The sequence below is a fragment of the Micropterus salmoides genome, unplaced genomic scaffold (assembly GCF_014851395.1).
Source record: "Micropterus salmoides isolate LMB-PRFRI ecotype aquatic unplaced genomic scaffold, ASM1485139v1 Ms_hic_scaffold_23, whole genome shotgun sequence".
Taxonomy (NCBI): domain Eukaryota; kingdom Metazoa; phylum Chordata; class Actinopteri; order Centrarchiformes; family Centrarchidae; genus Micropterus; species Micropterus salmoides.
In genome coordinates, this window is record NW_024041484.1 from 18869766 (window position 1) to 19158123 (window position 288358).

The window sequence follows — 288358 nt, forward strand, 5'->3', positions numbered from 1 at the left end:
GAGGAACAGCACCGAGCCACTGGTACAGATATGTGGACGACACCTGGGTCACAATTAAAAGCCAGGAAGTGCAAGCCTTCACAGAACACATCAACTCTGTGGACTGCAATATCACGTTCACACGAGAAGATGTTCACAACAACAGTTTGGCCTTCTTGGACTGCACTGTACACATTGAAGAGGACAGGAGCCTGCAAATTGGTGTTTAAAGAAAACCCACATACACAGACCAATACCTACTCTTCGATTCCCACCACCCACTGGAGCACAAGCTAGGGGTCATGAGAACACTATACCACAGAGTGGAAAACATACCAACAAGCGCCCAAGCCAGAGAGAAGGAACAGAACCACCTGAAGGGGGCACTTACAGCCTGTGGATACCCTAAATGGACCTTTGTGAAAACAGCCACAAGATCCAAGAAGAACAAAACTACAGGGGATGAAGAAAAGAAGGTCAAACGCGACAACATTGTGATTCCGTACGTGTCTGGAGTATCAGAGAAACTCAGGAGGATTTTCAACAAACATAACATCCCTGTGTTTTTTAAACCCAAGAACACACTAAGACAGATGCTGGTACACCCCAAAGACCTCGAACCCAAACACAAGAAAAGCAATCTAGTGTATGTGGTCCAATGCAGTGAGGAATGCACAGACCTGTATATTGGGGAGACTAAACAACCACTACACAAACGCATGGCTCAACACAGAAGGGCCAACTCCTCAGGTCAAGACTCCATAGTTTTACTTACATCTGAAAGGAGGGGACACTCGTTTGAGGACCACCAGGTGCACATTTTAGACAGAGAAGATGGATGGTTTGAAAGAGGTGTCAAAGAAACCATCTACACCCGGGTTGAGAAGCCGTCGCTGAACAGCCAGGAACACTAACGAACCAGCGGTATCGACGATCCTGGTAAACGACCCCACTGAGGTTAAATAGCTTAGTTTCCCTACCAGTCAGTCAGAACTGAAGAAGTCCCTTGGATGAGGGATGAAACGTCTTTTAGTATCTTCAACCAAGTCCAGTTGCCCTTGAATTTAACCTTCTTTGGATAACTATGACCTGGATGATGATGGAGAATCTTCACAAACAGCTTAGTAAAGCTCAAACTTACGTTAACTCAACCAAGTGAGCTTTGTTAATAACTGCCACCAACATTATATTAATTGAATAATAATTTATAAAAATGGTTTATAAAAAAGTCCAAGGTTTTCAAATAGCTTGGTTTATCCAAGCAACAATCCAAAACCAAAGGATAATCAATTTATAATGATATAATAAAAAGACTAATTGATTAATTGACTAATAAGGCACTAGATTTCGATTCACTTGGACTAACATGAAAGTCCAAGATATCCAAACTGCACTCAACTGCAACATAATCTAAGTGGCTTGGTTAGACAATCGATACTCTTAGAAGCGGTCAATAAAAGATACCGTTACACCTCACTGAGCATTTATACCTTGATGATAAAGTCAGCAGAAAGCCAGAGGCATGATTAAAAGGAGTGATCACACAATTAACCTTTTTCCATCCTGTAGCCTCTTCTGCACGGATGTGGTCATTACAATCAAAGGTGAGTCAGGGAAAATAGATTTCTTCCTCCCACCAGTCCTTTCTCCATTTCCTCCAGCTTTGTTTGCTTGGATTGCGAAAGAGGTGGTGAGGATTACCATGGCAATGATTGACAGTTTATTAATCCTTCACAGTGTCATCCTTGACGCGACAGTGACCTGCAACACTACTTTGTAGTCGTAATTGTGTCATTTTAGTCGAGGATCAAAACGTCAAGAGCGCAGAGCTAATGGGTAAAGATTAAGATTTAGAATAAAAGGTCTGACTGCTGTGACACATTTGAAAGATTTGTAGTTCAAGTGCTTGCCAGAAAATAAAAGACGATCTCACGGAGTCTGTGCCAAGTTTCAAAGCACTCTCCTCCTTGCATGAAAAACTAACAAATGGACAAATAAATCATATTTAATTGACACCTTAGATTAAAATACATATTATGCATTGTGCACACTAGAAGGCTTTCAAATATTAAACAGGTTTTAAAAATGTGGGATACCAAAGACATAATGACAGACTTAATCAATTTTAAATATTTTAATATTAAGAACCCACACACAAGATGACTCAGTGAAGACGCAGGACCCCACACTTGGCGTTTATGCAGATTGTAGTCATCAGCCTTAAGCTTCACTTTAAGTTTATATCTGTAAGCCCTTCACACTACTGGATCATTTGGGCCGATAATCTGTTCCAACCAGCCTCAGCTAGGGAACACCTAGCACACACATCCTTTGGTGTGCAGCCAGCATTAGAAGATCATTGGCTAAGTAAAGGTTTCATATACTTATAGGTAGACTATGTGAAGTGAGATCACAGTTTGAAAATCAGCTGTAGATTAACAGTACTGCGTCATAGGGCAGGAGAAATATTTATAAATTCAAACACCAAAATAATTTGACTTATTAAAGTGCCGAGTATATAACAGTATTTTGAGTCACTTTATTGGTGTTTTACTATAGTGTTCATGGGGGATTTGAATCAGACCATTGTTGCCTAAATATAGTGTTTATGGGTGAAAAACGATGACTAATCTAGCTCTGATGACAAAGCAGGAGCAGTCATCCATTAATTTCACACAGCTAAAACAACAACTCTACCACTCACCTCTAATGCAGACATTAAGACACACAAAAAAGTTTTGTTGACAAAAAAAAAAACCCTGGTGATCCCAGACTGTCCTCCCAAGAAAAACAACAGCAGCAGTCATTTATTTCAGTTGCTTAATACATTCCAGTGACAAAGACCTCTAGTGGCGATACAAATTCAACAAAACAAATGACTGTGACACAGGAGACTACTGTTCGCTTCTTACCAACACAGTCAATGCTGTTTCTTCTAACTATGACCATGATAGTTCCCCAACCTTAACCAAGTCATTTGCAGCAGAAATGCATTATACTTTTGCAACTGTGATGTGTAAAAATTCAGGAAGGCACTGACAAATTGTGTCATATTTTGGCATTCACTTGTTTCAATAACCCCCACTGTTATAAAATCTCCAAGTTTTCTTTACTCCTTATATTATCAACCAAGTTTGATATACAGTTCCAGATCTCGATAATCAAAAAAAAAGCATAAGGAGAAATCAAATGTGTTGTCTGTTTACTCTACCCTGCATAATTTGCTATGTTCATCTACTTCTTATTTCTTTGAGAATCATCAGTCAGTCAGTTTGACATTTGTTGAAAGTTTGATCAAATTAAAGCAAATGTTCTTCTCTTCTGATATGTGTGTTGTACGGTAGGTACTCGTGGTACACTAAATAATTTTGTTGCACTAATGACAGACACAAGCCAATGTAAATGTACTTAAAACCATTCACGGGAACAAAAAATAGAATTTTTTAACCAATTTTCAGCACATAAAACTATGCCTCATCTGTCAAACTCATAATGTTATTACTGTATCCTTTCATTTCAAATAAAGACCAAATACAGTGACAGTACTTAGAAACACAAACAACTGAAAACAAAGAACAAAAACAAATCTTTCCGAGGATATAGTAGCAAAGGAAGCATAAGCTGATGCCCAAAGACGTTTCTTTCATCTCACGGACTTAAATCAGCACTCACTGCTATGGGTGTCAATCAAATTAAAACCAGAGACAGAGTGCCAGCCCATCTCCTCTCACTATCCGTCAACTCTCTTTCCATCCCTTCTTTCTTTCATCCTATCTGGGCTTTCTCTGCATCTATTGAGCATCAGGTGTGTTGCTCGCTCTCTCTCATAGCCAGGCTGTCTTTCAGAAGGTCCTTCGCTCTCTGGCTGGCAGTTAGGAAGGCATGAATAATGTCTGCAAGCATGGGGACAGACAGGTCGAGCTGCGCAGTTGGTCTCTTCATCTCCCAAAACCTGTTTAAATGTGCCTCTCTCAGTTCCCAGCGGAGAGCCGGATGAAATGAGTGTGTGAGGAGGGAGGAGAAAAGAGGAAAGAAAAGCGAGAGACAGTGCTGCATATGTGGAAACCTCCCAAGAGTGACAATGTGAGCTGGCTTGAAGTGGCTGGAGGTGAACGCGCTGCAGGCAAAACTAACAGGGTGGAGGGCGGAGAGAGATCGCTAAAGGGAGGATAAAGGCTAGCGTAAGACTTGAGAGAAATCACAAAAAAGTCCTAAACTATCCACAGACAATACTGGCCTTAAGGACATATGAATCCTCAGAGTAAGACAGCAGAGTAAGACAGATGTGGTCAGTACATAGACTTGTTAGTTCATAGACTGTTACAATACAGAGACAGTGGCAGGTTTTATTTAAAAGACATGCTAACAGTGTGTCTCATCATTCCTTGTAGGATCTATACTGTACGGCGGTAAATCAATGTCTTGTTTACAGTCTTACTGCAGACTCTTTATCTTGTCACAAACTGCTGCTCTGTCAACTCTGGACTGCAATTCTTGCTTATAACACACACTACAGTTAGATCAATAAATCAGGCAAATATTGACTTTTGTTTTCTGTACTGTGTATGGACTGTACACCATCAGCTGCTAATATGTTGCATTTAACCCCAACAGGATTTTGATCACATTCTGTTATGTCTGTATTGTAGCTGTAGTATCGTCAATACACTTTCATGCTGAGAGAAGATCGATGCCACTGTAATGTCTGTGCATTACATATGGAATTAGAGCTACGAGGCAGTTAACCTAGCTTAGTATAAAGAATGGAAGCAGGGAGAAACGGCTAGCCTGGTTCTCTCTAGATAAAAATACACCTACCAGAACTTGTAATGTTCACTAAAGCCACTTCAACACTGGACAAATAACCCAACAACATCCGCTAACATCTGGCTATTGTCTACAGTGTGAAAGGGTGAAATTAGCATCACTGACGGGTCAAATGACTCTGCAATAGAGCTGGGCAATAAAACAACAATGAAAATTATCGCAATATAACAAAGGTTAAATAAGGTTCAATAAATAGTGATTGAATTAATTTGAGTCATCAACAAATTAGCACTTAACTTTTCTATTAAGATATTTTATTGAGGAAAAGATTTTAAAGCATGTTTGTGTTGAATGTCCTAGCTCAGATATGTTAAGTGGTCCACTATTTGGCAAGTGTTAGTCATGTTCTGACCATAAAGATAAGTTTAAAACAACAAGTAACCATCTGGTTTCTTCAACTTTCAGTCAGGAGCAAAATTCAGCCTTTAAACTTATAATAATTTGACATTTTTTGTGATAATTATCAATATTGAATGATATTAAATTTTTTATCGCAATAACATTTTTGGCCATGTCACCCAGCCCTACTCTGCAGTTGTCACAGTTATTTATCAGCTCCATCTCCAATCGGCAGTGATGTAGACATGACGCCTGGGTGGACACGCTCATTTCCGCCCCTTTTCCAGCACAACTCTTTCATCGGTTTCTATCTGAAGATGTCTATAAATATCTCATCCATTTGTTTATGTAGTATTAGCATGCTAGCAGTCCGTCAGCTGTGTGACTTTATATTCGCGCTGTAATGTCTTTCAGAGCACACTCGTGTGTGACCAGACATCCCAAAAAATTTAGCAGAGTCCTGAATAACAAGCAGTTGTCCCAACTCCTGTTGTTTTTGTCCAGCAAATTTTACTGAACATGAGTTTTGAGTATAGACTAATAAAACATTAAATACTAATCTGTTGTGTGGTTCTCAGGTTACAGCAGGAACTGCAGGGTATGGTGGACACTGTGTCAACAGCGTTATTATAGCCACAAAGTAACACACATGCTCTTTTCCCCCCTTTTGGTTTCTAGTGTTGATGAAGTTACAGTCACGAGGACAGGCGAAGTGTAGCTGCAGACAGCCACAGAGAAGAGATCTGACAGGCGCATTGCACACAGACAGATTTAATAATAATAATTTAATAAATTGCCTGTAGGAAAAGACATTGTGTCTTTTCCTACAGGCATGTGACTTCATGAACAAAAATAATTAATTTTAGCTTCAAGGTTTGATTTTCACGTGTTATGGTTTTACTGTTTGCTGACGCTGTAAGTAATGTATCCCCAACTCCACTGTCCCGAATTTCACCTATTCTCATCTGGTCACCCTCGAGAACACAAACACCGTAAACACACCTGTCATCTGCCCAGCACGGCGCTATTAACCAGAAACACATCCGCTACACCTTGTTTTTATACAGTAAATTGCAATACCATAACATTGTCATTGGCCTTCAATGCAGCTTTCGGTTTATTAACCGTTTTTCAGCACATAAAAAAAAAAAAGGCTTGTCTACTGCCAATGTGAAAGTAGTTGCTTCTCAACTAAGATTTGTTGTCTATTTACAGGGCAACCAGGTCCAAAAGTTGCCTAACATGTGTTGTCCATTATTTTGAGAACAGATTAGCTGAAAATCCATCCTGGTATAAGCCTGAGACAGACATAAAATACATTCTCACACACACACACACACACACACACACACACACACACACACACACGAAGAATAAAAAAGACGAGGCTGTTTGATCCTTGCCAACACACAGGCAGAGAAGGACAGACCAACCACAGCGGCTCTCAGAAAGGCTTTAATCGCTCCATATTGATTGTTCCTTTTTTTTTAGTGATTCAGCAACAACTAGTGTGGGCTGAGGAGTTTGCTTAATATTCCCTTCTCTCTGTGAGTAGGTCAGCCATTTCACCCTCCCCAATGCTCCAAAATATCCCATTTAGATCTCATTTATATTCAAACCACTGGCAGTTTGAGGGTGTAGGAATATTAACTTTTCCCAACATGAAAAATGAAATCTTACAGTAGCTCCCTCATCAAATTTGGCAGTTTGCACAACAACAATCCATTGCCACTTTGTGATTCATCACAGCTTCACAAACCCTGATGTTTACCCTGGCTTCATCATCTGCCTACAGGGCTGCTGGGTCTGCAATATTCCTCTTTGTGACTTTGATTGGTTTTTGATAAAGCAGAGGCCCGAAGGAGGCTGAAAACAAGACTGCTCGACATGCAAGAAAAAAAATAAAAACTTGACTAAAGATGACAACACTGATTAGTTGCAAAGATGACAAGAATCGCCTTATCTTTCAGACAAAAGAGGTGTCATTGAGACTTGACAAAAAATATCACATGGCTATGTTTTATGACAAATGAGCACTCCTGTAAAAAAAATATATATAAATGACACATTCCTGGTGTCACTCACTGTAAAATGTACATATACAGTACTCTGTAAGTATATCATTCACTATATATCGCTCAGTGTATAACACATACACACCGACAGCTTAAGTGTCAATGTCAGTGACAAAAACATCAAGTGGATTAGAGCTCTAGAGTAAAACAGTCTTACACTGGCTTTGTCTTTTATTCATTAAAATTCACAGTCTGCAAACTGCAGCAACAGCTTCAATTGTTGTATTGCCAAAATCACCCATCAATCATTAAACTATATAAGCGCTCTCTCCTGCCACATCTGCACAGGTAAACAAACATTCTCGTGCATATACTTCAGCTGTGGCCAACATGTAAATCTTTGTGAAGGTGTGTTTGATAGAAGGGTATTCAGCATACGTGCATAACAACATAAATGAGAAGTTTAATCCTCCTTTTATTTAGTGCACCATTCATGCCAGAATCATTAATTAAGAGTTGTTTTGAGTGACATGTGGAGATATTTTCACAAAAAGTATTACAACTGTTTCTAATCACAAAATCTACCTAGTACTGAAACAATTAGCCAATGAATGTATTTAATCAACAAAAGAAAATTAAGTAGACTAGACTGCTTTATTATCTATGTAGTTAAAAAAACAAAACAATTATTAGCCATTTCAGCACCGTGGTTCAATGGGTGGCATTGTTGGTCAGTCAGTCGGTCGGTCCATCACTTTGGTCCAGAATGAAATATCCAAAAGCTATTGGTTGGATTGCCATGAAACTTGTTACAGACATTCACGGTCCCCAGATGATGAATCCTTAAGACTTTGTCATCCTCTGACTTTTCATCTAGTGCCATCACAAGGGCAAAAGGTCAGATAGTTGATGTTATTAGTGACATTTTAAACATATCACTGCCACAGGAGAGGGTTCCCATCTGCTTCAAGACAGCCACCATCGTCCCTGTACCTAAAAATTCTGAACGACTACCGCCCTGTGGCACCAGTTTGCTTTCAGAACCAACAGATCCACAAAGGATGCCATCTCCACTGCTCTCCACTCAGTTTTCACACACCTTGAGAAAAACAACACCTAAATCAGAATGCTGTTCATGGATTTCAGCTCAGCATTCAACACAATCTCCCCCATGAAACTGATCGGAAAACTTAGCACTCTGGGCTTGAACACCACACTCTGCAACTGGATACTGGACTTCCTCATAAACAGACCCCAGATAGTTCGGATTGGCGGCCACACCTCCTCCACTCTAGTGCTCAACTCCAGAGCCTGTAAGCTCAGCCCCCATCCTGTTCACACTATTCATCCACGACTGCATCTCCTGACATTGAGAGAACTCTGTGGTGAAGTTTGCGGATGACATCACCATCATCAGCCAGATTTCACGATGAGACTTATTGGGAGGATTACAATTAGCCGCTTTGTGGGAACGAGAGCAACAGAAACAGACTCCGCAACAGATACTGTATCTACACACTGTGTCTCGTTCATCTATAATTCATTATTGTGAAAGGTAAAGGGCTCCTTTCTGTTGCCAGTTTCTTTATGACTTGGACAACATTCATTTATAGACCTTAAATAAGATGGAGAAGGACACAGTTTAAAGAGGAAAACAGCAGTTTTCTTTCTTCCAACAGTGAGATGGCTTCACCAATTCCTTGATACATTCAGATAATGTTTATTCAATGTCACAGAAGCACATAAACACCAACAAAGTCTGACTTCTTGTACAGTGCACACACTCAAAAAGTATCCAGACTTCTCAATTCTTAGTCTTTGGAATACTTCCACTTGCCACAACAGATGGCTCATGGAGGGAAAGACAGTTATGTGTGTGTGTGTGTGTGTGTGTGTGTGTGTGTGTGTGTGTGTGTGTGTGTGTGTGTACGCCTTATCATTACCTGTCCCTAGAGGTGAGTCTGGCAGTCAGACAGTGTAACAGAGGCAACGACAACAGGATCTTGCCACCAAAGCTCTGTCAGGCATGATCGGACAGCATGTGATAAGTGGTGCTAAGGCCCTGGAGACGCGGCCATACAAAAACACACAAACGCATGCATGCACACACACACGCACAGACACAAACACACACACATACACACTGGAGGATAGCAGCTCTTTATGCGTGCGTGTCTGTATTTGTATCACACTTTCTGTGTTGCACTTGCTGGTGCAACTTAACACTCTCAGTGGGACCCTGACAAGAAGACAGATTGGTCTGACTGTACTGGGAATCATTACCGCACCCCCACGCACCAGTGTTTGTCTGACTCAACACAACTTCTCAGGGATTGCCCCATCTCATCTTTCAAACCACCAAAAGACAAGTGACCAGTCCAAACTCATCATCACTCACATCAGTCATTCCATTACTTGGGCATCCGTTATTGACTTGATAGTGTCATAACACACTGGTTTTCCCTTGAGCTGTACTGGATAGCAAGTTGTAGTGGTGCACTTTTATGAATTGTTTTTTTGTCGTATGGATTTTTATGCTGAGGATTCAAAGCGGACCTTTCCCTTCTTCGGTTCAGCTGACACCAGCAGATATAAATGACTTTATCCTACATATCTGCTGCAACACCGAGCTTCCAGTCATACAGCATACAGTTCACAAGACAGTGACTCAACCATCGCAGTGTTGGTATAGGATGTTCATCATTGTGCAGGGCTGGGGTCATGTACAGTATTCCTAGTTTTGCTGCATGTGGAGAATTATGAATAAGAGAACATACGATACAAACAAAGATGTGTACGGTCAAGATTTTTATGTAAAAATACATTTCAGTGTCCCACATGTTAATTTATTTGTGGTAGCACATTTGAACACATTGAACACCGCTGCACAAATCTGTCAATGTCAGCAAGCATGTAAGAAGCCTAGCTAATACATACTACGCTGTACATAGCCGTTAGTCAAGATCAACTGCATGCACGCACACATTTTAGTTGAAATGTCAACAATAAGGCCTGTCTAAATCTCATAAGGGAGCTCTGATTCCAGTGTGCAGGAATCTCTCTATTTTTTAGAATTTTTACTAAGCAAGTGGCTCAGCAACAAAAGTTTATTGGAAGGCAAAAGCCAAGGTAGTGCTTAATGTATGAAAGGGGTTCAGTTAAGGCACATACTGTAACTAATGTACTGGGTTTGCCTATGGCATAGTTTGTTATAAATTAAAAAAAATTAAATATAGTTCATAAAAGTACACTATCGACATCATTTTAGCTCATTAGCTATCTTTCATGTGCATCAAAGTGCAAAGTTTCCTACTGCCACCTCAACAATACCTGAAAATGATTGAAAATGACTGCAGACTGTAGGTTACTGAATTAACTTTTCATGAGATGACCATATAAAGAAAATATACCCTTAAAAAAGTAAATCACTTTATGCACTATTTGTGATCTGCTATGTCCAGTCTTGCTCAAGGACACTTCAAACAGTCTTCACCAGAGATTGAACAAGAAACATGTCCAATTACTAGAAAACGCTTTATCTCATGAGCCATGCTGTCCACATTTTTTTTTTTGCAAATAAATGTTTTGACTCAAGCGCTAGAACAGCTGCTAAATGGACTTTGAGGTTGAGTAGGGCCCTATGATTTCCACGATGACGAAAACAGACCCCATCATATCACTTCAAATAAACTTGGCAGATGCAAGACGCAAGCTCATTAAAGACTTCATGGCTGTATGGGTGGAGTCAGATATTCCATTGGAAAAAATTAAAAAGCTACGTCCATTTCTGGTCAAACACTGTAAACAAGAAGGAACGTTGCCCACGTGAAAGCAGCCTCCATCAGACCCACTTATTACTGTGTGTTCAGCAGCATATGGAGGCAGTCCTGCAGAAGATCTGGGGGAAGAAATTAGTAGTATTTTAATATCTTACTGTTGCAATATATTTATTGTAAATTGTTCCCATAAATAATTGCACATACATTTGAATATTTCTATGCATATTTGCATGATATATTAAATTCACTGATATTGATTACATCTTTAATATTTTTTCAATATTTTCACATAATTACACAACCTGTTGACAAAATGTGCATGAATTGTAAATTACAGAATTCAGAGATTTTTTAACGTAAAATCACAGAATTTGGGAGGAAAAAAATTTATGAAACAGATTTCACGGGGCACTAATTGGAAGATCTGAAGATGATGCGATATGACTAAAAGCTCCAGATCATCTACTAAATAGACCTTGAGATGAGATTGTTTTGTCAACGGCTGTTTCCAAGGTCAGGATTTCACTTTCACTAAAGTTCGGGCATCACCACAGCCGTTAGGATGCATCTGCTGGGAGCAATTAATGTTTCTAGCAATTTCTGGTCCAATGCTACATTTTAACCATGCACAAAAGTGGTGGACCGCCCGACAAACCCTAGAGCCATGCTGTTAGCTAAAAACAACCTTTTAAAACTTGAACAGTACTGCCATTCTTGCTGCCATGTCTGCCATGCTAAAGCCCCCCGTGCTCAGGCTGCTGTAATGACTTTCCCCAACACCAGCTAAGTGGGCACACAGCAAGCACACTGATTGCCTTAGGGTGACCTGGAACTGTCCGCCCTTACCTGCTACCACTCAGCGAGGCTCAATCAGCATACAGTTCACAGCCACACCAGTGTACAGCTACAGTAAGAGCTTCTCACTGTAGTGGCAGTGAAAGATGCAGTGACAGCCTCCATAGCCGGCTGCATTAATCCTTCACTGGAGCTGAAATAGGAAGCTAAACTGGGGCATTTCAGTGTGTGTGTTTGTGTTTGTGTTTGTGTGTGTGTGTGTGTGTGTGTGTGTGTGAGAGAGAGATGAAGGGAAAGGAATATGATGTAATGATAATTTATCTTTGCTTTGGCAGTAATATTTATGACTTATAGAGATGATTTTAAATGTTTACTTCAAGGTAAGACTGACTGAAGATAGAATGGGTTTGTAATGTGATATACTTGCTTTTTACCATTTTAATGCAAGTAGCATTGTTAACATAATTGAGCCTGCATGCTTTGAGTGCACGTGGAAAAAATATCCACTAATCCGCAGATAAGAGATGAATCATCCCTTATTCTTGAGCTATGGTTTCATCCAGCATAAACATAACGGCACTCAATAGGGTTATTATAGTGCAGGGGTCCCCAACCCCTCAATTGCGATCGATCCTCTAATGAAGCTATGATGAAGCAATGGTAATTTGTTCATTTTCACCAAACAGAGCTGCTAGAGCCATATAGCAGTATGTGCTGGGTAACGTTAAGTGTTCATTTAAAATGATAACGTCCCACTGCACTTGTGTAACATTAAAAGCTTTTCATAGGTTAATCACATGGATACTTTTATTATCTAAAGGAAATATTCGCTATATCGCATTTTTTCGCATTTTTATCAGTTGACCCATTTTAAACAGCCGTATAGGTTGATTATGCAAGCAGCTTATTACGACCTATATTTATGTTTCATATTAGGCTGCGACATCTAGTGGCTGTATGATGGTAGCAAAGGAGGAAGCCAGGTGATGTAGTTTAAAGAGCGAGAAAGTCCACATAAGGAGGTGGATGGTTGGGTAAAACAAACACAGGACTTCCACCCAGGAGACTGGAGTTTAAGTCCCGTGTGCAACTAACATTGACTTATTTTAAGTTTAAAATAACGTTAAATGTAATAACGTTACGTAGGTGTGTCACATAAATTTCATAACATACTGATTTTAACCCAAACCACAGTGTCTGAAGATTCTCCATCATCATCCAGGTCATAGTTATCCAAAGAAGGTTAAAGTCAAGGGCAACTGGACTTGGTTGAAGATACTAGAAGACGTTTCGTCCTTCATCCTGACTGACTGGTAGGGAAACTAAGCTATTTAACCTCAGTGGGGTCGTTTGCCAGGATCATCGATATCGCTGATTCGTTAGTGTTCCTGGTTGCTGTAACGACAGTCATTACAGTCGTTAGGACTACCTGAGGCCAAGACTGAAAGACCATTGTTGGCATCCTCACCGGAGGCCAATAGGTTACGTTTGTTGAGTTTCCTGGGAAGTGATGAAAGGACAGCATTGTAAGTGGGGGATAAGTGGTGGCGTAGACCCCTCCCCTGTTCAATGACGGCTTCTCGACCCTGGTGTAGATGGCTTCCTTGACACCTCTTTCAAACCATCCATCTTCTCTGTCTAAAATGTGCACCTGGTGGTCCTCAAACGAGTGTCCCCTCCTTTCAGATGTAAGTAGACTGCAGAGTCTTGACCTGAGGAGTTGGCCCTTCTGTGTTGAGCCATGCGTTTGTGTAGTGGTTGTTTAGTCTCCCCAATATACAAGTCTGTGCATTCCTCACTGCATTGGACCGCATACACTAGATTGCTTTTCTTGTGCTTGGGGGTGTGGTCTTTGGGGTGTACCAGCATCTGTCTTAGTGTGTTCTTGGGTTTAACACGGGTTTAAAAAAACCAAACCCAAGAACCCAAGATAAGGGGGTCTACCCATTTTGTGGTTTAGATATGAGGATGTGTTGATTTTAAATACTGCAGGGATGAAAAGTACAAGAAGAAACAGGCACAATGTGCTGGTTAAATTAGCTGTAGGCTGCAGACTCTTACTGCAGTTGAGAAGTAGCACATCTCACAATTCTGCATCATATGCATGCTACTTATCGGTGTTATTTTTTTTCCTGCCAGTCGGAGGTGGATGAGATATACAGGTGCACATACACACATACGTGTACACATGTACACAGTGCGATGGAGCATAGTGCAAAGGACACTGTAATAAATAAGTATTATGTGCAGGTATTATGTACTTGAGGTCGATGGATTTTGTATAGAGTATATACAATACACAATATGAACGGTATGAACAGCACTGAAATAGAGAACGAGAGAATGATGAATAAATAATAAGTGATAACCAGTAAACAGGTGGCTGATTAGAGGCAGAGTTACTGGGTTATTGCACAGGAATTGTTGCACAGTAGTTTTATAATGACTTTGACAAAGATTAAATGGCAGTGGGTCCTGTCTGACCGAGTTTAAAGCAAGTCTATCAGTGCTCTAAGAGGGTTAAAAATTCCAACTTTGACTGTAGCAACCAGGCATAGTCTGTGTTACTGGCTGACTAATTTTTAGTTTCAGATTGCCTGTATCGACCTTTACTGGAACCAAATCTACCGGGACCACGTTAGCCACGGGAAGTGGTCTCAGCCCGTTCCTTGCATTATCCATAATGTCTTGCTCTAATGAGAATTCACTGTGTCTCTGGGAATGTAATTTTGTTGCATTCATTATGTTTCGTTATGTTCCCTTACATAACCATCAGTGTTTTGTGGAGATCCTAATTACAGAGCAGGCCTGATTGCTGGTGGCAATCCAATCCAATTCTCACCTCTCTAATAAAAAACACAATATTGTGTGTGTGCATGTTAAAGTCATATTACAGTGTGTGGGAAATGAAGTGCTTCAATGCATAAACATGGTGCATGATCACTTTAACTGAAGAACCCTGAAAGTGTGAATCATGACGTGGCTTTATTAATTACAGAGGAGATCATAATGAAAGTTGGCAATCCAGACAGGATAGCACTATTACAGTTGTGCCATTAGTGAAGCAGTGAACCAGTGCAGAAGAGAACTTGATGTATTATTAAAAAAAAAGGCCATGAACAACCTTTGGAAATCAACCATGCGTGTAAAGTGGTCAGTGACACTGTTCTTTGGCTAGAGGCTAAAGCACAATTTCTGACTGTTTTATTCGGACATAGCAGGCCCATTGTAACCCAGTATCTAGAAGGTTCAAGGTTTAATTCCTCACAGTTTGTCTATTTGAACAGACGTTACGCAAAAAGACAGTTCAAATTCCTGAAATGTCTTTAAAAGAGCATAATGTCCTCAAATGGAAACATTACTAGTGCACAGGCGAGTAACCCAGGGTCACTTCACACCAAGCAGCTGCTCACTGTGAGCAAAGGTTTTCTTTACAGCTGAGTTTGATCAGTCTTCACCTAAACTCAACACTGTTGATGTCGACAAACAGTGCTCAGAATTTAAAAGAGCGTTACCCCATCATTATTCCTGGATGTTATTTCCTTTAATCATGTGTGCTTATGAATGTAATAATTTTTCATGTGCACCCAAGACTGGATGCGTAAATTACATTTTTATGCTTACAATCATGAGCACTAGCAGCTCTGACAATAACCTGTATTTATCTAAATCTAAGAACCCATGCCTAAGTGATTTCTAAAAAACTGTGGGAAAACAACATTAAGCGCAAGCACAATGGAGAACAAGCTCTGCTGATAAAGCAAGGTAAAACAGACAGAAAATGTAAGCATGCTTTTAATTCAAACTCAACACTGTCTGTATGTGCTTTTGACAATAAATGTTTTCCAATATTGTATAACACTTTTATTGTAAGGTATCAGGAAGTCTTGAGGAATAGTCACTGGCATTATCTTAGGTACAAAAAGTTATTAAGCCGATGTAAATCCAGCAATTTGGGAAAAACTTCATTATACATACTAATCAAGGTTGCAACACCTTTTCATGTGTCGTTGCGGTGGATTATATGAAAAGGATCAGTCAGTGTCATCATGCAAATGTGAAAGCGGCTAACACCGGAAGATAACATCAGACAAACAAGGGGACAGCCTGAATATTTTTGTTTAGGATTATTTTCACTATTGATTAATCTGCTGATTATGTTCTCAGTAATTGACAGTATTTCAATACTTTCTTTACCAAAAGGATTCAACAGTAAAAAATAAATAAATACCACAGCAAGACTGATAAATTGCCATTCTAATATTATCGGCTGATATAAGCTAAATGCAGATAAATCGGAATCAGTGTTTATAACAGCCGATAAATTAAAAAAAGAAATGGAGAGTTGGAAGACGGATCCTTACACCATGTTAGGAGTGTTGTCATTGCATAGTTTGTCAACCTGAGGGCATTCTGCAACTCCCCTATTGGGAACACATGTGTTTGGAACCAAAACCCACCACAAAGCACAGCAATCAGCTGGCATAATGAGCTGTACTTTTGTTCAAATTACTATTTATAACAATAAAAAAAAGTTTATTTTCAAATTGCATTATGTATGTTATCATGGTGAGGTCTTGTAATTACACAAAACAAATGTTAGGGATAATCTTTGCTTACATTATATTTTTCTGAAAAGAAGGGGAAAAAGAATATTGGCCGATATATATATATATATGAATATCGGACAATCCGTATCAGGCTTCAAGATCCCATGTTTAATCCAGCAAATCCTCTCATTTGAGAAGCTGAAACCAGAGAACTTTTGTTAAAAAATTCAGATTTATTGATGATCTAGTTTATGTTGATTAACTAGCTATGTTTTTGCAGTAATAATTGACCTGTCTGAGAAGAGACCCACCAACTACATGACAACACCCTGCTATGCTACATTCATATAGCTATTAGCAGTGTCTGTGTGCTTCTACATCTAACTACAGTACCTGAATTCTTCCATTTGAAATAAAGTTTTCAGATGTAGTCTGTGACTCTAGAGCATCCAGAAAAACTGGCTCTAAAACCAATAAAAATGAGTTCCAAACAAACGACATACCGTGAATATTTTAAATTACACACTCTGTTGAAAGACTGTTTTATAGCAGCAGAGCAAGTGGACATGTATCATCAGCCAGGCCTGGTTGACTGCGATAATACTGTACTGTGCTCTTTGTGTCTCTCTCTCCTCAATAAGGAATCTACTGAAACAGATTATAGGAGTTAATGTGGTGCTGATAAGTGATAAATATGTGTTATTGGACACACTGCTGTAAGGACACTGCAAAGTGTTTTCCCTCCATAATATTTACTTAATGTAGACATCAACCATATTAAAAACAACTTGACACTGTAAACAACCAATGGAGTAAACACGAGCAGAGCAACGGGAGACTATCAATCACTTCAGCAATCACTAAAGGGATATAAATATTTCATGGGGAAAAAAGTTACAAATTAGTTTGATAAAGGCTTGGCTGCCTTTTGAGTAAATCCCTGGTGGGATGCTGAACACACACATACACCGTCACACACATTCAAACACACAGGCTAAGACTTTGATCCAAAGCCTCTTACAGGGTTCTTCTGATTTTTCACCCCAAATTGAGAGCCCACAGATCCTCCCCTCAGCTCACAATGCAAGACACCCAGTGTCATTAGCTGCAAGGATCAAAGACACAGGCGGCCAGAGAAGTGTGTCCGTGACAAAAGATCGCCACATCCAGTGGACAAAGTTGACAAGCGCTGATGGAGTTTGGAGTTGGCGCAAGTCAGGGAAATTTACATGAGCTGTGCTGTTTTTAAATGTGAGAGTCAACATGGGTGTTCTATGAAGTCTTTGGACAGCACAATCTTCCAAGCCTCCAGTGAAACCGTAACACTCACTTAGGCAATCCACTGCAATTCCCTCTCGGAGAAAAAAAAACAAATGTAATATTCCTGAGGGGACTTCTACTGTGTCTGTGGCATTCAATAACTGTGACCTTATGATACCTAATGGTATTTTTCATTTCCCATGACACCCACTATAATGTTGAAATAGGTACTTTGGGATTTGTTCTAATATTTATACAATATCCTTTCTAAATCCAATTTAGCCCACTCAATGTAGCAGAAATTGGATAATAAATATGGAATACTTAAATGTCTGCTTTGCCCCCAAAAAATGATGTGATTCAAAGGTTAAATAGCAAATGTAGAGCAATTTTCTCTCCTTTAAGAAAGAAAGCAAACTCACAACTACAAGTACTCCAAAGGTTACACATCCACATACAGTATCACAGACATTTTTACATCTAGGCCTGCAACTAACACTATTCAATCTCAATTGTTTTCTTGATTAATCGTTTGTGTCAGAAAACAGTAAAAGAAAATGTCCAAGTAGATGTATTCAAACTTCTTGTTTTGGCTGAGCAACAGTCCCGAACCCAAATATATTTTTGAGGATATAGTTTGCTATCACAGAAGACTAAGAAAATCATCAAATCTTCACATCAATGCAAAAATGATTAATACTAATAAAAAAAAAAGCTAAATGACTGTCAATTGACTAATCAACAGATCGAGTAACTGTTTCACCTCAATATACCTAATACAATTACAAAACATTTACATGTAAAATATGTCAAATGTGTCAGTGAAACTTGATATTGATTTTTAATGACTATACATTTGTGTTTGTGTGAAACAGACTTGGTTTGGAACAATCCAACATAATCTTAACATCTAATCTAATGTAGTGTTTCCTGTGCTACTGGACATTACATTTAGAGGTATTACAGTGAATACATTGAACATGATATTACATGTTTGTTATTATTAGTTATGTGCAAAGCTGAAACCATACTGGAATTACGTGCAACACTGGAGTATATATTTTCTGACTGCCCCAAATGTTAACACACCCCCTTGAAAGCTACACCAGTTTCAAACACATAGCAACAGGACCCTACCAACACAGCTAAAACAGCGTTTTACAACGACTGAATGTTAATTTATGAGTAGAGAAAAGAAAAAAGCACCAAAAAAAGTAAATTTTCTTTACATGGTTTGTTTATAGCACCGTGCATTTGGGAGACTGTTTAAGAGACAATAGTACGGCTGTCAAAACACAAAAGGGTGTCAAAAAGCTAACGGTTTTTTTTTTCCCCAAAGATGTCGGGGGGGAAAAACATCTACGAAATGCGGGAAAGTTGGTGTGAAAGCTGGAAAACCTCACCTTGTTTGACACACTTGAGTCGGACGGGGTCTTTGCTGTGTTTGACCACAGCATGGACGTCCCTGGTGGTGAGTCCAGCCACCGGGGTATCATTGACTTCCAGCAGGAGTTCATCCTGGCAGAGTTTGCCGCTGTGGCAGACAGCTCTGCCCGGGAGAAGCTCGCCGATAACCGGGAACTGTCCATTCTCTGCGCCGCCCTTCAACTCCAGCCCCAGCTCCCCCTCCTCATTCCTGCAAAGGACACTCTCGTGGACTTTGTTAGTCCAGTGGTTCTTCCTCTTCTTCAGGCTCTTGGACATGGCTCAAACAAGGGAAAATCACATGAGTGCGGCCGTGGAAGAAGTTTTATCGCTCTTTGAAGTGCCCCAGTGTCACCGCAACACTGTAATGTGTCCAGTTTCAATAGTAAACGCCAGTTGTATCCATGTCAGCGCACGCACACACACGCACAGCAGCTGGATCATCAGTCTGCCTTTGCCTTAACTGAGAGCTGCTCAACTTGTGATGCCTTCGCGCGCTGTCTGAAGGATCGGAATTGACATGTGAGGGGTACAAAAAAACGATCTAGTGACGAAATAAAGCAGAACTTGAGCTGACACTTTGTGTTAGAGAAAACATGAAAGCTATTTAACAACTAACGATCCTTATCATTTAAATATATACATTAAAAAACTAACTTTGTTTGACCATATATTCATAAAATGTATACAGGCATTTCCAATTAACTACCATCACCTGCAGACATTAAATCACTTTGATAAGTTTGATTTTGCTGTTCTACTACTTTAAAGAGCCTTTTGGCCTGTGCTATAGCCTATAAATGTGTCATTTAAATAAATAGATAAATTAATCAATACAAATTTACATTATCATTAATTTTTCACTTTCTAATGCGCTACATATTATTCTGGGCAAGTTAGTTTCTACAATAAGACTGCCAAATGTATTCAAATGTATCAAGGATATGTGTTTACAACTTCCAAACTTCGACGTTTACAAGTTTACGAGGGGCACCTGAAGGCCTCATCCAGCTCCGACCAACCCAACTGACCCGGATGTGAAGGCTGTGGAGGAGGAGAGAGGCAAGCCTTTTCCCAAACCCAGCTTTCCATGGAAAAAAAAGAAAAGAAAAGAAAAGCGAGAGAGGGAGAGAGACAGAGAGGCAGAGTAGCGGTATTTCCACTGGCATGGCAGCAGAGCAGCAATAATATATTTTTTTTTCATACCACAAATATGTCTCTTCTTTGCTAACACTTCAAATGCTACAGTTTGTAAAAGAAGTGAGAACTATCTACTACTCAGGAAGAATGTGAACATAACACTTTGTATGACATGAATTAGGTGTAAGCTTCAACTTACTCAACTCTTGATTGCTTTTTCCCGGTCATTTCTTTCCCCTTGAAAGTGGGACAACATCATTTACAGTCTATTTTGGGTTGGACAAGGACCCACAAAGGTCACTTGATTCAAACGCTTTATTCCAAGAGATGTCTTTAAAACATATTTTAATCATTTTTTAAAACATCTATCCTCAGGTGAATTTGACAGCAAAAGATTTGATTCCTTTGAACACCCTCAAGGTCTCTGGTGACTATGAAGCGTTTGTATTTTTATGAAACACTTTCAAGGGCAGTTTTTGCCTCAGCTGAGCTTTTTTCCTCATTAATGACATTCAGATTTCACAAGCATATTTTTATGATACACACACTCAGTTTGCAGTAATAGTTTTGTCATTTGCCAGAAGAAGCGGCTCTAAAAGGAATAATCCCCTTGTGTTTATCTCAAACTAGAGGAAAGGGACGTAAAGCGAACAGAGAATTGACTGAGTATAATCCACCTTCAAAGAAATGTGTGTTGTGGGTATTTTACTTTACAGATTTGACGTCTTTAAAACTTCAAATCTGTTTGGTGAAACCTCTTCTAGCATCTCTTCTTACTCAGCTTATATTCAGTAATGATAGTTTGCTTTACTGCCATAATTGTATAGATATACAATGATAATAGCTATAATACATTGCAGAGTTATCTGTCCTGGCGAGTTAATCCTTTTTGAGCCTTAAAATCTTGTTTTTCTCATAATAACTGAAAGATTCCGGTAATGACTTGAGATAAGCGCACTTGTTTCCCACACAGAGAGATTTCTTCTTGAGTCATTTATTCTGCCTTGTTCAAAGATGTTTATAGAAAATTCCCAAACTTGTTGAGGTTTATTATCATTATTTTTCATGTTATTAAGGTCTAAATGCTGCTTCAAATCTCCACACAGACAGAAACACAATCAGGTGGAGTGATACTGGGTTCTTTATAGTGCTGGGTTTTAAACCACAATACATTCTGGGTGCTGACTGAAATATGTCCATAGCATTGAGCAGTGGTTTCCGACCCGACCTGGGGTCAGGGCCCTCTAAGGGGGTCCCAAGATGAATGAAAAACATATTTCATATTTCATGCTTTACCAAAGTTCATTCATAACTTCGGTACGGTAGTTTGAGACTCAACATAATCTCAATTCAAGGTCTCAATTTACTATACTTTTCCGGAGCTACCATCAACATGTGTTGGCCTTCAGCAGCAAGAAGTTGAGAGTTGGTTGAAAAGAGTAGAACTTTGGTCACATATTAACAGTTGAAAGAGTTGAAAGACAAAACAAAAACAGTTTAAAGCTCCAGAAAAAGCTAGTAAGCGGACATTGAGTTAGTCAAAATGCGGTTATGTTTTTTGACTTTCTGAGATTTGCTCTTTTCTTGTACAACACTGCACACACTCATCTCTTTCTGCTTAAAATTCTTCAAAGGCAACAATCTGACCTGTGATGGGAGGTCACAAGTAGACATTACTTCATTTAAAATGGACAGAAATCATAAGAAGTTTCCACTGGAATATAATTTGGAAAACTGCCAATTATATAAAGTTGATATTGAATTCGATTCATTGGCTTGTTTGCTGTTTGATCAGATAGTTTTTTATTAAAATGAGAAAACTTTCCTTTAAAGGATTTTTTATTCAGGCAAAGCTTTGTATTTAACACTTAAGCAAAGTTTTATATATCTTGTTGTTGAAAAAAAGTATCCAAACATCTTTATATTCTCCAAAGCAAGGTATCATGTAGGCACAAAAATCCTCAGTCTCTTATTAATTTAGTTTTTGTTGACTAGGAAGAAGTAAAATGTAAAGGCATAGTTTGACATTTAGTGGAATAGTTTTAATTCTTTCTGGGAGTTAGACAAGAAGATTTATACCACTCCCACATCTGTACGCTAAAATTGAAGCTGAAGCTAAGGAAATGGTTAGCTTAATTTAGCATAAAAACTGGAAACAGGGGAAAACAGCTAGTGTATGAAACCCAAAGTGTAAAAACAATTTGTGGTTTACGGATAAAAAAAAAAGTGTTTGCTTTGGATAAAGCCAGGCTAGCTGCCGTCTGTCTCCTGTATTTATGCTAAACTAAGCTAACCAGCTGCTGGATGGGACTTCATGTTTCCTACATACAATCTAACTCTTAACAAAGTGAATAATAATAATTTCTCAAAATGCTGAACTAATTCTTTGTGTATTCAGTGCAAAAATACTGGAATACACCTGTCAACTAACCACCATGTGCATGTATGTAAATCTAAACTCCCGCCAGGTTGCTAAAAAAAAAAAAAAAATTCCCTGGGAAAAAAAAATCAGTGCCCTCAATTGTAGCTATGGCACTGTCTGTGAACAGATACTGAACTGTTTGAGTCTATGAGCAGATTTTTCTAAACGCCTCAAAACAAAAGAAGAATAGGCAGACATCAAAAAGACAGAGTTGAGAGACAAAGATCCACTTCTACACCGCGTTGCAATCAATTTCTCCTCAAAAACTATTTTGCTGTCCTTGAGTCACGATGACAACAAAGCGACAGACAATGCATAATTTTCTCCTCCCCGGGATTTGGGAAAGTGCCTCTGCATTCCAGCGGTGGGGAGCGCTGCAGACTCAGAGTGAAAATTAAAAAAAGGAGTAAGAAAGCGAAAGAGAAGGGGAGTATTTTAACAAGGGCAGGAACTCAGTGTTTGGACAAGGAGAGGAATGCTCTGCGCGTGGCAGAATAAGTGCCGGGGAGGAGAAGAGAACATCAGCAGTGCAGGGAGAGAAAGGACTGGAAAAACAGTGTGGGATTAAACTGTGCGAGATATGCTGGGTGGGCTCGGGGCCTGGCGCAGCGAGCCCATAAGCGTGGGTTGATGAGAATTTGTTTCATGACTATTAACATAATGTCTATGTTTAGAGAACAACATTTTCACAATTTCTGTTCATATAGCTGTAATTTTTTTCCCCTTGGAAACGTGACACACAGTGCACACACACAGCAGCTTCAGTTCCTTTCTGCACATTCATATTGCAGGAAATCACTCCGTTCAGCCATCAGTCACATCTACATGACCAGATGGGAGTTCATTGGCTCAGCCAGTGATGCTGCCCCTGGGATTGCTACACTGCTCTGCTACATGATGTAATGGTTATGACAGGCCTCATTGCAGGATAATTAAAGCTGGTCAGGAATAAAGCGAAATTGCCCGATGATCCGCTTCCGCTGCCAATGACAGTGGAGTTTATTATGCACTTTGTTTGAGCGAACGCTGCCATTCCAGCTCCAGCAAAGTCATTGTTGCCGATTTGGCTGCTTGTTTTACAGTGTCGCAATTGATACAGGCTTGAATGATTGAACAGAAGCTGCTCTTTCCAAGCAGACAGTGTGGTCAGTTTGTCTTATTCAGGCCATTGCACCTCAAGCAGTTGACCTGTTTATTTAACTGCCATCTGCTCGACCTTGCAGCCCAAGAAAGGTCTAGTTCGTTACTCTGTATTTCCCTTTGTTTGACCCCCGAGGATGAGAGATGTGCTGCTGAACCTGATATACTGCCAACACAATCTCTGGCTTAGCTAGAACTGGCAGAGAAAGTTTGGGGGCACTGTACAGTGTGAGAAAGTGGGGAGGCAAAAGAGAGTACGTGGCAAAGAACCCATCCATTCATGGCCCAGACATTCATTCCTTCATTCTTGGGCTTTTCTTCATGGTTTGGGCAAGGCTCTTTAATTCTGATCAAGCACAATCTTAATGCTACAGCATGAAATGATATTTAAATTGTTGTCAGTTTGGGGAGGAACAGCATGCACAAAACCAGGTCCATAAAGAAAGAGTTTTAGGAGTTTGGTGTGGAAGAACTTGACTGGCTTGCACCTAACCCCCTATCTCAACCGCATGCAACACAAGTAGAAAGAACTGGAACGCCGACTACAAGCCAGGCGTTATCACCCAACATAGGTGGTGGACTTCTCTAATGCTTATGTGGCTGTTGGAGCAAATTCTTGCAGTGGGATTCTAAAATATTGTTAAAAGTCTATATAGCAGCAGATTAATGCCCAAAGGTTTGGAATTACATGTTTAGCAATCACACATGGGTGTCATGGTCGAGTGTCCACATTCTTTTGGCCATGTAATATATATATTTTTTTTCTTTCTTTATATATACTTTTATTTTCTTAAGAACAACTTATTCATTGAAATGTGTTCAGTGGAGAAGAAGTACTCTGATCCTTAAGTAAAAAAATTAAAATAAAATAAAAACTCCATTACGTAACATTACATAAGTAAAAGTCCTCCATTCAAAGTCCCACTTAAGTAAAAGTATTAGCAGCAGCTAAATATCCTTCAAATATCAAAAGTACTGTTTCTACAGACAATTGGCCAATGGCCTGTACTAGTTTACTGTTGGTCAGGATGGAGCTAGTTAGTTTAGTCCAGTGGTTCACAATCTAGGGCTCGGGCCCCTTCAAAGCCTCACCAGATAAATCTGAGGGGTCGTGAGACGAGGAATGGAAGAGGAAAGAAGAACAAGTTCTGACAGTCAAATCTGTTTTAATTTTTTTTTTACTTTTCTCCTGTGTTATTTGTGAATTAGTAATTAAACAGTTACCTAAATGAAAAAAATGGGATGCTTAGAGGGGGACTGTATCTTTGAAGTGTGACCGGGAGTCTAAACTACACACTGATTTTATGTAAGTGAAAGTTTAATTTATAAGCAGTAAAACATAACCTTGCACAATTCAATACACTGATGGGTTTTGATTAGCCACAGCCTTAATTGGTCTGGTATGACCTGTAGCTTCTGGTGGCTAATGTTAGCTCAAATTATCACTTTAGGTAGATGTGGTAGTGGCTCTTCTTTAGTTGCAGTACAGTTGCACAATGTTTCAGCAGTTTCACCATTATCTCACAGTTGTCACTTGTGGCCCCAGTGTCTGGACGTGACTTGCTTTAAATCATACAGACTACAAACAAGGAATCTGCCAGTGTAATGAAATACTTTCAATTGTTTCCTGTGAAATGTACCTTTTAACATTATCTGTTTATGAGATATGTTAAACTGCAAAAGTATATATATATATATATATCTAAACATGCTTTTACAATTTTTTCTTTTCACAGCAAATGGTATCCAGTCACCATTTTTAAAAATCTGTACAGTATGAACACCCACCCTAGATAATGCAAAGGATAGTGGCATACATACGGTATCCTGGCTAATGTCAACAGCACAGTATCTTTGTAATGTGTATGTTTCAAAAACTTTTTATGTGAAGAATTCTGCCTCAAAATAAAGTGCAAAGCCTTTGTGTAGTTACAATAAAGGTTGTGTCCTCCTGTGCAGCGCCACCGTAGGGCCCCCTGCTGCTTTTGGTCCACTGATGAATCAGGCTGTGTGCACCTAATAACACTACCCAAGAACCTCAGGGTGAAATTCAGGGCTTCTGCCTACCACATTTGATTTGATTGCCCTCTGCATGATTATAATCATGTTTTACCTTCAGTTGTGGCCACTGTTTTGATTGTCTCCTCTTGACTCTGCTGCCTGATTTTTAATTTAACTTTCTTTCTGCTTTCACAGCAAATGATTTATGCTGAATTCTGGTGCAGTCTCGGTTTGGCTGTCAGGAAACCACCACTTCACAAGTCCTGTTCTCTCCACCAACATTCAACATCCCTCCCCGACTGCCCCCCCATCTCTTCCACCCTATCAGCTCAAACGGATAAGTACCTTTTCCCATGCTGAGGGCTTTTAACTGCCTCGAAGCCTGGAAATAGTCCCACCGCTCACTCCTGCAAAACCAGGCCCTGCTTCCCTCTCTCACTGGGGGAAAGTTACATTCACACTATCGCAGTCAGTCATCTGTCTCCAAGAGTCGGTCCTCACAGCGTCCATCATCCATCAGAGGCGGAGCAATGACACCATTGCCTTGCAATCAACAGCTTGACAGCTTGATAGACTTTCACAAGCCACCTCTCATATCCCGTCACATATCTGACAAACCAGCCGAGACAGGTGATCAAACTAGAAGATAGCAGCTTTCAGTCTGTTAGAGATTACGTCTGAAATTTTCTCAAATAGAATTGGTGAGGTCCTTATAAAATGCAACTTTATCTTTTCATAAAATTTGTACAGTTGTTAAATATTAACGGAGTTATGTGTTTTGGGTTGGTGGATGGATGGGAGAATGAAACCGATGACATGTTGATTGGATGTTCTTCAACAGCTGGAATATGCTGCATCTCAGTCTTTATGGGACATGTTTTTTTTTTGTTTTTTTAGCCCTCAGGAAAAGCATACACACATACTCCCCTATTACTACTAAATACTATTTACAAAGACGCTGTTGTTTGTGTAGATATTGCTATGTAGATAAAATTAATATAGTGTAAATATTTTTAGCATTTTCTGTCATCATCTTAGATGCAACTCAGATAATACTTGTACATAAATTGGGACATTGAGAGCTTTATTCCAAAACACAGGTCAATTCTTTTTTGTGCAGCAGAATCATCACTTCTTTGAAGTATAACGTGTGCAGCTTCTGGTCGGATTTACCAGAGCATTAGTTATTCTGCTCGCTACCTTTTCCAATCTGCACATGCATTTATACATAATGTTCCTTATCACTGCCTGACATGTGGGCACATTTATGCTGTCAGACATATGACTAGTGTTATGAAACCTTGGCACAAAAAATATTGTCCTCAAGTGACTGTAGGTCTCTGCATTACTGCTATTTATATCTGCACCATATACACAGGGATATACAGCAGCCCACTCTTATTTAAGTTAATCATATGTGAAATAAAAGCTCAGATGACAAGTTAGCTGAAACACATCCTTCTGTAAGTCCTTTATGTCTTACATGTAATATCTGGTTTCAACCGTCAGATGTTTTTATTTTTTTTTTTAATACCTGATTCATTCTCTTTTTTATCTAACACATCCCTTTCTCCAAATCCATCAACTGCTATATTTGGAATGCTACCATCAAATATTATTGTATCTGACCTTCAGAGAAAATCTGTAATATTCATCTTTTAGCTCAGCAGTTTAATACTCAGGAACTGGAAGTCCGACAGACACCGTTTCTTTAAAATGTGGATACAAGACGTGATGCCTCTCCTGCAAAAATTAGATACACTTTCCAAGGCGTGCTTTTTTTTGTAGGGTAGGTGTCTGCATCTGTGGCCTGAGGGAAGAAGGGTGTAGCATGAGATGAGAGGGTGGCTGGGATTTTATAGTATTTGCTCTGCGGGTGGTGGCGGTGTCAATGAGGGCTGGCAGGTTGGGAATGGGAAGACCAATTATTTACAAAATTGTATTTTAAGGAGCTTGTTTCCATTGGTGAGAGTACAGGAGGACGGGTTCGATGATACTACGGTACAAGAGAAGCAGGAGGTGTGGTTTGACTGAGAGAGTCCTGAGTTTACGTATGACAAAGTGTCTTTGTTGGCAGCGTCTGTGATGTCGTGATCAAAACTCAGTTTATTGTCCAAAATGATGCCAATGTACCTTAAGCTGTCAACGGTTTCTACTGGCTGGCCGTGGATGGAGATGGGGGAGAGAGAGAGTGAAGAGTTTATGGCGTGTGTCCAGGATGAGGTCCTTTGTTTTGGTGACTTTGAGGAGGAGGTGACTGTCTGCACCCACACTCCTATGACGTGAGGTGTGTCATATATTGGTTTTAATGGTTTATAATTGCATGAGCATAGGCCTATACATAGTGTATCTATATAAAGCATAATGCAGAATCCAGTATTTTGTTTTGCTTTGTATTTGTATATCTCCTCTTAGTCTGGAGTTGGGAGGAGGGGGTGCAGGAAAAGTCCATCCTGCCTAACCCCATTACTGACAAGACAAGATTCAGATACAGCACTTCAATGTCTAACCTGCATTCTGGATTCTGAGTAGATATTTTGGCAGTCTCACACTCATTTTATGAAAAACATTTGTGATACATTTGATCGAAAGACCTAGAAGCATCTAAAAAGTTTCAAGTGGAATTGCAACAAATGTCAAAGATTATGGCAATAATTCATATGTCTGTGCCATGCTTATCATTTGTGAAGACAAACAATTATAAGCTACCTGCAATAGGATACTTGGTGGCTACATTGTTATTAATTTTACCTTAACCTTACATTTGTCTTCTATGGCAGGAACTAACAGCACTTTCCCTTTCATTGTCTCTCTATGCAGACATATCCTGACAACTCTGCGATAGAGAAGTAAACATATCAAAAGGAGTTTAGGGTTTAAATCTAGGTGTTAAACTATAGAAATACACAATTAATGAGAAATAATCACAGACAAACCAATTAAGTTGCAAAGTGGGAGGCGTTATCTTGGCTTCAGGAAGTAAAAGTCCCATTTATTTTCACCATAGACAATGTTGACTCACAGTTTGACATACAACTTTGATTAGCACGCAGTTCTGTCATTAGTAAAAATGTCTGACAACGGTGTTTGAAAATATCTGGTTCTTTAGAAAGAGATACAAGCCTGTGCACAAAAAAACTGCAAGAGAGAAGTGAGCCGCCATTCCCAAGGTGCAAATTGCATTTTTTGGAATTGCAAAAGTTAAAAAAATAGTCTATTAGTACTTGATGAAGTATTTTAGTGTTCTCTAGACCAACACAAAAATCACACACATGATTAATACAAAGCCGTAATTACAAACCACTACAGTTCAATTAAAAATATATTTAGGAAACTTACCAAGCATTTTATGAGATTTTTATGGATTTTAATACAGTCCTAAAAAGGAACATTCTAACTTTAAATACATTTACATGTGTAAACACACATCTCTTCTTTAACAGACACACTTGACTGTGGGTGTTTCACCACAGCGTTGCATAATCCCAATTTTAAATCGGGAAATCAGCATCATCATGTTCTTTAATCCACCACGCAAACACCAGAGCGCCATGGGTTAGGACTTGAAGCACCCTTACAACTGCTGAGACAGAGGGGCCATCCAGGGTTCAGGCAGTGGGCTGAGAGGTCAGGTATCGCCTGCAGTAAGCGGCACAGACGACACCAACTGGCACCTCTGTGAAGGCAAGAGGATTAAGAGAGCAAAGTTGATCTCAATGTTTAGAAAATACCAACAGAGCAGGGTTGAAGAGGTCAGCGGAGCTTTCAGTATCCTTCTAATTAATATTCAGGCCTTGGGAATATACTAAGCTAGTGCCCCTTAGCCCTTCTTAGTCCTGGTCTGTTGAGAGGGGTTTGGGTTTAAAGACAGATGTATTTGCTTCCAGCTAAGGGACTCTGAGCTTCGTTCTGCTGCTGAATGATTGGGCAACCTCGGGCGAGCTTGTCCTAGAGGCCTTTTCGTTATTCTGTTCACAACGCCCCATCTAAAGACCCTCATTGATCAGCGGCTCCTTAAGATCCTCTCTTCTCGTTTAGTGAGGAGCAACTGTTACATCACTGTCACAGAAAATGGATAAATGGTCATCTGATTTATGAGGGACTGGATGGGTCACAGTTAGTGTGTTCCGTATCTTATAAATGTTTATCTTTATATATCGTATTTTAAGGGTAGATGCAAAAAAGTTTGTGGAAATGATTTGTGTTGCAAAGACGGCCATGGTGGCTATAAGTACTCAGGTAAAGAGCTTGCTTCAAAGCTTTCAAATGCTTCTCATGGCCTTAATCAGTGGATGGAGTATGCTTAGTTGGTTCTGTTGTTAATTGTGTGATTTCAGCATGAAAGTGACAACAGGTGGTTGCATATAAAGTATTTCTGATGGAGGTTTTAATCATGTGACTTGAAAACATATATAAGATTTAAACATAGTATCTAGCACTTTTCTACCTTAATGTACAAAGCACTTTGAAATGTTGCCTTTCATTCACACACACAAACTGATAGCTGCAGACTAACTTGGGGTTCAGTGTCTTGTTAAAGAACACTTCAACATAGACCGGAGGAGCCGGGGAGAGAACCATCAACCCCTGCAATTAATGGACAACCCAATCTACCTCCTGAGCCACAGCCGCCCCAACGATGTGGCTGACAGGGGTGAAGTGGACCTTTTGCAAAGATGTCTTTTGGCTAAAATACTATATCCATGTTTAATAATAAACCTTTGAGCTCAACTAGTGGATTGGCCTGCCTTCTGATACTTTAAGACTCCATACAGCATATAATTATTCAATAAGGAGGACATTTGGACAAATGCTTTGAAACAACTATTTAGTTATTGACAATGAGGAAGAAACAAAAAGGCTTTAAGCACTTAATCCTAATGGATCATTGGAGTAGCTGATTGGTTTGTATACTGTACATAATTTCACTAATGTATGTTAAAAATTGATGTGCACCAATTTAAAACAACTGAGCAAATTCCAATTGCAAAGAGAGCTCAGGAAAATTTTCAGTAAGTGGACCTTGTGCTAGCACTCCACTTGTGTTAGTGTGATATTGAATGACTCAAGTTAATTATATCTGAAAGCAATGAAATTGTCTCACATATTCATATTTTTATTTTGTTTAAAGAAAGCAAAAAAAACTGACCTTCAGAAAGGGCCTTTTCACAGCAGACACTTTCACTGATACACATTAACTACTTAACTACTAATAACATTAACATAAACAATGTGTTCTATTCAAGTGTCCCAGTAAGCCATGACATATTATATACACCTGTGCTTTTCCTACTGTGACATGTCAAAATCATCTTAAAGCCTATTGCTGGGATGGATTTGGCTGCAGTATTTTCACACCCTTTAATTGCTATTTTATGTAGAATGAGTTAGCCAAATGATTTTTACTAGATTTTCCAAAACAAAATGCCTAAGGATGAGGTATCGCTATGCAATCTGTACACCCATGCTGCTTCATGAACTCACCTGAAGGTTATGTTCTCTACAAAAATGAGAATCTCCACCTCTGATATCAACTAAGGCCTTTTGACTAACTACCATGACCTACAAAACTCCAAACCACATCCTCTCCAAACTTGCCACATTAATCAATTGCCTTATATTTATTCATCACCCTGCTCCCATTCTCCCTTAAGCATTTTTGACAAGGTTGCACCTAGCACACTGCACTCCACTGTACGCACCTGCTCTGTCATGTAGATGCACCCACAACTTAATTATTCATCCCCAATTTATCCATTAACGGCAGCCTACACTGCAATTCACTGACTTCAGTCAATAAATATTCTCTTTGCTAAGATTAGAAGATTTTGCGCGACCTAGATATTAAATCAAGTTATTGTTCCATCTATGTCATGCTACAATTTCTGACAGTGAAGGGAAACTGAGAGGGAAAAGGAGAGAGTGTGAGGTACATGGATGCTAACTTAAACGAATGCTTCAGTTCAACAGTGACCCCTGCTGTAGAGTGCAGACTGGTTTACCTTCAATAAGGGCAGGCTGCTTAGAGGTTTCTTAAGTTGAAAAGGGCGAGGGTTTGTGCATTATCAAAGTGGCCACTTTGCTGAAATAATCAGAGTGGTTTGTTAAGCAGAAACTGCATCTTCTCCTGTGTGGTCATATGAGAGGGCCCACACCTGTTCTATGGAGTCCCAAGTGTGCCACCAGAAAAAAATTTAATTATAAAAAAGTGCAGATTTGATAAAGAGAACATAAAGAGGTGGCGGAGCTTTCAACTGCAAGGTGAAAATGCCATGTGTTTTACATGCCCGCATACCATCACTAATCACTACACAAACTGTTTTCATGTATTTAAGGCTTTCTCCCATTACTTTCCATGAGCTTGATGAAGCGCTGAACTGCTCGTCACTGTTAATAAAAGATCATCATCTGTTTATGGCTTGAGTGTGCAATCATGACTGTTAACACTTGTTGCTCATCTTTATAAAGTAACTGAAAAAAATTCAAATGTAATTTTTACTTTCACACACCAACCTTTTCCTGAGCATTCAAGCGACAACTCTCTTCAAAGAGACTTTTGTTTGTTCTGCAGTAAGTCATGTTTGGTGGTATGGCTCTGTTCTGGGACCTCCCTGCCCTTCCAATTCCCAAGTGGAAAGCCAGGGAGAGCACACCTCCGTGCCCATCAATGTGCATACATGGAAAGCCTGAGGCAAAAAGGGCAGCAGCAAAGACCCCCCCCCCTCAGGGTACAGAACAGAGCAGGCATCAGTAACAACAGAAATAACATTGATTAGTCAGTCACAGCCTAAAAGGAGGAGCTGGGGTGGCGGCGGGTTGCAAAGTGGCTTGCAGAGGAAGCAGCAACGCTAGGCAGGCTAAAGCAGCTTAAATAAGGCACCTTGTGTGGAATTTGCCAATGAATGATAAGAGGGGAATCAGCTGAGCCTTTATACAGATGTGCTGGGATTGTGAGCTGAGCTTGACTTCATTGCCTGCCTGAACTAACACTATGCTCGACTCATATATTGTGCTTTTATTTGGAGACGGCGTTCCCAATTTAAAGATGGAGGAGCTCTGCTTGGCAAAATTAATGATCTTATCATTTCTGTTTTTACTTAAGTTTTAATGCATAATTTAAATGCTATTTCAATTAATCAACTCATAATTAGATTTTTAAATGTATACATGTTCTATAGAATTTTAATTAAAAAACAAAATAATGTAGGTGGCGCAATACAGACTTGCCTTTCTCTGCCAGTGCATGTCAGTGTGGTCACCTCCAGAGTATGTCAGGAATTCAGTGAATGGAATCCACTCACCCAGGACACGTAATCCAGCCCTAATCACTCACCTTGACCATTTGTCTGAGTGACAGGTGTAATCTTTGTTCAAGGTTGGTAGTCTGCTGGTTTTGGAAGATGGAGTGGGGGTTGTAGCAGGTATCCATGCCATACCATAGGGGCCAGTTCCTCTGGAGTCTCCCCTAAGTCCAAGCCCATACAGCTGCAGCCTTGTCAGGGCTTGCAGCATGCTTTATGCCTCCCCGTTGCAGGGAAGAGTAATCACTGGTTCTGCAGCAGCAGTGAAGATTTAGAAGTCCTCTTACCTTCAGCCCAAACCGTCAGTCACTCAGAATAGAGTAGCTGCCTGGAGACTGCCAGTGGAAGTATACATCATCTACCTATCATATCCTCCCTCTTGCTGCTAACCACTATTACGCCTTATGAATCAATGTGTCAGAAGGAAATATTCGTGAAAGGCAATTAAAATAACTAAGAGATCCATCAACCATAAACACAAGTTGACAAGATTACCATCTTTATGAATATTTATCACAAGTAATGGCAAGATCAAAGGGAGCACAGGCAGACCTCTCACAGAGCTGTGTAAAGGCTCCGTGTTTGTTCAGTGATGAATTTGTTAAATGATAAGAATGATGGTTTTAACAGGCACCTGGGGGCTTGTGGGTAGATATGGCTGCAGGTGGAGAAAGGGGTTGAAGTGTTCAGGGGAGATTTGACTAACTCCTGCAGGCTCTAATATATTTATGAATAATGCCCTAAAGCTGATGAAGATTTTCTAAAGGCTATGTCATGCAGATAAAACAGAGCAAACTGTGACTCCAAGTAACGTAGAGTAGTCCTCAGAACTCCTCATATGAGGATATTTTAAGAAAAAAACCCAAATCGGAAAGAAACTTGAAAGGTGCCTGTTATGTTCAAAACTTTCAATCAATTTTGAGAAAGTATTATCTTTGGTAAGGTGTGTTCATTTGGTTTCATAAGTGGGGGACATAATTTGTTAAAAAGAAAAAAAGAAAAATTAACTAAACTAAAACAATTTCTGCTTTAAATCACATTTAGTTCCATTGTTAGATAATGTATTGTCAGCTTTTCTAAAAAGAGAGCACTGTCCTTGACTACCTTATCTTTGATTGTTGTTCAATTCCAGGATCTTTTTAGGATAATATTAGCTGTAAATCAAAATTAATATATTTATAATATTATTTTATATTATAATTAATGTTAATTTTATTAATATTGTCATTATTGTTTTTATTATTATTTACCCCAAACCAGCCAGAGGAGGTACTCACCTCTGAACAGTGTGCCAAATTCTCGGTTGTGTCCCCAACATCCTTCACCAATCAGAGGCTTAGGGCAGCAGGAATGTTGCCTGGGAGGTGAAACACAGGGTAAAAAAAATTTTTATAAGACTTGTTGCTGGTCGTAAAGCTTATTGCTGCAAATGCGACCTTGATGAGCATATGAACATTTTTATCAACTCAGATCTCAGCATCTCATCCGGATTATGGCAGCTATAAAAGTACACTGTGATTTTAGCAAGTAATTAAAACTCAAACTGTAAAAATTAATGAAATGCTGCCCTTGTTTGGACTTAATCACCGGGGGCGAGTTCAATCTCAAAACGTTTGGCACCGGTTTGCAACGTTTTTGGATTGGATGACATGTTTCCTTGCAACGTTCTGCAACTGGCTTCGAGGTATGTTTTCTTCTGTTTGGTGGGCGTGTCACAGGTGTTACCCAATCAGCTGCGACAAGTTTGTAAACACAACAGTGTTAAAAAGGCGGGAAAATGCAGTACACTGACATACACAACAGGGTGTTCAGGGAACCACTGTTTCCGCTGAAATAAACGTTTTGCTACGTTTTGTCGGCGCTGAACTCGCCCAGGGTGCCAGAAATGTACTTATTTAAAGGGGCACTCCACCAATTTTACACATTAAGTTCAGTTTATTCATCTCAAGGATTACTATTAAACTGGTGAAAGGAGCTTTCTAAAGTTTTTCCAACTCTCTGCTTGGCCTTGGAGGCTGCAAAGTTATAATATAAAACCCTTGTTACAAATTTACAAAGTTGTGTTATATTACAAACTGTAAAAGTGGGCATTGAACACATCCACAAAATATGCTATCAAGTTGCATTTTGGGAAATGTAGGATCCAGTGGTTTTGGAGTTTGACCCATACTGGAAACTAAAAGTCGGAATATCTCGGCCTCTGCTGCATCAGTTTTGACCATTCTTTTTAAATCTGTCTCTTGAGATTTAACTGTATAGACGTACTAAACAAAATTGATGGAGCACTACCCCTTTCATAAGGGCCACTACCACATTCACATTTTTCTTTTCACAACATGCATTTGTGCTTATTGTGGACAGGAGTGTCTGACAATGTAGCACATGCCATTGTTCAGCTAACTCTGAAATATCAAATGTCAAAAATGCTTAGCAGTACTTGAACACACCATCTAGCAGATTTTTCTAATTCACCTGCATTACCTCATACTGTAAAGTAAGATTAAAATAAACATGACAATGCAAATGATTTACCCACACATTTAAGTGTAAACCCACCACAACTAAGTTGCTCATCTTTTACTTTATGGTCAACATTTTTTTTCTGGTTTTATGGAATTGTTAAAATAATTAATTGTTATAGTATAAATGTTGCAGAAGTAAACCTCAGTAATTATGTCCAACCTACAGTATGTAATAGAAAGGTATTTTGGAGGAATTAAAATGTAAATAATGTTTAAATTAAATATAAATTGCCTATCTGAATGTGTATTTGATTTTTCTTTATAATGGTGGTTGTTTCATTATGGTGATAAGGTCAGAGTTCAGCCATCACTACATCACTGGCTGTATGTAAAACATCTCCAGTATGTTAAATGAGTTTAGGAAGTGGCACAGACAGGAAATGGAGTGAGACAGATGTCAGACTTTTACAAAGTCCATTAAAAGTATCATTAAATTTGCATATGACCCAGGACGGAAGGTTGTTAAAGTTTAGCAGATAATTTGGACATTCGATAGAGTCGAATCCCAATGTTTTCATTCAAGGCTAAACTCTGCCATCAGCATTCAGACAGGATGAGTTATTGCCTTGTCTTGCCCGATCCTTGGGTGTCAACCAAATTAAAATTCTGGTCAGAGTGGAGGACATATAACAAGTGCCTGCAAGGTAGTAAGGAAGGAAAACTTAAAAACAAAAATGTGTGCACCGGGGAACGGTTAGAGGCAAACAATTCAGGGCTTTGCAGCCGATTTTGGATAATTTGTGGATGGGAAATGGCACTAAGGATCGGGGGTGAGGCTTTGGAGGTGATACACTGGGCGAGAAGGATGGTATAAAGTTGGGTGAAGTGAGGACAGAGCCAATAAGGTTCCTACAAGGACCCTCATTACTTCAGTGCCATCACCCTCCTAAAATGGGCTCCTGTGCTGACTGTCTGTATCCTCTCTTATCCAGTCAAGTTGATATGTGAGTGAGAGGGAGCAGATAGCCTTCCGTGCTCTCCATCTGGCTGCAGACACACACTTTATGTTTACCAATGAGCTTGCCGAGGAGATGGCGTCATTCAGGGCGACAGGTAAGGGTGATGTACACTGCAAGTTGTCAGTTTCAGTCTGTTTTTTCAGTTTCAATTCCATGAATTGAGAGGAGGAGAGTGGGGACGGGACTGAAACATTCTCCTTAAAGTTGTTAGTGACCTGTCTTGTTAGTGGGGTTTCATGAGCAGCTTTGGCACCGGTGCTGTTATTTGTTGCATGTTGCTCATGCTACCACTTCTGGATCAACGGAGGATCAGAGGCATGGCTCTATTTGCGTATTTTGTACAGATGCTCTTACCTCTAAATCTAATTATGTGAGCAGTTAAAATAAATGCATGAATACATATTTACACATTTGTATTTTCTTCTGCACACTGGACATTAAGAATTAATTTAATGTAATCTAATTCAGTAATTGTGGAACAGCTGAAATAATTAAAGAGACTATATAAAAAATGTCTGTGTTTGCCTTGTGAGCTTTAGGAAAAATATTTAGAAAAATGTCCCTTTTTCAGGACACTGTATTTTAAAGATCATTCTGTAAAAATCCAAATAACTTTACAGCTCTTAATGGTAAAGGGTGCAAATAATATTTTTCATGTTTGTTCAATGAACCATAAACAATCACTGAACATGCACCTGTGGAATAGCCGTTAAGACACTAACAGCGTACAGACGGTGGGCAATTAAGGTCACAGTTATAAAAACTTAAATATAACTAAATATCACTAAAAAGACCTTTCTACTGACTCTGAAAAACACCAAAAAGAAAGATGCCATGGGTCCCTGCTCATCTGCGTGAACGTGCCTTAGGCATGCTGCAAGGAGGTATTAGGACTGTCGATGGTGCCAGGGCAATAAATTGCTATGTCTGTACTGTGAAATACCAAAGAAAGCGCTACAGGGAGACAGGAAGGACAGCTGATCGTCCTCGAAGACCACATGTAACAACATCTGCACTGGACCACAGTGCCACACCAGATACTGATTGTTACTTTTGATTTTGACGCCCCCTTTGCTACTTGCATGTCTGTGAAACTTTGTTCAGTTTATGTCTTAGTTGTTAAATTTTTTTATGTTCATACAAATATTAACAAATGTTAGGTTTCAGACTTGAGGAAGTGACTGGAAGGAACCAGCTAATGACTCCAGCTACATATTTACTGTACAGATGTAAGATCAGTATCAGTCTCCTCCCCTAACTTGGCAAGAAAGCAACATGTCCCAAGATGTATAACTATTCCTTTATGGAATTAAGCTGAAAACAGTTTTAGCTCACTTTTGTGCTAATTTTAAAATAGACTATAATCCCTTTTTGGGCCACTCTGGGGCAGAAGAACAAAACAAGCTGAAACAAACATACCTGCTTTTGTCACCTTTGAAAGCTGGTAGAGCTAAAGTGTTAACAAACAAATGCATACTTACAAATCCATCCAATGCATTATCACTGCATTAGAGTCATGTTTCTGGCCACCTGATGAATCCATATCCAACATTCACTCTCCTTTTAACTCTATTTTCATGATATATCTGTCTTCATATTTGACTTTCTTCACCAGCTGGCTACTTGCCAACTTTGTCAGCTGAGACTGACTCTTGTTGTTGACCATTGATTGATATAGATTAACACAGCTTTAAGTCACTGCGTAACACCATTACAAAACAGAGGATCAAAGGTTGAAATGAATATCAGTTATCCTTAAAAGGGTAAATCTGTCTGTATGTGTCATAACAGCAGAGGAACAAGAACTATTTCCACTCATTTTGCATTCAGGCTCAATTCACCTGAGTTGGCCTGACAGCCAGCGGCTCATATCCTTGGCTCTGTCGGGTGCCACAACACTGATTACGCTCTGATCCAGCTCATAAGCAACCAGCCTAATGCCAGAAGCTCAGATATGACACCTTAGGGGGTCTTTGTGTCTTATCTGAAAGCGAGGTCCAACCATTTAGTGACACAGAACTGAATTGTTCCACGGAATAAAGAAAACAATTATGGGCTAAATGGCGGCGATCCAGTGAAAACGGTGGCTCTTATCAGAACGACGCAGGGCACTGGAGGTTTTACCTCAGCTGAGGGTGAAATACAATTGGGAAGGAAACAAACACAGATATTGGGCTGTCGGTTATGTCAAAATTCATTTCAGAGGAAAAGGCAAATAGAAATTGAAATTCATTATATTGATCCAAGCATTGTTTTCATGGAATATGTAAGACGCTTCTTCTGTTTCACACAGATACAACAAACACTTTCTCCAACTCTCTGTCTCGCTCTCTACCTCCCCCTTATTTGCAATGAGTCAGTCTCTATAAAAGAATACCAATCGTACCGCAGTCTCAGTCATGAGGGAAATGTCCCCTCCTAATGCCATGCTGACAGATTGCTTTCCGCATCAGCGGCGATGGTCCATCAGAGCTCCGCTGCTAATTCTGTCAGACGGCACACACTTATGCAGACACGAACCCCAACCCACCAACTGCCTAAAAAAGACATGAAAAGCCTCACAGTCTGACAGTCAAGCTTAAATTGACGCCTGATAGCATGGTAGAGAGCAAAACAGTGACATGCACACACATGGTCAGTGCCCTGTAAAAGCCATGCATGACACCCAGAGCAGTGTATCCAATGCGATGAACACACTCCTCATCACACCATGGTGACTGGTTGGATGTCAACGTGTCATATCACACAGCACACGTCCCAGTGAAGTCGGATGACTCAAAATAAGCAAGTGGGACTTAATTCAGTTAAATGTGTGACTTTTTAAGCTACAGAAAATATACACAAAAACAGAATAATAATGTCTGACACTAGAACAATCAAGGGCTTTACTGTCGCCTTACTCTCAGCTCTCACTTTTACTTTTTTATTGTTGCGATTTTGACGACACCTTTCATCTTTAAGGGCTTGTCTCATCCGTAAAATTTTAAGAAATGAGGAAACAACCATGCGGATGTTGCATGAATTATGTACGAGGTAACTGCCTTTCAAAATGATCAAATGAGAATATAAGACTTGCCAAGGTTAAAGGTGATCTCAGTTGCTGGAAATGTTTGAAGGTGTGTCATTTAATTCATATTTAATGGAACAGTGACAAACTCTTGGAAAGTTCACATTCACTCATGATTATATTCAGGTATTTGTTGACCAGGAGGTCCCCACATTAGTTTGATTCTTCCACTCCACAAGATAAAATTAATCAACAAGTCCATCACGTTAAAACAAAGCTATTGCTTATATAATAATGGAAGTCAGTTTTGGTGCCAGCGCACAGATGGAAAATAGAGCCAATCTAGTATTTGCCTTTACTAGAATGGTCGTATATGATAGGGAGAAAGCTGTAGTACATCATGAAATGGTGAACCTTACTTAATGCTCTTATGGCCCTTAATTTACATCCCACCTTTTTGTACATAAAAGCTCATATTTTTGTTTGGCTTGTGATTTAACACTAACGTTTATCTAAGATTGTGAGTTTTGTTTTTTACTTTCTTTGGAAAGTCTGGATGCCAATATTTGCAACACTTCAAGTAGTATGTAGCATTTATGAACAGTATACCACACTATAAAGTAATTCTAAGAAGATTTCAGTGTTTATTACTGTATTTATCAAAAGTCCCAAGTCACTTCATATAAAATTCCTAGGAATTCAGTTAATTTAAAAAGTTTAAGAGAGGAGGCAATTCAACTGTATGATCATTTTGGAAGATGCAGTGAGTGTTTCTGTTCTATGTATATTGAACTATACACAAAGGTGTTTCTATTATTTAGTTTACTATTAACTTCACTGATTATTGAAATGGGGTAGAAAAATGGAGTAATAGAAACATGTGTCAGTAACGGTAAGCTCTTACCATTCCTGTAAAATTTGTTTTAAATGCCTATTCAAAGCATATGCAAAGTTAATTGAATGCAGTTCAACCATTTGGATTAAATGCATGGTTTTGGAGCTCGTCTGAAAGATAACACTCTGAAGTGTCTAACCCAAAAGTCAGAATCACTGCTACTGGAATTGATTAATATAGTTAAAACACACTAAAAGTAATATATTTTTAGTTTCCATGCAGACAACTACACTGTGGGGCCACAGAATAAAGCCTAGTCCAAGTTCAAATTTTATACCAATACCATGAAAAATGAATATTTTACACAGGTTTTTCAAAGGATTTGTCTTAGCGTATTTTTTTCAAAAACAACACTGCCCCTTGGCGGCAAGCGGCTTCCGTAGATTGACGCCGATGTGTTTTTTTTGCTGGTAGATCATGTACTTCCTACTTAAAGCTGGATATCAATATTTTCAGAATTTTATTGTGCCAGTCATCGGCACAATAGGTTGCAATTGGCTCGGCTTACCCACAAAATAATAGGGGCTGGCGCTTCCTTACAGCGTGGGCTCTCGTAGGCTATTGTAGGCTGTGAAAGGGACATGTGAGCTCCTATTGGGTCGAATTAGGTGTCACACGAAAGGTCAGAGTTCAGCGGCCACATATCAATGAATATATGATATCACATTTGTTTACATCCAAATCTGAGTTATTACGGTTATAATGACATACAGCTGTGTGACTTTCTACAGAGCAATAGTTTATTTGAGGATTTTCAGTCAGGATTTAGAGCTCATCATAGCACAGAGACAGCACTGGTGAAAATTACTAACGACCTCCTTATTGCATCAGACAAAGGACTTGTCTCTGTACTGGTTTTATTAGATCTTAGTGCTGCATTCGATACCATTGACCATCAGATCCTATTGCAGAGACTGGAATATTTCATTGGCATTAAAGGAACCGCTCTAAGCTGGTTTAAGTCCTATTTATCAGATCGATTTCAGTTTGTACATGTTAACGATGAGTCCTCCATGCATGCCAAAGTTAGTCATGGAGTTCCTCAAGGATCTGTCCTCGGACCAATCCTCTTCACTTTATATATGCTTCCTCTAGGCAATATTATCAGGAAACATTCCATAAACTTTCATTGTTATGCAGATGATACTCAGTTATATCTATCGATCAAGCCAGATGAAACTCATCAGTTAGCTAAACTTCAAATGTGCCTTCAGGATGTTAAAACCTGGATGACCTGTAATTTTCTTATGTTAAACTCAGATAAAACTGAAGTTATTGCTCTGGGGCCTAAGCACCTCTGTGACGCATTATCTAAAGATATAGTTTCCCTGGATGGCATCGCCCTGGCCTCCAGCACCACTGTGAGGAATCTTGGAGTTATCTTTGATCAGGACATGTCGTTTAAGTCTCACATTAAGCAAATTTCAAGGACCGCCTTTTTTCACCTACGTAATATTGCGAAAATCAGGAACATCCTGTCTAAAAATATTGCAGAAAAACTAGTCCATGCATTTGTTACTTCTAGGCTGGATTACTGCAATTCCTTATTATCAGGCTGCTCGAAAAAGTCCATTAAGACTCTTCAGCTGATCCAGAATGCTGCAGCACGTGTTCTGACAGGAACCAGGAAAAGAGATCACATTTCTCCTGTTTTAGCTTCTTTGCATTGGCTTCCAGTAAAATCCAGAATAGAATTTAAAATCATTCTTCTTACCTACAAAGCTCTTAATGGTCAGGCACCATCTTATCTTAAAGAGCTCATAGTACCTTACTACCCCACCAGAGCACTGCGCTCCCAGAATGCAGGGTTACTTGTGGTTCCTAGAGTCTCCAAAAGTAGACTAGGAGCCAGAGCGTTCAGCTATCAAGCTCCTCTCCTGTGGAACCAGGTTCCAGTTTGGGTTCAGGAGGCAGACACCATCTCCACATTTAAGAGTAGGCTTAAGACTTTCCTCTTTGATAAAGCTTATAGTTAGGGCTGGCTCAGGTAGTCCTGAACCATCCCTTAGTTATGCTGCTATAGGCCTAGACTGCCGGGGGATTTCCTATGATGCACTGAGCTCCTCTCTCCTCTACTTTCTCTCCCTCTGTATGCAACCTCATCCCATTATTGCATGTTACTAACACAACTTCTCCCCTTTCTGTTAGTCTTGTGCTTTCTCGTCTCTCTCCTCCTCTCTCCTATCACTTCCTGCAGGTTTTCTGGCTCTGGAGCTGTGGAGTCTGGATCTGTGGTTGCGGGTCACCTGCTGCCCCCGTGTTCCTGCTCGACACCTTCTGCTACAACGACTATTGTTGCTAGTCTTATTGTTATTATTGTTATTATAATCATTTACATTACGATTGTTACCGTTAACACTACCATAAATAACTGTACCATTTTTCATTTAGTCTATAGCAACATCACCTTTACTGTCTGTACCTCTGTGTGTATATTGTGTAGGCTGCCTCCCTTCCCTCTCTCTCTCCTTACATCCCTCTCTCTCTCTCCTTCTCTCTCTCTCTCTCTCCTTCTCTCCCTCTCTCTCTCCTTCTCTCCCTCTCTCTCTCTCTCTCCTTCTCTCCCTCTCTCTCTCCTTCACCCCAACCGGTCGAGGCAGATGGCCGCCCACCCTGAGCCATGGTTCTGCTCGAGGTTTCTGCCTCTTAAAAGGAAGTTTTCCTTGCCTCTGTCGCTTAGTGCTTGCTCTTGGTGGGAACTGTTGGGCTTCTGTAAATATCATCACAGAGTATGGTCTAGACCTGCTCTTTTATGAAAAGCGCTGTGAGATAACTGTTGTTGTGATTTGGCGCTATATAAATAAAATTGAATTGAAAAATTGAATATTACCCACGTTTGCCGGCAAATATGAAATGATGCAGCAGCAGTCCCTGGGGATTTATTGATGGAATAATGAGTTTTGGACTAAATGTTTTTACTGGATTGGATCGTCTGGACCTTTGACAACAAGACCATTTTTGTTGGAATATAATCGATTGGGGGACCTACTATGAGGCTTCAAAGGAGAGTCGCGTCAATTTTGATAGTTCTGGTTGGTCTTCTGATTGTATCTTGAAATGGTTTGCATTGGTCGAATCACGAGGATTTTAGCTTTGAAACGGTGTATCATATAGCAGTTGTGGGCACATAACGAGAGCTGTTGTCAGGACCTGTTACCCGTTTTCACATAAAGTTACAAACTGTAGCCAAACAACTAGGTGTAGCTTAAACTTAACGCTTTCTATGCAGACTATGTACACCGTTGTTCTTTTCTTCCTACCGTCATCGACAACATAATCCTTGAATGTCTGTGTTGTACTACACGTAACATTATTTGGTGCGTATCATTTGTATAATGCATGTTTTTTCTGTTTATTTATAGGTTTTTGTGTGTGGCATTTTTGCCTTCATTTGACAGCCTCGGTGTAGAGGGGTATGATACCTATGAATTCCCACGACCACAACTGAACTGTAGAAGATGTGTTTATGTGGTATATGCCTTTGCCATTAGGCTACCGGTGCGCCACGTAAGTAGAAATCTTAAAATAGAACGTAAAAATAGCATATGATGATAAAAACATTCTTTTAGTTTGTATTTTACCTTTATTCAAAGATGGACAGAAGAGAGGTGACAGGAAGAGCAAAGATCATCTGCTGGGAATCTATGAGGGTATGTGTTACACCCAGTATATGGCAGGTGTTTTAACCATTATCAACCAGGACACTCCCATTATTTCTGGGGGGGAAATTTTTTTTAAGCACACTCTTTACTCTAGTACAATATTAGAGAGGTTTTGGTTTATTGCAGCCATCTGTCCACTCATGCATCCATTGCTGGTAACTGCACACAGTATAAGGTTAATTTATGCTTTTGAAAAAGTACAACCAAAACAGCAGGAGTACATCTGACCTTTAGAATAAAGTATTCATGGTGATATTTTATTCTTCTGAAATGACAAATAATGCCATTGTAGAAAAGGTTGGGGTCTTTGATGCAGTGGGGTTCATTCAAGTGTGTACAATCAAATGCCCAAATAAAATAAGATCAACTAAAAATGATCTATCAGCAATTGTATTATTATGTATAATTGGGCCCACCGAGTTAATTGTGCAGCCACACAGGGTACAGAAAAGTAATTTAGTGTAGCGTAAGTAGAGGATGCCCATGGCACTCAATGCAGGAAACAGAAGAGAGGGATTTTGGAGAGATTATGAGCATTACTACCTCCCCCCACCCTCACCCAACCCTCCGTACCCCCCCCCCCACCACTCCCTGCGGGCCTTATTATTAGTTGGCTGAATATATCATTATGAAAATGTCTTTGTCTGACTGTGTGCCATGCAGGATTCCATCTTCTATCAAAGAACAGCTAGAAGCATGATAATTTGGATCCACAGAGAATAAGAAAGCCAGAGACTAAAAACTCGTCGTAACTGCATCGCTAACGTGGAAACAGACGTACACATGTATGTAGACAAACATGTAGGCATGGACGAATATATCCTCTTGTCACTCTTACTCTCATTTTCTCAATTAGGGAGGAGAAGTGTGGAAAGCCACGATAAAACTGCACTTCTCTCATCACAGCCTTATTTTTTTTGAAGTGACCTAGTTGCAGAGAAAAAAGCTGTCAGATGGAAAGCTGTGTGAATGACATCTCATGTGAAGATGGGAGATGGAATTGAAGCAGGGCGATCAAATTTTGCGCTCTCTCATCTCTCAGGGTGTATACAGTATATTTACTTGCGTACTGTATATAGTTTAAGTGTGTATTTTTACTTTGTCCCAGCTGCTCCCCACAACCTGTTACGTATTCTCGTTATCTTTCTTTTGGTCTGTCTCTGCCTCCCTCATTCCCCAGAGAGCGAACTCCAGCTTCTAAAATCTGCTTTATTGATCTAATTTTTTTCGAGCACTGGTCCTGTCATTGACAGATGAAAATCTGGGAGATATTACAACACACAATGCACCTTTCTCCAAACCACGGCAAACTCAGACAGATGACGGCTACTAGTTCTTGTTTCTTAAGCTTGGCTGGAGTTATTCACATCACAACACTGTCATTGCAGCAGAGCAGCTTGTTGAGCAAACATGATGAATAATTTAATTGGGTCTGGACAAACACAGCTCACGATTAAAAACAGACTGTGACAACACTAAGAGTCCCACAAAACAGAAATCAGGAGTCGTGGTAGGAAACGCCAGGCACAGAGAGGAAATTGATGGGTCCAACAATCGTAGCCTGGGGGACAACTCACATGCTCAATCTGTTGATTTCAAATAGAATTAAAAAAAAATGATGAAAGTATTGTGGCTGCAACTAATAAAGGATGTTTGTTGGGAATGTTTAGAGACAGAGTCAGGCTCTCTGTGAGCATGGCTTTTACTTAAATCAGGAATACCAATGGGAAATTCATAACTGCTGTAGGACCTCAGCCAAAACAAGCTCTCAAAGCCTCCTTTCTAGATGGGCTCTGATGTTCCTGCTTAGAGCAGTGATAAGAAGCTGGAATAAAGTTTTGAGGCTGAGAGTTTGCAGTGCAGGAACGCCTCTTTGCATTTTTCACTCCGACTGTAGCCAGGGTGGGTATATTAGGCAAAGATCAAAAAGATGATTATAATATAGTGTGAAGTTGCACTTGAGTCTAAAAATGCTCCTTGGGAATGTGTGATTATTGCAAACAGGCATTACAGATGCACAGAGTGAGGCCGACTTCTATCAGTCTTGGAGGTTTCAAGCCTCCCAATAAAAAGTGTTCTCAGCAGAGCCTCACTTTCTTTTATGTCTGATTCAGTTTAGTCATCAAGTCATTATTCGCAGTGCAAATGTGATGCCAAAGTGCCAATTGAATAAAGAATTAATATGAAATATTCATGACAAAATGCATTCACATGCATGCATTAATGAAAGTAATAATATAACTGAATTGACCCTATGGCCTAATCCCACTTTTCAGTTTTATGAACTCAGTGTTGACTTTATTTATTTATCTTTTATTGCTAGGTCAGTTGTGTCGTTCACTTGTCCCATTTTTTCCTGACACACGTTTTCTTACACACTGTGCAAAGGTTCAGTGTGTTTTAGTGGCATCTAGTGGTGAAGGTTGCGAAATGCAACTAGCAGCTCACGGTGCATTCATGCGCCCCTCGGATGGTCCCATTTCACGAGTTGTGAAGTCGTTCTTCCGACTTTCTGCATGTGGAATCAACATGGACGCTACTACAAAGATGTGTTGGATTAGCATTATCAGAGCATATAAACAGCACGCAGACATCTACTTCACTGTACATGGACAGCAAACTGTTATTATAACCATATTAAAAATTACTTGTTTGTAAAATATGTATATGCAATACGTGATTTTGCACGAATCAAAGTTCTGTATAATTCTTTATGCCCATTTACACTTTATTTCTCTTTTTGCACTAGAGATTTAAGGAGGAAGACAATATTCTGATTATTTCGATGCCACATGAATACACCGCTCCCCCCTCCCTATCCAAGCAAGCAGGAGACGCTACGGTGGCCTTCACGCTCTGTCGGCTCTTGTGCTAAAAAATACGCCTGGGCCCAAATTTCTCTTATTTTCTTACTTCTAATAAATAGCTCACTATTACTACTACTGTTAATGTTCTTTGTACGTATTCAACATAGTGAAGTAGCTGTGACATAACATATTTATTGTCCAAAGATTCCAAAGTCGAGTGTTGATTTTAATTTATTCCCTACAAGACAGCTATGGGTGCATCTACATTTTTCTTTTTGTTTTTTTTTAAACCTGTCCTGCCCAGCAGCCTGGTATAGAGTATAATGACCTGGATACCATATTGTGCCAGACAGATTTACTTTAACAAGAGAGTATTAAAATACTCCTTTGTCTGTTTTATTATTTATTTAATTATGTATTGATTTGTCACCGGGCCGGACAGGGGGGCAGACACGGGGATGGGGGGGCACAAACAGACAGCACAGAGAAAGGACAACACCTGCAAGAGAAGGGGGAAAGGGGGATGGAGGGTGGGGACAACAGGGAAAAGCTGTGGGAAACACCAATTGCAGAAAGCAACGAAACCTGCAAGAGAACAGAGAGGGGGGCTTGGGGAGGAGAAAAACAACAACAAACAAACACAAACAAAAAAAACAATAAAAATAATAATAATAGTAAAAGAAAACCAGCCGAACAGCAGCAATAAACAGCTGACATATTAATGACATATTAAGACAACTAAGAGAACAATGAAAACAAGAAACAGTCACACACACTAAATAAGCAACACAACACAGCCACGAGAGCTGGAATAATAATTAATTTAAATAAGTAACTGAAAGAAAGGCATCAGGAATAATTCTACCAGGGACAACCTAAGTTTGTTTGTGTCTGTGTGGGTGAATGTGTCTGTATGTGTGTGTATGTACATGTGTGTGCGCATAAGCCTGTTAAAGAATGTAGTTGTTAGAGAGAGTGGGACGCCACGACTGTAACAGGCAGGCAAGAACCCCAGTAGCCAATAGGGGTGGAAGAAAGAAAAAGAATAAATCAAATCAAAAAAAAACAAAGACTCCCAGATGCACCGCGATGCAAACGCAGAAGACCCCGACCCAAATGCCAGTTGACAACGTAATGCCGACGGAACGCAAAAGAGGAAGAGCAGCGCCCGGACCGACCGCGGCGCAGACACAACATAGACCAGTGGCCTCCCCCATCCAGCACCCCACCGCCGCGCAGCAAACAACCACAATGCCCAAATGCCACGCAATCATCAACACCAATGCACAAGTGACGAGCCCAACGCGCACACTGCGCGAGCACGGCGACACCCATGCCCAGCAGCCCCCGCGAATCCCGCGTGCGAGGTCGGGCAAATGAGAGAGAGCAAACGGAACAACACGACAGCGAAAGCCAGCGGAGAGAGACACCAGCAGCAAGTCCCAGCCCGGCAGCAAACGCGCCGCACAGGTCACCGTGCACCCGCCAATAAAAGTCCACCGTCCCCCCAACCGCCGGAAAAAACTAAGGCCGCCGGCGCCAGCCGACATCCCCCATGCCCAGCGCGCCCCCCGGCCGCCATGCAACACCAGCCAAACCAGCAACGAGGCAAAATCAACTAGCTCAGCTGCATGCCACCAACAACCCACCCATCCATCAAGGGCCGAGAACTCCAGGCACAAACCCAGAACAAACCGGAGCACAGCCCTGCCCCGCACCCACACTGCACATCCCGAAAACTAACTATATACCTCAGTATCCAGAGGGGTCCAACAACTGGCCGACAGAGAAATGGGCAAGCACGGATCCGAGGCCAACGAAGCAAAACAGGAACGCAAACAGGTCCCTCCAAGCCAACGAGGAGATGCCTCCCCCGGACTCCAACGCACAAACTAAACGCCCAGCAGCCATCCAGAGACCCTGCCCAGGGAAAAAGTATAATACATCAAGATGCATCGATAATCGCCCCACAATCCCACCGCAGACCCCCACCCCCAGAAGCCAGGACACCCTGCGACCCCCCAAAGCGCAAAGGACCCCAGACCGCATGTCCAGGGGGAAGCTGTACCCCGCCCCAAGGAAGAACAGCAGAAAGCCGTGCCGGGAAGCTCGCTACCGCCAGGGAGCGATAACGCGGGAGAACCAGGCCAACGGTCCCCCAGCCCAGCCAGAGGCATCCCTCCCTACAGTGCAGCCAGTGACAGCAGCCCCCGATCTCATCCCCGGACAGGGGCCCAGCCCCCCCAGTCAAGCACCCCCAAGGAGGAGCACCAAAACCTACCCCGACAGCACCGGTCATGCGCCCCAGAGACTCCCGAATGCCCCCACCGTGAGAGAGCTGGCAGGGGGAAGCAGCGGGAGCCTCACCTCTGCCGAAGAGGGCCCAGGCGAGGAGAGGAGACAACGGGCCCCCAGGCCCAGGGACACACCACCCGCCCAGAAATGAGCAAAGGCCACAAGCCCGAGTCCGCAGAACCCTAGGCCAAGGGCGGGCCCCCACGCCAGGGGAGCCCCGACCCCCCCCAGCCCACCCCAGATCAGGCAAGGCCGCCACCAACCCCACAGCACCCCAACGCCCGGGGCTCCAGGGGTAGGACACGAGGCCAATGAGAATCTCTCCCACTCCTTCAACCCCTCTGCCTGCCTCTGTAAATGTATTGTTTTGTGTTGGATGCATGTCATGGATTGTGAAGTGTTGTATGGTGGAGTGAAGATAAGGTGTGTGGTAACTAAGGTGCAACTAAAATTGGAGGGTAGTTGTGACACAGGCACCCCACAACTGTCAGGTAGTGGAGCCTCCCATCGTGCCCCTCCCACCCCCCAAGCCCTCTGTGTCTAATGTGTAATTAAAATTGAGGGCAGGCAGTGAGGGAGGAAGAAGTGCGAGGCCGCAATAAAGCAGCCCCACCCCCCAAACGCCCTGCAGGCTGCCCGTCCCCCAGGATCCTAAGGGTGTATGTTGTGAGACATGACCAAAGGGGAAAGGTGAAGGAGGTCATAGGGAGGCTAGAAGACCAGATTCCTGACTGGCCCCATCATTTATTCAGTCCCGTCCCCCACCCCCCTAAGCAGGAGGACGCCAGGTCCCTCCAGCCCAGGGCTTATAGCAAGAGCCCCTCTAGCACCGGTAGCACCCCAGAGTCAGTGACAACCCCGCCCATCCCCAGGACGGGCCCAGGGGGGCCCAGCCCCCCCAGCGCGCAGACCCGCCCCAGACCCAGAGGCTCCAAAGCCCCGTGCCCCAGACCCCCACACACTCCAGAGGCAGGTCAGTGCAGCCCCAACCCAAAGTCCAACAATCCCCCGTCCTCGCCGGGGCCCCTCCGGCAGCCCCACTGCTAACCCCTCACCTCACCGCTCCCCCACAATCAGCAACTCCGAGCACCACCAGCCCCCAAGGGAGCAGGTCCGGGGCAGCAAGGACCCCACCCAAGGACAGAACGGCCCAACAGCCCAGATCCGAAGGTCGGCCCACACCCAGGAGGCAATGCCACTCAGGCCAGGTCAGGCCAGAAGACCCCCACCCCCGCTCCCTTCCCTCCCTAGCAGCGAAGCATCCCACACACAAACCCCCACCGTCCCCAAAGAAAAGAGACAGCAATCACCCCGCGACAGCAGCAACAGCCCCTCAGCCCTAGGGAGTCAGCAGATGCAAATAGCCCCTAGGACTCAACACGACCACACTCCAGAGGGCCGCGACGCGACTGCAAGCAACCATCGACACACCCAAAGCACAATCCCTCCATACACAGGATCCCGGCACAACCACCAAGCATCCAGTCCGGGCACTAAAATCCAGAGGAGACACCCCCCAACCAGCTCAAAAAGGACCAGCCCGCACCCCCAACCCACCCCGTCAACCCCTTCTTCCCGGTCCCCCACCCCTCCAACAACCAGTCGCCAGACCCCTCAGAGAACCGAAATGCAATTATCAGGATGCACAGCATGCACACAGGACAGAGCCGCACACCAGCCCAGTCCCGGCCCGCACCCGATGCCCCCAACCCCGACAAGCACGCAAGCCAATAATGACCTACAGATGAGCCAATCAACACTACCCCGCTACCAATCTAACTAGCGGCACACAACAGCCAAGTAATGCGCTGCGCAGGAGAGATGCCAGCCGGCGCAAACCGCCCCCATCCCCCCCGCAGCCAGAGAGACCACAGACCCCACCCACGGCTACACCGTGACCCACGCCGCACGTTCACCACCAGACCGAAACCCACCACAAGCATCCCCCCCCACCAACCTCCACCGCCATGCCCGCCGCCCGCCCCTCCCCCCAACCCGGACCCACACACAGGACACACAGGGAGGCAGCCAAGCACCGAGCGCCACCACATCCGCACAGCGCGCGAGTCAAAATCACCACCCGCGCACCGATACCAACAACCTCGCGACACCTAAGCAGAGTGGCTACCCACCCCGCACCAGCGGCACGCCGAATACAGGGCAAACACCGGTCCCCCCGTCAAGCCCGCGCCCTAGGCAACCCGAGGGCCGCACCACCGCCCCCCCCGCCAACACCACGCCATCAACCAACATTTAAAATTAGAAAAAGTCCCCCACGCCCGCACCGCAATGCATCTAAGAATCAACCCACCCCCAGACACACCTACCAGCCGTACGGGACCCTGACCAGCAAGGCAGTACACACCCACCCCCATTAAGTGATAAAGTTGATCAAGGGGGACCAGAGAGATTGGAATTGTGTCAATTTGTTTTTTTTTACAGCAGACATTTTCTCCATGCTAATGTGATCTATAAGGTGATTCCGATATTGGGTGATACTTATATCTTTTTGGCCTTCCAGTTCATGAGGATAGTTTTCTTGGCGATGCATAAGGCAGTGAGAAGCATGTATGATGTGTCAACCTCTATACTAATGTCACTTAGGTCCCCCAGCACGCAGAGTGATGGGGAAACTGGGACGGGGTAACTTAGCCATATCGATAGGTCTTCACATATCTTCTGCCAGAACTTTTGAACAGGTGTACATTGCCACATAGCATGCATGTAACTATCAGATATGTTACCTGAGCAGTTCCGGCAGATGTTTGACTGCATAAGACCCATTCTGAACATCCTTTGTCCAGTATAGTGTGTTCTATGGAGAGTTTTATACTGTATAAGTTGTAGATTGGGATTTGTAGTCATTCTAAAGGTATTTAAACATATCTGCATCCAAAAGTTTTGGTCTGGACTAATGGATAGATCTGTTTCCCATTTTAAGAATGGGAGAGAGATTGAACTATCTGTTTTTAACAGTAACATGTATACTTTTGATAACAGTTTTGGAGGCGAGAGTTTAAGAAAGTCTGTTATCATTGGAGGTAAATCTAAGTCCATTATTTTATCCTTAAATCTAGCCTGAATTATGGATTTAAACTGTTGAAATTCCAGAAATCTATTATGGCTAATTCCATATTGTGCCACTAGATCCTGGAATGGAATAAAGTTACTGCCTTGCATTACATGCTCTAGATGTCTTATCCCTTTGTCATACCACAGTGGGGAATTTAGTGTTTTCTTATTTTGCAGGATGTCAGGATTATTCCAGATTGGGGTAAATCTGCATGGGATAGGTGAAGACCCAGATATTTTGAGAAGTTCCCACCAAGCTGCCAAGGAAGTGCTTATGTTAATGCTTTTAAAGCAGGTATGACGTTTGATGCTGGAACTGATGAATGGCATATCGGAAATTTTAATTTCATTACAGAAGGTTTGTTCTATGTCCATCCATGAGTGGTCCAGGGGGCTCTGATTGATCCATTTTGAGATATATTGTAGTCTATTAGACAGGAAGTAATGATAAAAATTTGGCAGTTCTAAACCACCACAGTCTTTTGCTTTTTGCATAGTTTTTAGACTGATTCGTGGGGGTTTATTTTTCCACAAAAATTTTGAGATGTTTGAGTCCAGTGATTTAAACCAGACAGCAGAGGGTTTGGTGGGTAACATTGAAAACAGATAATTGATTTTAGGTAGGACCATCATTTTTATGGTGGAGACTCTTCCCATGAGTGATATAGGTAATGATGTCCACCGTACAAGGTCATCCTCTATAGATTTAAGTAAAGGCGTGTAGTTTAGCCATGTCAGTTCTGACAGCCTGGAGGAAATATTGACACCCAGATATTTAATATTCCCAGACTTTAGCGGTGTGGTAGATATACTCTGGAAATCACACTTTACAGGTAAAACTATGGATTTACTCCAGTTAATGGAGTAGTCTGAGATGGATGAGAATTTATCTATAAGTGTGATTGTCTCAGAAAGAGAAGTTTGTGAGTTTAGGAGGAAAAGTAATACATCATCTGCATAAAGGCTTATCTTATGGTGTATATTTTCTGTTTGAATTCCTTTAATATTATTATTTTGTCTGATCGCAGCTGCTAGTGGTTCTATAAAAATAGCAAATAGCGAGGGAGAGAGTGGGCAACCCTGCCTGGTACCCCTCTGGAGACTAAAGCATGGAGAAGTATGATCATTTGTTTTGACAGAAGCTCTTGGGGAACTGTATAAGATTTTAATCCAATCTATGAAAGAGTTTCCAAATCCAAATTTATATAAAGTAGCGAATAGAAATTTCCAATTTACTCTGTCAAATGCTTTCTCTGCATCTAAAGAAACAACTATAGTTTCCAGGTTATGAATAGTGGCATAGTCTATTACGTTAAGTAGCCTGCGTGTATTGTTGGTGGAGTGCCTACCCTTAATAAATCCTGTTTGGTCAGAGTGTATTATACCAGGAGTGACCTTCTCTAGCCTTCTTGCTAGGGTTTTGCAGATGATTTTAAGATCTGCGTTAATAAGTGATATTGGGCGATAACTGGACGGGAGTGTGGGGTCTTTGTCTGGTTTAAGGAGCAGGCTGATATTAGCAGAATTCATTGTTGGAGGCAACATGCAAGTACCCCTAATTTGCATAACCATCCTATAGAATGTGGGCGCAAGTATTTCCCAGAATTCCTTATAGAGTTCAGCGGGAAAACCATCTGGCCCAGGGGCTTTATTATTCGGCATATGTAAGAGAGCTTCCTGGAGTTCAGCCATTGAAACAGGTGAATCCAGAGCCCTGATCTGTTCATCATCTAACCTTGGCAAATCTATATTGTTCAGAAATGCATCGATGTTAGAGCTAGATGGGTCAATTTGTGATGTATATAAGTTTTTATAATAATCTCTGAATGCATTGTTGATTTCTTCTGGGTTATAAGTCAGATTCCCAGCTGAGTCCTTTAAGGAAGAAATAGTTATTTTTTCTTTATTCAATTTCAATTGGCTGGCTAAGAATCTGCCGGATCTATTGCCATGTTCAAAGTTCTCCAAGCGTAGTCTTTGCAACTGAAATTGGGTCTTTTTATTAATAATTTCATTTAATTCAAGTTTTGATTTTCTCAGATCATTCAGCATGTGTTCCTGTGGGGAGGCAGCAAGGGTAGTTTCTAATGTTTTTATTTTTGTTCTAGCTGTAATTCACAAGATCTCTCTTTTTTTTTTGTATGATGAATAGGAGATTATTTTACCTCTCATGACTGCTTTTGCTGCCTCCCAAAGAAGACATGGCGAGGTTCCTGGCAGGTCATTAGTTTCCATATATATTGCCCACTCCTTTTTGAAGTAATTTATAAAATCTAGGTCTTTAAGCAATGATGCGTTAAATCTCCAACTTCTAGTTGGCTGTGTGACCCTTTTTTTAGTAAGAGTGATAGAAACCGGTGCATGATCACTGATAGTGATAGGGTGAATCTGAGTGTTGGAAATGTCTGTCATAATTGAGCTGCTAACCAAAAAATAGTCAAGGCGAGAAAATGAGTGGTGGACTGGTGAAAAGAAGGTATATTCTCTAAGAGTGGGGTGGTGAGAACGCCAAACATCACAAAGACCAAAATCGCTCATGTATTGTTTAAGGATGTCTGTTGATTTCCAAATACGGTGACCACCTGCCGTACTGAGCCTGTCAACTGCTGGATTACATACCATGTTGAAGTCCCCTCCTAATATAAGAGCTGTGTCTGAGTGAGCAGAGAGTGAGTTGAAGAAAGCATGAAAAAAGGAGGGGTCGTCAACATTTGGGCCATAGATGTTAGCAATGCATAAAGGAGTATTTTGAATCGAAATGTTAACAATAATGAATCGACCCTCTGGATCAATAGTAGTGTTATTATGATTGAAGTGTGTTTTTCTATTTATCATAATGGTGACACCCCTTTGTTTTGAGTTATAACAGGCTGAGTACGAGTGAGGAAACTGTGGTGAGGTTAGTTTATCTGCTGTCTTGGGTAAATGAGTCTCCTGTAGTAGGACAATGTCTGCTTGCAGATTATTTAGATGGTTAAAAATTTTTAATCTCTTTTCCCTTGAACCAACTCCGCGTACATTCCAAGAGGTGATTATAAGTGAGGTCATCATTCAACTAAGGGATGTGGTGATGGCTAGTGTGTGCAGTGTGCGTGTTGTATCATTGTGTGTGTTGTATGCGCCTGTATGTGTGTGTCTATGTGTTCATGTTGTATGCGCCTGCGTGTGTGCTAGCGGTGTGCCCGACTGTTTGTGAATTAAACAGTATGAAAATTGCGCAGCTGATCGATGTGTAAACGGCGGAGGAAGAGCAACATTAACAAAAGAAAGAAACAGTGAAACAAAAACAGGGGAAAATACACAAAACATTATCGGACAGACTAGTCAGATAACCACAGTATAGGCTGTTGAGACGTGCACTGTATTTTATAACTATTAACTTGCCATATGTCACGGAGTAATTAACTGATAGGGGAAAAAATGATCGCATAGTGATACAGTTCACCTGTTGCTGGACTTGGTTCTTAGTAGAGCCAAGGAGTGGTGTCTCGGTCGCGGTACAGCTGGCCATCGACGTAAAGTTTATCCACTGCGATGACAGCCCGTGATCCTTCTCCAATAAGCTTCTTTCTTATCGGGAACAGGACTCGGCGTCGGTCCAGGATCTCCCGGGGAAACTGGTCGTTAACGCTGAAGTTGGTCCCTCTCAGCTCCCTGCCGCGGCCTTTAACCAGTTCCTTCTGCTTGAAGTGTTCAAACTTCGCGACGATGGGCCTGGGCCTCTGGTTCTCCTGTCGCCGTCCTCCCAGGCGGTGCACCCGGTGGAAGCTGATGTTCTTTACGGTCTCGGCCGGGAGCTTCAGTTGATTTTGGATGAAGCTTTTAACGGTCTCCTCTGGGGTTTCATCCGCCTGCTCCGGGATACCCGAAATGACCAGATTATCCCGCATACTACGAGCCTGGAGATCGATGATTGCTTCTCTAATGTTTTTATTGTCTGCCGAGAGCCGCGTCATTCCCTCCGTGAGGGATTTAACCGAACCTTTGAGGACATTGTTTTCTGCCGCGAGCTCAACCACCTGTTTCTGGCTGAACTCCAGGGATTCCCGCAGAGCCTGAAACTCTTTGTGAAGTACCTCCACAAGAGATAATCGGGCATCAAAGCTGGACAATTTCTTGTCTATTGAATCCAGAATCTCTGTAAAATCTGCACCTTGCGAGGAGACTGCTCCAGGTGATGCTCCAGGTGAGTCTTCAGTGCGGTTTCTTTTTGATTTCCCCATGACCACTCGATGAAAACACTGGTCAATATAAACTTCAAGGTCCTCCAAACACTCGTCCTCGAGGTCCTCCAGTGCGATTTGACTGCTCTTATTTGTTAATTCGCTTAAAATTGGCGGATTGTTTGTTTAATGAATTGTTTGTTTAGCTGCGCGCTGCCATGTTTGAATTGCACCAAGTCTCACGAGATTACACAAACGCTCACCGTGTACTTACACATATTTATTTGATAAATCATAAGCCAATGATGAGTTTACTGGTAGAGCCCTGGGATTGTAGTGATGAGTGCTTTCAACATGCCTCAAACTTATAAAAGAAAAACAGAAGAACATTTCAATGCACATTTAGAGAGGAATTAAAATGGCACAAGCGTATTAAAGAAGTTTATTAGTGAGCTGCAGTGCATCAGGTTTCCCTCCAGAGGGCAGGGCCATGACACGGGGGTGATCCCGCACTACTAGACTCCTGACAGCAGGCACAAATTGTTATATATAATATAATAATGCGTTCTTCCCGAAGCAGCGAATTGCACTTAGCTGCACTCCAGTCAAGCATCAGGAACAAGGCGTTTCCAGGCTAACAGCGTCCTGAGTGGGTGTCACTCTGCAAACGGATGGAGACAGTGTGTGTGTGTGTGTGTGTGTGTGTGTGTGTGTGTGTGTGTGTGTGTGTGTGTGTGTGTGTGTGTGTGTGTGTGTGCAGCAATTCGTTCTCAAGGAAATGTTGAAGGGCTTTGTTTGTCCTTTCACCTGCTTCTCACATGAATGGAGCTACATTGCGTCCTATAATATTTGTACCGCTCCCACTTCCTTTCACGCCTCGCTTGACCCTTCCTGCACTTTCTCCCCCCATCTCTCCCTCCTACAGGGCTTGTTTTAGGTCACCTCTTTACATATCTATTTTATACTCTTCTCTCCTTGTGGCTACATGCTTATCATTGTTAGCGATATAAGATAAGACATGAACAGCGGGAGCGTGTCTGGATTGTTTGAAGTGGTGAGATACCTGAGGTGATTTGGATTTTCCTGCTCCTGCTTTCCCTTGAAGTAAACAGAAGTAACCCTTTTTTTTTTAGGGGGTTTTAAATGCCAAATGGATAGACAAAGATAATTTTAACAAACATTAAACCCACTGATGAAATAGTTGTCGATTCATTTTCTTTCGATCGACTAATTGATTAATCCACTAATCGCCTGAGCTCTAATGTGCATGTAGGCTATTTACATGTAACTATTTCTATCTCAATACCTAATAGTCCTCCTGTGTGGAGCAACAGGTGATCCACTCATGCAAAATGGATCCTGTAAGCCCCGTCACCGGCCTGTGAAAGGTCAGAGACAGAGAGCTGATCGTAAGAGGTTCTGTCACGAGACACCAAGCTCACAGCCAGGGCACAAATTGTCTGCCTGAACCACTGGCTTCCACTTCAATCCTCTTCAGGGTGCCAACACGAGCAACATCCTCCCTGAGTGCCATCCCGTTCTCGTCTAAAGCAGAGAGGGATGGCAAATGCGGTAACAGGGCCATGCATAAAAGATGAGTCATGAAATAATGCAAAAGTGCATATGAATGGGTGCATAAGTGCATGTCAGATAGTGTGTGTGTTGCAATGGACAGGAAGAAGACACACTGCACCCACTGCTTCTTTTAGCGGTGGCTCCTCTTTCTCCTTTCTATTGTATCTCATGACAATAAAATAACAAAACAAAAAGGAAATACATCCTGTGACTTCCTGTCTCAATCTTGCCATATTTCAAAAGGCGGGGGCTCCGTAAAAGGCCAGTCAAGGTTTTTTTATTAAGACACGGTGAGAGAGAGAGCAAGAGGGCAAAGCTCAGCCTTCTAAGAGGTTTTGATTTTTCAGAGGGAACTGGAGGTGAAAGTACAGACAAGGTGAAGTGGAGATGAGATATGGCTAACTCAAAAAGAACTGCAAAAAAAAAAAGACAGACACATGACAGCATAGTGTGTGTGCTTGTGCGTGCAGATAATTATGCATCTCCCTGAACAAGAGAGGAGGGGAGAGGATGACAGATTTCTCTCCCCTTGACTGTCAGCTCTTCCGGTCTCTGTGTGGGCTGATAACACAGGGGCTTGCAAATTAATTACCTACTGATGCATTTATCGCCTGGTGCGAGCATTCATAACAGTCAAACACCCATGGCCTTCGGGATGGGGGGGGGCGTGGGGGGGCGTTGTTACCTTGCGGACACTTCGGTGCACTGTTGAAAAGATAAAGTCAGCTTCTTCCTGCGACACTGATCATCAGCTAAAGAAGCAACAGCTCATAATAACACCACTAATAATAAATCATTCATAGTTTCTCAAGTGCTTTACAAAAACACATAAAAGCATGAGGAGATGAAAAGAGAAGCAATTATATAAGTTTTTAAAAAGTGACATGAAGGTGCTCAATGGAGCATTTTAACTGAACTAATGCATTAATATTTTCATATGAACAATGGGTCAAATGACTAATGTTACATGTTACAAGAACTGTTCATAGTAACAGAGAACCACCACCTTACTCTGCAGTTCCCTGCTGTACCATCTTTCAGCTCACTGTTTTGGTTTTACGGCCCAAAACTTCTTTCCTGTCACTCTTGCTGCTCTTGTCAAACCCTTAATCCATTTCACAAGGTCACAAAAATGTATGTCAAACGTGTGGTGTTGATCTTGGTGTAGAGTACAGCCCCTCTCCACCCCTAAGTGAGTATTCATCATTTGACAGTTTATGCAAATGACATCTTGGGAGTGAAGAAATTCTAATGACATTACGCAAATAGTACTAAATAAATGAATTCAATTCCAATATTCACAAACATAATGTCATATTTGTCACATACACAAGTACATTGTATAGTGAAATGCTACTATACTTGTTTCTTACATTTGAATCTTGAATCCTCTGTAATTATACTTGAATTCCTTAATATAAGAATATAAGAATGCTGCTAGCAACTACAGCAACTGGCATTATCTCACCTTATTATTGCAAGTAAAATAAATCTTTAAGGCTACATTTAAAATGACGTGACTTGTTAACATGGATGTTTTGCAACTGTAACTACAAAAACAGGACACGGCTGGTTGTTGGATGATGAGCATACAAACCATTTTTATCAATGCAGGAAAATCACAGGTGTGATTAATAACGTCAACTATGGCTCACTTCCATTTAGGTTTACAAGTTCCAGTGCCTTTGTGTTGTCCATGTTGGCTCACTGGAAGACCTAATTTAAGTAAGCCATTAATAATGTTACATCTGTGCTTTACATGCTATGATAAGTCAAAGTCTGTTGTCTCAAGACAAGCTGAACACCTCTAGCGACGAAGCTACTAAAATCAAATATAAATGTTCATGGTTTTCTTTTATAAAAAAAATATTTCCTGCATATCTAAGCATGCCATTACAAGGACACACTGCAATTAAGACAAATAAAATGAACAATATTAAAGCCTTTTGAATTTTTGACACCAACGGCCTTACAGATGCAGATCAAAGCTAAAAGCTGATATGAGAATTTGAGAGAAAGTTGCGTTTGTCATAATAACTTACTTGGCAGTGTTTGTGGTCTCCAAGTGAGTTTCCATCTCTGCAGCTCTTCTGCTTCCACATTATAATTAATGTGACAAAACCAGACCATTACAGAGAGCACTGGCAGCCTCCATGGACCGCTACATTACATTTCATCTTCAGTACCAACGGGTTGGGTTTCAGGGGAAATGTGCTGATATGCTTTATCTATTCCAACTACACAGTCTCAGTGGTGTGGTTTTAGCAACAGAAACCAGTAGAGTGTTTAGGAAATATAGCCATAATTTTGAGAAACCCAAACAACTTAGCATCTCGAAGACCCTACCGTAAGGCTTCTGGTCATGTGAAACTACTTTATCTGAGCCTTCAATATGATCTGTAAAATCTCTAACTCTTTCCTCCACCTGGTCGGCAGGGAAGAAATAATAAAACGTGGGATAAATGGCACTAATTAAAACCCCTCAGCTCCTGAATTCTTAATGAACTGGAGACATGAGAACATCTTAGACAGTTGCGAGAGTCAGAGTAGTTTAAAGATGAAATAAAAGCAAAAATGATCCTCTTTAAATCTTCAGAGGATAATGTTTTTATGTTTGAAACAATTCTTGATTGGCAAAATGGATTATGGTCTCTACCTGCTGAAGTCACATGAGCATCTAAATTCATCCTTTAAGTTTCAGGCTGGCTCTGGCTTTAAGTTGGAGGACAGACCTCCAAGATCACTTCAAATTAAAAATGTTCTCATCATCATCCAGTTTGTCATAAATGGCTATAAAGGGGGAATTATTGCTCCGGGCCAATCTTGTTTTCCTAAGTCTTGTGACAGTGTTTGGTAAATGGGTTTGCACCTTTTCATCCCACCTATTGCTCTGAATCTGTCACATTTGGGGTATTTTATTTTGTTATTTATATTGGTATTTGTCAGTTAAACGCTTGCTACTGATGAATTGAAAAAGAGAATGTTTTATATTCAAATTTCACAGTAACTAACCGAGACATTGGGCAAAAATAAGTCAACTGACGGCCAGTTGGGTCAGTAGCAGTGAGCATCAGTCAGTGTGTAGTTATCTTTGTTACTTTCCTGATTCAGAGTACGAGTCATACTGGTTAACTTTATACATTCATCATTTTCTTGTTCAGAGAATATGAAATACTTTGTTTCCATCACAGATACAATTGTTTAGATTAATGGATTTTTAAGACCGATATCAATTTCCATATTTTAAAATCTGACATATCGGCCAATTTTCTGAAAAACATAACATAAACAAAGATTATCCCTAACATTTGTCATGTGTAATTATCAGGGGTGTTTGGGTGTTATCAGACGAGATTGGGTTCACAAGCTCAAGATGACACAAAATTTTACCACTATATATATATATATATATATATATATATATATAAGAAATCTTTAGTGCTGAATTATATAAAAATTTTGAGCATTAAACACTTTAATTCCAGCATTCTGATGATTTTTTCTGCACCAGTTTATGGTGAAAATGTTTTTATTTATGTAAAGAGAAACACAAAATTCAAGTGGCAGGTGGCAATTCAAAGAAGTTAGTGCAGCTCTCAGTCATTCTGTGCTGCTATCAGATCTGTTTCTTCTGTAGATCTACTTCTTTAACATCATCCTTGCGGAGTCATGATTTAGTCTTCCCTCTTCTTTTGTCTTTGTTTGGGGAAGTAACCTCTTTAAATGTGACTTTTCACCTCACTAATAAATGATTGTATTTTAATTCAGTTAGAAATTCCTGGACTTTATTAGCTCCTTTGTTTCAGCAGCTTTTCTGCTCATGTTCAAAACTTTCTGCACATCTGTGTTCTCTGACATGTCCAGAGAAAAGGCAGAATATTACCAGAATAATGTCATCATTTAATGAGTCTACCTGCCCTTTACTCTGCGGTGCAATACGTTATTGATCCGCTGGTAGTAACGTTATCCACTTCAGACCATTTGACCAACGCAGTTTTGGGACTGCATGTTGCATGTGAAACCATGTCAAACACTTGTGATCAGGCGGAAATCTCACCACAAATTCACACGTTAACTTCAGCAGATCATAAAGTGCAGCTCACAGTCCCAAACAGAGCAAGGTTGCGCCTCAGTTTTTAGATGATCATGTTGCAAAACTCTGCCAACTACGTTACCACTCGTCACGGAGGAGTTGCAGGGTGCCCTCTGGTGGACATGGTATGCAACGACAACACTCATAATATGATTGAAGGATCTGTCTTCCGTCTCTCTGTTTCTTTTTTTATTGTCATTTATCGGTTGTTTATCTGCATTTATAACTGCATCTATATCTGATACTGATTTATTTTCAATTAGCTCGGGCCCTAATTTGGATGATAAAGATAATAGTATTTGAATGTCATGTTGTTGTTTTTTTCCTCATTGTATCTCATTTCAAAGTTCTGACACTTGTTTCTGAAATGTGCCGGTGATGTATCAGATAAAAAGTAGGAAATCACACTCAAGGCAATAGCGAGAGGGGATTATAGAAAACGAACACCACAACAGTGCAATGTGTTACATAGAATAAACAACCCTTTTCCCTAGAATTATGTTTATATACTACTTATTTGTTGTGCAGGGAAACATAAATCTTGCCAGGATTATGTCCACAAGCTTCAGCAAATGCTGCAGTGTATACGAGGGCGAGGAGTTGGTTGTTTAAGTAGAGGAACTGCTAGCAAGACTTTATTTTAATGTTAGTCCAACACAACAATCTCCTCTCTCCAACTCTGACTCACATTTCCAGTCTTCTTTCTGCAACAACTCGCCTCTCACTAGATTTCCAAGCAATAACTTGAGCATAGTTTCTTTTTCTTGTTAAAAACTAAGGGTGTCACTGGGAGTCACTCGTACGGATGCTTTCCATGATGTTGTTAGACACCTTGTATAACAGTCTGAGCCTGTCAGTGGCAAAAAAAAGCACATTTTGTGGATGTAATTTGAAATGAATACATTGCAGCCACTGCAGCTGGTTCGCGTCTACAGACTGAAGCCATCTATTGGACGGATTCTTAAACTTTTGGATCTACTAGTCATTTCGTCACCAAAATGTGAAAATAGGGCCCACGTTTAAAAATACACAATGATCCTTTAACATGACTATTTTGGAAAGCATTCTTACTTCTAATTCTTACAGCATTTTTTCCACACCTGCCTAAAACCTTTGCACAGCACTGTATAGACAGGCAATTGTTTGCCAAAAGGTTTGTTTTAAGGTGACCTTTGGCTTTGGCTTGTTGTTTACAGCTTTCTTTCTTGCCCCCAAGTAGCCAAAAATCTATCAATGCAACTTTAAATTTTCCCAAAACAATGTAGTTAGTAACTTGTCCTGTGAAGATAATTACAATGAACAAATGCATCATGTTCATAATGCACCTAAGAATCTGTGTGTATGCGAGTGTTACCATCTAAAACTATATTCTAAGTCTCTGCCCTGTTTTCTTGTCCCTCCAGCAGAAGCTGACAGTTTATCTCAGTGAGTCATGGCGCTATAATCCACAGAGATTGATGAGAGTCATATAAGGAATCAGTATCATAGCCATGACTCGATCTGACTTCTGAGCAGTCTGAACCAATAGGGATGGATAAATAATCCTCATCCCAGGCGCACAGAGGTAAAGTTTGCACAGGGACGCCACTATATTCATTTCCTTACATCTTCCAACCTGTTCACCTCTACATTTGAAAACTCTTTGTCCCTGTGCGAAACCCATTACTGATTTTTCTTGTGATCACCCGTCAAACTCGCTGCTGGTGACTGTAATTCACACTGAGCTCATTCTGAAAGATTACACGAGCCTCTCTCTTCATAGCAGGGTGCATGAGGTGAGGAAGGAGACATCAGGTTTTAGCAGAGGCATACTTCACTTGGTGTTATAGGTGCATAATAACATATGATTTTTCTTTAAATATACATTTTACTTACTTGAATTTGTGGGACAATGATACTCCCAACTAAAGTCCTATTATTTGGGTGCTTTAGGGGATTGAAAACACAATGTTGCCATGCAGTGAGTTAGTTGTCGGCAGTTTGTGTTTGCAGCATATCCATTTTATATGGATATAATGGATAGTGTATATAATATAAAGTAATGTGCAAATGGTGCGGGAAAATACTGTAAAGTCAAAATACCTTCAAAAATAGTAATAATAATAATAATAATAATAGATTATATTCATAAATTAACAAAATGCAAAGTGAATGAACAGAAGACAAATTTAAATCAAATCAATATTTGGCATGACCACCCTTTGCGTTCAAAGCAGCATCAATTCCTCTACACATGCACATAGTTTTTGATGGAACTTGACAGGTAAGTTGGCCCAAACATCTCAGACAACTAGCCACAGTTCTTCTGTGGATTTAGACAGCCTCAGTTGCTTCTCTCTCTCTCCATGTAATCCCAAACAGACTTGATGATGTTGAGATCTTCTTTACGCTGACAATAGTTCTTAATGACTTTCACTGTATGTTTTGGGGTTGTTTTGAATTTGGGGCCAATCAGATGCCTTCCTGATGGTATTGCATGATAAACGATGAAGCATCGGCCTGTACTTCCCAGCATCGAGCAAACCATTAATTCTGATCAAATCCCCAACTCCATTTGCAGAAATGCAGCCCCGATCTTGCAAAGAATCACACTCATTCTTGTACCACCCTCCAGCCCAACAAACAAACTGCCTTCTGCTACAGCCAAATATTTCAATTTTTTAACTCATCAGTCCAGAGCACCTGCTGCCATTTTTCTGTTTATACGCACAGCTGAGTCACTTGGCCTTGTATCCATGTTGGAGGTATGGATTTTTGGCCACAGACTTGACCAGATTTCTTTTTGTTCAAGTGTACCTAGAAGAATTGATGCTGCTGTTTTGAAGGCAAAGGGAGGTCAAAATATTGATTTGATTTAGATTTTTTTCCTGCTCACTCACATTGTATTTTGCTTATTGTTAAATATAATCTATTTTAAAAGCATTCTTACTTTAGAGCATTTTTTCCACACGAGCCTGTGCCTTTTGCACACACACACACACACACACACACACACACACCTTTAAAAAAAAACTTAATTTCCTCCATTAGCCCCGAACTCTCCCACACCACACTCTGTTCTACAGTGTTCAGGGGGCCACAGATCAGGCCCTGCGGAGCAGTTTAGACGTTACAAACCTCTATCTATAGGAGAGGAATATTATTCAGTCCTAATCATTGAGTCTTGGGATTGAAACCACCTCATAGGTCGGCACAGATGGGGTGGTGAGACACGGCAGTTTCTAAATTGCTTCCACAGGGTAATCCATATTGTTTACACAAGTTACTCCTGCTTATCACAAACTCATCACAGCCTGAGGTAAATTATAAAATGAAGCACTGCCCAAACAACAAAGGGTGCTTTGAGTGCAAGGAGTAACGTCTCATTCTGCAATGGTGTGCGTTGACACTGCAATGACATCTGCTGTGTGTGCACGAGAGTTAGGAGGAGATAGAGGGTTAGCTTGTTCCTCCAGTGAGGAGTATGTGTGTTCTTCTCACGCTCCGCTGAAGCATGAAAAACAGTCCACAAGCAGGCTGCCAGCCAAATCAACACACACTAAAGGTGTGACCTCTGAGGATTCGGGAAAGTGGAAATCCATTATTGTATTCTGTGTATCTTCTATCGTTATTGTAAGATTTATGCTGCTCCATTAGGGTTCAGTGATTATGGGTTAAATCAATATCACAACATTAATGAGACTACTTTCTGATATTGGGCTTCCTTGAAAACAGGATGTATCTTTCAATATATTTGTGTTTGATTGATTTGACACTAGACAACAACAGTCAAGATGATCACATGACAAATCATGATGGAAAAGTTCACCAAATTCAAATAGAAAACAATAAAAGATTTCTTAAAGATATGCCATTATGAAGGATATAGGGTGCTCTGTCTTAGCCACCATGTTTTAAAGATTTTACAATTTCTCATCTACGTCTTAAACTGTCTGTGTGTTGTTTGTTTGTGATCTATCTATCTATTTATCTAGAACAGATAGATAAATAACTTAATTGTCTTCAAAGCTCAAGATCAGAAACAGAATCCACAAAATGAATAATTCAAACCAATAAGGGGAAGTTTAAGTTGACTCAGTGTTATCTGATAAAGCAGAAAAATATCTCTGGCAGCTCCAGTGGAGTAAAGCAGCCATGCTGCCATCTGCTGGTGGTAAAGACCAGTTAGGGTCCAGGAAGAAATTTGATATGCCTTTGTAATCTGTTGGACCGAGAGACACACACACATTCTAACACACACACACACACACCAAAACACAATAAACAGGAGCTCAGCAGATAAAAACAATAGATACACAAACAAACTCATGTGTACATATGGTTATAGCCTTGAAGTTAGAATGCACTGCAGGTGTAAATCCACTCATTCAAACGTCATGCCACCGTGTCATGACTCAACTTCTGCTGTATAAACAGTTTAAAAGTACACACACACACACACACACACACACCGCCGTGTACACTCACAGCAGAGGGCCTGATGCTGCAGCTGAGTTACTGTCATATTGATTCAGAAGCTTCTCCTCACCTCTGCTGGCGATTCATGCCTTAGTTAGTTTCTCCTATCGAACCCTGTCCTCTCACAGCGGAAGAAGTGATCGACCTATCAGCCAGCTGACTGAAGATAAATTTCACAGCCATATCACAGCCCCAGGCTGTCTACTGCTTAATCCACTTATGCTTTCCTAATTACTGAAGTGTGTCAGAAAATGGAACATAGCATAATTTAATTCCTGTTTTCTCAGATGTGCCTGGCATACTAAAACAACGAATAATATGGGCTACACACGACAGCCTGCCTCACCACCACCACCACCAGCCCAACCCCTCCCTTGCTATCGCCTGTGGGCAGCCCCGTGACGTGACTTCCAATGAGTTTCTCTGTCTGACAAGAGCCAAGGACGATCGTTCCGAATGGAAGGCAGTTTGGATAGATAGATATGCAGCAGGCAGACATGATTCCCCTCTGTGGGCAAACAACGGGGTGTTGTTTCGAGGCACGATCGCATCAGCAGGGAGGGAGGTGCGGAGTGAAACAAACACACCACACGACACAAATCGATGGCTTTTGCTGCAGCTCATGATGTGACGTCCACACAGCGACACACACAGGGAGATGGACAGGAGGATGTCAGGGACAAACTTTATTTTACGCCGTCACTTATTCAATCAGTCGCTTCACTCTCTCTCACACAAATCCATTTCCTTTCTTGTAGGAGGGGGACACACTGGGAGACACGCTGCAGCGCGCTGAGATGAAAGCCAGGATGACATATTGATTCCTAAATACTGACTTATGATTTAGTTTCATGGGGTTATGCTTCTTTTCATCGCATCACACTGCTCTGCTGGAGCAAAACTGCTTATTTTTAGGCACAGGGAATCCTCCATTAAACTTTATCCAAACCCTGGACTCACAAACAGGAACTGAATGGTGGAACATCAAAAACAATGTTGTACTTCAGTGGGACATCTGTTCATTTTCCCTGCCTCCCTTCTCTGAAAAAACCCTGAAAAAAAACATGACTGGCCGGGGCTTGTTTTTTTTTTTTGCTGTGATGAAATTATATTGTGGTGAAGCAGGTGGGGTGCGCTCGAGAACACACAAATACAGAGACACATTGTCTGATCGATGCCAACCACGCGCGTCCTTGGTTGATGTGCTGTTTCCACAGCAACACAGGGTCTTTATCGTCATCACATGGAGAGCTGGGTTATGCCAGTGCAAGAGTTCTTTAAATAGCCATCAGCAGTTCACAACAGCACACAATGAAGACAAGCTCTACGAACTCTGTAATTACCTGTGTCGTCACCATCATGATAATCTTTATTCATAGAACACATTTCTAAACAAGGCCACAAAGGTGCATCACATTCCAGAGAAATGGAAAGCTTGACTGACTGTCAGAAGAAGAGAAGCAAAGAGGTAGAGGTAAAATGTAAAACTACATAAATAGTTCCATGTGCAAAGATGCAACAAATGGAATACATACCAGAAATGGCAACTGAAATATAGATACGAATTGAAACTGGGAATACATAAACATATACAAAAGCATACTGTAGAAGAATCTGAGTTCTGACATAACACAACACCTTTACTCTACTAGTTTAAGTCGAGCTTTGTTACGGGTCTAGGAGTTCACTTAATGGTGATAGAAGAACAGAAGATCAAGCATAAACAAGAATGAGAGTCTACAGCCATGCTGGCTTCTGTGTGAGCTGCAGACATGCTAACATGTTAACTATGACAAAGCTAATACAGTGAAGTTTAGCAGGTAGAACGTTTACCACGGTCTTAGTTTAGCGCCATAGCATGCTAACATTTGCTAATTAGCACTAAACATGAGGTAAATGGAACTGTGATTTTTTATAAGCATTTGGTCAACTAAGTATTGGAAAAACTAAAACAAGTGACCTAATTAAGGACCTAGATTAAAAGTTAAGGGATCACAAAGTTGAGTTGTAGGAAACATGAATGCCTGTAACTGATTTCATGGCAATTTCTTCAATAGTTGTTTAGACATTTCACTTTAAACAGGAGCTCAGCAGATAAATACTTTTAGCTGCCTGTTTTGAAGCCACGATAATTTCTTTCGACTTTTTTTGTCTTGCATGGCAGATTTTGAGGGTTAATTTGTGCTCGCAAAGACTTCTGCTCAAGCATGTTTAGAATAACTAAAAATGTTCTATGAATAACTTGGTTCCTCTTCAAATACAACAAAACAGAAATGATTCAGGGCAAGGTGAAGGCACTGACGACGATTTAATGAGTTTTTACAGCTCCAGCAGACAAATAATAGGACACACAACATCAACTCAGACTATTTATACCGACATAATACACACTCTGATTAGAGATTCTTCAAATGGACTTTTCTGCAGTCAGACCCATGCAATTTTTCTTTTTATTGGTTGGTTTATCATTAGCTTGTTTTTCTTTTCTGTTTTGACCCTGCTTAATGTTTGATTACTTCAGTGTGTACAATTGAATTTTAAATCTGATCTATACCCCATTCTGCATACAAAATGTGTGCCAGTGAGCTACAGTGATTCAGATTTTGAGAAAAATCAGTAAAATGTGATTAAGTCAGGATAAGATCTGTTTTAAAAATAATGGCTGATGAAGATAGACTAATTAATAAAAATAAAAAAAACAATTCAAAAAGTAAATTTCAAAAATACTTCAAAATATATGGTTAGCTTAGCTTAGACCACTGAAGCTGTTTAGCTGATTGGCATCAGCTGCTTCATTCATGCTCATTTATGAGCTAATTTGATACCAGCTGACTAGTATCATCCCATCATACAGTATTCATACAGCTGAGACTTCAGAAGTGCTAAGCTTTTTCTGGTTTTATTTTACATTTAATGGACATATATGTCTCAGCAGAATCATCATTGCTACTCAGATTTTTTTTAGAACTCCCCCAAATCAAACTGTTTAACCAATTGCTATAAATGGCATGAAAGTTCAGAAATTAAGGTACTATAGTAAGATAATTTTGACTTTACAAAACAGAGCCAATGATTACACTGTCCAAAATATAGGATGGAATTAGGATATCAACATATCGGGAAGAAAGTAAGTACTATATTTTCTCAGTTTTACAGTACAGCATGGTTTGGAAGAGTGGTATGTTTTAGTGCACAGTTATTAGTACACTATTATATCAAGTGTTTCAAGAACCTAAGATAATTATCATATTTTTGTTTGCTGCATGGCACTTACTCAGCACGTGCACACACACACAAACACACACACACACACACACACACACACACACACAGATACATCCCCCATGGCCACACATCATCTCTTCCACACTGCTTTGTCACAGATGAGATTTTGAGAGAGTTGTGGGTGGGTGCTGACTCATGCGGGAAACATTAATCAGAGCCGTGTCAACCTTAAAGTGTTGTGACATCAGCTGCATCTTCCAGCAACTGGAAACGTAGGAAGTGCCAGTCAAATCCAATAGGATCTAAACGTCTCTGCACTATTAGCACAATTATGATATTACAGCTCAGGAAATTCGCACTAATTGGAAAGCACAGTGTGAGCTCATACTACACACAGATGCAGAGCTGCAGAATTGTCTCTAGAGGGAGCCATGGGTAAGGAAACCAGGGCTGATGGTGTTGCGTGGAGCAAGGGAGGGAATACACAACATCCAATATCAAAATATTTTCATACATCTTGGCATCACATTTTGGGCAGAGGAACAACCAACAAGCCATTCTCTTTAAAAAAATGTCCAATTTAATACAAAAAAAAATCCTAATTTCTTATCGAAACAAGTGGAAACATCTAAACGTGTCACTTTGTCAAAACAAGGCAGAATAAAATAGTTCATGATTTGTATGACATTGTTTTGCATTGTAAATAAGTGTAACCCCCTCACAATGCCGGCACGCTTTTTGCCCTTGTAAGACAAGTAAGATTAGAAAAGTCAGAGTTCGATTAAATGACTGGTTAAATTGGATAACGTTGCAGTGCAGTAGCCTGCTAATGTGCAGTGACACCACATAAAGCCATTAAGTGGACGCTGGCCATGATGTATCCACTCTGACACTGTTTACTGTTGACAGTCAGCTCCTCCTTCCCCTCTTCCCCTTCTCCCTCTTAGATCACAGACTGCTTTGGCTCAACCACCCTGACAGCAATTTCCGGATACAAAAATGAGGCGGGCATTTGTGTGTGTCTGGGTGTGCGTGTGTTTGTAGGGTGATGGGTGTGTGGACGATGTACGAGTGAGCAATCACAGAGTGATAAATAATTAAAGCCCGTTTTCTGCCATAAAACACATGGGAACAGAAATCATTTCAAAAGACACAGACAGAGCGGGGCTGAAAATTACAGCTCCTATTGATTATGTGCTTTGCCTCAGAGAGATTTTTCCCTTTGTAATTAGGCATCAGATTCCACCGGAACTAACTCTAAATGTCCATTTACAGGATAATATATAGAGGAGTGCTGGGCTGAACCCATTAACAACTATATATCTTTATGCTTCACATTATCAGCTGATGAATCCAGATAACAACATGTATTCAGGTGAAAGAAGTCCATTGGCATATTTACTATACGTAGAAACGTTGTGCTTTAGAGTGGATGAATCTGAAAACGCTCTTGTTCTCTTTCACAGACTTGAAGCAGGTGGTCAATGGAAGTGCGTTTGTCTTAATTGCAAGAAGTGGGACAAAACAATCATTTTGTGCCATTGATCTTATGAATAAGAGTGATTCATTCACAGTGAGAGCAGCAGAAGGCTGCTGCCCACGGGCAGGCTAAGTTAGTGGAGGAGGGAATCCACTCAGCAGACAGTAGACTGACACAGGAATATGACAGGGGATGCATCAAAGCTGTCACATACTTCCCTGTTTGACCCTGTGTGGCTAGAAAATAGAAATCTATCTAGAAGAATATAGAAATCTATCTAGAAGAAGATAGAAATCTACCTTTTCTTGTAGCTCATTTATGCTCCAATAACCTGAAACAACTGTGAACAAATTGAAAACAAAATGTAAAATGTTCAGATGCTAAGAGTGGGCAAAACTAAAGACTACTACATTTAAAAATATATTAAACATATGGTATAATCTCTTGGTGGTAGTCCTTCCCCAGGTAGGGACTGTACAAAAATTACTGGGACAAAGGGTGGGGGGTTGAATCATATGTTTTAGTTTTTACATAAAGCAATACCCTACCCAGAATTACTGTGTGTTTATTGCGTATATTTTCTTTGATTTAAAATGAACTGCATCCCCCAACATCTCTCAATAATACTGAACAGTACTGAATCAGTAAGACTTTTTTAATTATATACCCAAATGTAAAACATCCTTTCTTAGTGGAACAATAATATAGCCGCAAATAAACACATCACAAGTGCAACCGGAACTGTCCAAATTTAGAGCAAACATAAAATGCTGAACATTCAAATTTTGATGTTTTGTACTTATTTTACTAAATTTCTTACCTTTATTGTTATTCTAAGCACCGATGTAAGCATTTATGTATACGTTTTACATTTAGTAATCTTTATTCTTATGTTGTTGTCATTTTTGAGCAATCTTTGGCACAAGAATGTGCTTTAATATTAATAAAGTTCTATCTTATCTTAACATATAGAAAAAAGAAAAGACCCTGAACTCCCATAAAATGTCAGACTACCTTACCTTCTGTAAAAGAAAACTTCCCAGTCCCTTATGTCCATTAAAGGTGGTGTAAGCAATTCTGGAAAAATCCAATTCCATGACAAATACCATGATCTACAGCGAACAACAACACAGCAAGTAATGCAACTAATGTTAGCTGGTGTAAAGTTGTGGGTTAGCAAACTGTCACTACAGTTGCTGTTGTGAAGAACTGACATGCAGACCACTATCCCTGAGGAAAATGTGTATATATGAACATCAGATTTGATTAAAATGAAAAAACAATATGATTGACCACTAAAAATACCTTTTTTGTCTGTGGGAGAATAATGAAGAGACACACGGTTAAAGTTTGTTACAAATTTAATAATAAACTGGATAAAGCCATCAAGTTCTAAAATGAACTCCAGGACAGAGAAAGAAACATAAAATCGCAACAGTTTGGAGAGTCAATAAAATATTTCCAGCCGACAAGAGCAGCAGATCAGATGTAGAAACCAACTCCTGACTGAAAAAACTTAAAACAATAACTCCGAACCAGTATTTAGCTTAACTCCATCAGCTGTTAGCTGTAAACACACCGCAGGACTAGCTGCACACTGGCTGCTATTTCTGAGCTATAAATATAATGCTGACGTACGATCTCACGCCGACATCAATAAGACTTGCTATCTGACTATCGATATTGATTTACTGGTTTGATGGTGGAAAAGAGACAACCAGTAGTAACAAAACGCCAAAAATGCTCGACCACTCAGAAATTCACTGCAAGCCCCCCCCAATGATGGAAGAGTGGCTGTTTAAACTTTCCGTTATTCTCAAAAACTTCAAGCCAACATGGACAAAAAATCCTAAATGTGCTAGAATGATGAAAGATTTACTTCATCTGCTGATTAAGACCATGTGATGAGGTCAAAACTGGAAAGCAAGTCTCCTGTGAATTTGTCCAGGTCATTGTTATCGACGGTGGGTTAAAATCAAGGGCAACTGGTCAAGGCTGAGGTTGCTTGAAGATGTTCGCCTCTCATCCATTATTCAGTTCTTACTGACTATTTTCAGTTATCCAGGCTTCTTCAGTTCTGACTGATTGGCAGGGAATCCCAGCTATTTAGTAAGTACGGTAAGTCAGTTTTGAGTGAAGCTTATTTTGTCAACCAAACAAAATGATCACAAAAGAGCTTCTTGCACTATTAGATTTTCATTACACCATCCAAAATTGGCACATGCATCCTTTCTTTCATGAATCAGGGAAACCAGACTATTATCCAGTGGTCTTGTAATCCTTCATTAGAAAATGATACGTTACTTGTCATGGCATTATACATGTCTATGAATGTGACAGTTGCTGTCTCTTAAAACCCAATGGCCACAATGTTCAGCATGAGATGATTACCAGTGAGATGATTATTGAAACTACAGATACATTATGTGTAATTCAGATTTATTCAACATCATTTTTTAGACTGGTAGCGTGATATTGGAATTTGTGTGGGGGAGGTTAATGCTACTGTGACATGTTGGCCAGTGTTGTCCACAGTTTTTATGAAAAAGAGCATGTGACTGGCGCTGGACTTTTACTGCTCGTCAGCAGTGGGCATGCAGGAATGTTAAGAGGGTGGAAATGCACTGTTTAATCCCAAACCTCCTCATCAGTGCCCACAGGACGGCTCTCACTGGGCCATTGTTCTGACTGTGAAGGAGGGAGGGCGAGAGAGAGAGAGCGCATGGAGTAGACCTGCTTTAAAACTCACTCAGTGTGCCCTTTACTTGTTATTAATAAGATAATAATAGATTTTGTGTAGACAAGCTTTATTTCAAATAAATGTGTAATACAATATGTGTAAAGACATAGACGTAGCCACCGAGACGTCCCCCATTGGATTGTGGACGACCGTTTTGAGGCATCAAGTTTGGCATTTTGCCCGTCGTCATCGTCTGGTTTTTTTTTTGTATCAGAAGTGGCCATATTTGGACGCAAGGGTGGAGCTGGGGAGGGATCGCTACACCTGACGGGTCGCCGTGGTTGCAACTTGTCAATCGCATGGTAGCTCTAAAACATAACCATAACTTACAAAATTAACATCATGCAGTATTGAAGAAGAGTAGAAAACAGTGACTGAGACCATAAACTCATTGGGAAAGTGAAGTAGGGTAATTTTCTCATAAGCTTACATACAATCACGAATCTTTTTGCAACCAGTGGTGTCGCTCCCTGCTGGCTGTTAGAGGGAATTTCTAGGTTTAAGGCATGCTTCACTTTTCAGACCCAGAGGTTCCTGCTTGTATCTAAACGACTACCTGTTAAGATACTACTATCTCATCCATCCTTTTGGTTTTGGTTGTAATTAATTCTGGTTCAAACAGATGACATCCACATACATAATCCTGCCTTTTAAAGTTCTAACTGCCATGGATGAAACAGCTGTCAGTCAACATCAGAGCTATTTCAATTGCCGGAGAAACTGAAAATGTGGGCATTGATTCAGAGATCTACCATTAGAGATCAGAAGTTTTTCTTCTTAACTTGTTAAATTATCTTGCCACCCTTTATATTTATCTTGTGACCCCTTAGAGAGCACTCTCCCCCAGGATGAAAACCAGCGCCACATACAATAAGATACACATTCACACATCGACTGACTACAGTGCGAAAAGAAAAGCTTTCATATACTCCACACTGAGTTCAACACATGCAGCAGCAGGATCAGAGAAAACCAGGATGAGGCAGAACAAATTAGATAGCTGGGGGGAATCAAAACTAATCACATGAATACAGATAAAGGGAATGATTGAGGACAGACAAGAATAAGAAAGTTATTCAATGAATGGAGCGAACAAGGGTATCCATGCCATCTGGGAGCCATCTTTATGCCACTCAACTCACAGCACTTTCTGCTCCACCTATCAAATTGATAAAACCTTAAAATAACATGCCTATTTCTAAAAAAAGTTTCTCCTACAGGCCACGGACGACTGGCGTCATTCTGAGTGGTCTGAAATGGCCACTTGACAAAGACATAATGTTCCCAGGTTAATCACTGTCATGCAGCCACCCCCCCCCCCGCCCAAGACCCACCCATCCCTGTCCTCGGACACCTAGAAACATCAGGAGCTATTTATAACAACTTCATCCCCTCACTATGAAGGAGGGGTCTCTCCATTTTCCTTCTCTCTCCCCTCTTGCTTCCTCGCTCACTGTTGCCATGGAGCTCTGAATCAATGACATCACAGGAAAGAGTGTGTGTATGCTTGCGTGTGTGTGGAGATGAAAGCTGGAATCTGCGGACTGAGTGAACATGGCTGGCAAATATCAGGTGACGAGCCGAAGCCCAGACGGCAGACGTCCAGCTGGAGCGCGCACACACACACACACTCTGTACGTGGCACACACATCAAGTTCATACAGCTTTTCACCCGCCCACTCACCAACCCACACAACCGATCTGTCTCTCTCTCTCTCTCTCTCTCTCTCTCTCTCACACACACACACACACACACACACAAGCTAATTGGGTTAATGATGATGACTGAAAATGGCTGTTCTGTTGTGTAGATGTTATGACATAACATCTACACAACTTCAAACAGAATTCTGATTGCTAATTACATAGATTACACAATGTTTTTTTTCTTTTAAATGTCTCTCAAGTTATTAATTCTTGGTTCAGCAGTGGTAATTTCCACAACACTTCCCAGATGAAATAGGAAATTACACGGATTAAAGGGTCAATTCGCCTAAATCGCAAAAACTTCATTCATTTAATGATAAATTAAACTGTTCATGATTTTTTACATTCAGTGATTAATCATTTAGTGGATAAAATGTCAGAGAACAGTAAAATATGCTGAATACACCAACAACAAAACACAGAAAAGCAGAAAATCTTAAAGCAGAAAACACAATTTTAGTAATTTTGTTGGATTGATGATGATTTTAATTATGAAAAATGATATAAAAAATGTTTTGTTTATGTATTTTCTGTGAGTCACCTAATTGATCAATTTTCTAATCAATTCAGCAATACTCATTTAACCCTGGTGGTGTCTAGCCATGTATTGTCTAGAATCATAAAAAATAAAATCAGTGGAAATAGGTCAGGATTTCTATGTTTTTGGACTTTCCAATTTTAATATAATCTATTGGGATCCTCCATCACAGACTACTTGAGCTGACAGCAAGAATTTACAGGGCTATATGGGCCTTAGTGATCCTATAGCATTTGTATTATGCTGATTTTAATCTTAATAAGGCTAGGGTGAAAAAATATCCATTGTTGACAACATTATTTGGCATTCTTCTTTTGCAATAAGTCACAGACTATTCTAAACGTTTTAAACTGCCTTTTGAAAATCATGTATCTCCAAAGCGTCAACTTTTAACAAGCAAATAAAAACGGCATTGTTTTCAGCTTTGTGACAATGTATTTTTTAACAAACCCAATGTTTTTTAAATGGTTTATTTAGTAGAAGTAAGGAATACAGCGTTATGTTCCCCTGAATCATGTACATATGATTGATCATGTAGATATGATTGTTTGGCTTTGTATCTATGTGACTTTGTATGTTTGTTATTTGATATACAGGAGTGTGTGAGAAAGTATGTTAAACTTAATGAATAGACCCTTTAAATATCTCTGACAGGCCTACTTCAAACAAGTCTCACAAGCAGGGGTGTGAGGCCACTTCAGATTGTGTGGCTAAAGCAGCAGAAAATATAAACCGCTTGGAAGATAGAAGAGTTATGCGGTATAAGAGACCATTAATAGTCTACGTGCATGCCGAACAGACAAACAGGCTGCCGACACATGACGTCTACTGTATTGTGAAAGATCCAGTGTGTGGAAGAATGTGCAGCACAGACTGAAAGAGTGTCTAGTTTGGTATTACAATGCGTCATGTCCGACATGGCTGCAGAGCTGATAAGCCTGTCTTATCTCTGTTGCTGACTGCTGCCCGCAGAGAAAGTGACTGAAGGGGAGAGCAGACAGTGAACACAGCAATGGAACAGCACTGAAATAATGCCCCCATTGTTCCATCTGTTTACGCCCTCCTCATCTCCCTTACACACACACACAGACTTCAAACATTCACCACCCTCTCAGTGTCACCCCGTGTTGCTTTTACACCGTTACATCATGGCTGCCCCCTTGTTTACTCTGTCCTCTTCTTCCTCGCTCATCTTTAAATGTGCTGTAAATACAGCATATGAACCCCCACCCACATGCAAACACTTCAACTCCTGCAATTGGCAGCACACATGAGAGCCGAACCCCTACCCCCTCATAGCCCAGCATCACATAAACCCATCCGTACACTCTTCCTCTCATCAATCTCACTCGTTCCACCTTTGTGTCAAGTTGTAAAAGAAGCTCAAAAATGGGGATGCTGGGGTTAATGCTGTTGCTCCAGAGTGCGCCAGCATGCAAATCAGCAGTGTTTATGTGTGTGCAAACAATCCACACATGCAAAGTATTTGTGGCGCCCAAACCACTTACAGTGCCCAACTGAAAAGGGTATCCCCCATGTCGGGAGAAGTCAAGGGAGTGTAATTTGACGCAGCATTTTCAGTCTTTTTGTAAATCAAATAAATGAGACTGTACAGTAGCCTCTCTTTAAAGACAGTATATTTTGAGAGAAGAAATTACACTTCTTCTTCTTCCAATTAAAAGTACAGTACTCGTGCAAAAAAAGGCCTCTGTGACATACTATATTATAACTCATGAAATAATGTATAAGTTTATGGTGGAGCATTTTTTTTACTATGTTGTATTAATCAATTGGTTTATTAAAAAATCTGACTTTTTTTAATTTAAAAATTTAAATAATTGAGAGAAAGAGAAAAGCAGCAAATCCTCACATTTGAGAAGATGGACTCATGAAATGTTTCTGATAGAGGGCATGTCACCATAGCAGCCGCATAAACTTTAAACCAGAGAGATATACAGTCTGTGGTACAAATACACAGGTCATAAAACAAGCAAAACAAAAATCAACAAGCCCACTGTTGTTGTGCCTGCCCACCGAGAATTGCATGCACCTCATGGGTGCACGCACAGCTAAAGCGTAAAAGCGCCAGACATGTTTAGAAACGATATAATATTCTTTGTGAGGTTCATCAATGGTGATAAAAGATTCAAGGTCAATATTTTATGAACGTTTAGATTCATCAATATTTTATTACACTTAGTAGAAGTAGCATTCCTTGATGCACTGAAATGTGCGACGATTCCTTGATTAATCTCTCAATGTCTGAAAGCAGTGTTCTTGATGGATGCATCTATCTCTAAGCTTCAGACACTTGAGGGTCAAACACTATTACCAGCTCATATTTGGGCTGTTTATTCTTGAAATTTATAATTTCATATATACCATAGTCGTCGTGCCTGAGAAAACAGGTGGATGCAAATCTCGGCAGGTAGCCTACAACATGTGTTCTGCCGAATAATGCATCCACCTCTTCAGTTCCTTTTCAGACACATTGCAGTGCGCATTGATCAAATGCTGTTATCAGCACATATTTTTGGCTGACAGTGTTTGTTTGTAGTTTATTTGACGGGGACAATGTAAAATATATGTACTTCATCAGATACAGCTGAAAGCTAATTCCCATCTGTAGTCCCTGGGCAGGTGTTAATAGTGCACAAGGTATTACAATGAAAAATTTATAATAAATCCAAACCTTACATTTAATAAAGATATAGAAAAGCTGACCAAATCAAACATATAGCTAACTACAAACAGACTCAACCATACCAAAACTCCCAAAACAAAAGAATAATAAATTCCCATAAAAAACAAAACATCATCAATCCCAATGCAGAAATACACAAACCATCAGTACAAGAAATTAACCATGCACACAGTTTGAGTCTCAGTTTGAGTCTCACAGCTCAATGACTACATACCTGATTGTCCTTCAACCATATTTTTACACTACCTTTAAATTTAAAACTACTGCATTCTCTGACACTCGGGGGTAAAGAATTCTACATCCAATATAAAGCTTACCAGGTGGTGCAGCTACAGTCAACTCTAACTTACCGAATAATAGCCTACCATTAACACTACAGGACACTTGAAATCAAACTTTGATAGGAAACTGATGGTGTAGTCGGCACTGACAGAGTTAATTTGACAGCCGACATTCATTATTCCGCATTTAACAACTTAATTTCAGGTTTACAGTTTATAACGGTCAAAAAATACTTATAACACATCGATCCAGAAATCAAACTCTCAGAAGTTATTAACGTTAGAGTTTAACCAAGGAAACCTTGGGTATTTCCTCCATCCAAGGTCACAGAAACAGACAATGCAATATTATAGGTTCGCTTACCTGACACTCTAGTCCAAGTCAGTAACGTTACGATACAATTCATCTAGGGAAATATGAGGATAAACTTTATGTTCAGTACGTTAGGCAACTTCATCAAGTTCACCTCTGTTGAAAAGTCCGTTAGCTGCTAACACGCATAGCTGGTTTGGGGCTAACGTTAAATTCGCATCCTCTACTAACTCTCGGGCGGTAAAGTAAAGGAGCAGCTTTGAGAAGAGTGGCCACATTTGAACTTTTTTCCATTCTTCGTGGCGTTGTCCTGTGACAAACTCGAGCAATGTACTTTATTTTGCCGTTATTTAAACTTGAGGCAAACCAAAGGCGGCTAGCTGAAGTTCCCATTCTTGATTAACAAGATGGCGCTTCTAACGTGCTGTATACACCTGGCTGCAGTTGTCAGAATTTCGGAGTTATTGTTTTGGTTTTCAGGGCCTGCAGAAAAAATGTGTAAATAGCTGGTGAACACAGAGGGACATTTGGAAGCTAAGGAGCCACATATGTCCTTCATGAGTTGGTAGAAACCAAAACAAACGAGTGAATGAGTGGACTTCAGTTCAGCAGGCGGCCATAGGACTACAATGAACGCAAAGTTCATCTGTATGAGCAGGATGTGTAAATAAGGAGCTATTTAAGATAATGCCAGTGCTGTTTACAAAGTCAGTTAATGTAAGATGGCATACTAGAATATATTTTTGTGCAGCTCTGGCACACATAAGGTGAATGAATCGTGCCTTTCAATCTCTCATCTGAAGAGATATTGTTAGAAAAGGAAACCATCACTGATGTCACTTACATGTCAAGCCACAGAACATTTACAATGCAAATTGAGTTAGGGTGACACAGAGTACACATCTGAGCATTGAGACAGCCCTAGGAGTGCTTTACATCACAGTCATTAATAGGACAATAAGATTAAGGTTGTTTATCAGTACATGCAAATTAACCTTTTCTGTGTGGCCAAATGTTCAGCCATGATCCGTTTTCCTCCAAACAAGCCTTTGCACCGAGTACTGCCACAGCCTTAAAAGGCCACAGAGGCATACAAATGTGATGGAGGTTGTGTGGAACTGACGTCTCTAATTGCATCTGCATTCGGAGAACAAGGAACCTCGCTTCATAAGAAATGCATACAGTATATATAACAGCATCTGCATGGCAAGCTTGTCATTCATGATGAGGTGAAGTGGCACACAGCTGGACTACACGAATACAGAAGCATCAAAGCATGAGTGTGTGACCCATTACTCATAAAAGCATCTTTTTATAAAGTGGATTTTGCTTTTGAGATCCATGATAGAAGAAAACATTGAAGAGGAGTGTATAGGATTAAGAATATGTGATGGTAGCATGGCATTTAAAAGATGCAGTTGACAAAGGGGAGTATTAGAGTTTGTCCTGCTTTGTGCTTCAGCAGCTAATTAATAGTGCAATCATCTAGCTTTCATTAGTGTGAAAATGCTTCTCAATTGTTGACGACTACACACACACACACTATGACAGAACCTCCATTTGGTTTGTAAATGGTTTTTATTAGCAAAATAAGGGAGATGAGTTTACAAAGATTCTCCATCTGTGGAGAACATACACATACATTAACAGTTGTGGCAGTTTCTTTATCTGAACAGATCCAGGACTGTATTTATCATTCTTCTTGGCAAAGTAGTACTGATCTAAAATCATAGACCAGGCTCCCTTAACCACCTTAGTTCCCATCACCTGAATTAAAGGCTTCGTGGATCCTTAAACAGCGCCTCTACTCTCAAATCAACAAAATACATGCATCCAACAACAGTGTCTGAAAATTAAAACATCTCAGACCTCACCCTCACCTTTAAAACCATCTTTTCTGTGGTTCAGTTTTTCTCTCCTTAACACCAAAAACTCCCAAACTCTCCTCCAAAATACATTAAAAGATACATTAAAATGTGCCTACTCTGGTCCTTGAGCATATTATAAGCTCAGTGCCTCAACTAACCATTTTCCGAAAGGGTTGGGAAGAATGGATATTTTGTACACTGTTTAAAAAGCGGACCCCCAGATCTTTGAGGTAAATGTAACAATATACATCTCAGTATTTTACTGCGTGATTGGCCAGTAGGCCTTCCATTGTCATGGCGGGTGGGGGGATTGGGGTAGGGGACTGTGGAGGCTACATGTTGGCCACCATGGAGACCCACGTACCTTTAGACCAGAAAGAAATCTTCCGATAGCTCAGTGGTGTGCACATAGAAAAGAGCAGGGACACTAACATATGAAAACAGTTTACCTCTTTATGTTTAGAACAATTCAGCAGGCAACAGAACAAGCATTGGGACTACGACCGCAGTAAAAGGCATGCGAAGGCACAAGTACCAACAAACTGGACTCAAAGTTGTACCCCTTTTCTTCCCTTTTGGTTGTTGATGAAGGAAGAAAAGAAGCATTTCCACCAACAGCAAAGTTTCCTTTTCCAGAGACAGCGGCAGAAGGAACAGCGAAAACATGATATCCTTTCTCCTCCTCAAAAATTTTAAACAGAAAGGAAAAGTAATTTTTTTTTTTTAAATGTGTGGAATATTTGTGGTGACACTTTTACAATGATACAAACATCCTACACAAATGTCATAACGCTAGTTGAAAATGTTCCAAGACAAAAACATAAATAAAGCTGTTAAAAGTGGCATATAGTACAGCACTGGTCCGTGACTGATCCTCCCGGCTCTTTTCATCTTCCCCACCAAAGATGCACAATAAACTGGCTCCACTGCCTGAGGACACAAGAGGAGGGAGAAAGATACATGAAGGAGGAGGGATGGGTGTGAATCGTTTTAAAGACAGGTTTTGAAGGGCGCAACCTTGCTGCTATCGTTTCACACAAATCTAAATGGAGCAGAAAATGTATTTATTCCTTTGATAAAAGAAGTTAATGATTCCAGTGATTAAATTACAGATTGGATTATGATGCATTATGCTGCATCTTTGTGGTCAACTCCAGCTATGTTCCCCCATAATTCTTAATGCTTAAGCTCTGAAAACAAATCTGAAGCCAATTTGTTGAACACATTTGAAAGAGAGATGCAGACATACACTTTTACTCAGCAACTCCCGCTGCATCCTGATGATTACCTGCAACCCCTGTACACCTTGGTTGAGCTCGGGTTGTTTGAAAGATTAAGGAGGGATGATGATGATGATGAGTTCCTTACCAAGAAAAAAAGCATTTTCATCTTTGTTTGTCATTATCCTCAGAAGAGTCCACAGTCTTTCAGGTTGTTCTTGATGATGACATCTGTGACAGCGTCAAAAACAAACTGCACATTCTTGGTGTCTGTGGCGCAGGTGAAGTGGGTGTAAATCTCCTTGGTGTCCTTCCTCTTGTTCAGGTCCTCAAACTGACACTGAATGTACGCAGCTGCTTCCTCGTACGTGTTGGAGCCTGGAAAAGACGAGGAGCAGGAAGCGAAAGAGCCAGGAAGTCACAACATAGGAAAAGGCATTGAATGCATCTTGTTTTTTTAATTCATTCAAAAAGTTGTGGTTTTATGCAGTGTTAAGTGCCAAACTATTTCTTGGTCAGGAGCACGGACTCTAAATAAATATAGACGACTTGACAGTTCCCCAGAAGTGAAACCAAAACATCTCCATGACCCCTTGGTGGCTTGGTAGGTTCTGGTTTAGGCTTTTGACAGTGCCAGACTAGCGGTTTCCCCGTTTCCAGTCCTTGTGCTAAGCTAAACTGATTTCTAGCTGTACCTTACAGTTAGCAGACAAATATTAGAATCGTACCAAATAAAGTAAAGTTTAAGTAAAGTAAAGTAAACTTCATAAGCAACTTTTGAAAGAAAAAAACCCAAACATCATTTGCAGTTTCTCATGGCTTACTTGTTAACTAAATAAAAAACTAAATGAAAGGGCTACCTATATTCAAATTATTCTGTAATATGCTGCCAATCTTACCAGCGTATTCTGGGTAGCAGATGGTAAGAGGACTTTTCTTGATCTTCTCCTCAAACAGGTCCTTCTTATTGAGGAAGAGGATGATGGAAGTGTCTGTGAACCACTTATTGTTGCAGATGCTGTCGAATAGCTTCATACTCTCATGCATTCGGTTCTAAAAGAAAAAAAATGAAGTTGCTGTTCATTTTTGCGCTTTGCTCAGTGATCCACAAACATGGAAAGACCTTGAACGGAACCTGTTCTTTATTTCTACATCACAATTCCAGTAAACAGAGACAATGTTCCCACTGTGTACGAACACAAAGTGCCTGCTATTATGTTCTTCCATGAGTCAGAAGCGGAAGCACTTACCATCTCCTCGTCCTCAGCCAGCACCAGGTCATAGTCACTGAGGGCCACGCAGAAGATGATGGCGGTCACACCCTCAAAGCAATGGATCCACTTCTTCCTCTCAGACCGCTGACCGCCAACGTCAAACATTCTGGAGGGAGGAAAGAAGTAAAAATGTAAACTTGTTACCAGCATGCATGCATACACAGACACAATACAAGCAATGTTTATGAAACAAAAATAAAATAAATGTCTGGGAGGAAGTGCTCTGGATGCTCTGGTCTTTCTGCAGGGTTTAGTGATGACAGTTGGTGATAAAGGGGAAAGGAAACAGACATTTTTGTCTATTGTTACTTGAAAATCATTTTGATAAAATGTTAGCGGTGCAGAGTGTCCCGCAAATGCCTATATTGAACTGTGCACTCAGTGACTATGTAAAAGCAGAGGAAAAAAACAATTCAAAACAGGAGCAGACCTTTAAATTTTGCACTGTGTTTTCTATTTGCTCAGTTAAAAGGTATAAATGTGGGGGGAATTTTATTGCTTGCTTAATAGAGAGCCATTCTGACTAAATGCAGTCCAAAGTGGCATGAACTCTGTAAGTCAGACATTGTGGATATTTCTTCATACATTGTTCACATTCAATTTCTAGACAAGCAAAAACTATGAAGAGCACTTTTGAACCAGATTCCACAGGAACACTGTATTAAAGAATCAAAAAAACAAATATGCTGCGGTGGCATGTTAAGAGAACCAAACGCCTCATTTAGCTCCTGTAAAAGCTCCAATTGGTCTACTAAACTGCAAAAAAGCTTGTGTGGAAATAATATAGTTTTAAAGACAGGATTGGGGACTGTCAAAAGAAAATAAATAACATTTAACTGGTGCCAAATCAAAGAAGTCTAAAAATTTTACTTGTCAAAACATGTTAAAGGCTGACATCCTGGCTCAGCAGGTCAAACCCCTCCCATTATGTTTACCTTCACAGCTACAAAGTTAGTCATTAAATTGGAACCATGAAGATTAAATACTGCTTTTCATATTTCTGTTGAGCCACCACTGTGTAATTCCTACATTACATTACAGCCTTATAGAAACACATGTTGTAATGCCAGTGACAAAATGGTTGCGTCATCATGGCCGTTTACAGAAAAAGATGGAGTAAACACAGAAATATTAGTAAGACTTTCTATTTGTGTGTGTGTGTGTGTGTGTTTTTATGGAACATATAACATGGTATTTCTCTCTATTTCTCTCTTCAACTTTATGAATTTCAATGACACTGGCATCAGCTACAAAACTTCTGGTATCATTACATCATCAGGCCTACTGCCCCCACTTCCTGTCTGTGTTTTTTAACAGAGGGCCATTACTGAGTCATAGCTGATGAACACCATCACAGGCTGTGTCACAACTAAGAGCTGTACAAAGGGAATTTCTATGAGAGTGAAGTCAGCAACAGGAAGGAAAGCTAATTAAGCCATAATATAAAACACTTTGAGCCTGAACCAGCTGTTAACAGTGAAGAAATTCTCACTTGAAGTGGAGGTCCTTGAATGTGAAGTGCGTCTCCACAATGCCTGTGGTTTTGACTCGGGTCCTCAGGACATCCTGCTGAGTTGGGATGTAGGTGGCCTGGGATATCCTGTCCAAATCGTTCAAGTAGCTGAGAGAAGGACACAAAGAAAAGGACAAAAAGGAGGGGAAACAAAAACAGCAGAGAAGAAAAAGGGGGAAAAGAGGAAAAGGGAGTGAGAAAGAGAACAGGAGAGGAAACAAGTAGGAGAAAATGTGTCAAGGTCAAGTGTGTAACTGCCAGTTGAACAAACAACTCCCACTGCATACACAGTGATAAACCAGTCTGGAGTCCACATTTCGGCCTGAAAGCAAGTCATGATTCAAACGTTCGGTATGAAGCAGTTTACTTCTTTGCAGAGCAACATCTTGCGAGAAAATGAGTCCAGAATATACAGTATTAGATGACTACACATTTAGTAAGATTTGACGTTTTCAGTTTCTGAAAAATTGAGTTTCACCCTAAATTAGGTGAAGATAAAAAGCCAAACACACAGCAGGGTTACAAGATAAGATACATAATTTGCCTGTGGTAAATTTAGATATTACGGCACGATGGCTCAGTGGTTACAGCCGTTGTGTAATGGCAAGCATGTCCTGAGATTTTAACCTAAACTTGCATTGTTTTCTCTTATTTTGTGAATTCCCTCTTGGTTCCTCCCTGTGTCTATGGATATGCGGCTTAACGGGAAACTCCCTACATGAAAGTGTGAATGTGTGCAATACCTGCTGGAATAGGTGTTCTCATGGGCATGAATGGGAATTACAGGTATAGAGAATGGATTGATGGAGTTTTGTTCATTAATCTCACTCGCTCAATGTCAACCGCTTATCCTTTGTACAGGGTCAAAGGAGAGCTGGAGCCAGTCCTAGCTGACATTGGGCAAAAGGCAGGGGACACCCTGGACAGGTTGCCAGTCCATCATAGGGAATTTTGTTCATTCTTTATAATTTTACCCATATCATCATCTACTCAATTCTGCTGATCATAGAGATGTTTCAACTATTGAAGACGTAGGATTACTTGACCTGAATATTTTATACACTGCAACCGAATGAAATGAATTAGGTCCATCAAAGAGCCCACTAAAGTGTCCAATTGGAAATATTTCAATTCATGTCAAGGGCAAAATCTATGTATATTGTTATCTATTTATTAACATTGGTAAAAATCATAATATTTCACGTTTTAACCGCAACATTTAGGCCAAAATATGCTTAAACATCTACAATTCCAGGAAAACTGGACAACCTGCTGAGGAAGATTGTGTGACATAATTGAAAGCTCCAGACCACCTCCTGAATGGACTTGTTTCCAAGGTGAAAAAAAGAAGAAAATTTTAGTCTGAAAGCTAAAGGTGCATACACATTTCCCCCCCTACAGCAGGCGTAGGTACATCCCATGAATGAAAATACACTTTACAGAATGATCCCGTCTCATCTACAATGACTAAACTGTGGGATCAAATTCCCAGATAGTGGCACTATAACAATGACCTTTTATTTTTTTGGAAAAACCTTAATGTGAATTTGAATTGCATCAAATACAACTATCCAACGATGAATTCTGAACAAATTTTAAAACTTTTATATTGCCCTTTCCGTTTCGTGTCTAAGTTGCTGCTTGCGGCTTTAATATTTCTATATTTGTTGTCATTGTATGGGCACATATGCTGTACTCATACAGGACGTCACACATAAACCTACACATTCTGTGTGTATTTGGACCCAAGCTAATACCTCAAGGTTACTGCTGAGAAATTATAAGGGAAATATTGCTGATCTCTAGCTGCTAGCAGACAAAACACAAGCCTTTTGTTTGTCTTCCAAGGTATTAAGTGAAGTTTAAAAAAACCCCACAAAAGGTTTAGCCATGGTGGTTCCTACTCATAAAAAGCCCCTGGACAGCAGGATTAGAGGAACCAATTAGAAAATGGCCAACGACGGCAGCCCCCTTGGCCTGTGACGTAACGGCTGATGTTTGTTCTGCAGCAGCAAAACAAGGCAAATGGCCTTTCTCTCAACAACACACAGGAGCTTCCTTGTGATGAGATCATTTATTTCAACACCAAGGGCTCTTTCACAATATATAAAAGAATCAGGCTGGTTCAGCTTTTCTCTGTATTTGTGTAAAAAAAAGTCACTTATTTTGTAAACATGCGGCAAATGTTCCTGTGCTGAGGTGTAAGGTCAAAGATTAAATAGTCTTTCCAGCCGCTGCTTTTCAGGCATGACGGAGGAGGGCAAATATTGACAGTGTAAAAGTCCAGACAGATGCATTGTACTGTAGCTTTCTGCTCTCCGAGCATGCTTTGAAGGCTGGGACTACTTGTGTTTGGCAAGTTGTGGCGGCAGCTTTCTGTGTGTTTGCAGTAGAACGGCAGTAATTTGGGCGTCTGGTTATCTGATGGAAAGACTGTCATTAGCAGTTGGTGACATAAACTGGTGTGTGTAGGACCATTGAGTCTTTTCAGTGTATGACTCATAAATCTGGTGAACTTGCAACTGTTACCTCGGCTGTTTGCGTGTGTGTGTTTGTGACTCACTATGCTGCCGAGTCGTTGAGCTGATATTCACGGGAGCGGCTGAAGCAGGCTTGGACACCTCCGTCCTTCCACAGGCGCTTAATGACACCGGCCAGCTCTCCTGTCATGAAGCCTTCCTCTGCCGAGCCCGCCAGCACAAACAGCTGCCTTGCATCGTCCTGGAAGAGGAGTTGCGTTGATGTCAGTATCATAAATCAACCGCCAAAGTCATTACACCACCATTATAATTAACATTAATCTGCTACCAGATTAATGTTAATTATAAGGACATTTACAAGACAGGTGCTGATCAAATGACCAAAACAGTGTGCACTCTTATTTCCTTGCCTTGTCTCGTGTGTACAACTGTACAAGCAGGAATGTTTCTGTAGAAGAGCATAAAACATTGCAAAACATCACGTCACCTAATTTGACTTGATTTTACATATATTTTAAATGACTTTTAGACAACAGGAAAAGACCTCTGAAATCATGACTACATTCAGAGCAAACAGTACTTTCCCAAGAGCGTTGGCTCTAGACTGTTCCAATGTTAGTCCCAGCTTCTTTTCCAACACCACAAACTCAATTCAGGTCTCTACTCTCAACAGACTAAATTACACTCCTCTCTCTCGCACTCACAGCTCTTGCGGCATCACCAAAGTCGATCTTGAGGCGCCCCATGGCTCTGATGATGGCGATGATGGACTGGATAGTGTTGCTGTAGACCACAGCCTTGTACTGCTTACATTCCTCTTCTGAGTAGCCTGCCTCGTGGATGATCCTGCGGAAAAAGCGGAGAAATATGTTCAGCAGATGCGCCATTTGCCAGCAACAAACAAGAGCAAACGCTTCCAAATGCTACCATCAGACACAGAAAACTCATTTTTCATGACAAATTCTCCCCGCTGAATCGTGTCTCTACTTTTTCAGCGTTCTTTAGAATTCACTTAGTTTCCTTCTCAGCTCTTATTCAGTATCTCTTTTCAACACTCTGACCTTAGAGGCTTATGTCGGCAGAAGATATTGTCAGGCCACAATGGCCCTGATCTCTATGCTCCTCATTTCTGGCTGTTTAAATAACAGTCAACCATGGACGAGAAGCTTTTTCTACTGTGGCATGAGTGTAAGTTACTCTGGATAAAGGCATCAGCGACAATGTAAAAGGATTTTCTTGGACTTCAATGTTTTTTTTAAAGTTACAAATCCAATACAGACACTTAACACAGATTAATAATTTGTTATCTTACACATTTTATGGTTAAAGGACGAGGCTGGCATTATTCTATAGTTTTACCCTTGTCAACAAATCCCATAAAAAGGAAAAAGTTACTTAAAAAGGAGAAAACACTACATTTGTTGGAGACTATTTCCAGCGGCAGAATTGGTGCGCTACTGAGTATTTATGGCAGCAGACCGGTGAATGTGGGATCGACTCAAAATAATTGAGAGCCCATATTCATTATAATGAAGGAACATGTCACCCACTGCAATGCTGTGGCTCAGTGATGTGTTTTTATTTGTTTTTTTGAACAAAAATGAAGGTCTGCGGTGCAGAGGAATAAGCTATATCAGGCTGTTTTTGCACAGGTAATACTTGTTAGCAGGGCTGCAACTAACAATTATTTTCTTTATCAATTAATCTTCCTGTTATTTTCTCGATTAGTGAACATATAGTTTGGTCCATAAAATGTCAAGCCCAAAGTGACATTTTTTAAATTGCTTGTTTTGCTGTTTAAATCCCCCCTTCTAAAATGTCCATTTACTACCATGATGTACAAAGAAAAGCAACTAAACCTTATTATTGAGAAGCTACAACTGGAGAATGTTCTTCATTTAAGCTAGAAAAATTATTTAAACGATGTATCGCCTAAAAATAATTGCAAATAAATGTGTCTCCTCACTTTTCCTTTCATTGTAAGAAAATATGCATGTATACACTCTAAAGTAAATAATTTCCTTAAATCAGACTGTATAATGAGATCTCTCAGTACACTGGTATTCCAATGGATTTGATGTCACAGGTAAAGAACCAATAGAAGAAGCAATATCATAGTGAATTTGACATGCGTATGTCCGTTTGATGAGTGTATCCACAAGGATGTTTATGAAACATGTAATTTATATGCAGGACACACACGCAGCATGTGGATGATGTATATGCAGAGTCTATATTAATGTATTCTGCTGGGTTTGTCTTCATGATTCATTATGCATGGCACCTATTTGTACTGTGAGACACAGCGTGTAATATTACCCAGAAAGACACTATAAAAGCATGATTGGTGTTTGACACTATTTGTGTTGTGGAAAAACGAATACTCTATCCATTACACATATCTGATGTAGGACGTCACCGTTGATAGACTGCAAAAAGAGTTTGTTTTCATTGTTCAGTGTGCAGAATGATAAGATGCAACAGCAACAAAAATTGGACTCACTTCATCTGCTTGACAATTGTACTTTTTCCCGATTCACCGGCACCTGGAAAAGACAAGAGGAAGAAAAAGAGGAGTGTAAATATTTCAAGAGGCTAATGTTGCCTGTAACAAGCCAAATACATTTTTAATGCTTACGTAAACCAGCTCACTTCCTTTATATGCATATTATTAAAAAGCACTTACAATGTTTTTACACAGTGATCTAATGTGGCCACATGGCACGGTGAGGAACCATGAAAATGAAACATGAGCATAACCACCTCAACCTATGGAGAACTGAGAAACAGAGTGAGAGTGAGTGTGTGTGTGTGTGTGTGTGTGTGTGTGTGTGTAAGGAGGTCTGTGTATGACTTGAGCGTTTTAAGTTAAAAGGAGTCTTTAAACCTTTCATTTGGCCTCTGCTCCAGGCAGTTCCCGACTAATATACGGATTATTTTTGCTTTGCTAAGCTTGCTCTAGGTTAGTGTTACTGAATCCAACACTGTATAAGCCAACTATGTGTTTGGAATTTTATTAGCAAAAGCATCACCACACATCATCAAGGCTCTTGGCTTTAACATGGCACACAACTAATGATAAAATAGATGTTTACTGACAGTGCCGTGAAGTGCTGAAGAACGTGGTGTCACTTCAGGATGGGTGGGGGGGGTGGGTGGGGACTAATTAGATTGAAGGCGTTGTAGTTGAGACATAGTTGAGACAACGCTATGATGACAATAGCGACTGGGGATAGAGAGACAGGGCGAACACAAAGGGAATCAGACTGTCAGCGCAGCTTTTGCTTTGCGGATCACTCGTCACAGTGCCATGGCAACTGCTCTTGTTGTATGCAGGACATCTCTAGTGTGAGGCCACAGTCACCTGAGGAGGCTTTGTGGTTTTGAGCGTGTGGTTTTGAGCGTGTGTGTATGACATGTTGGCTTCCATTGAGACCATTATGTATTATGTATCTGCTGCTCTTTTTTCATCTACTGTACATGATGTCCCTGAAACCAGTCACTTGGAAGCACCCTTTTCTTAATTTTACCAATTAAAGCCATTTGTGATGTCCTTCACATTCATTAGACTCTTGTCTTCTAATGGGTATTACCATAAACTACATTAGGTCTACTAATGTGCACTCAAAGTCCTCATATTACAGCAGCATGGACTTGGTTATAGCAAGCAATTGGCCAGTTGTCACTGACGTAACACTCCTCTGCCACTTGGGAGGATCTTTTAAACCAGTTGAGAGTGGCTATTCCTTCAGTAAGGCCCACCCCCCAGCTTCTCTCTCAGCTCTAGAAACAGAATAAGGGGAAGTGGAATCATACCATGAAATCTACCAATGCGTGTTACCTCGTGATACTGTCGGCAGAAACAAGGTGGTTTACTCTTGCATAATAAATCATCTGCCTAATCTAGTTCCACTTTCCTTGCTCTTGCAAAAAAAAAGAAAAAAAAAAGTGCATTTATGCTACATGCCACACTTGCGGTCAAGCCTGCTTCATGCTGTAAGCGGCAGCTCTCCCAGTGCATTATTTATAAGGATTTTAACACAAAATTATCACATAAATATATATGCATCCCAGTCCAGTGTGCACACTGTCTGAATTCCTACAAACTTCCTCTTAGCAATAACTACATGCTGATGGTACAGCCCTGACACTTTAACTTCAGTATAATTGGATTAGATTCACCTGAGGACACATTATTTTAATTATGTGGCATCACTTGGGTGCCGGAGCGCCTTGGGGTGGGGGGGTAACACTACAGTGGCATCTCCCTGTGCTCTGAGGCCAAACACTGGCTGTGCGATTCTCAGAGGGACACGCACACAGACGGCAGATCCGCTGCTCGACTGGGCACGGCAGGCCGGTGAGCTGGCACCCCCATCAGCCATTTTCACAATGCCACAGACACTTCACATACCGACGCAGTGCCTCTCAGTGGGATGCATGAACACCCACTTCAGGCAGGCTATGAGATCACACTGAAGTTCAAAGTAGCTTCCTTATAAAGGAAACGTTCAAGTAACTGCTAGTAATGCGACTTCTCAGTTTTTTTTTATGTCTTTGTTTGTAAAAAAATGCAAATACAGACATCTAGAGTTGCAACGATGAGTCAAGCAGCAGAAAACTAGCAACTATTTTGATTATTTATTCATTTTTTCCAGCTGTTTATGCAGAAAAAAATGCCACATATTTCCTGATCTTAGCTCATATGTAATGTTGCTTTTCTCTATTTCATATTAATGTAACCTGAATATTGTTGGGTTTTTGACTGCTGGTCGGATAAAAAAAAAAAAGAAGAGAACAGAAGAAATTCCCTCAGAAGAAAAACAAGACTGTTGTTTCAGCTTTAAAAAGGAGGACTAACTTTGATGATGTCTTGAGTGAACTGATGCTTATATTTAGTGAAAATGATAAAGAGGTGCATCACACTGGTTGAGAAATACTTGGATATTGTGATCATCTTGTATTGCAAACGCAAAACAAACAGTGATGTTTGATGGATCATTGTTACTGTAATTGTGAAAAGGTTGCATCAGAGAAGTATTTTGCCACTACTGTTAGATAAATAACCAGTACCAGTTTACAGAAACTAAAACCAGTACCACAATAATAATAATAATAATAATAATAATAATAACTAGCCTGCCTACTAAAGTGTTTGTATGGTTAAAATTGCACATACACCATAAATTCAGCATCTATGTCTTTGCACTTGGGATCTGGCAATGGCCTCTTAACACCAGTGATATCATTAGGGTGTGGTTCTTGTCAAACCCTCTAGGCTTGAGGAATACAAAACACAGAGGCGTCCTGAATTTGACTCACACACACACACACACACACACACACACACACAGACCTTTAAGGGTTACACGGCACCACAGGCCTGACCTATCAGTCCTCATGCAGAGTCATGTTACACACCCACAGCTTTGATACACCCACCCCAAAACAGCTACATATTCAAAACCACTGGAGCAGCTGGTTTCTGTTTCTAGCGGTTTAAACTATTTTAGGAAAATCCAAGCTAACCCTTCCAGTGAAAATGGAAGGGTTTTTTTCTTCCTCAACAGAGAACAGAGCCGTTTCTATCCACCAACCGCAAACACATCTTTCCTCTTGGAGCTCCCCCGGTTGATCTTCCACTAAGTATGGAGACAGCGAGGACGTGGAAGGTTTTTTAACAATGGCAGTATGGAGATGAATGTGATTAAAATGGCTACAACGCCTGGGCCTTCTTCATTTATAGATTAACCATATGCCGCTGCTAATTCTCTTGGAGATGTGATGGAGCAATGTGTGCTCGCATGCCAACCAAAGTTAAAGTTAGTAAAAATGTGTCTTTCTCAGGCTCCTCATTCACTACAGTTCGTGCTGGCTTTTGGGTCAAATCAATGGCATGAAGACACATTTCTGTGGGGTCAGGAGGTTTATGGGGGCCAGGCTGCTGGTCCAACACGTCCACTTTTAGGTGAATAGTCCAAACACTTGAGTTGGGCTTATGAAGTTTGGCACAATGTGCTAACCACATTAGTGATGCCACATTAGCGGCATGAGCCCAGCACCCTCCACCCCCCAACCCTCTCTGTTTTCCACTCGCTTTCCATCATACATCCCTCTTCCTCTTATACATTCTTTGTCTGCTACAGTAGTTTTCCCCATTATGATGTATTGTTCATCTCACTCCTCTCTCACTACCCAGTTGTTCTCCCCCCTCCTCCCTCTAGAGGGATTTAAGAATGAGTCACTCACGGAGGATTCCAGGAGCCGCCGAGCAGTGCTACCCACCAGGGGAAATGACCACAGGGATCGATCTGCCAACAAGCAGATCAATAGCTAAAAGATTGTTTCCCACGCACACACACACTTGACACAGACTGAACTATTCACAGAGATGTCCAAAGACGCTTACAGCGATAAAGGGATGTGAACTATTAATAGACTTCGATTTCGATGAGTGACACTGTCACGCTGCGCTGCATGTTTGGCAACGCTGGCTACATCATTTTAAAAATATGGAAACTATTCAAGAGAGAACAATGACAAATGTTAAGACACAGGCTGAGGAGTATTAATAAAAATCTTCCCACAGCTGAACGACAGCTATAGAAAGAGCAATTAGGCTGAGGAGATTGTAATCTATTTTAACATGTAGATATGAATAGTAGGATAATTGGGTCCTGGAGATGATGGGAATCAAATGAGAGCCAAATAAAGACTAAAAGCTAAATGAGAAAAATGTTCAGGGGGAAAAAAAAAAAATAGATGACAGCTCCTCCCTCCTGACACCTGAGCCTGCCAGGTGGTTAGTGGGCACGCAGACTAGATTCAAACTCTCCCCAAGATTTTTCGTGCAAATTGAAGTTTTTAAGTCAGCGTAATGATTTCATGCCGGTCACAGGGAGCGCTCACAAGCCTGTGGTTAACATTTAGGATTGCGCTGGGGAACCAGGAGGTTACCACACAAACCTGACACTCACTAAATCACCAGAGGTTTGCTGTTTACACAAATATCTACCCATTTGGTAGGAGTCACTTCCATGTGATAAACAAAAGACTTTGTTTTCTTCTAGTAGCATACAACACATCGCCACAGCCCTGCCAGCCTTTTGCTACCAAGCCACATGTTTTGTTGACTTTTTATCTTTGCTGACAGGGTGTGTTTAGAGGATAGTACACTCCAGAATTGCTTCCAGATCAACAACTCCAAAACAGTATGTTTTCAGTGACTGTTTATCTGCCATGTAAACAGCTCAAACTCCTAACTTAGGGCCACAGCTTCTCTGCAACGGAGCGCGTTCATTTTTAATGCTTCAGTCATTAGCAGTGCTCTCATCTTACGTACGGGCCCCTCTTTTCCTTTCTCCCAGCATGTTTGTGTGTCACTTCAGGCAGTAACCTGAAGAGGCCATCACGCTGAATGGATCAAACGCAAATGGCAGGAAGCTGTGCCAATGCGGCCACGCGTGGGGGCCATGCGACCTGGCACAGAACGATCACGACAAAAACAGCTATTCTAAGCTACTCCAAAACCTGGGAAGGGTTAAGCTAATGCCACACGGTTTGTGTCTGACGAAAACTCATATTTCAGCTTATAGCAGCGTATCAGAAACTTGACCTAACTTGCCCGCTTTCAATCAGCAAGCCCCATCTGGCCTCCAAACACCTGAGGAATGTGGTCGACCTTCAGCAAGAAAATATATTCATGCTTGTTCAAACAGAACAACACTAACATCACACTTTGTTACGTATATCCCTGGAAATGTAAATATTTATGTAATTTTGATGTGTGATTCAATGAACACCAACAGAATTTGTAGGAAAAAAGTGTGCAAAAGTGCAAAGAACACACGTAAATGTTGTTTATCTTGCTCCGTTTCACAAATCTGCCCACAAAAGCCACTAACGGCTCTTATTTCATTGCTTTCAGTCAAGTGTCTGCCTGATATTGGTATTTGGCTTCAGACTTTGTGTCCTGGTAACCCACATACGTGTGTGTGCATGTCAACACTTCCCAAAGCCAAAGGGGACTGATGATGGACAACTTTTTTTTACCTACAGCCACTATTTACAAGGATAACAGTGTTTCCTCACATGCAAGTAATGCCGATAATTTACAGATGGCTGGCTTCTAAATGCAGGCGCTTCACATAATTGCATACAGGCGCAATGACATGACAATACACATGTAATGAGTGCGATAATTAAGTGTAAAAGGTTCAGTGAATGTACTGTAACACTGATAAAACATTCACGTGGTTGATTTTAAAGGAATATATTAATTTACCAAAATACTAGCCTATGTTGGATTCTTTGGCACTTCTCAAATATGAAGAGAAATGGTTTTGTCAGTCAAAATTGGCCATTGCTTAAAGTAATATAAAGCGCAACGAAGCAACTTTCTCTACATGAAATGTCATGTCACACCACTGCTTAGTTATTAAGTTAATTAAAGGCAAATCAGTTTAAATGGCTGCTATTTAAATCTTATGTTTTTGAGGCTAGACTTCATTTTGCTACTTCATTCTTGTAATTTCCTGCATTTGTTGCACAAGATGTTTTCCCATTTGAGACATCTGTATTTTTCTTATTCTTGAACTTGACAGGAGAGCAAAACAAGGCAACAAGGTATACAATTTGGTATTCAGGCTCAGAAAAACTGTGGATAATACTACAAGAGGGGGGAGGGAATCCCCTAAGCCCCTCATTAAGCTCAACTTTGAATTTGCAAACAGGGATTGAAGCTTTAAACATCCTAAAATGACTGGACTCAAAAGTTTTCAGTCTCATTCAGTCAGGCCTGGGCCCCTAATGAGCCACGGGCCTATTTTCACTGCACTGCACTGGACTAGACCAGAGGAAATGTGCTATTGTTGAAAGGATTTAGTCAATACAAATGGTCTACAGAGCCGGCTGACTCGATCTAATGCCAAGTTGCCAACAACAGAGCGAAAAAAAGAAAGAAAAAACTGCCATGTATGTCATTTTAACAACAACATTTTAATTAAGCGGATTAAAAACCCCAATTTAAAACAATATGACGTTTTGTTTTTGCTATTTTGGCTAGTAACGTTCAGTGTTTTTGTTTCCCCGTTGTAAGTATGTTAACAATATGTTGAATTTAGTTGACGGTTTACTGGTAAGGAAGCAAGGAGGGGAGTAACGTTAGCGTCATGCTAGCGATGCGGTAGTGAAACTCCAACACTTCGTAAATGTCAACACCTAAAATTGACCATTAAACAAAAACCGACAAAAATTTAACCGCCACTAAAGTGGTTTTCGTGGCAGGGTGCGTCCCCCTCTCGTAGCTACTACTGCTGTAGGCGAACACACAGCGAAGTTCGTCCACCGACCGTGTCCCCCCATCCTCCCTTACCGAGCAGCAGCAGCTTGACCTCCCTGGCTGCCTTCTCCCCGTCGTCCCGCAGATTCCTGTCGATCATTTTACTGCGCTCCACCGCCGCCTTGTCCTCTGTGCTCAGCGTGCATCCCATCCTCGACTGTGTCCTTCAGACCCAGATGGTGTAGGGAAAATATATATATATATATATATACACACACACACCTAAAACACCATATATGCCCGCATGAAATGGTTAAAACTGCCTTCACCACGCACACACGCCCTTTTTTTAAATGACAGGCGATCGATCTGTGCTGGGGGGGGAAAGGGAAGTGATCCGACTTTTCAAAAAAAAATAGTGTGGCGTTTCTTCTGTCCGCTGAGATGTTTTTCGGCATAAAATCCGTCTTGCAGTCGAGGGAAAGCTATTTTGATAGCGAAACTATTCCTTGGTGATATCTCCTTCACCCGTTCGCCTCCATTCGTTGTGGCGGCGACTGCCAATGTTGTATGTACGGTTAGGACTGGAGAGAGCAGCGCCGTGTTCCCCTAGTTGAGCAGCAACAACTACCATTCTCCCGGTCTGATTCTTCACAATAAAGGTGTCATTTCAACAACTAATCCTAAAAAAACACTACATTTAGAAGCATTCACTGCAACATTTTCTCTGACAATAAATGTCCTACACTATACTACACTATACTATACTATACTAGCCCATTTCTTCTCTAAAACAAAGGAAAAGTTCGGATCCCAGTACACATTTTTATGGAAGTTGTTAAAAAAAAAGTGTCATTTACACTGGGGACGCTGGGGACATGTCCCCACCACATTTTGAAATGGCTGATTTTGTCCCCATGACTTTTTGAAACAATTTGTTAAAAATGTTCTGGAAAATAGCTTAATCAAAAAACTTTCAAAGAAATTTAAATATAGAAGAACCAAATGTACATTGTCCAAAATCGTAACAAGCTGCTGATTACTGAAATTACATTCAGTTATATTTTTCTATTCATGAATTGTCATCTGAATTTTTTTCTCTTTTTATAAATAAAGACATTTCCACCCAGGACATTGAGTGTTTAATGCTCAAAATCCTCTGAGAGAGGGCCCCCAGACCCCCACTCATATATTTCAGCATTTCATATTTCATCAAAATAGTGTTAAAAATTTTCTCATCTTGTTTTTGAGCAGGTCTTTGAGCAGGTTTTTGAGCAGGTCTTGCGACACAAGTGTGTCATCATGCCCCTAATCTGAACTCCTATGTCTCCACTACTTTTCAACACAAAGTGATGCCTTGCAGGAGGACAACAGTGCCATGTAACATTTTAAGACCAAAATGACTTAAAATTGGGCGTCTTGGTTGCCCAGTGGTTAAGACGCATAGGCTACCATATTCTGTACTTACATATCTCTGGTTTGATTCTGTCCAGGGACCTTCATGTCATTCTCTCTGTCTCTCTCCCTTCATTTTCTGTCACCTATCTACTGTCCACTACTATATAAACACAATTACCTACAGAATTAATTGAGATTAAAATGAACCCCCCAGGAAGGTATGTTCCGAGGAAGGTTCAAATCAAGGGCAACTGGACTTGTTTGAAGATACTAGAAGACGTTTCACCTCTCACCCAAGAGGCCTCTTAAGTTCTGACTGACTGGCAGGGAATCCCAGCCTTTTAGTCAGAAGTGAAGAAGCCTCTTGGATTACAGGCAAAATATCTTCCAGTATCTTCAAACAAGTCCAGTTGTCCTTCATTTTAACCTTCTTTGGATAACCGTGACCTGGAGGACTGAGAACCTTCACATACATATTTTATTTCCCCAAGTATATGTAAAATATGTATTTAAAATGTACATGTAATGCATACGTAAATGTACATTTGTCTTATAATGTCCCACCTGTTGTATCGCTGACATTGACAGCCCGGTATTGTGTAATCAATCAAAAATGTTTGACTATTGCTGAAGTGCAGGTCTGCATTAGTATATTACATAACACACGTATGTTTTAGCTATCTCTCGTATAATGCATCAGATTTGTATTGAAATGTATGTTTATTATACGTGGTCCCTGTCAAATCAACTTTTAAATAAACAAATATTATATGTATTTAGAACCAAGGTTGTGTTGTTGATTTTCAGTTTATTATCTGGTGCCTGTGTGTGACAATTATTCTGACGCCTTTATTTTGAAGGTAGACGCCCAAACCGGAAACCCCCTGATAGTGGATCGCATTTCAAACTCGCACACAAATAGCTTTACTCTCTGCCACCCAAGTTAAACCTCAGAATTTTGATATACAATGAACATAATAATTATTGAGAGTATCAATAACAGGAGTTTAAGTAGCATTCTTAAAGATATATATATTAAAATATATCACATATATTCCTAGTATGATACACATGTATTAAAACTTATCTGATCATATTCATTTTATTACCTTTTTAGGTTAGACTAACTGTACAGCCTACATTTCTAGCATGTATTGTTTCCATAGGAACCACACCTCTAATCATGGCAGTGTTTGTCATATCCCTTACCCAGTCAGCTGTACATGACTATTGTTTGTGGTTTAAATAATTTAGCCTGTCGGCCAAAGTCTAGTACAAGTCTTCAAAGTCAAAACTCAGTCTAAAGGTTGGTGGTGTTCCCTTCAAAGTTTACCACACAAATGGTGTAAACATCACTTCCTTTCCATGCAATTTTAATTTCAAATGCGGCTTTTTGTACATGCAAATTTGTGATGACCTTTCCATTCTAATCCAATGCTGGCTGGAGGTTTCAGTCTTTGTCATCAACGCCCTCTCCATGTTTGAGCTAACACGAGTCAGAGGGTGTATCCCCTAGGCAAAAAAGTTAATGTCATTTTATATAACACAAAAATACCACAGTGCACATTCATGTTCTTTGAAAAGACCAGTGTTCCTAGTTATAAAAAAATGACATACCTGATGTATTAGAAAAAACTGGTTTTTTAAATACACAGTCACCCACACACTCTTACCAGTTGACAAGTGGACTGGTCTGGGTGTATAAGGGTGGCAGAGACATGCAGTAAGATATTCCCGCAGTTTGAGAAAACTTTCATTGCCCTTTTTTCAAATGTTGCTTGCTGTTTTGGTGTCCCCCCCACCCCACCAAAAGTGTACTGTTAGAGAACCATTGCAGGTGCATGTCAACAAGTCCCTCAGCAAAGTGCAACGTTTTAGGAAATGCAGGCCAACAAAATGGGCTTTTCCATGATATGAGCCTGTTTATAAGATTTGTCAAAGTTAGTTACAGATAAATTATTAAAATAAAGATTCACAAGCAATGTTTTGTGTCATATTTTTATAATGAATGATAAATTTTCAACAAAACATACGTCACAACCCAGCTCTTAGGCCATGACAAAAGGAGGGAAAATATCACGTTTGTACTGGAAAGAAAAAATACTTACAGAAATGCCAACATAATTCATTAACTAAAAGTATGAAATGGTGGATGTGCGAAGGTGTCAAATCAAGCTTCTTTCATTTGAGGCAGCTGGCCAAAATAAAGCCAATTCTGTCAAGACAACATTTTGAAACTGCAATCCACGCCTTTATAACTACACGGCTGGACTACTGTAATTCACTATATATGGGGGTTAGTGGGTCCTCCATCACCCATCTCCAGATGATACAAAATGCAGCAGCACGTCTTTTAACGGGCACACGTAAACATGAGCACATTTCCCCTATTTTAGCCTCATTACACTGGCTGCCTATTCAATTTAGGATCCATTTTAAAATTCTGTTATTTGCTTTTAAATCACTAAATGGTCTTGCCCCGCCATACCTCTCTGAGCTTCTACACTCTTATAAACCCGTCCGCGCTCTCAGGTCAGATGATCAGCTGCTCCTGACTGTGCCTAAAACTAAGTGTAAGCTCAGATGAGGAGAGCCAGTGATGGATAGAGAGAGAGGAAGAATACTAACATAACCTACCAGGTCCTGAAGGGAAACACAGAACACAAGCAGCAGCACAGCGAAGATACAAACCTACAGGCCAGAGGGCCATCAAAGATATAAACTGGCAGCGGGCAAAGAAAGAGAACAGCTATAGGCCTAGTGTATGCTCACACACACTGAAACCCAATCCGAAAGTTTAAACTGTACTTGCAAGATCAACAATGTCAGGTGAGATTCAAACTGTTCAGACAAGAATGTATGTTTGAATGGAAAGAGACAGGGTTTTGGCAGCTCACTCAGTGGGAGGAACCACATATGCAGGCCTTATGTTCTAAACAGGCAGTGAGAGTTGAAGGAATGGTGGTGCTGCCATCCAGTGGTGATAATATGTAAATTCAAGGTGCTGTAGAGCAGGATACTACCCATAAATGAGCACCATACAGCTCCGTGTGGCTTTAAAATGTTGCCAATTTTAAACGGCTGCTCCACCAATTTCACTGTTCTTGTCCCTGTTCTATGTCATAGCCAGAATGACCCACCTATTAGTCTGGTCTCATTTTGTACACTAGCTAGGGTATGCACATTTGTTTGGGGGAAGGTATTGACAGCAGCCTATGAGACGGGAAAACAATTACAATTAAATAATGCAAAACCTCCTGAAAATCTTGTTTAACATGTGCACTGAAAGACAAGAGTCTGGTTTGTTACTTTTACATCTTAGCAAAGCGTGCAAACAAGGAGGCTATCGATCAATCACTATGTGAACAACCAACATTATACTGTTGCTGATTAGGTTCTAAAAATCTATGTGCAGGGAAGTCATGTACATTACAATAATCAATAAAGATAAGACTGACGAAATATCTTCACAAGAGATTAAAAAGCAATTTATTTGAGCAAGCCTCGTGGAACTACACAACCACAAATATTGCTTTATAAGCTTGTAGCTTGGATAAGCAGAAATAGGAGAGGAGATAAGAGATGAACTGATCAGAAAGAGAACAGAAAAGAATATAATAAGAATTAATTTAGTTTGTCATCGTCTAGGTCATTGTATATCTAGAACTGACATCTCTCTGGGTTCAGAAATAAACTTAATTTTACACAATATACATACGTTCACTCCTATTTCAAACTTTCACCTCAACCTATTGCTGTTATCACCTGGTCAGATAGTGCTCGCTGAAACCTGGGGAGATGTCTCTCAGCTGAACCATAAACCTTTCTTGTTATTATGTAACTTAATTTATAACAGGTCTCTGGGTGTGTGCCAGATGTGCCTGTACCTTTACCTGGCCTGATCAACTCCTCTGATGGTACAGTACTGCCTGTGCTGCTGGCGGGGACACAAACACAGACAAGCTGCACATACCAGCACACACCACAAACACAGAGACAGAAGGAGAACAGGCTGAAAGAGAGATAGACAGACGCACGGTCGGACGGAGGGAAACGCACACCACCATGGGCTGCTGTAACAGAAGGTGCGGGCTGATAGCCGGAGCTGTGTTTGGGGCTGCGCTAGCCATCCTGGGAGGCGTCCTTATCCCAGTGGGGAATAACGTCATTGAGGGGACAGTGAAGAAGGTATGGTGCACAGTTTCACCCTGGGTTCGGGAATAGGGAGTGACAGAGTGTGTGTATGCGGAGATCAAGGTGAATCAGGAGACACAAGAGGGAAGAGGCGTGCGTTTCGGAAAGCTGCTTCAACTGGTAAACAAGAAGCTGTGCAGAAAGCCAAGTGTGCTGTGTTTTTTTACCCATCAAAAGAACCCATCAAAAGAGCATCTGTGATTTTTTTGTGACACAGTAGAGAAACATTTTAATTGCTTAGAGGCTCCACCATTTTCGTGTATCACTGGGGTGGCTGGCCTGCTGGCAGTCTTGAGGCATGTTAAAAATAGACTGTCTGTGTGTTTCTGGGATTTAGGAAGTCATCATTGAGCCTGGAACGACAGCTTATGACACCTGGTTGTCTACGACGGTAAAGGTGTTCAGGCAATTCTGGTTCTTTGATGTGAAAAACCCCATTGAGGTCATGCAGTATGGCGCAAAGCCAGTGGTAGTGGAAAGAGGACCTTACACATATCGGTAAGATTGATTTGTTTACCTCATTTATGTCATTTTGATGCCAGGCTTTAGATTTGATTTGACATACAGTATAGAAACAAGTGTTTTTCATGTTTCATGCAATAAGGCATATTCATCGCGTGTATCTGATGTCACATAACATACAAGATTTTAATCTCTTCTAATGAAATGCAATGTCTAAGTCAGACCCTCTTCCCCTTCAGCACGAGATATATTCCCAGAGAGAACATCACATTCAACCCCAATCAAACTGTCTCCTTCCTGCTGCCTCAGGGCGCCATCTTTGAGCCATCCATGTCAGTGGGACCAGAGGAGGACAAAGTCACTTCCCTCAACCTGGCTGTGGCTGTAAGTGAATGTCACCCCACTGTGCGGTGATTCCTGTCATGACTCAGCTCTACTGTTAACCGTTACTTGCGCCTCTGATCCAAGGCCAAGACAAGCTATGCCAAATCAAGCTGTGTGGCCACTGTGGTCGGTTGCTTTGGTCTGCAGCCACTCATTTTAGTGGTTGTTCCCAACCTTTTTGGCTTGTGACCCTCTGTGACAGGTTGTTTGTGAGCTGTGAGTTTAACCACAGTGATCTCCCCTTATTCCTTTGAGTGATTTTGCATAGGGCTGAAAACTGTCCAGTATTTAGAGATTAGAGAGATTATAGAATACTTTTTACAATAGACACAACCCCTTAGATGACCCTTTGGAGGGCCACGATGCTCAGCTTGGGAACCAGTGCATGAAGAGTTATTTCAGATGGCATAATATAATGAAATTTGGTTGGGGAAAATTAAGATTCGTAGTGACTTGGTAGGCTAGTGTCCAGATATTATATATTGTCTCCATACGGACACCATACTTTGAGGAATATAAACAGAAAAAACATAATAATAATAATAATAATAATATCTTTATTTGTAGAGCACTTTTCAAAAACAAGTTACAAAGTGCTTTATCAAATGTAAAAACAATAATACCCAAAAGACAATAATACAAAAAAAAATACAAGATAAAAGCAAGAAAACATTGAAAAGACTAAAATACACGTTTAAGATAAATATAAAATTAGTAAAATAGAATTAAAAAAAAGGGATAAAATAAAGTCAAATAAAAATTGGGAAAGGCTCTCCTATAAAAGTATGTTTTAAGAAGGGACTTAAAAGAGTTCACTGACTCAGCCGACCTGATTTCCTCGGGCAGGCTGTTCCAGAGCCTCGGGGCCCTGACAGCAAACGCTCTGTCCCCTTTAGTTTTCAGTCGAGACTCTGGAACAGACAGACCTCTGCCCGAGGATCTCAAGGTACGTGCTGGTGTGTATGGGACTAAAAGGTCAGAAATATAACAAGGCGAGAGGCCATGAAGAGCTTTAAAAGTGATCAATAAAATTTTAAAGTCAATTCTAAAACACACTGGGAGCCAGTGTAATGAAGTTAAAATAGGGGTGATGTGGTCATATTTCTTTGTTCTGGTTAAAAGCCTGGCAGCTGAGTTCTGGACAGTCTGGAGTCAGCAGATTTTTGGGTTAAACAAGTGAAAAGGCTGTTGCAATAATCCAGGCGTGATGAGATGAAGGCGTGTAAAATGGTCTTGGTGTCCTTAAAAGTTAACATAGATTTTTGCTATATTTCTAAGTTTATAAAAACATGATTGAACAAGTTTTGTGGTGTGCTGCTCGAAATTTAAATTACTATCAAACCAAACACCAAGGTTCTTTACAACAGGCTTAATGTGATTTACTAGAGAACCAGCAGATGGCAGTATTTGTTTTGCCATAAGTCAAACTATTTAAATGTTAAAGAAAAATACTGGCATTTACAGGCACATTTCTTTACCATACAGGTAATGAAAGCTCAGAAATGGCTGTTTTCTTCTCAAGAAAAATCAAGAAGGCTAATATCCACCCATCTAGTGTATATCATTTCTTTGTATAACTTTTGCTTTTTGTGAGTAGCATAAAGGGAACTACAAACCTCATCTCATTATACAACCCTGCCAAACTCCAACCCCTACCCTAAATTGAACCTAAACCCAATTCTAACATTGACTCTAGCCTGAACCCTCAAACAGCCCTTTGAAGAAGTGAGGACCAGCCAAAATGTCCTCACATTGCTAAAATTAATAGAAATTGCAGTTGGGTTAATAAAAACAACTGCAATTTAATCTATTGTCCAGAAATCGTTAAATAACTAAACACAACTTTTAAATAATCATTTAGTGAATTTCAGTAAAAAAAACGCTGTTACCAGTCTCAACCCCATCACACCTACATTTCATTATTATTAGTTTTTTAATTTATGAAAATTTCTAAAATGTTTAGAACTATCGTAAGAATTTTGATTTTAGTTGAAATTCTACAATTAAACCATATCTTTGATAAAAAATTATAAAGTTGCTGTCACAAAAAGAGCTAATTTCAGGCTTTAGTAAAGCAAAAGTATGATTTCATGTTGCTTATATATTTGCAATTACTGAATTAAAGACATCTGTATAAATGGAAAATGTGGATTTCATGACAAATGCACTTTAGAATCATGTTCAGACAGCTTCCATAGTATCCGTTACGGGGTTGAAGACTAATAGTTCACATATCATAAAGTAATAACCAAAAATAATAGGGATTTCATACCTGAGGTGGGAAAATATGTTTTTCTGAAAGTTAAATATGTTATTAATGTTGTGGGGTGTTCAGAAAAGTACAACATTTTTGTGAAAAAGTCCAAATTGTACCGGTTTCGTGGAATGACTCAGCTAGTGCGAATAATTCCACTCCCTCCCTTCAGGTTGACCTTCAAAGCCACTCCCCCAAAACACATTTTCGTGCACTGGTAGGCAGGCAGGTAGTTAGACAGGCAGGCAGCCAAGCCATTTCTGCAACAGTCACCATTTTTTCATCTTTGTTTTATAACAAGAAATGCTTCTGAAATAAATTGCGAACCCTTGCTTTAATGTTTGATACCCAGCTCAATGGGGACTGGCGATTCTAATGAGAGTCTGTGTAAGTAATAATGTAGTATAACAGTCATAAAGGAGGGCTTATCTCCTCAGGCAAACCACAGCAGTGGTGTACACAGCAGTTTTGTGTGCTGTATCGTCAACTTTCACTGATAAAGAAATTATACTTTGTTGAGCTTTTACAAATATAAAGATAAATGTTTATCTTTTTTTCCCCCAGGGAGCTTATTCAGCAGTTCCAGAGGTGCTTCACTTTTTGTTACAGAATAGGATTAAGGCGAGCAACTCCTCCTTGTTCCAGTACCGTACAGTCAAGGAAATACTGTGGGGTTACACAGACCCCCTGTTGAAAGGAAATGTGGGCCTATTTGCACCTGTAAGTAAACTTATATTATGACCTTAAAAATAATAAACGCAGAAGAAAGAAATCACATGGTTTTATTAGTTCCTTAAATAAAATGTGTTTTCCCTAGTACAATGGCACCTATGATGGCTATTACACTGTCTTCAATGGAAAGGAGGACATCAAAAAAGTGGGAGCAATTGACATGTGGCAGGGAAAGAGGTGAGTCCGATTACAAATAAAGTTAAAGAGATATTGAGTCTGTGTCTTTAATCATTGTGATATTTTAGGTTGTTAAATCAAACCATGCACGTTTGTCTGACAAATTAAATTGTGTCCAACAGGAACTTACAGTTCTGGAATGATACGTACTGTGACATGATCAACGGGACAGGTGTGGCTCATGCAGCAATGTGTTTTGTAAAAAGCCTACATGACCTTTTTAATTTTTCCGAACCCCCTTTTATAATGCAGTCCTGTAGCTGTAAATGCAGATGAGTCTCCTGTGACCTGATTTATTCTCCCCACTTTCTCAGATGCTTCATCATTTCCTCCATTTTTGGACAAGAAGAAGCCACTCTATTTCTTCTCGTCAGACATTTGCAGGTGATGAAGAGTTTCTTTTTGTGGGAGCAGTTTCATCTGATCTTGTCTGGCTGTTAAATGTTAAACTGGCACTAAATGTCAATGAGAGATTAACATGTTAAATCTCCTGAGAGCTGCAACCATTTGGACTTTCCACTCAGTAACCACTAGAGGTCAGAGCTTTCCAGTACCTAAACCATAGTCATGTATTAGAGTCAGTCTGAATAAAGTTGCACAATGGAGCCAAAGATTACCGTGATTACATGAAGGTCAGTTCATGTGAGACTTTGAACTTATCTCTGTGTTGTTTTGTCTTCAGGTCTGTGTCAGCTGGCTTTGAGGAAAGCATGAATCTGAAAGGGATTACAGTGTACCGCTACACCCTCCAGCCAGAAACCCTGGCCTCCCCTACGGTCAACCCAGAAAACCAATGTTTCTGCAGAAACCCAAAGACCACAAAGAATTGCACTTCGGCTGGAGTACTGGACATCAGCTCCTGTCAAAACGGTCAGTGTTCATTTGTTGACTTGAGCACAACATATCCAGAATCTAAAGGAGGTTGATGCATCCCAGTACTTTCTTCTGCTGTTTTACCTTTCTGCTCAGCAGCTTGGCATTTTAAATCGCCTTTCTTTCCTTGTCATGTAAACAGGAAAACCTATCTTCATCTCTCTGCCCCACTTCCTTCATGGAAGTCCATACCTGCAAGAGGCTGTGCTTGGACTCAATCCCAGTGAGGAGCACCATGTCACCTTCCTAGATGTGGAACCAGTAAGAGGCTTTTTATCTTTGTCATATCTTACTTTGAGTGGCAGCTACTCTGATGCACATTTTTTGTGGTATTTTCCCACCAGACAACTGGGTTCACCTTGAGGTTTGCCAAGAGAATTCAAGTGAATATGATGTATGGACCATCAAAGGTCATCACGTAAGTTGTGCTTCACATTTTTAAAGAAAAGGATATGAGGAAATACACTTATTTGCTTTCCTGACAAGAGCTGGTTGAAAAGACTGAGACCACCCTAATGTCTGCATGGTAAATGTAAAGCTTCAGCCAATCGCTGGTTAGCTTAGCTTAGCATCAAGGCCAAAAGCAGCTCACAAATTGTGAGCAAGTTTACAAACTAATGTGTTTTCTTTGTAAAAAAAAGTTGTGGTTTTATGGGGGTTATGTGCCAAACTATTTTTTGGCTTTATATGCTAACTGTTAAGCTAACCTGCTGCTGGCTGTAGCTTCACATTTACTATACAGACATGGTATCTTCTCATCTAGTAAAGTGAATAAGCGTATATCCCAAAATGTCAAACTATTCCTTTAAGAAGGTGTTTGGGATGCACACCATGTGCATGCCCCCCGCTTCTTTGCATTTCCTGTCTGTGTCTCTGCTGTCACTATCAAATAAAGACAAGAAAGTTTGAGACAAATCATGCACCGAATTCCAACTAATGAACTCTATCCCTGCAGGGTGCTTAAGAAAGTCAAGGATTACACCATATTCCCTGTTGTTTGGCTGAATGAGGTAAAATAAAAAACGGAGCCCTGCAGGCACAAAGTGTTTAGTCTGTTAGCTTGTGATGCATGGTAATCAGTCACTCCCTCTCTCTCCGTCTCCATCTTTGCAACCAGACTGCCGTTGTGGATGACGAAACTGCAGACATGTTTAAGAAAGAGCTCATCTCCCGTATCCAGATGTTGGAGATAATACAGCAGGTACTGCTGGGCATAGGTGTGTCACTCTTCACCCTGTGTCTCATCTCCTACTGTGTAGTGAGGAGGAGAGATAACCAAGCCAAGCTTGTGTGAATGAATCATGCAGAAGCAGAGCACAGTGCATTAAAGCTGCTATGGGACATCAAACCTTTTGATATAGACTTGCACTTTTTTGTAATTTCAGTGTTATTTATAATGTCATACCTCCTTTGATACCAGGGGGTATACTGTGATTTTGTAAAGCTCAAGAGGTGAATTCCTTTGCCAAGTATTATTTTTATTGCAAGTAACCACTGTAACATTAACTCAATCAGGGATTTCTAGAGGGAGATAAGATGGAGACTCCTCTCAACTGTCAGGTTATTAATCCACACAGAGGAGTAATATGTTTGTTGAACATCCTATTAAAGAAATGTACATGAATCTAATTTTGCGCAAATGTTCATATCCTTTGCTGAACTAGTGTCTTCAAAATGAATAAAAGCTAAAAAAGGAGTTTTTCATTGGGTGTGCTTTTCCTGGTACTGGATTGTCAAAATTGATTTCCATCCCCCTCTGTCCAAAAGACACCATCGATGGTCCTGCGGCTGAAATAAACCTCCACATTGTGCAAGCTGAAGCAAAATGATTTTGTTTTCTCTTTACCTTGGGTGACCCATAAATCAAAAAGAGTAATATAAATGGGCTGTGTGATGATTACACTGTGGTGGGGTTTGTTTGGCGAGAAAACCGTATTTCTGCCCAGCAGGAGGCCTCTCTTCGGTTTTATGGGGTTTAAATGACCCTCTGCAGCCTCTTGGGTGTCTTTGATTCGACTGTTCAGTCTGAATCCATGACACACAAACATATGACGGAGTTTTTTTAACTGAGATTAAAACATATATTACATTATACTTATTCCTCATGTCTTTGTGCACCCTTCTTTGAAATTTAGGATTTTTTCCTTTTTGAGAACTGGACTTGTACACTTTTAAAGTTAACATTTCTTCATGTGATAATGTTTTAAGAAATAGTTAAGCTGTGGCCAGCATCCTGCTGGACTGAACATGGGGAAACAGCCTGTCTTTTTCCTGGGGTAAAAAATCACCCACACAACCCTCGGTAAAGCCGAGCCAATGATTTTTACACTTTTAGTACAGATTATACAATTTAGATGTTGTTACTGGATTCTTTCTTTAACATTTGAATAGTTTGGCTTATTTTGTTACATAAATAAAAAAGGTTTTGTAGAAATTCCCATTTATATTTGTTTCCAATCTTTGTGCTAGGCTAAGCTTCAACTGTTGCTTCATATTTACCTTACAAACATGACAGTTATCTTATAATCTAACTGTCGGCATGTTAGCAAATAAGTGTATTCCTCCAAATCACATTGTAATTTAATAACTTTAAAGCAATATAATAAGACTGTGATGATATGCCCCACCGTGGAATTTATTAAGTAGACAGACGGATGATGTATTGGCCAGTAACAGAAGGAGAACGCTCACATTGAGAAATTATATTAATAACAGTGTCTGACAGTAAAATGATGGTCTTCGTGTAAAACTGAGATTCATCTGAACAGATTTATTCAGGCTATCATGACATTAATAAATAGAAATACAACTGTTTCATAACACTGAAATTACACCGAGTTGAAGCTGACATGATGCTGGTCACACAGTTTTATTAAACATGGAGATCTGTATGAGGGAAGGTACAACTAAAGAGTTCTTTTCTCAAAATGAAAATAATGCTGTATATATCTGCAATTTGCAGATACAGTCATAGTTGGTGATATACTGTATGTAGAAATTATATACACGATGAAAACACGTTTCACAAAACTCAACAGAACATTAAATTAGAAAGGATGAAACAAACAAACGAAAAATACTCTGTACACAAGCAACAAAATAACTTCTATCTACATTAACTACGCTTCTGAAAAAAAAAGTGTCTATTCACATATATCAAATGGTCTAGCTCACAGACTCACTGACAATTACCGAAATAAAAGTATATCCACTTTGCTGTAGGCAATGTGGAAAATGTGGATCCGAAAAAGGATACTGTCATCTTTTACCATTTACCTTATGACGAAAACTCTATATTTCCAGGTTTTAGGCGAACTAAAATGTGCGTATCTGCTAGCTTGGTTACTAAGCAACCTTTACATCAATGATGAATTTCTATAAACATGCTTCTGTGCCAGAAACAATAGAAGTATCATTCAATATGCAACAAAATTACAGTGAGGCTTACAAGTATGTCTGAGAAATGGGAATAAATATAAGAGAGATCATGTTCATGATGTGTGCAACAGCTCACACAGACTTTCATATTCTACTCAGAACTCTATTCATATTTTACTAGTGTTTCTGTTTGGGTAACATCTGCACACCTGGGATGTTAAGTTTGGCCTTTTAATTACAGCACACTTTTTTTTATGGGGACACTTGCCGTCTGAGCTTTGTATGAATAGTTGTATTGTATACAATATGCACGTCTGTCAACCCGTGAGAACAAAGTGAGTTTTTATTACTCCACAGATGGCAACAAAGTCCTGCCATTTCACTGAGCAGAGACAATTTTGTTAGTTTAAAGTAAATACAGAAATGTGAGTAGAATCTATTAAAATACTAGTATAATACTTCGAGAGGGCACTCACTGTTAAACATGCATCTGTCTTCCTTTTGTCCCTTTTTACGCTCTATTTGCTTTACTATGATGACTTCAAATGACCCCCGCTTTTAGTGAACAGAGAACAAATCCTGTGTGAGCTAATATGTAGCCGGTCCATTTCCCCCTCTGATTTAGAAAATATGATAAGATCATTGACCACAACTACGTCTCAAGGCCGTATTATCATAAGCAATATCAGCTGAGAACACAGTATATTAGTGGCACTCAACAGGGCCACTTCAGTTTGTGGTGTGACTGCAACAGCAAATGAATGGCTTGTAGGTGCCTGTGCGTGTAAATTAGTGTATGTCACAGCCATCTGCTCACAGTGCGTCATGCAAGAAATGGAGATACTGCCCAGTAACAACTCCCCACACCCACCTCCTCGTTTTACTGTACTCCACAGTGCAGCGCTGCAGTTTGAGATGAGAGTTGGAAAAGGAGGATCTGGATATAGAAACAGAGGAAAGGTGCGCGTGTCAGTCTCTGCAGCTGCCAGCTCCCTGTGTTAGACCTCTGGGGGGTGATGGCGGCGGTTGCGGCTCTTCCTCCGGTCTAGCAGGGGCTTCAGTTTGGCCAGATCCCCCCTTAGAGGTCCAGGTAGCTGTGACTGCTGCTGCTGCCTCTGCTGGAGGTTCTGGAGCTCCTTCCTCTCTTTGCAGTATTGCTGTACAGCCAGGCTCTCTGCTGGACTAAAGGCTGCCAATAGGACCTTAGGGTGCAACGAGCTGGCCCAGGCCCACGGCGACTGCTGTTTGTCTGTCAGCACGCTCACCATGGCTTCGCTCAGCACCCGCAGGCGGATCTTGGCGACGGTGCGTTTGAAGGTGTTCTCGGTGGTCAGGCAGTAGTAAAGGCCCTGGTCAGACAGCTGGACGGAGCGGATGAGGAGGCCATGCTCGGTGGAGAGGACACGGTCGCTCAGCTTCACCTGTGGTTGGCATAATTAGGATGTGTCATAAACCCGTCCATTTGGTCTAATCTGTCTATATAGTAACTGTACAGTACAAACATCACTAAATATTAAATGCAGATTAAAGGGGTTACTTAAAATACTAACATGACTCAAGTAAGTCAGTGGTTCAACAAAATCCTGAGTACAAATGATAAAAAAATTTAATGGCTGTGTATATACCCCGCCCCCAAATGCTTGAAAAAGAAGGAATGGATGGATTACTCTTTATTTTGGTTCATGTTGTAGGCTACTACTATGCTGAAACATTTGAAATCGTTGAGCTCCTTAAAGTTAAAGTTTGTCCATGTGTGGCCCTGCGATGGACTGGCGACCTGTCCAGGGTGTACCCCGCCTTTCGCCCGATGTCAGCTGGGATTGGCTCCAGCCTTCGCGTCCCTGTCCGCAGGATAAGCGGTTGACGACGGATGGATGAGCTACTTAAAGAAGTTGAAGACTCTGTGTCGGCCGAAATACAATTACTGTAAGAAGCCGAAATGGCAGTCAAAGTGGAAGTGCTGAAAGAAGCTGAAGTGCCTTCGGCGTCAATTTAAAATAACCAATACACTCCACTGGTGCTTATACCCTAAATGCAACCCTGTTTATTCCTTTTCCACTGACTACTTTAAAATCAGCCAGGCCTTAGTTTAGACTCCAGCAATAACACGCCATAAAACTGAAGTGATTTATTTTAAGGCCAATGTCTATTCTCATGGGGACAAGGCTATAAAATGGTCATTACTCTGGTCTGCGCCACAGAGGTGAGCACAAAATCCATATAACATGTGTCTGTATCAAGCAGGCACTCTCTTGCCCAGTTTTATTTAATCTGTCACAGGACCCGTAGAATATTTGATAAACGTTTTCCCTTTGAGAATCCAGTCATTAGTCAAGGTCCATATCATGTTTGATCTATATCACTGCTCATTAGGATGCTCCGCTGCCATTAAGTGTTCATTGTGTTAGTCCTCAGGCGAGACAAGTCCTCGTCAAGCATGTAAGCTCATTTGATTGCTTTGACATGTTTAAAAGTTTGATTTATTATTTGACTATGTGAGAAAAACACCAGACAGCTCCCTATATATCATAACAAGGTATTTTATTGTCCAACTGACCTCTTTCCTTCTGTCATTATCCCTCTGAATCAGCCAGCGGATCGAGGCCTGGGGAGATTTGGGAAGACACTCCAGGAAGGTGGTGTTGTTTTTCACACCGTACTGCGTCATCTCCAGTGCGTTTCTGTAGGCTATCACACACACACACACACACACACACACACACACACACACACAAGTCAGACGTCACTTGCTGACAGACACAAACCCCACAGATGGACTCAAATCTGTTTTAACTGTGAGAGTGAAATGTTGACACAGAGCTTAGTCTGACGCCTGCAACACAACCAAACTCCATCCAGGCTTCTTCAGTTTTTACAGACTAACAAAATAACCCTCAACGCACCGGACCAACTCAGTTTCATCTCATTTACCGCGTCTTTTTTTTGACGCGGCCAAATGGTTCATCACTCAGCTGGATGTATGACAGGGTTATGACTAATTAGTGGTAATGGCCATATGGTTGGTTCCCCAAGCTCGTAGTAGTTTAGAGATGTAAACTGTTCACGGAAATGGAACACTCTAGGGAGCAAATCCTCTCCTCTCATTAAACTGCACCCTGCCAGTCGAATTTTCATGACGGATGCTGTGCTGTACCTGGACTCAAACATGAATACAGTATTATATTCAGCATAAATAACTACAATCATTTGTTCATCAAACTTGTTTTACCATCAAATGTGGACTTATTTCACTCATAACACAACACTGACATCACCTTACAGGCCTAAATGTGTTAGGGCTTAGCATGTTAACAAACTTGCCTATTTACTTATCCTGCTAATACGTTGCAACATTAGCATTTATTTGGAGATGTGTTTATGCCTACCTGACAAATGTAAGGTGAGTGAGCGTGTTAGCTCTGTTTTGCTTTTCCACCAAATGGAGAAAAATAGCTAGCTTTTTTTGTTGCTGAAATCAACTTCCTGCTGTTGTGAGGCTGATGAGAGTGTAATTTGTGGGCTGTAAAATCTAAACAATTAGCTAAAAGAGACTAAGTGCTTGGTTGAGTGAAAACTTTCTATGGGTTTGAGTGGTCCCTATGAGCATCACCTTTCACATTTCACATAGTCATTTGATCCTTTAATATAAACATGTTTCATCTAGCTTTAATTACCTTTTAGATTGAATCCTCTGCATTGAGTGAGTGGATTCCCATGCATAATGTCCTGCCTTCTGCTTCTCCTAAAAAAGAAAAAACATAGTAATGAGTATTAGCAAATGACAACTAAATACAGAAAAAAAATGCACAATCATAACAATCTTCCACCTCACATGTTCATCTCATATTAAAACTGTGGAGGGAGTTAGTCACTGCCAAAACAACATGGGGAAAATCTGACTGTTATTCTGCTCAGTGGTGCACACTCATATAGAACAGCTTGAAGAAAAGAACATGTAAACAGTTGACACATTTTTTGCAGGAAAACGGGCTGCGCTTTTGTTCTGTGACCAAACTAAACTTGACCTGCGTCTGACTGGAATGTCAAGAGACAGACAGCTGGTCCTTAAAGAGACTAGAGAGGTATTGGTTTAGAGGCGAGGTGTCGCTCGTACCTCCCAGTCTGTGTTATGTCTAGACGGAGGGAGGGAAACAACAAAAGCAAAATCAATGACAGGGCTTCATTGAAGTCGGTACTGAAGGATTCCAGTCATGTGATCTTTTTGCCATCACATGCTGTGAGCAGCTCTTTTCTGTTCTTATATTTGCCCATATTCAATATAAATGGGTGTGGTACATTGATTAGTTTCATATTTGTTGCATTACTGATTAATACTACTTTGGTTGCCTATTGGAGGCCCAACATCTCACTAGATTCTCATTGCAAATTTGGCAAAACTGAACACAAGTGAACATAAATAATGTATACTATTCAAAACTCTCCTTATGCTGATGTTTATTTAACACATGAGTAAGTTTTGAATAGCTGGCTCTTTGAATTGTGCCTTAAAGGCTCTTGCATAGTTTTTTTCTACACTGCCAAGGGAACAGTTCTTGGTGGACACTAAATCTTTTTGTGTGAAATTTAAATACACTGAATACAGGCACAAAACCGCAGTTATGAACCCTAAAACTTTAAACCTTTGTGTACCTTTTGCCAGTGGGATAGAAGCGGGAGCAGCTGAGTCCGTCCCAGGCGCAGTAGGGGTCCCTGGCAAGGCAGCAGTCAGCGCAAGCCGAACCGTAAGCTTGACAACGGTGCAGGGAGACCTGCGAGACCCCGAAGTCTGAGCTGACGTACAGCTGTTGCTGCAAAGTAAACAGTTCAAATGTCAGCCACCCTGTTTGTCTTAATAAGTGGCCGGCTGACAGGAAAATGAGGCAGAGCGCCGAAACAATTATGGCTTATTATTTCCTTGACTTTGAGGCTTGTTATGCACAGGAGATTTTAGTTTTGAGCATTACATAGTAGGCCACAGACAATGAATAACATATTAAAACAATAAAACTGTCCTAAAGGAAGGAAAGCAAAGTTGGAAGGACACTTACTTTTTTTGAGGATATTCTTAAGTTTGTAACAGCTTGATTCTGAAAAATAGCACATAGAAGAACCAAGTTCAGAGCTTTTAGACATTTTTGCCATTATATCTATCAAAATTTATAGCTGGGAACAGTTTAGGGAAATATGCTTATTCGCTTTCCTAAGAGTTTATGATTAGATCAACACCGCTCTCATGTCTGTACGTTAAATATGAAGCTGCTACCAGCAGTTGGTTAGCTTAGCTTAGCATAACGACTGGGAACACAGGGGAATCAGGTAGCCTGGCTCTCTCCAAAGGTAACAGAATCCGACCACCAGCACCTCTACTCACTAATATACATGTTATGCCTTATTTGTTTAATCCTGGCAAAACCTTATATAAGTAACTTATTTAAGCTAGGCTACTGCTGGTAGCAGCTTCCTATCATACAGACATGAGTCTGGTGTTGACCTTCTCTTCTAACTCTGGGCAAAAAAGAAAACTGCCGATACAAAATAATAAAAAAGGCGCGTCTCACTGCAAAACTTCACGTTCTTTCTGAAAGGGGTTTAAGTGTGTTTTTCAAAAGCTGAGAACAGCTTATCACACTTTTCTTTAAGAAATAAAATAGTTATAGCCGAGAAAGCAATCACCTAGGATTACCTTTTCGCCAGATGTCCATAACTTTCTAGAATAAAAATATTCTGTCTTCTGAGAATAAATCTCTTCTGAGTGACAGGCTGCTATAGTCCAGATGCAGTGGAAGATCAAAAGAGCAATAGTCTGATCACAGGTTGATTATGCTTTTACTGATATAAGCCAAGATAAAACAGCATGTGCAAAGGTTCACTCGGGGCAACAACCAGACTCTTGCAGTATGCAGGCATGTTTCCCATCACTCTACGCTGCACTACACTGCAGAACATCCATCTCCTGAATGCCACCCTGCCTTTGTCTATCTGCCCCTGGCCTTTGTGTTGAGGTCCACGCACACCCTCCTCCTCCACGCCTTTGATTTGGGGTAAAAAAAAGGGATGAAAGTAAGAGTGGGGGGGGAGAAAAACAGACAGCTGACCTTAAACACTTCCAGCTCCTCCAGGATCAGATCTTCATGCAGGGAATGATTGCTGGGCAGCACAATCACTTTCTGTACTGTACCCTTGTCTGGGGGCAGAAAGCAGACATGTCATGAGTTGGTAACAACCATGTGAAACAGATATGGCTACACACACTCAACGAAGAATGCCCAGACGTGTACTGTCAGAGAAAATACAATACTGCTAGTGAAAAAAATAAACACCAAGTCTGTTTTCCTTTGCCCATGTTTGCTTTTGAATTAGGCAGATAGCCATGGCCAGTTTCCATAGCAAAATCAACTGTGGCAGGAGAGGGAATGGAAGCTCTTAAGCCCTCACAAGGGAAGACAAGGGCCATGAAAAGGGCAAAATGCAACACTACCATCATCAACAAGGCTGTTTTGTCCTGGGAGTCAGAGCAGCAGAGCAGGGAGAAGGAGTTACAGTAACAACTCCTGGAAATGCCTGATAAGAGCGTCTCCCTCATCCTTCAGACAAAGCAGAATTTTTGGCTCAGATATGGTTGGACAGCACTGGCTTTTCTTCAAGAATCCAGGCAGGAGAAACAGAATGGGGACGCTGCCTGATAATCCCGAGCAGCTGTGTGCGAGAGTCCCAGAGTGGCTTTTTGAATGCAAATGTGCACACGTCTGGACATGAATGCATGCGTAATGTGCGCACACACACACACACACACACACACACACACATTATTCTGTTTAACCACCCTGTTGTAAATGCAGAAACAACTGATATAGGTACATATTCTACACTAATGCTCTCTAAAGCAATATTTAATGCCATAATCAGTCTTAATATCTTTCTGCCTGTGAGGTGAGATAATGCATGTTCATGTTCAGGTATTTTCTAAAAACAAGTGACAATATAAGGATTGACATTTGATTAAAACAAACATGGTAGAGACAAGAGAAATGATCTCAACCCACCTGCAGGCTCTTTCACCTGATTCAATAAAAATGAAACCATAAGAAATCAAAGTCCTCTCCAATTTGTAGCATCATTTATGATAGATGCTGTGTCATGCTGTCACGTCTATCTTTTCAAATTTGCTACCACACCCACGGTGTAATCTGTTATCTGTTTGTCTGATTTCCAGCTGTGGCAATGGGACTCGACTCAACAATCATTTACTTTTGAAACACCTCACTGACAACTAATATGAGAGAAGGATTGTGTTATTGCTATTTCCCGTCATTTCGCTGGTTGGTTTCTATCTGACCTGCATGGTTACAGGATTGAGGTGACTGCGGCTGCTCCGTATCATGGTCATTAGAGCTAGACTGATACAAGAACAAGAAGTTGCAGAAGAAAGACTGAAAAGACATGTTTGAAGAGTATCTTTCAACTGTAAAATGTCCCACTTATTACATGCTTTGGACACAATTCTTTAAAACTATTTGAAGGCATCCTTATTAAAAATGTTTGCTATGTTTGTTAAATGACTATTACCCAATAAATATTTATCACATTCTTTACACTTTCAAATATTAATATCGGTCGTAATGCTCGAGTTTGAATGCAGGCTTTAATAATTTTAGATTTACTTGCAGTGAAAAGATATTCATCATTGTAATTTTATATAGTATCAATTTATTACTTTCTTTTTTTAGTATTTTAAAAAGACAGACTTTGGGATCTCCGTTTCTATTACCCTACCTGCAAAATGTTAACTCAGATTTTATATCTAAATGAAAAATATCTACAGGTCTTTTTGCATTGCATGTGGTAAGACACATCTCATTGGCTGTGCACATATGTTTTCTGGTGGCTTGTGGAAAGAAAAAGTGAAAAACAATCACCAGTTCAATGAAATAATTGCAGACTCACCTGTTTTTGAGAATCTCCTGATAATCCTTCGACTTTAAAACAATTGTTCAAGCAATTTGATTTACTTTGGAATCAAGTGAGGTTTACAGTTTTTTCTCAATTGCTTAAACACTATTTGCAGGCTTTTGGAGGGGGGGGGGGGGGGGCAGTATACGCAGTATGGAGAGGAGTAAGAGGTGAAAGAAGAGGAACAGTAGGAGTTAGAGGAGGAGAGAGGATAGGAGGAAGATGAGGAGGAGTAAGAGGAGGCAGAGCAGGAGTAGGGTGGAGGAGGAGGGGGAGGACGAGAATCTCTGGCCTGTCCCATACCAAAGACAGGATGCTGGGGCAGAATAAATAGCTGTTTGGTGTGTTGTACTGTACAATACATTAAGAAATAAAAAATATGTGCAAATGTTTACATTTATTTATTTTGTCATGTTCATCATGTGAAAAGATTGTTGAGGGTGAGAACCACAAGCAACAATACTTATAACCAGTTTTTGTTGCATTGTTTTGAATTTATCTCACCAGTGTGTAAGACTGTGTTGTAGTGTGTGTGTGTGTGTGTGTGTTTTTGAGGGCTTGTGTGTTATGTCTGAGGGGGCAAAGTTTGGTTTTTCAGCAAGATTGAATGCTTTTGAGTGGAGAGCTTCATTTTGACCTGAAAATAGGATGTTTGGGGAATTGGGTGAAACGTTGTGGATTTGTGTTTAGAGTTTTGAGAAAAAGAGGACTCATTTCAAGAAATGTGTTTAAGCAATCGAGAAAAACTGTAAAGGGAGAGTACCGTGAGGAAATATTCACTGACTTAAAAAAAAAGTATTGGATTACAATCACTTATTATCCCTTTAAATCAATTTCCTACCCAACCAAACTACTTCTAAAATAGGTACTTTTCAGAGGATATATATGAAATAATATAGCCATAAGAAATTATTGCTTCATAAGATAACAGGCTTTAAAAACCCTCAAAGTAAGGCGTGCTTTGCTAGAATCTGCAGAACTGTCTACATTCATACCTGTGCCCAGGAAAAGCACTTGGTAGTTGCCGTCTGCAGCCATGACCTGGTCCACTGCCACTGCTGTGTATTTGTAGTCAGTGTTGGTCCGAACCACCAGGGGTCTCCTCCCCACTGGGTAGATGGGGTTGAACATGACTGGATGATTCCGTACAAAGGTCACCACATCGTCTGGGAACTCCTTTGTTGTCTGGATGTCAGGTGTGAAGGCTCCACCGGGACACTGGAGAAACAAAAGGAAGTGAGCTATCGAGTTAAAAAGAACATCATTCTCATATCCTACCCCACAGGTTTTATCCTGCAAACACTTGTTAACATTATATCTTTCCACAATCTGCAAAAATGACATTATAGAATTGTACCGAGAGTCCCATTAACCAGGCTCAGACTCACCGCAAACACAAGAAAATAAGGAGGCACGATCTTAGCAGATACAGACAACCCCACACACTTCTAGTGGGTCATAAGTGATGACTGAGATGAATTATTTTTGTATGAGTCTACATGTGTTTTTTTTAAAAGGAAAATCAGACTCATTCTACCTGTAAATCACTGATGTTTCTTATTCATTTTTCAAGAGGCTTGTAATACAAGGTTTTTTCCCCCCTTACTTCTTTACTGGCTTGAGATGTGTATGGAGGTCAGGTTAAGATGAATATTTAATGTGAAATTTAATTAATCAATCAATCAATAAATAATTGGTCTAGAAATTCACTCACAGTTCCGGGCCTTGGATAAGGGATGCGCCCCTGGAAGGCTACCCACTGAAAGTTGGGCCCCTCTCTGTGAGCGAAGGGGCCGTTGAAGACGGTGAGGATGTCGGCCATGTTGTACACACACACTGCGGAGCCTTTAAACACGGAGCTGAGGAAATGCACACATTAATAAAAAACAACAGTGGAAACCTACTACACTCACAACCCCGGACCCGCCCAGCTTAAATATTTTACAGTTGTTTATTAAGATTTCTGTTTCTAAACATGTGTGAGTTATCCAGTCTGGGTGGAACTGCTGACACTCGCCCGTGGGGACGGCTCACCTATGTCCCCCTGCTGATCTGATGTGGTTTGGCTCAGTCATTTAAAACCACACTGCTTAACACATAAAAGAGGCTTTGTTGAAAAGGGGAGCAGAAGCATACTGAGCAAAGTGGAGATGAAGGAAGAAACACAGATAGGAATAACATAGAGCTAAGAAACCTCAAGGATCTCACTGTTTGGTTTAGCTTCTTTGAGCCAGGACACACTACCGTAACCTTTCTATGATCCTCAGGCAGATCGAGGGCCTGTGGCAGTGTCACCCCTGGTTAACCAGACAAACTCAATTAGAGATCAGAACAGATGAATCAAGTGACCATTCCTTCCTCTGAAACTGCCATGCAGCTTTGCTGACTGAGATTTTTGGCTGAATCAAAGTAATCAGTTTCAGTGTGTTTTTTGTTACCACAGAGGTTTAGACACTATGTGGTAAACCTTTCTTTCCTTCATTTCTTATGTCAAAGATCATGATGTTTAAATTATATTCATCATCATTTTAATAGTATTAGAAACCTTAAGGCCTGCTCAAATTGACTTGTTCTGTACCATAAATAAAGGACTTCTGTTTGGGATCAGAAGGAAAGAACATTAAAACGAAGGCCATATGGTGAAGCCACCAGGATGTTGTAATTGATAGTTTATCCTCTAACTAAGCTGTTCGGAAACATGACACACGATGTCTCTATGTAACAAGCCCTTTGACGAGCACATCCCCTTCCCGCTGATATCCAGTCAGTGATTAACATAACCACTGAGGCCTGCAGGAATGTTGCAGTTGGCTTCATCGATGTCGGTCTTACCTTGTGGATGTGAAGACTCCAAACACCAACAGGCCCTTGGGCTGATCGGTTTCCAGCAAAAACATACTTTCTGTAAGGGAAAACACATATGTGCACACATAGGCAAATGCACGTAAAACCTTCAGCAAATTCTTTATATTCCATATCACCTCATCCTGCAGGTCAGATTGAAAAAAGTGATGAATTACTAACTGCACATGCTGACAGATGGACTGGTCAAATGAACTAAATGGAAAAGCAGGTTTAAATGCTTTGAACGGGTGTTTGTAGTTTTCAAAGCTGAAGCTAAAAAAGACTGGAATAATGTGATCATGAACTAATACAAGGTAACCAAAAATAACAGAACAATTGTTATGAAGACTGATAAACGGCTACAGCCATAATCCAGACCAAACAAAGGAAGTTTCATGGATTGTTTATGGAGAAAGCAAAAGCTGGAAACATTGGAACATAAATAGTCAGCTTTCAGGAATAAAGATGGTCTCTGGCCACATATTTTCTGAAACACAGCGTTTGTTTTAAGCTTGTTTCATGGGCCATGAAATTAAAAAGGAAAATGGAAGTCACTCAACAAATAAAGGAAATGTATAACATGTAAAAAATACCACAAAAGTGTTCCTGTTACTTTATTTTACTTACCCAGTTCATCAAAGTGAGTTTCGGTGCCATCTTCTTCCAGAACTGAACACACCATCCTGGCCTTAAGGAAGGTGGTCCATTTGTTCACCAGACTCCGCTGTCCTCCAATGTCGTTCTGCAGACAAAAAACTGCACATAGCAACAAAAAACCACAAAACATACACTGCTGATTTATTTAGGCACAGCTAAAGGCACTCACTGGACACACTCTGGCCACCATGGTGTGGATATTTTTTGTATTTCCGCTGTTATCTGTTAGCCTCTCCCGGAAGAAAAAATACAGTTTGGCGTCATTGGGGTCTGTTCCATCTGGTATCAGGTGGGCGTCAATGAAGATCGGCTCTGAATGAAAGAAAGGAATACGTGGAGATTTTAACAATTTACATCAATAATTAAAAGAGAAAAAAATTGTATTTATGTACATTCAAAATTGTTAGAAACTGTTTGTGTGCTCACCACTAAGCCACTTTGAGTTGTGCTGGTCTGTCCTCACTGCATTTCTCTTGGTCAGGCTCCTGAAGATGGCAGCATCTGTCCCCATGAAATCTATGTACATGCCTGAGAACAGCTCCTGGTCTAGAGGAATGCACGCACACACACAAAACAAATCAACAATATTCTCACAGATTATGTAGAGCCTAACAAAAAAAGAAAACAACAGTACAACTAGAAACCAAGAAAATACTGAACCAGTCTCAGACAATTAAATAATTTAAATATTGTTAATTATTTAAATAATGTTAAGATTGTTCTAAGAATGGGTTTACAATCTGTGTGTGTCCTGCTGCTATTAAGAGACTTTATGCCGCTTCATGCTCATTATCATTCCTTTACTCTCACTTCATCATTTATCCATTCCTAACCATGTGTTTTGGAGGATGTGGGGCAAGTTTGGGAGGATTAAGGGTATGTGGCCGATATCCAAACTGGCTTGCTAAGGAGTGAGTGTTGACAGCACGACGGCCACATAGTGTTCAAAACACGAGGATGGGGAGATTATGCGCAAATTTTTCCAGACACCGCCTCTGATTGGTGCAGGGATGCTCGGAGTGCCGCATCACTACTTTGCCTTTGACCTCGACTCTATTTGGCAGAGCACCTTCCGCCCTACCCCTTTAAGTTATTCCACCCTCCCCTCTGGCTCCCACCCTGGGCATCTCTGAAGGCGCTCTCTAGCTGGCAAAGCGGCTGCTGACACGGCCATGCTCGGGTGTCAGAAAGCAGAGCTGAGGGTGCAATGTGTCGTCTTTAGTCGTGTCAACAGCAACCCAACACCCCTCAATCAGAGATGAAAGGAAAAAGAATGGGTGGAGCGGAGAGGGTGCGACCTGACCGGAAAGAGCTACTGTATTAGCCTCAGCTGGTCTGTGCTGAATGTGTTAAGTGAAGCTGACATTTGAATTCTCCTCTCTTTTTGTGCAAAAAAATCTAAATTCTAATAATACTGTGGCTATTGTGAATATTTTTAAAAATAGTAGAATTTAAATTTTGTATTTTATATTTATGGAATCAGTGTTTAAGCTTCAACCCTCTGTGTCTGCGTCTCCAATGGCAGGGGCTGTCCGACATGTGAAGGCCCACATTTATGTCATATTTGAACTACTGTAATTACGAATTTCCGATTTGTAAATAGCATTCATGTCAGCATCCAAGTCTTAATTAGGACTGGTCGTAGTCAGATATATCTGACTTTATAATATGGATGTCCCTGAAAACCAAGCAAAACAAATCTGACTAGTTTGACTAGCTTGCTAGTCGTTAACATGACAGTCTTCCCCACCTCTACCATCCATCCCATATGGTGTGAAAAATGACAGCAGCTACCAACGCCTTAACCAGCTGGTGAACTTTATGTTTGTCTCTCAGAGTTGAAGTGAACTATATTTAGTGCCTGTCCACACACAGATACTGCACCAGTCAAATTACACTACCAACACTGGCGCTCAGAACCAAAAAATTACTCCCCCTGGAAAACACAAATTCATTTCTATCTCTTTTTTTGGTAATTATTTTAAGGGGTTTTGAAGAAGAAGAAATCATGAATCTGTAGGTAGGAGGCACCTACTGAGCATGACGGAGACTGTATTCACTTTAGGGTTGAAGGAGCACCTCCCTTTTCCAGATTCAGTCCTTGAGTCAATGTGAAATACTTGTTCCTGTAACAGAGAAGAGAGGAAGTCAGAGAATTTGGAGACAGTTTTATACGATACATTATTCCACCTAGTGGCCTCTACCACAATAAATCTGCATGTATGACCATACCAAATGCCCCGCAAATTAGCCCTGCTCACATTTCCCACCCTTATGATTTTAAAGAAGTGCAAAAATGGCTTTGGCCTGGTCTACCTTAAGTGGCCCACGTGGGACAGTAAAAAGAACATTCCATTTAGGAGGAGAGGAGGAATTTCCCTGCTAATGTCTTGGATAGGCATCTCTCCATCTACATCCAAGGCTGCCAAGTTTCAACCAGATTGGTGGTGGAGTGGATGGTCCAAGTGCCTCTTACAGTAACCTGGGTATATTTTAGAGCTTCCTGCTTAGATCTGGCTCATGGTGGTGAAGTCTTTTGAATGGGATGAGAGTGACGTCAGCTGGGGAGTATTTTTCCAGGAAAACGTGTCTGTTGGCCAAGAGGTTCTGGAGGTGAACTAAATCCATCTGGTATGTTAACTTTTACACTGCAAAAAATATCAAGTTTAACAAGTAATTTTATGTTTCAATGATGTTTCGTTTGTTCAATTGGATGTTTGGCGTTCACTGTAAAGAAACATGTATGCGCAGAGTTGGGTACTAAAAGGCTGTTTTCACATACAGTTCATCTGCTGAAGTAGGAAAGGTTCTTAAATCTCAGTTAAAGATATGTAAGCCAATCAAGGTCAAATATGCAACTTATACAATATGTGTATAGTGTTAGGCATCTTTTATTATATGTAATATTCATACTTTCCATATCACACAAACGATTCAAATCCAAGAATTTTTATATGCCTTAAAAATTGTCTAGAGGGGATCTTTAAAAAAACAGTCTTCTTTCAACATGTTCAGCTGTTCGTACACATACATGTTTCTGAGGAATTTCGGACACAAGTGTAACTTCTCTGAAAAGGAATTGACTTATCACGCCCTACAAAAATTTAAAGACTGAATAAAAGACTAATTGGCTCAATAAGATAGACATTTATTGCAGTGTAAAATTCACTATGCGTGTCAGACACAAAAACACTGACATGTGCAAATTACCTGTCTGTTGCAACCATCCTAACAAGTTTCAAAACAACTTAATAGTCTGGAGCACGTTCTCAAGGCAAACGGCCACACTGAGCTTCCTGTCAGCATCCCGCTACAGCAGCATGTTATACTTAACAGATCCCTTTTCTTGAGACCTGAGAGATGTTTGAGCTTAGATGTTACAAACAGAGCAGTCTGCCTTTCAAACAAAAACCCCAAATGACAAAAGGCACTGCAGCGTGGAAAGAGCCTGGTAGGAAGCCCTTTCACTTTGCTTATTAGTGTTTGGAGTGAGTGGATAGTCTGTGGCTAAATGTTGTTCACTCAGTTAGCACTTTTCTCTTGGAGGGCTTCCCTGATATTACTTTCAGAACTGTGCGGCCGGAGATGAGGGCAGATCAGCCATAAATGGGCCCTCCATCCCTCACCACGGAGCTCCATTTTCTCCCTCTTATCCTGAGCATCTCTTGTCATGAGGCATCAAGCTGAGTACATGAAAACTTTGCTCATATAAAGTTGTAAAGTCTATTTTTTTTTTATCTTAAGGTGACATATTCTTTGACTGGAAGACCAGTCAAAGAATATACTATTGTTAGAAAGAAATGCAATCTGATGCTGCACTTAATATCAGGAAAACATAAACTGTGATGAGATTATAGCAATTTCATAAGCACTCGTTGTCATCCACTTCATACATTTCCACTACTTGTTAACTCTGAATCATGGTACTGTTGTACTCCTTCCAGTAGAGAGTGGTGTAAAGACGAGCTATCAATCAAAAACACATTATATTTAGTTTTGAACATCTAAACATTTATATAAAATCACATGAGGCATTTTTATGATTACTTCATCTCTCTTACAGAAAATTATTCTTTTTTGTTTACTTGCTCTGGGTGGCAGTATTCACACTTCTTTGATTTCATTGTGCTCAAGGGTGACATCAACACTAACAGTGTTTTTAAGAAACAAGAAACAGATATTTATAAATAACTGTCCCAACTAAGTAATTAGCACATGAATCACATTTATTAAATTAATTTAATGTAATTAAGTTTATTGTTTAAATAACAACAGGGGAACCACAGCATATTCTTCTTTAGCTCTTTATTTTTAGCTTTACAAAGCGTTCCATTGCCAAACCCCTTCAAATTATTTTAATCTTAATAATACTAAATCCACACATAAAGTATACATACATATAATTTAGGATCAGAGGTACTAGATGTTCTTATTTTTTCACTTATCGTGTTAATGGTGTGGTATCATTCAGCAGCCTGCATTGTATCCTGAAGTATTTTAATGGACTACCAGAGAGAAGAGTCTACCGAACGCTTGAACAATTTTGGTCTCTAGCTTCTCAACAGTTACAATAATGGCTGTATTCACTGCCAGGCCAATGTCCCCAAAACACTGTTTATAATGACAGGAGCTTGTATATTTAGTGAAGTGAATCTGTCATCGTGTTCCCACCTCTGGTCTGCGGCCCCTGTTCACGTATACACAGACAGGACTGTAGGCTCCGCTGCCACACATGAACAGATGAGTTCTGTTATAAGGCTGCACCACCCGGATAAAGTTCCCACAGCCGTGCTGGAAAATACGGATAAACAAAAAGAGACACATGAAAAGTTCAGTAGGTGAGAGACAACAATAAAAAAGGCAGCAGTGAAATGTTTGTTCATCACACTCAGGAGTTTTGCCACAGCCTTAGTCTGGAATGGCCAGTTACTTATGATAGCTAATGTTATGTAATGTTTGCAAAGATAAAGCACATTAGTGAGTCAGTTGCTAACTTTATGACTCTTCTTCACTTGTGGTACTGTTACAATAGCTTAGCATTTAAGTTAAATGCAAAACAGTAGTTTGGCATTCAGCATTATCTCATAACTTGTAGCCACAGTGGCCGCTGTTCAGCTGACATTACAGAGTGTCACGTAAAAAATAATTACTGTTTTTGTATTTTTAAAATCCCAGTTATGATTCACTGACACAAACGTAACGGGATATGGTCTATTTCCAGATATACAGCCAAGGTGAACAGAACTTGTTTATCTCTCCATATGAGGGAGTAATTCAAACGTATCTCGCTTGCTATGACGGTAATACATTCACATACAGCACAATCAAATAATCACACAGCTCACTGGTCTGGTATTAAGGCCAGTGGAAAAAGTGTGTCAGTGGTATATGTGATATATCAAGGTAAGGGAGATTACTGATCTCTCTCCATCTCTGATTTCACTTCCCAAACCCAAACGGCAGCAGCAGCAGTGCAGGATTTGTGGCTAATTAAGGCTGAGTTTGCAGAAAACCAGTGGAGAAAGGAAGAGGGGAGAGGAAAGAAGTGGGGAGGAGAGGAACACGTATCCAGGGAGCCGTCAGGAACTTGGCCATCACTGCAGGAATGGCAGCTGCTGCAGCTCACGGTTGGTGCACAGCTTCACTGAGAGCTATTGACGAAAAACAACTGAATTTTCACTGCCACACCCATCTCTGTTATTTTTCTCCCTCCTCTTTATCTCTCTCTGTCTCTCTTGCTTTCTCCTGACTTTTCACTTTCAGAGTGACATATACATACCGGTATGTAACCGCAAATTGTTTTATTTTCCTCTCATTTCCTATCCACACACACACACACACACACACACACACACACACGCCTTTGCGGCGATTTCAGATGAAAGTAATCCAGCCTCATGGCCTCAAGTTGAAGTGGTGATCACACTGAGATCACAAAGTGGCTTTTGAGCTAGCAGCAACCAGACATAATCAACCTAGTTGGTCTATATTTCTTCTTCGATGCCACCCTCCGGCGCAAACAATGTGCGGTTGTTCTCTGGAGCACTGCTTGACCACAGATTCTATCAGAGAAGAGGAACTTAATATGTACAGATGGGGAGGGCAACCATAAAAGAGGGATAGGGGGTTCTGATTCAAATGAAGAAACCCATGAGAAAGGATAGCAGCTTTCTGGAAGAGAGAAAATGAAATATACTGCCATTAAAAGAAACCAAGAGTTGGAAAAAGTGACCAAGAAAAATGGAAAAAATGGTAAGGCAGAAAGAGAAACTGCAAGTAAAAAAAAGGGATGACGGAAGGGAGAAGGGGCCATTGAGTGGCTCCACACAGAGATGGCTCACCCAAATATTTGTGGGAGCCTGTGACTCAGAGCAGCACAAATCACTCAATGACTGGAAACATCGTCTTCTCTATTTCGGCAACAGCATGTTGTACAAAACCCTGGCTCTATTACCCCAGCTGCTGTTAAGGGATGGAGAGATGGTGGAGAATGTAGAACAAACACATAGCGCTGGTCATATCGTGAGATCTTTAAACTTGTCTCTCTCTATTCTTCTGTACTCTGCAGCGTCTATAGGCAACTGTGGATTTACTTATTTCAGAACAACCCAATTAGCGGAGAACAGAGGCGGAGGAGGAATCAGTAATCTCAGTCCTTCTGTTTGTCTTCATTAAATCTTGTTGCAGCTAACAAGTACAGCTCAGAATGAGGCAGGGTTATGAAATCTCTGGGTCAATGAGATGCATCCCATTTGCAAGCAATGATTTGGGTTTATTTTTCTACGCTTCCACCTCAATCCTCCCACGCTTCAATCTTGTCCTCAAAAACTGTGCCGATGCCAGGAGGACTCCGGGCCAGTCGATGACCCTGTAGACATCTGCTGCCTGCTACACATGTGGTTGGACCTGACACGAGCTCACAGATGGGAGAGGGAAATCCCAGGAGGCAGCATGCACAGATCCGCTGCAGACCCACTTGAAGGAATGGAACAAGGAACAGCTGACAAAACCTTTAGTCTAGAGCGCGACCATCATGTCAGAAAAGCAAGAGGGCTGGTCGGATGTACTGTTTTTTCTAACCTGTCAGTTACAATTAGCAAGCTCAGTATTAGCAGCTACTTATGGGGTCCACAACAGTATTGTTGTAAGGGACACTGTGTATATGCCATCACTGGTGTGTGGCAGCTAGATATTCCTTTCCTCTGTTAGAAGATGCAGGTGATCAATTATGATTCTGAAATTACTTTACACAGACTTTTCCAACAACTTTGTCTTTATCATGTCTTTCTCTGTCTTAACACTGACTTTTTTCCACTTTCAGCAGAATATGTACATCAACCATGTGATATGTTGCAGTTTTATGTGTGCATACTCCTGTCCACAAATAAAAGAACCACCACACAGTCCAAAGTCAGTTTACCACTGTGGATCTGATGCAGACTGTACAGACCCAGCTCATCCTCACCGGAAAAATGGCTGTATAGGTTGATATTATATCACTTATGCACCTGTATTACGTTTTTTGTTAGGCCGGGACCTCTGGTGGCAGAAGAAGCCAGGTGACGTATAAAGAGTGATAAAGGCCGGAGGGGATGGGGTGGATGAGCCAATTAAACCCGGGACTTTCACTCAGGAGTGTAGAAGAAAGTCAAAGTAGGCATGTTTTAAGTTAAGTAATCTTTTGTAGATGACTTACGTCAAAATAAGTACACTGCGCACGTCACATGACTTATGCAGTGTACTTATTTGAACCCAAACCACAATCTTTTCCTAAACCTAACCAAGTAGTTTTTTGTAGCACTAAACCTAACAAAACTACCGCCGTTTCACAACGTATACCACACCTGTCACAGGACTCACCAACACTCGTAAATGTCGTTTTGACGAAAGGTCATAAATGTTGTTTTACTTTCCAATGGTCGTATACATCGTTATATTTCGTTGTTTTGGGACACTTGACAATCGACCTATTTGGTCGTTTAGGTATGAGGACGTGTTGACAGACCAGGTGTAAGATAGTTTAGTCCATTATTGCCACTGCTAGCAGTGATGTGGAATTGGGCGAGAAAGGAAACAATTGGGACAATAGCAGTCTTTTAGCTAGGTGATGATTTAGAAAGATATAGCTGGTAATTATTGATCATTATTGTGAACTCATTCTATACAAAAATGTGCAATTGCCTGTGTTTTGCCACTTCTGTGCTTCCCTTATTATTGATTTTTAAACCCAGACTATGCAACTTTTGATGAACAGCACTCACTGTGGCTACAAATAGCAATTCATGGATCATGTTTAAATGCTAAGTCATTGCAACAGCAGAGAGAAGTGAGAGAAAGACAATTGAGAAGAGTTATAATGTCAGCCAACTGAATCAGTATTGTCCATTCATACAGCGATATTCCCCTAAAATGTGTCCATTATACAGCAATATTCACCCTGAATCTTGCAAACATTGGCCACCATAAGCTACAGGTCATACCAGACTAAGTAAGGCGGTAGAAGCAAAACCCTCAGTTGAGCATGAGTATAACATTTACCTTTAACAAAACAGACATAATAACACATAAACACATATTAATGTGTAAATTCTTTTTCATATTCATTTACACAAAAAATATAAAAGGAACTACAATCTGCAGTAGCTGTTTATCATATTTACCAAAAGTGTGGTCTTGAAGATCAAACGTAAGTAATTCATCAGACATTATCTCTATATCTCTAGTCATTTATTGTTTGTTATTATGTAGTGGTTAAACTCTAAAAGGCACCAAGAAATTCAAGTTAAGTGTTCTTACCGTAGGGTCCTTTCCTGCCATTTGGCATTCCTCTATCTTGCTTGTAGACGCAGGCCAAAACACCTAGTGGGAAAAACAGAAAACCATTTAAATAAGTGACAAGAGGGGAAGTGAGGACAAACAGATTGAGAGAGACATAAGACATGCATATGCCCACGTTGAGTTTTGATCATATCCTGTTTGCACAGACAGAAATCACAGGGAACGTTTGTGAAAAATGAACAAAACAAATGTTTTAAAAGTTTCAGGTTTAATAGAAGTGTCAGTGTCAGTGATTGCAGCCAGTAACCGTCTGTGGAAAATGTGTGTGTTTTCAAACCCGGGAGAGGTGTTCAAAGGTCTAGCTCGATGAATATATCAAGCAATTTACTTGGAAAAAATGGATGCGGTGCAGAACTCCCTAGGGGAACCTAAATGCTTTCCCATCTGTTTATGCATTTCATGCCTGTCAATTACACTGAAGATAACTCCTTCACTGCATACCGAATTAGCTATCAGAGAGCTCCAGCCTTTTTATGCCTCTTTTGAACAACCCTAAAATTGTTCTGATCGTGGCAAATGTATAGTAATTTGCATATCATTGCACAGATTAGGATAATACCACTGCAGCAGTTTTATGATGTGCCTGACATTCTGTTAAATTTAACAAACATTTTATTTTCTCCTTTATGGGAGCAAGACAAAAAAAATGCCAGCATTGCATTACAACAATGTTAATCACAGACCCTAATAATAAACATCTGCTGACCTTAAGCGTGCCATGGGTGATGTTGTTGATGTCCATGGAGAGGACATGATCTTTGCAGCCCACATACATCCTGTCCTGGTCCTCGTCCATGTGCAGGATCCTGTAGTCCATGGCCTTATCGGATATACTGTAGTGTTCAAAGGACTGTGAGGCCTGCAGGTCTGAGAGATACACAGAGAGAAACATGGCTAAGGAAAACATACAAATAAGTTTATTTCCAAACTGAGATGAGAGACGTTTTCTCCTATTTCTACTAAATTAAACTCAAGAATAACAGCTACACACTAGCCCACATAATATCTCTCTAATCAAAACGAGAGCTCTCCAAATTATGGATGAACCCAGAAGTTTTAGGAGTGATCTCAAAAGAAAACTCAGATTGCTGCTCAGATTTTATACAGGCAAGACATTTTGTGCAACTTACTGTAGTTTATGACATTTAAGAAGTTTAGCTTCTTTAGTTAAATGAAAAGGGGGTTTTTGTAGAGAAGAGGCTTTGAAATACAAGTCAATCAAAACAAGTATGGCTTTGCTATTGGTACCAAAGTTGAGATATCATAGACATTCATTTCCATGGACACTCAGCCCTATACATTATACTGTATATATATAAAACTTGTAATCACGTCCCATTTGATTAAACTGCATTGTTTAGGTACAAGTAGCACAGTACACTGCAAGTTTTTTGTCCAGGCATATTCAACATCCTCAATACAACACAGTCCCTACTATAGATGCCATTTTGGAAGTGCATTTTGTGTGCCAAATAGCATTTTAGTTTTTTATCAAATACAAATGATCACAAAACGATATAGAATTAAAATTCTCCCACTTTCTTGAGATAAAAGCAGATGAATCTGAATTATCAGAATGCTTTATCTGAATTATTCTGAATTATGAACATTATCATTATTGGCTGAGACACTTAATGAACAATTAATAAATTGCGCGTGAAATTGATCTCGCAATGATTTGTTGCTAAAGAGATAACTCATATTTCACCTAGCTTGTATCCAGTCAATTAAAGAGAAGCTGTGACTACATGTTCAGGGGAAATGCAGTATATACGGCAATGAAAAAGTCTTCCCGCAGAGTATCTTCTACTCATTAAAAGTGCGCATTGTTCACATACACGGAGTAAACACTCTCAGACAGTTATTTTCAGCCTATTTGCTCCAGAGATAGAGAATTCTCAACCATACCATCAAAGGCCCTCACTGTCTAAGCCAAACTCATGCATATTTATCACTTTTTCAATCTGCACTGAGAGCAGGGGGTGTGGGGGGCAATGTAGATCTACACCCTCCATTTCCTCCCCTCCACTGACCCTCTTTGAGCTCTCTTTGTATTCACTCCTCTAATCAACAAACAGGTTGCCTGTGCTTTGCTTCAATGCCTTGGGCTAAAGTCACATTTTCCTTATTGTGTGACATACGCTTTTGAGGCTGGGCCCTTTTATCTTGGAGTAAAGTGGCTTTTCTGTGGCACCCCTCACTCTGATCACAGGCTGTTGTTTGGCGCGTTCGCCACGTAAAGGCTGGAGTGTTTAACTTTAAATAAAGACAAGTTAACCACTTCAGTCACAGGCAAGTTTCCCACGACTCTTCACTCTCAACATCCACCATGTTTAGGTAAATTGCCTTATATGGTTAATGTCTTCAAGTTAGAGCAGGGTATTTTTGAACATTGTATCCTATGTGGTGAGAGCATCATCTGGCGCCTAATGAAGAACATACACACAAATACGACTCTGTTTTTACCTGACTTTCCAGAAACAAAATTAAGTGAAACGCGTCCTGTCAAGCAGAGAAACTTCTAAAAGAGAGATCGCATCAGCCAACTGCTTCAAAGCTGAGGCGATAGCATCGCAGAAAGCATCACAGAGAGCTCAGTTTAAGATGTGTGTGGCTTAAGATGTTACTCGCCTTGCTCTGCCAGCGTGCGAGCCACCAAGGGTGAAACATTCACTAAAAGATAATTAAAAACATGCAGGGCTCCAATTTCTGCCAAAAATATCAATTTTATACATCTTCCCAAAATAAGGGCTTGGAGGTGATTCAGCAAAACCTTTTAGACCACAATACTCAACCTCATTTTTACACTTGGAGGTAAATCCTAAGTTAAACACTCTTCTAGCTGATACTTTTTTCTGGATCTTAAAAGGTGGCAGCTGTCCTTAAACACACAGCTATTTACAATGGAGGGTCTGGAGAAGAGTTTTAGTTTTACAATCGTACATTATAGCCTACACAGGCAGAAATAATCTCAGTGGTTGAGTTAAATCTGACTGGGTAGTAGCCATAGAACCACAGCTTTTGAAACTGGGGTGAAGCCCTGTGAAAAGAGCAAGAGGTGAAAGAAGAGGTTATGAGGCATTCTTTCTACCAGCTTAAAATGCAATAGCTAGCTAAACCACAGTCTTAGTTCTCATAGGAAAAACTGTTTATTGGACACTAAAGCTAGCTTAGGAGTAAGATAAATGAAAATTTGATTGAATAGTTCATTAACAAAATGACTGATATTGTAGGTCATTGTGACTTGACTGGTGTCTGCTGTTAAAGATAGCGAAATTTTTTGAATTAGATGAGAAAACATTAAGTGCAAAAACACTCAGATTAATGCTTCAGATGTTACAAATGTGTAATAATTTTAGTATACATCACAAAAACACCATTAGTGAATTATCACTGGTTAATTGAGCCATAGAAATTTAAATATATCTATTCTAATAGAGTGCTCTGTCTTTTAACATGAGGCTTAGTTAATTTACTATATTTTTAATGGCTTTTCAAGTTTTTATAATTTGTCCTTGTCCTTTGTTTACACCCCCCGCCACTAATTGTCTTCAACACAACGACACACGCCTGTCTTTTTAGCTGCAGCATCCCTTGAGAACATTCCACAAGGGGAACAAATTGTTCAGAGGGGTGTGGTGTGGGGCGAAATAACTGTTTAATGTTATGGTGAACTTTGTATTGTTTTCTCAGTAGGGGGAAATATGAGAATTTCATTTTCCTTCGTGAGGGTGGAAGGCCAGTTAAGCCTATTGCTGGCTGAGACGGGACACAGCGAGGGTGTGTCACATGGATCCAGCTTATTCATTGAGAGACACACAGAAACCCTCTGGAGCCCACATACCATTGGATCCAGTATCTTCTCAGTGCTCTGCTTTCTATTTCATACAAACATATGAGTCATGCCTGCACTGCTGCAGCATTGTGGACCAACATCAAAAGTTCATATTGCCAGATGGTGCACCTGTTCTATCAGGGAGAGGGGGGCTGCTCTGAACAATCGTCAAGGTTTTTCACAACGGGTCATTCAATATATGCAGTGGGACCGAGTGTTTACAGAACCAATGCCAGCTCATAACCTTCATATGAGGTCTTTGTAGACTGTGGCTATTACTAGTATTGAGTCCTAATTCCTTCCCTCAGTGGCAACTTATGAAGTTATTTGACAGCACACCCTCACAGTTTGTCATTCTTGACACCTTATTTTGAAAATGTGTGCAATTTATCAAAACAGCAAGCAAACATTGGAGCATGAGTGGTTTTTGTTTTCGTGTCTGTGATGAAGAAATCCTTTAGACCACATGTGGTTCGTTAGTTCGTGAGTTTATATGCATTCCTCATTGTTGAGATCACACAACTTCCCCAGAGGGAGAGTGTCAAAAGTGTTTGTGGACATCATTACTCAGGCATCGTCAAGCAGCTTGTTGTGAACAGTGTTGTGTTTGTGGATACTGAAGGATAAGACAACAGACGATAGAATAATTAAACCAGTCCTGCCTTGTGAAAAGAAAGAAGATGATATTAGGGATGATATTTGGTGAAAATATACAAAGGTGGGGACTGCGAACTTAATGGTTGGACTGGGAAAAACTGAGGTAATGTGAGTCGTAAAATGTCTTGTTTTGTCTTTCTTGCTGCTGTCCTCATTACAGGTGGAGTGAAAGAAACTGAAAAAAGAATATAGAGGAAGGGTTTGAGCATTGACAGTTGGTGGGTTTTCTATTATGTATGAGGGCAGGTGGGCCTGCACCTCCCTGCGGACCTCACAGCGGTCTCCAGTGTCCTGCCTTTGACTGTGGGCTTTGACCCATAGTGTCAGATTGGTTGGATAGCAGACCAATGGTGATACAATCGACCCTGATCCGTGCGATGGACAGTGGGTTTAGCGGAAAGGGCAAGGTGGCGACTGGAGAGCTGAGACATTTTCTGTCTTTGATGTGTTTTTTTGTGTGTGAAGTGGTCAAGCGGAAGCAGCACAAAAGCCTTTTGTTGGGCCAGAGGTCATTCAATATTAATCAGCAAGTTGCTTTCGTTGCTGCAGAAGAGATCGTATTAGTGGGAAACATTCCCCATATGGATGGGCTGCATCACAAAAAAGAGCTAGTCGATCAAAGTTTTCCTGAAACAATTTGTTGATAAATTGTTGCCTAGTTGTCAGGGCATTGTAAATGTTCAAATTTCTAATCTAAAAGTTGGCTTACAAATTGAGATTAGATCCATACATTTTGTTGGGTTTTGGACTTTTGGTTGGACAAAAACTCATTCAGAGGTCTTATTTCATTACTGTTTTGACATTTGGACTAAATTATTAAGTGATTAATTTATACTAAAAACAATCAACAGTCCTAGGTCAAAGTCTGAACTGCAGAGGTAGTCTGGTGTTGTGTCTGAAATTGTCTTTGTTTCAAAATTAAAAACAGCCCTTTGGTTTATAACAACAGAGTGTACTTTTTGTTTGTGCTGTCACTACAGACTAAAAGAAAAGATATCTGAAACTACAAGCTGTGATCATTGGAGCGGCTAACTCAGCCTTCTGTAAACCGTAAGAGAATTGATTGTTCATGGGCACAGGCTCCAGGGTAATAACCTAGAGAGGCAACAAGCTACTAAGTCTGACAGGGTAAAAAAATACTTCTTTTATGTGACTGAGCCAAAAAAACAAGTAGAAATAGAAAAACAATGTGGGTAACAGGAAGGGACATGCCATTGTGTCCCTGTTTTTATGGCAGCAATGAAAGTGCAAAGAAGATTTGCAGTGCTCACTTAGCTGACTAACCTTTTTTTCTGTTGTGATAAGGAAAGGAAAGACAACCAGCACAGGGAGGCTTCACTCAAGACTTTTTGACAGACGTGGCCTCCAAAATTGTTTGCGAGAACAAATAACCAAGCTTTATAGCAATGATTGCCAGCAGTAAACAACGCTTCCATGGTTCTGTTTAGGGATGCCCATACAAGGAGTGTTTTGTTGTAATGCAGCATCGTAAAAATGAGAGATTCACAGTGGCTGGAAAGTATGTGGGATCTTTATGAGAGAGGCAACTGTATTTTCGGATCGCCCGTGACTGAGGCTTTAGGAGCCGGTGCCAACTGACTGAGCTGGTGTCAATTCAACATCCTTGGGGTCAAATTTGATGGGAGATAGCAAGAGGTGGGAGAATGTGAAAGGAAATGTGGAAGGAGAAAAGTGGTTTAGACAGAAAAACACAGCTGTGGTTTATAAGATCCCCCCTGCTGCTTGCCAAATGAGGGAGTCACCTCATGAAAATCCATCTGCATAGACTTTTCAACATGAAAAGGTGATAAAATCAGCGTGGAACAACAATATGGGATTATTTTGTCAGAACATTAGCTTATCCCTTGTGAAGCAGGGATGAACAGCTTTCACAAAATTGACTGGGGATCTGGAGTGTCAAGTTTTTTGATTAACACCAGCATCTGAACAAAGCCAAAAGGTCCCTGCACCTAATTAACACTTCAGGGTTGGACAGTAGGCCAATCACAAACCAACCTTTGGTGTCTCCCATGCAAATCAGCCCTCATCAATTTACTTGTACCTGAAAGGATGGTGTGAATAAATTAGCTCAATGCTAATGAGTCTTGCTTTCCATTCACTTTAAGGGGAACCTGTTCTGCGGTTGTCAGGGGCAGCCAGTGGGAGGAGCCCAATAACTGGTCTTGATAAATATTGAAGCACAGGCTTACACCGCCCCCCTTGCAATTCATCCATCCTCACAAAATGGAGTGGGTTTCATCAAGGAGGCCTGACTTCAAACCTCGTGCCAAATACCATTGCTCTTTGTCTGGACAATACTAAGAGCTCTTCAGGTTCAGTTCTGGATGGCTGCACTTACCTAACACAGCGCTGGCCCACTAACACATACTGCGCCAGTAAGAGATTTTATCCTGGCAACTGACGGGCCCCTCTAGAAAAAAAAAATGGCTGTTGCCTGAACAGGACTGCCATCCACTCTCCTTGGGGACTACCCTGATGGTATACAGTAATGACTGGTGCCGTATACATATGTCAGAGGGGAAGTTAAGGTGTCGTTCCAGGGCATGGAGACCACCCAGGACGTCTTGCGCAGGTTGACAGAGTCGTCCGATTGTCTGTCCAACAGGCATACTCCACATTCCCAGTCAGGCTGTGCTCAGCACTCAAAATGCAAACAGCATGCACAAACTTACTGTCCTGCAACTACTTGTCTTGGACAGAAGCTAGCATTTGCTCAGACAGGGAAGACTTAATATCTAATAATGCCTCATTAGTTTTCCGATTGTTGTCTGTCACCAATTAGATATATCCAGACATTCGTAATGGGAATCACATGGCTGGACAGAATAACTGAGCTCTTATGTATGCCTTCTTTCACATTGGCTTCTCAAAGCAGACGCTGCATCTAAATATGACATGTAAGCCTAGAGTGTATTTTCTCCCTTGTGTGTGTGTGTGTCTGTGCAGAGTGATGTTATCCAGCACCAATGTCAACTGCCGGTTTCATTGCACGGCTGACCTGCTAAGGTGTTGGCTAATATTCCCTGTAGGAGCTGAAACTTGAGATGCCAACCTGTCCATCACGCTGTCCCGCCAGCCAGCTAGTTTGCGTTCCCAATGCTCTAATTAGCACCTGGCCTCCCGTTCACATGTCACTGGCAGACGCTCCTTCACACAGAACCAACCAGCCACCCCGCCTCTTAGCTGTGACCTCTTACCTGCCCACATGAGGAATCTCTAGTTACTGCTTACCTCCAACAGTAAATCTCTGTGATTTTACTGTCACAGAGGCTCTAGTAGAGACTGTCAGAGCAAGGGGAGGCTTGCAGCAGATATGGGTCAGAGGATTGTCAGAGTTGATGTGTTTACTAGTCATGGAGGACTGCCAAAGGAAGAAGAAAAAAGCTGAACCAGGTGGGACTCCTCTCTGCTATCTTCAAGGCTGAAAGGCTGTGTTAGGTTAAAAAAGCTATATTTCCTCAGTGACATGATGTCATTGAGGTTGAGGGGTTGTGGTGTTGAGTGAAGGTAAAGATTTGCTGTGAGGGCAACAATGGCAAATGCACCTGTTGAGACTTTTGCAGTTGACTGTGGGCTCCAGGAAAAGGTTATTTAAATACTCTTTTTATCCATGTGCTTAAAGAAAATCCATACAAGTCATAAAATATTTTCAATAATGGGAAAGGAATCCAGAGATAGGGAATGTCTTTTATACCCCTGCAATGTTAAGCACTGCTCAGCTGATAAAAAAGCTCGAATATGCTCTAGTAGTTATTGAACAATTTAATAACCTGAACACACAAAATACACTACACAACAAGGAAAGGAGTACAAACAAACTTGCATAACTCCATAACAATAGGTCATTAATTTATGATGATGCCAACCTCCGACCCGAGGATTTTCCATTTGACCTTGGCTATCCATATAGAGATAGCATCTTTGTTCGTATCGATTGATTACCTTTCAACATGTTGCAAGGGAGGAATAATAAAACATTCAACAGGGCTAGCAAGGTCAGACACAGGAATGGCTAAACACAGAGAGACAGACAGAGAAAAGCAAGCTGACAGAGGAGCTGTCAAACATCTCACATGCTGTCAGCCCCAAGGCGGTTTAAGCTGGAACTTACCACACTCAATAAAGCTCCTGCAGAAAATGTCCATGCTGCAAATCAAGCAATTAGATAGACGTAGGACACAGAGGTCTGGGGGAAATGCACGCACACACACACAAAGAAATAGTTTCGTTCACGCCATGTCTACCAGTATTCAGGCTTATACACACATATGCACTGCTAACCTATAGCTATTTCCAGCATGTCTCTGTACGTCCTTGTTGACAGCTTTGACAGGCCTATGTTTGCCCTGGCAATAATTCACAGAGCATCACTGATTTTACTTCACATGCTTTATTATGTTTACCACAGGAAAGTGGAGATGCTAACGTGCAGGTCAAATGTAAAATAGAAAAGAATTCACCTTCAGGCACAGACAAAGACATCCCAGTCTATGTCTATTTTGACCTTTTGTTGACCCCAATGATGACACATGCCGTGACCCACCCAAGCCTGGGGTCACTGGATTATCATGATGTTCATTAAAAGCTGCAGCAGGCAACAATTGAACACACAACTTTTGCGTCTCTCTCAGCTGCTTGTATCACTCCCCTAAGCCCCTCCAAAAAACCCCCACAAGTTCATATGGCACCAGAAGGTGCCGGTTGCCCTGCAAAACCTCATCCCCAGCAGGGCTTGCTCTCCATGGTGAAAGCCTTGCCAGGACTCCAGGCTTTAGAGGTAACTGTGACGCCCGCAAAAATTATTCCCCACTGTCACCATGCCTCTTTGCCAGTCTTCGATACGAGTACCATGGCATTGAATGGCATACTGAGCCCGAAGCTCCATGTGGAGCTGGGACATGATCACACAGGTGTTTTGTACAAAACACAGTTGCAGTGTTGTTGGCAAAAGAGATGTTGAATTCGTCCATTGCTGGTGGTTGTTTCTCAGCCACTGCCGCACGCTGAAGATTCTGAGCTTGACTGATTAAGAGCATGCGCGAGGAGGGGGGCTGCACAGCGTGGTGTGCACAAGCCGTGATTGACACTGCGCTAGAGACTGCTCCCAGCTCTCATTGGTTGTTTTGATTGGGTCGCAGTGGATCCTTGCAAATGCCATTAGCCACATTTCTTTCACAGATTGTCTGTCTCATGTACTACTGCCAGTATCTAGTGAGGGTTACTTACTTACTGAACCATCAAGCCTTTTAAAGACATTTCCATAAAATCCTTAAAGTGTAAAAGTTAAAGAAGAGCCTGTGCGTCAAATTATTCTTCCTTTCACTCATTTTGGTTTTAAATGAGACATTACCTTGCAAGAGGTTTATTAATATATTTTGGCTACAGAATACAGAGGCAGATCTTCTCTCGAAGGAATTCAGAAAACACAGTTCTGTTCAGATTGATGAAAATAGTCCTGCTTTTGTTGGGCTTCTGGTATTTGAGGTATCCACTTAGCAAAGTAGCTTGTAGTTTGTTTCATAACTTGCAAAGCTGGAAAACCACATAATTTTAACAATGATTCAACAGAAAGTTTTGCCACTGAAATGCAATCAAGTCTAAGGAATGCACATTTAGGCACTTACCACGGACAAACATACACTCTTTGTCCCACAGTGACATATTTACGCTTCTGCAAACCCTCACCACCAAGTAAACATCCTTAACAGACTGACGTCCAACTACAACGTAGGAACGGTCTCAGTGCTGTATGAATAATGGGGGGTGGGTGGAGGTAGTAATGAGGCATAATAAAAGCGAGGAGGGATTCCTGGTTCCTGGTCTCCACGCTTGGTTCTGGTCAGGCTGTGAACGAAGCCCATAAGGCTCCTACCAGTGTGAGGGAGCGCTCATTAAACTACAGACCCCGTCTTAATCAATCTCTCCTATGTTCCAGCCAGGCTCTCTGCCAAACGTATCCAAATCTATATTATCCACACAAAAGCATGTGCAGGCCGCCCCTCACTTTCAAATAAATATCTTTGACATACATGCTGTGTATATTTCTAAGTTGTATTGAATACTGGAGTTATGCAAGAACAGGGTGAGACCACTGATGAGGTTAAATGATCCAGATCATAAACACAGACCACTGCCCCAACTGCCAACGGAGGGGATAAATGAGGCTGAATAACATTTTGGCAACAGTAAAGCCAACCTCTGGTACAGTAGCAGAACCAATGAGCAACATATTAAAACGTGCTGTATTTCTCAGTATTAGCATTATTCTTCTTTCAGTTTACAGTATATGAAATTAATGTCATTGTTACTGTATGTTAATGCTTGCAGCTTGTAATGTGGTAATATTAAAACCACACAGTAACAGACAATTATAAACAACTTCTTAAACAGTACAGTAATTTCCTTAATGTAGTACGAAGACACAACTCACCATCAGTGTTTATTTAGCTAGTAAATTTTCATTATCGGTACCAATACAGCACCTGAGTTTTTGGTAACAATGCCAAAACAATACATTGTCTGATACCTGACATTTGAGGAAAGCAAGCATGTTTTTCTACAAAACATTTTTTTCATTAAAAAAAGCCTAAAGTTAATAATGAACACAAACAGCCATACCTTGCCTGAATTAAATTCATCAGGAACCAAAGAAAAGATCACAAACTAAAATATTGGAATATATTTTATTTTAAGTTTCAAAAAAGTTAGCCAAAATCTCTGCTGCAGACACTGATGAGAAAGTTGTTATATTTCTATGGACAGTTGCAGCCAAACTTTCTCTTTCAGCTCAGTGTACTGTAGCATTTCAGCCTCATTTGGACAGAAAATACATAAAACATGAAACATGCCAAAATAAACTAAATTGTGAATTTATTAAAGGATAGCCTCTTGAGATGCATCATCTCATTTTCAAGGGGGTCCTATAAGCACAAATACAGAATACAAAAGACAAATCATAAGCAAAAACATTACATAACATACTTTACAGATACACATACAAAACTCATTCATACACAACTCATTCATACACAAACTCACTCACCAACTCACACCGACCCCTCCCACTAACCTAGGTTTTTTACTCAAAGTTAAATGATACAAGTTGTAATAATAATAATAATAATAATAATAATAATAATATCACCAGTAAATTTATTAATTTAAATTAAATAGATTACTGATAAATAAATAAATAAATGAGAAAATATGGCATTGATAAACAAATGAACAGAGGATTGAAGTATAAACAAGTTGTTTTAAGGTATAAAAATAGGGATGATCTGAAAAAGGTAAAAAAAGTTCTCAAGGAAAGAGGAAGATTATTAACTACAACATTAAGGGACATTAAATTAGTGTCGATGGTATTCTGGTAAACAGTGTCAGCATAATCAATAATAGGCAGTATCATCTGAGAAATTATTCTTTTTCTGACAGGAAGAGTGAAAAAATTAATGGAACGGTACAGTGAGTTTAGACAGCCATATGATCTTTTAGTAATAAAGTCAATATGTGGTTTAAATGAAAGTTCAGGGTCAATCCAGAGAGTTTCAAACAATATGCAACATGACTTCTTCCTATTCAGTATAAGTTTGTTACTATGAAGCCAATTTGTGTACCAGGTTCAGGTCAGATTGTAAGGAATTCTGAATTTGTAATAGATCTGAGTTGGAAGTATAAATAACAGTGTCATCAGCAAAGAACAAAAGAATTAGAGCACATTTGAAGTAAGTCATTAATAAAAATAGTAAAAAGAAGTGGTCCTAAGGTGGAGCCTTGTGGGACACCCTTATCTACAAGTAGATAGTCAGACTGGTAGCCCTGAAAAACGACACACTGGTGTCTGCTATGAAGATAGGAGTTAAACCAAAGAAGAGCATTTTGATTCAAACAATGGAATAGAGCTTATCAAGAAGAAGATAGTGATCAACCAAATCAAAAGCCTTAGTAAGATCAATAAAGATTGCACCTGGGAATTGGGATTTATCAAAGGATGAGAACACATCATTTGTGAACTTCAGTAGAGCAGTAGTAGTGGAAAAATTAGGTCTAAAACCAGATTGTGATGGAGATAAAATATTGAATTGACATATATACTTTGATAATTGATTAAAAATAAGTTTCTCAAAATTTTTTGCAGTAGTACAAATAATAGAAATTGGATGAAAATTGTTCACATCAGATCTATTACCATCTTTGAAAAGAGGAGTAACTCTTGCACATTTCCATATAGAGAGGATTACACGAGTAGATAGAGATAAGTTAAATAAGTCCGCAAGAAGATACATTAATACATGAGCAGCAAGGTTCACAAATGTTGCTTCTAGACCATCCGGACCCGCCTTACTGTTTTCTTTTAGCTCACAAATGGCAATGAAAAACATCAATTGGAGAGATTTTACTAAAGGAAAAAATAATTATTAGTATTAATTAAGTTTGAGGTACCAGCCATCTCAGAGTTAAAGTGATGGGAATCACAAATGGAAGAGAAATGCTGATTAAAAGCCTCAGAAATAAGTACTGGGTCTGAAATATTTCATTATTTATTTTTATCTGATTTATAGAGCTTTTTTTGGTTTTATTAAGAATGCGATTCAAATGAAATGAAGAAATATTTAAAATAAATGTACAGGAGTAATTGTCTTTTATCACACAGTTTAAACATTTTTGCTGTAAAGAATGGGGCCTGTATTTATTATCCGAGTCACGGAAGAGAAAGGCACCGTTTGAGAGTATTATTTGGGTTAGCTACATTTTTCCCTGTTTGCGGTTTTAATTGTGGTTTGGCTGTGTTCGCCTGAAGAACACAAGAGTAAGCAGAGTGAGGCAGAGAGGAATGTCAGAGACAGCAACTTCTCTGCAGGATGTGAGGCTGCGCTGGGAGTCCCGTGAACCTGCCTTACCCCTGGATTGTATTTCAACAGCGACACGAGGAGGAAAAGGGGGAGGATATTCCAGCATCCAGATCTATGTACAACCTGAGCGTCTTACTCACCTGTTTATTTTCTTGGTTTAATCTGTTCCAGCTTGCAATAATTAACAGGTCTTTACATCTGGGAGCAGAAGAAGCCAGACTACAGGACTAACCTTTTGGCCACCCAGCAGGTGCCAAACCACCTGCGCCTTCTTCCCCTCTTCCAATCTTCTTCTACGACTCTTCATTCATCTTTCTGGCTGCTTTGGATGGAGCCCAAACTCCCTCAGTGAGGACTTCCAGGGTTTATGGGAAAAATGAACTTCTACCTTGGGCCCTAAGAGTCTCCTTACATCTGGTGCTCACCCATGCTGAACTCTCTCCTGCAGCCAAGAGGGAGGAATGACCCTCATCCTCCTCAGTTCAATATGATTTTTAACTCAAAAACAAAGGTGCATCTACTCATGGTTCTCTGATGTTCTAAGGTGCTAAATCAAAGCTGGAATGTAAATTTGCGCTTCAAGTTGGCTGCTTAGCAAACATGCTCCTGCTTCTGGCCACTCTTACCTAGTTAACCATAAGTTCACCTAAATGTATTCCAGGGTAATTACTGCACAGTAAAACACATATTTAAGTCCAGAGCCTGTCAAAGAAATAGAGCACTGCCGATACCAAAGTCAAACTCTCCATTTATGGTCCTCCCTGCGGCGAAACACAACTACAGTAACTAACACAAATCAAGTCTAATCCGCACTTTGAGAGGGATTTGAGCGTTCCAAGATTAGAGGGATTGGCTCATTTTCAGCATGTCCACTGCTGACCTTTTAAGTTGGCTATTTGGAAAGACTGGAGGAGCAAGCAGTGAGTGAATAATGTGTCCAGAGAAGATAGTAATATGTTTAGTTATTTTCTCTGTATTCAGTCAATTATGTTTTTAAAAAAAACATTTACACATTTAGTCATAGGAAAGAGAGAAAAAAAAGAAAACTACACCTGCTTTAGCCTTATGCTGTAAGGCTTTATTAACTGTCTGAGTGCAGAAACCTTGCTGACAGACAGCCTCAGCTGCTCTGTGCTGCCTATTCCACAGTGAGAGGCAGTGAAAGGTGATCAAACGTCTCCTTCAGCCCCTGCACACTATCCGGCCACTGCGAAAAGGTTACTGCACCGCTCATAGCTCAGGGCCATGAGTGATTGGCCAGCTCATCTAAACTGACTCACGCAAGCATGCACATAGACAAGCTAAACCTGCCTACCCCTACAGTAAACTCTCATTTCAAGGGAGCATCAAAAATTCATAAAATAATCTATGTCAAAGAAATTAAATAAAACAAGAGAATCAAAACCAGAGGCTGTGGCAATGCCCACAGGGCTGCAGTATTGAAGGGTGTGATTAAAGTTTAACTAGGAACAGATTCAGGGTAATTCTGACAAGCAGTGCCACCTCCTGCAGAGGTCTGACTTTTTGCTGACACACAGCAAGACAATGGATGGACAGGGATTGCCCAAGAACGAAGCTTCAAGGCCTGAGGTGTGTGACTGAAACTTTTCCAAATATGTACACAAACTATCAAAGATTAATCTAATCAAAAAAACAACAGTAAAGTTCCATCAGATCTGCAAAGTTTAGGTACTACGCCATAATGATGTAGCCCGTGGGCATTTGTTCGGCATTACCGCTCTAAACACATGGCATCACTACAACCTCATTAAATCTGCAGAGAAAACCCAACAAGTGGAAAAAGGCCAAGTTGATAGTTTACTTTAATTTCAGGGGAGCATGCTTGTTATTTCTTCTTACCCTCAAAGGAAAGGAAGACTCTTGGCAGGGGCTGTTGGAGGCTGGAGACCCCAGTGGAGAGGAGAGAGAGAGCCAGGAAGGAAAGCGCCATAGCTGACACCAGAGGTGGCCTGGCCAACCCCTCTGGCCTGCCCATGACTGCGCCGCTCAGGAACCCCAACCAGTCACCACTGCCTGTTGGAGGTGTTTGAAAGAGAAGATTTTAAGTACAAGATTCTGAGTACACTTTACCCTTTGTTATTTGAAATCTGTAATACGGCAAAAAAACAAAATCATTAGCATTTTGAGTTTACTGCATTTGTGCTTTTATCTCTTTAGCCATCTTAGCTATAATGCTAAAGCTAAGTAGCAACTTTTTTAGTGTATTCCCAACAACAAGCCATTTCTGCTGCTGGAAATGTAAAACACATCACTCCATGTAGAGAGGTTTCTTGAAAAAGAAACCTACCTCAAATGTTACACATGTTGAAATAAAGTAATTTAAAGCAGTAGTGAATAAAACACAATGTAGCCACATGACAATGAGATATTAACACCTAAGTTAATACGGCTAATGTGCTAGCAAACAGTTACCTATTTACAAATCGGGAATTCCTTTGGAGTCCAGTACTCCCTCTCTTTTTAGCTCTGGTTTGGTTTCTATAATTTCCTGATGGAATTATTTGGCTGAATGCTCCACTTTGTTCACCAACAAGTCACCTATATTGTGTAGCAGGTTTATCTGAGTTTTTTTTTTTTTTTTACTAAACAGAGCCATCTGCTACATCTGGAAAGGAGGTAGATGAAGTGATGAAGTTGCAGAAAACAAACAAATATAAAAATTAGGGATGCACCAAAATGCAAATTCTGTGCTGAAGCTGAAACCTAATATAATGAAAAACTTTCCAGAATACTGAATTTTTTTTTTTTACCATTGCATAAATTAAATAGTCAAAATGTGCTTTTTACTCAGTGTTTCCAGCAGGATTTGGAGACACTACGGTGGGTGGGTCTGAGGCCGAGAGGGTCCAGTAAAGTAATTTACATGTGTCCATTTTCTTTTAATGGACACATGTAATAAGTTTTATACTTTCTGTGAACATAATCCAATTAATCTTATGTTGATACTGTACAGACACCTTATTTTCAAAACGTGACGTTGTCACATGTGTATCCTCGAGCTAAATTCATCAAGTCCGACCCAATTTGATAACACTTGTCTTTGTAAAGAGAGAAACTGATAGGGATAAAGACGCTAACCTGCCTGTCAGCTCGCACTGGTCCGTTTCAGTAAATTTACCATAAATGCTTGAATACGTGTGCACTCCAAATTTAGGTGCATTCAGCTTAATCGCCTTTTCACAAACGAGTGACAGAAACACTCAAAGCGGGTCAGACCACTTGTTGCCTTTTCTAAGAAGTCAGCCACATATGGACTGGATGTGCTAGGAGACAATTCAGCAGAAAAGTGTCCGCAAATGGCGATTTTTGCGTCTTTCTCTGACATTTTAAAATGCTTCCACACTGCCGACACGTCAGCGTAATTGTTCTGTAAAATTTATTGGGTCTTTTGACTTATTAGGCCGAACACCGAAAGTGCTTTTTTTGCTATTGCATCCCCAATAAAAACAACAAGCTGAAAAAAGCTAAAAAGCTCCATAGAGCTGAGAAACGGCAGATCATTTGACCCAATGTTAATACAAAAATTTTGACCAGTGAATTTTTAAATGCAGTTTAATTAATAATCATATTCATTCTAAAACTAATCTGAAACAAACATAAAATCAGTGCTCACTGAGGTGCAGCTAACACTGTAATAACATTCATATGACAATGTCTCTGATCATGATTATTTAATTGGAATACAATACCATCCGTTGCTGTAAGGGTAATTAATTTTGCAAGAGGACAGAAATAACACACAGAATACACATGACCGATATTTACAGTTAAATTGTCAGTCTGACAGGTCCAGAAATGCTGACTTTATAAAATCACATACTACACTGAATGAAGACAGCATGTCAGTTAAATACCATCACTTACTATATTCTTGCAATGTACGTCTCTTAAATATGGATGAGTTAAATCTGCACAAAAGAGCTGCTGGAGAAATATTCCCCTCAGCCTCCTCTTGTTCCGTTTCCATAACAGGACAAGAGCAGCTCAATTATTGATAGTGGCAGGTACTGTACCGCCTGTGGGGCACTAACTCCTGCAATGCAAAACTCTGCTGCTGGAGAAAGACTGTTTTTACCACCAAAACTGGCTGTCACTACCTGTGTGCACAAAACACATTGCACTATATAAAGGCAATGTCTTTTTTACATACTAAAAGAAAATGATGTTTTTACAAGGGCGTGGATCTCTGCTCTCATGGCTTATATATGTCTAATGAAAAATTGATGGCCAAGAGAGAGGAAAGCTGCATGATTGCTATGAAAATTTCAGGTGTAGTGTACAAATAGGCTGAGATATGGGTGTGTGTTGTGGAGTGAAGCATGACTGATATATAGCTGAGGTGAAATTCTACAGTCCAGGTGCATAAGGATAACAGATGGAAAACTGCAGAGGAATAAGATCTCTTTGGCTGCACTTAACAGAAATAAAACAGCATGGAGCTTATCCAGGCGGCCCCGGCCGCTGTACCGCAGCCCCTCTCCTGCTGCTGCATCACCGACACACACCCTCCCCCAGAGCCTGCTTCAGCTCAGGCGTCTCTCACAACTTTAGCCACCAGGCGGGTTGGCTCAGACCCTGTTCTGAGGCTCAGCCCATGTCCTGCTCTGGCTTCTGACAAAGCAGTTGACCTTTCCCTTTCAAAGCTGTGTTAATAGCTGAGACATGGTTCTTTGAATGCATAGTTAAATTCTGTATGTGGCAATGCAAGACTCTAGTTTTATATTATTTCAGGACATAACCAAGTAAAAACTTGAGACTAGAATCATTTTGCATGCAGGTCTCACAACAGTCAAGACCTCATTTTTGTGATTTAAGTCAAAGTTTTATGTCCACAGCTTTGAGAATAGGAGAGAACTTCTTTGGTGCAAAATAGTTTCCATGTAAACTGGCTGATGTCTGTGGATATAATTACATTTTTTCATTTAGGTGGGGGCAGAAACAAAGGTGTGTAAAGAGTTGGGCAAACTAGATACCCAGCCTGGAATCCGAGAAATAACATCCATATTGGGGTGGTGATGGTGCATAGATAAGATGCTTGCCTTTGGTGTGGGAGGCCTGGGTTCAATTCCCACTGTGAGACATCCACCATTGTGTCCCTAAGCAAGACACTAGTTGCACCAGACGCATGTGACCTCTGTCTATATAGCAATTGTAAGTTGCTTTGGATAAAAGCATCAGCTAAATGAATAAATGTAAATATTGCATAAATTCCTGTGGCATCGTTTAGTGCCAAAGCAGTAGTTGCTGTCACATATTAAGTTGCAGAAAGGCAGAAAGTAAGGGTGTCGAGCTCAGGGTGGTGGATGGGTGTGTAGCACATCTGACTTCCATGCAGGAGACTGCAGTTTGTACCCTGTCACAGACTAATTAACAATTCCCTTTTTATTAGCCTCAACCACATTCTTTCCCTCACTTTTACCAAGAAATGTTGTCTAAACGTAACCTTACACCCATAGTTTATTGCCATAACCATGTTCTTTACGTAACCTAAACCATACTGTAGTTGGACAAACAAATGTTGCCATTGAATGTGATCTGGGGTTTTCCAGAACTGTCCAATATCGACATTCTTGTCTGGCATCAGGATTGATTTCCCACTTAGTAAGAAAAAAATATTGTTTTTTTTTTTTGTTATTTTGAGTGAATCGACCCTTTAAACTGTTCAACGTCCACACCTACCCCTCCCTGCATGCTCAGAGAGATGGGTGAACTCCCAGGGAGAGGCTCTGGCTTGGAAACGTTGGTCTCGCAGCTGCTAAAATCATCAAGGGAGTTCTTCCTTCTGAGCATCCTATGACATCCCACCAGGTCAGGTTTTGGCACTTACTTTGCTTCAGAAATGCTGGAGTCTCTATGACATTCACCACAGTGAGACATGAATGAGCTCACTACCAGCTTCCCTCGCACTTGTGGACCACTTTAATGCTTGCCTGGGTTAATGGGTCTCCCAATACAGAGGTGCAATAGTGTTGCCATGAACAAAAATAATAGAGTCTTCAATCAATTTTTTTGCGCTCTTCAAAGTCCAGAAATTCCAGTGCTGAGCCTGCCAGGAATCTCTGCGACGGCAATTAAATGTCTCCACAAAGGAGGTCAGCCTGAGTGAGTGGAGAGTTATATTTCCAGTGGGGTGTAATGATAATTGTGTTTATTGTGCATTCCTTGGCTGACAGCCTAATGAATTTTCCATCTCACCATTTGAGAGGCACTGCTCAAAAACTAATATTGATGAAAGCAGAAAACTGCAGAGCTGAAGAAACAAATTTTTTCCCCTCCATCTTTCAAACTGGGTCTGTGATTGTTTTGCTCCCATCTGCTCCTGTTAATGCTTTAAACACACGAACACAATTTTCACGAGAAATGAAGGCATTAGGTCCTCCCATCTGGATTTAGGTTTGAAAAATTTAATTATTTAGTATTTTGTTCAATTTTTTCCTTGACAGGGAGGACAATAATTGAAATGGTAAACAAGTTGTTCCCGCTGTCCCGGCTCCTAATAGGACAGCGCGTGTTCATACCACACCCTGTCATTCAGTTGTCAGTGGCTCTCTTACAACCACACGTTCCTTTCACACACATGACTTGCAGGCAGCCAAGAACAGCCAAATGTGTGTACTTTTGAGTAGATCTACTGATGAAATAACATGTGAATCTTGTGATCACAACCATCAAACCCTGTGAGTCTGGAAAATCGTCTTCATAGTACAATAAGGGCTTTTTATAGTAGGTTGGTTGAAGCTTAAACCAGACCAGAAATCTTTTCTGGTGCAATAAAGTTATACAAACTTAACCAAATAACCACTTAAAACACAGATTTTCTGATTTTATCAGCTTCAGGGTAATAGAGCAAGTACATTAAAGTCATGACTCATATTCTGGAAATTTATACTGTATTTAAAATAGATCGTACACCCAAAGCATCTGAGGGAAATGAGCATGTCATGGTGGTCTGATGTAATATTTCACAAGATTTAAAAGGAGCAGCAAGTGAAATGTGTTAAATTTGGCTCTACAACACTCAGATTAAGTTTACTTCCAGCTATTCTCAGTAGTGGGACTCCTGCACCTGTTAACCGCCTGCCAACCACCCCCTCTCTGCCTCTGCTGTTTGATCTGCTCCACTACAGTACGGTACATTACAGCAGGTAGACCCCCTCTACCTATACAGAGACAGGATCCAGATCAGCCCCTGGTCCAGGACTCACCTTTCAGGAGCTTCTTCCAACAAGTCAGGTTCCAGCCCAGACCTGGATCCTATTTATCCCCCTTAAGAGACCTTGTTTCCAGTTTCCTCCAGTGACACCAAAGAAGAAAAATGCTGCTATTCCATCTAAGGGCTCACAGACCGGGCTTGACTGAGAGAGCACAGGAGCGAGGAGAGGAGAGAGGGAGGAGAGCGAAAAGACAGAGAGGGCTGGTGTCCTATTACACACTCTCCACTCTCCTTCCCCTCCTCCTCCTCCTCCTCCTCCTCATCCCCACCCCTCCCTTACACGCTATTCCTCCCTCCCTCCCTCTGTTAACTAGACAGTAAACTTTAACATGTACCGCTTAATTTGTGAGAGAGGTGGAGAAAGGATGAAGCCAGAAAGGTCAGACACATTCAGGATTGAGGCTGATTTCAATCTGTGGATGATCAATTAGCCATTCTAAAAATATCAAATTTGGCATGGTGATCTGAATGAAAACAGACATTGCCATTCATTTCTATTTCCATCCGCATATTAAGTATCATCAGTTTTTCCACAAGAATGAATCAGCTTGTAAGTATTTGCTGGAACCATTTAACAACCAGACTACATCAAACTATGCAAATAAATTATAACTTTAATATGGAGTTTCATGCTGAAAGTGGTTAAGACAAGAATGAAGGTCTACAGCCATAGCTGCTCCGGAAGGTTTTCCTTAAGGCTCGTGCAGACTACACAACTTTCAGCGTAGGCCCATGGAAAACACACGTGAAACAGCTGTTTGTTTTCATAAAGATAGCAATTCTAAAGACAAAGAATATGGGTGAAAGAATGGATTAGCACACGAAGGAAGCAGGCATCGTCTGTGCTACAGAGAGAGCTGGAGGTGAGTAAAAAGTGTTTTGCAGAGAAAAAGTAGCTGCCTGCTCTGCCAGCTGCCAGACTCTTTCAGATAATTGACATGATAGATATCTGGCGGATGTCAGCGATGTGTGAAAAATGTGTCGGGGAGCCGTTTTGATGCGTCATTGTGTAGTTCACACATAACGACTGGCGACCGCTGATCGATTCCTTATTTACCCCTGATCATAGCCTGACGGTTACCGAGCTCTCCGACCGGCAAATTGGGCAAAAAAATTGTGTAGTGTGAACTAGGCTTTAGGTGCAGTGGTGCATTGAGCTAAGCCAAGTTCACCATCTAAAAGGACCACCAATTTTACACTTTAAAGTCTGTTAACAGACTTGGGAGCAACTCAAGACAAGTGATGTCACATGAGTCAGTGTCAGTTGGGGCTCAACACTACAAGTTTGAAAATGAAAAAAAAATCTGGGGTTGTGGAGTTAGAAAGAAGTGAGCTTTACCAGACCTCTGTAGCCAGCTCCTCCTCTCTGCTTGAGGCTAGCAGCTCAAGGCTACATTAGCTGCAACAAGCACAACACACACGAAGCTCCGACCAAACTGTCTGCTGTTGAATTGCATTGTGGGTAATGTATGCACCAGATTAAGACAAGGATGAAGAATGTGTGTAATAAAAAAGACAACTGATCTGGTTCTGCTTGATCAATCTTGATCCTTTTTTAAAAGGATTTAAAAGGTTATGCAATGCTAAATTGAGTTAGCATGCTAATATTTGCTAATTAGTACTAGGGTACAGCTGAGGCTAATGGGAATATTATAAGTTTTGCAGATATTGAGTCATAAACCAAAGTAATGAAGATATAAATTTTTTACGTGACGGTGCTATATGAGAAGTTAAAGAATCAGCAAAGTTATCAAATTCATCCTGATGGTGACACAAATGAAATGCATTTAAGGCTGATCCATCCAACAGTAAAGTCACAGTGGGACACATTGTCTGGGAACCTCTGATGGTGGTGCTAGAGCTAAAGTCAAAGGCTCACCAAAGGCTTCATGATGACAATGAATTTCAAAAACTGTTGTTAAGATATTTCCTCCTGGACCAAAATGGTGGACCAGTTAACAGACCGGCATTGCCATTCCTAGAGTTATTCGGCTAGCATGGCTAAAGCAGCTGAGTTATTCCTTTTTTTCCTTTGCTAATGCATTCTTTCTTAAACTGCTCTTACCCATCAGTCATTTGAGTAGCCTGCCTCTGAAGTGATGGATTTTATCATCAGGATAGATAGTGAAGTAAAGTAATAACATGGGCCATTCATCCCTATGTGGTCAGCCATTAAAAAGATGTGGATATGCTTTTGGTGAGAGAAGCACGCTCTGTTTCAAACCAGGAGCGTGCAAACCCGACTTGTAGAGAGGATATTATGTTCAGCTCTTTGGAAGGAATGGAAAAAAAACAAAAAACACAGTAAACACACAATAGCTTTAAATGGGTTCACTTGGTAAAACTTGCTCATCACAAAGAGCTAAAAACAAATGCTTATTCCAGTACATATTTATAGCTTTAACACAAAACCAGAGGAGTCAGTAGTCTAGAAAGACTTGGCTGGATACACAAATGCTACAGTATGTCTTACCATGTGTTAGCCCCTAGCAACATGCATTTGATTTAACTATTTCCATACTGGGTTCCAGAGAAGTTCAATTATGCTCTGTTCGCATTTTCATGAATGGATGCATTTGTGTGCCACAAGTCACTTCACTGCAGGTATGAGCCAGGATGTGAAGGGTTTTACACGTTAGCACTTTGCCTTTAAGGTAGAATTACATCTTATTGCTAAAATCACAGCCCAGGAAAGAAAGGAAAGGGAGTGTGTGAGCCAGGTCTCTGATGAAAGCGTCTGACAGACAGAGAAAGTAAAATGGGGGAGGAAAAAGGGGGGTCGCTGGTGGCTGAGACAGGAGGAAATAATTACCCTTCTCCCTGACAATGGAGCCTGATTTACGCCTCTCCAATTAAAGTGTCAGGATAGCCCAGTGGAGCGATGCAGGTTTTTCCATTGGGGCCGATTGCGTGCTCATCATTGGTGAAGAAGAAGAATGGAAAGAGGTGGGTAAGAGCAAAAGAGAGATAAGGTATATTCTTTACTATCCCCATGACAGAGCTTCAGAAGTAAATTAACTTAATGAGTGTGATGAGCCAAAAAAGTGTAACATGGTACCAAACACCATGCTGGTGTAACATCTGGCAGGATACATGATTATTGACAACTGTCTTACAGTGAGTGCTCATAAATCTTCCAAAAAGATATGTGTGGCAAAATGATGTTTGTCTCAGGTCAGAAATACTGTTTGGTAATGCATCCAATCTGCAGTGTCTCTGTTACACAATTCGCAGGTGGCAAGGGTTATGGCGTTTTCGGGTGCTGTGCATGCAATGCAGCTCTCTCGCTTGATCTCTTGGCTATGCACAACCTGTCCCTTGTTAGTACTGCAGATGTTAAATGTGCAGGCCAAGGTCAGGAGGAGGCCCTCCTGCGATGCTCACATGTACATGCATGCACCTGGTTAAGATACATACATACTCTTTCCACAAGTTAAAAAACACTCAAACTATCTGCTCCTCCCACATTGAAAAATACAGAATCTGGTTCAAAACTGCTGGACATAAGGTGTCTTCTTCACTCAAATATTCTCAGTGTTGACAGGTCTAATATGACAGGTTACTGAACTGTCAAATGGACTATCCACCACTGCCAAAATCTTGTACAGTAAAAAATGTTCCATATAATCCATAACCTATTAACCTTGCAAAGCAAGCAGTCATACACATTCCAGTCATTGTAATACACAAGGAGATCTCAGATCTCTGGTTCACAATTGCTGGTTGACGACTGCTTGATAATAATTATTGAAATATCAATGAAACAAGTACCTTGTTGTCCCCACCCTACCCCCATCAGGGCAGCTGATCTGATTTACATATGTTCATTCCATCTGTGCGGCTGGTGCATATTGTGGCCGACACTTCTGTAAGCCTGTGAAAGTGAGGAAAAACAAAAAAGATGGCAGAGATGTGAATAATGGTGTAACGCTAATTAGCTGCTAGCCACCAAAGGGCAGATCTGATAAATGCTAAACAGACCTAGGCAGCATCCTTCACCTTCAATGGCTCACTCTGGGAGATTAATTGAGAGGTTTAGCCACCCCTGCAAAAAGAGGTGAGGAATTCTGCCAGAGTCACGCTCCATGTCAGCAGCTTGAGGGAAATCTCCCTGCACCTCTTTCTCAGTGTCTGAAGTAATCAGATAGAATCCATACATTACTGTACAAGTACAGAGCTGTGTAGTGATGGAGTCTGCACTCGACACCGCTGAGGTCAGCTATGCTCTGTAATGCGGAGTGACTGGGCTGGAAAGTGAGATGGAGTGTGACTTTCTCTGTGAGAGGGCCATTTCCATAATAGAAGGACATCAGTGGTGCACGATCTCACCCTGCAGATGAAACAGAAGCTCCAGCACAGAGAGAAGGAAAAAAGGAAAGGTGAAAAAAATTATTAAACTCATTACAAGGATTCATTTGTGCACTGACTAATTTTTATCCCAACGAGTCTTGTATCTTCTAAAGCTAGACCAGGTGTTGGTCTGAATCCAGTTGATAAGGATGAAAGCTAGCATTTCTGAGTGGGTTGGAGCACTACCAACAACAGTGATTCAGAGCTCTGGTTTTTTTTGTTACCATTTTCCAGTGTTACTTTATACACAGTACAAAGCCACAGTTGCTTAAACAAAAGAAAACACTTCCTTCGTAAAAAATCCTTGCTCAATTAAACAGCATCCTTAAATCACTGATGGTCAAAACCACCTACGCATTAGCAAGGGTGAGACAAATCAATCAAAGCTGCCAAGTTAGGAAGCAACACTGCCATAACTGACTGTAATTAATCTAAAAGTCCAATGCATTGTGGGACTGTTAATAAAAAGTAACTACTTTCTGCTTTGTTTGAGGGCACAATAGCCTATAGTGCATTCACTTCACACTCAGGAAAGGAGTGATTTCAGGCGAAATACTTGACTAAAAACATCCTGAACAAAGCAAATGTATTCATCAACATGTATTTTTTCTTTACATGTTACATAACCAAAAGACGGATGTCAAGCGATTGAGAGAAAGGGCTTTTCAACCGATTGGGGAGGGAGTTTCTGAACCACACACACACACACACACACACACACACACTCTTGTTGAACATTTAGGATTATACCTTCAGATGTAACAGAAGCACAGACTGGCACACAGAAAAGGAAATGAGGAAAGGTGTAAAAAGAGGACAGACAAGCTGGTGATGAGCTACAGAGAGAACAATTAGTGAACTCATTACAGTGATTCATGGCATGTAAGCCACCACAGGTTTTAAGAAGCCAAGATGAATATCGGTTACTTGAAATGATACCACGGCCACTGAAAATGTCTAGTTTTGACGATGTGTGGGCTTCCATACATTTCTAGTAACTGGACAGTAAAACCAGACACATAAAGTGTGACACACGTTAGTTTTCGGTTCTAAATCTAAATGTGCCAGCATCAGTGAGGCTTACTGAAAAGGTTTTAGCGAGCTTGGGTTAACAATAAATAGCTTCCCAATGTACTGTGTTAGATATTTGTATGAATCTTGACATCTAAATCAACTGATGGTAAGGGGATGAAACTTTTGAAATAGTAATAATATGAAAAACAGCATGATACCCTTGTGTTTTGAAGAAAGGACAAGCACATTTCTGCCCGATTATGTGCTATTTTTGTCCCCGATAGCCAGTCCACACTGCTCATCTGTCCCTCTTTACCTGATACACTATACTGGTGATTTCTCGTATGTGTCTCCTCTCCCATCACTGCACATCATTTCCTGTCCTCCACACTTCCATCTCAGTGGGTGGTGGGCCTAATAAATCAAATTAAAAGTTCTTTACTTGAGGCATTAACTTCCACAGGCGAACTAATGGAATCTGGTTATGATTTATCCCACTTCCTGCTTCTTGTATCGCCGCTGTACTGCATATGATTCTGAGCTCCACAGCAGGATGGAGTCCAACACTGTCATCTTAATAGATTTAATAGAGAACGCCCGTCCACATCCACAAGTTTATTATTATAGTCTAATAAACTTAACGAACTTACATGTGAAACAACCGCTGTTACAGTAGCTGTGGTTTTCAGAGGCAGCTTTACAAGCCTCAATTTGGATTTATGTCGTTTACAAGTTTCTAAACAATTTCCCGGATCTCATAAGCTCTGTATCACGGAGCAGTGTTTTCTGATTTCCTGATACAGACATTGTAATGCTTTTGAATCATACTATCTGTCTTGAGGGATCAGTAAGATTACTTCCAAAGTATTACATACAGTCTCTTGAATTTAGGTTTCCCCCTAAGTAACTTCCAAGTTAGAAAGAAATATTTTCTTCACTCTGTATGACAATGATACATGTGAATTCCACATCTGTTTGTTCAAAGGCTTAACTGAAGCCATGTCATCGCTTTATTAAGTTCAGTATGATACATTTAGTATGTTTAGGAAACTCTTACCTGGGAGTTGAAAATTAAGTTCTTTCTTCCTTCTATTTTCCACACTTTGTCAGATAAATTGTTACAGAATACATGAATAATATGAGTGTACAATAGGACTAAATTTAGCCTTTTGTTTTATGTGGCAACATGAATTTAAACAGAAAACACAGCAGATTTGTCAAAATGGCTTTTCAAAAGGCTGGACAACATTCATTGAGTAACAGGGATTTTTAGAAAGTGTAATGACAAGACCAATGCTGGATATGTGGATATTTGGCTCTTAGTCTGGATGAGGCTGATCGCTTTTGGATTAAACACGATGAGACAACCGGCCCCAGAGACTCTTAGTTTGGATCAGGTTTTTGGATTCCGGCGAGTGACAGCTGCTGGGAGTAGAATCCTGGAAGCAGATCCCAGAATAATGGACTTGCTGGAGGGTGGAGAGCTTGTAAGAATGATGGTTTGGAAGAGTTGTTTGCCACCGAGCTGGATGATATTATTGGGGGTGCTGTGCTGGAAGGCAGAGGTGGCCAGAGTAATTGAGATTTTGGAAGGCTGATAGTATTGATACCATTCAGGTGGTTGAGTATCTGGTGTTCAGCCAGTCTTTGAAGGTCTGAAGATGAGGGCTGGGACAAGAGCTTGGAAGGGACAAACTGCAGAGGAGTTATAAGAATAAGGCAATGGTGTTGCCCCAGTGAAAGTTGGGAAGAAATAATCTGTGGAGTGGAATGGAAATTTGGGCAAAGGAAGTATGATAAACAGGGCAAGTTGGCAAGCTGAGACAATGTCACTCAAAGAAGCTTGTTCCTGCCAGTTAATCAAGGACGACAGAAGTATGCTTGGAGATCATGGGGAGCCCTGAAAGTTAGCTGAAAGGTAAGCCTTAAAGCATCTGTGCACAAGAAGCAGGTATTCTTTAGGTCTTAAGGTCGCTCACCCCAAATTGAAACACCTGGTCCATCCATGACAATGACAATAATGAGTTTAACCAGGTTGTCAAGTCAAGATTGAAGAGATTACCTCCTTGACGGGAGAAGACAGCAGCCAATTTTCCGCCATGTTGTAATGGTAGATAATGAGGCCTTTAAAGATTTCTGGAGCAGATGGCAATGAGCTGATATCAGGGAGAAGCTTTGGAATCAGCAGAATGAGGTCCATCATGTTAGTGATAAGTGTGTAAAGACTTCAGCTCTGGCAATGTTTTGGCAAGGTTGGCTTTGTAAATAAATTTGTCGTTGAATGAGGCTGATTGTTAGCAGGAGTTCTATGTACTTTGTGTGTACTCAAGATTAAGCACAGTTGAGCTGGCAAGTGTTGTCTGGCGATAAAAGGTGTGGAAAACACAAATTTGCACCTCTTGATTACCATATACAGTCGGTGGCAAGATGCATTCTTTTCCGTTTGCAAATAGATTTTGCCTCATGCATGTGTGAGTGCAATCTTCAACCTGATTGAATTAACTTGCAAAAAAAAAAAGACATGACGACATTCCACAAGATTGACAATTTGATTAACCTTTCTTAAGGGAATTACTGATTGTTGCTGTTTGTTGTGTGAAACAAATAGAATTAATGGTACATGAATGGAACTAAGTGCAAAAGCAGGAAAATGCAGGATTATTAGCTGGATAAAGTTAGCTGGCTTGTCATGCTATATGAAGCAGGTTTTGCTTGATTATATATGTTTCTGGCAGACAGTTTTTTTTGGTGCCGTTATCTCCTAATCTATGAACTTTCATTTTCTATATGCTTCCATGCTCTTCATTGTGAAAGACTGCTATTCATAGTGCAAACACATATCCACTCAGCAGATGCTATCAGCTAAATAAGTTATTTTAATGGTGAGCATGCCAGGGAGACAAAGAAAGACTTTAAAATAGAGCAGTATAAGATGGTACATTATGTTACATACAAGATACCTCCACCCGTCCTGCTACATTCTCATTCAACATAATCATCACAGAGACAAATCCCTTTTGGCCTGTCAGCTACAGCTCATTAACATGCCAGTTCCCATCTCGTTACTGTGCCTTCTGCTGCATTTTATTGAATTTCATCCCTCATTTCCCCGAATTGTAACTGTGTCCATCTTTTCTCTTTTTACCAATGACAATACTGTCAGACATAAATCCTACAATTGCAAATTGTTTTGTCTTGTGATCAAGCAAATTCACAAATAGAACAGAACAACAAAGAAAAAGTGAACATAAAACTGGACAAATTGTATCATAAACTTTATCTTATCCTGAAGATCGACTCCCAAAAAAACGCTTTGATCAGATGAAGGGAAAAGTTGTTTTCTTTATCAGTTGATTTCTCTCTTGTCGGGAACGTGTTGATTTAACCTCCAGTTAAACTCTCAGATCAGTAGTGTGTCTGATTTGGCCATTGAAGACAAACTTTGATAAGATCTACAATGATTACCTTCACAGTAAATACCCTCAGTGATTGATACTGATGAGATATTGCATGTAAATTTGAGACAGTCCTCAAAATGAAAAGAAAAAGCCTGCTGCAAGAAGCGCATTCCAGCCCATTCATCATAATTTGACTAAAGTGAATAGTTTTGGATGGAAACAGATAAAAGTCTGCTTGAGGGGGGGCTGATATTTGTTTTATCTTCTTCATCTGAATTCCTGTAATTTGACTGTCACTGTGGATCACTTCTTAGACTTCAGACATCTATGCAGCTCCTGCACAGGAATTTCAATCAGGTGAAGAGAGGATTTTCCACGGTGATTTTCTTCTCAATCAACTCAGAGCAACAAGGTCACTCAATAGTTGCCACTGTGTTCAATGCGGTTGATGGCAATATATATTCTGTGGGCGTTCCGAGCTTTAAAGAGATCACGTCAGCGTCAATTCTGAACAGTCATGATTGTCCGATTGAGCCGTTTAAGGTCAGGGGTCACCTGTCTATCACTGTCCTCGTGTCAATCACAGGTTGACCTCTCTGACCGAGTTAAGAAATGAAGATGCAGATTTTCTGCTGTTGCTGCAAAACCTTCCACAAGTCAAAACACCATTCCCACAATGTTAATTGTTCGTTTTAATTAAAAGGACCATAAGAGTATAAAAAAGTGGCCAAATTCTCTGTCAGTTTCACACTTAGTAAGTCAAAGGAACCTTAAGATAGTACTCCACCGATTTAGCATTGCGCTTCTTTCTTTTGAATTATAGGGTATTATTTGTTGGAAACACGTCGAGTTACAGAATTTCCTCAAACACATTTCAGGAAATTATGACTCTCAAAACAGAAATCCATAACCCAAGTTCCCCAACCAACCCATTTTCACATCAAAATTAAGCTTTCTACTCAAAACCATTCAATCTTGCTCAAATACCAAACTTCAGACATTACACACAAACCACAACAGTTTTTCCACACTGCTGAGATAAATACAACACTATTACAAAATCTGGTTATAAGTAATGTTGCTAATGGTTCTCCCCATCAAAGACCCTTTCACATGAACACAAAAGAAATAACAAATGTACATTTTTTTTTATTCCTTAGTGTACTGTACAGCACAACACACCAAATAACATTATTCTGCCCCAGCATCCAGTCTTTGGTCTGGGACAGGCCAGAGATTTGCATCCTCCACCCCCTCATCTTCCTCCTCCAACTCCTACTGTTCCTCTTCCTTTTCCTCCTCTCCATACTGCTCGTCCTCCTCCTCACTCTGTCCTACACCTCAGATTCCAAAACTGAATGAACTGACTCCAGCTCTTTTATCCATCTATTGAAGCTTCTGATTGGTGTGTTATCAATTTTGACTGTTTCCACCTGGGTAGTTGTGTGCTAATTGAGCTCAACCTGTGCTGATTGAGTGAACAATATTGAATGTCAGTGCTTTCTCAATGACCACATGGTGTAGGGCAATGAGAAATGAAGGGATTTGAGTGTAGAGTTTAGAGAAATGGGTGTGCTTTTTGAAAAATGGAGTTATTGTTTTGAAATTTTAGTTCAAAAGCCTACTTAGTGTTTCAAACTCACAGGGTTTATCATGATGGAGATACCTGAAGATTAATTATTTAAGGCTTTAATATAACCTCTCTTTTTCTGTTTAAGTGTACCTAGTAGAAGCACTATGAGAGTATATGAAGTCTGGTATTACAGATAGCCAAACAAAAAGTAACATGTACACAATGCGTTTAAGCTAAAGGGAACTGGCGTCATCCGTCTTAGACAATGTAAACACCTGAAGTTCCCTAAAGGCTCATTTTTGCAATCACTTGAAACACCAGTAGACAGTTAAATGGGACACTTTGCAATGCTCATGACATTGTTTGAAGGGTAAAGATGGATGGAAAGGGCAAAAATAAACCCCCTTGATGTATTGGCATTTTCAACTCTCAGTGCATCTTAGCAAGATTCTTTTGGATTTCTTAAAGTTCAAAAGGTGAGTACTCCCTGTCTCAGAGTCACTAAAATTCAAAGGATATACAACCTCATTAAGCTGAGAGCCAGGATCTCTTTGGAAGCACATGCCTCAACTGCAATCAATTTATATACATCAGCAGATTGTTCGGATTCACGGAAGCCACAGCCCCCACACGCTACCTGCATTATGAACAGATGTGCCAGGAGCTGTAGCCCCTGATCCAGCAATGTATGACGAATGGCTGAATTTCACCAAAGGCCAAGGGTCAAGTCGTATCCCTTACCCGACCCTGGCATTAGACACAGATGCAAGATGTCAGTTCCCATGTGCTGGGACTGGAAGGTGACTGCAAACCCTTCGACACGCCTAAGACTTCCCTACGGAGCTGCAATCCCGACAACCATGAACCGTGAACCTCCAGTTCCCAGATACCAACCTGAAATTATCCAGTTTCCCAGAGGAGCTGCTCACTTCCATTCACCTTCACCCACCATTCCCTTCAACCAACCAGCCCCCAGACACCCACCAAAGTTATTCACCTGTGGAAGGAAGCACACAGTACAAGAAGAGGTTCAAATTATGTCTCTGCTTGTAGGTCACAGTTTCAGGATGTCCTGGCCTTGTAACTCCAGGTGCACAGCAGCTCCTTTTTATTGTTTACTGAACACTAAACAGGCCCACCACTTACTGAATTCAATCCTAAAAAAGGACACAGCTGCACTCTTCTTTTCACTGTAAAACTGAAGAACTCATCGAGCAACTACTGATATTGTGTGCTGCAGCTTTACAGATGAACGCAATTTTGAATTCAGCAGATGTATGACGTGAAGTATTATCTGTCTCATTACTGGATAACAGCTGATTTTATGCAGCTGTTTTTACACTGGAAACATTATGAGGCTCCCCTCCCCCAATGTGTTGCCAGAGATACCGTCTTTCCAAAAAACTATCACTTATTTGTCACTTCATTATAACATTATGGTTTTGCTTTTCCTCTACATTAGTCTCAACTGTATACCAGCAAACTCCATTCATGGATCCCAACAATGTAAAGTTTTGAAAATTTTTCCAACAACTATTAATTGTGTGTTTCCATTAAGTTGTGATTTTATGGATTCACATGATTAATAAGGTCATACGGTCTTTCTCATGACTTAGTCTTATGACTTTTCTGAATAAATGTATACATGACTTACATCCTCATAATGTATAGATTCATGTGAAACAAAAGCCCATTTATCAGATTAGAGTGCCTGGATGGCAGCAACGGGGAGGGTATATTGGCCCTGTGTCACCCATCACTTATAAATTGGGGCTTGTGTAAACTGCCTGCTGTTTTATATGCTCCCTGAGGTCAGGAGTTGACTGACGAGTATGACCAATCACAAGATAAATCAGTGTCTGAAAGCATTTTGTCATCGGGATACAGGAATTCGATTAGCTTTAATTCAATGTAAAGAGCCTCAATCGGCCCTGTTGTTACTCATCTTGATGGATGATGTTTTTAACACTGAGCTTACATTTACACTCTACAGACACTGCATTAGCTTAAAGTGCTGAAACGTTACTTTGAGTTACATCACAAGTGACTTCAGAATAACATGTACTTCAGTTTTGTTTTTTGGGGTTCTTAGACACACTCAAGACACATATTGCCCGAAAAACTGGTTTAAAAGTTTAAATCATGTAAAAAGGCGTTTGTTTTCAAACCTCCATAAAAACTTTAATATGTGGTTAAAAATGCAGTTTTTACACAACGTTTTCAGCCTGCTATGAACTTATCAGATGGATTCCCATGGAATGTATGTTCCTTCAGATTTAATTTTTATACATTTGATGATCAAGTTTTAATCTAGTGCCATCATCAGTTCAAAACTGAAATTTGTCCTCCGCTATGGTTTATGACCAAATATCTCCAAAACTAATGATATTCTTGTGAGCTACAGCTGTAGCTTGTGTTTAGGGCTAATTAGGCAGTGTTAGCCTGATAATACACTACAATAATACACTGAGATGGAAAACATGGCAAAAAGATACCTGCTGAACATGAGCATGTTAGCATGTTTACATTAGCATTCGCTCAAAGCACAGTTGTGTAGTTAGCTGAACTGTATAGCCTTGCAACTAGCATTGTCACGGTTCGTGTGTGGTGAAGCAGGTAGTAGGTTGGAGGACCCAAACGCAGGACACGGATAGTGCAGGTATAGTTCAAGGGGTTTTAATAAACAAACAAAGGCGAGCACACTTACAACTGAGTGGCTAATGACAGAGTCCAAAAACAAAGGCTGTCCAACAGAAATCCAAAAGGGTGAAAACCAGAATCCAAAAATGAGCAGGGTAACAAGGAGACACGGCGAGTAAGGCTGACAACACAAGAACAAACTGCAACACTGGGTGACAATAAACAATGACCCAACAAAGATGAGACAGAAACACCAGGTATATATACACAAGCACTAACGAGCAGGGCGGGAGCAACACAGGTGAAAGACATGAGGCTAAGGAGGCACAGGCAGGGAGAGAGAGAGCAGGGGATAACAGAGACAGACATGCAGAGGGATCATTGGGGTAACAGACATGACAAGGGTTACCGAACACTAGACGACAGACCCCCAAAACCCAACAGACCAAAATAACGCTAACTAAACACAAAAGTGCAAAACACGGCATGGCAGACAGGCAGAGTGTGACAAGCATGGCAGTAGATTATTAGTCACGTTGATATCTTTTCCTTGTTTTAAAATGTGTAAATAGGCTATTGTTTGCTGACACCATAGCAATAAAAACAAAACAATAAATAAACTGTTTTTATAAGTGTGTCTTATCTGCTATGTGAGCAAATATTTACTCAGTTTCTTATTTTCTAATGAAGCTGGACTAATTTTAAAAACCTATATGGTCTGTCGTTTGCTCTGAATGAAGTCATGCAGGTAGCTGACATGCTTTATTAGCATGGCTAATTGCTTCAGTACCCATTATTTATTCAGCTTACATTTCAATCTGGGGTCCCCTAAAGACCAAACAAATCAAACCCAGAGTGACACACTGATGGAGGCTCAGAGACAGTTTAATCAATATGGCTAGGATTAGTAAAACGGTATTATCTTAACAAATGTCACCTTTAATTATTGTTACTGCATTGCTTGCTGGAGATAGGCAGTGCTTTTAAATAACCATCAAAAGTGTTACAGGAAAGCTAAAACTTAGCCAAATCTATTTTCTCTTTATCAGTTTAGATAAGTAACATTTATCACAGTTTTACAGGTATTTTCAAATCCCTTTAAAAAAGTTACAGTTTTCTTATTACAGCTGCAGCAACATTTTAAGTAGTATAACCGTTGGAAATTTCCCTTTTTCTTATCAGTTCTGATTTGAATCACAAGCACTGCTGAGTGTAATACTAATATAATATATAGGATATGGTGATGACTTCATTCTCATATGGGGGCCTGCTGCTGTGTCCAAGGTTAGCCCTGCTACATCACAACGAAGAGGCTCATCACAGAAAACAATCAGGCCATCACCAGGATTGTAAACATATGTGAACAAGAGGCCAAGTTCCTTCGGAACTTGGAGGATATTCAAAATTTTGAACAAACAAGTACGGGTACGCCCGTCATCTATCAACCGTCATTTTTTAATTCCAGCACCAGTTGTTTCTTGCCAATGGAAGACAAATTAGTGAATCATGAAAATCACTCGAGTCCTCGTTCTGAGCAGCCCCTCCCCCTCTATATCACTTTGAGTTGATTGTCATCTGCCACACAACATTTCTGTTACAATGTGGTTTGCGACCTGCCACTCCTCATTTTCTTGATTACTTCTGCGGAGTGACCCCCAACAGACTTCTAAACATTCAAACGTGGGTTGACTGCAGGTTCAGATCAAACCAAATGCCCCTGCCCAACCCCCACAGAGTTGCTCTGATTTTAAGTAAATGAGGAGAAGGGTAGCAGCGAGGGGCCATATAGAGACAACATTTTTAATTAGTTTGTTTGCTGTGAGTGCCTTGGGACTGTGTCCACCCAAAGTAGATGAATAGTGCTAATTGGCTGAGTGGATGATCAGGAATACTCAGAGGTAATTCCATGCAAGGCTCGGATTGATTAGGTCAGAATTAACCTGGGGACTAGTTTTCCCAGAGGACTCTGGGGCAAAGATCTTTGTCTCAGTTCCAAATTGAGTTGGATGTCCATCTGCCACAAGTGGGTCCATCCCTTCAGCAGGAAAGCGGCCACTTATTTATACCTCCATATTCAAGTGACATGACATTAATCACTGTAGTATTAATGCATGTCTGTCAGCAACCTCACATGGATCAGATTTGTAATGTGAATGCAGAGTTAAGCTAAAATGACAACTTGCAGTTATTTACAAGTCATTAGACTAATAAAAATCATCTGCCTCAAAGCTAAATTTGAGAATTATTGTTTAAAGTGCATGGACAGCAATCACAGTCTCACTGAGTGGAAATGGTTTGTATTGGCTATGCCAGTTTAAAGCGGAGAAAATAAAAAGGAAAGAGACATGCTGTAAAAAACACAAATCAAAGTTTGGGGAGCATTTCAAATTGAAACTGGCTGTGCTGCTGCTCTAGCTGCTAAGACCTAGTTACTTTTGAGGCATTATCATAAAGGTGACAGCTGCCTGTCGCGCAGTTTTAAGAAAATATGTTGTTTGTAATTGGCTTATGCCAATGCAACAGCTTACTGGCATATACTGTTGACACATGATCAAACAAGGCTTGAGCCACATCATTAAAGGTTCAATTTCAAAATACAGTTTTTTTTAAAATTACTGTTTGGATTGAATACTGCTAGCGTAAGATGAGAATTTTTTTGTGGTGATTCACTTCTCTGATTTATTTTTTTATCATATTTTATTCATGTTTATTGGGAGAATTTACACAATTGATTTAATGGTAATAATACCTATTTTATAATTTAAGTAAGCTACATAACAAAGACATAACAAAAAACAGTGATATGCTGTAAAACAGTAAAGTTATACATGTTCAGTCAATGGTCTGTTGGCCTACAGCTGAAGAGGTCATTAAAGTAGAGTTACATAGAAGAAGCTATTCTCTGGCTTTTGCATTACCCATGTCCGGAAAATAGTAGTAATTCAGAAAGTATCTAGTTTACAGTTAACGCTAAAGCTGATGATAGAAGGGGCAACTTTTTGAGCAATTTTGCGGGGCAATCTTGCTAGTGGCAAGTCCGACTATGTTTTGAACGGATAGCGGCGGTCCGGGGCGGGTGGTGGAGTGGTGGGGGAAGGGGATTACGGTAGTAATCTTTACTCATTACCATTGACGGCACCGTTGCCCTGCACCATTGCTCTAAAAGTTGCTCTGTGTATCATCAGCTTAAGAGTAACCTGCATTTCATTAGCAGTACTGATCACTGTAGAGCCAATTTGGGTATTTATTATGTTGCACTGTCAAACTCTGTAATATTGACTTACTAAATGGATTGTGGAGTTATTTATGGAGTATAGCATGCGTATTCTACATGCACACAACATTGCTCTTGGCATACTGAGCCAGCCGTGCACAGTATTAGAGCTCATTGAAAAAGAATGTAAATTAGGTAACTTTCTTTATGAGGTCAATGCTGAAAGCAAATTTATGTTGATTATTCAGTCAGCTAACATAAGCAGTTCTGGTTTTGTTGTTTTGTTTGATAATATGCAAAGTATTTGTGGCCAGTGAAACACAGAAGAGAAGCATGTGTTGCATTGCATGTGTTATGGAATCTTTAAGACCTGCTATGGGACTTTGGGCAACCCTGGCACCGCAACCAGACAAGGATTTCCTGAGTAAAGTCGGCTGGATTTGGGAAAGCAGTCAACGACACTGGAGAGAAGCGATCACACTGTATATAATAGTATTTAGACTTATTTAGAAAGGAATGGCCACAAGTCATGCATACCTCAGGTCATTACACATCAATTATAGATTCTTTTGGAAGAATAGATCCAACCTGTCCATGCACAGTGACACTGAAGTTAAAAGTTCAGTAGATCTGAGTATGGTAAATGGGTTTAATGAGTTGGAATTTTAAAAACAAGGCACAGTCCCACGTGTCAGAGAGAGTTTCTGTCTGCTCTGTGGTGACTGGAGCTTTGCTGTCCAACTTCCAAACTGAAAGCATCTGCAGAGCTGCTTTGTGACTGCATCCACATCTGTTTCTTCAAATTGGCCCGCTGTAATATGCAACTGGAGGGCAATGATTCTTTGTTGTCTTTGTTTTCTATAATTTGTTCCTCATAAACATGTTTCCTTTCTGTAAAGGAAAACAAAACAACAGACAAGAGTCGATAGGGCGCACGGAGTGGAAGCTATGCCATATCTAAGGTCAGGGTGAGGGTAAGGACATTTGCCAGCACAGTTTATTTTACCACAAGAGTGTGTACAGATGATATACAAATCAGATGGAGAAATGAGAGCGTAAGCAAAGTGTGAGTTAACGGTTGGTGTACGACTCCCAGGGGCACTGTTCACTTCTTCACAGTCAGTTTGACACCAAACACATAATGGGACAGGCAGGCGGCCGCTGGTGATTTGGCCAAGGCAGGAGTCCTCACACACTAACAAAGACAAACACACTGCATTTCACGGTTTGCTCTTTGAGAAACAAACACTGCTATTCCCCATTCTGGCGCTTAGTTTCCTGAGCTTGTTTATGCTAAAGTATATCGTCCATTAAAACCAAACTAAGATGGCCGGAGTTAAAACAAAGCCGGCAGGCCACTGAGCTTCAGAGACACTTAATGATTAATTCTTCTCCAAACAGGGAAATGCGCCAGAGAGCAGAGCTGCACTGAGCTGAATTCATTTGCAGTCAAGTGTTTGAGTCTGGGCCACCTGCATTAGTGTATCAGTTACAATTGATCACAGAGTTCAACGGAAGCAAGGCTGAGTATCAACAAACATTAATTTTCTGAAGAGGAAATCAAATGTTTCATTGTGTTTACACAATGCATTACTACCCACGAGTCTCTCTCTCCTGTCATGGCTGTTTACTCACCAGTCATACAGGCAGGATCTGGTTCCACGTAGTCCCATCAGAGTCAACCTTTGGCCCACAGTTAGTTCAGAAATCTCTATGAGGATAAGTTTGCAAATTTGCGGAGCTATATTAGGAGCAATTCTGGCCATGACTTTTCTGCCACCCACAATCCTGCAAATCAGTGTGAGATCAGAGTGCTGTTAAACTTTATATGAGAGTTTATATTAAAAGCATTCCTGCTTATGCGGCCATACATGAGCTACCATGAAAGGATTTATTACAGGGAATACGGAAAAAATGGCTTAGTGGTTATGTGATGCAGTGTTCAGGATCTTCAGGCTTTCAGTTACAGGGTGGTTGCTTTGATCCACAGTGATTTGGGGTCTCACTGTCTACCCCCTCTTCCATCACATTTCATCAGCAAGCCATGGATTTGAGCATGAAACATTTGACTGAATCAGCAGACCGTCATTATAAGGGCAGCTCAAGACAACACACTTCTAACATATCTGACGCACATCAAAATGAAAAAAACATCTTTGGTAGGCGCCTTTTCTGTTTAAATTTCCTCTTTTAATCCTGTATGTCCTCACTAGATAACAAGGCTTTGTAGAGAAGGTGAGATGGAATATGCCATTGGTCATGGCTACTGTCTCTAGCAACGGTGAAGAGTTAAAATGTGAATTTATTGCTGTCTTGGCCCTCTGCCAAATGTGTACAATGTTGTTTACTGCAAGAAGAAAAGAGAGGGCTCTTCCACATTTGCGCTGCTGTCTAGTGGATATTGCTGTAGGCTATTTTGAGGCAACATTAATTGATTTTTTTGGCCACTTGGGGACAGTGAAACAAGCTGTAAACACAACATTGACATAGTATGATCATATAAAATTGTTAGCAAACAACTCTGTTCAGAGGCTAGCTATTTCCCCTTGATTCGTGTCGTTGTGCGAAGCTAAGCTAACAGGCAGCTCTCTGTAGCTTTGTATTTAATGGACAAAAATTATGGTCTCGATCTTCTCATCAAACACTCGGCAAGAAAGCGTATTTCCAATAATGTTGACCTATTCCTTTAATTGTAAAAGTATTGATTGGAGCAGCTTTAAAACAATCCTCATGTCGATCTAATTTATATTGGCCCCTTTGGAGGCTGACTGGATGATTAAGTTCTTCCAAATAAAAAAAAAACTTAAGAGAATCTGTGAGATAAGACACCAGGATGATATTACCAAGAACATCATTCACACATAGCAGCATTATCAATCACTCATATGCTTCATTATCAGGCTTTCATGGGCTGTCTGAGACTTCCCTTTGGGACTGCTCCATCTGTGGCTGGACTGCACGAAGCCAAATCAAATTATGGACCCAGAGAACGGTGTTGAAACACAGCATACCACATCTCCCCTGTGAATCCTGCACCTCTTCATAACAATCTCCGATAAGAGTTTGGGAGGGAAAGAGCATTATCCTCTACCCCATGGCTAACTTTCTCCCATCGCCTTATCAAAGCTGAGCTATGCCCAACAAATCAACTTGGTGGGAAAGCTAAAATGTATCCCAGAACTGGGGTGGTTATGATAGTTGTGCTCGTTTCACTTGTATGATTTGAATGACGTAAATTAACAAGGCACTGTATACTTTGATAATTTGAATCCTGACATCAAATATATCAGGACATTCTTCTTCTGCAGTTTCCCCCACCAGCACCGTCTCTCTTCTAGGCTCAGCTACTATTATACACACCACATTAGCCACATTAGAATAACATGGCTGTAAAAGTGACCACGACCAGTTTCTAGAGTTGTGGTTTCAACTACTGACTCTGATTCCAGACCATGCAGGGTGTTGTCAGTTAAACTGGTATTAGCGATGCAAGAAAAACTGCAAAATCACCCACTCTGACACTAGCATGACAGTGGCTGACAGGGACATATTGATGACCTGTAGCTTATAAATCACCTCCTAACATGGAGTCTTTGAGTCACAGCCTTCATTCCATGTTTATTCCTACTTCGAATGACAGTGAGTTTTCTAAACAAACATATTTGCTGATGAAAACCACAGTTTCCACATGAACACATTGTGCCCATCTTCAGAGAAAAGAATCTGCCCTGTATGGGCTGTTGCTGATTCCAGAGGAATGTTTACAATGGTGTGGCCAGAGTGTTTGATGCCTGAAATGGAGATCTTGAATTATTTTCTCATAATATCCGGGAAGGCAACGCCAAGTTGTACCACAAGTCATCTGACTGGCAGACAGGGGAAAAATCCACCGAATTGAAACAAGGTTTTATTATGGCAGGTTGCCGTGCGTTCATTTTATGAACCACTTGGATGTGATAGTGAGTTATTTAATTTAGTGCAGAAAAGCACAGTGTGTATTTATGTGACACATTGTGATGTCTCATCAGTCTCTCTTTGCTAGCACTGTGAGACTTGAAGCATGAAAATACGTCTGACAGCTGTGGGGAAAAACATATGCAGCTGATAAGCTTGAGTTAAAACAAATGGGTGTTCAGCTGGAGGTGATCACAAAATATTTCTACCAGGAGAAAGAAATCAAATTAGAAATTCCAGGTCTTCAAAGTTTTGTCCCTTGCAGCAGCCCACATCTTGTGTCAGCATAACAAAAATGTATGGTAATGAGTTCAAGAGTTCTTAATGAAGCCACATGCATATGTTCACAACATGGACTTAGGACAGGGTGTAAGACAAGAGTATTACTACTATTGCGTGTTGTACTATTAATGTAAGTTCACTTATCCCTTTGGGCTCATTATTCTTTCTGACATCTGCAAAATCAATAACAAATGCCAAAATCATGACTGATAGCATGAGTGAGATTCCAACAGGGAACTAAATTGGGAAATGCTGCCACCTAGTGAGCCTGTTCGGCTGATAACTGATATAACTTACAAGGTCATGAAACAACTTTAAATACAGCTGTTTAATACCAACCAAACAACCCAAATTACAAATGTATTGTTTCATAGAAAACCCCATAGTAGAAATTTGTATGAAAACAACAAAAAAACACGTTCAATCAAGAAACTGGTTTAATGTTTCTGCCTGAAGAGGAAAGGCTTTATGTAATTATGGTAAGAAGGAAGATGATGCTAATTTTCTGTTTTATTTCTCATTATATATTAATTTAAGTGGTAAGCTTTTCAGTAAAAATAATTCAGCTCTAATGATTTTTGTTGATTGGATGATTATAAAAGATTTGTTGTTGTGTGTTAGAAAGGTAGCCGTTTTTGCAGAGCTGGGGAGAGGAGACAAAGTCCATTATTTGCAAAGTAATATTGTATATATAGTTTTGTCCTTTTTAAAATATATATAGATATTATTAGAACACTGGGAAATGACTTATGGAAAACTTCTACACTTCTATATTGATCTAAACAAGGAAAAGCAGCGTTCAGTTATTATGCTCCGTATATCTGGAACAAACTCCCAGATAACTGCAGGTCTGCTGAAACTGTCAGTTCTTTTAAACTAAGACTGAAGACTTTTCTTTTTACCATTGCTTTTAATTAAATATTTAAGATTTTTCTTTTTACCACTGCCTTTAAATAGTAGATTGATAACTTACACTGCACTGTAACTTTTACTGTCCTGTTTTCTTTTTCTTTGTTTTTAGCTAGAGAAATGAGTAGGTAATTGAGTGAAAAGATAACGAGAGTGAGATTGAACAGAGTGAAGGAAGTGGTCTTAAACCTCACGCCTGAGTGATTTGCAGGAACCTCTGTCCACCTGTAAACATGCAGGTGGGTCCAGAGTATAACTGGATCAAAGTGGCCTGCGGACAGACATGTCCTGGTTTCTCTGTAGTGTCCAAGGGTTTTTGGAGTTTCACTGGACCCACAGATTGCTGGACCTGAATACAGACTAGCTAGACAGAGTGGATTAAGTGTACTTCTCTATTTATTCTCTTTTCAAAATAATTGTAACTCAGTTATTTGCTCAACCCCTCAGCCTGTTTTTATTTTCCATTAAACTCTTTTAACCCTGATTGTACACTGCACTGTAACTTTTATTATATTTTAATGTGTATTTTTTCAATTTCCCTGTTGCTTTTATGTTTTATGTAAAGCACTTTGAATTACCTTGTTGTTGAAATGTGCTATACAAATAAACTTGCCTTGCCTTGATACAGTTTGAAACTTCACTTTACATTTATCCTTCAGGATGAACTTGCTTAGTGTCTAAGGATTGAGGGTCATATGCTATACAGATTGTAATGCCCCATGAGGCAAATTTGTGATTCATGATATTGGGCTGTATAAATAAAATTAACTTGACTTGACTGAGCTGCAGCTAACCTCTGATTACGTCCACTGAAAGTCACTACAGTTAAATTTAATTTGATCTCTTCATCTATTGGGTCAGGACAGGTTATATTGCACCACATAATATTAAGTCCTAATATGGAGATAATAAAATTATGACTGGAATAAATACATCGGGGGCTTATTTTGTAGAAGTTTCACAAATGGACAGAAATAGAGATATTAAATGATAAAAGTTGACTACAAGCTTTAAGAACATGAAGAACTCCAAGACTCCAGTTCTGTCTGCAACCACTTGGTGCTGCTCTCTCAACATGCATTATGCTGCTGAGGTTTATAAAGCACATGCCATTTAGGGATAATAAACTTAGTGGATGCAGACTCATTTTTCATAAAGTTAACTTATAAGTCAATTTTTCTTATTAAATCTATATCACAAGCACAGAGGAGTCGATGGACATATAGAGAAGCACTACAGTTAGTGAGTCATTCTGAAACGTTAAGATAATTAAGGTGTGAATTGTGCAAAAGAGACTGCAACTCGATATCAGTATTATGTCTTCAATATGTTATAAATTCAGTGAAGTTATAGAGCAAAATCTAATGACTGCCTTAGCAAATATATGTATATAATACCACAAATCCTTCTTAATTATTGAATTTTAAAATTTGACAGTATTTGTATGTTTACAAAGTACAACTCAGCCTTCAAAGACACTGCAAGCGCCAAAGCATAAAAAACAGTTGCAGTGAGCAACTTACAGTCTTGAAACAAGTTTCACCAATTAACAATGTGGAAATACAACATTTGGTTATAAGGATTAAAGGACATGTGTGCTTTATATCAAAAGTGAATAACAACATCAACCCTAACTATGTGACATTAAAATCTGGGAACTGTCATACAATACATGGAACAAGATTCAACATGGGGAACGCAATCCTGAGCTGTACCGTTTCCCAGCTTCTTTACGCTCTGTCAAGTAGTGGCCAGAAACATCCCAAAACTCATCATCATCATCGTTAGAGCGGAGCAGGGGCAGAGGATGATCCTTTGTCTTGAAAGGAAAAATCATCACTACCGCCCTCACCTCCTCATCAATCAGTCCTCCAGAATCAGCACCAGAGGCTTGGGCATAGGATGAATGCTGACATGCTGAGAAAGAGACCGAAAATCCTGAGAAAAAACAAAAAAAACCTATCATCATCATATACATTTTTGGAAAGGAAATGCTTGTGAGGAATAGCCAGCTCTGGTGGCAGGAAATGACAAACATTGGGAGAGCAACATTTTCAAGGCTGGATAAAAGTTTGAAGTGAGCCAAAATACTAAAATGTAAGCAAATGTAAAACCAATTGACTCAAGAAGGGAAAACAGCACAAATCAGACATACACTTTCTATCCACTCCAAGATACGTGAACTGCACGAAAGCCTATTACGGCAAGTACCTATTTCCCAAAATGAGTGGGGAAATGGATAGCTTTGAAGTAAACATCTATCAAACATTTTACAGTTTGCTCAAATGAGCAATCAGGGGTATTGATGTACACAGGCTTTTAAGTTCAGATCTGTGGTTATGTTCAAAGGGCTTTTACTGACAAATCAAATGAGATGAGCAATCTTTTCAAAACAGAGCAAAGCATCTAATGCCATCTAGAGTAATTTGATGACATCAAGCATTTACACAGTCAGCACAGGGCAACTCTGCATGGAGTTGTCAAACTAATGTACTTCGTATAGTTTGATTTAAAGTAGGTCAAAGATCAGAATAATCAGAAAGGTCAGTATGCAAACCATGGGTACATTGCAATTCCCACACCATTTGCGAGTAGTCAAACGCTGACATTCATGACACATTTCCAGCAAGTGCCCAGGCATGTGGACATTTATAGGAGCCGACTGGGACACAACTAATGAGGCCATCCTGTGGCTCACACAAATACATAAAGCACAGATGCTTTGCTGGTTTTATTTAATTTTCCCACAATGAAGAAATTAGTAGGATCAAACCTGATGCATTACAGAGTGAAAAACACGTGCACACTTATGAGCTCGGAGAGATAATACAATAAAGCAATTAAATCGAGGTGTCCAAGTGGCCCAGTGGTTAGGCCCAATTTGATTCAGCTCGTTACCTTTGCTGCATGTGATACCCCTCTCTATCCAGCTGTTTCCCGTCTTCATCTCTGGTGTAAAACATAAATGTACTTTACATAAAAGCGACATGTGCTATTGTCTTGAATTGTTTCTGTCTGATTACATATTTAGAGAAGGAATACATTTTTCAGTCATTGATCAATGGATGCGATGTTTCACATTTTTACAGTCAGATATTCCTTTTTTTTTTTTATTCCTCTGTCTGTTAATTATTGTCAGTCCTAAAACAGGTTTTTAGACACTACTACCACCAACAACTAGAAAGGGTTGGTGTACTAGATGTTGTGGGGATTGTGGGATATCTCAATATATACAAAGTGGTATTAGGATATGGAAGCATCAAATGTCGTAGCAAGATACCGGATGATTTAAATCAATTGGGGTTAGAAGAAGGATTAATTCTTGGGAAAAATATTTTGCTTTTTCTTTGTGAATTATAATCAGCAGTGGACTTTCAGTTGCAGTTTGAATGACAGCTCATGTATTGTATAATTTTCTGTTAGCACAGTGGCTTGGTTTCTTGAGTTTGAAAGTTCATCTATGACCTCGGAAACAGCTTGACAAAAAAATCTTAACTCAATCGAGTTACAAAAACAACATACTATAACAATTAGTATATACTGAAGTGTACTATGTAGAAAGTATGTAGTATGTAGGGTATGTATAAAACTAGGTCCTAGTTTAAGTCAAGAATTGGACAGAATTGTGTAACACCATCATATACTAAAAGGATGACCAAGGGCTTTAAAAAAAAATACATCTTTTGATTCTTCCTTAGGAGGGTCTGAGATCCTTTTGAATGGCTCTGAACAGCTGGATCACAGCGTCTGTCCACGCCTCTCTCTGCTGTTGGTTGCTTACTCGAGCCAGGGTCTGAGTGGTGTACACCAGGGTCAGCACCGTCCTCTCAAAGTCCTGCCAGCTCAGAGAATACCGACGCTGGGCGAGCTCTGCTGTCAGGCGGCGTATGTCGGAGAGCCTCTTTGGCAGGACATCCTCGCAGATGACCTCCAGTTTCTCCACGCTCCTCAGGGAGGCGAGCTCCTCATCTGGGATCAGCATGGTGTGTTCTCCACCTCGGATCTGCATTCCAGCTAGCAGGATCTTGGAGACATGGGTCCATAAAGAAAATACTCAGGAACTATGTACTTAAACTACTAACCAACTAAATAACTAGCTTGCTACCGAAAACCACCTACTATACCAATCCACCAAAGGCACTTTTTATTTACCTCTTTGTGAAGTGAACGGAAGATATCATAAGATATTAATAAACATTCCTGTTATCAATATCCAGCAAACTTTGGGTAAACACATACTTCACATTTCTGCTCATGATTAGCAGGGAAGCAGCAGTACATAGTGTTTTCATTTTTGTTTTTAGCAGGAGCTTTCAGATGTGGAAGATGGACCAAAAATGTGTGACTTGGACAGATCTTTTACACATTTTCAACATATTTGAATAGGTTTCCAGCGCCGAACCATCGAGCCCTGAACTACTTCAGCAGCCACAGGATCTAAACTGACCTCAAAAAGCAGGTTGACATCCTCCACCGAATGCTGGAACGTGGGGTTGATCAGCGAATATGTCCCACGTTTTATCGTATATGCAGATGGATACAGAGCTAGAACACATAAGAACAAGAAATTAGAGGATTTTAAAGGAGCATTAGAGGATATTCCTTGTATTCAAGGAATTAGGCACCACATTATCCATGCATGTGGGTGGGCCAGAGGTTGACTAAACACAGATACATTACTGCTCAAATATTATGCAAGTGAGATCGAATTGGTCTCCAGCCGTGCAGAGGGTAACTGGTCTTCGACCTGAGCCTCAGATGCTCCTATGTTTACAAGTGGCAGTCGCCAGGGCATGCAGAGGTGAGATATCTGCACTCACAGGGGGGCAGGTGTTGCTGACCTCATTTGGTCAGATTTCAAAGTGTCTGTCAATATGTGTAGCAGACCTAGGATCCTGTAATCGGAGGTGTCCAGATAGAGCTGGAATGAAACCCCTCGCTCTCAGCTAGTAGAAACAATTGCTGCTACCCCATCTCTATGACAAAATACCATGAAATCCATATTTTACTGGAGGTGATAACCAGAGGCAATTCCACATGGTCACACACCTCTTAGCCAGGTAGAAAGTAACTAAGTACATTTACACAAGTACTTTTTTTAAAGTACAATTAAGTTACTGGCACTTTACTACAATGTCATTCTCTGTTATCTACTTTTATTCTTCAGCAATACCTGAGGAAATTATTCTTATCTTATAGCTGTATCTATAAGAATATGAATGCATTCATAGAATTTAGATTTAAGGCAGCATTAAAGTAATAGTTCAACACTTTAGGAAATATGCTTAGTTGCTTTCTTGCTGAGGATTAGATGAGAAGGTTAATCCCACTCTCATATTTGTCTGTTAAATATGAGCCAGCAGGTGGTTAGCTTAGCTTTATTGCTGCAGCAGCAGAACCATACAACCTTATGGGGTCATTGTGGTGACAGTTCCCTATTTACACATCCAGGAAACACAAAGCAGCATTAGCATTCATTTGGAGTTGTATTTCAGACCACCTGATGAATGTAAGTCCACTCTTCACTCTCCTCTAGCTGTTTTGGTATTCACCAACTCCTGAAAAAAATATCTGGCCCTTTAGCTGCTAAATGTGTCACTACATTCACTAGCTTGTTGCTCGCTTTGTTTGTGTGCCGTTTAATGTTGGGCAGCTAGTGTACAGTGGGTTTATTAGAACTTTTTCGCTTTCACTTTTTCGAGTGGGGTGAGACTGAACCTATTTGTCGGCTGTAAAACCAAAACAATGAGGTCAAAGGTGCTAAAGTGCTCTGCTGAGGTGAGGGGAACCGCAGACTTGAGTGAATATTCTCTGTGGGTTGCTCACTATAAGTAACCCCCCCCAAAACGATTGATTAGTGCAGCTTTAATTGCTTAATTCAGCACCACTGAATCAACTACAATATGAAAAGATTTTTGAATAGAAGTGTAGATCTTAAAGGATTCCAATACTTATTACACCATTCACCTTATTTGTGTGATCTAGTGGCATTGTTTCTTTAAATAACTGAAATTTAGTACTTTATTTGTATGAGGACCTAAAGAAATACAAGTGGGGAAAGTACATTTATTTTTTTTAGCTTTTATCAACTCAAAGAGCCATTTTTCTCTAAATTCTCTAAATTCTTAATGAAATCAGAAGGACATATCTGTGTACAAAGACTTCTTTATGAACTAGCCTGATTTTCAAACCCCATATATGATAATGAGCACTACTGGTAATGCTTTGGGAGGTTGAAATAAAAAGGATGAGAAAAGAAAGTAGAGAGGTCACACAAGTTCCCTCCCATACCGTTTGTAAATTGACTACTATTGCTGCCCAGACTCTTTAAATGTGTTAGTACTGTATTATAACACGATTTAATGTGTGACACACTCCAAGACCAATTTGATGACACTGCTTCAGGAGAACAAAGTGAAAAGCTTCTCCAGACATCTCACTCTCTTTTTTCCACTGTTTCACATATATGGTTGCAATCCAGGACTTGGCTCAGTGTGTAACCCAGCACACAGATCACACACAGATCTTAATGAGGTATACACTACAATCGGAGGGGTTTCATCAGATTTCTGATCCAATTGTGCAGTAATGATCAGCCCCGCTGCCCTCAGCCTTTCCAGCCGGCCAGATACATTTACCTTTATAGCATTTGTGAGGCCAGCCAAAGCCGCATGCACTGGCTGATCTCCCCTGTGTACCTGTTTGAGTGACTGCCAGTCTCAGTTCCAGCTTTACTTTCACAACCCAGCCACCATTCTGAATGTAAAGAAAATCTGTAGCTGCTCCAGTGTAAGATTAATAAAACCCACCAATCTGTTACATTTGTGTTATCCTCACCAATTATCCCACTTATTTCAGCTCTCAAACCTGCCCAAACTAAACAGGGCCATAGCCAAGATTTTATAAACACTGAGGTCAAGAGTCCAAAGTTCTATGGTGCAACCCCACCCCTCTAAAAAATGTTTCAACAGCCACCAAAGAAAGAAAACTTTTTCCCCCATCAACATTGTGTATATAAATTGAATAATCTGCCAATTTGTGAAATGGGAAAAAAACATTAGCTTGCTTTCTTGCCAAGAGTTAGATGAATTGATCGATCCAACTCTCATGTCTGAGAAAATTAAAGTGTTTGTGTCTGCACACAATAACTGTCTCTTGGCTCCAGCTTCATATTTACCATACAGACATGAGTGGATCGAAAATTTCAAACAGCATTTTTTTTTTGTGTGTGTGTGTGTGTCTGTCTGTGTGTGTTTTAGAATATGTTTTGTAAAGCTTATCGCCATACTTTATTAGCAGAAAGGTGTTTCAAGACCTTCTCTGCAATGACGAATTATATGTGAAATTGAGATCAGCCATAAAAAACTCAAATTTAAGTAATTGTAGAATGTAGAAAAAAATGTTGTTTTTAGTCCCACAAACACCAAGGATCAGTACGGAGGACATTTCCCTGGATCCAGCACTGACATGGATCAGGTACTTGTAGGTGAAAATTTACACCCCACGTTGAGTAAGTGACTCCCAAATGCACGATAAGCAGCTGATGAGGAAAGCCTGTGCCGCGATGCTGAAGAGACACTCCAGCTTCGGTGGGGCATTGTCAGTGTAAACAAAACAGCACCCAGGGGAAAAGTGTGCTCATTAGAACAAGGGTTATGTTACTAAAGAATGGAGGAGCTGCAGAGAAGTGACAGCTTGCAGACCAACCCAATGCTGACTTACATTTAAAATTAATTATCTGTGATTTACATAAAAGTTGTCTTCTACTTTCTGCCATTGTTTGTTTTTTATACATTCTATGGTTGTAACACAACAGTCCTTTGGCATGCAGGAAATGTTTCTAGTAGGGAAACAGCAGTTTGGTATTAAACTGTTGTTCCTGGATAATGCTCACATGGTTGGAGCAGCACTGATGTGGACACAGAAACAGGCCATGTGTCTTATAACGTTGATGAAGCTACAAACAAAAAATGAAGAAGACAATCAATTTAATGTGGCACATTTGTGTGTCACATTAAATTGGAATGCAAGAATTCAGCTTTGGTGAACTTTGACGGGCAAATTCCCGCCCTTGACCAATTGCAAACCATTTGACAGTTCTGACCTTTGTGGGAATGGAGAGCTCAAAATGTCTAAAATGAAGAAAGCTGTGTGTTGCACCATCCACTTTTATTTAACCTTCCTTTGTTGGAGTATAAACTGCTCCACAGAGGAATGGTTTGCAAACTGTAATAAGACAGGAGTTTATAGTACATATATACCTTTGAATAGATTTTGTAAACTCATTGTCCCGTTAGCGACCAAGCTAACTTGCTTGGAACACATTTTTTTCCCCCCTTCAGTAACCAATGAAATGGTGTACAATCTGGAGAACAAAATGCCGGGGGGAGTAAACGGCACAGTACCGAGAAAACAGAAAGCTAGGGGAGCTTTTGTTACTGACTAGCGATAGCTGGCTAGTATTAGCAGCTAGCTCACTAACTACAGTAGTTTACCCTAGCACTGTAGTCTCTCTGTCACCAAGCGGCTTTCTGGTGACCAGGCCTGTAGTGTTTGGCAGATAACAGAGGTCAAAAGGTGCAGAAAGGCTAAGAGTTGCAAGACAAAATTCTTAAAGTTAAGGGACCCTCAACATAACTAAAATATGAAAAGAAATTTAAAAATTGATGCGGTAAAAATCTCCCCCTTCAGTCCATATCCTTTTCTTTCTCTAAATATTCTTGGCTACTATACTACATCTTTTCCTTAGAAAAGATGATGCCGTGTTGATGTGAGACATGATGGTAGTGATGGGAAAGATTCCCATGTTTATGACAAATGTGACAACTCAAGACTATTGTAGGTCTATACTTGCCGATCTGGTCGTATGAAGGCTAAAAATACAGCGCGTTGACAATATTACAGCATATCCATTACATGTTGGTTAAATCACCTTGAACAGCAGACTTTGGCTGATTTCAAGTGTCCATATTTGTTCAGTTTTTAGGCACTTCCTTATAATTTAGTCATACCAGAGTTTTCATCAGTGTCCTTTACTACTTGTTTATTTACATTAATGACGATCACTTTTACAAGTCTGAAAGTGGTCCCTGCACTATATTCCCAATTTAAGAGTAAAAGAGATGTGTTAAAGTTTTTAAACGTTTTAACATGTTAATGCTGGGGAACAAACAAACATAAGGTGACCATTGTTCCTCCCCATCCAGCGCTCCACACAATCAGTGTTTGGATAGGCAGGGTTCCTACATTGTCATTATGCACAGGCAGGGAACTTGTAATCTCCAGTTTACTGCTTGCAAGGAGATGAGGGAACAACAAAGATCCATTAATTAGCAGGGCTAAATGCTATTCCAGGCTGGAGGGATGTCTTGATGAGAGAGAGCGGGAGAGGGAAAAACAAACAAAACAAAAACAGAATGGACGTCTGGATCCCTCCGGCTTATGGTAAAAGGGGGTAAAAAGGACATGGGAAAGAATAAAATCTTTGCCTGAATGGCCCATCTACTGGTTAGCATTTAAATTCACCTTGAATCATTCACTTTTTCCAGCAATTCAGATACAAAATGTACCACAATGTAAACACAGACTTCCCTATCCATTCCCCCTGTGAGAAAAAAATCTATGTGAGGCTAAGCTGCAATAAAGTCACTTAGTATCGCAAGGGAAGACGAGATAGGATTTGACACTGTGGATATTAGAATACTCGGGACACTAGTGATGATTGGAGACAATGGAGAATGGTCACATAAGTCCAATTTCCACCGACCAAATACTGTCCTTCACAATGACCCAGGAAGGGTAACTGTGCTTTACATAAGCTTAGCCCTTTAACACGCACACCCATTATAAGGTTGAGCTGCCTAAATAATGAAACAAATGGACTGGATGTAGGTTTTAGTAACATACTCTGTCTGACATTTTAGCTGGATGGTTTTTATTACAGGTTATCTTTTTTTAAATAACTACAATGACCAAAGAGATGAAACTCTCCAAGTTCTACATACAGTAGTGCTGGGTGGCAAAATGTTAAGTAAGTGACATTCCCTTACAATGCATGCAATGCAGTCCGCTTAGACAAATTTCTGGAAATTTGGTGAGCAAAAAGTTTCTATTTATTACACAATTTAAAATCCTCCTGTACGCTGCCTGCCCGGCACCAAACGGCAGACAGACAAAGTTAGCAACTAGCTGGTGAATATAGCGGAGCATTTAGCAGCTAAAAAACAGATATTTCCCTCAGGAGTAGGTACAGGCCAAGCAAGAGTTAAAAGAAGAATGACTATTGGACCTACATTCATCAAGTGGCCAAAAACAAAAAGTGCTAACATGCTAATGTTGCACAGTGTCAGCTGCATATGTAAATAGGCAAATGTTTTCAAGGATGTTTGCTGCAAATGGTGATAATATGTCAGTGTTTAGTGGCAAAAAATGTTCTCTAGCTGGTTTTAGCATCATGTTTCTTATCCAAAGATTTAAGTAATGTGAGTCTTGAGAAAGGAATTTCCTTAGTGAGTGGATCCAGTAACAACAGGCCAGTCACTTTTCAGTGGAAAATTAGCTGCTCATGTCCTGCATGTCGCAGTGTTCCTGATATCTCCGGAAGATAAACACATTCTTGCACAGACACACACACACACATACACAGAAACTGAACCATCATGAATGTTAGTTTCCATTTTCTGATAGGCATTTATCTTTAAAAAGGGGAATGCAAATTACTGCAATTTGTGTGTAAGGGATCACTCAGATAAACTTTTTACATGATGTTGTCATTATGGCCGATAAAAGATAAAAAGAGATATAATGTATGAATGGAGCAGGTGAATCTGTACAGCCTCTCAAAGTCCACCTACCTTTCCTGTGGTGCTGAGTGGCTGCCAGGTTGATGGACAGGTAAACGGCGATGAGTGGAGCCCACGACTGCGTCATGTTGATGATCCTCACACACAGATCTAGTCACACTACTCAACATACACTCAAACACAAATGAACATTACAACAGTGGATGAAAATGCTCCGACTGAGCTTTGGTATTTCACATGCACTAGTTTCATATGCCGGATCATGCCTTCATTGCCTCTAATCATTTTTCTTTTCCCTCCGCCCTCCATCCTTCCTCTCTCCCTGTCTTTTTTTTTTGTATGCGTTTGTTCTCCACTCAGGCCAGGCTGTCTGGGCTCTCATCTGGAAATCATCAGGATTTGGGTAGCGCCTGCCCTCTTGGCTAGACTTTTCTCAGCTACCGGCTGACTGCTCGACTGGCTGACTGCTTCAATTACTGAGTGACTCTCCAAATGACTGGACAACTATGTGACTGGATGAGTGGCTGACTGACTTGCTGATTGATTGACTCAGCTGATGGCATCCCATGAGCCAGAAGCAAACCAGTGCTTCAACAAGAGATGGTGCTTTTGGTGAATCAAGCATCCTTTTCAGCTATGACTCCAGTCTCTTGGGTCTTACTTTCATTATTTTGGCCATTATTTCTATTGGTTCTGATAACATTGTACACAGTGTTCTGGGAAACAGGAAACAGCCGGTCTGTAAAATTTGATAATGGACACTTTCAGTTCACTTTAAGTTTCAATTCCAAGTAAGTTTTGCTAACATGGGTCTTTTTTTTTTGGTCAGCTCTTGGTGTAGTCAGTCGGACAGTCCACCACATTGGTCAAGACTAAAATATCTCAGCAGCTCTTGGATGGGTTGTAAGATAATTTTGTATAGACATTCATGACCTCCAAATGAATCCTGTGATGATCCCATAACTTCCTTTAGCGCAACCATAAAGTTGACATTTGTGAATTTGAGTGAAATTATATTATATATATATATATATATATATATATATATATATATATATATATATAGATGGATTGCCATTTAACTGTGTACATTCATTGTAATAACTTTTGTTTTTACAATGAATGTACACAGTTAAATTTTGTTGTTAAGTTTCATGTGGTGAGGTCAAATGTTTATGTCCAATGCTTAAGTTTATGACCAAATACATGCAAAAATAAATACATTCTCATAAGCCTCAGCTGTACTTTGTGCTTAATACTAATTAGTAACTATGCGAACATGGTAAACAGTATACCTGCTAAACATAACAATCAGAATTGTTATTTTGAGCATGTTAGCATTGCTCAAAGCACATCTGTGTCTAAGTAAAGCCTCACAGAGCTGTTAGCATGGCTGTAGACTAGTTCAAAGGCGTACGATCATCTGACCTCTCATGTGTCTTGCCCCGTTGGACTACATTTTAGCGATGTTGCCATGCTGAGTACAATGTTACCATAACAATCAAAATCCTAGATTGATTTATAAAATGAGTTATTACACCAAGATCCAAGTTGTAATCTTTTCTTTTTTTTTTTATGAATTTTAATGAAAATGGAACTCGTGTTTCTCCCTTCTACACAGACCTTTCTTTTAATGTGCTTTGACTTTAATTGCAGAAAGAACAAGGCCTTAAAAGGCCTGTTTGACTGCAGGTAGCTCACAGCAACCAGACGACGATGAAACACAGACTGAGGCAGACGGAGACAATAGCTACATGTTGACTGTCAACATCAACAGCTACACGAGGACCACTCAGAGCATCTTGATTCAAGGCCATCAAGACTCTTTCCACGTCTTTATTCTCTCTCCTCCACAGCCTCTTCTGCTCTTTGTTGTCCCAGAATATGTGCAATAAACGCACAGTCCCCGTTCTGGTGCCAAAGCATATAATAGACTGTGGAGGTGCTCTGGATTTCAGATGGTTCGCTGTCTTGGCTGAGCCTCTAAGGCTGCATCTGCTAAATAGAATGAAGATAATATTCCAGTAATGGTCTTGTGTAAAAGGAGTTAAAAAGAAGGGCACTCATATTCAATCAGTAGATTAGAGAGCAACAATTAATTATTCAAATAGAGGCTGCAGAGATCAAACTTAAATGTTTATTCTAACAATGTAACACAGATAAGAGCCCACTGTTCCTCATCAAGCTGTGCTGTTGGAATAAACAATGAAGCCTGGTATCTGTGCACAGTTATCATCACCTTTTCAAATAGTAAGCCACTAAATTTTTTCAGATAAATATTCCCTCTTGTCAAAAGCGTTAGCATCAGCAAGTCACAAAATGCAATCATAAACGGCGGCACGAGACGAGTGGGGCTCCCATTTCATTTCAGCGACGATAAAAATATTGAGTGGACATGTGGGAGCCATAACTCCGTTTATCTGGATACTTTTAGAGCGATTTGGTGTCTCTGTGGGAAATAAGTTGACAAGGACTCTGCATTTGTGCGCTCCATATTAATGCTCCAAAAAAATTACGCTAGTAAATAAAGTGAGAAGCAGAGGCAGAGGGATTTTATAATGCAACACAATGAAGAAACGGCTCTGCCTGCTTGATGAGGAGACATTAAACATAATCTTGTTAATCTAGTGGCATTCCAAGGTCTGATTAATCTACATATGCTGGATGACTTTAATTTTGCTCTACTGCTGCTATATGTTTCATTGAATATTTCCGTACAGCAGATGGGCAACCAAGGTATGATAGCAATTTTAGTTTTTTTAAAGCCTGCAGGACAAAAAAAAAACAAAAACACATTTACATGGATGAGCATGCAGGAAGAATGCACCTCAGTGGACAAGCTGTAACTCTTGTCTACATGTGATTCACATAAGTAACGCATAAAGAGAAGGCAGGCGGCATTCTGAGGGCCAAAACATAAGCCAAAAGCTGCATTTTCTTCAGCTCATGTCTATACAGCAATATTTTGTGTTTGCCTGCAGGTGCAACTGCTGTAGGACAAGAAAAATGGTACTGACCCCTATAAGTGCGGAGTTATAAACACAAACACACAGCCATACACAGATGCACTGTACAAAATTGGTCATGGCCATGAGGGGGCAGTGTTACAACACACATCCTGAGAGATGAACAACTACCTAACTTATCCAAATCAAAGATCCTGCAGTGATTGCTGCTGCTCCCCAACTCTTTTGGTGATGCTGCATGAATTCAGAAATAATTGAAATCTATTCAGATAAGGTCTGACAATATGAATGCAGACACTTAACAGAGATCAAAGGGTTGTTTGGGTTCAAACCAGGTGGGGACCCTCGAGACATCCTTTAGTTTAATTGCTTCTGTGCTGTAAATCACTGGAATGCCTAAAATATGCAAATTGATATGAGGCCACTGTACATCTGAACTTGCATGAGGCTTGCTTAATAGCCAAATTGCTATCACACAAAAAGTCTGCAGCTGCAGTTTTATCTTACAAAGCTGTGAGTCGGGATAATAGGTAAACACCTGACCTGAGATTTGCAAATATAGAAAATGCTAAGATGTGTAATACTGAGGTTTTGCACTTCTTTCCAGTTGAGGGATTGTGACTCATGGGGAGTGTTTTGAGTAATAGCTTAAAGTGAAAGCCATGTTATAATATATTGAGTATTGCTTCTGACAGATTGCAGGAACTGAAGCCTGGAGGCCACAACAGGAGGCTGTATGAACTCAATTTAAAACACACTAGCTTCCTGGAGGACAGCCTCCAGCTATGAACTGAGTAGTATGTATATTGTTATTATACTGCAGTTCACTTCTGCAGTGTTTACATTCTGTGTAAAGCCAAAGCCAAAGCCTTTAAGAGGTTAGGAGTTAGAAATTGTAATTATTTTTAATCCCAAACCAAAGCTATGCTGAAAAGCTTTTTGCCTTTGTCAGGCTTTCATTGTAAATGAGACTTTGTTGTTGCTTGATCCAAAAGGTTGAAAAGAGGTAAAAATAAAACAAGAGACAACAGAGGCAAGTTGAAAATTATTTTGTGGAAGATCATATTAACTTAAATAAACAAATAAGAGCAGAAAATCTGAAAAAAAGCGGGTACAGGGTGCAAGAGAAAGGTGTATCATGAGGATAATTTGCTTTCAGAAAGCTTGACTGAGAGAGAAAACGGAGAAAAGGTTTGAGAACAGTTGGAATTTAACTCTTTGAAAGTTTAAAACCAAGATTTATTGATTGACCATAGTTAATGGCTGCATGGCAGCCATCACAACAAGTGAGGCCCGTGAGAGAATAGGCTGTCTAGCATGTCTCTATAGCTGGCAGGAGGTGCATCACGCATCAAAACAACTCAACAAAATACTGAGTGTATGAGTGTTCAACCACAATGCCTAATCATCATACCTCAAGCAGAATAATTACCTCAACTGTCCATCACACCTCTGCAAACAATTTCATCAAGGCCCATCTGAATACAAGCACAGCTCAGCGTTGAGTCTTTAAATTGAGTTGGCATGTCTTGGACAGCTTGCATTATCATGGTTGGCCCTGGTGGGTGCCGGGTGTCTCAAAAAAACCCCCAAACCCCTTGTGTGCCTGATATATACTGCACACTGGAGAGGAGACGGCTGCAGCAGCCTTCGTCTAAATACTCCACATGTCTCATTACTGTGGCATCCACTATTTATTACAAAACAATATTGTAATTAGTCTTGGTGAAGTTCACGTCGCTAATTTCCTCTTTTGTTCTCCTGCTTGTACTTTCTGACCAATTCATTTATAACGACCTGATTCATGGACCAGATGGCAGCCACGGTTACAATTTGTAAGGAAAATAAACTGTCCAAGCAGCTTTAATTATGGTCACAGTCAACAACAAGAAGGATTGCATGGTGATTTTATAAAATACTCATCACTTGTAGAACCTGTTGAGCTTTAACTGAGATGAGGTTTGCTCATAGAACTGTAGCTGTTAATACTTTCCATTATTGTGAGCACTTTCGAGGTTTCTGTTGGCTTCATGTTGGCTTAAAAGTTAAGCTTGACAGTTCATTATTGACCTTGGGCGCAGCTGTTGAATCTCAAAACATACACACAGATTGTCTACATGGCAATACTTTGTGGTAATTTCATAATTTTACATTTTGTTGAAAATGTGAACCACTAAAATACAATGAAAACTGTAATGGTAAATTAAAGTGGCTTCTGCATTTCTACCTTATCTTGAGGCCATATCTCAATATAGTTTTCAGTTGATATTATCTACATTCTTAAAAAAAAAAAAGTATATCAAACTTCCTGGAAAACAGCAAAACTATGGCAGTAGTATTCCTGTGAAGGAAAACTAGCTGATTTCTGGGGCTCTAGACAGAAAAGCAGTTGGGGGAACATGTATATATGTAAATGTTTCTAAACATAAAAAAAAAAAAAATAAAAAAAACTTACCTCCATACTTATGTAACATGCATTATTATTATTATTATTATTATTATTATTATTATTATTAGACAGAAGTTAAAAACTGGAAAGGTAAATACAAATAGTGCAGGACATAACATCTGTAATTTGACCAAGCATGGTGGTTGAACAAAAATTATAACACAGAATAAAAGTTGAATTGTTCTGGTGAAAATTTCAGAACAGTGATAAAATACTTTTTTTGGGGTCAAATGCCACATTAAAACTGAAGTAGAGGAACATTAAGAAGTCTCTAGTCTCTAGACACTCATGAGTCATGAAATCACTACATGTAATATTTCAAATTCCTCCCTAACTTGTCAGTGCAGTGAGCCAACGCAATATCAACATCATACCTTACATCATGTAGTTAAACTCTCAAAGCATTAATATAAGATCAAAGTAACATAACGTTTAGTAGCAAGTTAGCAAAACGAATTGCATTACTTTTGCCTGAATCAAAGTCTTGTTTAAAATGTACTTATTAAATGCCAATTACTGTTAATATGCTGAGCTTACAGGCCTTTAAATTCTTTTCAGGGGATTCTGTTATCTAGTAAAAGTATAACAAGACTAAAAAGTTTAGACTGCTTAGAGCTAAACCAGCAACTGCAATAAAAATCAAACAACATTGACATGTTTCATTGATCTCAAGGTCATCCAGACCTGGTGAGGATACTTCGGCAGAATAAAAAAACTACAAACTTCTTGGTTTGAATTTGAAGGGAAGCCACTCTACTCCCAATGTGACCCCGCTGCTGCCTAATAACTAGAATAATGATAGATACATATACTTAATTTCCTGTGTAATCAATGCACCGCTCATGCTTGAGTGTGCGTCGGCGGGCTTCTGCATGTTAATGAAAAGTACTTATGGAGTCGTGGTGAGAGGTGAACACATGGGCAGAGCGATAACATCTGTCACTATCACCATGACTGATGCATGAATTGGACTCACGATTTCCAGTTACTGTCATCAGCTGGCCAGGAGTAATGAGGATGTGTTTGTTGGGCTTGATCATCAGTGCCTCCGTATTAACACACCCCAGAGAGAGAGTTGTCACGATGCGAGCCAGAGGCACCAGAACGAATTGGGCTAAGATTTGTACACATACAACAAGGTAATGAAAAAGTTTTGGAGCTTATTAATGCTTGTGTGTTTTGGTTTCTTCCGGGAGGTGTTTGTGTTACTGTATTTCAGGAAATTCCAAGAAGAAGAATTTAGCCTATAGCTTGCTTGTCTCCCAGTTTTTCCCTCCTTTGTGGGATACTTCAGTTTGTTTGATAATTGCATGAAAAGATGGTGCACCTGATGTGGACATCAATATATATGACACTCGTGGCTCTATTTCTTTGGTAGTATCTGTACCTTTTTAATAATCAGAAATATATTGGAAACCATACTGTAGATAGAATTCATTCAAGACCATTCAGTTTCATGACATGTGACTGTCAGTCAGAGTTTGAAAGTTTTGATTTGAAAATGCCTTGCCTCACTTTAATTGCTTTATTTAGACTATTCCTACATATCTTCAAAGGGACATGTAGGAATACATTACTGGTCTTTATTGCTATGGCAATGTCAAACCTCGCTACACTTTGTTTGTATCATTGTTTTTTTCCGGCTTTATTGTCGAAACACGTATTGCATATGACAGAAATCAGTCATTGGAATAGGAAGACGGGGTTTTTGGATTAAGAGCAGAGGACCAAGATCCACCCGGCCCAAACTACAAGACCAGGCACCATGACGGAGTGTCAGGAAAGAGGCCATGTTGGCCCAGCTTGGACTTAAGGTTGCTCCTAAAGGTTTGGACAAAGTGGAACTCAGGTTGGCCAAGCAACAGAAAGAGATTGTTGTGTCCACATCTTTACAGATACCTGCCCCATCAACGTCCCGGATCAAGCACTCGGCGGGCAGTCAGTGGACCAAGCTGTCAGTGCAAGACTCACACCTTTTACACTAGAAATGGTTAGAGCCAGGGTTAGAGTACAGATTAGTAGTATTTTGATATATAAATTTGTGCTGAGCTTGGGTTTTAGTAAGATATTTTCATCCATGTCCTTTCCGGGGGCTCTGTAACTTTATGTGCATGGCATGAAAAATAAAACCTGCACTTTATTTCAATCAACTTTAAAGCACATGACATGAGACTCTGCATCTGCATTATCCTCTCTCTGACACCTGTGCCTCTTGTGACAGCTTCCTCAACCTCACGGACAAAAACTTTCCTGCACCTGGTTCACAGAACAAAGCTGCTGCCCTTTGAGACATCATGTGGATGAATGAATGATGGAGAACAGAAGACCCAGGCTGAACCCAGCAAATGAGGTCAGCTCCAGGTCTTAGGGGCTGTGTGCCGGGTTTGTGTGTGTGTGTGTGTATTATTTATGTGTGAGGTAGTAGACTGAGGTGGGAGGTGAGTCTGGGGAGGTGGGTTGAGGTGTTTGCTGTTGGCCCTGAAATAGAGAGATGTGCGACACATCAAAGCTTCTGCAGCCCAGACCCCATATGGCTAATGGCAGGATCAGATTGAAGCCTTCTGCTGATATTGCAGCACTTTAGTGGAAACAGGTAGACGAGTGGCTTTATCCGACTAGTATTTGGAAGTAGGCATGACTGAGGAGGGGAAGAAATTATGTAAAAATATTGTTTTGTAATGTTTGTTTGAATGACACAATGCCATATATATCACTTAAACACAATGACACAGAACGATTTTCCAAAGGGTGGGAAAGTGAAATCCCAACATGCTGACTTAAAAAACAAAAAACAAAAGAGAAAGAGTTGAAAGGAAAAAAAGTAGGAAGCAGTTTGGGAGATTTCTCAATGGCAGAATACTCACTTCTCAAAATACTCTCATATGTCTCAGCATAGCTTTCCAATTGCTTAACCACAGCTAGTTTAATTTTCCTGTGATATTTCTGTGTACTACACACAGCTTGACTGACTGCTCTAACAGTTTCCATCAGCAACTATTTTATCATTTGTGCACTGAGCCCCTAACCCACCAACATTTGTTGAAACCATATCAACTTTCTCTGACTCTTCTTTCATCTGTGTGCACAGAGCTTGTGCAATATAATTACAAGGGGGATTAAACTCTAGTCTTTTACTGGCAACATCACTGACAACTACAACATCTGAATTAAGTCCTCTTCAACATCTTTGATGTCTCTGACTCATTGTGCATCTTGCTGTTGCATGCACAGGAAACTTCTGAGGTAAACTACAGACCAACTCACTTGGACCCAGTGGTGTGGGGTGGGCTAAATTTTTGGGGAGGCCAAGTGAGAGGGAATGTCCTTTTTGGAGTGCATTACTTTTTGGAGTTAAAATTCCAATGTATTGTGTTATTACAGTGCAGGGTATAATTTTATACAAAACTGAATTTACTTTAGAGATGCGCATTATCTGTTATAGGCTACACACGCTGTAAATTGCAGGTACGCGTGCGCGCTCTCTCTCTCACTCACTCACTCACTCTCTCACCCCAAATAGCATAAATGGCCTGCTGTTTATAGTGCACAGTACAAATAGGCCACGGTTAAGAGTAAAAGAAGCATTCACAAGCTCAATCAGAAGACGTTTGAAGTTTTACATTTGCATAGTAGCAGTGGTGCATGTATCAATAGGCCTACATACTTCTTTCTTAATGCTTGGCCAAATGTTCGTAACTCAACATCACTCAAGACTAACACCCGAGTACCAGACCTGTGGCAGGTGCTGCTCATTATCTCTGCATACACAACAGCAGTAAAAACAATAAGGTTACTTCAGCGGAATATTCACAGCTAAATCCAGTTAAGCAAATAAAAACAAACAATATATCAAAAATTGCACACATAGTTACAGTTTAGTTAAGTTCAGAGAGAAGGAGGTGACATTTCACTCACCCTGTTTGAAAAGGAAGGCCATTCTCCTGTCTATAACCAAGTTCAAGAATTTCCCACTGGCTTTTAGTTCCTCCACAACAACAGAGGCAACTGAAGTTTGGCGCTACAGAGTTGGCATCCCTTTGAGAAAAAAAATGATTAACCAATCAGATGAGGCCACTGTCATGCCACTGCCTGTGATTAGCGATTAGTCAGGTTGATGCCAAGGGAAGCCAGCCGCTGTTTGGCTTCATGCCAATCAAATCACAGCATGCGGTCAACGCCATTCAGATCAAAGAACGGGAGCTATTAGCACCTTTAGCTGCTGCAGTTATGGAGGGTGGAAATTTGGAGTTTTTTGTTATAGTAAATAGTTTTACCAAACTACAGCTACAGCAGCAATTTAAGATTAAATCTGATGGAAGACCAACGCCAAAACTGGAGCTGCGCCTGGAGAGGAAAGGGCGTTTCTGGCGTCTGTAACATTATGCGTAGCTGGTAAGACTGCACGTCATTCGACGGTGGTGCAATATAGGGTTTCACCACACATCCAACGCATAGCATTTAGCATTTTACACTTATTGTAAAATAGTGAGAAATGGGGAAGAGATGACCGCAACAGCACGTAAGATTTATCAAAACTATAAACATTGTGTTTTTATTAAAATGATACATAGAGTCTGATAAAAACAGGGGAAGTCTGGCTTCCCTTGGCTTCTGGGAGAAAACGCCACTGCTTGGACCCAAGGACAAATTACTGTTTCCTGGTGGACCAGCGGCCCATAATCAGCATCAGGTGCTCGGGAATGTCATTGTGGGAGGCTTGAGGTGGCAGCTCTGATCCTGAATAAGTGACCAGAGAAATGGACCGGAGAAATGCCTGAGACGGAGAGTATGTGGCGAAAGTGCTGGTGGAACCAGAATCGAGTGGCCACTGGACCGGACTCAGAGACAAAGACAGAATCTGAGGATTTCTGAATTTGCAAATAGTTTGCGGTGGTCTGTAAAAGGGTTCAGAGGTGATTGGATTTTGAAATAAAAGATGAGTGTAAACTGGCCTGATTGATGGGATTTGGCTTACTTTAAGTAGAACAAAGCGAATTGTGGATACAGTGAATTCGGAGCATCTGAGGAAACTGAAGAATGCAAGTGTGAACATAGCTTCTAAGATTCAAGTCAAAATCAAGCTGTGATCAATGAAGACATCCTCTACAATCATTTGTCAAATTTGTTTTTATTTTTCCATATTTAATATTACAACATAGGTATACTCTCTATAATTATATATATATATATATATATATATATATATATAATATATAATTATAATAATAATGATACTAATGATCTTGTATTGATTGCACTTTTTGTTTTGATTTTTTTTTTTGCTAACTCTTACTTCCTTCCCTAGGTATCTACCCCATTGAAGTGATATGTACTGTGAGCTCTTACTAGTATTTATTGCTGCTCTTACTAGTATGTATTGTCAGTTGTAGATCTGTAGTTGATGCTCTGTTGATGCTTGTATTTTGTTCCTCAAATGTAAGTCGCTTTGGATGTAAATGTAATAATCAAATGTACAGTTACAGTAAATAAAACAAATTACTGTAAAGCCAGCTTCATCAACAAAAATGTACTTGTGATGGTTCACATCAGCATCAAGCATCTAAAAAATGTATTTTGGTTAGTTCTTTGCCTGCTTTATTTCTGACAGCCGTATATCATTCCAGGCCCTCACCATTTCCACCACTGCCAACTCCTGCTGGTCGGTCAGCACATGGCCACGGCCACAACTGCGGGGTTTTCTGTCAATTCATAGCATAGAAAAGAATATACTATAAATGCATCATACTGTAAGAATACTGTAACATGTTGAATGAATTTGAATTTGAAGATGAATTTACATGCATTACAATTTACAGTATTGTAAATCTAAAGGTAAAGCATAGTATACATGCTCCAGACTTACCGGTTTTCTTGCTGAAAAGTGCGAATGATTCAATTGACAGTTGATCTTTTTAGATTTGGCTCAACTAATCTGGCAGCCTCTGACATAGTAAGGCCTTGGCTCACTGCATGATCAACAGTGACAGCCCAGACTTCATTAGATACAACAGTTCTGCCTCACTCTCTCTGACGACCGACCATTCGACAGGCCCTTTCACCACCTCTCTGACCTCTCTGTTGTTTCCCATGCCCATCTCTCTGTTGTTGCCTATGACCGCCTCTCTGACCTCTCTGTTGTTTCCCATGCCCATCTCTCTGTTGTTGCCTATGACCGCCTCTCTGACCTCTCTGTTATTGCTCATGCCCACCTCTCTGATGGGTCCCTTGTCCACCAGTTCTTCCTCTTCCTTGCGGTCTATCCTGCTCCATATTGAAAGAGATTGGCAGTTTTTATACGCCATCTATTAATGGGTGACCAATTGTGGTTACGAGATGAAATCAATCAGCAATAATATTCATGTGTTACGGAAGGTCACATGTAATTCAGAACAGTTCATTCGAACACACATTTTATATAGCTGACAAACCAATGTCAAATCTATAGATTTACCAAATGGTTCAGTGATTAACCATTAAGATCAGTTGGATTAAGTGTTGGTCAAATGTATTTATGCAAATAAGAAAAGAAGCATATCAAAAGTCTTGTGAGCATTGCATTGTGAAAGACAATTACTTCATATGAAAGGTATTTCTTTGATGACACACTGATTAGGTTTGAAAAGGTTACTGTGTAATTTTGTGTGTTGTACTTAGTCAATTGAACATGTGATTCCATGTTTGAAAATACAGCCTTTTTGATGATCTGCGTCGCGTTTTGTACTAAGAATTGTGAAATTTTACTACATACTTGCGATAACAGTACCAAAGCGATAAAAAAAAAAACTGCATAAAGTTAGGTATTTCTCACACCTGCTTATGGAGAAGTTATTGGGTTTATCCTTTTTGGTCCTTGTATTATTTTATTCCTTATGTGTACACTGTATATACCTTGCACTTTTTTAATCCTTATCTGGAATGTGGACTCCCTTGTACAACAACAGCTAGTATCAAAAGTTCACAGACACTGGCTGTTACGACCCCAGACAAAGCTCTTACCAAAGGGGTCTAACATAATGAAAAAGTTCAGGAGTTGCAAACAAAACATAAAGTCTATAAAATAAACTATGAAAAATGTAATAAATAAAACAAAACAACAAGTCTGATGGGCTGGCCCAACTAAACAAAAGAAAGGGAAGCCGTCCAGACCATCACCAGAAGTCAGAAGTGAACTGCCGTCGTGTTATTGAAATCACAGGGTTAACCCCAATGATACCTCGCTAAGCTCAAATCCAGTTTCGCAGTACATGCCCCGGGTGTCCTTGTCACGGTAAAATAAAGAATAAAACCCATAAACATCAATTACATACCATTACTTGAATTTGAATTTCACCATGTGACCTTGGCAGTACTATTGCTAACAGGCATGTTTCATTAAAAATATATAATAAAAGGTGGATCTGTGGCAACATAGCTATGTTAACTTGTAAAACATAAACTTCATGATGCAGTGAACAGCTGGCAATGAGAAAACCTTCTTTGACACACACACACACTAACATACACACACACACACATACACACACACATTTCATCTCTCAGCTTGTGACTGGATTCTTTTCAGCCATTGACAATGTACAAGCTTTGACTTTCTGTCTGCGTTTTCAAAACAACATCTGGAGGGAGGAAGCTCAGCTTGAACCTGCCTTTCTCTCTTCATTGTGCACATGTCTCTGTGACTGTCAAGCAGTCACAAAGCCAACCAAATCCAAATCTCTCCCTTGTTAAAATCTCACACTTCTTTTCCCCCCCAATCCTCTCAGAGCTGTCTACCGCAGAGCAAAGTGTCTTGTTAGATCAGATCTGTCGCTGGTTCTCCTGCAATATCCCAGGATCACACAGTCTGGATTATACAATTAAACTCTACATCTCTGCATATCAAAGCTTAAGCCCTCATCAAGGCACAAACATACAACATTTTCAAAAATGAGCATGGAAACTTCAAGTGCGCCTACTCATTTGTACCTAAAGTACATGTGTACATATGGGGCCACATGTATCCTAAATCAGAAATGGAAACAGCTGGTTAATAGTTTGTCATAGTTTTATGTTTTCTCTTTTCAGGTTATTTACTGTGAATGTGATCCTTTCCTCTCCTCTGCCATCTCATTCATTAGTCTCATTAACTGTACTACTGTAAAGTCAGCTCTCAAAGCTTCCTCCATCAGGGCTTTTCCTCCGGAGCAGACTCGCTCTGCTTGCTTTGCTTGTTACTTCACATCCTCAGGACCAGTCAATGACAGCAAATAGCCCGGCACCTGCCTCACTACTCAGCTACAGCACTGCCATAAAAAGCAATAGTTTAGTTATTATGTCCTCAAGTTAAGTCCTGATTCCCTTTGCAATTGATGCTTTTGTCTTTTTCCTGACTTGTTAAAGGGCCGATGTTTAGTTTCCAGTGGCCTCTAAGAGATTTTAAAGTATAACAATTACACGATAGAAAGTAGCTTTACTGTAGTGAATCAGACTTCCATTGTGGTGTTGTCCTGCACTGTCATGTTGCATTATTAATATTATGTGGGTCACGCAAGTTGTGGCGCGAAGGCAGGCGAAGAAGCTGTGTGCCTGAGTATGTGTTATGTGGCAGACGATACAACTGTAGTATTTTAGAACAGATAACAAAAGCAACTGTTTGGCGTTAGCTGGAAAGGACTTCTTGTTCTTTCACCGAGGGCTACCTGAGAAACGTCATCATCAGACCAGACCAATCAGAGGCAGAGTAGGCGGGTAATGCCATTGCCATAGTAGGATTTGCAAATTCGCTGCCAGGCAATCAAGGTGCTGTTTTGGTAAATAACTGGGCTAGCATGCTTCCCCTTGCTTTCAGTCTTTATATTAAGCAGAGCTAACAGTCTCCTGGCTGTACCTTCATATTTAATGTACAGGTATGACAGTGTTATCAATCTTCTCATTTAACTTTCGCAAGAGACTGAAAAAGCCTATGTTCTCAAAATGTAAAACAAATTATTTTTCTAAATACATCGCCACTGGTACAGGATGTAAAGAGACAATACAAGCTACAGCAAGGTCAAGAGATGTGGTGCCATGCGAGTACTGCTTTTGTACTTTCAGTATAATTAAGAAGGGTACTACATTTCTAAGTTAATGTTTGGCTTTTTTTCCAGAGTTCAGATCAGCAAAGTGATAGGAAGGAAGGACAAAATGCTGGAGATCAGGGTGTCCTCAAGTGCACTCTGCTTCTTAAAAAACAGTCTGAGAGTCTGCTGCCTCCACATCTTCTCTTCCTATCTCTTCAAACACAGCCCCCTAGAGTTTTTTTTTCCCTCTGATGATCCAAATTGATTTTAAGGGGAATTGTGAAGCATAAGCTTCCTTCTGACTTTCACTTTCATAATTTCATTTAGCTTTCCTAACAATATATGGGCTTGTTGAGGAAATGGCAACACAATAAAAGGAAGAGACTTTACACAAAAATTTTGAATTTATTCAATCAAAATCCTAGTTTTTTTTCAGGATAATCTTTTGGATTTATTTTAATCTTTCTTTGCCCCAACTTTGCATACTAACCCACACTGTGAAAAAAAACATTGCCCTAGATGTGTCTCTCCTCCCCAGCAGTCATTCTGTTATTTATCTCCCCCTGCTCTCTATCTGTCCATCTTGCCTACTCATAACTTATTCCATTATGTCTCTCAAATTCATTCTCGCTCTAAATCCCTGAGCCCCTCCTTGCTTTTTTGCTATCTTTGCCTTTCTTTCATTTTCTGGCAATTTCCCTCACTTTATTCTGTCCTCTTGGTGTTAGCATGCGAGGTTTCTCACTTGCAGCATCAAGGTCAGTTTTTCAGTTATAATCACAGACAACCCCTCACAGATTTAACATCTGTGGCAGTGACCCAGCCTTGAGCACAGCGCTGTGGTTACCGTCAGGAAAACCATGCAGATGCACATGCAGGTCAGGATTCCGCCTCCCCTTTTGTTTGGGTAATGTGTGGTCATTATGTTGTTTTGGCCACACTGCTTGGGTGCATCTGTTTGTTTATTTGTTTATCATCATTTGTCCTCTACTGTCACGCCTCTTGGTCGACCCCCAAAGTTGCGTCCTTGTCCCCTCTGGCAATGACTGTTCTGACCCCGGCAACCAGGCACAGACATCACACCACAGATGTGCATATTCATTCCCCTGCATCTACATGTGTGTACTCGCGCCACAGGCGAGGGATTTGCGACCTTGCATAGATTTTTCTATGAATTCATGCAAGCGTGTATGTTTGTGAATAAGGAGAATGAGGCCACCAGTGGGGTTGTATAAATTTTTTTCTCTGCTGATACTCCCCAATGCTCAGAGAAACACTGACCCTGGGAGTTTGCTGGCGTCTCACACAGTAAACAAACAAATGCCTCCCTGCTGCCTCCCCATGTTCCCCCTTGCAGCATCTCAGAGACAGCGACAGACTCCAGGGCACAAACGGGCAACGCTGGACCCATAATCCTGCTTTACCCGTCTGAGGCTTACTTTGTACTGATAAAACTTTACTACAATATATAATATAAATCATATAAAGAATATTTATTAAATCCAAAGGTGTTATCAGCACTGAGGACAGCACACAGCCTCAGAATCCCAATCGAATTTTCTTTGCAATAGATGAGACACGATATTAGGTTGGAGTAGAAAAGCACATTTATTTATATTTACAAAAAATAAATATGTTCTGGTCAATGAAGTTGATAATATTAGAAGTGTCTGGAGTTATGGAGTGTTTTTTATCCAGTGAACCTGTATCATTTGTATTTTAATATATTGCATGGGAACGGCTGTGGAGAGAGCTCCTGAGGACATCGTGGCTGACCTCACACCTTCTCCTTCGAGGCTCCCAACAATATTCATTGTTCAACAAACCGCCAGCCATTGATTCAAGCCTCCCACCTACAGGTAGGCAAGCTCCTCCCTGAAGACATCACACTTTGTCCAACACATAAATATTTAATAGTGTTGGGCACAAAGGCTGAAACTCCAAACCCGGTTCCGTATTCAGAACACTTCCACCCATGAGGACAAATTAGCATTAAAGTTTTGTGAAACTTTCTCAAAGATTGGAGAACTACAGATAAACAAAGCACTCTGTATAATTAAACTCCAAGTAGCTACACCGTAATTAAGACCCATAATCAGTTTTCCTTGACAACATGATATAAACCTTTTATTTTATAAAATGAAACAATACAGGAGCTACGTTGTCTTCATGTAGCTCTATTTTTGGCTTGGATAAAAATTATAGTTTCTTTATTTTCCACAGTATCCTGATTGCAAATGAGGTGACAGTGTTCTTTGTATGCTCAATTGCTTCCTGGGTTGCTTTTTCCTCCTCCCACAGCGATGTGTCCCCGCGATCAAGACCACTCAGCCTTGCAGAGAGAGACCAGTTGTACCATTCACATTATTTGCACTCACTACTGTTTGGTGCTTGACAACATAATTACCAAAGCTGAGGCCCAGTACAATTAAAAGCCAGTGACTGCTGACAGCGAGGGCTTGAGTAGAGGGAACACGGCAGGGATGAGACAGGATCTCAGCAAGGTGTTCTTACGGGAACTGTCCTGGTGTTTACCCAACGCTGACAGGAGTGCGTGGGGGATCGTGAACATCGGGTAAAGATTTTGCATCTCAGCAGGGCTTACAAAAATGACATTATGATCTCGAGGCCCCTGAAATACCATGAATCTCTTGGCAGTGAGGAGTAGTTTGTGGGGGATTGTGGAAATATTTTCTTATTGCATGGGTAGATGAAATGGTGGGTCAAGTTTACCTGTCTGGGATATTAAGTGTGTCTCAGCTCTGGTGCTGGACCCTGTCAAAGCACTTGGCCCACAAACGTCGGGCCTTCAAAGGCCTTGAAGGCCAGACTGAAGGACTTGAGCCAGATGGTCAGGCCTCGCAGATAATTAAACTAATGATGCATTGAGATGCTCCTCATTAACATGTAAAGCTAAACATGTTTTTGAATATGCTGCCCTCAAACAACGGGTTCTATGTAAATACCAATGGCGAGAAATATTGCACCCTGACATGGAAATTGTAGGGGTCATGAGATTAAACAGATTAGGAAGAAAATAACATCTGTTGAAAATCTCTTGTTTCTTTTAATTTTTTCCCCTTTTGATTTTTTCTTTTTAAATGCTAAATATAGGCCTACCTATTCAGGACTGAAAAAGTATTCAATATAAGAATGTGAAAATAGAACAGTCACTCTGGTTAAACTGGTCACAATATGAAATGGAACTGACCATGTTGATGTATTTGGTCTAGAAAAGCAGACATTAGCACATCCAGACGCTGAACTGGAACGCAGCTTCTGATAAACTATAATATTGTGTAACAGTCCGATTATTTCTACAGGTCAGATGGCTTAGTTACCAGCTGATAGAAATACCCCTTGGGCGGGGAGCTATTCAGATAAAAGACCCACATACACAAACACACACGTACACCATACACTGAGACACACGCTCACACAGGTCTGCCTGTGAGTGCATGAATGCAGGGCCAGAGGGAAATAATTGTCAACTGTGATTCGTGTTAGGTCTGAATAATTGTCTCCCTGCATCTATTTTTATGGTAATACGTGCAACCTTGCTGTGCATTCAACATAAATCAAAAATATAATTTTCGCTTTTTAATGAAGAATAATTACCAACTTGTGGCTGCACAGCTTGTTAGAGAAACAAAATGACTAGAGATCCCATCGGGCAACATTGACTCCAACCTTTTCAAATGAGCTCTCCATCACATGTAATCAATAATTGTCTACCCTTGTTCCACTCTGAGAGTGCAGCGGCTTTCAACTAGTTCAAACTTTGCATTTGTCTGCAGAGCATACCAGTGTCACAGCCACAGATTAATCATGTATATTGTGGCAACAGGATTTTTTAAAACAAATTATTATTAATTAAACTGCAGACTCTTGGAAAATCAAACAGAGAGGAAACACCGGAAGAATTTGTTAACAAAACACCAGCTCCATACCACACCTACCAAGGACACACAGATATATCACCCAGCTATAATTTCAAAGCAATACATGCATGAGATGCTAATGCTCTGTATAAGAACATAAGCTGTGGTGTTTTCATATAGTTAAGAAACCTAGAACAGTATTATGCACTTCAGTGCAGAACCACAATTCTACAATGTCACAACAATCCTGCATGAAACAATCAGCCCTGAAATAATATGAATTACAATATTTCACCCCTTGAGCGTTGGCTCATGGTGGGGATATAATAGCATTTTCATTAGTGAGTTTATTTGTTTATTGGATGTTTTTGAAAAGATACAATATTTGTTTAATTATGAAAAAGTAGGGAATGGTGGTTTGGGTTGTAAAACCCCTCAAAAAATGAAAAGGAAGGCAGTGAGGCATTAAAAATGAAATGTTCGGTATATCAAGTTTTTCACAGTGCTTAATCCTCCTCGTGTCAGTAGATCAACTTTCTTTGAGCCTGTTAACTGTGGGATGGATGTGTGCTTTAAAAAAATCTCTTAAAAGCTGTCATGACTTTCCAAACTTGCACAAAATAAATATAACTTTTTGTTACTGCAGGATCATGTAAACAAGACCACAGATGAAGTGCTCTTTCCATACTTAAAATCCCCTTTGAGATTTATGTGTGAGAAACACTGAATATAAAAGATGTTTTTTAATCAGTAGGTGACTCTAGCTGGATCTCTATGAAAAAGCATTAACCACAAAGCAAAACCGAAGAACCCAATAGCCCGGCTGGAGATTTGGCAGTGTTCACTCCAGAAGTAGTGATAAACATAACAACCAATGTCCTGCTCTGTGGAGTTAATAGAAATTGTGTGAGAGGTGAATGTGGTCAGCTGAGCAGTATAGAATGGATTAATTGAAAATGATGAAATGTCAAATAGGAACAGGGGCATATACATAACGAGATAAAAGGGCATTTGGCCTACACTCAATTACCTCCATCTCAGTTCACAGCTGTTAATGCTATACTGTAACTGTCAAACTCATAAACCTGTCCTTTTTTTTAACCTTTGTTTATGCAGGGAAGTTTTGCTGCAGGAACGGCCTGATCACACTCCTACAGTTACACATTCACACCTGGAAGCTACTTCGGTTTAAACGAACCCTGGTGCTTTAGCCAGGTTAGTATGATTCATTTGGGCTGGTGTGAAAACTGTCAATCAAACTCTGGTATGGACCAAACAATAGCACCAAGACCCATGAGAGGAGGTGGTCTTGGTTTGGTCCCAAACAAACTCTGGAGCGGTTCATTCGTGAATCAAATACCATAATCTACCATTAACATATCACGCTTACTGAACAAGTCTTAATATGTTGATGGCCAACTGTGCCGTTGCTCCACAGAAAAATACACTAGTCTAGAACACAGTACCTTCTGATGATAGATAAATATAGAGATCTGTCAATAAAGCAATATTTTAGAGACCCCCAAAATATCACAAATCATGCTTTTAAGGGAGCTGATGTCTTAATAAGAGGAGCTCCCCCGTAGTTCGCACCCTGAGTGTAGTAGTCAAAAACGAGACAAGAGAGGTCACGTATGGGACATCTCAATTAGGCCTAATACAGGTGCTGGTCATATAATTAGAATATCATCAAAAAGTTGATTTATTTCAGTAATTCCATTCAAAAAGTGAAACCTGTATAATGTATACATTCATTCCACACAGAAATGATATATTTCAAGTGTTCATTCCTTTTAATTTTGATGATTATAACTGACAACTAATGAAAACTCCAAAATCAGGATCTCAGAAAATTTGAATATTGTGAAAAGGTTCAATATTGAAGACACCTGGTGCCACACTCTTATCAGCTAATTAACTCAAAACACCTGCAAAGACCTTTAAATGGTCTCTCAGTCTAGTTCTGTAGGCTACACATTCATGGGGAAAAGTGCTGACTTGACAGCTGTCCAAAAGACGACCAATGACACCTTGCACAAGGAGGGCAAGACACAAAAGGTCATTGCTAAAGAGGCTGGCTGTTCACAGAGCTCTGTGTCCAAGCACATTAATAGAGAGGCGAAGGGAAGGTAGAAAAAAAGTGTACAAGCAATAGGGATAACCGCACCCTGGAGAGGATTGTGAAACAAAACCCATTAAAAAATATGGGGGAGATTCACAAAGAGTGGACTGCAGCTGGAGTCAGTGCTTCAAGAACCACCACGCACAGACGTATGCAAGTCATGGGTTTCAGCTGCGCATTCCTTGTGTCAAGCCACTTTTGAACAAGACACAGCGTCAGAAGCGTCTCGCCTGGGCTAAAGACAAAAAGAACTGGACTGCTGCTGAGTGGTCCGAAGTTATGTTCTCTGATGAAAGTAAATTTTGCATTTCCTTTGGAAATCAAGGTCCCAGAGTCTGGAGGAAGAGAGGAGAGGCACAGAATCCACGCTGCTTGAAGTCCAGTGTAAAGTTTCCACAGTCAGTGATGGTTTGGGGTGCCATGTCATCTGCTGGTGTTGGTCCACTGTGTTTTCTGAGGTCCAAGGTCAACGTAGCCGTCTACCAGGAAGTTTTAGGGCACTTCATGCTTCCTGCTGCTGACCAACTTTATGGAGATGCAGATTTCATTTTTCAACAGGACTTGGCACCTGCGCACAGTGCCAAAGCTACCAGTACCTGGTTTAAGGACCATGGTATCCCTGTTCTTAATTGGCCAGCAAACTCACCTGACCTTAACCCTATAGAAAATCTATGGGGTATTGTGAAGAGGAAGATGCGATACGCCAGACCCAACAATGCAGAAGAGCTGAAGGGCACTATCAGAGCAACCTGGGCTCTCACAACACCTGAGCAGTGCCACAGACTGATCGACTCCATGCCACGCCGCATTGCTGCAGTAATTCAGGCAAAAGGAGCCCCAACTAAGTATTGAGTGCTGTACATGCTCATACTTTTCATGTTCATACTTTTCAGTTGGCCAACATTTCTAAAAATCTTTTTTTTGTATTGGTCTTCAGTAATATTTAAATTTTTGGAGATACTGAATATGGGATTTTCATTAGTTGTCAGTTTTAATCATCACAATTAAATGAAATAAACATTTGAAATATATCAGTCTGTGTGTAATGAATGAATATAATATCCAAGTTTCACTTTTTGAATGGAATTACTGAAATAAATCAAGTTTTTGATGATATTCTAATTATATGACCAGCACCTGTATAAGGGACGTCCCGGCTAATACAGGACAGCCCTAGCTGCCCTTGGCAACCCTAGCTTTGAGCTAAATGCTAACACGCTCACAATGACAGTGCTAACATGCTAATGCTAAGAAGGTAGTATATAAATTTAACTTTAGAGTGTTAGCATGCTAACAACTGCTTATTAGCATTAAAATAACAGCCAGTACATTAGCCCCCAAAATGGTAGCTTTCCCTCTAACAGGTGCCAATCCTTCTCCAACACCTTAAAAAGCACAGCCCTGTAGCTCCACCCCTCCTTTTTCCATCTGAGTCATCACCTGAAAGCCACCTGTTCACTTTCCAGGTTGTGTGACCTTGGAAAGTCAAAGTACCAGATTGTTTCTTTGATTGCATACATCGGTGTAGTGGTGTCACTAACAGCCAACGTATAACTGTGTGCAAATTTGTCATCAAATTTTGAGGCGTAATTATTAAAAACCTTATTAAGTTTAAGATTCACCTTTAGCTTAAATAGTATGGAATAATTTAGAGATTGATACAACTGAGAAAATGTGTAAAGTTTTTAAAGTAGTTAGATGATGCAAACTAGACTGTCAAATCTATTTGGTTAGAGTTGAATGCTTGCAGTAGGTATTGAGCTGAGAATTTATTTTTCCATTCATTCAGCCCAAAATGACCTGGTTGTTTGAGGAATGAAAGGAATTTTAAACAAATAACCAGTGGAGGTACACCTAATGACATATTGATTGAGCAATATCTGATATCTGCTACAATTGAGGCAGTTATTTAACGTGAGAAAATCACATGCTAATCATTTTCTATAACTAGCAATTTTCCACAATGTTTTGTCCTCTCAGGAGATTCTCCCCATTTAATCATCTTAAATGTTGTTTTTAACAGACCACCCCCTCCTCTTTCTGCTGCTGTCTTTTTCTCCACTTGCTTATGTTATCTTGTCTCAAAAGCACAGGGTAGTGATCAACACTAAGACATTGAAGCCAACTGTAAGAGCCAATGGCCTCTGCAGAGAGAAGGAAGTGAAATTTATCCTCTTGCCACCCACTCCTCCAATTAAAAGGCAAATGTTGGCATGTCATCCCATTTGTTCCAAGATTCATGAAGGTTTCGTTGCAATTAGTTTGAACACGATGCTGGGAAATAGTGGTCGGAGAGGTGATGGTGGAGCTAAATGGTTGTAGTGAAAAATATGACATGTGTAAGTCAGAGTGTGAGTAGGGAGGGCTATGTGGTGTTTATAAGGTCTAATCAGCATATCATAAGTCTTGCAGGTAGGAAAGAAGGCTGATCACGTATTGGCTTTAATAGCCCACTTACCATAATAACACTTGGTAATATACCATGTTCTCCACCGGAGTCAGAAATCTGCACAATATTAACACGTTAAATGTCACATGTTCACATTATGCTTTCTAATGAAGTTCAACAGTATAAATAAAGGTGAATTTGTTATTAAATTAACCTTCAAACACTAATTTGAGTGTGCATTAGCTTCCCAAAGATCCCCAGGAACAAAGTCTGGACATAAAAAATGTGCTAAATAAAATCCGGGGAAAAAAAATGCCTGCTGTTCAGTTTTTCCTACCACTTGTAAAGATAATAGCCAGATGGCGGGACCACGAGGACTTAATGTGAAGTTATTTTAGAAATGAATAATCTTAAAGGAGAAGGATGGTTGGGAAAATGGTGTCTCATCCCTTCTGTCAGTGTCAGTCTCAGTAGAAGCGTTCCACCAAAGTCAGTAAAAGTTAAAACACGGAGATGAAGGCCTGTTGAGAGGACAAAGAGAGAACACAGTGAGAAAGTCATTCACAAGTGTTCTTTAAATAAAGGTCAGCTGCACTGCTGCTTGGGCCATTATGAGTTGGAGCAATAATACAACTTCTGTCCTTCCCAATTAGTTTCTGTAGTGCATCTGAAGATATCAATACAGGAAATGTGACTGCGGATCTTCTGTCACCATCCCTAAGAAGTTTAATCTGTTGAAAGCTTCTCAAATATCTCATCAGTCATAAAGACAACCTTCTGATCATCAATCTCAAAGGCTTGATTAAATGAAATGGAAAACTGACACATCATTTCTGGTTTTCTGTCTTATTTTATTAGTCGGGTCTGATGATCCCCAGCCACGGATATCCTTTGAGACTGAATTAGTTGTTATGTCCAAACCAATAAATGGACAAATGCTTCTTCAATTGTTCATGGCAGCAGGTAAAAAACCCCTGACTTTTCTACATCAAGCCATCATCATTCTAAAGCGACACAATTTCCCAAGTGATATATGAACCTTCATCAACCCATGTGACCACCAAGTCAGGTGTCCTTAATCTAGGCAATCACTGGAATAAACAGCAGTGTCCCAGTTCCACACTACATAGCTTTCTGAGATGGTTTTGAGTATGTTGTGTTTACACTTGAAAAGTGACAAAATTACATATAACCAAAAACTCAGCATGCATTCTAAAATGATTAATGTCTGAGTTTGGTTTTGCCAAGTCCCCCACAATGTAAATGACAAAGTACACTGTAAAGCATGAAGACAAATTGTGGATCGTGGTGAGGCAACTCTTTGCATTCTGCCATGAAAAAAGTATTACATCTTTGGGAAAACCAAAAATTGCACATTATATTGAGATTAATCATTTCCTGTCTGTACAAAATGGTAAAAGCATTGATTTCTTGTGTAATGACTACAAGAAAAGTCAAATATGACAGTTAGTTAATTGCTCATACTGTATACAATTAGTATGGAAATAGAAGACAGCAATACAATACATATAATCACACTGGAGCCAATAACACCTGAACTATTACATCAGGCCGAAAACTGTTAGTCAAGAGTCATCACAGAAAAGGTGTAAAGATTAAATATTCATTCAACCCATTTGGAGCAATGCCGTTCAACACATAAATCCATACCCTCAAGTTTCAGCAATCATACTTTCAACATCAAGAATTGGTGTTCACTTGACAGCGGTCCGAGACCACCCCTTTGAGGCAGACCATAGAGCAGTTTTTTGGTCCGCAACAGAGTTTGAGTCCGGTGTTCACACCAACCCAAACAAACCACACAAAGGGGGTAAACGCTGCAGGGTTCTGTTCATCCGGACTAAACAAGGTTGGTGTGAATCCGCCCTTACTCAGCATTACTGGAGTGTTGTGCGATACGTGAGTTAACATCACATATCTTTATGTTTCTGTATTCTTTCAAACAAACATTTCCATGAAGTCTTTCCTACATAATACATTGCAAGTACAAAGACAAACATGCACGGCAAGCCATTTTAATTGAAGCCATTTAATTCTTAAAACTTAATAGCTGCCATTTAAAAGCTACTAGTACGTATTTATTAGTTATTAGTAAATATTCCAGTAGTTACTAGTAACTGTTCCCTTTTTACTAGTAACAATTGATTAGATACTAGTACTTAATTTTTAGTTACCATGTGGCTCACACTAGTTCAACTCACAACTTAATAGATACTTATACATATATTCATGAGTTACTAGTAACCATTTGAATAGTTACTAGTAACTAATGAATATATGATGTAGCACACCTACTTTACTTTTAATAAAAATATTAATATTTCAGAAATATTAATTCATAAATCCTCGTTTTCCGGGGGACCACCTAAAGATGCACTGTCCGCCCACGGCTTTAGGAACGTATAGCTTAATAATTATACAATCATTTCCTAGTGATCAGTTAGTAGTAATTGTTTAATTATCTTAAATCAATCAAGATAATTCAGTCTCATCGAAGGCGTAAATCCTCCGTTACAGTGACCCGGAGTCAAACAATACACACACACAGTTCCTGTGATTACGGTGAAATTTATTAACTAACCACAGAATGCTGTTGGTTCGTTACTGCTTGTTGTTTCTCCACTGTCGTTTCGTGTGTTCTTGGTTGAGGCGGCTTAACACGCCATCTGCCGGTCGCTTTCTATGCCAGGGAATTGCTCCGGAGGTCTGCCGCTTCGGCTGGTAACTTAGTTGGAGAAACTTACAGTGATGGCTGTTAACCTTGGCTCGGTTCGTGGGTTTTTATGTCCTTTGGGCTGCTGATGGTGTAACTAACCCACGTGGCTGGCCTCCCAGGCTTCGTTGTCGTGGGGAGGAGTGAAGTTAGTTGATTTGACGGAAATAAAGCTTAAAAAGAAACTTGGTTGTTTCTGAATTAAAATTGCGTGACTTAAAACGGTCTGATAACTTTACAAACAAATAAAAGAAAAGAATTACTTCCACGAAGGTTCTCCAGGCCTCGCGGATGTAGGCTGATGAAGTTACTTGTGAGACAAAGAAATGCATGCCGGGCCGGTCTTCTTAGGACGTTGCTTGGAGACAGGAGTTGAGGAGAGGCCGTCTTAACTTTAAAGTCTATTTTAAAATCTATTTGCGCATATTTTAATCAAATACTTTCCCACAATGAAACCTTAAATGTCATAAACAGTCATACTGTTCTTAGTTCAAGCATTTGACAAAAGGAGGGAAAATAATAAACCGTCGTAACGATTAGTATGGTTCGGTTAAACACATTTTTCAAGTTTACAGCAGATGAAGAAACTTAACTAAACATTTCCTGGATAATATTGGCAGTTCTTACTTAGAGAATATAAGCAAGTTACATGAACATGGCATCATATTATACACAATAAAGTACAGAATGATACATTAAACCGCGGGAGACGCATTACATGTAATACTTTTTGTCCTCTGGGGGGAGCTCTGGTCCCATCAGAGGAGACTGAGATAACATGGATTATTTCTTTAAAACAATCATTTGCTCAGGAGCTGGGGAAATTAATTATTTAACACATGATATTTCTGTTACATGTTCTTTAACAAGAAAATATATAAAAAGGTGTTGAAGCATGAATTAAAAGAATATCAGTGAATATTGAGGAAGATTAAAACACTGCATATTGACTTTCTTTATTTTATGGATTCTTCTTTTGAACAATAACAACATGGTAATATAACTACTCAAATGGAGTGGAGAGACCTGCTAAGTAACTTAACAAAGATTATTTAATTAAAGCAAGGCAACAGCCCTCCCCCCCCTGTTTTTCTCAGGGAGAGACAAAGAGAATTTGGAATCTCCAAATTGTTTAATATAAAATGATCAAATCCACACTGGCTGGTCCACTACAATGACATCTGAACTGCAGAGCCCCAAAGCCCCATGGATTACAATGAAAAAAATGTGCAATTAGTTACTAGTAACTAAAAAATAGTTACAATGAACTAATGGAATACTCATTAGTAACAAAAAAGTAAGTATTTAATCATTGTTACCAGTAAAATGGGAATAGTTACTAGTAACTATTCAAATAGATACTACTATCTAATCAACTGTTACTAGTAAAATGGGAATAGCTACTAGTAACTAATAAATAAGTAGCTTTTAAAAAGGGAATAGTATGTTTTATGGAATAAATGTTAAAACAGCTTGCCATACACATGTGCATCAGACATTATTACAGGTATTTTTGCTTGACACACTTTTTCGCCTTGAGTGCAGTGTTTGATTGCATTTTTCAACCAAAGTAGTTTAACAGCTTTTGTTAGAGACATATGAAATGTATTTAATCTTTCCAGTTTTGTGTGAAGAATATTGCTGAGACTGTACCTGCACTGGTACAGCTGGAGAATATTTAAAGGGAAGTGAACAAACAAATTCTCAGAAATCCATTTCCATTTTGCATATCATCCATTAAAAAGTGATTAGCAGTTTTGCATGCCACCAGCCCTTCACTAATAACACTCCCCGGTGACGATAATAAGAGCACAACACTGCAAAACAATGTGATTAAAAATGTCAATTCTTTTGAAATGTAACTGCACGCATTGTGGTGCTGAACTAAAACAATTGTGAAATCCTATCACCCAACAGCCACAACCAACACATTTATTCAACTGGCATCACACTAAACCTCCATGAGTCTCCATGTGAAGCAAACGTTCTATGAAACAGCTGACTTGACTTTAGTTGCCAAGCAAAACATTTAATTTCTACCCTGCAGACAACCTCTTTGAATCCGTCGCTTACAACAAAAGAAGCTGTGCATATCCAACTGTAGTAATTTTTCTATTGTTCCTTAATGTGCATTAGAGTACAAGGCTGCGATAAAGGCAAACACTGAGCAAGGATTCAGCATTGATATTCATAAAGTGTGCAGTAAACGACTAAGGTACTGAAAAGGTTAATAGAGTGCACATAATCTATTCTTCTCAAAAGATTGGAATTGAATTACCCCCGAAGCCTGGAGGAAAAGCTCAACTCTCACTAAAAGAACAAAAGAGAAAATTAAGGAGTACAGGTATTTGCACTGCTGTCACTTTGCACAAAGACCGCTGGAGCGAGTAAATACTTTACTTCCTCTTTTTAATTTCTACACCCGAAGCCTCTGCCATCATTTGGGCTTGACATTGTAATTTCAGCCCACTATTTGGTAGCCTGCTACGACACCCATGATACGGCTGCATTGTGGTTCCCTCCATGGCAAGTATAAGAAGACAGATGCAAACAAGCATAATCAGTCACCCTGAGAAGCTTTTGCTGATGGGTCAAACAAGTGCCCTGGCTGCCAGCAGCCATTAGCCACTGCAGCTAGTGCCAGCTCTGACAGCGCATGGGGATGTTTAGGACTCACAGATAATTTAAAAAAAGCCCTATAATTGGCTGCGATCTGTCGGAGAGCTTTGAGTGGAAGTCCCTGGGGCCTCTATATCGATGAATCTTCTTGATTTGAGCCTCAAACCTCACTACCATCTGCCGGCAGTATGGGGTCTATTTTAGAAATCCAATTGTCGTTGCTGGAAGTTGCTTAATCCTCCAGCCCTCTGAATTTAGGAGATTCTGTGTATCTGATTAAAAGTTAAAGGAACATCTCACAGTTTGCTCCTCAGTCTGTCTCTTCAGCCACACATTCTCTTCCCAAAGCCCTCTGCATTACTCTTTCTATCGGTCCTGTCTCTCAGGCCATGTTCTTTCCCTCCCTGCATGTCGAAGTGTCCTTGGGCAAGATACTGAACCCTGAATTGCCCCTGGTGGCTGTTCCACCAGTGTATGAATGTGTGTGAATGGTGAATGCAATGTAGTGTAAAAGCGCTTTGAGTGGTCGAAAAGACTAGAAAGGCAAATACGGAGCACTTACATTGACCTGCCATCGTCGAGCTGTCCACCAGATGCCCTTGGACTTTCCCTACTTTCCCCGACACCTGACTGCCACGCCCATCTACATACCTGGAGCAAGTTCAATCTCAAAACAGTTTGCACATGTTTGCTTGTTCTCTCACATTTGGTGGGTGTGTCAGAGATGCTATCCAATCAGCAGTGACACATATATAAACAGCCATATTAAAAAAGGCAGTGAAGTGCAGTGGGCTTGTGTACACAACATGAAACATCGTTTCGTATTCAGGGCACAAAATGGTTTTTCTACGTTTGTCACGATCCTGGTCTTTTTGTCTGTTCAGCAGTTTTCCTGCTTTATTTTGAAATGGTCTGTGTCGGGTGTTTGTCGTGTGCTTGCTTTGGTTTTGGTCTGCATGTATGTCCTCTGTGTTTTTTGATACCGTTAGTACGGGTGTTCGCTTCGTGCTCGTGCCTATTAGTTTATGGTTTTGTCTGAGTGCTCTGTGTCTGTTTGGTCCTTGTTTCAGCGTCTTGCCCTGTTTCCTGTTTTAGTTTGTAGTTGTCTACGTCTGTTGTCTGTCTAGTTTTGTTTCCTGTTCTGTCTGACTGCCCCAAATGTGTTACTCCTGTTTGTACGCCCGCCCTGCTTGTTTGTGTCTGCATTCATACTTCTCAGGTTCTGTCATGTCCTTTCAACCATGTGTGTTACCAGTTCTGAGCTTCTGCCTGTATCGCTGCTAGTTTGTTCTTTGTCAGTGTTTTTGTGGAATAACCATCCCTCCCTGGATTATTGTTTGCTTACTTCTTGGACTCTATGTTTGCTTTTTGGATTTCTGTTTTTTGGACTGTGCTGGGATTCTTTGGATCAACATTTCCACAGTAAGCTGTGTGCTTTATGTTTTGTGTCTCAAAATAAATCATGAAAGACTAGACCTGCTGAGTAAAGTTCTGCTTCTGGGTCCACAACATGTTATGCCTGAACACTCTGAATTTTGAACATTTTTTGGGGATGAACGGCCCCACTTCTCTTACCAGCACTGCAGTTACCTGGCTTACTCTGCCCCCTCCTCACCTACAACTTATTCCCTCATCAGCCACTCACCATTTATGCCAATTCACTTTTTTTCATTGAGTTCATCCTAGTTACCATGTACCTATCATTCACATAAAGATCCTACGTCACTTGTCGAAGTAAGCTACTTTAGGAGTGTAGATGTCCACAAAGACATAACAACCATCGGTCTACAAAACCACAGTACCCAGACTACCCAGGGTATCTGAGCCTCCCCACAACTGACAGACCTAGTCCAGCAGCAGCATCACCGTTCTTAGCTTGTGGATTACTTTGACATTGTTAAGTTGCAAAACCATATATCAAAGAGTGTAGAAGAGATCTTTCATTAGGAGGAGTCACTGAAGTATGGTATGATCAGATAAATGGGTAAATGGGTGTCCCATAACACGACAGAGTGTGGTGACTGCTCTCCAGATGACGAAGCAGTCTTCCTCCACCATACTTTACTCAGACAGCTCCTGGCCGGCGTAACAGGACCCTGTGCAACTGACACCTTGGCCTCACCACGCAATAACAATGGTAAACTTTATTAACAGAATAACCATGACAAACAACACTCCACTGACCGTTTAATGCCCTGATCAATGCTGTGACGTACAATCTGTCTGAGACTGTCAGGAGGATTCACTGCTATCTTCGGCTGTCTGCATAAAACGAATAAAAAACTCTCCCCTATTGCACTGTAAGTGAGAACTGATCAAGATGTTTTCTTTCACCCCCTGGGGCAGGGTTTAAAGCTTTATTTTGGTGAGATAACTCTATATGTTGATTTTTCACAAAGAAACCCCAAAGCAGACTTGTGCTTTTTTTGTTAGTGTCCCATTACAAGCGTATGCTACTGAACCACTGTATATAAAGGAGTGTCTCAGTGTCTGAAGGACATTAATGTGCTCACTGCGCTGCTCTTAATGAGGCAGCACTCTGCCACTGAGGCCACAGAAGTCCTTGATGATTAAGCTCCTGAAAGTTCTGTAATGTTGCTGCATGTCCTAGAGTGCTCTCTCTCAGCTACTGAGAGTATCTTGGTTCTATAGCAATTGCTTTGTTTCCTTTTCACACATTGAAAACCACAAACACCAGAAACTCCCATTAAAATAGTATCTGTGTCTATTGATTAAACATAGTGGATAACAGGGTAGAGAGAGCTACAGCGAGAGTCTCCCTCTTATTCAGTCGTCACTGGCTCTTACTAAGACAGAGGAGAGGACGGAGACGTAGGCTACTGTCATTGACTGCCAAGAAAAGATATCATCATAATGCATGGCAGTATGGCACATGCTGACATTAGTCAAAGGGGACGACACAAGTGGAGACATCAGCCCTGTTGTAATGGACTTGGTCTTAGCCTCAAGTACTACCTGTACCATTAGTCACTCAGTTCCCTCTATCACTCTGCCGCAGACAAACAGCGCCTTGAGAAAACAAATGAATCAATAGAAAAAACAAAGAAGATCTTTCAGAGATTTCACAGCACCACAGGCTACAGAGCTACTCGCACTCTATCTGAGTACTCAGAGGGTACGGTGTCCTCATTCATTTTGACTAAGAGAAATGGCTGAGTCCTTCTCAAGTCTTTGTGAAAGGATACAGTCCAGCAAGTTGGCCAGGAAAGTTCACAACCGTTGTAAATTACATTGAGTGGTCACTTTTTAAAAGTTGCATTAGTAGATTTTTGGCCAGTGGAGAGCAGAAGAGCTCTAAAATAAGGAAACAGATCTAATGTAACCGGCCCCGAGGTTGTACCGCACAGTCTGGACTCAAACTTGAGACCTCGGGTGTGGGAAGGAGACATGCCAACGAGGAGGCTAAAACCCATAGGTGCTAGTGCCTATCGCTGCCATAACTCTTAAAGCCACGGGGAGTGGCTCATTAGCTGGCTAATAGTACAAATGTTAGCAAACAATTGTGTACTTATTCATCCAGTAGAAGACCATCCTCTCAGTGAAGTTGTGTTTCTGCCCAGCTGATGAATATAAATCCAATCAAATCCTGGGGCATGGCCAAGGATTGGCCTGGGATCGGCACAGGTGCCATCCCATTATCTTAAAATTATGATAAATTATGGCTATCTGCCCGGTCAGAGGAGGGACCCTAAGCCCTGGATATACTTGCTTTTTAACAATGCGTAGGCGTAGACAGGCGTAGACGTAGACGGCATTGTTCACATGCTTGCCTGCGTGCTGTGCGTGTACCTCGATGATTAAACCTGAATCCACTAGGGGGCAGACCAGGTCCAGGTCATCCCTCACAGACACTGGATTATCTTCCTCCAACAACCTCTGAATTTACACATTGTAAACAAACCAAACATAGCTACACTCGAGCAGGTTGTGATTTTAATGAGACATCATAACGATCACTGTAATTGCGGACTAGCTCCAGGAGTTTTACTGTAAACATCCTGCCATAAATCTCCCTTTTTAAAGTCTGCTGCTTACCTTCTTCTTCTTTATGCATTTAATGGCAGCTGGTAAATCAAGTGCATACTGCCACCACCTGGGCTGGTGTGTGGAACAGGAGATTGCTGCTGACCTGCCACCATGTTCATGTGCTGAATTGCAACTCGCGGACGTGTAGCGTTAATTCCTGGGGACGTGCACAACCTATGCTCCAAAGGAATGGCAGCCATCTTGCATACGCCAACGCATAGTTAAAAGCAAGTATATCCAGGGCTTTACTTTGAACCAACTGTTTAACAAGTATTTTTAATGTGCTCTGTTTTGTTTTGTATGTAGCCTACATTTGGAAGTACAACTATGTTTTGAGGATTTAAAGAATAAAAATATGGACGCTTTAAACACAGGAAGACACTATAAGATACAGTCATGTCAATAAGTAAAGTAGATATGAGAAATGTCAAATTAATGCTATTCTAATGTGTGTGTGCGCGCATGGACAAAGAAGTACTAGAGGGTCTAATTTGTGCAGAAAAACAACAGCTTTAAAACCTACACTGTTGGCACCACACACAGTAGATCGACTGATTAGTGTTGTTTACACCAAATTCTCACCCTGCCTTCAACAGAAACCAATATTTGGAAAATGTGACACTTTGCTCCACTCCACAAATAATCCAGTTGTGGTTACAGGAATGTGACTTGGCCACTTTAGCTTGATCTTTTTGTTTTTACCTGACAGAAGTTTAACTGTAGTCTGTCATAGCCTGTATCACCTGTACTTAAATCCTTAATTTTCTGAGATGCCTCCCTGCACACGATTGTTTCTACAGCATGTCTGTCTCCAGTCATCATAACAGTCCTTGAGTCACATGCCCTGCCCATTCTAACATGTAGTTGAACAGCAACGCTGTGGCCCTGTCTGAAATATTCATAAAAGTAAAACACTGTGTTAAGGGGTGAACAGTTAGCCAAATATCATTATTATTACCTTATATTATGTATTTATGTTAAACCATTTACATGTATCTTCATAACATCTTGAACTGTGTAAGCATATGCCTTTGTCTGTAGTGGCCATTCAATTGTCCATAATGTCATATGGGACCCATTAGGGCACCTGGCTTTACAGAGCAGCTTATAAATAGTTATGTGGACAGAAATTTTTCAAAGTCGCTGAAACAAAACTTCAAAATGTGGCGCAGGAGTGGTGTCTTCAGACAAATTACCCAGACAGTCTCTGAGTGCTCAGTGGCACGCACAACCATGGCTGGCAGCCCCGCTGCATTCAATGTGCTCAGCAGTCATAACAGTAATAATGAATCCGCTTTTACATCCAATTAAAATGTTCCTAATAGCATTGTGGCTGCATCGATTTCTCTGCAAATGGCTGTTCAGCTGAGAACATTTGCGCTGAGGCATCTAGAGGGATTTGGATCGGGCTCATCGCACATTGGCTCCGAGTACAAACAAAGAGGGACTGATAAGTAAATAGCCCGTGAGAGATTTATGCTTATGCATGTGTACAGTATATGAGCATGTCAGAGCACAACTTTTAAATGTCTCTTGTATTGTATGGACTTTGGAGACACTGATAATGATGGAAATTTACAACCCAGTCTACTCTCTATCCTTCTCTCTCTAACTTCTGTTTTCCTGAGTGATAGAGATGTAGAGAAGACGGTTAGGGGGAGAGGCTCGCAATCTGAGCTCTCAGAGGGTACGGTGTCCTCATTCATTTTGACAAAGAGAAATGGATAACAGAAGTCCTTCTTAACACTTTGTTAAAGGATGTGGTACAGCAAGTTGGCAAGAAAGGTTCACAATAGCTAGTGTGTTAGAAAACAATTGTGTATTTACACATCCAGCAGAAATGGACCAATTTTATCCTTTACATTTGTAGAAGTGCTTTAGGCCAGTCCAATATTCAGTTCTTTTTGCTCCGTTTAGATATCCACCAAGTCCTTACAAAAACTCGATCAGTCTCTTTATCTGCTTTTATTTAGTTAACGTTACACTGGGTTTAATAGTCTTGGGGAAGTGTTGACTTACAGTAGTTTATAAGCTGTCATTAGTTTTAGATGAATTGCACATTAGGCTACATGGTTGTGCTCTGTAAGTGAAAAACAGGTTACAGTTACACAATTTCTTATAGATATGCAGTGTTCTAAGCTGGTTGGATGGAACGCAGCAGGTGACGCTCATTATAACCACGAGAGACTTGAGACTTGACTTGGACTCTAGCTTAGAGACTTGTGAGCATCTCTGTTAGGGAAACTTTACAATACTACGATGTCTCCACTGGCTGTTACACTAAATCTCAATTTCTCGCCAATGGCCGTTATTTATTCTATTACTTCTCTGTTCCTGGCCTCTTGGACACCTAGAAGGCTCATAATTACAATCCATATTTATTAATGTTAAACAGGACCTAGCTTGGCCGCTCTCCCTTTTGTGATGTCCAATTTGTTTGTTTTGCGTTGAAAGTAACACTCTGTTCCACTAATGATAGCAGAAATTATTTTTTGAAAAATCTAGTTATTTTCCTGCACATTAATTCACTGGGATCTCCAACCTGCAAGTTGCTCTTTAAATAGAATGGTTCGCTTGTTATACTGGCTACCAAAATAAAACAGGAGGAATGCGGTCATCCAGTGTGGTTTGGAGTTGGTTAAACACTAAATATTGAGGGTACAAATAAGATTCTATTTCCATATTTCATATGGGGGCGGGGTACTATACAGCTATAAAAGTCTTATTAAAACAAAATACAAAAATGATCTAAATTCAAATTTTCAATCAAAATTAGTCCATCAGTTTTCAATTCGTTGGACTCCTTGGATTTAATGGTTGATTTCACGGTTGGCTTATCTCCAGGTCACATGATCGCTGAGCTACAACTAGGGAAATAAGTTATAGATTTGTTGAATATTTTTCATAAGCTCAACTAATGCCCAAGACAAGGAGTCAATAACAGATTAAAGAGAGGGAGGGAGTCCATATTAATTATGCTAATAATTTGGATTTGCTACTTCATTAATCACCATTTTAAGCTGGTTGTCTGAAGTCTCTGTAGCAACTGTGTGTAAGAAAAACAGATGAGACACAATGGGAGATTGTGTGCTTGGGAGCGTGCATACATCTGCGTGTGTGCACATATGTGGGCACACCTGCTAATTATTGGATCTGGTAATTATTGTAGAGGCACTCAATTAGGCTCTATTCCTATGTCAATGCGAGGGGACAGTACTGTATGTATTTTAACTGACTCTCAAATTATCTATAGTAATGTTTTATGCAAACGGCAATATTTTCAATTTAAATAAAAAACAGTGGTTGCATAATTTTTGGTGGATATTTTTTACAATTCCTACAGATTCAGTAGATATCTTCCTGCAGTTTTCTGTAGAAAACAGCAGGTGGGAGCAGAGGTCAAAAGAAGTTATGTGACTCCTCTGACTTCTCATTACACTGATATTTTCTTGTCAGAAGACTGATGCTCATATGCTTGTGACTTATGGAATATTCTTATACATTTCTGGTTGTGTTTTTGGAGTAATGAAATAAAAAGCAGTTTGGGAACCAGTGATCTGCACAGTACATGACCAACAGGAAAGAAACATGATACTAATGATCCTAAGCAGGATTAGTGCCTTTGTGGAAACACAGGAAGCCTGAACACCCTGTGGAAAAGCAATTTAAGAACTAAATGACAATGTATTGCCAATGATTCATTTCACATTTATCATCAGCCTTTCTTCTGCAGACATAAAAATGATTCCCTCGACAAAGACAAAGGAAAATATTGGGTCTTTTATGTTCCAATGTCACTGTCAACCAAGAGTGGACCTCAGTTTTCTCTTCTTTCACGTTGAAAGTAATTTAAATGAGCAGAAATAAGATGGTACAGGTTGGGAGGTGGGAACAGGGAGATGAGGCTGTCAAAACATGGCCAAGTCATTTTATCTTGATGTTTTCCCACACTGCAATAATTGATTTGTCTGTGTTCCCAGGCGTGAGTATACAAACATGGCAAGTGGCCTAGAGAGGCATGTGTCTGTCTGATTAACAAAGCAATGCAGCATTCACCAAGTACTTCAGACCTTTCTGCAGCTTCCCTCTGGGTGTGTTCATTTGACAGGACATGATGCAACTTTTCAACAAATACGACATGCTTACATTGATTTCTCGCACTTGCTTCTAGCCTAAGGACTCTTTGGTAGGTCCATCATTAGTAATCCACATCATGTGGACAAGCAGTGCTCATATTTTAAATTCTAGTTGAGATGTCGAGGTTTCCAAAGATTCCAAATGTGTCAGGTTAAATTACAGGGAAATGTGTATGACGTGACTCACAAACATCTAGAAGTTTCCATTTTGATGCAGTGTGGTAACCATAAAATGTTTATTTTGGGTTTTAAAGTTTTGAAAAACGTAAATATTTAATATGTATGTGTGTGTGACTATGTGAAACACACATAAATTAGTAGCAAATAAATAAGGTCTTGGAGTTACAGCACAGGAGTGTTGGTAGTAACAGAGCCGGAACAATGTCTCAGTGAGAAGCCACAGCCGGAATGCTGCCACACAGCTGCATGTTAAAAATCCCTGGTTCGTGCAGGTATCTGTCTGGGAGAAACAGAACCTGGAAAATCCCTGGATCTCAATTCCTGGCATTCAAACCTTCATCCCATTTCCAAGGGACACGATAAAGGGATTCTTGATCTAGTCAGACAGGGCGTTGGAGGTATGTCAGACAAAAAAAGTTGGGAACCACTTTGTAGGTTTTTGAGCATTAACCCATTGCCGTCCCAAACACATTTTCATCAGTAGCCTCCTTGATGAAAGTCAATTTGGAGTGGTGAATTTTATTGCAGTAAACAAAGACAATTTCTGTTCATCTGCTGTGGAATCATACTTAAAAGATTTGTTTTCTGTTGTCAACCTCAACCTGTTTCAAATGTGAGCAGTGTGGAGTAAAGCATAAAATATTTATGTAGACACACCTGAAAACCACTTGAAGGAACATACAACACTGGTGGAAAAAAATCTCTCTTCTGCCATGCCTGCGAGAGTGGTCAGTGCTCCGCACTATTCCCATAGAGGTGGTAGGAATTGGGCTGATTGTGAAGTAGTTCAAAAATCATCAGGCTGGGTGACTGTTTGCGCGCTTGATTTATTTTCACCTGGTTACTGGATGGTCCATATGGTGAACTACAAGGCCACATCATAATTAACTTATAACATCCAGTCCATCTCTTGGTTGAGAAAAGGATTTTGACCTGGCATTGCTTTCAACAATTGCTTTTGACAATGCATGTCTGTCCACAGTGGTTCTACCACTGTTATGAGACGTGGGTTGATTTTACAGTGGTGACACAAAATGAAGTGATGAAAGTGACTATGACAATACTTATGGTATGACTGCTCTAGTTTTCTGTGGATAGTAGTGTATATTCTGTATTAGTACTGAATGTCCCATTATAATAGCTAATTTGAATCCAGACAAAGCTAGTGGGAGTCAAATTCAGTCTATGATTCATATTGGAACAGCTTGAGGCGGTAGATTGGTATGACAACAAAGATTAGAATCTGCAGTTTTTTTTTTCTTTTTTTAACATTTGCAACACACCTGAGTTGCTTAAGTTCACAAATACTGATTAGACTGCCGAAGGCTATATGAGAATGCCAAAGGTAAAATTTGTTAAACAGCAGTATGTCCCTTTTACTAAAAATGTACCCGTTATTCATCTGGATCTTCATGGTACTGGAAACAGTGGAATGAGTGGCAGTTAATGTCTTCTTAAAATAAAAGGAACATTAATGCAAGGTAGTAAGCCAACTAAGCCTTTTAATTCCAGTGTCAGCTGTCAAATAACTGCTATATATTTTTCAAAAGGATGTATTATTTCAAAAACTGTGTAGTTCACAGTTTACCACCAGGCAACATTATGGGTGTTTTCACACCTAACTGTTTAGCTAGTTTTCAAAGAAATTAAGTTCAGTTAACAGATATTTTTATAGATATTTTTTATTTGTTTTTACAGACTTTTTGTCACAACAAAGTCAGCAAGAGCATCTTTTTTTGTCCATTACATTGTAGTAATCAATTTGAAAGCAACCAAGAGAGACCAGCGACCATTTCATAGCGTAAAAGCAGAGGCAATTTTTGACATGCAGCAAAACAGGCAGGGCTTCTAACCGAATCCAAGGCAAGGGAAACACTAGCAGCCCCCACCATCCAGTTTCAACTCTAACCCCCATTTACCCATCATTCAGAGCCCCCAGAGCCCATCAATTACAAAACACAAAGAGAAGCTGCAAAAAAATGGGAATTTTTGCTCTGAAATCTCACTCCAGGGATCACAAAATGAACACATTTCTAAAATTCCTTATTCTATTATTTGCTGTTAACGTTACTTCAAAAAGGGATTCAGTAACAGGTTTTTTAAATTGCAACATTCAAGTCTTTCTAGTTAGCCAGCATGGTGATTGGTCAAAGAACACAGAATATCTTTTATGCATTTCCAACGTAAAATTTGTCAAAAACACCATTTGATATGTAAGTGATATGCCAAGTAGAAAAGGAAAATCAACATTTCCTAAATTTCAAGATTGGAGGGACAGTTTGGTCTATTAAAAAACAAAATCAAGATAGAGTAAGAGGCCACACATAATGAAAGGTCAATATAAAGAAACTTTACAAGCTTTCTCTTTCAATCTACCTAGTAAAGTACAGTGAAATTACTGTTGATGAGATTAAGCCCTGACCATACAATACTTGTACTGAAGGTGTAAAAAATGTTAACACACTATTGATCCATTACCATTTGAATTCTTTACAGTTTTAAGAGAGAACCGCAAATGAGAGATGTGTATTTATGTGCTAAGCTTTGCATTTACATTATTAGAGTGATTTCTAGTTTGAGCAGTGTTCTAGGATCCAGGTGCGAGAGCGCTCCCCCAGTGTTTGGTCCCTAAGGGAGACATAATTGACAAGTCCTTCTGTTAAATGGCTACAGAGGCCAAAGAAGAGAAAAACCTATCCCAAAAACTTGAGGAAAAGAAAATAAACAAGGTAAAGGAAAATCACCAGACAGACAAAATGACCCTCAAACAAACAGACAAAAGCAGTGATACGACAGAGGTTGATTGGGGTAAAAGGGGCAAGTCCATCTTCTGTCAGGGGACCACTGCATCCATCTGTCTGTCCGTTCACCCACCTGTCCAGCCACCTCCCACACTGTGGTGTCTCACTTGAGCAGAGCCTTTATGGCATCGCTCTCGGCAGCTTCAAAGGCACTAATGCCGTCCGGTCCTTTTCGGTCTTTGTCAGCTCCCTGTGGAAAAGAGGGGACATGAATATTAAATATGCTAAGTAGGTGCATCAAGTCTTCCTCACAGTATGATGCCAACTCCACTTCACTGAGTCATGGGTTAAGGTGAGGAGTGAGACCGCAATCTAGAGCCCGTTTTCAAATAGTGTCCTATGTCCGTTTGCATCCAAACAGAGCCAAGTACACATGCAGAGGTGAAGAAAGAAAACTCCAGAGAGCGAGATTCATATGGTCATTGGCACACTCCCTCTATTTTATAATCTGGCTCTGTTGTAACTCGCCGGGAAGTTGAAGTACATTTAACGGTTTTTAAATTCACTAAGCATTACAAGAAATGTCCACAACTCATCCTAATCCTGGTGGGCCGGCTGCTCGCTTCGCCACCTAAAGCAGCCCTTTATACAAAAACAACAGCGAGACAGATGTATGGTCGGCATCGAAGACAATAGGGATACACATACCATCTACATAATGCATTGTTATGTAGTTCATTCCATAATATATCTAAATATTGATGGTATTTTTTTTTAACATTCAATGGCTTTAACAAACACCATTTTCCATAAGTCTTAGACAGCAGAGGTTACAGCTCTAAAGTTGGAAAAATGACATTAGAAAGGAGTAATGGTGAACATTATGGATGGAAACAAACCAAATTACAATGACCCAAGTACCCCCACTGATACATTTATGGGAGTAGATTTTTGTATGCTAATAAATGAATCATTTAACTGTGTTAAGGTTGCAAAATTTTTACTTCTGAATAGGAAGTGGCTAGTGGTCATTATATTTATGGTAGACATTAGAAGTAGGGTTGGGCCGGTAAGATGATGCCATCGTCCATGGCTGAGCAGTCAGAGCGATTGTAAAACAAACAAAAAAAAAAAAATCTAAATTTTTCCACATTAAAGCTGCATGTTTTAATCAACAGGAACATTATTATTATTATAGATTTTAAATATGCTAAGCACCTTCCTCAGAATTCTCTTCTCCCCATACTCAGACACATAGACACATAAGAGGCCTACACCTCAGGTAAACACACCAGCTTGCCCCGCGTCTCTCTAACCCTAATAAGAAGACATTTTTACAGAAAGAAACCCCTAATGAGAGATTGAGTTAAGTTAAAGTAGTTTGTGGAACAGAGGCCAGCCTGGAGTTCACTGTAGGGCTGCATTGGAGTGGTCACCCCTTGCCAATAAAGCTTCCTATAAATGTCTTGCCTAGGTCCATAGAACCTTAGTGAGCAGCTATCCTGGTATGTTACCTAAACATTAATGGTGAAACTTCTGTCACTTTTATTTTCCTCTAACTTAGTGACTAAGCACTTGTCTGGCAGCCTGTCTTTATCCAGACAGCACATGCAAAACAAAGTCACAGACACCGAGGCATAAATCCATTTGAGCTCTGAGGGATAACAGAATGGATGTGGAAGGGATGGGAGTGGACGCAATCATCTGGATTACTAAGGACAAAAACAAACCTAAAAAAATAGAGAGTGAAACAGGAAATGTGTTGAATACACATGTAGTGACAACAGACTTAATGGGCAACAGAGGAGTGGAGGGGCATGGAGTGGAGAGACGTCTCTTTGTTTGGCCTGCCAACTTCAGCCTCTTAGCAGAGGGCTTACAGGGCCACGGCAGAGAGAATACTGTTGCGTGGAGAAGCAAGCATCAAAAACAATGTGGCCCAGTTCAAGTGCCCGGCAGTGTGAGGATGGCTGTCTGGGTGCAAATTCCATGCCATAGGAGCAACAGAGCACGTCCCAAGCAAGAGAGATTTACCAGGGCTGAGCGAGTACCCTGTCAGATCTGCATCTCTAATTGGTAAAGAGACAAAAGACAAAGTGGGTTTTGGCAACTCATAACATGCTTCACATTGTTAGGAAGTGTGCACTCCAGTTAAGTTACAGCCCTCTGTTTGTATACATTTGGTGACTGGTGATCAAAGTCCCTTAGTGGTAGTTTATTTCGCAACCAAACAGTGGTAGATATTTATATAAATAATAAATAAATAAATATCCCCTTAACGCCGATTGTTGCAAATTCGCCTCACACCTCTTCTTTTCAGACTGCAGCTGAGATAGTGTATGTAATTCCCCAATGCCTGTTTGTTTATATCTATGTATGATAAATGAAATGTCTAACATTTTGAGAAATCGGTTTATTAGCTTTCTTGCCAAGAGTTACACGATACCACTCTCATGTAAAGTATTTGTAGTTCCACTGAACTTTTCCAATAGCGGCTGTGTTATTCATATCAGGTACCCGGTTACCAACCATACTTACTACTACTTTCCACTCTAGTGAGTTCAGGGGGTGAAGGGGAGGATAGGAAGAAGCCCCCCCCACAACAACATTACACCTTGACCCTAGCCCTTTCACCAACAATGCTGGGAACCAAACCAGGTGTCTTATCTGTCAAACACAATTATATGCCTTGTGTATACCACCATATTTGGAGGTGGAACAATCTCATTATGAACATTTCCTTCTAGTCACATACCTATAGTGCCCTAAACAATATTCTACTGGGCCTGCCACAGACTAATTCCCTATGGGTATTTGTGGTAGTTACAATGAATAGCTCTATACTCCGCCAATGGCCATCAATGACATACACCCTACAACACTTACATTAATGAGCTTTCCCAAATTTTAAAAACACTCCGGCTAACCGTGACAACTAAATTAGGGATGGTTAAGTGAATGGTATGGATCCCAATTTTTTTTGGAACAGCAATGCTGTAGTCTATATTTAGTGGTAAGAAAATGTTCTATATTCACAAACTATCTCCTGCATGTCTACCCTACTTTTTTTGTCCACGAGCAACTCATCAGCAAGAGCAATTCATCATATGATCTCTCTCTCTCTCTCTCCAAATTAGCTTTATTGGCATGAATGTAACAACATTGCCAAAGAATCATATTTTTTATATATACATATATACACACACACACACACACACACACACACACACACACACACACCCCATAAGAATCAGCCCCATACATTTCATTAAACAAGTAATTACTCTTTGATTACTTTACGCTTTAATCTCTCTTTCTCTCTCTCTCTGTGTGTTTAGAATGTATGAAACTGCCTCTATCCTTGACAAAGGTTGTCTGACTTAACTTGTCACTGGCTATCTAACTTAAGGAAGAGGAAATTCTTCAGTTAGGATTGTTCTGCAATAGCTAAATTCCTATCCTAAGATAGGATTTTTTCCCCCCTAAATGTAATTAGGAAATATCAAAAATCCTAAATGTCATCTTAAACTGAGATAAGATTGGATTTCAGACTTAGGAATGTTATGTAATGAGGCCCCTGGGCTGCAATTAAGACAAGGAAAAGCAGCATATATTCATACTTTAGAAGCTGGAACCATACAATTCCTTGCAGTTTTGTATAAAAAATTACGTAAACGATTAACCAATTGCTGATTCATTTTCTGATGATTCACTAATGATTGTAACTCACTCATGGCACACATGTAAAATCAGCTAGTCTTCTAGCCATGATGGAGTAGGTATCGACACATCATCTTTTACAGTATTCAATTCATGAAAGTAGGTTTTTTTAATCCCTGTGCAAACGAAATAAAATGTGGATATGGCTTTTGTGTGAAAAGGAGCACAAAATGTCTTTTATACTGTCTAGGTCTGAAATCTTATTTAACTCATCATTAGTAACCCTTTTCCAGGTAGGGTAGAATATCCTGAATAGACACTGTACGGAAGAGACCTAGGCAAAAAAAACAACAACATTTATTAAATTTTTTATCCCACTAGTTTTTGTGTTTACCAGTGTGTACTTACTTTAAAATGAAATGTCTAACATTTTGAGAAATCGGTTTATTAGCTTTCTTGACAAGAGTTACACGATACCACTCTCATGTAAAGTATTTGTAGTTCCACTTAACTTTTCCAATAGCGGCTGTGTTATTCATATCAGGTACCCAGTTACCAACCATACTTACTACTTTCCACTCTAGTGAGTTCAGGGGTTGAAGGGGAGGATAGGAAGAAGCCCCCCCCCCCCCCCCCTCACTTGCTTGCTTCTCCAGCTCTGGGGAAGTCATTATCAGCTGGTTCAAGACCATACCTAGTAACTGACTCTACAGGTCTAATTTAGATGGCAAGAAACAACATTACACCTTGACCCTAGCCCTTTCACCAACAATGCTGGGAACCAAACCAGGTATCTTATCTGTCAAACACAATTATATGCCTTGTGTATACCACCATATTTGGAGGTGGAACAATTACAGTATTCAATTCATAAAAGTAGGTTTTTTTAATCCCTGTGCAAACGAAATAAAATGTGGATATGGCTTTTGTGTGAAAAGGAGCACAAAATGTCTTTTATACTGTCTAGGTCTGAAATCTTATTTAACTCATTAGTAACCCTTTTCCAGGTAGGGTAGAATATCCTGAATAGACACTGTACGGAAGAGACCTAGGCAAAAAAAACAACAACATTTATTAAATTTTTTATCCCACTAGTTTTTGTGTTTACCAGTGTGTATCTATGACAGCATATGAGGGGTATTATGTAGGTTAAATTATTTACGGGGCTGGGGGAGGGGGTATACAGAGAAAAAAAAACAGACTCTGAGATTAATGTCGTAAATTTATGAATATGTGAAAATCTTGAATATTCTAGGATTATAAAGTCATAAATTTGCCGAAAATATTTTCAGATGTGATTGTGTTATTAAAGACTCTGTACTCTGTATTAAAAGCATGTTATGCAGATGTTAATAACATAGGATCTAAACTACTGTCACCAATCAGTATTGAGAGATATTTACTTCTGTTCAAAAGCCCAAAAGCATAAAAAAAAATTGGGTAAGAAATGCAGATATTCACGATAGTAAAATGTGATACGTGCTTTCAAGTGGCTTTGTTGTACTCTTCCACATCTGCTGAACTGTCAGAAATGTCCACCTTTTCTTTTGTGTCTGCACAATTATTAATCACTGAAAAAAAACTCAGAAACCAGCAGGAAATGACATGACAAAATAATATTATAACACTTCTTCCTAGCCAGTGGTCATGTACGCAGTTCCTCATAGAAGAAAAGGATCCGTGAGTATTCGTGTGCGTATGCCTGTGCGTGCCCTTTCATTGTTGACTTAAAATTAACTTGCCAGGCTATAGTCAGCACTCTCGGCCACGATCTTCAGGGCTTGGTCACCTATTGGGGTTAAAATGGCCTTTTATAATTCATTGCCAACAACAACACAGCACTCAGTCAGGGGTCAGCTCCCATGATGCACTAGGGAAGCAAGCCATTCTGTGTGATAACACAAGAATGTCTGACAGTCTAATAGTCACTATTCAGTATTCTCAGTGGGCTCCTTTTTCAACTGCAATGTTAGTGGCTGTGGTGCAGCAGGTGCTGTCAGACAGAGTGGATATGCAGCAGCACAGTCAATGGTGTGGCTGTGGGACAACGTATTAATCTCATGTTAAGACACATGCTGAGTTTTCAGAGCTGCCAGGGGTAGATGTATTGAGATCTAGTCTCTGTTGTGACTGATGACCTTTTGGCTGCGTCTGGGTGTTAATCCTCGTTGGTGCTTAGTGGAGATGAGTACAGAGCCATGAGAGGAGCAAACCCGTGGGTTCGCTCATATCTTCGCTTTGCACCATAATCCCTGTTCAGATGAGCTATATGCTGCCTGTTTTGTCTCATGATACTAGACAATGGCTTTTAAAAGCAAAATAAAAGTGTCCACCCAAGGGCCTTTCACTTCTAATGTAGTAGTGGTACTTGCATAGCGGACTATTTCAGATGTCTTCTGGTCAAGAAGAGCTTCTGGCTTCCAGGGGGATGTACTGAGGTTGTGGCTACGTGACTGGTACCAGGGGAAATAAAGGAAAATGACTGCACTCAACAATAAAGACAGTATGTTGATTTTAAACCTAAACCCTATCATTGTTATGTACCATAGGTGGCATGTGACTAAAAATTTCTACCAACCAAGAAATTATTCAACCATCTTATCATAATAATAATGCAAGTTAATACAGGCTTATGACAGAATAAACTACTGCAAACCAAACAATAGCTCTGTGTCGAATAGACGTTGAAGCAGAATGATGTACCTGCCCATGCATGCCCAATGTTACGTTAGCAACTTTTATGGGAAAGAACTTACTGAGTAGTAAACTGCTATTTTCTTCCTGTTGGCCTTGGCCGCTTCTTTCGGTTTATCTGTGAGCCAACAGCAATGACGCCAGCTGCTGGCCAGCTGCTGGCCGAATGGTTGCAAGACACTGCTGGCTTGTTGATGCGAGGGCCGGGGTGTGCGGCTGTGTTGATGAAAATGGGGGATTAGTACAGCCGATGCCAACAGGAATAAGTAAGCAGTGGAGTACCACGTAAGTGTCTCTTTAACCAAACACTAGTGTTTTTCATACATGGTACACATTACTATTTCCTCTTTTCAAACGTCTGCTTCAAAGCGCAGTTTAAACTGAACTGAATGAAAAGTCGGCCTGAATGGTGCATATGTGATTGTATAGAGTGTAAAAAATGACTTCCCTAATGGGTAGTGTGACTTGTGAATGCCCCCTCCCCTCTTCCCATTACTTTAGTTGAGCCAAGATGATGCCACCGTGAAACAACTCTGTAGAGGAGCTTTCATTTACCCTGCCTCATTTAGCCTGGCTGGAAACAGGCAGCTGCTCACTTACCCTCAGCCTCCCATCTCTCCATCTCGTATACACACATCGGCTTGCAGCACACTTCGAGTGTAAAGCATTTGAGCCATCTATGTGACCGTGCCTATTGCTAAACCAACGCTCTCTTGCAGGAATGGCACGCAGCTACTAGATTTAACCAAAAGGCATGTCTTCCTTTAAGCATGAGCTACAGATATAAAAAGAATATTAAATCAGGAAGTTGTCAGCTAATGAAACATATATACAAGTGTTAAATGACAGAGGAGTACCAGAGACAAAAAACCGAAGCGGGGTACTGAAAGACAAGTCGTAATGCCCTATGCTTTTTGCAGTGCGGAATAGACAGATGGAATCATGGAACTGGATAATAAAAACGGCATCAACTGTAAAACGCAGAATATAATGGAATTTGCCAAAATGTGGATGCAGTTTATAAATTTGAAGAAAAAAAAACAACAAAAAATGGGGTTTTCGTTAAAATTATAAAAAAAATTCCACAGCACTTAAGCCAAATGAAACTATGCTATGTTTTGGTGTCATTTAGGGGCACGCTGCACGTGAGAGTAGCCTCCGTCAGACCCCCTTATTGCCGTGGTGTGTTCGAACAGTATATGGAGGCTGTCCTTTACACTTGCTTCCTGTCTGTCAAAAGAACTGATTTTAAAATGCAACTGTTTTTTTATAAAGAACTGAATGGTTTAGGGTTAAAGTTACATTTCTGATGATCTCTTACGTTATGAACCATTCAGACCTCTTAGGTTGTCTGGGACAGGTCTGCTTTCTGTCCCCAGTGTCAAAATTAAACATGGAGAAGCAGCATTCATTTGTGCACCATATATCTACAACAAACTTCCCGAAACTGCTGCAACTGTCAGTTCTTAACAATTAAGGCTAAAGACATTTCTTTTTGCTTCTGCCGCCTTTTATTATATTCAGAAGATTTATACTTACATTGCAGTCTAACTTTCATTGTCCTGTTTTATCTTGTTTTTATTTTCTATTTAAGACATTTTATTTAATTATATTTAAATGTATTTCCCTATGTTGCTTTTTTATTGTATGTAAAGCACTTTGAATTGCCTTGTTGTTGAAATGTGCTATACAAATAAACTTACCTTGCCTATAGAAGAGCCGTGGGAAGAACTGTTAATAGTCAACAACTGATTTACCAGGGGACAATTCACAATACATGTATTGCAACAGTACTGTTGGTATATTATAGTATTTTAATACCCTGCTGTTGCAATACTTTTGTGATTTGTCATATATGTCCCATAAATAACTGTACATGCATTTAAATATTTCTACATGGATCTCTGCATGATAAATCAAATTCATTGACACTGAGTAAACTTAAATGCTTCAAATGTAAAACACAGAATTCTGAAAAATTTAAACAGAAAACATGGAAAAATTAGGATGGATTTCATAATAAAGTAGCTATTGTGGACCCCATTTCTGTGACATTCGTTGTCACAATTCCACTGTAGTCTGGCTCATTTGGGCAGTGGTGAAAGAACTCCACCAGCCTAGATGAGCAGAAGATGTGTCATTTATATGTATATGACTGGTGTGCAAACATTCAGGTAAGACGTGCAAGAAGAGGCACTGACATTCTACCTCCACCTACAAATGAGGCGTTCTATTTGACTGTGATGGAGATGCACAAATCTTGTTTTCTTCTGCTGGATGACGTTTGTTGGATTGGACATTCATTATGGTATGCTCATTATTCAGCTGCATTTCTACATCCTATGCCAGCTGTGCCTGACTCAGTATTGTCTCTCTCCTCACAGCTGTGACTGTGTGCGCACATTCCCACATGCATCTTTTTGACTGAGGTGAAATTTAAGATAGTTCCAGAGCTAAAGAACTGAGGGAGGCTGGGGTGGAAGGATGAGGAAGACATTTAGATGGAGCAAAGGCCTGAGCACCTCTGAAACTGAAAATGAAACTGCTTAAAAACAGACACAAAACAAGTGAACAGCAGTAATACTGTGCAATGTACTATGAACATTCCAGCACAGCCTCCACAGGACTGATTTAAAGGGCCTTTTGTCCAATGAGTTACCTCATCAGCACTCACGGCTCACATAGAGCCACTGACAAATCAACAGGCACTGAGTGGTGAAGGACACCAAGCACTTGTGTGCGCAGATTCAGATGTATGATTTGAGCATGCTCAAATAAAGTACCAACCTTTTCTAGCAGGACCTTGACACAGGAGAGGTGACCCTCAAAACAGGCAGAGATCAGTGGAGTGAGCCCGTGTTTGTCTGGAGCCTGTATGGGGAGCGGGTGGGAAAGTCGTGAGTGGGAGAAAAAATAACAAAGGAGAACCTCACAGAATTTTTTGGAGAAAAGCTTCATATATCAGCAGATCATAGGAACAACTGCATTCCTACTCAGTGCTACATTCCTCTTTTATCAAGACTAAATAAGAAAAATAAATCCTCAAAGCAAAGTTTTAGTCCCCTGTAAAACTTATCATGTTCAGAAATTATAAGAACAGGGTATACATATACACACACACACACACACACACACACACACAGGAATCCTGAAGTAAAACTCAATACCTTTTAAGACCTTTTCAACATATTTTAAGACTGCTGCGCCACTTTGAGCTATAACCAGTTCAGTCAGCAACACACCTTTAAAAGGGACATTGGGGAGTTTTAAAAAGTTAACTCTCCTGCAAACGCCGACCAGTTGATAACTACCTGACAGTTTTTAAAAATTTATTTTCAGGCATAAATATGTAAAGTGTATGCTGTTGGTTGCAATCTGAAACCTTAATGCTAGAAGCCACTAAAACTACACAACGCACCTTTAACTTACATTTACTTTTTTTTGTGATAACTTTCATTGACCACTGTATAAATACAACAAAATTCAAATACGCCAGAAGGGAACAAAGTTTGAGAATAAATAGAGAAATGGATAACGTTAGTAGTATAAGGCAGTGTAGCACAGACATTCACGATCAACAGCTGCTGTCTGCATCCTATAGCTGATTTGTGTAAATGTTTTAGTACAATGACTTCAGTTAAACAGATGTAAAATAGAACAAGGAGAACATGTTGGTCTCAGGAGGAGGAGGCTAAAAGTTTTGCTCTGGCTAAATCTACAGGGGCTTTATCCACAACCTGGAGAAGGAACTAGTATAAATGAGTGTATAAGTATAACATTTAATATAATGTTTATTGTTAATATTGATTGATATAATAATTGTATGATGTTACTATATCTATTATAATTTTATATAATAGTATATAGTTTACCACCGTTACATTAATTCTAGTTACAGCAGTTTCATTTTGGGTTTTTTTTTATTCATTAAAATGTTCTACATGGTAATGTTAGTCTATTTAATTTTAAGTAGGCTACTAACTCATCAATAATCGTAACTATTCATGCAGAATGATGAGTTCATTTGGAAAGCTGTGGCACATCAAACTTTTTTTTTTTTTATATCCTGCTCTATTCAGGCTGTGGCTGAATGGAGCAGGCTATGTGACATAAATAAGTTCACCCACTCTTTTACCATACAAACCCTTTGGGCAAAATATCTAGAAATTTAATACCTTGTTAAATGGTGAGTAAGACTTTAATACTTTTTATTGGCCTTAATTTTTGCAAAACCGATTTATTACCCTTTAAGACTTTTTAAGACCTTGCGGACACCATGAAGAAAGCTTACTGTGCTGCAAATCTATATTTATCTCCTTATTTTTAATCTCATATTTCAGTTGCTGAGCTGGTTTCCAATAGAAAGGCAAGGCAAGACTGACTTTTGGTACACCTTTAGATCCTTGTGTCTGTAAAGACTGAACCAGCGGACCCTTTGCTGTTGAGCTGCTGTGTCCAGCATCCTTGAGCATCAGCAAGCACCCTAGAAACTCTATAGAACACAATTGATCTACAAATAACAGACAATCATCTAGGCCTTGTAAATTGTAGTGCAAATTGTTTATCCAATGTTGGACTCACATTTATCACAAAGCTCTGCTTCCTGCCATGGCTAGATGTGTACAGGAGTACACAGGTTCATGCAGCTGCTTTGCACATACAATTCTGCTGGTTACTGAACACGCATATGAGACCTTTAGAAAAACCTGCAAATTATGAAAGAGCTCCTTCCAAATTACAGATGTCAATACTGTTGGATAGTTAAGTGCCCTTTTAGTGGATATAGATCAAACTACTGCAACACCACTAGAAGAGACTGTTGAGGCTCAGGGGGCCAATCAGGGTAAATGTGAGGCCTGGTAAGCCTAGACAGTTTTTGAATGAGAGAACAGACAATGGCTGAAACAGCATACGATGAATTGGTTTTAACAGCTGGACTACTTTAGTTCAAACAAACTGATAATGCTCATGCCAAATCAAGCAGTTAAAAAATAGGCTTAGACGATGAAAGGTACTGTTATTTTTGTGGTCACTGCAACCTTGGATAGTAGGCAAATTAATGCAAAAAGAATGTGAGGGTAGCTTGTAGCTAGAGGTCGACCGATTAATCGGCCGATTTTTGGCATTTTTTAACATAATCGGCATCGGCCAATATCCAAGTATATGAAGCCGATTATTAGGCAGGCGCATCTGTGGGCAGCCTAGTGTTGTCGTGGAACACGTGTTTGACGGGCGCTGCCGCTAGAGTCATTTTCCAGCCGAGTGAGCAGCAGACCTCATCCAGTGCCTAAGGAGCTAACGGTAAGGATTCAATTCTTATTACTCCTTTATATTTAATTAAAAACTTTTGATATGTTACTGCCAACTTCGAGAAAAAACCTGAATAAGACACATGACATTCGGCTAATTTGGATCGTAGTTGAAGTTGCATTATCACAGAAGAGTTGCTATCATGTCACAATAAGTAAGCAATAATTTTGCAATTACAGAGTGAATCTGAGACTTTTATTTGTTCTGTTTGTGTGTCTTATATTTGAGAGGGTTGTCACTCAATGCAGAGAAATAAGTAATAAAAAAGAGACCAACGCACTATAGGCTAGTGACAGACTGGCTTTGCTTTGCTAACGGGTAGCTACAGACAGACCCGGTGCTAATACGGCACTGGAACCTTAACGACCGTTATCTACCGCACCGAATATCAACGCAGATTTCTGTGCTTCAGTTCTGTGAAAATAGAGGTTAAAAACCAAGCAAATATCGGCCAAAATAAATCGGCAGCATTAATCGGCCATCGGCCGACCCGGATTTCAAAAGATCGGTATCGGCGTGAAAAAAACCATATCGGTCGACCTCTACTTGTAGCTGTAGTCTTACATTGACATCTGCTCCCTTAGAGATGAGGAACACCACCACATCTGTCTGACCAAAGTCTGCAGCGTAATGCAGGGGCTTCCTCCCACCTTCCAGGGTCCGGTTTACATCTTCAGCCTGAAAGAGAGGAAGACAACTGAAATCAATAAACTCAGTGTTGTGACAAGCCAAACAATATGCATTCAAAGAGAGATCTGGGTGGATCTTTAACTTGAAAACGGAAACCCTCACTGTTGATACAAACATACTGAAATTCAGTGACAAACAAGTGTGTGCACTATCCTCTCCCCTTCACTTTCCTGCTGTGGTACTTTTAGACATCAGACTGTCAGCCAAGATAAGAGACATACACACCCATCACCCTTTCTCGTTCCCGTACCACACTAACCACGCACGCACGTCATAGTGCGTGCCAGGTGGCTCTCCAGTAATAATACCTAATGGAAGACATATCAGTCACAAATGTGGCTGTCAGTTCTAGTTTTCTCAAAACTGTACACGATTAACTATTTGTCTGGCTAAAAGATAGAGGCAAGTGGGGCAATTTTCATTAATTCATTAGCTGAGAAAATGTGCCTCCATAAGAAATTATATGAGTAGAATTTGCTAAGGCCATGGAAAGCAGGAGGTAGGGCTGCCTGATTTGGAGAATAAGTCATATTGCGATTACTATGGACAATATTGCGATTCGATTATAATGGAAGAAATGGTACTGTGAGTCTACTTGCTTAATTATCAAGGGATGCACAAAATACTGACATTTTGAAATGTGTATTTCTCAACTTGAACAAAGTTGTTGTTGTAAATATTGTTTATTGTTCAAGTAAAACAGATTTAAAAACAGAACAAGGGGAGCAAATTGCTTTACAGAGGAGGTGGCTAGAAGCAGCAAATATTGGCACACTGGCACCGGCTCAATGTACATCTGTCTAATGCAGAGTCTCCATCCATAACCTGGAGGAGGAACTGTACATGAGTTTATTATAGGAGTGTAATTGTACACAAAAATCTTGGTTTCGTTATGTACCTCGGTTTTAAAGTCACGGTTCAGTTTATTTTCGGTACAGTAAGGGAAACAAATCCAAACATTAAATTGCTGCTGGTTTATTATGAACTTTTGTAAACATCCAAATTAGTTAACAATTTTTTAAGTACACATAAGTAAATTACATCAAATAAAAAATAAGAAATAAAATACTGCTGCAAAGTAACAAGTTCTACACTAAATAAAATATTCTCAAAACAATACCACATATAGCCAACAAAATATAATAAAAAATATATAATATGGATTACAGTGCAGCATTCTTCTTATTCTTTTATTCCATCAATGAGCATTATCAATCCCAGCTTGAAGAAAAAAAACAACACACAATAAACTTTTTTGAAGTCTAAAGTCTGTTTAAATGCCGAAAGGCGTTTGCACTGTGTTCGTTTTTGTTTTCCCCCCTTGTTGCAGTGATGTTCTCCTTCGTGTGATACCATTAGTGAGTTAGCAATTTTGACGTGTTGCTAGAAACATACACGATCACTACTGCGAAATGGCGGCCGACAGCTTTCGTCTTATCAACTTGTCAGTTATTATGTTTCACTGCAAACGGAAGTGTTCCCAAACAGAAGACCTTGACAATAAGGGAAGGTTTTCAAGCTCTGGCTTCTCTGCACTGGCTGTGATGCTTAATGGTGCTTTCAGACCAAAAGCAAAGCGAGCGTTCGGGGTGGTGAGTTTACATACAAAGTCAATGCAAAGATGCGTAGAGCCGCGATTTCCTTTCGGGTGGCGCGAAGCGACGCGAAGGGGGCGGTGCCAGTGACACGAAGCGAAGGCAACGCAAAGGATTCGCATGGCGCTGAATCGCGATAGCTTATCAACATTGAGATTGTCTGTACGTCCCCGACAGCTTCAGAGCGTTGTGTGGAGAAGGCCAGGCAGAGTGGGCAACTGAAAATCTGCTGGCCGACGAAGAGCTGCTAAACTTGGGAGAGAGGAGCAGGGAGCAGCGCTCCAGCTTTTGGAAATAAACACCTGTAGTTGGACTGGATTATGCTCTGACAACTACGTTGTTTGCTCGCGGGAGGAGCTTGGAGTAAACTGCTTTTATTAAATTAGCTTTTTACTTTAGTTTTTGGGATTACAACGTTGATTTATCTTCACTCGAGCTTCTCAGCAGCTAGATTCTGTGCACATCCGGTTACAGTGTTGTTAGTGCCGTTTGGTACTACTTCATATTTATATAAAAACCGGACAAAACTGGACATTGCTGGGAAAAAATAAAGTGAGGAGGTTGAAATACCTGGTGAGTTCAGAAAATATGTAACTTTATTGCAGCGTATGTAACTTTATAGTTGCACTTTACTGTGAAAAAAGATAGCATAGCCCTGATCGATCCGAACTCCATTCAGAAAACAAACATTTTAGAAGTTGTTGTCCTGCTGTCTTGCTGACAGACCTGAATTCATACGTTTAACAAATCTGCATCATATTGTAGTTAATTTCAATCAGTTTGAGCCATTTAATCACAGCAAATTGTTTACTTTGGGTTGATACAGCTGTAGTAACGGTGAGTTGTGTTTATTCCGGGTTTATTCGCGTTGTGTGTGAACACTCAATAGTTGTCCAGCGATAAAACCCCTGTGAGGAGAGCGTTGCGTGGATTAAATTCTCGTTTGATCTGAATGCCGCATAAGTCACTAGTTAGTGAAAGGCTAGGCTAAAGCTGCTGCTTGTGTAGCGCTGTAGCACACAGAACAACCGGAGCGCCGCCATTTCTCCCGGTGTTGCGGTGGCAAGTCCGACAACGTTTTGAATGATTAGCGGTGGGGCGGGGAGGGGGGTTATGGTAGGTTGTGTCTTAAAACGTGTACACTGCTCATAAAACATTTTTCTCATTGCACATAGGCTTATCTGTTTTTAGGGGCACATGCCCGGTGTGGTCGGAGATAATGAGCAGACAGCAGTGCACACACAGCAGAGTGTCTCACACACTTTCACTGTTTTATCAAATTGCACACTTTTTGCAGTTATGTAATCGCACATGACGATTGCCATTGTGATTATATTAATTGTGCAGCCCTACTCCACTGAAGGTCAAGTACACCACACTGAAGACAATTCTTCATTTTACACCCAATCCCACTGAATCTATTAGCAATGATGGATATCTAACCTCGACCTCTTGTGATAGTGTTTAAATGTCACCACACTATAGAAATGGACAAAGCACTGCAGTTGTTCATACCCAGACAGCCTATGACATACACTAGGACCGTCAGAAATGAGAAAACAATCCAAGTTAATGGAAGCGTCTGAAAGTAAACTAATATCAAATTCTGCTCAAAATTCAGCAACTATTATCAGGGCTTAAGCTGATAATACACAGAGCAACTTTTAGAGCAATGGTGCTGGGCAATGTTCCCGTCAATGGTAATGAGTAAAGATTACTACCGTAATCCCCTTCCCCCACCATTCGCCCCGCCCCACCACTATCCGTCTTCGCCGTCACTATAAGTCGGACTTGCTCCCAGCACGATTTCCCAGTAACATTGCTCAAAAAGTTGCCCCATGTATCATCAGCTTTAGATTCATTATTAGTATGGTGATTTGTAAGCCAGATAATATTCAAACCATGGGGTCTACGCATCAACTCTGTATAATATGCAACTGTGTCCTGTTGTATGCTCTCAGCTACATTTATGTCTCATCTTCTCAACAATATTTAGCTTTCATGTCACTGAAAAGTTTCAACTAGATGATATCCAAGAATCCACAAATAAAAACACAATTTTTGACTTTACTAGGGTGAAAGTATGCGTGGTTGAAACATACTGAGTATGCATGTGAAGAGCGGAGAAGTTAATTATACTTCAAGAGTAGCCTAGTCTTAAAGCGTTATACCATCTGTGAAAGCTGGTCAATATCAGAATATACTACAATAAACATCAATTCAGCCAGACTGAAGCCCACAGTGGGAAGTGTTTGAAATTCCAGAGAGAGAGTTTAGGCATTAAACAAGCTAGTAATTGAACAGTCTGATTAAACACACAGTCTTTGCTTGGATGGAGTATTTTTAAACTTCAACTGAAAGACACATTAAAAGGGCCCAAAAAACAATGTAATTTTGCTTATTTTAAAAAGATAATGTGCTGTCTTAGGAAATAACATCTACATATGTATACTGTAGTGTAGTAATTTATGGAGCACAACTGATTAAGAATCCAATAATAAACTATACAGCTGTCATTCAACTATAAGGCTGAGGGGTGGATTAAATGCAGAGAAGGAATTTCGCTATATGTATAAAGTATACCTTACCTTATCTAAGCCAATATCAAGTTGGCGTTTACAATAAATGAATTTAATACTTTGTACAACAAAGGGCCTCCTCCAGCAGAGACAAGAACACAAGCCTTTTCTACAGGACCAAGGGACACTTTAAGCTCTGTAGTGAAATAAGTGTGGACTAACTAGCTTAGGCAAATACTTCTCTAAAAAGAAAAGAGTCTTCCAAAAAGACTGACCGGGTGCCGCCAGGTTTATTACTGTAGCCGGGCCTCCATCTCCTCCTTGACTACAGCTGAGACCCCCGCCCACTAACGTTAGCTCTGCTGGAGCCCGGGCCCGTTTGGTGTTTAGCTCGCTAGCAATTAGCTATCTCACATCCACAGAGCATACAGTTTATGCTCTATGGTTGTCAAAGGAAAACCATTCTGCCGACAATCATAAACACTGTCCAACAGCATGTGCTCTAATCAACTATTGACGCTGCTGCTGCTGACATTATCTTAAGTTACAATGGACATAACGGTAGCGGATAGCCGGCTAACGTTATCCACAATGTGGAACGTTACCAGCTGATGCTGTTGCTGGTTAGCTTAACAACAGGTTGCTTTCTGAGGGAAGTGGCATCGATATAACTTCTGCTAGTCGACCTAAACGAACACCATACTTAAAGCCAAACCCACCACGTTTAAAGTACTTAGAACTATCACTAATTACCGTTATACGGTTGGAGCAAAGACAGTTAAAATTACCAAATTACCGACCCATTGCCAGGTAAGAGTAGCACGGCGTGTCGCTAGCTATGCTAATGTAACTTGTCGTTCAGAAGTCACTAAATTGTGTTAACTTTACGCTAGCCTTGAAATGTTTCGAAACGGATTCAAGCTGGATTAAAGCTCAACATACTACAAATAACGTTACGAATCCCCCAAGACCTGGTAGCCTGCCAATGTTAGATTACCTAACTTAACATTACCCAACTCCAGCCGTTAACGTTAGCTAGCTAACGTTAGCCATCCTACCAACTGGAGTTCGTTAACTTAACGTTAGCTAAGCAATCACTTGCGAGAAAATTGTTGCCCACTGAAAACATCCCAGTTGTCTTACCGTTACCAGTTTGGCTTGGACCTCATCCAGGTCCCCGGTTTTCAATGCCCACATCAATTCTTTATCTTCCATCTTCCTGTGTTTGCTCCGGTGTTGCTCCTTCCCTGTTATGCTGCAGGGCAGTTGTCAAGTTAAATGCTAGTGCGTTAAAAGTTAGCTAGCTAGAGCTGGAAAACTATTCTTGTCGTCGCGCTGAGTCGGTCGTAGAACTCGACCGAGGGAATGCAATGTCGTTATAATACGTAAGACAACAATTTTAGTCTGAGCTGGCGTGTTACTAGGACCCGCCGATGTATGGCAGGTAAAAATAGGCTCAAAAGAAGTTCTGAGAGGCAGAGAGGGATCCGCCTTTCTGCAAGCCAGAAGTGTTTCTGATGTTACCCGGAAGTTAACATTAAAGAGGAAAGCTTTATGTTGCATTTAGGTGGAAACGTTTTGACAGGAATAATTCACACATTTGTATTACAGAACACATGCCACGCGGTCTAAGGTATTCATTGCCTACACTTAATGATAATAATTTGTATTATTTCCGCACGGAAAACATATGCAGTTAATGAATGATGACTTATTGCTTGTAACTTCAGTTTTTTTTTTTTAACCACAGAAGTATAAAAGCGGAAATTCTTACCCTTGTATGGCTCTTGACCGTAGGGCGTAACCGCATTTTTGTATGTCCTGGCAAAATAAAGCCTATCACATCAGCCCTCCAGTTCTGTTCTCCTGTGCACAACCAGTAATTCATCATTTAGAAGAAAATACAGCCTATGGATAGGCTACATATAAATACATAAATAAAATAAAAAATCCATCAGTCACTTTGGGATTTAATGGAATGCTAAATAAACCGAAAATTGTTAAGTCGATGTAATGATGTCATCACTGGGGTTGCTGTACATGTATTTACCTGACTTACAATTGATATATGTCAGAGGTAGCACATCTCAGGAGCAACTAGGGGTTAAGTGTCTAGTTCAGGGACACATTTGTGGATGTGTCACAGTGGACATGTGTCTTATTCACTGCGTCATCAACACCCCTGGTGCAGGTTGGCTAAGATCAGATCTTGTTATCAGTTGACCAAGGTTTATTTCCTGTGAAAGGTCAGCCTCAATGAAATACCTATGTACTGTAATGCATGTATGGCAGAGTGGGGCTGTCCTCAAAGATCCAGTGGTCCTCCTGACTGATGTTTTAACTGAACGCGGCTAGTCCTTTCAGGGCACTTGGGGATCCAAAGTATCTATTCATTGGCGATCTCTGCAGCATCTGTCAGAAGCAGTCTGCACTTTCAGGGCTGTCTCCACTGTCATCCACCATTTGAAGAACTGCTTAATCAGTCCCTGATAAATTGAGGATCAGCTACAGAAAGACAACAGGGCAAGAGGTGGAGGAAGAAACACTCTTTACTTTACCTTGATCTGTAAAGGATCAAGGGCAGAACAACACATACAAAGCCATACAACTGCCTTTTTACCATGGCGTCGCCACTAGAGCCTCCCACATCTGTCTCCTCCTTCCACTTTTTGCCCCCTAACCTCATTCTCCTAACAAAGCCAACTGTACATCCTCTCTACAGACTCCTTTTGAAATATAGGTTATGACAAAAGTGTTGTTGCGCTATCATTACATGAAATCAGCAGCCCCTTGGAAAAACCAATCTGTCCAGAGGATGAAGAGGACAATAAAAGACACCATTTTGAGAAAATTCAATATGGCAGTATGAACCGAATAAAAATGCAGATAATGAGATTCCCCCACCCATCTTTCTTCCTCCTCCCCCTGGCATACCTCCCCTTTACACAATGCTCCCCCTGAAACTTCTCACCTCTCTCTCTCTCTCTCTCTCTCTCTCTCTCTCTCTCACACACACACACACACACACACACACACACACACACACACACATAACATACTGAGCTACTGAAACACAGGAATTAAAAGTGCTTTATGTGATAGTAATAAACTCTCCTTCTAGTGCATGTTGGAGATTTTACACTCAAATGGTAATAAGGACACAGATGATTACTATGGTTTCTCTTGCCTGTTATGCTAATGTGGCATATATGACTGAAATGGCTTCCAGAATGGGTAACTGCAAGTTCATATGTTGCTCAAATCAGTTGTGGTCCAAGTAGTCATGACTGTAATAATGATGTCTGCATACTAATTTTCTTCTGGCAATGTAGCAATTACCCCATTAGTATTTCATTACATTTGTTTTGACTGGAAAATGGATAATTTATTTGATAAGAATACTTGTACTTGATGTATATTTTATTATTTGCAGTAGTTTAAAATACACATTTGCAGTGTAAATAGCACATTGTATAGGTGTTACTGTGGCAAAAATAAGCTGTTATGTGAGCTGTTATGTGAGCACAATGACATTTATTTTATGTATGGACTTCAGTGACAAAGCTTTCCGTCTGACATTCTATCCATAGGCATGACAGCATGACACATTCATCTATTAGCTGCGCTCAGGCAGCAGAACTACACTTTGCAACTGTATATGTTAAAAAGTCCAGAAGGGGCCTGACTCAAACACACTCTCTTCTCGCCCTGTCATTCAGAACATTGGATAATACTTCATTGAAAGCACATATGTACTTCTCAATAACTACTAGAACATTCAGCACTTTGCAAATAAAATAATTGATATAATTAACAGACATAATGTCTGCAGTAAGCCAATTAGACTTTTTTCATGGATCAAATACAACCTTTTTTATGAGGACTGAGACAGTCTGTTCTCTTCAATGAGAGATTATGATTGATGCCTTAAAGCTGAAATAGTACATTTTGTATTGCTAATGGTGCATGAATGAAAAAGACACATTATTGAGTGGTATCCACAAGAGAATATACAAGACCTTTTACAAGTGCAATTTTGAAGTGCTGAAACTTTACTTGAGCATTTTGAGATTTTATACTTTAACCTCATTTTATTTCCAAGGGCAATACTGTATTGTTTGCTCTGCTACATTAAAAGACACATGTAATTACTAATTACTTTACAGATTAAAATCTCACATGCAAAATAAATAATGCGCTCATAAAACATGTTGCATTACTTGAGTTGAATATAGTCAGCAGAATATAGATTCAGCAGACCAGCCACATCATTAACATGCTGTTTAGAGAAAAAGGCGGTAATCATGTAGGATAACATTTCTGTTGCTCAGGGTGAAGGTTATTAAAATCTATGCTAACACAGACAGCTCATGAAAAAATAATAGTGTACCAATGTGAAAGAAAGATGTTTCACTTACACCTTCATTAATAAATAATTTTGACCACTTGGGGGCAGCACAGCGGGCTGTAAACACAATATTGACATACTATCACCTTTAAAAAGTTATTTTAGTAAATGTGTTGGCAAACAGATGCTGATACACCCAGCAAACACGGACTAACATTAGCATTAACTAGCATCAATATTCAAGCACACATTAGCATTAGTATTCATTTGGAGTTGTATTTGTGGCCATGTGATGGATGTGGCCTAGTTCACTTTCCTTTTAGGTGCTGGTTTTCAGCTCCTGTAGTAAATATCAGGCTCTTTATAGATGCTTTACTATGTTCACCAATTAGTCGCTACCCATGCCCTTCTTTCCCAGAGATTGATCAAACACTCACATTTGGCCTCATTTGACATTGCCAATGACGGTCGTTCACATTTGGTCTCAGGTGACTCTAACGACCAAAATGACTGTTAAATACCTGGGACTCCATTTAAGAAACCTCTTGGATGTAAGATGAAAATTTTTTGAAGTACCTTCAAGTCCAGTTGCTCTTGATTTAACCCTCCTTGGGTACACTATTAACAATAATTAACAATAAACTAAGGAAGTTCTGCCCATGTTTGTAAAATCAAATTATCATATTGCCACCTCTTCTGATCTGCTCATTCTGCCCCTCTACAGTATTTCTCCAGACCATCCTCATCAAGTTGATTAGTGTACTGAAGGGTAATCCATACTTACTAAATTGGTTTAATCCGTCTATCTCGGTTGTACATGGCCTTGTCTTTGTCACGGCTAAATGTAACATGATTAGTGAGGCTTTTTGTGGCAGTCGCAGACATCCAAGGTATCCTGCCTCAACAGCCTCAGCACAAGCCTGGGGACGTACTGAGAGTCGCGTAAATGTCAGGTCTGTTTCCTGAGACAGCAATTACTAAGCCACCTGTTTCACCAAGATTGTCCGGACTTGTGGACATACACAGTTGACACTGTTCATGAAATGCATTCTTTAATATTTTTGAACTGTCAAAAAACTATTTTCTTTACCATGGAAAAACATGCATACTGAGACAAATTAAAACAATCGCATCACTTCAAAGTCTACTGCTTTCCAACCACTCCACCTTGTTCTCCTCTGTAGTCCTTAAGTTTCTGAGCGTAAGAGACAAACAGAGTCCCTTTAACTATAGTAACTCACTCTCACTCCTGCCTGTGTGCGCACGGTGCGAGAGGAGAGATACACAGTGACTGAGATTACTCTGAGCAGCATGCAGGGGAATAAATTAGACTACAATATAACAGAATTTTGCATGCTTCTCACTTTCCCCCTGATGGTCGGAATACATCATTAGATTTGTTGCTAGTCACTTTTTACAAATAAAGTCACTGAGAATCTGAAAATGTAGTCAGCAGACCAAACCACTGTGAGGCATAAGAGGGTGGAGGACATAATCTTTCAAAATTTTCAAAATGCATTGGATTAGTAGAGAACAAGAACCGTTGACTATTACTATACTATTACTACTGTGACGAGTATAAGTATATTAAAGTAATGTACAATTAGTATATAACACCAAAATATATATGAAAAGCAATATGTACATAAGTTTTATTATTTGTTGAGTAAAATTTGAATACACTACACCATCAGTGGTATTAAATTAAAACTGCTCCAGCATGCTTATTTTTTTACTTGCAGGGAACTTGTTGCTAAGATCCGTGTTGCATCACAGGTTTAATGCAAAAGCTCTATCACTAAGTTAGGGATGAAAGCAATTTCTTTAACTCCTAGTAATATGCCAACCATGATTGATTTAGACCTCCAACCCTTCAATCACAGCTGGTACCTGTTGTACCCAGATATTGCACATAGAGCAAATTGGGTTTCTAAACTGGGAATGTATTATGATAGAGAGAGTGAGCATGCATATTTTTCAACCTCACTATTTGGTAAGTTGTGATAAAGGGAGTGTAACCACTACTCTTTCTGATGAATTTAAAGAGTGGGAATAAAACATGCAGTTTGGGAAATGTAATAAAAACCAGTAACTGCAGGAGAGCGTGTTGTGTTTTGAGGGGAGAGGAAACATTAGTAGTAAATAATTTCCCACCCAATAGACCCATAAACTATGGAGCCTAATCTCAAGAGAAATTAAACCTCTGTCAATGCCTGCAACGCAGAGATAAAGAAATATTACTTCATGAGGCAATGGACAGTCATGCTGGATGATAACATACAGTAGGTCAGGTTGTTAAGACCTGTGGAAGCACATACACCTTAAAGTTAAGCACACTGCTGTTACTGATTTTCTGAAAAAGGCTGCTTTAGAAAATAAACACATAAAGTGTGATTGAATGAACTTAAAGGAGACCTGAGGCTTCTAAGGACCTGAAGCCCCCTGGGTCTTATTTTCAACAAATACACTAATAGCCAGTTCGCTATATATCCTATTTGTGTGTTCTGATCTAATAGTCTGTGTGGCCTCTGTGGGCAGACATGTGTTGCTTCCCCTGACTCCACATGATGCCTCCCTCAAAAAGGCCATAGATACTACCTTCCATAATGGGAGCGTGGGCAAGAGGAAATAAGCATCGCGCAGGACAGGATCTGTCTTGAAGCAGAGGCACAGTGATGTGAACTGCATTCATGCCTTCCCAACAGTCACTGTGAGCGTGGGTTTTGAGTCACAGAGGGAAGACATTGAGTTCCAAGAAATGTTTTCTGTCACTCCATGAAAGTGGACAGATCTCTACAAATTCACTTGTGTTTTTACGGACTCTGTGATGAAGTTACCTAGAGAACAGGGTCATAACTGTAATTCTCGGATGCTTGCAACCCCTAATAAATCGAGCTGAAACACCCGTGGCTGTCCATTGTTCACCCATATCACCTTCCATCATCTGGCCCTCACTTCCATCAGGCAGTGCTCTATCCCATCATCCATCACTTGGAGGGGTTGTCCAACGCTGGATGCCCCTGATCACCCCTGACTAGCCCTGACTAGGGGCCTGTGCTTTCTGTAGTAGATGTGAGTCCTGATAGGATGTGACAACTTTATTAGGCACAAATCAGGCAGCCGTGGTTTCATTCTCTGCTGGACATGTGAGCGATGTGCGCCCCGAGCTGTGCTTTTCTTCACTGGTGGGATTCTCTCTCTTTCTCTTTTTATTATCCCTTTTTATTCAAAGCCTCTGGGCCTTTGTCAGGCATAATCTGCACCCCCCCCGACCATCTACTACAGGAGCCTTTAGGGGACATACGTAGCTCGGATTGTTGGTCCTGTCATTGGTGAACAGTGTCAAGCCCGTCAAACAAATGACTACACGTCACGTCTGACCATCATTAGCTTCAAGTCACATCCAGGCACATGACATGGTTCCTCAACATGTCCACAGCACGCTGCACATATAAAGCCAGTTGTAGATGTTTGTCGTAAAACACTTTTTATTTCTAATAAATCCTTTTGACTATCATGGGTCAGGAAGAATAAATCTGAAGGCACTGAAAACATGATTGGCTTTAGCTGTAATAAATGAGTACAAGGATAAATAATGATTTTTCATATCTCCAGTATATTCCATTTATGTCAGGTGAGATTTTTTTTTTTTAGCATGACGGAGAAAGGAGAAATCCCCTCGTCAGTATGTTACGGACAGTAGGAATCCTGAGGAGATTAACACAGGCATGTTCCCAAAGCTCCTCACTTGAGAGCAAAATGGAAATCATCCAATTTCTCTGAGAAAAGTTTAGGCAAATTGAACAATATTATGGACAGAGAGGGAAGACAAAAAGGATTTGGTGCATAAACATTTTCTCTGCACTCCAGCAGCATTCACTTGGGTTTTGTTAACAGTTCATGCCCCAGGGGGAAATCTGAAAAGAAAGACGTGAGGACGGAAAGCATGGGCAATTTCCATAAATCCCTTCTTCTCTTCGCATATGTATTCAAGTGAAAGTGTGTTGTCTGAAAACAGGCAAAGCAATAAGTCCCTTTTACATGTGCAGTGTTGCAATGTTCTATTTTTAGGTCTTGTAAGATGAACATTAGTTTGGCATGTTGATCTCAGGTGAAGTGAAAAAAAAACCAATCCCCAAACAATTCAGTACAGTCTCCAGTGAGAAGGATTTACCACAGACCTCCTGCATTTGTAGTGCTGCATTGGAGGACAAAGCACATTTCCTCCCCACTGTTCAATTAAATCAATGACTCTTGCCTCTGTCACAGCAGATAAACTTTGTTTCCCGTAGAACCGCTAATAAAGACGTGTGGTTTCATTTACGTTAAGAGGTCAGTGCATATTACAGATTTTGCTACCTCAGAAGCAGTATCTGGATGGTGTTTTAGTGGCATATTTCCATAGTAAACTTTTCCATCTATCAGTTGTTGATCAGCAGCAAAGGGAAATGTTCCCTCTTTTCCTGTTTCACAAAACACCCTCATTTGTATGAGTAAACAGCCAGTCTCCTGCAACCAGACATGGCCACAAATACAAACATTGTTTTCCCTATTGCCTTGTCTGTGATGTGTTACTGATGTTTTGGGAATGACTTGGAAATTATAAAAAATACTGAGCACCCAGTTGGATTTTTAAAAGATGCAGTGACATTTTTTGTTTCATTCTTCTCCTTGTTTTTAAATCATTTGGCAATGATTCAACAATCCACAGACAAATCCTGAAGGCACAATGAAAGCAATAAGGCAAATGATCAGCAAATAAAGACCATTATTTTTCAAGAGCATGAATAGGAAAGTCTGTCGTATTAACAATAAAACACCTCATCATCTTTCCTCTCTGAACATAACCCTATAACACAGTAGTTCAACAAACTGCAGGTTTTAGATTCTCTTATGATTTGTACTGTAGATATTAACATCTGTGCGTATGTTGGGGAGAAGGGCTTGTGGATGTGTATCTGAGTGTGCAAATCAATGTTCCTGCATTTACGAGTGAGACAGAATCTCAAGGGTGTAAAGTGTTAAACTGGAGAGAGATGATGTGTGTGCGTGCAGAGTAGGCCTATAAGAATGTGCATGCGTGAGGCAAAGGTGCAGCAACATTACAGTATATTGTACAGCTGCACACAGGTTAAACTGTCAGCAGCTGGTAGCAGCGGCAAAGCCAGGCAACTCCACGGTAGAGCCCACGCTATAAATTAAATTAACGTAGATTGGCTCATTAGCACTCAGCTGGTTACTCATGGAGCCTTCCGGCATGCATATGCTTTTGGCAATACAGTCAAGGCTGTCAGAAATCAGACTTGTCAACTGCACAGGACATCTTGTAGACTGGAGTGTATGCTCAAGGTTTTATAGCAAAACCTCCAAACCTCCTGGGATCAGAGTGAGGTGGATTTTTGAAATATACAAAATAATGTATTGGACTTGCTTCACGGACTGAATTTATACAATAATTTACAATATATACATATTAATCTGAGGCTTGCCTCTTACACCCATGATTTAAAAAAATATCCAAGGTTGGCAAAATAAAACTGCAAACTTTCAGTTACATTAGGATTTTTGCATGGCAGACATTTAAACTGGTCAAAGTCAGAGAAGCTCAGTTCTTATTAATAAAATTAGGAGTGTCTCAGTTTCATTCAAGTGCCCCAGTAAGCCCTGATAGTGTAACAGTGAGGCGGCATGCACAACAGAACCCCGAAAACTGGAGCAGCTAAATGGAATTTATTCATTCAGAAATTTGATTTCCACCTGTGCTTTTCCCACTGTGAGATGTCAAAAGGTCTTCCATGAAAAAAACCTGTTGTTGTCCTTTTAGGAGAAAAGGTTAGATAGGTAGGCATAGGGGTGTCACTTTTTATTCTAATACAAACTGTTCAAATGTGGGGAAAAATTAATACACAATCTGTATCTGTCAGGTTGAATTCAAAATTCACAGCTCTGTGCCTTGTACAGAAGGGAACATTCCTAAAATGCATAGTCCATCTGATGTCCTGTTGCCTTGTCACTAACCTAGGCAGTTGTTGTTGCTGAACAGATAATCACGAAACAGTGTGAGAAGTAATGTAAAAAAGCATCTTGGCTTTATTACCTTAGTAGACAAGTTGTGGATAAAGGTATGGCTTTTTGTTGAATTTGTAAAATGCAACTGTCTTACAGTAATAGATTAGGCTACATTGAATGCATTTAAAGAGGTGGTATTATGCTTTTTGGCCTTTTTCCCTTTCCTTTATTGTGTTATATATCTTTTTTGTGCATATATAGGTATAATAGGTTTGCAAAGTGAAAAAGCCCAAAGTCCACCCCAAAGGGAGTTCCCATCTCCCACAGAAAAAACTGCTCTGAACTGCCTGAAAACAGCTCGTTTGTAGTCCAGCCTTTTCTTCCCTTTCTTGTGATGTCACAAGTAAATACATGTCATAATGCTCGCCGAGCGACTAGTCCGGCATGCCCTCAAAAACACCGGTGGCAAAACAGTGAACTGCAGCACACCTCTCCTCTCCCTTCCAAACACTAGCTACCCTCCAGGCAGTCAGTGGACATAAAGTTGTTACTGTGATGTAGAGACAGAGCTCAGTTAAAACTTTATGGATGAAAGATACTTTTGTTACAGATTAATAATTCACCACTCTGAAACTCTTGCTCCAGTCCATATTGCCAACCTGGTCGGCAACATGTGGCCTACAGCTGAATCGAAGCTGTTTACCGTCTTTTCATTCACCTGCCTTTTTCTGCTTCTGATTGGCTATTACCGGCCTTTCGCTGACCTGCCCTTCTCTGCTTCTGATCGGCTAGTAGCCCTTAACTAGGAACTGCGCATGTATAACTCCCAACAAAGATAATTTAGAGACAAGATGTATCACTCCATAGTTACAACGAAGCCTTCAACACACAGGGTGAAAAGAGGAGCTGCAGCAATGTGCAGTATGACAAAAAATATGTTTTTTTTTGAAAATTAAGCCATTTAAACCTGTTCTGGTACAACCCCTAAATAGGATTTTTAACCTGAAAATGAGCATAATACCACCTCTTTAAAGTAATTCGGGCCAACTATGTATTAGTTTAAAATGCGCGTTTAAAAAATAGTAGTTGTAGTATTTTTGTATTTAACTGCATTCATAGACAGGTTATTATTTCCTATGTAATAGGAACAGTAGACATAAGTATTTGAAGGAGAGAGCTCAGCTGTTAGGTCGTGATTAGCCCAGTTTGGCACCATGTTCTGTATTGTACTCCCAGCCTGGTATTTACGCCATTCCATGATATCACATTGGTACTTCACAGAAAAGACTTCAAATGTAGCATTGAATACTGGCAATCTGACTGAATGCTGTGTTCAACATGATTATCCCCTCAAACACCATGCTCCATTGTGCTCTCACTGCAATCTCACTGCAATTTGCTTTGCCCGCTAATGAATTAAGAAAGAACCCCAGCCTTTCATCACCTGAGCCTCACAAGGTTCCAGACCAAAACTCATCACCTCTTTCTAGCTTTCGCTTTTTCCTCCTAATCTCCACCCCCAACCCTCAATCTCCCGCCAAAGCAATCTAGTAGTCTGACGTAGGAACAACAGCGAGAAGATTGTAAGCCATTCAGGGAGCGATTCTTGGGAAAGACTCATGATTTCCCCCTATACATCCATTTGTACTGGCCCTCCATATTATTTATTGCAATGAAATGATGATTAACCCATCATTTTGGGAACATTAGCATGATAATGCCTGTGTACCTGCTTCTACATATATTTAAATATACAGGTGAATCAGCTTGAGGTTTTCAGTTTTTTTCAGTGGTATTGTTTTTGTTTCTATGTGCTTCATTTGCATAATTGTAATTACCTGTGTGGGCAGAAGGCAGGCTGCTGCCCCAGGTAACTATCAGATGAGACCTGTTTTCCTCCCGTCTTTTTTGTTCCACAGTGAATCACCTAAATTGCCCAGTCTAAACACCTTGCAGAATCTGGGAGAGTTGCTTTAGAGGCCCTGCTTTCCTTAATGACACATTTTGCTGAATGCCACCTGAACTGTTTTTTAAAGGGGGAGCTGAAAATAAGAGGAGAAAATCAGTAGTTATTCCTGCTGACCAAACACTTTTTCCCTGACTTGATGCATTACTCCTGGTTTTTCTGTAGTCTGCCCTGCTATTGGTTTCCATTGAACAACCTTATACTAGTATGTTCAGAGCTGATCTCATGCCAGGGCTAATCCAGCTATAGCCATGGTAGCTAATGAGCAAAATATTTCCCCAAACGATAAATCATACTCACAAACAATGGCTTCAAGTTCCAATATCTTTCTGGAATTATTGTTTTTTTGTATTGCCAGAAGACAATAACACACAGTTATATTTTGTGTGTTGAGGCCAATGCTTTCCAAATCTCACGTTGTTCTTTCAAGCTTTGTAACATGGATGAGCCAACCAGGCTTAACAAGCTTGTCTCATTTATGCCTTTTCTCCTCATGATTAAGCGCGTATGAAAGAGAATGATTTACATTGTTTTCATGTGAAATAACCGTGCAGCATACTTTAACTGCCAAAAACTACCAGCACTTCAAAAATCATGGCTCTTTCATTTAATCCAACCTCTACAGGCGGTTAAAAAAAAATATTCAGCAACATATTCATCACAGCTCAAAGTGAAAATCGGATGAGACCAGAGTTAACCTCTGGAATGCAAATCAGGAACTTTTGACGTGAATTAATCTGTTAGAGCATGACAGAGCGAGGATGCTCATCATTCAGCGGAGCTCTGAAAATGGAGATAAACACTGTAATTTTTTCTCTCTCCAGAGTGTGCCCACCCACTCTGAAAATGAGACTTGATTCATTGGCAGAGAGATCTCTCAAATATTTACTATGCTCTGCCGTGTAACTAGGAGAGGATGAGATGATGAGAGTGAGCGGCAGAGACTAATGGACAGATAAATATTCAGGTACATTTTTCTCTTGAGGCTCTGGAACGTCTTATCTGGGAAAGTGCGCTGCTGTCAAACGCCTGAACTCAACCTGAAGCTTTTACGTAACAGCCTCAGAACCGTCAAACATTTCCTGCAAGGTGCGTCTTCTTGCTTTAATTTATTCACCTTACTGGCCCTGTCATCACACACTGAAGTACCTGGAGAGGCCATTGCCTTTGCAGCAACTGAAACCAATTAGACTTAAAATATGTGATGAAAGCAAGCCCCCAGTCTTTGTTTTTTCACTCTTTGTTGGAGTTGTATATGTTTATGTGTCTCGATAGCGCCATGGCTATGATGTGCACTTGTGTTTCATGGCACCTTCACTAGGAGGTTGACATCATGGGTGTTGTTTAGCCTGCTAAATTTAGCAGGACGAGAACACCCAGTATCTCCGCTCCCCACATATAGTACATATGCTGCTTTTCTGTGGGGACAGAGCACTCTACTTCCAAGCAATCAATATTGGATGCACCTACAGGGACTAACCAAGCAAATGGCTCCAGGCTAAACCCAGTCCCTTCCCACCCATTTTCTATATATAAAACTGGCCTGGCATATAATGAAAAACATTACCTGCCACCAGGGCACATAACTCTACCAGCAGCAGACGGAGGAGTTATGGAGTCCAGGCCAAAGAATGATCCAATTACACAAATAGTATTTTTACACCAGAGGATCATCTATCATGGCACTCTATAGAGATAAATCCTTGCAGTGATTTGGTTTGAGATAAAATTCCCAGAAATCACTTGATAATGGAAGATAAAGAGCCTCCCCGTCGTAGATTTGGAGTGTGTCTGTATTTCCCTGTGGGTGAATCATTGTGTGTGTATTTAGTGGTTCTACAACGCAGCCTATGTGTGCAGGTATAAGGTTTGTATATAGTAGCAGACCTGCTACCCCCCTTGAGATAGAGAGTAGGCTTCAACTCAGTCACTCTCTGGAGAGTGTTAGTCTCTCTCCCGTGGTGCTGCCTTGTTCCTGATAAACAAACACATATGACAGATGTCAACACGATACCAACCAGCCATGCCGTGTGTCTGCTTCTCCCTGACATCCTGCTCATGTGCAGGCGCCGCAGAGCAGAGCTCCTCAGTACGGCCATCTACATACACAATAAGCCCTCACAAATAGTGGAGGTCAGATATAGTGATCTGACAGAAACAAGCGAACAGTGCTGGGGAGAACAAATAACAAATAATAAAAAAAGTAAAAAAAAACAGAAAAAAGCTGAGTCTTATTTTCGTAGTTTAGCCATTATTCCTTCAAAAATATTGGATTATTTGAGATAGAATAAGAATCAGAATCCGAATTCAGCAACAATGCAAAATAATTGTCAAAGGATCAGACAGATTTTACACAAACCTCCAAGTTAGCCAAACTTATTTGGGAGGGAAAACAAAGTAAAGTAAAATTATTACCCAAAATGTCTGTTGTCAAAATCCATCCCATCCCATGACTTCCTTGTTCAACTGTGATCTACCACACTTGCTGTGACTGTGCACACTCTAGGGGTGTAAATGAATATATTGCTCAGATATGAACAGATTATGTGCTCTGAACAGATACAAATAGCATATGACAGAAGATGGGCTGAAGTTAAGATTTGTCTCAAAATTGCAAGTAAGATGGGCTTTTACAGTTTTTGCCAATGGCATTCTCATTTTTTAATCATACAACAACTTTACGTTCATCTGGGCCTCCTCCCATTAAATACAAAACCTCCATGTTTTATTTTGCTGGCAGATGTGTCTGGCCCTCCTCCAGTTCAGACAGATTTCCACAGTAACTGGATCCGCCCGGGCCAATCACAAAGCAATTTTTTGTAATATAGGGCGTATTTGATACAATGACTGACAGAGGAGCGTCACTGGTTCAAATAAAAAAAAAAAGCACAGAAACTCAACTAGTCTAGATGATTTACTTCCTGTATAAATAGAAGTACAGATACGAATACAGACATTATAGTGACATAAACAGATAATAGCATTGTGTGCCCCTATGACACACAGCGTTTTCCTGTAAAATTAATGATTATTGCCAACATTTCAGGTGTGCTCACTTTTGGTTTTACCTTCAAATAAAGTGGTTTAGATTCTATAATAGGGCTAAACTGCTGCCTTCTTTACAACTTGTCCTATTATCTGTCCACTGGTGTTTCTTTACCCGGGACATCATTGTAACGATACTGTTGTGTTCCCAGATCTCAGCTATTACATTGGTGATGTCGATATAATTACTAATGGACACAACGGCCAAATCTATAAAAATAAAACCGAAGTTTGTAGTAATGAACCAGGGTCCTTTAAACCCATTTAAAATCCTTCTCTATTTCTGTATTTAATAGATTATTCATCACAAACATACCAGTCATAATGTTTTTTCCCCTTTTATGGTAAAGTGAGGTTAAGAATTTTCTGGAAACATTTGGAAATGACTGCACTGCAGTATTAAATCTGACCTCAACTCACTAAAGAGGCAATAATTGCAACCGTATTCCCCTCTGTTAATGGGTGATGAGGTACTGTATGTCTAATGGCCACGTCTCAGCCATGTTCATGGGTCTAATGCATTGGAGGCTAATCAAGAGACCTTTGACCTCCAAATGCATAAGTAATAAAGCTGTCTTATGCGCTGATCAATACAGACTGCTCACACTGTATAGTATATTCTGGGACAGGGCCTACATGAACGAATCTATACTTTAAAGGGTTGAAAAGAACATTTAAGTGGAGACGTGCCATTATAGAAAGATGTTTTATCTTCCTCTGCAATCAACATTTCAGTCAAAGCCTCAGGGCAGCGGCAGGACTTCACTGGTTCAGCATCTCTTTAGCTTTGGCTTTTTACAAGTGCTTCTCCCTCAGCATGTGGCTAGCACCCTTAGTTGAGTTATGATCATGCCTCTATAATGAGCAGGAACTCAAATCCTGTTGCACACACATCATTCCCCGGCAATGATGGGGAAGGGAAAGAAGGAAAGGGAAAGAGGGGGGGTTAAACATTCTACAGCGCGGTCCGATCTCGCCTGAGAGTAATGAAGCAGCTCCACAGATCCGCCACATACACCCCTATCTCACTGCCTAATGAACGAATGAGCCGCGCCCAGGTGAAAAATGAGCCAGCTCAGTGCAGCAGCTTAAGAGGGGAAAAATGGGATTCCTTTCCTTCACAAAACAGCCCACATCCCCACCTACTGCTCACCCCCCTCTCATCCAAACTGTGATTTCAGTTGGGATGATTGATTAAACCCTTCCACACCAAACCCAAATCCTCTCCACTGCTGCATCTAATTTGTTTTGTGCTGTTGCAGTGGTCTGTGTTTACAGCTTTATGAATTTACCTACTGAGACATTTATGCCACACACCAGAACAGGTATTCGCTAGTCAAATTAAGGTCTAATGCCATTAGAACACAGTCAAAGAATCATTTGTGACAGTCAGCTGACTCTGTATATGTGGAGATATGCACATATACTGAGTCAAAATGTGCAGGCAGAAAAGGTGTGTTTTCCAACCAGTCATTGTCCGGAGTCTTTGAGGTTGTTTGCGATTTAGTTTGATCAACATAATGCTGAAAAAGCCTGAAGGAAAAGTGTATGAAGCAGCAAATAGAAAGTAAAAGGGGGTGTTCAGCATTAATACAACCACGGCCCTGAAAGTCAATGAATGCAGCACTTTAGTCCCCTCAGGCTCAGACAATGCCAAGATGCAGATCACAAGGCATTGGTGTGCCCTCTTGGTGTCCTGTTGAGGTTGTTCTCCAGCTGGTGCGTTGCATCTGACGGAACCTGGCACGTCTCTTCATGCAAAACACTGCTATCTGGGGCCGCTTGTGCGCTGTCCGTGCTAAAGAATGCTCACAGTTCAACTCCAACCTCAGAAACAGAAGAAATAATAAAAAAGTCAACCTGATAATGGTATATAGCTCTCATATCAGCCTACTCATCTGGCGCTCAGATTGGCCCCCTGGAAGCACATCAGTATCTTTCCTTTGATTCTTTTCCAGGGTCTGAGTGGTAATGTCAGCTGACTCACAGTAAGGTTCTTATGCAGGATGAAGCCTCTGATGATCTGAAGGGACTGCTCGGTCAGGAAACAAAAACAACTACATCAACTTCATGTCATCTCTGTGGGAGATGTCTTCTGGGGGACTGCTTGTTCCAGTACATTGTGTGTTTACCAATGAGACGGATACAATTCACGTCAAGTTTAAACCAATATCACAAATCACAAATTTGCCTCAGCAATACAGCCTGTCCAACATACAACACCCTCTGTACTTAGACCATCAATTTCGGGTAAGGACAAACTCCACCCACCATCAAAAAACTCCTCTTTTAACAGGAACCTCAGGAAGAACAACAGATCACTCTCTCAGGATGGGCAGACATGCAATAGATGTCATGAGTACAGAATAGACCAACATTATAAAATTACAGTATGGACAATCATGATGTTTATTGCCAGGTACATTTTCACATAAATTATATAATATATAAATTGGTGCTTACAGTACACATGAACATTAATAGAAATATAAATATATAAAAAGTAAGGAGATCAAAAAATGTACAAGTATACAAAAAATACAATAATACTATAATACAATGCTGACAGGTATGTGCAAAAGTTCACAACATGGGCATAAAGCACAGTTGAGCATTGTTCTAAAGTGTGGGGTCAGGAGTGTGTATGTGTGTGTGTGTGTGTGTTTGGGGAGGAGGGCACGAGAGTCAGTGAGAGTGGGGACCTGGGCCTTGTTGAGGAAGCCCACTGCCATCGGAAAGAAACTGTTCTTGTGGTGAGAGGTTTTGGTCCTGATGGACTGCAGCCTCCTGCCAGAGGGGAGTGTCTGAAACAGTTTGTGTCCGAATGATAAGCTGCAGCCTGCCCTTGCCCTGCCCTGCTGCACCTGCAGGTGGAGTCAGGCACGTTCAGCTGAGAGAGCTTGTCCTGCAGCAAGGTTGCAGGTTGTTGAAAGCAGAGCTGAAATCCACAAACAGGATCCTGGTGTAGGTTCCTGGGGACTCCAGGTGCTGGAGGATGACGTGAAGGGCCATGTTTACTGCATCATCTACAGACCTGTTGGCTCTGTAGGCAAACTGCACGGGGTCCAGGAGTAAATACTGTAGGTTATTTTATAACATATATGTATGTAGAATATGGATCCAGGAGGACATCGAGTGGTTGTCACCAAACAGATGGACATGAGCCACACATGATGTCCTCTCCACCAGAGACCTAGAAGAGAACAGCTTGACTACACAAACACACAAGAAGCAAAACTCAAGCACACTACGCACCCAGGACGGAGAAAGGAACAGACACACAAGGGAGAGAGAAAGAGAGAGACAAGAGGAGAGGAAAATACTCTGCAGTCAGCTGACTTCTTTTATACTCTGTGGACTAACGGGAGAGAGGAAAATTAGGGGATGCATTGTACACCTATCAACCATAACATTATGACCACCTGCTGGGCCAAAACAGCCCTAACTTGTTATGGCATGGACTCCATTGTGTTTGCACTGTGTCTTCTGACACCTTTCTATCACAAGCATCAATGATCCCTGGCCAGACATGACCCTATTGCCTATTACAGCTTTTCCTTCCTTGAACCATTTTTGATAGGGACTGGCCACTGCAGACTCTGACACTGTCGTCAAGCATTCACAATTTGGCCCTTTTCAGAGTTTCTCAAATCTGTACACTTGGCCATTTTATTTGCTTCTAAGATATCAACTATGAGGATATAATATATCACACACACTGACAGGTGCCAGGGTAATGAGATAATGTTATTCACTTCACCTATCAGTGGTCGTAATGTTATGGCTGATCGGTGTATAGTTTAAGGTGATCGGACAGATATGAATGGGTGCGCCCATTCACAATCACAAGTCATTGGAAGCACCTATCAACTTTACTCTATTTTGTTGTTTATAACCTGGTTAGAATTTCAGTGTAGTCCGCCATTTTTTGTTTTGATCTTCTTTCTGTCTGTAGTTTCACATGTTTATTGGCTCTGAAGATGTCTGGCGTCGAAGCAGCCCACAGAAGAACATTAAACATGGAAACATGGGATTGAAGCCCCGCATGAACAAAGGATTTCTAACAAATACAAGGTAAGTGGACTCGCAAAACAGTGAAAATTGGGTAAAACAATTATTTCATTATTTCAGGCAAATGCAAACAACAAATTAAGGAAAACAACCAACAACTTATAAAAAAGACACATTTTGGCATTGGTAGAAAAAATTACAACTGAACATAAAACAAATGCAGCTAAGATAGAATGAGATAGAATAAGATAGGATGATTTATTTACGTAACATTATATTTTATTTATACAGCCTATTGAGCAGGTTTTTGATTGGCATTGTGCAGAATTAACATATTGATTGTGCCTTACCCCTGCAGGTCAGCCAACTAAGTGATTGAACAATCACAATTTCACCTAAAAAAGGTCAGCCCTGGGGCTCTGAGGAGTTCCTTAGAAACCTGGAAAAACAACTTATCAGTTGTTTCATTGATCTATACTGGCCAAACATACTACAACACGAAACTGCTCTAAACATGTGGGATGAAAGTAAGCCTTTGGGCTTTACTGTAAAATGCATATGGACTGGGATTGTTCATTTATTCTCACTTAATTGCATTGGATGTGGACCATTAGCCGAGCTTTGTATCGCAGGTGTCACTACAATGGACGGGAGCAATTGGTATCACGATATATTTACTCAGACAAGTGCTGAAAATGAATTGCAAACCTTCATTGGGCCAGTAATTGTCCACTGAACCATGCCTTTTATAACAAGTATCTCTTCTTCTCTCCCTCTGTGGTGTGGTGGTGTGGCAGATGATAGGATGTTTCTGTAAATGAGTTTGGGGAGTGCAGGTCACAAGTGAAGGAGATAAGGCCACGCGCAGATGAGGCCATTTTTCACCTGAATGAGAGTGAACCTTGGGTCTGTGTTAGGATGTGCTACATGATTGGGGCCTGATGTGGACTCGTTATCGCCACATGCTTCATATTTGAGAGGACACATGGCAACTTTAAGCACATTTAGTGTCTTTTTTTGTTAGATTGTGTGTGTACATGTGACAAGGGACTTTTGAGGTGACCAGACCACTGTTTGTACACTTCATACAAATCATATTGTGTTTTGTATTAAAAGTGTAATTAGACATTCTGATACTGCATGAATAATCTTAATTAAACTCCCCATTGCACCACATATTGAGTTCTAATGATCATTATTGTGCACTTGAAATGAAAGCTACTGTAGCAATTGTGTTTAGCGGCTGGCAACTGACCAGATTTATAATTGAATTGAGATATTATTCAGTGCCACGCTTCCATTCATTGTCCAGTACAAAAGATACATTCAGAGCAATCTTAAAATCCAGTATCATGGCTAAATTTCACATAAATAATTATCAATTAAACAAATCTGATTTGTACTCAAATCCATTACATACTGAAATGAATACAAATAAAATCATTTGACTAACTATACTGTTGAAATATTAAACACTACTCACATACTGTAACTACTAAGATTTCTCCTATATTGTTCTAGTCAATCAATATTTATGCACTAACAAACTCACATAGAAAAGTTATACTGGTCAATGATGAAACAGAACTTCCTTCCATAAAGACAAAGAAGAAATAATGGAAGAAAAGTTATCATTCTCTTGATTTATGCTTATAAAACTTTGTATGCAGACTGAAGACACCCTTGGGGGAAGGACACAGAAGTCCAATATCCAAATATCCAATCATAACCTCCAGCTTTACTGTGTGGTTGATGCATTTATATGACAGCCATATCCTTCACTGTATACATAATATAAGGGTCTATAAGGGTCTTGGACTCCAGCCTTAGTTGAGAGGATGTACTATTGACATGCTTATCTGTGCCCTGGCAGCCCTTCTCAGCAAAACAATCACACCCCAATACACCCTGAATTACTTTGAACAAAACAAATGGCATTTGCCATTCCAGGAGATAAGCAAAGGGGGCATGTGTGAAATAGACAAACAAACAAAAGGGAGAGTTAGAGGCAGCAGTAGAGTTAATCTTGGTCTGGGGCTGGATTAACGGCCATGCCTGCATTTTCTTGAAGAATAATCGAAGAGGTCCTGGTCTTATAACTCTATCCAAAAAAAAGAAAGAAAAAGGAGGCACTTCTGGCTATGAAAGCTGCAGAGAGTCAATGAAGAGAGAAATAACTAGGAATAAAGAGGACAGGCTTTAACTGGTTGAGTCCACATTTTCATTTCAGGGCCTTTGGGGGCAGCTGCGGACTTCTAAAATCAGGTTGGGACGCAATGCAGAGACTGTTTCTTAATGGGACTTCACTGGCATCTCAAACAGCCTTCTGTCGGTCATTCACATGGATGTACATATCTATTTCCCTTACTATTTCATTCCACTGCTCCCTGGAACACTGTTTTGTGAATAAGAGTTCTTCAAACAACTGAACTTGTTTAAGATTTAACTGACTGTCAACACCAGCTTATGTCCTCATCGCCTCCCAGACTGTGAGAAGCCATCCATGCCTGAGGTCTTTCAGAGAACACTGCAGGATCCCAAAATGGCAACATCCAATCATCGCCTGCCTAGGCAGACCAATTTCTCAGTAAAGCCACAGGAGGCACACTGATTAAGACCAAGGCAGTGACTGGAGTGGAATGCTGCACATTTCAGTCGCTCTAAAGTAAAAAAAAAACAAAAATCCTCAAGTGCAAGGTAAGCCTGTCTGCTCAAAGACAACTGTGGATGGTAGAGGAGAGCAGAGGAGAAAATGAACCCGTCTGACATTTGCTATTCTTATTATTCTTGGCTGCCTTTCTCAATGAGTAGGCCAGTCTTGAGTCACAAAATCAGAGACATTGTTTACCTTAGTTTAAAAAACTTTGGTAAATTTGAATGAGGGCCTTAGTTAAAATACATTTTTAAAGGTACATGGTTAAGACATTTGATGTACAGCATTAAATATCCTTAAGTTGTGAATTAATGTGAATTTTGTCACTTTTATGTGCTCTAGTAAAGTAAATTGCTAACAAATGGCGAAGGGTTTTAAACAAGGCACTGCAATACGTTTCCTGCAAAATCTAAAGCTGCACAATATATTAATATTAACTGTGAATGATAACCACATTTAATGTAAGAGGGGTCACATCTACTACAACACAAGGCAAGTCATTTAAAAGATAATTGTTGAATCAGCAGTTAAGTGCTGAATACTTAACTTGAAACTTACTGCTTCTTCAAATCTATATACTCTAAGTGTGGTTGTTTTTCTCAGACTCGTAGGCCATATTTGTTACATTGCCATGAGTTTGCTTGATGACATGTTGATAGTGCAGTTAAGGCCATAGAGCAAAAGCTTTGGGTACATTGGTTGAACTATTGAGTGTTTTGTGCATCATCTAAATGAGACTGTTCAGTTGTATTTAGGGTGATTTTTGACATGTTTCTCTAACATTACAGATGCACCAGACTATTTTCTCTCTGCACTACTGATCACAGTAAGTACTTGCCCATTCATCACATGAGACGATTGATTTCACACACCTGAAACACTGAAAAATGGCAACTGTCAACGAACTGGGGAAATTAGCAGTTTTCTTTGTTGCTTCACAGTCTAACAACTGCAGGTTACTACTTATTGAACCGGAACAGTCAAGTTTGTTTGGCTTGCAGTGATGTTTTATTGTCAGGTCTGTGAACATCGGTCTAACTGTGAGACATGAAAATTCACAACAATATACTTAATTTAGCACTGCGGTGTTGTATGCCTAAATGCAAAAGGACCTTTCATAAATGTGCAGGTCTGAAGCCTACAGAAATCATAAGGAATGTGTGATTAAGCCCAGAGTGAGTGTGTCAGTGGCGTTGCGGTTGTGCAGTGGTTAGCACTGTCACCTCACAGCAAGAGGATTGTGGGTTCAAACCCCAGCTGCCCTGGCCTTTCTGTGTGGAGTTTGCATGTTCTCCCTGTGTCCATGTGGGTTCTCTCCAGGTGCTCTGGCTTCCTCTTACAATCCAAAGACATGTAGTCTATGTGTGGCCCTGCGATGGACTGGCAACCTGTCCAGGGCGTACCCTGCCTTTTGCCCAGTGTAAGGTGGGATTGGCTCCAGCCCCCCACGACCCTGTACGCAGGATAAGCGGTTGACAATGGTGTGGATGTGATGTGCCATATTGTTGTTTTTCAGTCGCTCATTTGGAATAAACCCTGAGAGAGGCACCAAGGTTGGACCAGGCATTAAGGGTCTTATCAAAGAAATACAACAAAGTCACCAACAAAAAGACAACAGTCAAACCACATGTGTCCACTCTGCTGAGTAGACTTTGAGTGGGACTTCATTTAAGATGGTGAGCTTACTCATCCCAGTACTCATTACATATATTTATCAAAACTTAGGCTTATCCCAGTCCTCTAATTCTTTCTCTATCTCAGTCTCCCCTCCTGTTCCCTTCCTCTTTCTCCCTTACCGAGTAGAAAGTCTGAATCCCTCTTCCATTGCCTTACGCTGATATTTATTCTTTCTCTCAATCATTCTTTTTACTCATGATGTCTCTTATTCTCACAACTTGTGTTCTTTCTGTCATTCTCTCTGTGTTATTTGTGTTCTTCTTCTGAAACTACTCATACAGCTGTTTGAACGTAACATTTGCATGTGAGAAGTTGCACTGAAAGTAATTTTGGAACTCATCTCTTTCTCTCTCTTTCTCCCGCAGTTAACGGGCTACCAAAGCGGGACTGAAAGAACTGATTTCTTCATATGAGTATTGTAAGTTTAAAATGCAATTATTTTTAATTTGCAGTTTCCAACTTTATATTTAAAAAAAAAAAGTAAAGTGTAATAAGAAGCTTTGGATTTTTTTCCTCTCACGCTACAATTACATACATGATTTATGTCTCTTCTTCACTCAAAAATAATATTTTTATATGTTTGCTTTCTATTCATGTAGCCAGCTTGGACAATTTGGGAAGAGTGACAACCAGTAAATTCTATTATAGACCTTTTCTTAACTAAGTCAGTATTTAAGATAAAAAGGTATTCATGTAAAAATACATGTAAGAAATACAAAAAATAAAACTGCAAAATACAGCAAAAAACAGCTATGTTTTTAAACAAGTAAACTAAATGTAAAATACTGTGAAAATAATCAAAAAAACAGTTCATATTGTATTTTTCATTAACAGTACAGTACCGTAAATCTTAGTGACAGTAAAAGAATGTTAATTCCAGGCACAGGCAGAGACAGGTGCACGATTAGGAGGCTAATGCATTTATTATATACTGAAATTATATATATATATATATAATTTCAGTATATATATATATGCATTTATGTATAGACATATACATTAAGCTATATATTTATATAGTCTATATTATAAACAGTTTGCAAGGTGTTATCACACAAAGACAACATCCTTCTATAAGCAAGGAATCTCTGTATATTTGAATGTATGCACATAGGAGCCTCAATAATACAGCAATTAAGCCTTGAAGTTCCACTTTCTATTCAGTTAGTTGTCTTTCAAAAACAATATGATGGCAATTTACTAATGAGCTAACTTAGCATTAGCTCAAGCTGAATAAGCTTAACCTAATGTTGGAGCAAACTGTAATTCATTTCTTTACAAGTTAGCCTAGTATTAGCTCTTTCCCAATAATGATTGTATGGTATTTTTGCTTTACTTCATAAATGTGAGAAAATGAGGAGAAAGAAGATAAAATGTATTTCAGGTATTCGCCTTCCTCCAACATAAAAGGAAACCTATCAACATCCCAAAATTGTATCTCTTTCTTTCAGCTGTACAATGAGATTTTGTAAGCAGTTTCTTCATTAGAAAACGCACTTGCTGGAGCAGATCCTATTGCAGTTTTATACTCTTCCATGTAACAAATGCAGGAGAAATTAATCAAGCGATGAACCATCCACTCACCTCCTATTCCTTTCAAGATGATGGAAAAAAGAAGGAAAATAGTTTGGTGTCTTTTCTTGGCTGCTGTCATAAATCAAAACATGTGCCATGGCGAGCAGCTGTCAAGCAGGCCCAGTGTGGTAATTAACACACTCATCACTGTTTTCATACACCATTCTCTTGTGTAGACACACTCGATTTCTGACTGGAGCAAGTCTAATTACAATTGCTGAAACAACATTCAGCGCAATAAATATTTGAAAGGATATTTCAGCACTGGCTCAGATTTGTGATGAATTACCACAAAGCCATATTATTTTGCTCTGTGTAAAGGGTTAAAAAATTTATATTCAGGAAGTAATAATTGGCATAAAAAGATGTAATTAGTAATTAGGACTATAGTACAAATCATTATGGTCCAGTTCATTGCTAAGATAAGTTAAATGAGTTTAAAAGTGAAATCTTTTGAAATAAAGCAGCTGTCCTCCTTATAAATCCGGAATCATGAATTCACATACGCATATGCATGAATGTGTTATGCACCGTATTTACTGTAGCAACCGTAGCAAAAATGTGAACGTATGATTTTCATAATTTCTGATTTGTAGAATAGCATTTGTTCACCTGTAAAGAAGAATTTGAGAAGGTGTAACAACAACATCTTGAATCACATTTTGAACAAAAAGTGCAGTAAGGCATAACATCTGCCCCTGTGAACGGGCACTGGAGTAGTACAAGATTATGAGCAGAATGACTTAATGAAAGTCTTAAATAAAAAGCCACTCTGATTATGAATGTGGACATTGTATTTTTTTGTGAGGAATTGAAAGCCTTTGGGAAATCAGACATGACTTCTGAAAAATATCTTGCTTGCTAATGATTCCAGTTCCCTGGAGAACATAATGTTGTTCATTGTATCCTGAGACACCCAGTACCATTGAGATACTCGCCCCTGTGTGCATTTTTATCGATGATGTGATCCTTTTCAAGGTAAATATTCTGATCTACACTGACCTTGGAAGTAGGATCAACACACCTTTACTTCCTGCATTTTAAAAAAACTTTAAGACGCATCAGTCTAATTTACGAAGTCAATATCAGACCTCACTGTGTGCACAGCAGGGTGCCTACAGCACTGAATGAGACCTGGTGCTGCCCAAGATAACATGCAATAATTGTCCTAATGCCACTAATTATGAATATTGTTAGCTAATGAGTAGATGACATAAGAGAATTACAGTTCATCACTAATGAGTTCACCTAATTAGGCCATTAATTAACTCCAGAAGACGTACATTATAAGAGGGGAACTTTGCTGCATATGCAGTTTAATAAGGAGAACCAAAAAGGGATGGACAGACACGGGGAGTGTGCATAAGAGGGGAGTCTAAAAATATGTCTTCTTGTCCTGACCCTGTCTTCATCAGACAGTGCAATCAAGGTGTTAGACCTTTTCTCACAGCATTCTGTCATCTGTCTCCACCTTAATTATCAAGGCACCGCTCTAGATGCACATTCAATTATACAGTACATTTTCTTTTAGATTAGGTTGCATGTAAACAGTGTGAGGTTGATAACATTTCTCAGAGACTTGTCCACCTTTCAGTCAGGGAACATGGTGTAAAAATAAAAGTGTATGCCACAGGCAGGGTTGGCACATAATTTATTCAACTCAGGTAGTCAAAAGTGGATTATCCATGAAACAGTGAAACCATTGAAATGATTCAATCACAATAATCTACAGTAACTCAATTCACATGAACATTATTTCCATGCAGCTATATTGCCTACACAGTGAACTGTTCCATAAAGAGCTTACATAATAATAATCCTTTGCCCCCTAAGACAGTTCCTGTAGAAGGCAGAATAATTGTCGAGGGACTGTGGATTGCCTCAAGGGTCAATTCTGTTCCACACTTTGTACACCATTACACTCCCTTTAATTGAATTGCAGAAAGTGCAGTTAATTAAGCGATTAATGGCGAGAACATGGGAGCTATCAGAGAACAAAAAGACCCCGTGATGGTGGACAGTGCAGCCATCGACCTTCTTTGCGGGAATCAGGCTCTGCCTCAAAAACGGTGCTGATGCCACTGCTCTTCACATAAGTGCGGTTGCTTTTTCTTTTTAAGATAGACAGCAGCAACTAGGGTGTGTTTGGCATAGGATGGCAACTGTACTTGGATATATTTTCAACAGAAGTTGATTAAATATTATAGATATAAGATAAAAATATAGTATATTGTTTTCAGTAGGCTACATTTCCATACATTATTGATGTGTGCCACTCTGCATGCCAATAAAATTTACTTTTTGAAAAGCTCTTTTCACTCTTGGTTGTAATATATTTAACTACATAAATACTGAGATGTGTTTTATCATGTTATCAAGAACATAAACATATTGTTTAATATAAAGAGCTGGCCACACCAGAAAGTGGCACAATGTAATTCATACAAAACATTTGGTCCTAGATGCATGGTGACACAGTGAATACTTGCTAGTTGGTGAACTACTTTAGATGATGAGCTAACCGGCCAATGTGCTAGCCAGCTGGGAATATGGTAACACTATTCAGTCACAATAGCTCCCCGGGCTACTTCCTATTGCTTCAGTCCTGTTCCCTTCACTCCCCTGGTTATCAGGATTGTACAACATTTCATTCAGCAAAGAGGTTTATTGAAGAGGGAAAATAATCTCTCAGGGCTAACAAACTTGCTAACTGTTGGTTGTTAGCTCCATTCCTAACAAAACAAGTAAAGGCCTTTGCACACAAAGTTTGTATTTTTTGTATGCGTTTTTTAAATTCATCATCCCATAAAACTTTCTACGGAAACTTTGCACACTGAGTCCAATGCATTTTATTATTGTATACGTTGTGAAAATTTGCTATTTGATACACAATGGAATCGTCAAGCAGCGAGGGTGATTTTGTGGTCACTGCTGTCTCTTGCTCCTTCTCTCTCATTTCCTCCCTTTCTTCTCTCTGCTGGAGGTAGGCTAAATTGCTCTTGCATTTGGCACAACGCCTACCTGAAGGGGCTGAGCGGTCCTCCCTCTTTGTCTACGTGCATCCTCAATTTCATCCTCCTCCTCGTCATCATCATCCACCTGAAGATTACTATCTGACCTGAGAGCTGACAATGCTGCTGTAATGTGAAAAAACACAGAAAATCTAACCTGTTCCAAAAACTACAATGGTGGATGAAGGTTTCAGAACCGGTGTGTAAAGGTGATTGACCTTCTTGCTGTGAAGCGACAGTGCTAACCACTGTATCACTGCTCCGTCGCAGTATAATCATGTTTTTGAAAAGTACATTTCACTCCTTTGCATTTGAATTAATCTACATTCTACAAACAGCTCCTGATGTAAGACCAGCGCCTTAGTGAAGTGTAATGTCAGAAGCATATCCTTAACTTAGGAAAATGGAGCACCCGGAGGAAATCCACTTCAGCATCGGAAGGACATGCAAACCCACAGAGAAAGGCCCCACCGGGGGTTGAACCCAGGTCTTTCCTGCTGTGAGGCAACAGTCGAAACCACTGATCCAGCAACATACTATAGAACGCCTAAAACTTAAACGTTAACTGCAAACTGCCCCCTGAACAGCAGTGAGAAAGCTCGATTGACAGAAAGTCGGATTCAGGAGTGGGGGTTTCAGATCTGCTTTGGTACACCAGCCAATTTGGTAAACATGAACAAGCTGTTTCTGAGTTTTAAAGTTTCATACTGTTGAAAAGTTTCTCTAACTTGTCAATCTGTGATTTTTCCCCTCATCAGATTATACCTTGTCTAATTACAATGACATATCATTTATTTTCATATTTACTTCTAAACTGACGTAAAGTGCCTTGTCTCACTGACAATTATTTTTGACAGTATGTTACTGTCTGACTGCTGCGTTGCTTATTTAAAATTAAGAAATGTAGCTCTTGGTTAAAGTTCAGTCAAGAAAATCATCCCTGTCACACTTGCACGCACTGGAGATTTTTGTCAACCAGAGAACACTTTGTCATCAACTCAGGCTTTCAGCCAAAAATTTTGCCTGTGAAATTGTATTTAAAAATGTCTAACAGATAAATGTCCTCGCTGTCATTGTTGTGTCATTGAGTATCCTGCTTCAACCACTCCACTCCACCACTTCACCATCATCAGTGGTAAGAACCTGTCTATTTTTCCTCAAGGGGCGATCATCCTAAATTAATTAATTTATAGGGTTTTACCCCTTATAAAATATTCCTGCAATGGGGTCAACACTGAAGCTATTGCTTTATATATTTTAATAAGCATGACCATATTCTGTCTCCCCAGACAGAGTACATTTATACTTTGTTGTTAACATGACCAAATATGTTTTGGAGTACCTCCAGAGAGGTTTTCATCAGATCTTCAGTGCCTCTCGGGTGCATCTATACCAAGACTTTTCTCTCTTCTTTGCTGTCTCTGATTGCAACAATGCATTTTAATGCCTGGTGAAAGCCACTGAATAAGACGTGGTAGAGGAAAGTCGGTTGCCAGGAGGTTTCTGGCTGGACACACACACACACACACACACACACTGTGCCTGTCGGCCTGGTGTCTGTCATCATAATGAAGTATCTGGAGAGTGACCGCAGTATCATTAGACAGACATAAGTGAGGGATAGAAGGAGTGACACAGGGTGAGAATGAGACAGTGGCTTGTGAACATAGGAGGAAGACGGGCAATAGTGCTGAAGTCTGCCGTCCAAATAGGATCAAGCAACTGGTATGTCAGAGTTGAAAGATTACATCTGTTTTCACTGTCAGCAATGCGACTTCCGTGGCTGAGTGTGGGAGGGCACGAGAGATGTCATCACACAGTAACTAGCTACAATACTACTGAAAAGTCTCTGTATACAGCTGCAAGGAACCATGAAATTTGTTATGTGTGAAAAATGTCTAAAAAAATAGCAAACAAATGTCTCCCAGAGCACAGTGTGACATCTTTAAATTGTTTCTTTTGGATCAACAGTCTCAAAGTGCAAGGCAACCAAAAGACAGTGTTTTTGTTGTAACTTGTTTTTGCTTGTTAATTAACTTGGTTGATGCAGTTATCAAAATTGTTGTTTACTAAAGATCCAGTCCAGATATTTGATATATCATTTACTGCCTGGAACATTATTTATGTCTGATAAAGTTAATTACCTACAGTAGTTACAAATCCCTAAAATTGCTTCTACTCATTAAAAAAAAGAAAAGTAACTCATTCTGTGAAGGTCATACTTAATATGTTAATTAACAAACACACCAAGTAAAAAAAGGTAATTCACTAGTCTTATTGATTTCAAGAAAGGTTTTGACTCGTTTTGACATGAAAGGCTGTATTACAGACTTCTACACTGTAATATAGGGGGCAAAATGTATGATATGTTTAAATTGATGGCATCTTTCCTAAATAGAGTTAGAAGAAGTCTCTTTTCCATGCTGATGAGCAATGACCACAACAACAGCTGGACAAAGTAGAGAAGTACTGTCAGAACTGGGCAATGGCAGTAAATATGATAATTTAAGGTTCAGGTCAGGAGAACAAATGCCAGTTTACCACAAACCTAAAAATAGATTATGAATTGGCCCAAAATCTCTCTACTGTCAGAGATAGAAAGCAGAGACAGATCAGTACAGTGGCTCATTGACCACAAACTGGCAATTGAAAAAGAGGACACAAAAAATCATGGCAACCAAAAGAAAAGAAGAATATGTGGTCACTATATTACAGGTGAGGATGAGACAGAGATGCTCTTCCTCCTACAATGTATGACATTCAATGAAATTTAACTCTGCGTTCAACTCTGTTATCTCAGATTTCAAAAAGCTAAATGACTTCTCAATTAAAAATACTCCCTGGAGAAGGGAGTTGTACTGCCCAGTACAACCTGAGGGACAGCGAGTGACCTAGACACATGCATACACATGCATACACATGCCATGCAAAAGAATTAAAGGCCTGTCCCATATGGACGCCTGTCCTATATAAAGGCAGGGTCAATTCAGTGATTTTAGCAAATAAAAGCATGGGCTATTATTCAAAGTTTTACAGTATATACACAAATATCTCACTACCCAAAACATGTATTTTTACATTTGTGTTGTGTAATAATCATATCCACAAAAATACAGTGCAATTTGCAAATATGTACAATTTACTCTGTACACATATTTTAATTTCACATACAAAGTGTTATTTACGCATTTGTGGATCTATTTTTACACACAAAACAGTTTTTGCACATTTGCAGATAATTTTATGTCAATTTGTGTGTGATAAAGTATTTAATAGTAAACTATATACACTTGTACAGAAACATTTAGACTGAGTAGAGTCCAGTGGTCCAGCAGAAGCAGAAGTTGTCAGCTCCTACAGATGACCCTGGGTACTGCAATGGATATTCTTGCAACTCATGAGAGACGATGTCACTACCGCCACCTGCTTGTGTAGCTAATAAACTGCTCTCACATTTACAGATATCTGTTTACAGATCTCTGTGGTACAGAGTGGACAAAATTCCACAAATGCGGAAGTCACAAATGAAACGTGACATGCAAATTGACAGGAAATGATCTGCATATGTGCAAATACAGTTTTGTGTGTAAAAATAGATCCACAAATGCGTAAACACTTTGTATGTGAAATTAAAATATGTATGTACAGAGTAAATTGTACATATTTGCAAATTGCACTGTATTTTTGTGGATATGATTATTACACAACACAAATATAAAAATAGATGTTTTGGGTAGTGAGATATTTGTGTATATATATATATATATATATATATATATATATTTTTTAACATATCTCCGCAGTACACATTGGACAAAATTCCACAAATGTGTAAAAAGGAAGTTACAAATGTAACATGGCCCACAAATTGACTGAAAGCGATCTGCAAATGTGCAAAAACTGTTTTGTGTGTAGAAGTCACTGTATTTTTGTGGATATGATTTTACACATCGCAAATGTAAAAATACATATTTGTAGATAGTGAAATATTTGCGCATCATAGTACACATTTGTGGATTGTTTTCTGAGGGTTACTAATATTAAAGTCCAATAAAATCTTTCATAAGATCATAACAATATATTGTTGCAGTGTTTATATAGTTAGTTATGTTAGTATTTTTATATAAAGTATTTTTATTTATATCAGTATTGCATGCCAATAAAGCTGGATTGTACTGAATTGAGAAATGTGAGCTTCATCTCTTTTCTCCTCCTCTCTAAAAAAATAAGAATTCCCATGCCAGATTATTTTTATAACAGATAACACTTTTGCAACTGTCAAGAAGAGAAATGCAGTTTTAGGGCACATCTGTTTGACTGCATTATAAGATGGTAATCCCCATTTCCTCCTCCTCCTTCTTCCTCCTCTCTTCTCTAATGATGACTAATATGACTCGTCCCTCATCCAATCGTAATTTCAGAGATGACAAATGCGCGTTATACTTTTCACGCACTTGCCTCTGCCTTCTCTCACAGCCGAAAGTATGACACCGGCTGATGCTCAGCGGCTTGGCTGCGACCCGCTGGCTTTGAGTGACACCTGTATCATTCAGTGGAAAATTCTGTTTAAAAGAAGGCCTGGTTTACATGTATAATTAATTAGGTTCATCTCTTAGCCAAGGCATGGCAGGTAATTACTAATGGCAACTGCTAGTCTGGAGAGTGGGTGCCTAAAGAGGACTGACTTTGCTCATCACAGGCAAACAGCGTGAAAATAAATGGGTGGCTTTCACAGAGAGAACGGGTCTAGGTAGATAATAAGATGGCTTTTTTCTATAAGCTGGAAAATAAGCCAGACCTTTATGATGTACAAAAGCATTTCAAAGGTTCTCTTTAGGAGTCATTCTCAACCAAAATTTCTCACATGAATGCGTTTTGTAGATTAGACTCTTTAACTGGGGCTCTCAGGATGGTTTCGCCTTTGAGCCAAGGCGTCTGAGTGTGCTAAAGGACATGTGATGGGGCCTGCATAATTAGAAAAAGGACATCCTATTCATGTTGACTTTAAGCTGGAGCGCTTGGGCCTCTGTCTCCTGTGATCAGGGTAATTTGTCTGTGCACCCTGACACCTCCCCTATGACTGTGTAAGATGAAGGACTAGATTTCTTGCCAAACTGCTGGAGTATTAGCGTGCACAGAAGCTGCTCTTGGAGTAGGTCTGCTGACCGACTGTGAAAAATCTCAGGGTCAGCACATATTAACCTCTAGTCCTTGGTCATGCCTTGAGATTGGCCTAATGAAGCATCATTTGCCAAAGCACAATTCCAAGCCAGCGAGGGGACTCCTCTGGGATTTCAACGAGTCAGCTTTAGCAGTTTACTGGTTTAGCTTGAGTATAAACATTTTCAGAGGCTGCTTTGGATAAAAGGATGGATATGTGATGTGTGTGGGATATCGTCCATGTGAGAAATATCTTATGGTTGTTGATAGTGGATACAAACAATATCATAGAGGCAAATCACCCTCTACGCCAGGGGTATTCAATTAGAATTCAAAGAGGTCCAGTTAGAGAAAAATTTCCCAAAGCAAAGGTCCGGAACATCAAAACGACTAACTTGCGTTATCATTCAGTACCATTACGTATAGTTGTATCAACATATGTTTTTAGTCAATGGACTGTCAATATTTCAGTCAGTTTTCACATCAAACTGGAGGGATATTAAATAATAACTACTCTAATAATAAATTCTAAATTAAACAAAAAAAAGTGCCTACGTTTTTGAAAAAATGAAATAAAAAGTGTAGCTTGAAGTGATGAAGTGTAGTCTTAACCAATTCTATAATAAACACTCAACACATCATAACAAATGCCTCCTCTTCTCTTTCATTCCCTCTTACAGAGCTACCACTCCTACTTTCTCTTGTTCAGTGAGAAACGTGAGCTCTAGCTTGTCCTGCCAGCAAGCATTGGAGATCTATGAGATATTCTGGTGTTGAACTGCCCGTGGGAGGAATGTACATGTAAAAATCTGTACATTCTTGGTTAAAAGCCATGTGAAATCTCTTTTCCTTTTCGTCTGCTCAATTCGTGAGATGACTGAATCACATGCAATTGGTCTGTGAGTTTCTTGGGCGGCTAAATTAGTACAATAAATGCTAGAAAAGCTGCGCGGGTTAAAATAGAACTCTCAATAATAAATCGGCTGTAGGTCGGCGGTCCGGATCTGGACCGTGGTCCGCCTATTAGTGACCACTGCTCTACACATTGCGAAGCAGTAGATACACAAAGGCCTTGCTGTTGACAAGCTAATGGCAAAGAAGCCAAAGGCTCTAGAGGGCTATGCAGGCTAATATACGATCCTCTAATACAAGTTCTCCTGAACAATAAAACGAATTGAGATCACACAAACCATGGCCTCATTTTTTAACAGAAAGTGTGTTTTACAGACTGGTGACATGCAGTTTTAAAGATGCTGGTGTTTAGCAGATAGGGAGGGTCTAAGAAAAGGGTTTATTGAGTTCCATTTTAAAGTGTAAGATGTCTAAGTAAGATTTTTCAACCCGGTCACACTCCCAAGTCGTCACATATGGACGCTTGGTCAAGAGCCATAATCGTCAGTTTGTGACGCACTAGGGATCCCTTTGACGTCATAGTTCGACGTATTGAGGGAAGCCCTGTTGTGTCAGTTTTTGATGGTAAAGGCAAGTATGATATTTAAGAGAAAAGTCGAAGTAAGGAGGTGATTGGGGTGGATAGAGGGCCAGAACCCGGACCTTGAAGCAGGAGAACAGGGTTTGTGTCCCGTGCGAAACAAAACATTAAATGTTTTTATTTAGGCGAGTGAGGTAAATTGACATTAACGTTAGTTAACTTAAGTCTTAATTGACATACATAGCTATTTTAACCCAAACCATGATCTTTTCTTTTCCTTTTTTAACCTGTCTCTTACAAGTCTCCTAACTTAGAGGAGCAACTATGGATGTACAATACTACATCACTGGAATACTCCTTCAACCTTAACGTTATCATCGTATGACTTTGACAGACAGTTGGATGGCACTGACAGACAATCTATTCTGCATGAGGACTTTTTGAACAGGTGTATGTTTATATTTCCACGCAGAAAAAATAATGCTGCTGCTGAGAAGTCACTACATTCACCAAACAAATAAGATAACTCCTGATTAGAAGAAGCACAAGGGTAACAATTAGATAAGGCAATCTAATTAGACAGGAGAGACCACAATTTAAACAGACAAACCCCTAACCCTCCAAAATATAATTTTACCTTCAATTTCTGAATTGAACCATGACTTTCTTTTGCTGCAGATGCTCACTGGCGCTCACGACAGTTGCGAATAATAAAAGAGAAAGCTAATAAACAACAAGTGCAACAAAGTTTTTTTTGTTATCACCTGCATCGTTTGCCGAGCACACCTTTTAGACTTCTATGGGTTATCTCAATATAAAAAGTTCAAAATATACAATATATACTCCACAGAAATGCCACAACATAAGTGGAGATATACTGTAGCTAAGGGCAATATTTTATATGAGTTTTCTCCTTCTTCTGTTTTGAGCTATACATTCATTTCTTTGAAAACAAGGTTTGTTTAAGGTTGCACTTACTCCTTTCAGTAAGAACAGGCAGGTGTTTAAAAGGCTGCTGTGCTTGTGCCACAGAAAAACACCCCACTCATAAAGGCATCGTTTGAAGTTACATTGTGATGCTCTCCCATTGTTATTTAATGAACTTGCCTCATTTTTTCTCCAGCAAAATCCATTAAAATCAATCATTTTTTTGTCTCTTTTTTTGCCTATTGCTTTTTTGTTTCCTGTTAACAAACTTTGGCACAGGGGATGAGAGAAAAATCTCCAAGGCTGAGCGAAAGTAAATCAACTAATCTAGCCTTCATTCAGATCCAATTCATTACTTGGGCATATTGAGTAGAGGGAACAGTACGCACCCCAGCAAGTCAGCCAATCCGCTCACCCACTAATAAACACAGGCACATATGTAAGCAGAGGAAATATTGAAAGAGCTTGCATTTAGATCACAGCTGCCCCCTACCTTTGTTGTGAATGGCAAATGGCATTCGGATAAATGCTTGACACACGTTGCTGTTTTAACCCAAATTACCCCCGTGCCTTAGATCTCTCAATTGCCTAATTAACAGGGGGGAGAGTCTGAAGCCTTTCAAGTTCTGCACTTAAAACAAAGCCGGTGAGCAATGTAGTGAGTCTGTTCTTCATTTGTGCACCTGGAGGGAGGAATCGGTGATGACATAAGGAGGGGAAGGGCCATTGTAGTGAAGCAGACCCTCCTGCTGTTCCCTATTTCTTTTTCAGTATCTGCAGTTTAATGATATGTGAGGTCTGAGGATCCCTGATGGTCCTTGAAGGGGTTCAAGGGGGAACCAGCTAAATGAGAGAGAGTGAGAATAATACAGGAATAAGATCAAATGAGACGTGCAGCTTCCCCCATTATCTCTCCTCCTATTGTGTATTCTGACTTAAAACAGTTTGGAAGGATATGGAGCAGTGGTTCTCTAACTTTTTTGTCTGACATACCCCCACATCGCAATGAGATGAGCTCAAGTACCCCTTCATCAACCTCACCTGTCATGTTCCAAATGTGTTATTCCAATTTGTGTTAAGGTGATTGTTAAGTAACATAAAATAAAATAATCTTGCAATATTTGGCTACACACATTTTTTAACCTCTACTTTTAGCTATTTCAAGTATTTATCCATTAATTTTAGCTAAATATTTCATTTTCGTTTATTTCATTAATTTCATTTATGCATGCATGGTAGAAAACCCTTCACAATAATTTCTCACACTGACATCAAAATCACTTGATACTTTCTTATTGTCCAGGAGAATGGAGATGAGAAATGAAAAATGTAAGAGAACAAAGACAGGAGACAAAATTAAAGGAGAAAAATATTCCCTTTGGGTTAAGAAGATGCATTTCCAAAGGTCTTTGATGTCTCAGAATTTCATGTTTTTCACTTATTCAAGGTCTTCATCTTTGCTCACCAACCAGACTTTAAAATGTTTCTTTTGGTATAGTTACTTTCCACTCCTAGACCTTTATATAGTCTACATGTTTTATCTAACAAGGTACACTGAAACTTTGCCTCAGAGAGAGAGAGAGAGAGAGAGAGAGAGAGAGAGAGAGAGAGAGAGAGAGAGAGAGAGAGAGAGAGAGTGAAAAAAAAAGAATTAAAGTGACACAACCAAAACCAGCCAACCACTGAAGGCAACAATGTGAGGAATGGCAGAAATCGATACGGCATTTCAACTTATCCCCCCTCAAGGATGTTGGGAAGAAAGGATGACTGAGAAGCAGCATGAGTCTTAACATGGGAGAGCAACCAGATAATTGAAGGGAAAAGAGCTCAGCATCTAATTCTATTATCAGATGGTCCCTGTTGCAGACACTGTGTTGTGTGCACGCACCGTCAAGGAGAGCTAGAGGTGACAGAGAAAAACACATCTTTGTAGCTTCTTTCTATCATCAGAGAAGCACGTGAAATACAGCACCACAAAAAAAAAATCAATAGGCTACCTTTCTTAAACTTACTGAATTGAGAACTCTTCAGTTTTGGATTGTTTTGGTCCTATTTTTATAGTTTATAGTATCATTCCTGTGATAAGAATTTACTCACCATAGTACAGGAAGATACAAGGACAAGGCAGCTACAAATGATACATGCTTGCCTTTTAGTTGTACATGTTGTGTTTGCATAGACTTTTTACAAACAAACCAAATGAAAATAATATGAGTCAAATTAACTAACAAGTTGACTGGACAGTTTTTATTATGTCAAGCAACAATGTACAGCCCATACAGCTGTAACTCATTAAGTGGTAGCTTGGCTTGTTCAGCAAAAACAGCCTAGCTTTAATCAAGGAAAAACATGTACTTTATTTTGCATTTTCTAATCTATTTAGATGATTATATCTATTGTTGATTATTAACACGCCTGACAACTGATTAAGGAAAGTGCTTGAAATCTGCATTCTTAAACCATAGCAACAGTGTGGAATAATCTGCTCGGGAATGGAGGGCATGGTGCATTGCATGGAGCAATGAGTGGGTTTGGTTCCAAATAACTTATTTTAGGAGTCAATTTAAAGTTTGCTTTTGTTTACAACACTGCATCCCAGATCTCCACAATGGAACTGATAAGTAAAAAGTTCAAACTGATAAGAGAAAACAAGGCCTGTTGTTGAAGAAAAAAGGGAGAAGTTTTTACAGATAAAAACAAGTTAATATCCAAGCGGCTTCAGTTTTAGAAGAAAAATGACTCCTTTTGCAAACTGCATGAAATTATAGGACTAAAATATGAAAATGCAATCCTGGAAAATCTTGTGGCAGTGTACCATCATGACAGGTATCCCTGACCCATAAAGTGTACGGATCATTATGTCATTAAATAAAGTAGGTCTCATGTGAGTGAGACCCAACCAGAGAGAGCGATGACAAAGTGGTGACAAAATGTAATTCAGAGACTTGCAGTGACACACCATCTCTCCATCTCCTCTTTCCCCTCCACACACAGCAAATAAATCCATAAGCACCATGTTGGAGCGTACTGCCATTTTCTGCTGTCACCATCATTTTATTCCCCCGTTAATACATCCCTACCTCCCCCTCTGTCTCTCTCTCCCGCAGGCCTTGGTTGCTACATTTGCTCCACAAGCATAATATCCACCTGCTCCTGTCACACCGCCCAGCATTCCATCCCCAACATGGGACAGACAGGCAGGTACGGGCTGTAATTGAAATTCTGAACAGTAAGACTGTATATGTATGTGTGTACATAAGCATATGCAGCACATATTTGCGTTTATGTGCATGTGTAAAATATGCAGCTGTATGAATGCTGAATATTGAATTGCATATGTGACTCTCTGAATGCATATACTGGCGTGTTTCTGTATGTGTGATGGATCTATTCCCACCTAATAAGCCAACTGTAGACAAATATATGCATCACCACTATGGGTCATATACTGGGTGAGCCAGTTAGTAATGTGGAGAGAGAAGAATAGGAAATGTGACAAGGAGAGGACAAAAGTGAAGCTGTTCTGTGGATAAAAGAGGTGTCACTGTAAGTATTCAGTGCATTTTTACGATGTGTGCACAGCAACAGAGAGGTATTTGGGTAAATTCAGAGACAACAACTTTGTAGAGCCTGATTGATTAAAACTAACAGGCGCTGTTAAGGGAACAGGTGTTCACGTGATGTACTTTAAAGCTGCACTAATCTTCAATATTTTCAATAACTATGAAAAAGCTTTAATAAACAAACTGAATGTGACCTGCCCAGCACCAAACGACAGACAGATAGAGTTAGCAACTAGCTGGTGAAAATAGAGGAGCATTTAGCTGCTAAAGAGCCAGATATCTCATTCAGGAGTTAGCGGAGACCAAAGCAGAGCTAAAAGGAGACTATTTCCATCCACCCATCCATCGTCAACCGCTTATCCTGCATACAGGGTCGCGGAGAGACTATCAGGTGGCCTCAACCACAACTTCAATTGAATGCTTATATTGCTCTGTGTCTGCTGAATGCGTAAACAGACAACTGTTTGTCAAGTTACTTAAAAGGTGATAATATTAACAGTGTTGTGTTTACAGGTTGTTCCTAAATGGCCCCAAAATTTGCTATTTTACATTTAAACTTCTGTAGATGCCATCATGTCAGAATATTTCCAGTAGCAACGACAAGGCTGAATGACCAAATGTGCAAATTGGGCAACTGTCCAAGGCCCCAGACTCTCAGGGGCCCCAAAAGCCCCAGGTTCATTGTGAGTCAATTGTTTTTCTTTTGATAATTTGATTTATTGCAAATTTGTCAAGAAATTTGCACCACTTACAAACGAGGCAGACTAATGGGGGTCCGGCATTATTACTTGAGATGAAATTATAAAAGTCTGGCAAAGGAGAACAGGTTGGTTTTTGGACATAAAATGAAGCTGACATGTACAGTCTGATTAGTGGACTGCACTTGAGGAAACAAAGAACTTTTCCCCTGTTGACAACTAATATGTTAGTTGTCGTTCCAGAAGGACAGTTTTCTGTAAGCAATAAGACAATGAAAAATATTGTTGTTCCAGAGTCCTGCATAGAGACAGCGATTCTTTGCACATTGTCATCTTAGTCTCACAGCTTCAGATGCATTAGTCCAAAACACTGTATACGTGGCATGCCTACTACTGAAAGAAGCAATGTATTGTTTGTTAATTAATTTCTTTTTTCATATTATAATAATCTCATTTTTATATTTTTTTCATGAACTTTGTACTTCCTGACACAAGCTACTTGCAAAACCTCTTGTGAATGTTTTCATCGCCTTAATCTGTGATTTCTGTAAGAATGGAGCTCTGTCTTTTAAACTTTTGCCTGATAGAATCATCAGGGTTATTACAGTTAAGGAAAACTAGAGCTTGTTAACTGTTTAAACATCCAATCTTTTAATGCAATGTGAAACCTTAACTTTCTGATCAATAACTAACATTATTACTATCATAAGGCACTATCTCTCCATACTGTCCCTCAGTGTCTTGCTGTAGCTCCAGTGGATCTTCTTTAACCCACACAAACCACAAGACAATCTTTCTGCAGATGGGGTGACACCTTTAAGCTTAAGCTCCTCTTATGCAGACAGAGAGCTTGTGAGGGTGTTAAAAGCATGAGTCGTCTTTTAAAAGCATTGGGACCTGACCTTGAAGCCATTAATGCACTAATTTGACTGATAAGAGCTTCCCTACAGTTGTTATCATCTCCTAATCCTTATCATCCCGTGCCCACTGGATTGTTTTGCAGCGACTGGTGGCGTTTTGTGATCGAAAGGAGGAGGAGAAGGACAAAGGGATTTAACATTTTAAATAGAAGTACGGTTACTCAGTTTCCCGCTGGTCCCATGACATGCACCTTCTTTGCCATATCAGGATGGAGTAATGATGACCACTTGGGCGCACTTGTTGCTAATTCAAGATTTGAGAGGTGTGTGAAGCTCTTAACTTGGTTAGCTGGGAATCTATGAGCGGACAACAGCTATATTGGGATATAAATTGCTGTCTTATCTGGTTTGTGTGTGTGGGTGTGTTTGTGGATGTCCCTGAATGTGTGTCTGTGGTGATATGAGTGCCTGACAGACTTCTCTAATTGAACCACGAAGGAAGAGGAGGAGAAAGGAAGGAGAGATGCCACCTCCCACACTTTAATAGAGCTGAAATATTGTCTGCTGATCAGCAGGTTGAGGGGGTGAGAAATAGCAGGTTTGCGACCGGTACAGCAGTTTAAAAGCTCCTTTCTGCATCAAATTAAATAGTCCCCCCTCCCATGATCTCCATCTCTGTCTCTCTCCCAGGATGTCTGTTCTATGGTAGGTCACTGTATCACACACTGCTGCCTTAAATAATGCATAAATAAAGCTTAAAAAGGAGTTCTAAAGACTCTATTATGGGTCACAGTATTACACAGTGGTGGCCTCAATAATTCTCTCATCAGCTTTAGTTAGACTGAAATGAAAATGGATTAATATTACACTAACTAATGAGTTGATGTGATATTTCAGTCAGCAATAGAGCTGTTCAGTATGAAAACTCATGTTATATATATTTAATATACCCATGAAAAGGTACACAGACTGTTCATGTATGCTTTCATAGATTTTTGTTTTCATATGATGTATGTTGAATCGAATTCCGGTTTCCTTTTAAAGATACCAGAGGAGATAGGGAAGTACACATCTTGGCCAGTATTGGCAATATTGGTTATAAAAAGGCCGTTTGCTAAAAATGCATTTTTTTAGTAATGTATTTGCATTTTCTATATTTTTTTCTCTTCACCATAAGTGCAAAATCTTAAAATCTACTGACCTGTGCTGTGTGTCCACTATGCTAACACGTTCACAATGACAATGCTAACTTAAATTTGGTCATAAACCACGGTATTGAACCTGATGATGGCATCACCAAACTTATTACAACTGATCCTAAGGGGAAAGTGAATGTTTGAACCAAATTTCCTGGCAATCCATTCAATAAATGGAACCACAAATATGACCCTATAGTGGAAAGGTAAGAGGATGACCAAACTCATTAGCATTGATCCTCAAAAAGTGGTGTCAATCCATTTGGTAGATGATGAGATGTTTCACTTGGTAAGTGCAAACTTTGACCAGCTCAGCTCAAAGTCAGGGGATCATCAAAGTCACTGTACAAAATGTTATAATGTATATATTTATATACTTGTTGAGATAAATAGTTGAACTATAATATATGTACATTGTGTGTATGGAAAAGTGAAAATTTAAAACACTAAGCCCTAACTATACATTAAGTTCAAAATATACAGTGAGGTTAAAGGTCAGAATGGAAAACTGCTTGCAAGCGTTGCTGTTTGTCAACTTCACTCTCAAGCCAAGGTGAAAACGGCCAAGCTAAATCTAGGGTCATGACTTCAAAACAATAACCATTACCAATCACAAACTGCACAGACCTACAAGAGCAAGGTCAAATTGCATTGCATTAGCAGTCATAAACCTTGCTATTATAGAGCTTTCCTTGACTCAAGGTCAGTGAAAATACAGAAAAACAAGGTGGCAAGGAGTAAATTATGAGAATACCCTCTGGCCAGAGCAACCGTGGCCCAGAGCTAACAAGTCATTGCAGTAAGAACAATGCTGAGAGGAGAATTTCACATTCTGCACAGGACGCATTAAAAATAAATCACAGATTAGTACCACGTTACTCTGCCCTTCTTATGACTTATTTTGTGGACAAAACTGTTTTCCAATGCCAGTGTGTTCCTTTCTCATCATAAAGTACCTTACTTGATGCAGGACAGTGCAGAAGTCCCAACTTTTTATTTTCACCTCACAACCATAAAACCATCCTTTCATTTGATTCCAATTGATCAGTGAGCATAGCTTTGATTGAATCCCAGCGTTCCTCTTTTGAAGTGCATGTGCTCATTTTCCATTTTCAATTCTTGCTCTCTCGCCCTACGCTGATGCCACCTCCGCAGCTCTCATGACACACCGTTCTAGTAAGAATTTATCAGGCCACAGTGATGAAGCTCAACTCTTAAGTGGCCCTCATCGTCTGCTCGCAGTGGCCGTACAGTGCAAGACAAAAGAGCCCTGGTGAGTAAAGGCAGACAATATGAGTTGCATTCTCGTTTTATCGCTGGTGCCATCAGCAACAGTGTTTACAGTGTAAACAAATAAAAGTGCACATAATGTTGGGGATATAAATAAATACTGTGTTTAATGCATTGATGTCTTTCTCTGTCTAAGGACACTTCAATGCAGCTATTGATCAACAGGCAGTCTGACAGCTTGGTCAGAGCCATTAAGATGTGTAGGTGTAAACACATTAGTAGAAACGACGACCATGCACATTCCTGTTTGTGCCATTCAGTTCCAGGCGCAGCAAATGATCTGCAATACTGTACAGCAAGACGGCATCAAAGCATCTGGCAATGGATTCACTGACAATAACAAACAAATAAATAAGCCTACAGAACGTCTGCATATGGATCCACACAGTCATGCACAGATGCTTTTTCAATTCCAACAAATATAAGTAATCAAACCATTCAACATGAAAGAAAAATCTATTTGCCTAGTGGACCCTCTGTGATTGAAATGTCATTTTAGAGGCATCTAATTGTTGTCTTCATTCCTTTGGGCGTCTGCTCCGCCTCTCTCTCTGAGGGAAGGACAGGCTAAGCCACAGGCAATACTTAGCATATGTATGAAATCACTAATGTGGCAACAAATGCTATGACTGAAAGTCATAAGAGCAGGGATGCCTGAGGAAGCAGTTATAGCAGCCTTCTATAGGTGAACTGCATGAAATTGTGTTACATTAATGTATTCCATTTATGGTTCAAGAGTCAATGTATGCACAAAGGATGTTAAACGTGTCACTCAGCCCATGCCTCAGCTTCATGCACTGTACAGTAACACAGGTATGTTCAGATGGCTGATTGGACGAAGAGAAAGTTCAGTAAAAATGAGAAAAATGATTAAGTCAGCCAGATGTTTCTGCTAATAAATCCCTTGAGTGGCATATAAAGTAAAAGACTGCAGGGATTTATGGTTTGAGGAAGTTGTTTATTCCCACAAGATGTGCCAGGTTGCTTATCAAACATGCTGTTAACAGACCTTTCTGACTGCATATGTTTCACTGGAGCTCTCCGTATCTGGAACCTGTTAGACACTGATTTCCAAGACTGGTTCTTGTTTCTGTTTCCGAGGTACGTCTAGAATCACATAGTTTAGGGTATGTTTCATATAAGGTCCATTGATTTTATTCTTTAATTTGTCTGTAGTCTTAGTTTATACTTATTAGAAAATAGTTTCACAGTACTGTTTGGCTGTGCACTTTCTGCACAGTTCTCTCAACTCCTCAAACACCGTCTTGACCTTCATTATTTTTGCAATATTTCATTTAGCGATAATTTTGATGTTAGAATTTAATCAAATGACTACATGTTATGTCAATGGGTTACTAGTAAAAGTAACTAGCACTGCAATTCCACTGAGAATCAACATGTTGAGCTAATTGTTTTGTTTGCTGGTCTGTTTGTCCACCATCCTTTTAGTTCTGTGGGCCGCTATTCCCAACAAACAAACTTTTACAAGCCAACTGTACGTGCACAGCAAGAAATGGCAGAAAGCAGTAAGTGCTTAGTGAAGAGAGTCTAACATCTAGCAAGTCAGAGAGATAATACATACAGACCAATACATTCTGGACTTACAGATGGTGGCTGACAAACAAAGACATTTCCAAAGGTTGCTCTGTTTGTACTGTAAGTAGGCAATTCGCATTAGCTGTAACGAAATACTGTAGCTGTGTAGCCAATGAACTCTACTAACTTGTACTGACTACTAATGTGGATAACGCATACTTGCAATCGGAATCAGCAGTAGTGGTAGCTTTACCTGGGTTCTCAAAGTTAGATTTATTTTCAAATCCTGCGCAGGGTCAGATTTCAGTTATCAGTATTAAAGCCAGAACCATGCTGATACCAGAGGAACATTTTTGGAACCTGATTTCATGGCATGGCATGTTTTTTGTCAGTTAAGGAAGATGTTCTTTTATGGCATTACAGTATTGAGATCAACCTCCGTCTAAGTGACCAACGTTTGCTCTGAATATCTGGAGTTGTGGAACACTGCATAATAAATATATAATAAAAAGGTGAGGTGTAACGGTGTTTCTCCAAAAATCTAATTTGATGCTAGAGTATGCCTTGGCACTGAGAGCACAGCTTTAGTCAATGAAACCACCATTTGTTCACTTTGGGATAAAAAGAAAAATACAATCACAAAAATGTTATGCATACAATGAGTTGGATAGCAGTTGCATCTCTCATCTCACTGAAGCATATAAAAACGCTTAAATTGTAGCCTGTCTTTTTCATTAGCAGATCAAAGCGGCTAAGAGGAGCTACGCTGAAAAGCTATAAAACAGCTTCACAGCCAGCGATCCTGCGTCAGTGTGGAAACGCCCGCGAACACTCACTAAACACAGGAGACCATCCCCCAACACTGCTGGTACTCAACAACTGCCTGATGAGCTAAATGGTTTCTACCGTAGGTTTGAGGACGCCACAGTCACACCTCTCTTCTGCTCCAACACCATTTAAACAATCACCTTCCCCCACTTCCACGTTGTCACCATCCTGCCTGAAAATCTTTGCAGACCAGCTGGCCCCCATCTTCACACAGATCTTCAACAGATCACTGGAGCTGTGTGAAGTTCCCACCTGCTTCAAATGCTCCACAATCATCCCGGTTCCCAAAAAAATCATCTCTTGTTCTCTATTTCAGTGCTGTTCATACTGTTCATATTGTCGTATTGTATAAGAACAATAGAACTACACTGTAAAAAAGGATTCTGTGGTCATGTAGATTTGAATTAATGTATTAGATAAAATATATTCAATATGATTGTGTTTTTGATTTTGAAGCAAATATTTAATTAAATTTCAAATAAAAATGTAATCAAATTAATGTAATCAGGCGAATTTTAATTGAAAAGCACTTCCTGTCAAGAATTCCCATGATGCATGGCAGTGTAGGAGTTTTAGTTAAAATTAGCTAATAAGTCTCCTATTTGTTTGAAATACAAAATTTACTTTGTGAACGTTTTTTTAAAACGTGTCTGTTTAGAATATAGTGTTTTTTGTTGGTAATTGTCATTCTTGTGGTGTTTTTTTTCTATACAGTCTATGGTTTACTATTGAAACCAGGAGGTAAGTGCCTGTTTTATTTGATAAGTTCAGCTGCACTGATTATTGACCAATGTATCTAAAGCAATTCTCTTGTATGGGTGAGTCTACAAGCAAATGACAACGCCTTTGTGGGGGGTCCCTATAGCCGGTGGCCTGTGTTGGCTGCCTCGATGCACCCATGCTATCTACCTTATATGTAGATGATTAATACTCAATTATATATCGTTGATATATAGAATTTAATTAATTAAATCTGTACTGTTTTCTATTTGAATCTACTCATTAAATGGATAACTATTAAGGGTCTCATTTAATTAATATTTAGTCAATACCAAACATTGTGAAATTTAATTAACAATATTGCTTGTAATCTGTTGCCCCTTTTTCATTGAGTAGATATGGTGTATCTTCTCTTACACTGTACTGGCCATAACTCAGCAAGCTTAGGGTAGTAGGCTTCAGCCATTCCAACCACTTAGTTAAGCACCCATATGGAGAAGCATTTGCTGCTGGTTTCACCCCCCTCATCACATTGGGGCATGACAGCATTAGCTAAACACTTTGAAAGCAAATTCTGACACCTCCCAGTGCACGTGCTGAGGCTCACAGATGAGAGGAGCCAGCTGGAGGGAAAAGACAGGGAGAGGCTGTAGAAGAGGAAAGTGGGAAAGGAGACGTGTGTCAAGTTATTTCCTTGGACACCATGGAGCTGTAGCCAGAGTACTATGGTAACCAGATGGACTTGCTGTGAGGCATATTTCAAATTTCACACAAAAACCAGTGCAGTTTGTGAGGCATTACTTTGGCAAAGTCTTGTTTCAACACTTTGGAATGTTTGCAGATGTGTGCATGGATTTTGTGAGTACATCCTCAAACTCTGACCAAAAATCATATGTAGGTTTTGAACTCACTTTCACAGAAAAACTTGACTCCTCACTGTCACTTTGTCCATTAACTACCAAATATATCAACTTCGGTGTGTCCAACTGGCTGACGAGAGTCTTGGCGTCGCCAATTTACCAGCGCCTACATACCAAGGTGGACAGGTGGCTGGTCAGATGCCCAGCTCCTCCGCACCACAGTGGAAGATCTCTACCTTTCTGACTGGGCATATGTCAGATACTTGGCAGGACTGCTACCAAGAGTCCCCTGCAGAATGTCTCCAGACGGACCATTCTGTGCCAGAAATAAAAGTGGTCTTCCTATTCCTGAGTCTTTTTCAGACACCTTGCCCTGTCTGTCTGTTTTCACATGGCTGGTTCCACTTTTAATAGCTCACATAGGCAAGTGACATAGGCAGACTGGTGGCCGACACACAGATCACTAATGAGGGCTAGGACTCTGACTTACCCATATTCTGGCTCTCCTGCCGGGATCTCTGCAGGGAGCCTCTCAGCTCGTCCTAACAATCCGTATAATGCTGTATTCAGACCCACTTTAATTTTCAAACACGGCTTTGTCACTCGCATTTCCTCTTTTTTTCTCTTCCCTCCTGCAGTGAGAGATTGTGAATTAAATCATTAACAGTTGTCCTAACAATGCAAATTCCCCATGTGCAGTGATCTGTCAGTGCCAGCTGACACAGAAAGAATGCAGCTGAGTACAGTAAAAGAGCTCATGAATGTGAACCTGACATTTCATGTTTTGAAAAGTCACACCATCTCTGTTATGAATTATTTTAAAAAGGACTTGTGCCCCTGCCAAACTCTTCTGCCTGCTTACACTCAACTTACAATTTGTACCTTGGCCGGTACATTAAACTAGTAGTATTGAAGCCACTATGTGCAGGATTTTGATGTGATTATAGAATCTTAAGCCAGCATAAGTTGCTTTCAGCACATTGATCTCAGTTTTCGCATCCACATCTTGCAGAAGTCAAAAGTGTTCACATTAGACATATAGAAAATTTTACTGTTAATTCTCAGATGAAAGCAAGTGTTTAAATAACAGCTGAAGGTGTGGTTGGCACAAATAAATGAATGCTGGTTGTTAACAAAGGCTCAGTAAATAGGTAAATTATATACAGTGTATATATATATATATATATATATATATATATATATATATATACACACACACACACACACACACACACATATATAAAAT

General features: G+C 40.2%; 6 protein-coding genes and 2 long non-coding RNA genes across 16 annotated transcripts in view; 2 read left to right on the top strand and 6 right to left on the bottom strand.

Moving 5' to 3' along the window:
• magi2a (membrane associated guanylate kinase, WW and PDZ domain containing 2a) overlaps window positions 1-19495 on the bottom strand; it is a 238547-nt gene extending 219052 nt beyond the window's left edge. For 3 of the 5 annotated variants that reach the window (XM_038738435.1, XM_038738434.1, XM_038738433.1), the window contains exon 1: window positions 18948-19494. In XM_038738435.1, coding sequence (XP_038594363.1) covers window positions 18948-19248 — 301 coding nt within the window. In that variant the 5' untranslated portion in view covers window positions 19249-19494. Of the gene's footprint in view, window positions 1-18947 lie in introns of all 5 variants that reach the window. The other 2 variants (XM_038738436.1, XM_038738438.1) reach the window with 2 other exon arrangements.
• A 9522-nt stretch (window positions 19496-29017) lies between these two features.
• Window positions 29018-80765, bottom strand: LOC119918530. The gene is made up of 3 exons (XR_005447458.1): window positions 79521-80765; window positions 34251-34330; window positions 29018-29348 (listed from the first exon to the last, which is right to left on the bottom strand). It is a non-coding gene; the product is annotated as an uncharacterized LOC119918530 (long non-coding RNA).
• Window positions 69359-71740, top strand: LOC119918531. Its single transcript, XR_005447459.1, has 3 exons — window positions 69359-69608; window positions 70982-71081; window positions 71173-71740. It is a non-coding gene; the product is annotated as an uncharacterized LOC119918531 (long non-coding RNA).
• A 263-nt stretch (window positions 80766-81028) lies between the features above and the next one.
• Window positions 81029-97703, bottom strand: gnai1 (guanine nucleotide binding protein (G protein), alpha inhibiting activity polypeptide 1). Its single transcript, XM_038739143.1, has 9 exons — window positions 97198-97703; window positions 90328-90370; window positions 88529-88670; window positions 87908-88065; window positions 85324-85452; window positions 83808-83937; window positions 83457-83610; window positions 82706-82935; window positions 81029-82267 (listed from the first exon to the last, which is right to left on the bottom strand). The coding sequence occupies exons 1-8, from the start codon at window positions 97313-97315 to the stop codon at window positions 82745-82747; spliced, it is 1065 nt and encodes a 354-aa protein (XP_038595071.1). The 5' UTR covers window positions 97316-97703; the 3' UTR covers window positions 81029-82267; window positions 82706-82744.
• A 4778-nt stretch (window positions 97704-102481) lies between these two features.
• On the top strand, window positions 102482-109392 carry cd36 (CD36 molecule (thrombospondin receptor)). 2 transcript variants are annotated; one of them, XM_038739146.1, is made up of 12 exons: window positions 102482-102690; window positions 103034-103194; window positions 103398-103542; window positions 106361-106516; window positions 106614-106705; window positions 106828-106877; window positions 107020-107089; window positions 107388-107575; window positions 107721-107839; window positions 107923-107996; window positions 108534-108588; window positions 108696-109392. In XM_038739146.1, exons 1-12 carry the CDS (start codon window positions 102568-102570, stop codon window positions 108870-108872), a joined length of 1410 nt encoding a protein of 469 aa, XP_038595074.1. In that variant the 5' UTR covers window positions 102482-102567; the 3' UTR covers window positions 108873-109392. The 2 variants fall into 2 exon arrangements, with proteins under 2 accessions (XP_038595074.1, XP_038595075.1); XM_038739147.1 differs by lacking the exon at window positions 102482-102690 and adding an exon at window positions 102729-102816.
• A 930-nt stretch (window positions 109393-110322) lies between these two features.
• sema3c (sema domain, immunoglobulin domain (Ig), short basic domain, secreted, (semaphorin) 3C) lies at window positions 110323-151992 on the bottom strand. The gene is made up of 18 exons (XM_038739144.1): window positions 151837-151992; window positions 146471-146644; window positions 131952-132112; window positions 131204-131266; window positions 127079-127198; window positions 124443-124533; window positions 122834-122953; window positions 122577-122719; window positions 122378-122492; window positions 121739-121808; window positions 120621-120765; window positions 119902-120124; window positions 117052-117140; window positions 116005-116043; window positions 115607-115764; window positions 114631-114698; window positions 113514-113644; window positions 110323-112377 (listed from the first exon to the last, which is right to left on the bottom strand). The coding sequence occupies exons 2-18, from the start codon at window positions 146604-146606 to the stop codon at window positions 111955-111957; spliced, it is 2295 nt and encodes a 764-aa protein (XP_038595072.1). The 5' UTR covers window positions 146607-146644; window positions 151837-151992; the 3' UTR covers window positions 110323-111954.
• A 22494-nt stretch (window positions 151993-174486) lies between these two features.
• LOC119918392 (protein FAM180A) lies at window positions 174487-184319 on the bottom strand. The gene is made up of 3 exons (XM_038739125.1): window positions 184032-184319; window positions 177626-177723; window positions 174487-177202 (listed from the first exon to the last, which is right to left on the bottom strand). Exons 1-3 carry the CDS (start codon window positions 184105-184107, stop codon window positions 176873-176875), a joined length of 504 nt encoding a protein of 167 aa, XP_038595053.1. The 5' UTR covers window positions 184108-184319; the 3' UTR covers window positions 174487-176872.
• Window positions 184320-222202: 37883 nt separating this feature from the next.
• mtpn (myotrophin) lies at window positions 222203-241268 on the bottom strand. 4 transcript variants are annotated; one of them, XR_005447395.1, is made up of 6 exons: window positions 240891-241268; window positions 235508-235621; window positions 232421-232504; window positions 229696-229849; window positions 223413-223529; window positions 222203-223166 (listed from the first exon to the last, which is right to left on the bottom strand). XR_005447395.1 is itself a non-coding variant. In XM_038738684.1 (5 exons), exons 1-4 carry the CDS (start codon window positions 240960-240962, stop codon window positions 223443-223445), a joined length of 357 nt encoding a protein of 118 aa, XP_038594612.1. In that variant the 5' UTR covers window positions 240963-241264; the 3' UTR covers window positions 222203-223166; window positions 223413-223442. The 4 variants fall into 4 exon arrangements, 2 of the variants coding, with proteins under 2 accessions (XP_038594612.1, XP_038594610.1); XR_005447394.1 differs by having other exon boundaries at window positions 222203-223529; XM_038738684.1 differs by lacking the exon at window positions 229696-229849 and having other exon boundaries at window positions 240891-241264.
• Between the last annotated feature and the right edge of the window lie 47090 nt (window positions 241269-288358).

Excerpts from the sequence above, each read along its gene's own strand:
- gnai1 (XM_038739143.1), bottom strand. The coding sequence starts at position 97,315 with ATGGGATGCACGCTGAGCACAGAGGACAAGGCGGCGGTGGAGCGCAGT. Across the intron at positions 88,671-90,327 it reads ACAATTGTCAAGCAGATGAA|GATCATCCACGAGGCAGGCT; the intron begins GTGAGTCCAATT and ends CTTTTTCCGCAG. Across the intron at positions 83,611-83,807 it reads TGGCTGAGGACGAGGAGATG|AACCGAATGCATGAGAGTAT; the intron begins GTAAGTGCTTCC and ends TTTTTCTTTTAG.
- cd36 (XM_038739146.1), top strand. The coding sequence starts at position 102,568 with ATGGGCTGCTGTAACAGAAGGTGCGGGCTGATAGCCGGAGCTGTGTTT. Across the intron at positions 103,543-106,360 it reads CCCTCAACCTGGCTGTGGCT|GGAGCTTATTCAGCAGTTCC; the intron begins GTAAGTGAATGT and ends TTTTTCCCCCAG. Across the intron at positions 107,090-107,387 it reads TTCTCGTCAGACATTTGCAG|GTCTGTGTCAGCTGGCTTTG; the intron begins GTGATGAAGAGT and ends TTTTGTCTTCAG.
- sema3c (XM_038739144.1), bottom strand. The coding sequence starts at position 146,606 with ATGGGCAGGCCAGAGGGGTTGGCCAGGCCACCTCTGGTGTCAGCTATG. Across the intron at positions 120,125-120,620 it reads CTTATCCAAGGCCCGGAACT|TGTCCCGGTGGAGCCTTCAC; the intron begins GTGAGTGAATTT and ends TTGTTTCTCCAG. Across the intron at positions 116,044-117,051 it reads AGGAGCTGGAAGTGTTTAAG|AATCAAGCTGTTACAAACTT; the intron begins GTCAGCTGTCTG and ends GCTATTTTTCAG.
- LOC119918392 (XM_038739125.1), bottom strand. The coding sequence starts at position 184,107 with ATGACGCAGTCGTGGGCTCCACTCATCGCCGTTTACCTGTCCATCAAC. Across the intron at positions 177,724-184,031 it reads CACTCAGCACCACAGGAAAG|CTCTGTATCCATCTGCATAT; the intron begins GTAGGTGGACTT and ends TATGTGTTCTAG. Across the intron at positions 177,203-177,625 it reads ATGTCAACCTGCTTTTTGAG|ATCCTGCTAGCTGGAATGCA; the intron begins GTCAGTTTAGAT and ends CATGTCTCCAAG.
- mtpn (XM_038738684.1), bottom strand. The coding sequence starts at position 240,962 with ATGGAAGATAAAGAATTGATGTGGGCATTGAAAACCGGGGACCTGGAT. Across the intron at positions 232,505-235,507 it reads CTAAGGGAGCAGATGTCAAT|GCTCCAGACAAACACGGGCT; the intron begins GTAAGACTACAG and ends CTCCCCATACAG. Across the intron at positions 223,530-232,420 it reads TCAAGGTCCTGCTAGAAAAG|GGAGCTGACAAAGACCGAAA; the intron begins GTTGGTACTTTA and ends TCTTTTCCACAG.